Raw genomic sequence first — 274871 nt, 5'->3', positions numbered from 1 at the left:
TACAGAAATCCCACCTTCGTTATGGCAAAAAAAAAAAACTTTCTCTTCAATTTGATTGAAAAGTGCATGCAAGAAAGTTTCGGCCTGTCTTTTGGCAAAAAAAAAAAAAATAGTCCCTTCAATGTGATTGAAAAGTGCATCCAAGAAGGTTTCATCCATCAATCTCTGCTTTGTTTCCGGCAGTGCATCACCCAGTTTGCCCACAAGATGGCGTCGCGATGACATCAAACACCACCACCAAGTGGGATGAAGACTTTATTGTGGTTTCGACTCAATACATGACACCAATGCAAAGTTGCACCATCGAATTCGAGCAATCGCTTAGCAAGCCCTACCAATGCGTTGGTTGAAAGCAAAGTTGCGCCATCAAATTCACTCCATCGCGTTGACTACCTTCCCTCCACAAAACGTTTGGCAACACCCCCGATGCTAAAGTTCAATGATATAATCAAGTAGAATACAATTGGAATAAGTAGAAGACAAAAAAGTTGCACCATCAAATTCACCCCATCGCTCGCGTTGACCATCCCAACAAAACGTTGGCCAATCCCCCCCCCATGCAATCAATTGTAAATAACAGCATAAATGGAGTCAAACATTGAATAAGACCCAAAAAAAAGCGCTTTCCCGCTCCACTCGCCCGCTGCAAACAAGTCAAAGGCCAACCGCTCAGGCGTCACGAGTTGTTGCCCTCCCTGGCGCCAGATGGAGGTTTTCCATTGGCCGAGGGTCTCGTGCCGCCGTCAACGCCGCCGCCGCCGCCGCTTCTCCCGATCCGCTTTCCGTGCTTTTTTTTGGGAATTGCTGAATGAACGAATGAATATTTGGATTGCTGAACGAATAAATGAAAAAAGGAAAAATGGAAGGGCGCGCCACTCGCAGGTTGACGTCGTCGCCTCCAGGATCTCTCGTCTGAGGAAAAGCAGACAAACAGCCGGTTGGGGGGGGACAAAAAGAAGCAAGAACAAAGCAAAAAAATGGCAACTCACCCGGCGGCCGCCGGGTCTACAGCATCATCACGTAGAGCTCAACGAGGACGCATATCAGCAGCAGAGCGACGGAGGTGGACGCGCCCTGGAGGCCCCTTGCTCCCTCTCCTGGCTCACCTAGAGCAAAGATGGCAAACATTGGCGGTGGCGGGGCTTGCTCCACTGACAGACATGCAAGTACTCACGTGAATTGTCACTCCCGTCGTCATTGGTGCTGGAGCCGCCGTCTTTGCTGCCTTCTCCGTCGACGCTAAAGAAGTCGGACTTCTTGGCATTGCCATCGCAGTCGGTGGCCACGCAAACAAAGTTGCCTTTGGCCTTCGGGGTCAAATTGAACTTTGCGGCAACATCTAAGTCAACTTTGCCGTGCTGTGAAGTGACATCCGTCCCATCCTTCATCTCCCACTTGAAGCTTTGGACGTCACCCCTGGCCTCACACGTGAGGACTTTCCCTTTCCGGGTGATGCTGACGTCGGAGACGGGTTGGGGAGCTGTCAAAAACAGCAAGTCACGCTTTGCACGGGGCGGGCAAATTCAATGGGATGGTGCTTTCCAAGGGCCCCCGACTCACCTGTGTAGGTGTAGGCGAAGACCTCGCTAGGCTTCTCCTCCTTGTCGTGGCCTGTGGCCTTGCAAACATAATTAGCTTTCGCTTCAACATCCGCCTTCGGGATGGTCAACTGCTTCTGAGTTGCATCAGGTACGTCATTTTGGCCCTTGGTCCATTTGAAGGATTTGGCATCACCAATGACATTGCACTCTAAGATCATATCGCAGCCCTTTTTCCTGTTGACTGTGGCCTTGGAGATGGGAGCTGTTGGGAAAGCGGAAATGAGACTCAATTTCAAGAGAGGCCATTTGCAAATCGGTCCCGGTTGCATTGTCCTCCAAGGGCCCCCTCCCCTCATCTCGAATGTTTGACGTTTTTAACAAGGGTTTGAAAAAGTGCACGGATCAAAGGACAACAAAATAGCAGCAGTGCTTTTTTTTCAACGTGCGCCGCCTGCCGCGACGAGCCGGGATTGTTTGAGCGGCTACTTTGATCGAAACTTCCAACGGCCGCGTGGTGGTATCCTTCGCGCCAAGCGAAAGGAGCGAAAGGAGCGCCAGAGACGCGACGCCAAACTTACCTCGGACTACGACTGGAAACTCTTTGGAGAATTTGGCGTCGGTCGCTTTCTTGGCCGTGTACTTCCCGCTTTGAGCTTTTTGCAGGTTGAAGAGGCCCAACTCTTTCTTGTCGGCGGTGAACTTGGGCGGATCATCAGTCTCAGTGTCCTTGATTTCGGTTTCAGGGCTAGAAGGAGGTGCCGCCGTAAAGTGCCAGGTGACACCTGTGTCCTCGGAGTCCAGCTTGATGGAGCCACCCGGCTTCACGATGCAGTCCTCGGTTGCGGTGCAAGACTCTGAAAAAGCCCAAAAGAGTTGTATAGAGTTATTCACCTCCAAGCGCAGCCGGCCAAATCACAAAGTCCACACGCAGATGGATGTGACTGGCTCTTTTCCATCTCAATTTGCTCACAAAATCAAATGGTCGTGCAACTCACCGTATTCAACAATGATGGTGAACTTCTCGACCGTAGCTTCGTAGCTGGCCTTGTAGAAGCCAGTGTGCGCGGCTGTAAGGGTGGCAATTTTCAGGTCTTTCTTGAAATTACTCTCAGTGTGCGACATCTCAGGTGGGAGAGTGTCTTCTCCATTGAACGTCCATTTGACCAGCTTCGTAGACGTAGTTTCTAATATGAGGTTGTCGCTCTTTGCGCAGAACTTCACCTGATTCTTCACGCCTTTGCATTCTTCCGTATCTGGAAAAGCAGAGGTGGCCAGCCAGCGCATGCTCTTACTCCCACGGTGTAAAAGGACACCAAGGATTGTACAGACAGAAAGCTACTTCAGAAACAAATTGGATTCAAGGCGCCAAATAATAATCCTACAAACCCATTTTAGCATTGAGCTTTCTTTGTCATTTGTGCGCTTTGCTTTCGGCGGGCCATTTTGCCAATCGACGACGTCCAACTTCCCAAAATGAAGGGTTTTTAAGACATTGCAAGCGTCACAACAACAAAGTGGCCCTTTTTCAAATCACGCTTTGATGCAGTCCTTTGGATTGTCTTTATTGCTTGACGCTTTTCACCAACTTGATTCCACTGACAGCGGACCAAAGTGCGCGAAAGCTTTTCCTACCTGCCGAGTGGACGCAGAGGAGCAAGATGATTATCACGAGCTTCATTCTGACGAGGGGTTCCGCGTAGAAGCGAGACAGACAGAGAGACAGAGACAGACAGAGACAGACAGACAGAGAGAGACAGAGAGAGACTGGTGGCTGGCTGGCTGGCTGGCTGGCTGGCTGGCTGGCTGGCTGGCTGGTTGGCAGGTTGGTTGGCTGGCTGGCTGGCTGGCTGGCTGGCAGGCTGGCAGGCTGGCAGGCTGGCAGGTAGGCTGGCTGGCTGGTTGGTTGGCAGGTTGGTTGGTTGACTGGCTGGCTGGCAGGCTGGCAGGTAGGCTGGCTGGCTGGCTGGCTGGTTGGTTGGCTGGCTGGCTGGTTGGCTGGCTGGCTGCTCCGACTCAACAAGCGAATCAAGTGACGATCGGACGCGAGCGCTCCCTACTAGGCGCAAGGTGCGTGACGTCACGCCGCTTTGACACGCGGAGCCCACGCGCGCTTAGCTTGATGTCAAAGCGTCTGTGAAGGCTTGCAAGTTGTTGCAAGGCGACCAACTTTATGACTGCCGTCCGTCATCAGTCAAGTAGTTCAAGACACAGGCAAATGAGTCAGCCAAATGTGCAAAATGGCGCGCCACGCTTTTTTTGGAGTCGGCTTAAAATCGTCACAATAAAGTACCTGTCTTCTGATCTGAAAAAGAGGAGTTTCGTTTCTTATAGTTCGTCCATCGGTTGCATAAGATAAAGTCGGTATTGGCACGCATTCTTTTAAGTGGATTAAAAAGAAAAAAATTAAATACACACACACACACACACACACACACACGTATATATATATATATATATATCATGCTTGACTTTGTTATCGTTTGTGCGGAGGTTGCATAACATAAATTGAGTATTGACACACATTCTTTGAAGTGGATTCTAAAGAAATAAATACATAAAAAGCAATACATATATGTATAATATACATATACATTGTATATGTATATTTATTTATATATGTGTATATGTATGATACATATATCTGTACATATGTCTGTGTGTGTGTGTGTACATATATTAGATATATATGTTATATTATGTATACATATTAGAGTATTTTATATTATTATATATTATGTTCTGTATACATATTAGAATACTGCGATGTCAACGTTTGGAATCGCACTCATAAAGACAGAACGTCCGTTTCGCTCCAGCGTGAGCGACATTGTCAGAATTCAAAGCCTTCAAACGAATGGCTCGCTTTGTGATCCGGCCCGCGGTCCGCACCTTTGACAGCCCTGTGCCTTTGCATCAGAGGACAAAGGCAAAGCTGAAGCCCTCGACTTCCCTCGACCCCACTCCAGCAAGTGTTTTTCATGCCAAGGTTGCATCATCGTCATGACTGCTGTTAGCAAAGTGATGGACTGCAAATCTTCATTCTCATGCTTGCTCGCCGCGGGAGTCATGCGTCCGCCGAGATCATGACACAAACACACGCCATTTGTTGCCTTTGTTTCGTCACGTATGCAAAGGTTTGGGCAGCCCTGATCCTATTCAGGATTTTCCTGGAGGAATCATTGCTTGTTCATTCCAGTTCAATGTATCAGACACAGTGATCCTTGAGACGTGAAATGAAGTTGACAGGAAGTGTGCAATGGAACAAAATGAAGTAGGCAGCTTGCGTGCATCCATTTGGCCAGAGAAAATCCTCCTTTGGCAGAAACAACAGCCTCGAGAGGCTCCCAGTGAGCCAGAGTCCAGATTCTGCTGGACGAGAACATGTGGACCCTTCTTCTTTACATGAAATGGACCGGCCGGCCACTTGCAAGCTCTTCTCTTCTTTGCATCTCCTCTGACTTCAGAGCGGCAACGTGGGAGCCTCCCTGAAAACAAAGATTGTTCAACGTCGTGGTTCAGGGCAAGGATACGGAAAAACAGCTAGCGCAGAGATTTCAGCTGTCACTGTCAGCGAGCGAGGAACATAGTGATGCTACTTAGCCAAAGTCTGCTTCATTGTCCATTTCTTCACATGCACACAAAGAAATCGAAATTACGTTCCCACTATCCCACGGTGACAAGACATAGTCCACAATATACTCAAGGGAAATGTGCTTTCGGCAGTTTGCAAACATATAGACTCCTAATCCTATCAATGGAATCTTCAGTAGTTGCATGATGGGCGCTAAGGAAAGTGAAGGCCACTGCATGAACTTATTTTCTACAAAGTGTTGGTGGAACATGATGTCCCAGACAGGGAGGACACCTCATTTGAACATCTCGAGGCCGGCGAGGAAGGAGAATAACATCTCGCCCTGGTGCTCGTACCTAACCGCCAGACAGCTGAGGCCGGACACCTGCACTCAGCAGCAATAACACCCAGACGAGGAGGAGATGGCCATCCACCAATCATCACGCAATGTTTGGCCTGCTTGAATATTCATATTGTCTTTCTTTATAACCGGGCAACCCGGAAGAATGGGTTGTCTCTTGATGGTCACAAGAGCACACGAGTTTCGGTGCGAGGGACCCAGGCGCCTGTATTAGTTTGCTTTGTCAGGAATAAACAATTGATCTACCGGTCTTCTCTTTGACAGAACGAACTCGCAAAATTGGACGGTGTGGATTAGGACATAGCAACGCTTGTGTTAAGTGTTGATCGCAATTTGGAGTCAGATCAATAACTCAAATTCCTAGCCTAACAATCCATACAAGTGAACAACACAAACAAATAAAACCAAGAAGGCACAAACAATGAATAAATAAGAGTGATGAATAATTAAATAATAAATAAACAAACAACATAATAAATAAGAGGAGCAAAAACGGAGCAAGTGTGCATACAGCAGACAGTCAGAATATAGCGCAAAAGTACAGGACGCTACGTAGGTCGTGTTCTTTCTGGAAAAGGACCAGCTCCTAAAGCGTGAGTGACATGGCACTTTTCTGTTGGGGTGCCCAACTTTAGGCAGCGGGCTCCTTGGGTCATCTTTCGGTCAATCGCGTAAACTCCACTTTGCTCTTTTTCTCTGCTACCATACGACAATGTACTGAAGTGAAATTGACGATCCCGACAACCGGTCATTTTCCCAATGGAACATCTCGAAAGCAATCAGGGGTGCCCCAACCACTGTGAATAACACAATCCAAAGAACTTTGGAGAACACCCGCCCAGCACTCGGGTGACTGCTAGCGGCCTCTCTCTCTCTCTCTCTCTCTCTCTCTCTCTCTCTCTCTCTCTCTCTCTCTCTCTCTCTCTCTCGCTCTCTCTCGCTCTCTCTCGCTCTCTCTGTCTCGGTTGGATGGCAAATCGCTTCGTATTTGTGCTTTGCAACATTTTTGAACGTCAACAGACTGGTTGAGTTCAATCTTTTCATTTTTCTTACGTCCTAATCCTTCTCTCACCTTTTCCGTCCCATTTCAATATGGCTGAAAGCATCTGTGGCTAAATGGCTTGCCTTACCAAAGACTTTCAGAAAGTCACTGTGCCCTCTCGCATTGCAGCTTGCTCAGTGTATTGAAGGAAACCAAAACATGACCACCTCTCTCGCTGGAGAAAAGCCCCCCCCCCCCACACACACACGCATGTTTTGTTGTTGTCGAAACATTCCATACGCTTATTCGTGTGCTGCCTACAATTTATTTGCAGGCTTCGGTATGACCGTGAAAGAAAAGTGATGCAAACAGTCCCTCAACTGTGAGCAAAGCAGCAAAAGGAAAAACTCTGTTGACAAAGACTCGTTTTGAAAAGTCAATTTGTAATGAAATTATGTGAAAATGTGAAAAAATGATTTTGGGGTTGGTCCATCTTATGTTCAAAAATAAATTTCACTTCATTCATTTTTTCATTCATTCATTCATTACCGTGAAAGAAAAGTGATGCAAACAGTCCCTCAACTGTGAGCAAACAAGCAAAAGAAAAAACTCTGTCGACAAAGACTCGTTTTGAAAAGTCAATTAGGTTTTGTGAACGTATTCTACGAGAAAAGGCCAATATTGCGGCAGTGCTCTCTTCCATTATATCCCCCCTACCCCACCTGGCTTTGGGGGGGGGGGGGGGGGGGGGGGGACGGCTGGGGACTCGGCCTGGGCCCACAGGGCGGTCGGGTTCCATTCCTGCAGGGACGGGGTTCCATTGGGTGGCGCCGTCGTGTGGACATAGGTGGTATTACGCTCTCGTCTGACCTCACTCGCCACGGCTGAAATGCATCGCTAAGAATCGCAGAGACGACTTTCTCCACCTAAGCCAAAGCTTAGAAAAAAAGTGTTGGTGGTCAAGACTTTTTCTAAGGATTCCTCGAAAATTCTACGTGTGAAATACAACCCAACTGTGCTTGGACGGCGCAAATTGTGAAGCCACTTTGATCGTTTCTTTCATTCAGTCATTGCCTTTGCCCACGAACCAGTAGAGGGGGCCACACGCTTTGACGAAACTCATAGCACTCAAGTCCAAACCAAAAGCAAACCAACAAAGGCCGAGACAAGTTTGCACTATTTTCTTACTAACATTATATTTTTACAATTTAGGGGCAGAACTTCTTGAGAGTCATTACAGCGCAATTGCATGATAAATACACAAAGGACATGATGTTGATTTGTTTCACGTAGGCAACAAACATCCCATAAATGTTTGTAAAAAAAAAAAGATGGTCGCTTTTTAAACTTGTTTTTATATAAGATGTAATTTTTTAATGACTCTCTAGTCATTCTTCACTCAGGATGCAGAATTTGTGTATGGAAACCACAATAATGAGCCTAGCTTTGGTTGCCTGTCTTTGGCATTCTACATTTATAAATAATAACGCTCACACACACACACGCATACACACACACACACACACACACACGCACACACACGCTAAAGCAGTGTTAGTGAGTGAGCGAGTGTGCGTGCGTGCGTGCATACACTGCGCCGCCGTGAGGTGATGAACAAACCCCGAATGGGGCGGGCCGGTTGAGAAACAAACAAGGGCGTGTTGCTTGCGCGTGAATTTACGTGTATGATAGGGTCTATATGAGAGTTGTCAGGCGGGGGTTCGACTGCAAACTGTCGGTATCCTTCTCTAGAGCTTCGCGCACCCGACTGCAGCAGGTGAGTAGTAACACGTATAACGGACGCCTGCCTCCATTGCGTTTTTTCTCCTCGTCTCGTGTAGCGTCTGAATTTTTTGAGACGTTCACAACCGCGTGCATGCAGGGGAAGGCGAGGCTGTATCATTTGCAGCCTCATTATCATCTTCATTTGATGCAAACAAGTGGCGGGAGGAGAGGAGGAGGAGGACGTGAATGTGATGAAGGTTGGATGGCAGGAAGCACTTTTGATTACGCGCGTGTGCGTGCCGTTCATCCATAATCGTCTTGCCTGTTGTGTGCGTGTGTCTTTCAATGTTTGCTCACGCACCGGACAATGAAATGCAAAATGATGTCATGTTTCCTTTCAATATTGGCACAAATGTGTGTGTGTGTGTGTGTATGTTTGGCCAAATTACGTTTTGTTTATTTTGCGTGCAGGTGGATATTCGTCATCGTGCGTGTATGTCAAGTAAATCGCCATTTCGAGGAAGTCCTAACTATTCCGTTTTTTGTTTTGATTTTTGTTTTTTAAATTAATTCAGCCCCTGAAGCCAGTTTCACTTAGCAGAAGAATATTTGGTAGAAAAGACGGTCACGGTGAGACCCACAAAAAAGTCTCAAGAAGCATCAGCACTTTTTGGTTTAAAGCGACCATTTTAGGGGTCATTTCCAATAATCCTGGCTCCTTCCAATCCAGCACTTGGCGGCAATTTAAAATTTGGTAAACATGTCTATCATGAGTTAACCCACATAAATGTTTCAAGAAGCCATGTCAATAAAGACACTGATCGTTTGAAACAGCCATCTTTGGCGTCATTTCCAATGATCTTGGCGCTCTGGAAATTTGTTTATAGATCCATCCGGAAGAAAGTGCGGCTTTGCGACGCAAAATTTGCCAGGTACGACTATTTTGAGTGGAGCCCCAAAAATGTCTCGAGACCGCGGGTTCATGCGGAGATTTGGGGCAGATGTCTCATTCCAAGCAAATTCTTCCTCTGTGTTTTGTCCACTTACAATCACATTTTGACTACCTACTGTACATAGCACACTGATGGACAGGAGTCACAGTATCCTGTTCCTGTTCCAGTTGTGGATGGAGCAGCTAAGTTGGATGAGAAATAAATGACCAGTGTGAAATATTTGCTCATTGTGTAATTCTTTCATAGTATAATCCTAATAATAATAATACTATGATATCGTTTCTGTTTTAGTGCTATTGTTGTCTGTACTCATTCCTCCCATTACTGCCGGCTGCGCCACATGACCGCATGAAAAATTCACACGCTCATCTTTTTGCAATGAGGTCTGAGTGTCAGCTCTATCTTGTGTAAAGAAGAAAAACAACAGCAACAAGAGCAGCTGAGTTGACAAAAGGATGAGTCGATTTGTAAATCCACTCGTACAGCGAGTTTCAATGTTCCCATTGAAAGCAAGTACCCTTTATAATATCGAATGTAACGTCATGTCATGCGGCATTTGTGTGTTGCATAAGTGGGTGAGCATTTGGCCGTGAATTGTGGCCTACAGCAGCTCCTTGGGAGACGTGCCAAAATTGTGATCCAATAAACAAAAATCTACAAAGGTGGCTCTGGTATGGAAAGAGAAAGAAGGGCTCTCAAACTCCAGTCCTAGGTGTGTTTAACGAGGGAAACTTGGAAAACATGTAGGAATGCGGCCCCCGAGGACTGGAGTTTGAGACCCCTGTATTAATTTGTACAGTCCCTGACAACGAGAAGCATGAAGGCAAGAAAGAAAGATGTCATTTTTTGAAAGAAAGGATGAATGAATGAATAAAAAGAGGATTTTTAGTGGAGAGAGAGCGGTGCTTTGCTGTCTCTTCCCTGGACATTTTGGTAGCAGATCATGTGACAAATCAGAATCAGCTTTATTGGCCAAGTTTGTGCAAGCCAAACAAGGAATTTGAATCCGGTTGATCTCAGCCTCTGTACAACATTTAAGTGACGAACAACATTCAGGTGACTAGCAATATTTAAGTGGCGAGAACAGGATATTATTGCCCGGTGATGTCTCTGAGACATTATGAGTGGTCTGAGCTCATCAGAGTGATGTCATCATTGTCATGATCAAATCTGATCTAATTCTATGCATCTTTTTTTGCGGCAGGTCTATCGAGAGATTCTAGCGCAAGAAGTTGCGGAGGAGGCTTCATGCTAGCTCGTCTTTGACATCCAAGGATACAATTCAACACACTCAAAACCTCAAGATGGACTTTGTGATGAAACAAGCTTTAGGTGGTGAGTAATCACCGAATCGTTTTAGCTTATCATACTAAAAAGCTACTTGTTAGCGTTGAGCAAATCTAATCGAAATATTTGGGGTTTAAAAGGTGGTGCTCCCCAGCACTAAAGAATCCATCGATCTTTCCTCAGCCAGGAGACGATACAACATTCGTATTCAGGAACCTTGCCCCGACCGTGACCCATAACAAAGCATTCAATTTTAGAAGTCCTCCATACAGAAACTTCAGAAAACAAAGATTTATTATGGAAACGTGAAAAAAAATTCCTGGGAAAATAGTAATGACTCTTTTTAAACCAATGGTTTCATTAGAAGCAAGCCCAGCAGTTTGTGCAAAACTATTGTATTTTCCAAACTATAAATCCCAGTTTGTTTTTCATAGTTTGGTCACTCGGGAGCGAATTATGTGTGAAATTATTATATACACATTCTATCATCTCGCATGTTATTTTCACACTAATCCCCAAGAGGGCGCGCGCTAGGGTGCAATAACTAGAACTGCAACTGACGAAGAGTCTGACGTAAGCCACGTAGAAGAGTAAGCACTGCATCTTCTACTTCTGGGGTTAGCGGAGTTTTTTCTAAGTGACTCAGATGATAAAGATATTGTTGGATTTAATGATTTGGAGTGACGTGGATGGTTGGATAAACTTGCTAGCATGTTATTTATGCGAGAGTTATTTGAATAACTCTTAATATGTTACGTCAGGCACGTTCCCATTTTCTTGTTTATGTAACTTGCTAGCATGTTATTTATGCTAGAGTTATTTGAATAACTCTTAATATGTTACGTCAGGCACGTTCCCATTTTCTTGTTTATGTGTTTATCTAACGTTAGCATACCGTGCCTTCAGCCTGTTGTTGCCAATTCTATTTTTATATTAAATTGTCTTTAAAGAGGACTCGGTTCTAGGACGGTTCTTGGTGTTGGATTTGATCAAATAAATTTCTCCCAAAAATGCCCCTTATACTCCGTTGCAATTTATATATGTATTTTTCTTCTTTATGATGCATTTTATGGCTGGTGCAATTTATAATCCGGAGCGATTTATAGTCCGGAAAATACGGTCATCACTACGTTGGCCTCGCAGCAACGTAGAAGCAAACAAAATGTCAAGATCAACATGCTCAAACAACCACAACACACACACACGTGTGTTACCTCCAAAAATAGAGTAGATTCCTTCTCTCGCTCCTCACCCGGTGGCGCAATCATTCGTTTTCTCTCCTTTGTTTTCTTCCCCTCCACTCTCTTGGTGCTTGCTCACGTGAACTCTACTTGTTTCGTTTATAGACGTATATGCATAAGAAATCAGCAATGAATGTGCACACAAACATACCTTGAAATAGCTATCGATATTGTTGTTGGGTCTCTGGAACAGATTCATTGGATAGACAACATTTCCTGTTGTGAGCTGATCTTTGAATAAGTGAGGGTGCACAGCCGCCATGGCAATGGTTTCCCGTTTCCTTCCAGCAGGATATCAAACACATTTTCTCATAAAGGCCTCCAAGGATGGAAACTATGTTTTGTCATGGGCAGGAAGAGTCCATCTTTGATTTCCTATCTTTTGACCAGTGGACTGAAAATCAATCAATAAATTAATCCATCCATCCATCCATCCATCCATCCATCCATCCATCCATCCATCCATCCATCAGTAGCATGTTGTGAAAACGTCCTTGCAGCAATATCTTAACGTACACAAAATGTACATTAGGCAAGACCTGCAAGATGATCTGTGATCATTTGTCTGCAGGCCCAATCATTCCTCCTCATTTCCTGCTCGCTTTTCTTTATCTCATCTTACCCCACAGCAACCCAGGGCCTGCTAGCAGCTGTCTGGCAGCTTCCTGCTACCACACAGAGCAGACGTCCGACTGGATCGAAGAACTGCTGATCATTTGACAGATAAAACCATATTATTTTGCCTAATCATCTTTTTTTGATTTAATTCCACACAACGCAAGTGCTCTTCAGTTGCACGAGAGCTTCTTAGAGCCACACTTTCAATGGAGTAGTAACAGGGAGCACATCAAATATCCTCCTTTCTGCTAATGCTAACGAGGTGGAAGGAGTGGAGGAAGAAGAGGGGTCACATCTCTGATGTAACTGTTTTCCAGAAGCTACTGGCCCTTTCACGAAACCCGACATAACTATTTTTTACACCCTTTTCCCAGGTTGCAGTCTTTTCTTGAAGGCAGCAATTGTCAACCGGTGGTCCGCGGCTCTCTAGTGGTCCGTGGCGGTACTGCAGGTGCTCCGCAAATTTGGAAACGGAAAATAATTGTAACGCTTTTAAAAATAAAATTGATTCATGATTTAGACTTGACTTATTCTCCATCCAAAACCCCTGCTGAATACGCCACTGTGGAGAGGAGGCACAAAGGCAATTTTCAAGGCGAAAAGGAACAAGTTGCTCCTTTTAGACGCCCCCTCAAAGACGGCTTTTTGTTCGTCTAAGCCGGTACGGAGAAAAAAGCTGAATTGAAGGCGACTTGTGAATTGATACAACCTCTGAGGTGGGATCGGAGCTTTAATGCAAGGAATGACAATTCACTGCTAACCCAAACGTATCTTTGACGTCTATAGCCGTCATTGGCCGTGAATGAGTTGCTGATGCTTGTATGCAGTCCACATGTGATGTGATGTTTGTTTTCGCAGCTGCCAAACACCCGCAGCGGACAGGCTGACCTTAGCCCCAACTCATGCTGAGCACTGAACCCATCCCCGCCTAACCCCGCTTTCTCACCAGCTGAGTGTTAATTTGTTACAATCGCTTCTGTTGCAGTTGCGAGTCGCCACAGGCGAGACAAAGCCTGATGATAGTAATGACGATGACGTTGACGAGTGCTTCTACAGCCATCACAATGAATACATCTCATACTATATTATATAGCATACACATGCATTCCATTTTATTTCCATTTCATATATGAATTAAACAGTGCGTTATATGAATTTCTGTTACATGCGCCATGGAAGCATTACAATATACATTTAAGATATGGTAAAATCGTGTATGAATGATATTACGTACCTATAATGACTGTTGCATTTCATGCATGCATACATTACTTGCTTAAGAAAAAATGTTACACAAACAACATATCTATTCTCCATTTCATTATAATTACCGTATTTTCCGCCCTATAAGGCGCACCTAAAAACCTAAAATTTTCTCAAAAACCAACAGTGCGCCTTATAGTCCGGTGCGCCTTATATATGGACTAAATTCCTAAATTTAAACTGGCCCAAAGCATTGTGTCATGAAATCAATCATAAGTGGCCCGCTGAAGACTATGAATCATGACTCAAAAAGACTATGGATCATTATTTTATGATTATAAAGTAATTTGTTCCGTCTGAAGTTGAAATAAAAAAGATAAAATGGAGAATGATTTGATTTGGATTAAAAATCTGACATGATGCATTAATGGTGCGCCTTATAGTCCGGTGCGCCTTATATAAGGATAAAGTTTTAAAATGGGCCATTCATTGAAGGTGCACCTTATAGTCCGGTGCGCCTTATAGGCCGGAAAATACGGTATATACATACATTTAACTGGTCCATTAATTGGGCACAGCATGTATGTAGTAACACACGTTTAATATGTCATTCAACATGCAATACAGTAAAGTGGTTAGCACGTCCGCCTCGCAGTTCACACGGTGTTGGTTCGATCCCACCTCCGGAGTTTGCAGGTTCTCCCTGTCCCTGTGTGTGTTTTTTTCCGAGCACTCCGCTTTCCTCCCACATCCCTAAAACATACATGGTAGGCTGATTGAGCCCTCCAAATTGCCCCCTGGTGCGAGCGCGGACGGTTGTTCGTCACCTCCGATTGGTTGGTAACTGGCGGTACAGAAAATGCATGGATGGATACAATACTATAATAAAAACAACAATCATGTTGAATATATTACATCATATTATACGTATGTTCCACTGCAGCTCATAAAGTCATTTCTAGAAGGTTTGAGATGTTAGATGCTTTGGTGTGTTTGCGCAGGCCAAGATTGATAGTATGATGCAGTTGTTTTGTTTCTCTGCTGCTTGATCCATGATTCATACACTCAGGTGGTCCTGTATTTACGATCGACCCCAGTCGGGTAATAACAAGGCGCCATCGATGCACCACCAAACGTGGCACAAACTGTCGTTCCTCCATCACCTTTCACTGTCGTTGCTTCTGTCTTGGTGCTGCCGCTCAGGTGCCACCAAGGACATGGGCAAGATGTTGGGCGGCGAGGAGGAGAAGGACCCTGACGCGGCCAAGAAAGAGGAAGAGCGTCAAGAGGCCCTGAGGCAGCAGGAGGAGGAACGGAAGGCAAAACATGCCCGCATGGAGGCTGAGAGGGAGAAGGTCCGGCAGAGCATTCGGGACAAGGTAGGGCATTTTCCTAGTGTTAACTGGCTGGGCAAGTCCACAGTGTGCAGTGGTAACTATCGTAGCATATGCTTATGCTAATGTCCGGCACTGGCTACAAGGTACTAACACCTCCCGAGTTAGTCTCATAAACATGGTCACTATGGATAATGCTAACTTTCCTTTGCTGCTGTCACTGCTAATGCTAACCTCATGGTCACAATGGACAATGTTAACTTTGCTTTGCTGTTCTCATTGCTAATGCTAACCTCAATGCTAGTTTTACATAAACTTGTATGTTCAAGCGGAATGCTAATGCTACCGTTATTGCTAATGCATGTGTGGTTAGGGATTATTGTGGACTTTTTAGTGGGCTATTCACTGGCTAAGGAGATCTGTTTTTGGTTTTAGTACGGCCTGAAGAAGAAGGAGGAGAAGGAGGCAGAGGAGAAGGCGGCGCTGGAGCAGGCCTGTGAGGGCTCTCTGACGCGTCCCAAGAAGGCCATCCCCAGAGGTTGTGGAGATGATGACGATGATGATGACGAGAGTATCCTGGATACTGTCCTCAAGTTTCTGCCTGGCCCGCTGCAAGACATGTTCAAGAAGTAGACCCGGAAGGAAAACTGGGGAGGGGAAGTGAATTGGGGGGAAAAGATGATGCATCTTCAGGGAGGCATGGTCTTGCCAAGCTGTTGGAGGATTCACGCTGCCTTTTCTCCAACTTTGTGTTTTTATTATTATTTTTCTATTTCCTGCAACATTTTTGGGTTATTTCATTTGATACTACCAGGCCATTTGACTGGTTGGCAGTCACCTGTCACTCGGCAGACGGTATACCAAATCTCAAGTTGAAAGCTTTTTTTTTTTTTGTCTTCGCCGCTGATGGATGCGGAGAATGTAGGTCAACATGTTGCGTCAAAAACGAGCCATTTGAAAGCGTAAACGGGAAAAAGAAGACGGTATGATCCCTCACGAACAAATTGGCTTTTTATTCGTTTGCTAAACTACCAAAGGTTGGGTCAACTTGAGCAACTTTGTTTTATGTCCGGTTTGAAAGAAAGAACAGATAATACGTACTTTTTGGGGGCTTCTGTAAATATTTGACTGCAGGACTTTCTTTCCTTACATCTTCTGTATGAGAGTGCCAACTTTATCGGAATCTGTATAACAATTAATTGCGACTTTTTAACATTACAAGTTGAAGATGTAGTGAGGTCCCCTTAGACCAGTGCTTCTCAAATAGTGGGGCGCAGTGCTATACCTGGGGGGGCGCGTGTGACCCTGGGGAACAGGCATTTTTTTGGGCAGTACTAGAATAAAGTGTAATTGCGCCTTTACTACAGCAGGGGGCAGTGGCGCTCTCATTGTTACTTCTGTCACGTTTGCGACAGTGCAACATTTTACGACTTACAAGACAAGTTAGGATAGTCACGGTGGGGAGGGGAGCCGCGAATAGTTTTCTTCTTGCTAGGGGGGGGGGGCGTAACAGAAAATAATTGAGAAGCACTGCCTTAGACAATCAACAGAAACTTAGGGAAATTTTGCGTGGCTGGAAGGTATAGGGGGAACGTTCAAAATCACTTGGCCCATAGTGACCAAAGATCCCACGTGTTATACACGTCATTCTTCTTTGAGCCACCCAAAGCAAATTATGACATCAATCTGCGCTTCAGCAGTGCGTTAGTGGTTCATTATGGGTACATTACCATGCTTTATTAGTAAATCAGCGATGTATCGACGCATAATTGCTCCATCAGCAATGTCTGAGAGGTGCATCAACGGTGTACCGGTGGTGTGTTCGGACTCCATCGGTGATGGTGCTTCAGAGGTACATGAGTATTGCATGGCTGGTGCTAGCTATAGTGGCGAGCAGGAAATATGGTAATTACTTGAATACGACGTGACGTTTGGACGAGCAAACACTGTTAACGTGGCGAAAGACAAAGAAGCTAAAGAGCTAAGATGCCTAGAAGCTTAAAGTTGTCAGGACTGCAGGAAGAAGACACAACACTTTATTGTAGTTTTTGACTAACGGTTCTAAAGGAGTAGAAGAAGACGACGATTCGCGACGTGACTACAAAGCCATACGCTTTTGACTTTTTGCAATAATTTCTTGAATGTTTTTATTGCATGTGCCTTTGTGGCCATTTAGACAACATGCATGTCGGAAGGAACCTTCATTGTGTACCTGTCAATTTGTGTCTTCTTAATACTGAACACATGTTGATGCATGCAAAACAAAGAGCAAAATAATAGGCTGATACATTTTTGTGTCTCTGTGGTTTCAGTTTGTCTTTGGTACAATAACCAATTGGTTGTGAGCATCAAGTGCCCTGGCAGTTTACACAAAAGAGACACACACACACAGGAAGTTTGGTTGCAAATTCTCAGAATGAGGCCTTGTTGCCTCTTTGCCACGTTTGTAAATTGCGGGGCGGGAGTGCACAGGCTAAAGATGCTACAAGCTAACTTGTTGCATATTTGTCTACATAAATTAGCTCACCGTGGCTACAGATTGGCTCATCCGTTGACTTCATACAACACTTTTGATGACATTCCAAAGCCTCTTTCAAATCACACTCCCCAACGAGACCAACATATTATTATAACACTTTACCTCAAATTTCTGTCTACCTTTATGCTAAAATGCTAATTGTGATGTTAGCTCCTGTTTCGAAAATGAATCATGGCGTCGCTTGTGCTCTGACTTTCTCTGACACTTGCTCAAATTCATTCAAATGTTTTGCTGTTGCATTTATTTGTTGGTGTGTGGTTCCTCTTCCACTTGTCACGTTTGCTAGTATGGCCTCTTGGATAAACCACGCGCCTTTCAAAAGGGCTATTCCGCTACTTTTTGCATACGCAGTCACACTTTAACGCTGACTGTCCCGTTGCGTTGTCTGCCAAATGATACATGTCATTCAATTTGATGTAGATTTCATTGTGTGTGGGTATGTGTGTGTGTTTGTGTGTTTGTGTTTGTATGTTTGTGCGTGCGCACCACAGCCACCTGGAGGCAGTATAAGACAAATAAACTGACAAGCGACATTACGATTCTTTGTGAAGGATATAATATACGACTGTAAGCCGGTCGGACCGTTTTTATTTTGAGGCGGCAATGTATTTAAATTTGTGTGAAATTTTGATTTGCATGAGTGGACCTTAACAAGATTATGAAGTTACATTTGCGCCCATTAACTGGTATCACCTCTTGTTCGATGGCTCCTGCTAACATGCTTTAGCCCAGGTGAGCTCATTTAGCTTTTGTTAGCATAAGATGTTTCAAATTATTACGTGCTAGCAGTTTGCTCATTGGTATAGTTATCAGCATCAACTGCCATTATTGCTCTGAACTGCCTTTTTTGATATCAAGGTTTTTACTTGTCACGTACACTTTTGTGTGATCACCAAGAAGGAATCAAACCTATCAATGAGTCATTGGTTTCTTTATTTGGAATTTGCTTTCATTCATTCAGGGTAAAAATGATTTCAGGTGAATGTCAACAATTAAGTTTGAAAAATAAAATCTGGAAAATGTGGCGATCGGTTGTGTACACGCAATGGGGTGCATCTTTACAACTTTGTTTGTCCGTTTTGAATGTCATATTAAAGAAAAAGACAATATGTTAGGTTACTTTATTTCAATATATATATATATATATATATATATATATATATATATATATATATATATATATATATATATATATAGTCAAGTTTATTTTGTTCTAATTCTATTGTATGTATTTCAATTACACTTAACCCCAAAACTGAGGTAAACGTTTTTCAAATCGGATAAATAAAAATGCTAATTGGGCGAATGTAAAAACTTCATTTCATACAAACGCTTCATCAAAAAGCCTACATTATCTTTCAACAGAAAATATTTTGTATTAAAGCCCGTTCGTTAAACGGTGTACCTAAAGAAGGATCTTAATGTTTATATATATATATAATATAAAATATATATTAAAAAAATTGTCCACTAAACCCAACCATATCTGGTTACACTGCCAATAAACAAGTGGGCATATGTCCGCACTACTTTCTAAACAGATTTATGCAAAAACAATGAATTTTGGAGAAAAACACATGCATCTTCTAAAAGATAGATTTTATTTCAGTACAACGATATACTGGAATACAAAAATATTTACTATACAAAACAAATATATGTGCTTGTGATTTATGTGGGAATGCACCTAGTTCAATGAAGCTGCTTTGTTTTATATACATAGTATATTGTTTGATACATGGAGACTGTACAGTTGTGCTGGAAACATATCATGTGAATATGAAAATAAGTTTTTCTTAATATAAAAAACAAAAACTATTTACATTATCTTACATTGTTCTTCAGACCCTTCTACATTGACTAGCTAATGCTCAATTTTTTTTCTGCAGTGACAACGCTTGTCGTTCAAAGACATCAAACGTAAAAGGGTGGAACCCATTTGACAATTGTAACCTTATTAAGCATTTGTGCTAAAGCTAACCTAGGGTAGCCTCTCCGCTTTAGTGCGCAGTCAAACTAACAAAGCTGAGCAATTTTTGAACTCTCATCTCTGACGCAACCACAAAAACGTAGCGTCGCCACGGCAACACCTTTGCTTCTACAAGCTCTGGAAGAACTGCAGTGAGAGCTCATATCCCAAGAACATGATGGCGCTCATAGGGAAGCCTCGGATGGCGTTGACAGACACACCGCGGAAGAACACCTACGCACGGACACACACAAACACATTCAGACAGACTCCAAAATGCTGTTTAAACCTATAAACCCGTTCAGACACAAAACATGTCAAAAAGGGTGTTCAAATGTGTTCAGATTAGTTTTTTAAACTGTTCAAAAATTGGGTTGAAACAACTGTACCCTTGCTGTTAAAGCACATGCTAACCTGGACTCCTTCTGTCTTGTAGCTGTGCAGGATGCAGTGAAGGACGCCGTTATACTTCCGGTGTAGGTGAGCGTCCGCCTGCAGGCGACTCTTCACTACGTCAGCAGGCGTGGCTGTCACCCAGGAAATGGAACCTACGGAAAAGAATGAAGTCGTTCACCTGGCTGAACTTGAACTCACCTGACACTTAATAAGGTGACAAAGTGCATTTCAGCTTTAACGTGGTGCAAAGTACAAACGTGCCTGAAAGTAGCCCACGTTTTTGTCTTTTGAGTAAACAAAGCGATGCGGCACGTGATTTGTCCAGTGGATTCCAGAAGATGGCTGGGGGACTGATGATACAACGGTGAGAATTAGTCAAGGGGATATAGCTCAGTGGTAGAGCATTTGACAGCAGGTCAAGGGGTCCCCAGTTCAAATCTGGCTGCCCCCTTGCAGACTCTGTGTAGGCTGAGGTGCTTTGCCCTTAGTTGAGACAGAGCTACCCTGTCTCTGGTTCTTAGTCATTAATTTATTTGTCAGGTCATGAAAAGTAGACAGGCAGGGCCTATATCTTAGTGGTAAAGCATTTGTAATATTTTTGTTTACAGCTGAAATAAACCCAAAACACTGAGCCAAAACAGTTTTGAAGTGTCTTGGTAGTATAAAATGAACATTTCTGACCTGCGAGTCCGCCAGCCAGCCAGATAGCGCAGGGGTGTGGTGCCGTGGCAGCATCTGGTTTGAGGAGTTTGCAGAAGATGGCGTAGGGCACAAAGTAGAGGGCGTAGCCGGGGATGTCTCTGAGGAGCATGGCTCCACCCCCACGGTACAAGCCCTGGAGGCCCTCGCGCTGCATGACACTGCTAATGCAGTGGAGCGGCCCACGGTAAACGCTGCTGCTGCTGCCGCCTCCGCCGCCATTGGACACATGCAAGGAACGCGTCCCCACCGGTGCTGCCGCTGCCATGTTGTGTGAAACGCCGCCCGCGAGCTGAAAGCTCTCTGACCACAAAATAGAGAACAAAACATCTTCTATTGCAAATTGCTGGTAACCATAAAAAAATAAATAACACCAAATAAGGCATTCCGGGAATGAAGCCGTCAAAAATACAAGAAATCAACATATTATATAGATTCTAATTGTTTTGAACAATTTGGAAAAAATGGAAAATACTTGAAGAAAATCGAAAATATTATGTGAGTCCCTTGCAGATATTTTGCACACTGCCTCTGCCATAAAGCAAAGGCAAACTGTCAATGTTTCACATGGCACCTGGAAATGTTTTTTTTACTCATTAACAAACGTCTTCAGTATGAAATGAAAAGTTTGTTTCATGTAAAAACGTGACAGATGAGCTTACACACGTGTGAATATGCATGAAACATTAATAGCAATTAGTCCGTGTGCGTTAAGGAACACAGCCACGTCTGCAAAACTTAATACTGTTGCTTGACATGCGATCGCAGCAGGCAGTTGCAGCTATTCAAAATTCCCATTCCAAAATATCCCAAACCAAACAAAAAAACAGGGATGGCAAATGAGCCTGCTTTTATTGCTTCCATGTGTCTTTCCTCAGCACAAAAACATTTCACATGTGGAAATCTAAACAAATCTTTCTTCCAACTCCCTGTTGCAATCAAAACTTTTGCGCAAGATATAAACTCAGATTTCCGATGACTATTTTGGCCGCTTTACATCCAAATAAACATGCAGTAGTGTACAAATTTGGGATATGAGCCGTCGTCCGGTTATGATTTTCATCCGAACGAATGTGAGTGCAAAGAGTTGATGCAGTGCGAAGAAATCTCCCCTATTCTTAAGTGAATGATGTCAGTCTGTCTGTTTTTAGAAAAATCAATATTATGGATCGAATATTTTTTCCTAATTAAAAGCACATGCAATATTGCCCAATTCTCAAATGGTTGTAAACTCTTAAAGGGGAAGTCAAGCCAAAATATTTCTTTACAATAATATGTTGTGTGCCGTGTGTGCACCACTACACACACAGCATTGTGATTAATAATGTGTTTGCAGATTATGAGTTAAGCAGCAATATTCACTTGCTTGCCGAAAATGACAGGTCTCGAATCACAACCAATGTACGCATAATTTGATTTAGCGTATTGCGTTGTTGTTCCAGTTTAATGATTTACGTTTACTTCATTTCTTTCTTTGATTTGGATACATTTTTCATATTGGTACAGGTGTGTTTGTGATCTACATCTCTGCTGACTATTATCACTTGTACTGATGTAAAGTGCTTATGCTTACCCGCTAGCACGGCGGCGTGCGTCTGCATTTGCAGCCGGATCTTGACCAAGTCGATGGGGGCGCCCAACCCGACCGACACCAGGCCGGTCAGCATGCTGGCCACCGCCACGTCGCTCAGGCTGGCGGGGTGGCGCTCGTCGCCGTAGCGACGCTTGCAGATGACTCTCTGCGAGTTGCTGTAGAAACCAAAGACCAGCGAGTTGTACGCCGTGATGGTGGCCAGGGGGAAGGACATGCCTTTGAAGAAGCCCCACGCCTGACCGAATTACAACATAAACACGGTGTTCATGGCAACACTCATAATACATTCACCAATGTATAAAAAAGATAGAAATAAATAAGTCCATTGAATTTAACCAACTTGAAGGAAGTAAAAATGGCAAACTATGCCATTATTGTGACAAATGAAAAGGTCAAACGCAAAACAACTCTCCTTTACACCAGAAGACTTTGGCAATGAACTCATCCTCAAACATCCCAACTTAAATGATCAATTTTGAAGGAAGGCGTGTCGTGCCATTTTCATACCGTCTCCTTCCTGTAGATGGTGATAATGCAGTCCATCATGTTCTTGTAGCCTTTTCCAGCCTGCAATCGCGTCTGCCAAATCCAATGGCACTCAGTCAGCATGTGCAAATTGCTATGTTTTTTTGAAGACAAAGAAAACTTTAAAATTTGTTTTTTTTTTTTACCTTGACAGTGTCCAAAGGATGTCCAACCACCACACTGGACGCCCCTGCACAAACACATGAACACAGCTACTCAGAAAGAGATGAAATAAGGCTAATTCTATGAATGAAATATCAACAATCACATCCACCTATCTTTATTGAGCAATTTTGAGAAATAGGCAAAGTTCATATTTGACAATAATGTTATTTCAGGGCCCCAACACGGCCCTGATTGACCTCAAACTATGAATAACAACATGGCAAGTGCGCCCCTATGGGCCACACATGCACAATCATGTGCACTCATATATTACAGGCACTATATTTAGCCAACTTAAACGATGAGAAATAATTAACTATAATGCAGATTGTGACAAATACACACTAGTAGATAAAATAAACAAATAGTGTTCAGGTACACAAATGATTTAAGTGTAGCCCATATTTTAACATTTTAACACACAGAGACACACACACATTAAAGTGACGGTAAAGCGAAGATGGTCAATTTTTCACTAACTAGCCCAGTTTATTTATTTATTTTTTATCAGGAGAATAAAAAATAAACACACACAAACTCATGAATGTAGTCTGCATCATATTGAGGCGCTATTTGTCCCTAATATTTTGACCTGATGGCACGCACTAGCCCGCACACACACACACACACACTTGCACACAAGGAAATATACTCACTGACCTCCAACCCATCCTGCAAGAAAATCATCCATGCGGAAGCTCTTGGAACTCATTTTTATATTTTCACTCTTCAAACTTCATCTGTGAGCACACTCACAAGTTTGTATAGCACAGTTCGCAGGTCGTCGCGTGTGTACGTTTGTGTTGTGAATGCACCAAGAAGCAACACGACCCTTTGATTGCAAAGCGCGCAGCCCTCCGCCGGGCCGACGACCAATGAGAGCGCGATCAAGGCTCTCCCGGCCAATCGTGCGCCATCTGGTCCAAGTTGCCAGCCAATTGACGCGCGATGCACAAATGAGCCATGAGGGAGCCAAGCCAGCGAAAATACGAGATAGTTGAAGATTGTTTTGTATTCTTAATAACATACCAGATCCAATAGTAAGATCCAATATAAACTATAATGAAAGTACTTCATTTTAAAAAATAGTATAAAAGCCTTTGGATTTAAAAGCTATCATATTGAACATACCAGATCCAATAGTAAGATCCAATATAAACTATAATGAAAGTACTTCATTTTTAAAATAGTATAAAAGCCTTTGGATTTAAAAGCTATCATATTTAACAGACGTGAGTTATTGATTGTTTTCGGCAATCTGACCCCAATCGACTGTTTTATGTGGACAAATGTAACCAAAACAGAAAGAGAGAGCGAGACCGCATTACACAAGAAAGGCAAAGTCAAGCAGAGGAGAAACATTTGCTAGTTGTTCTTGTTTGTATTTCTTCTCTTCTGCGTCAAATGAAGTTCTGAATTCTCAAGATTCAAGAGTTTTTTATTTGCCATGTTTGAGCGTGCCAAACAAGGAATTTGACTTTGGTAAATCACACCCTCTGTTCAACTATTAGGTGACTAACAACACTCAGGACATGTGAAAAATGGCAAATATTCTCAAACATCCCCTGATCTTAAACTCAAAGTTGAAATATTAACCAGTTGTCAGCAAGTCAAGAAACAATAGAATACGAACGCCGTTCAAAGTATTTTCTTTGTCAAAACAATCCATGTTGTGGTGAAACATCCAATAATCCAATGTGATGTTTTGCTGTATGACAGTTCAAAGTTCATTTCCACAATTGGAATCAATAATCGTGCGCATTAGCATCCTCTAGCATGTGCTGTCCTCTTGCACAAGTCGAATGGACATTTCCCAATGTGTTAGTTTATTTTGCTCACTTTTCACTTTATGCTGTGTGTGACCTTCATTGTGTTGAATGTTACGTCACTTATCAGCATAAACACAACATAAACATTAACTTGCCGACCTTCAGGTTTGTAGTGGTTACTTGTTTCTTGTTTCTTAGTTTCTACCGTATGTCTATTTCAGAGTTCTTCCTAACTTTGACTTCGGTTTGTGAAGAAGTTAAATCATTACTTTTTACTTCTTTACCTCACTTCTAGCGGCATCTATATTTACACGGGTATTTGTACTTGTACTTGCCACTTCTGAAGTTAATGTTTCAGCTCAGTTAGGCTAACTGCTCAATTGCACAGAGGTCGGCGCTTGAAAGTACGCAAACATCACACTTGGACGGAAAGTTCCATGAAAACAAACCAATCATTTATTAGTCGAAACTGTATTGTTGGCTTAGGTTTCCCTTCCTGTCTTCCTGGAAAAAAGTACACAATTTGACAAATGTGTGTATCCTTAGGTGAAGACCACCCCAAAACACACTCATTAAAGTCCCTTACGAGGTTAGACAAGAAAAGAGCCCCAGACTACAGTTTTACAAATCAAAATTAAAATTCTGAAAGACCCATGCCCACAATGATATTGAAATTAGGCCAGTTTCATTTGAAACCGATATTTTAGAAAAATTCACTCCGAATGTTGGAGACTGGCCCACAAATAAGAGAATTAGCTTAGTGCTAGCTAGCTGGTATGACACAATGCAAGACGATTTATTGGACCAAATAAAGAAAAACATCTTGTTGTTGACAAACGTATTGGGACTAACCGTTTTTTTCCATGTATAATGCGCCCCCATGTATAATGCGCACCCTAAAAATGGCATGTTGATGCTGGAAAAAACCCTGTACCTATGTATAATACGCACCCAAATTTTGACTCCTACTTAAGTCCGTGAACGTAAAATTATTTCAGAAAAAAGATCATCTTTGGGAACAACCGAATGTTATTCTGCCGGTCAGTATCACTGCGCATGCGCTAGCAACCTCGATAGCGAAGAAATGTATCGGATTTGTGTAGGGTACATTGTGACAGCAAACGAGCAGGAGATCGAGCAAGCGTCTGATACGAGAGCATTGTGTTCGTATGGAGCGTGTTTGAAGTGAACAGCAGAGAAGAAAGCGCATCTGTAATGGCGACCTCTGTATGATATCCGGATAAAAAAGAAAAAAAATTGTACCCATGTATAATGCGCACCCCAGATTTTAGGACAATAAATTAGTTAAATTCTGCGAATTATACATGGAAAGCTATTTTCAACTAAAGAAAAACATGTTTCCGTTGAGTTACACTTTGGTGGAATACGATAGATCTTCCAACAAGTTTGAGGCTTTGTGAAGCGCTTTGGATACCGTATGATTTAGATAAAGCACTATATTAATGCCCTCCCTCCGTTTAGCATCGACTATTTTGATCTAATTGGATTTTTCTTTCGTTGGACTCTGAAACGTTTTTCGAGAAAAGGACAATAAGTAATCGACTTGGGTTCATTCAGTACTCGCTTGTTAACATAAACACCAAAAGTCAACATCTTACTTTGCTACACTTGCTCTTGTTTTCATTCTCAGCATAAAGATGGGACTTGGCTCCTGTTCAACACAGGAGCGTCTTTATTCTAACGGGACCCCAATATCTTGAAGAAAAAAAAAGAAAAAAACCCATAAAGTGTGTGTGCGTGTACATGTGTGTGTGTGTATGATTTCAACCAGTAAACTTGTTTTGCAGATGGCAATCATAACACAGCTCTCATTTCTTGCAGCGTGCTGACCATTGCTGTCCAGTCCACTTATTATCATAAATCATACTGAGTTGCGATATGCGATATGTGCTATTTGTAGACAGACACATGCACACTGACACACTCACGCATGCACAAACACTGGTACAGTTGAAAGTGTAACTCAATTCGGTAGTTTATTTCAATCTCACAGTTCACCAAAAGATCACAATTTCAAATATAGTTCATAAATACTGTATGAGGAAGTAAATATGGACAAATTGTATGAATGTGGTTATAAAAAAAAACCCCACAATGTTCAGGAAAAATAAATTTCCTTTTCCCAACGTCTTTGTCGGTATTTTCCTCTTTTTTTTTTTTTTCTAATTTCCAGCAGGAGTCTCAATACATTTGTATACCTTAGCTTCATGTTTTACTTGCTGCGCTCCAATCCCTTTGTTCAAATGTTTGATGACTTTTCATTATCTGTTCATTTTCATTCTCATTAATCTCCTGTATTGGTGTGACAATATTTTTCATCATTTTCCTTTTCTGTAAGTATGTCAACAATGTTTTCACTTTTCACCTCCTGTAGACATCACTAAACATTTGCGCATGTTTACTTTTCACTTCCTGTACCTCTTTTCATTTTACTCCAAAAATTGACCACAACTTATTCACTTCCTGAAGCTGACCCAATACATTTGTCTGCCATGTGTGAATTTGTAAATGTGGTTCAGGCAAAAATCTTTCTTTCTTTCTTTCTTTCTTTCTTTCTTTCTTTCTTTCTTTCTTTCTTTCTTTCTTTCTTTCTTTCTTTCTTTCTTTCTTTCTTTCTTTCTTTCTTTCTTTCTTTCTTTCTTTCTTTCTTTCTTTCTTTCTTTCTTTCTTTCTTTCTTTCTTTCTTTCTTTCTTTCTTTCTTTCTTTCTTTCTTTCTCTCTCTCTCTCTCTCTCTCTCTCTCTCTCTCTCTCTCTCTTCTCTCTCTCTCTCTCTCTCTCTCTCTCTCTCTCTCTCTCTCTCTCTCTCTCTCTCTCTCTCTCTCTCTCTCACACTCTCTCTCTCTCTCTCTCTCTCTCTCTCTCTCTCTCTCTCTCTTTATTTATTTATTTATTTATTTATTTATTTAATTAATTTTTTTTTTTTTTTTTTGCACAACACCCTTTCCTTTTTTTTTCTTGTTTGTATAATACTTGTTTGAGAACATGTTTAAATAAGATCTCTAATATTTAAAAACAAAAAAATACATCTGACGTGCTTTTTTAAGTGGAGGCTGTACACAATGAAATATCTTAGGGGTATAAGTTCTTCTACTTTGAGCACCATCGTTTTCACCTTCTACTTAATAATAGCGAGGTCTTTGGTCACCTTCGGCTTCCCGACATGTTCAGCACATATGTCAAGGCCTTCTTGAGCCCCCGCGTGGTCCTGACGTCCGATTGGTCGCCGGGCCCAGGTGCAATTAACATGCAAGGCCCGCACGTGTCGCTGGAACAACATCACCCCAAAAACACCCAAAACGTGTGCTGGACTTTGTGAACATGTGATAGCAGCATGTGACCTCAGGCTGATAGCGGGTTGGTTATCATACAAACTGTTGCAATACAAATAACATTTTATTCTTAACGGGTTATGCGGTGGACTTTGTGTTTTGAAGGCTGTTGTGTTTGCGTGTGAGTGTAGAGTGGAAACACAGGGAAACATTTGCAAGTGTTCATCATGAAGGCCAAGAAATGTTTGGAGCTCAATTGAAAAGAAAATTAATGACAACCATAATAGCTCGCCAGGCTTTTAAACAATGAACAGAACAAAACAGACCTAAACAAACCACATTGAATTTTGGTGCCAATTGGATGACATTGAAATTTTCTTAATTCAATTAATTAGCAAACGTTTTGTTGGGATAGTCTGGAAGGAAGGTGGTCAACGCGAGCGATGGGGTGAATTTGATGGTGCAACCTTTTTGTCTTCTACTTATTCCAATTGTATTCTACTTGATTATATCATTGAACTTTAGCATCAGGGGTGTTGCCAAACGTTTTGTGGAAGGAAGGTGGTCAACGCGAGCGATGGGGTGAATTTGATGGTGCAACTTTGCTTTCAACCAACGCATTGGAAGGGCTTGCTTGAATTTTTGATGCCTTGGCTTTGCTTGCAGCGCATTGGAAGGGATTGCTCGAATTCGATGGTGCAACTTTGCATTGGTGTCATCACTGTCATGTATTATTGAGTCGAAACCACAATAAAGTCTTCATCCCACTTGGTGGTGGTGGTGTTTGATGTCAGCGCGGCGCCATCTTGTGGACCAATTGCAGGACATCTCTGCGGCACGCAACAAAGACTGAGTAGAGATGGAATGGCCCGCCGCGATGGATGTAACGTTCTTGCATTCAGTTTTTTTAAAAGGACTTTTTAAAGACAGCACTTCTCCCCAAAATTGACTTTTCCAAGACAGGTGGAATTTTTGTATCAAACTTTCTTGCATGCTCTTTTCAGTTGAGCCTTTTTTTTCTTTTTTTGCCGAAAGACAGGTGGGATTTTTTTGTATCAAACTTTCTTGCATACATTTTTCAGGCAAATTGAGACTTTTTTTTCTTTTTGCTGAAAGATGGGTAGGATTTCTGTATCAAACTTTCTTGTATGCACTTTTCAATCAAATTGAAGGGCCTGTTTTTTTTTTTCCCAAAAGACAGGTGGGATTTTGTATCAATCTTTCCTGCATGCACTTTTCAATCAAATTGAAGAGACTTTAATTTTTCTTTATTGCCAAAAGACAGGTGGGATATTTGTATCAAACTTTCTTGCATGCACTTTCCAATCAAAAGACTTTTTTGGTTTGTTTCCGCCTGCTCCACATATCCTATATATGTTTCAGCCACTCACTCACTCACTCACTCACTCACTCACTCACTCACTCACTCACTCACTCACTCACTCACTCACTCACTCACTCACTCACTCACTCACTCACTCACTCACTCACTCACTCACTCACTCACTCACTCACTCACTCACTCACTCACTCACTCACTCACTCACTCACTCACTCACTCACTCACTCACTCACTCACTCACTCACTTTTTTTAAGTATTCTCATCATGTGCTACATGAATTGTTTCAATTTTCCTTCACACGATAGCTCATAATTACAAACACTCAAACTGTTATTGTAGTAAATTCGAATGAATGGTCTCGTACTTTTGTGTTATTATTACGTTGCATCTTTGCCGTACAAATAAATTGGCATATTCATTTCAATAATGTGAATTAAATAAATTAGGCAGGTCGGGAAATTTCAACTTTTGAAATTCGGTGGTCAGCATTTGTCCACCAGATGGCGGCTCTCCCAATCAAAATGCTGCTATACAATTTCGAAGAAGTAAATTCCAACATGGTGACGCCGGAGGAGTTTTTCTTCCCCATTTGTTTTACGCAGGAGAAGGTATTCCTAATGTTTTTACGTAAGATCAATTCTGCGACCAACTAGTGTTTTGCATTCCGCTTTACATTGACATTACAAGCAATCAGTTTATTACTTCGAAACCTAAAGTTAGCCAAAGAAAGAGACTTAAATTAATCCTGAATTTCGCCACTGTTAAAGTGTGATGAGGAGGAACACTTTCTTATCAATATCTCTTGGAACGCTTAAAAAAGACAAGCTTGATGCAGAATGGATCTAAAAATAACCACGTTCCATAATATGACCACCAGGGGGCACCATGACTTCATTTTGAAATTCAAATCTCATTATTAGTATTATTTCTTTTATTTTTAAACCTTTTCTTAAAACCTTTTCTGTCTTTTTTCTTGGCTTGTCAATGTCACCTTTCCCACTAAGAAGCTTGGAAGCTCCACAGAATCCATAAACAAGAAGAAGACCAGGAAATCAGAGACGCACACAAAAAGGTACAATACACTCTTCTGCACAAGCGTGTGTGTGTGTGTGTGTGTGTGTGTGTGTGTGTGTGTGTGTGTGTGTGTGTGTGTGTGTGCCCGATATGATTAACGTGCAGCCACAAAGGAACCAACCTCTTGTGTGTGCAACATGCAAGCATACATAAACACACAACTGACACATGAATATGCGCGCCTACACATAACAACACAAACATAACAATTGTTAACAAGTGACACAAACACATTTGACACATTCATACAAATTAAACAATAGGAAACAACATGTTTTATTATTTTTAGAGTGTGCTAAAATGTATCCTTGGTGTTAAGACGCGGTTGGCTGTTGAAGCATCCATTGAGATTTACGCATAAGGCAATGTTCTTGTAGCCGTTGTGCAACACGTCGCCCATTTTGCGTCGTAGGCCCCGGTGGCCACATCAGCGAGCAGAAGCTATCTGACGTGACGCCGCGGCCGGCATTCAGCCCGCCGCTCACGATTCATGATGTTACCTCGGGGGGCACACGGCATACACAAAGGGTTATTCTCAACCCTAACTGCTGGAAGCCAGCCACTTCTCTGAATCCATCATCCAATTTCCAGAATTATTGGTGCATTTTACTCAGGTTGAAATGGCCAGATGCTAATAATGTTGACGTTGGCTATCGAGTTCCCATCAATTTGAATGTGTACCGTCATCATATGACACTAGTTAGTTAGCACTAAGCTAACCTGATCTCTTGTTCGGCATCCAAGGTGACAAACATTTTTTTTGCGCTAGGACAGCGCGGGAGGCCAACAGTGAAATAACGACAAAAGTGTCAATACAATGCTTAGCTCCAGGCTTTATTGGCTGATTGTTTTAATTCAGTGCTCAAAATAGTCCCCTAACATAGCGCACTCTCACAACACCACACATTCGGAGAAGTGCCACCATCTAAACATTCCTCCTTTGTGAAAAGAGACAGACAAATATTCTGTGACCCAATACGACAGGAATTCGAAAATTCGGATTGGGCCAATATGCGAATCAGTGCCGATTTTGTGTACAGTGGTGTCGTATTTGCAAAGGAATCTCGTTGTCGTTAGTCATATATGTTTGTGGTGGTTGGTTCAAGGTAAGCTTTTGTGTTTGTGTCCGCTGTAAAACCCATCCGCGCTTATGTAAAGCAGGCTCGGGCCTCCGGCGGCGTTGAGGGTGAGTACGCTTAATGCGGAGTGACAGTCGCTAAAACCAATAGGCCGCCTGTCCTGTGGCGCCGGCGCGCACACGGCCGCGCATGCCAGCCGGGTACTAAATATGTTGACGCCGTGTCGCTCGCCGCTAGCTTGTCTCTCAAAGAAAATAGAAAATGTTGCTTTTTGTCTCGGGGCTGCCCAAAGGCTATGCGACAACACAGACCAACATATTTAGCATTTCAAGTGTTGTGGTTATTTTTTTGTTTCCATTGTGTATTTTGTTAGCTAAATGCCTCCTCGGGCCGGACCCAGATCGACATTTTAGACAGAATCATATTTTGAGAATTGATTAATCACACATATAATAAATATTAGCAATTGTGTGTCCACTTTGCAGTTTGTTAGTTGTAATTGTGTCTTTTCCACTCGTGATTTTCCTTCAGCTCGTGATTGGCTGAGCTTACTGGACTAGTGACTACTAGTTTACATTTGCGTGTGGCCTTTGTTTCCAGTAGGAGGCGCTGTAAGGTATTAGTGGTGACCTCACGAACATCAAATGAGAGCCAACTGGCGAGATTGGCGGGCGTGACGTTTGACATTTGCACTCACTCAAACATGACCATTTTTTTTTTTTCTTTTTTGGGGAGGTTTGTTTGCGCTCGAGGTTGTCTTGGCGCCACGCTTGAAAAGCGTCGACCTTCTCCACAGTGACACGTCGAGTCGTCAGTCGGTGAACTTTGCCCGCAGGGTCGCTGGCGTCACACTCTCCTCCATTTTGTTCGCACCGTCGACATCGTTGCTTGCTTTTCTTATTTACATGCCATGGTGTGGATGAGGAGGGAGGTTATTATGGGATGTGTGTGATGTTATTCGATCGGTATTTTTTGTGTTTTGTTTTGGTGCTGTTTTTTTGTTGAGTTTGTCTTTCAGTGTTTTGCGCTGTTTTGGGATATTAATGTTGTCCATTTTGGTGTCAGCTTGTATGCTTTGAGTTGTTTGTATGTGTCAATTTTTGTCTTTTTTTATGTTTTCTCAATGTCTTTAAATGTGGGTTTTTTTTTCGTTTCATTATGTTTTGAGTGTCTTGATGGTGCTATTTGTATATTTGGTGACACTGTTGGTGTTGTTGTCTGCTCCTCTGTTGTTGCTTTCTGTTTGTCCAGTCTTTGTTGTATTTGTGTACTTTGTTGAGTTAAAATTGGAAATGCGCACACACTTGTAGGTGAATTTGCGGTCCTTGCGGGCATGCCAGCGGGCGTGGGCCACCGCAAGGCATCGTGGGAAATGCTGAAATGCTATTTTTGGAGACATCAACAAACAAAACTTGCATTTTTTGTTTGTGCATATACAGTGGTGTTTCGATATAAGACTTTTGTCTGACTTCTGAGATCTATTCTGGGACCGCTGGAAATGGAAATGTCATTAATGCGTCCCAGCAACTGCCGAAAAATGGTAATTTTTGTAAGACTAAACTGTATAAAGGTATCGCGTAATGGCATAATGAAATATCAAGTCAAGATAGAGACAATTTGTGTGTCCAGATTTAATGCAACAATTTGTTTTCCGTTATGCGGTTCTTTTTAACCTGTTGGTTTTGGCCTCGAGGAGGCTGTACTGTAATACATTAATACGTCATCTCTTATTAAAGTAAATGCTGTCACATTTATAATAGAAAATCAATCTCTGTGATTATTGTAATATTGTGTGTGTATCGCCACCATTTGTGCTATGCTGTGTCTAAAACCTCAACTTTCAATGCTAACCATTAGCCCGTGCGTAGGGATTAATAGTATTATTTGTATTAAGTTCATTAGAATCTCCTGTGTCAAAACCAAAAATTGGTTAAATGTCAGCCCATGTGTCAAAACCTCGTCAGTTGAGTCATTCGTATCTCGAGGCTCAATGTACGAGCCAGTGGGAAACTTTTGGTGCGTAGCATAGCGAGTATTGCGTTGTGGTTGTTAGCGATATGAGTGAACGCGAGTATTCATTAGCTCATCATTAGCATTAGCCCATCATCAAACATTGGATGAGATGGGAACTGGAAGGTTTTGTGTCAGTGGGTGAGTGAGTGCGCGAGCGAGTGAGTGAGTGAGTGAGTGGGCGAACGAGCAAACGAGCGAGTGAGTGGACTGGACGTGCGTCTGTCACACTGGAAGTGAGTTCACTTGTCTTCACAGCAAAACCTTAAAGGTCACAGACTTCACTGATGACATCGACCTGACATGCATGCACATTCACACTCACCGTGATGTCACTTCCTCAGGCCTTCAGAGGGAGGACTATAAAGAAGGGACTATGGTCCAAAAGAAGTAGGGTGAGGAAGGAAAGGGCGACATCATTGAGAGGGTTTGCTGGAAGGGTGAGGGAAGAAGTTTGGGCGCGAGTGTGTCAAAAACTGAAACGGGTGAGGAGCAGTCCCAATCGTCTTGTCATCTCTGTCCATCTGTCTGCATGTCTCTCCATATCTGTCTTTCCATCCATGCATCTGTATTCCTTATGTTGAATGATTCCAAGCGGAGTAATAGACACCACATTGCATCCTGGGAAATTCCCGTTTAACCTTCAGCCAGCCGTGGCTTCAGATATTCACATCAGAACAAATTCAGGCCGGTAAGGCCAAAGCGCACATTCACCACCGGCCAACGGTTTCCCACGTGTTTCGATCACAATTATTCTAATTTTTAAGTCATCATTATCAAAATAATTATTTGGCACTTCACAAGATGCCCAATGGAAAAAAAAGAGATTGCTGAAATATTTATGTGGGATCAACACAGCAACCTACGTTTGTGTGCGTCTGTGCTCGCGTGCTCTCGTGCAAGCGTGTGTGTACATGCTCGTATATGGAATCCATGTTGAGGTTTCTGTGCATTGATATGTGCATTCAATATCTATAGTGTGTGTGTGTGTGTGTGTGTGTGAGTGTGAGAGACTTGGTGATGGAGAGAGAGAGTTGGTGATGTCAGATGCTTGAGTTTTAAGTGCTGTCACTTCAAAATGGCGACCATGCGTGCCTCTCCTTGCTCATTTCCAAGGGCATCTTAGGATCTTATAGTAACAATTATTTTATTCTACGTTGTTGGATTTTGTCCACGATTTAGGGAGCGCGCTATCTGCGCCTCACGGCAAAAGCCATTGCCAATCACCTGTTATCCAATTCACTCACTGCATGCTCGTTCGATTTCTTCAGATTTTGGAAAATACTAAAACACTGAAGCCAAAATTAGACTTACACAGGTTGGTTGAGTTCAATCACAATTCTTGTGAAGAAAGCTCTGTTTTCAGGAAAGGACAATACAGCGCTGGGCCTTTCAAGAGGAGAAAGTCTCCATTCAGAAAAGGCAACGTTCAAGGTTCTTTGGTCAGCTTATATTCAGTTGCACATGCCGGTCGGTGTGGGCCGAGTTTGATGCCTGATGAGTCTTTGGGGTGGGGCAAGTTTGCAGTAGAGTTTGATTCCATGGGAGTGGGTGCTGGTTATGGGCGATTCGGTGTGTGTGGGGGGGGGCTGCCGTCTTCCATCCTGTCTTTCGGCCTTGGTGATCATCTTTGGCCGAGTCCTTGGCTGTTTCCCTCTGGCACCTGCCGGTTTTATCTCCAAGTGACCTTCCTGTAAACATTCTGCTCCATTCTTGCACATACACTGTCGCACCTCATCCATTCGTCATTCTTTCAATTTTGTCATTTTGTACGGAGTTATGTGAGCTTTTGGCTGTGACATCATCAATTTATTAATGTTCCCTGACGATGCAAAGTTTGTACTCACCACTTACCATTTTGTTTGTTCTTTTGATACTCCATGTACTTGCTTACGTCATCATCATATTCTGCGTTTAATCATGCTTCCAACCATATCTTTTCTTTGTTAGGCAAAATATTTCCCTCTGTCCAGAACGTTCAGTAGTAATCGAAAACTGACGTCTAGCATGAGTCAAAACATAAGATACAATCAAGTACTGAACATTTTTAGACAACTCTGGCAGTGTCCAGGATTTAGAAAATCATCAGGCATGCATTAAACAGTTCCTTAAGGCTCATTAAGCTATTCAGGCAATACATCAAAAAACATTTGTTCTTTCAAAGTGCTCAGAAATATATATCAGATCATAAAGTTATAAAAACCTTTGTCATTACCACCTATCAAAAATGTCTAGTTATGTTTTCTTTATTGATTTGGTGTGTAGGTATAATTATATGCTTAAAATGTTTCTTTTATTGATTTAATATGTGAATATACTTGTCTGCTTATGTACTTTATTCAATGAGGTTTGAGCATATCGGTTTTCGTAGCTAGGCAGGACTTTTTGTATTTCGACCCCATACCTTCAACGTCTTGCCCCAAATGTAGCGAATATAAAAACCTGTTCCTCTTACAAGTCCAGGTTTAGCTGTGCAATGCCAAAAAAGTCCTTCTCGCTTTCCTCCCGCAAGCGCTCGCTGCCTCGGGCCAGGCTGCCTCCACTCGTCTAATTGCCGCGCGCGTGTTTGCGTGCGCGGCTGCTGCAGTTCTATCGATAAAAAGTGCTCAACGGCCCTGCCGATGGATAGAGGCCTTCCTCCGTCTATTTTCTCTTTCGCTCGCTTAGTCTTTCTCGTTCTCGCCGTTCTATTTTCATCTTTTTCTCTCACTTCATCTCTCTCTCATTTGCTTTCCCCTTTGCCCCCCTTTCATTTTTTCTTTCTCTAGCATTCTCCCTCTCTCAACATTCTCTGTTTCCCCATCTCCTCCTTCCCTTCTTTTCTCACAAGCTTTCATTTTTCCTCCTATCTCACCATTCCCTCCCTGTGTCTCGTCACTTCATTTCTTCTCACTCGTCTCTGTCCTCCCTTCTCTTTTTCCTCGCCAAACTCGCTCCCTTGCTACCCCCCCCTCCATCTCACCTTTTCTCTCTCTTTCTTTCATCACCTCTGCTGCTCTCGCCCACCGTCCCTCACCATTCTTTTCTCCCTCTGTCTCTCTCTCTCTCTCCAGTCTCTTTCTCTCCCCTTAACTGGCACTCTGTCCCACATCACCTTCTCCTCAGTCTCTTTCTGCTGTCCCCCCTCTCACTCTCGCTGCATCTGTCTGCCTCTCCTCCCGTCTCCCTCCATCTCTGTCCAGCATCCTCTCTCCCATGGTTTTGTTCTCCTTTTTGGCTCCTGTCTCTCTCTTCACCTGACCCTTGTTCTCCCCCCTTCTCTAGCTTTCTGTCTTCCCCTCTTTCTCTCCCTCTTTCTCTCTCGTCTGAAGCCCCCCCCCCCCCCCAGTCTTGCTCGTCGCAGGCCATCAGTGAGATGGATGCTGAAGATGCTGATGGATATTGAAGATTTACGGCGTATGATTGATGGAGCAGTCGTCCCCTCAGAGATGTTCATCTGCTCCGCGGCTCCATCATCACTCAGCCTGACTGCCCCCCCCCCCCTTTCCTCCGAAATTCTTCTTCCCCCCACAAAAGTGCAAACCTTGCCATCGTCTTCTTCTACGAGCGCCACCCCGCCATTGCCGGTTGCCGCGGTAACCGTCCCACTCCTCCGGCCTCTTTCCTCTGTCTTTGAGTGACAAGCCCCAAAAAAAACTTGGTAAAAGGACAGACGGACAGACAGCGACCGCGGGCTGGAAAAAGGCCCGTCAGTCAAAATCATGTGAGCTTGACAATCTGCCCTCTGTCACTATGATTGACGGCTTGAAAAGGTCATCGCTTGCGGAGTGCGTCGGCGCGACTCCGCCGATGAGTGCATGACACCCGTGGTGGACGCATGTAGCGTGTTCGCGTGACAGGGAGGAAATAAAGAGCAGTGTGACAAAATGATGTTAAAACAACAACAAAGTGAGATTTTCAGTAAGCACCCCGTCTGTGCTGCCAGAAGGTGAAGCACATGCGGTTGCAGCGAGGTTAGCGAGGGACGAGCCAGGACACGAGGGAGCGCGTCGCGTGTCCAAGGCCCAAAACGGATGCATTGCCCAAGTGGAGCTGACAACACTCATCAGGTCGCTTTAGCAGTTGAGGTGGGGGGGGGGGGGCACCTCAACGCACGCCGGCTTCACTGCCTCCGCGTTTGCTCACTATTTGTCTCCTGCGGGCGGGAAATGCCTCCGCCGTGTCCTCATCAAAGATTCAAGCGTCAATGCTGCTGCGTGCTGGTGTGAAACTCCAACCCCCTCTTGCCTTCGCGAGGCACCGAGTTGCGACTTGCACTCATCAGATCAGTCGGAATGTCTTTCCCTCATCATGGAGAGTGGAGAGTCAGCGTCTTAACCTTGAGTTAACTGTCGTAACTCAGTCGTGTAACACGGTGAAAGAAATCGTTAACAGTTCGCCACGGTAACAAGACTAGCGAGAGAGTTCGGCCTGGTAATACTTGCTGATCAGAAAACAATTAACAAGATGCATCGCCGATCAATTTCCATTTGCTGAGCTGCAGACTGTCCCTGTGCGCACGGACACACACACACGCATACACTCAATCGAAGTTTGGAAGCAGCTCAGACGAGTAAATTGGGAAAATAAATTTGCCAGCCGGCTGAGCAATAAACTAGCGTTGGCCGTGAATCCAGCACGAGGATGACGACGGAGAAAAAGACAAGCAGGCCTTATTGATTGCAGGGGGAGCTCGCCGACGCATGTCCACTTTTCAATCTCAACATACGCGACACGCTAATGGATTCAGCTTGTATGGTCACACACGTTCCGATGAAAAACTCGTGAAAATATTTCGCGACGTTGAACTGGGGCGATTCATTGAGCCGATGTCACGCAATGGCGTTACGATAGAACGTCTTGCTGTCATGACACACTGATGTCACGCCATGAAGCCTTAAAGCTTTCTTATGTCATGCTGGATATCACACTGAAGGGATGGACAACTTAAATAATGGAGGGGGCTTCATTTTTTTTATTTCATGAGTGCTACTGGGGAGCCCGATAGGACCACACACACTTGCTAACCAGATGTATGACACAAATGCATGTATGCAGAATGTCGATATTTCATTTCACCAATCCACGGTACACTCTTTTAATATAGTTCACATATTAAATATCCAGTCAGTGCAAAGTGCAAAATTTCGGTACAAGAGCAGCAAAACCATGTCTGCCATCTCCTGGTGAATAGTGATATTACAACGTAAAACTAAATTAGACGAAGCATGTTTAGAATTGAGAGCGAGATTTGGGGCTGTAATGTCACGCTGCGATGTTACTGCAACGTTGTGTCAGTTCAAGATGAAATGATGATGTCATATCCCGCTATGGCTGTTACGCTACACCGACCGCTATGTCAACACACTGTGCTTCATGATAATGTGGCGCTCTTACGCTATGCCCTGCTGTAGTTGCACAATGAGCTTTTATTACAATGATGTCACAATATCAAGTCATTTGGACCAAAATAAAGAAAAACAAGCATTTGCAGGGGTCACTGGGATTGCCCTGCTGGCGAGCGGGTCTGGCGGAGCCTGCAATATGTTGGAGGGATGTTTGGACAAAAGCGGCGACGGAGGCGGCGAGCTGCCAGTGTCACGCCGCAGCTGCACCCACGCCACGCGCCGCCGCATCCACCCCGACTTTGTTTCCATTCAGCTAAAGCGGTTGTGACAGGTTAAATGGCGAGAGGCTTGGTGCGTGCTGCTCAACGCCCTTTATCGACTGCAAAACGACTTCTCGGTCGCTCGCTCGCACTGACGCGGCGTGTACGTGAGTGCGTGAATGACCTGTGCTGGTAGTTGAAGGTCGGCGCCAGCTCATGACAAAATGTGGCTGCACTTAAATGAGCCGTTAAAAAGAGTTTCTGGTCTTTGACTGTTTTTTTAGCCGTCTTTTATTTTTATTTTTTAACCTCGGCATTCATTTTGTTGTTTTGTTCTGGTTATTACATTTATTTATTGTGTGAAGAAGACTGGTGGCCTTCACAGATTCTTCTGCTGTCTGTTTTATTCCTCACACTTTTTTGGCGTTCTTTAACGTTAACATTTTTCAATCGAATCTCACTGTTCCAACGTATTCCAGAAATTTAGTTTTATAATTTATACATTTATTCCAGAGGGGCTTGCATTTTATTCCATCCCGAAAATTTGCGGTTTCCCCAATGGCACATTCAACATTTCTCATTTACATCGTTCCCATTTGAAATTCTCAGCATTCGGCTCATTCAAATTGCCTTGGGAATCATTTTCAACATGCCAAACATGACCACGCACTCAAAATGTTACATTTTCCCCTTTAAAAGACCCACAAAATTTTAATGAATTATTTATTTTATATAAGGCAGTTCTTTTGTTCAGACAACTCAAAATTTTCGATGTTACCTGCTTCACAGTTTCAACTGTCTCCAGTCTTATTGTTGACCTCCTTATTTCTCTTTTTTTTTTTCACAGTTTCAAACCATTCCAACCTAAAAGTGTTCAGCCTACAAATTCCAAAAACGGACCAAAACCTTTCCTCATTAAGAGACCTACAAAATATTTATGTTGTTCATCATTTGTCTTATGTAATTTCTAAATTTTTGACGGATTCAAACCGTTTCAACTTTAATAATGGGAGCTTAAGATCAGGGGATGCTTTGAGAATAATTGTCAATTTCTGTCTATGTGAAGCCCTTTGAGACTGCTTGTGATTTAGGGCTATACAAATGACTTGACTTGACTTGAATAAGTTCAGCTCATTCCCAGTCATTCCATGTCATTCAAAACATTTCCCAAGTTTTCATTCAGCCTCTTAGCCTTCACATGCGATTTGTTCAGAAATTGCATTCCCTAGTAATGTTTATGCTATTCATTTTATTATTTCTTATCAAAAGATTATTTGATTTAGTTTCATTTTATCTAATCATCTTCATGAAAGCGACATTCACTTTTTTTGTATTGACTTGATCATTTGTCTTGGATTTGTATTTATTCTCTATTTCGGCCACTAGACCCAATTCCACAATACAAATTAAAACCTTTTACAAACAACAAACATAGGCACACACTTTTTAACTTTTTAACACTTTTTAAACATCACAAGAACATACGATTGGTGCATTTGTACATCCAAAAAAGGCACATACCCGAGACGCACAATTCCCTTGGTCACGTTTGCAAACATCAAACTATGCTTAACTACCTTGGTAACTGACACGGGTACAATTAACTAGCCAATCACGACTGTTATTGTGTTTTTGTCCAGGCTCAAGATGGCCGCCAGAATTCAAAAGGCTCAAGCTGACGTATTGAAAGAGAAAGTGAGCAAAGCGACGCCGCTGCTGTGGTTTCTGCACGCGTCGCATTGCGGAGACTCTTACATTGATTTGTGGACGACCACACGCCGCTGATACGTCAGTCGAAGTGGGAGGGGCGAACGAGTTGGGGTGCGGGGGACGAGGAGGTTCACCTTGACGACGTCCCATCCGAAATGCGTCTCCTCGTCGTTTGAGACAAAAGTGATGGACGGCAGGAGAGTGGAAAGGAGGCGGTCACGTGGTCGTCGTAAACACGGCAGGCGAGGCAGGAGGCTGGGAAGGGAGGGGGGGCTGCAATCAGCAGTAAAAGCTTGACGGCGGCCAAGGGGAGGGGGGCGGTTAGGTGCTATGTGATTCCATATTCCAAATGCATCCCGTCCGCATTTCGCCTTGAAATTCCTCCCCCGACATCTGCAACGTCCTCACGTCGATGCTGCTGCCGCAATCACGCAAGAAGCGGAGGCATGGCAAACAGGAAGTACTTCCTCCATGTTCATGTATGGCAGAAGTGAAAGTAACAGCTTGAGTTAGCTACTCAATCATCAAATCTAATCAAAGGGAGATGTGATTAATCTGCCGTGCACCGCAGATCAATAACGTTGATCCGAGATCAATAAAGTTGACAAAATAGCTCTTATTTGACATTCTTATGCGCATGCGGTGGTTCGACACCAACTTGTGAATAAGAATGCAAATTTATGGATGAGGAGTGGATGCAGGTGTGGGAGGGATCAAACTTGCGGCCCATAGTGATGCCGAACGTCTGCTTGGCTGCCGTGTCAATCATTCATGAGTCTCATCAATCTGGACGACACGCTTAACCTATTCATGAGCGCCGCATGTCCTGATCGAGTGGCTTCGTGATGTCATCGAATGATTCCATTAAATCCTGTCACAGTGCTACTTTGACTCAGAAATGTAATTAGTTCGGAGATTCTTTTTGTTACTTGACTTGAAACAAAAAACAGTATTTTGCTGCGTAGTCTTTTTTTTTGTGCTATATTTTGATTCTGACACATTCATGTTAAACGTCAATTCGATCATATCGGAGTTCTTTGCTAGCAGTAGTCAAAGTTGAGACATCGGGGATTGTGTGTTGGAGTTGGCGGAGGACATAAATTTGACAAGTCTTGGCGTACATAAACAAGAGTAGAAATGTTCTGTCGCCAAGCATCGCTAAAGGCGTCAACTCCTATCTTAAACTAGGCTAGCTTTGTTGTCGTCTGCAGCGGCATTGATGCTATCTTTGCTAACGGCTAAGCGGTGTTAGAGAAAGCGTTCGTGTTTTATCGACTAGAGCGCATAAACACGTTCGTCCTTGAATCTCATGAATAAACAAACACTGTTTTTGTATTCAAGTGGACTCACACTCAGGCAACTACACGTTAAACACCGCAGGACTAAGCTGTCAAAGGCTATTGGATGCAATCGCACACACGCACGCACACAAACTAGCAGACAATCATGTGTCCTCAAGTAAAAACCGACTGGCTGGCAAGGATATGGCAAAACCACAGTGTAATAGACATTGAAAATGGTGACGTCGTCATGTCACTTTCATACAATTTGTCGAATAACAGTAATGACATTTTTTTTGGTCAAATTGATCCGTTTCTAATCTTGTTTCTGCACATTTTAATCCAGCAATTTCTCTTAGCATGCTAACTTGGGGGTTTTCCATCAACGATGTGATGCTTATAGCCATTTGGGATGTATTAGCACGCTAACTTAGCTTGCTAGAAGCATCATCTCAGCAAAGCACATGTATTACTCAAGTGTGTGTGTTTGTGTGTGTGGGTGACGCTCGTGTGAACCGACAGTCGGGGTTGCGGGGTCAGCGTGGTGAGCCAAGTGTGGACGTGATGGATGGATCCGGGTCGTGACAAGAAATTGAAAAAAGATCAAGTTCAGCGTCTACCTCACCTCAGCTCTCTCCGTAGTTTGTCACCTGAATGTGTGTGTTTAAGTGTGTGTGTGTTGATTTTAAGATGATCCCCTGATCGACTGTGTTGGAATCTTCTGCAATTAAGTGTGTGTGTGTTGTGTGCGTGCGTGCACTACGACTACTCCTGCCATTGTAGGACATCAACCTACCCAGAATTCAATTGCTAGTACCACCACTGGACATCAATCTACCTTCAACACTAAACAGTATTGCCATTACGGGCCATCAGTCTGCTCACAACATAATCACTATAAATCAATAGGATCATCAATTCCAAGAATATTGGAATAGGTTGTTGATTTTTTTGTTTGTTTGTTTGTTTGTTTGTTTTTGTGATAATCAAAGAGGAAAAAAAAAATCCATTCAAATCGGAAATCAGGTGTTTGGGGGAAAGGCCATATTGCCTCATCCTAGACTAACAATAAAGTTTCATTTTGAGTCAACCTTAAAAGTGGCTTCTAGCTAACGGGTGCACACGAACACACACACACAAAACACATCCCCTGGAACTCTGCTGACGTGTTTCCTGGTGTCACTACAGTTTTATTTAGGTGATAAGTACTTAGTGGGAGTGTGTGTGTGCGTGTGTGTTTATGTGTGTACCTGTAATTTGCTGCGACAGAGCGGCCTGGCAGCATGTTGAGCGCCACGTAAACGAGGGCGAAGGAGGGACGAGGCGCCCACTTGGCGTTAAGGCGCATCACGTGCACGCTCCTCGCTGCCTCCATTGTCACTTCACTTTGCCGACCAACGCGTCAGCTCCAAGGACAAGCACAGCACACATGCACATAAGCAGACATTTGCACCGATACAGCTAAGTCGCGTGAAAGGTCACAAAAGTGAAGAGTCCTCTACGGCCGTAACGCCAAGATGACCTGCGACCTGCACAGCGGAAATTCACACCATCGTATTCACGTATTCCAAGTGATGCTATCCAAATTAAGATCAACGAGAAGGACATCAACCTGTTCCGAACCGATGACTACAATGATTTCCAAATGTTTCAAATCAGCCTCGTCTGGTCCCTTATTAGTGAAACATTCTTTCCACGCGCACCATTTGAATTACTTCTGGATTTGCTGTCAAATTGCGACCCATATTTCACATTATCTAGCTAAAATTCATCGACTTGTCCATTTTGATTTTGTCGCCTCCTTGTCGTGTTTGACTGTTTATCCTCGAGAATTCCTACACTCTTACTTTGGGGAAGCATTTCATCCTGTTTGAGCAAAAAAAAAAAAAAAAGACAGTTACGCTCGTGTGTGTTATGATGTGACGTGATTTATCTTAATGCGGCGGCGGTGAGCATGCGGCGCACGTCTCAGCCCGTTGCGCTCGTCATTTCTTCTCCATATTTCGAAGATAAGCAAGGAGAGAAAGCGAGATGGCGCTCTATCGCTCAGCAGCGGCTGCTAACAAAACAAAGCAATTTCCCGCCACTGAGGCGGGGGCAGAACAATATATCACCCCCCGCCATCGCCTTCACGAGAGCAAGGTGAGACAATGAGCAGGAAGCTTCTGTTTATTGATGAAGCTGCAGACAGGCGGAAAACAGCAAAAACAATTTAACTACTAGCTCAAATATCTCTCGGACATGCTGATGAATTCCGGTGGACTGCTATCGTGAATCATTGCAATACCGAAACGTGATTGGCCTGCTGCTTAGTCAGTATTACCACGCATGTTATCGAAAGACGATGCCCTCGATGACTTAAATGATGACCAAGCGTGACTCAGCACTTTTTCTTCGTTTTCTTAATCCACAATTGGAAACGCGTGACCCCGTTAGCATGTTTAGTAGTCTATTTGTGGCTTCATTGTCATCTTCAACTACAAATGAAATGGAGTACCTCAGGGTAGCGTAGTAGACACTCCCTTATAGAACATTTGCACCACAAGTATCCAAACTTTAACCATTAGCAGCGAGCTGTTCATGTTTTTGTGACCTGCAGATTTATCCTATATTGGATTGTAAAAAAAAAACATAATGAAGCGGTCACAGACAAACAAACAATCACAGTCACACCTAAGGAGATATACACAATCAGAATAAAACGTGTGGATATTTCACATTATTATATTTCAGCTGTTATTCAGACCCAAGTGGAGTTTCAACACATTTAACAACAAAACAGGCATTTTGGGAGCTCAGTTGACAAACAATATTTTAGCAGGATCACAGAACAAAAGATTGCACCTTTTTGGTTTTAGTGACTTTGGAGTTGTGTGATGTTCAGCTCTAAATCAGTCACAATAGATTGCAACGCCCAGTGCACGTCCACATCAAAATGGCGACCATGCCGACGCGGCTGTCTGGATGGTGCCGCAGTCTTAACGGCATTGAGATTTAAAAGCGGCTGCTGCCTGTGCAGGATTTTCTAATTAGAGCCGGCGACTTGGCTTCAGCTTCGCCTCGCAATAAATCATTGAGCCTCTCAGGTGCAAACCCCCTCGACCCCCCCCCCTCCTTACCCAATCCTCAGTCTTTGTCCCCTCCCCTTTCCACTATCAGCACGCCACCGGTGTTCCCCTGATGTTTCACTCCAGCAGGAAGCCAGTGAGAGCACGACATACATTTACCGTCATTACTACTAAAGAATAAACTTTGGAAGCGTTTATATTTTTATTCCGTCCGATCCGAGTGCTACCATGTCCCCCTTACATCAGTTTGGGTCCTCGCGGGGTGAATCGCCGATGAGTCAATCAATCCACCGTGCAGAGGATCACAGTGGATTACGATGGATCATGTGGGATTACATAGCATTGTTTTGGATCACAACGACCCGAGTTATAAAGACCATAGAATCACAGTAGCCCAAAGTGGATTACTCTCTATTATTTTGAATCAGGTTTAGTTGAGCAGAGCAGACCTAAGCACTCTTAACTAGATCTTAATCGATCTACAGTATGTATTCATCAGCATTCAGTGGATGGATCAAAGCAAGAAAACGCCTGACTTGACAAAATAAATGAAAACATCTCACAGATTGACCCCACAGTGTTTGTCCTTCGGTCTGTCTGCTTTTTGGTCTCTATGTCTACTGATAGTTACTGTTTGTCTGGATATACCGCGGCATAGACTGCCGACCAGTCCATTAGTTTTTTAGTTAGTTTTTAGTTTATTGTTTAGCACATATTATTATATCAATAACTGTGCAAGGAGGGAGACGAAGCCTAGGGCTTGTAAAGAGCTCCACTCCTTCTAACCCCCAATTCCAACCCTTAATGCTGAGTGCCAAGCAGGGAGGCAATGGGTCCCATTTTTACAGTCTTTGGTATGACCCGGCCGGGGTTTGAACCCACAACCTTCCAGTCTCAGGGCGGACACTCTAACCACTAGCCCACTGAGCTGAACTTGACTTTGGACTTTGGGATCTTCACGATGCCATGTTGATGTGTGTACATTTGATTGCTTTGGGAATTCGTTTAGCAGTTAGCATGATTAGCCTTGTGATGCAAAAGGAAAAGTCTGATGGTGTCTCCGTGTTCTCCTTGATGCGGGGGAGAGGTTGCCATCAGCGGGATCAAGTATTGATTTCTTTGACCAGGTCAACGCCAAAGAGAAGAGATTGATTGGCCACAAAGATTTGCATTCCTCTGACTGGTTGCCAGCTTTGTGGGATGGACCACGCACCGCCGGACTCAATAAAAGTGAATATCTTTGTCTTCTAAATTATCTTGGACCACATCCTTTATCAAAATATCAGTCACTTACGAGGACGAAAACATATTTCTTTGCATCAACAGTTGAAAAATTTGAAACTGCAAGAAAAAATATTTGTTTACGGCTCGGAAGCTAGTACCTAAGAGAAGTCATTCATCGTATTGGTTTGGAAGCTTTTACTTCCAGGAAGTACCAAGACCTGTAAGGGGATCTCAGGGGGTATCTTTGGGACGCGCTATTTTTAGAACTGGCCTCATCCAGAGGATCTGTTTGATGGCAGCCTAGTGGAAACATAACATTTGGAACATAGACATCAAATTTGCATAGACCCGGCTGGCTTGAGCGCTAAATCATACATCAAGTTTGCTGCCATAGTTGAGTGCCAAAGTGGAAATGTGAAGATGGAGAGATGTCTCGTGCATTTGCTACCTGGAGATCAGAATCAGACTCGTATTTATTGGTTATGTTTAAACATACACAAAAAGCTTGTAGATCAGCTTCCACATCTTTACTTGAGGAAAAACTTGCGTGGCTCAGGCCTTTTCTGCTGTGTCGTTCTGTAAAGTTCAGTCCATTGACTTGCATTGGCCGATATGACACACCCATTATGGCGGACGCAACAACGTGGAGGCGGAGTCTATTCACATTTGAAGTCTATGGTTTGGAATCCCTGAAAGCAGATACCTCTTTCTTCTCCTCTTTCTCCTCCTCGCCAAGATGCCGCCGACCCGTTGAGAGGTTACCATCTGGTCCCCGCACACCCGGACACATCGCCAGCTAACAGCACGATGGCCCCGCCCATCACACTTCCATGTGACACACATTTGTGGTTCCTGCAGGCATTAGCTTTTTTCCACGCCGCCGCTTCATTTGCATTTCAAAGCCAGCGGCGAGGGGGACTCCCTCGGGCAGCTGCGTCGACCAAAACGGGACAAACGAGGACGCTGTCAAGCTAATTGGCTAACGTATCGTTTATCAGCGTCACATTTGTCTCCTTGTATGTTTCGCCCTTGCCTTCCCAGCTGTCGTCCTCAGACTTGACCCAGCATCCCGGCTATCTGCCGAGGTCGCTGGAAGTTGACACTCGGCTGTCATTGGCTGGCACCTTTGATTGACATTACCCAAGTTTTCAAAATGTCCCCTTCTTTCAACTGTTTCTTCTCATTTTGTCTTTTTTCCGCTATTGTGAGCACCCACAATGGATGTTAATGAGAATTGAATCGATGGGCAGAAGCTGACACCCTCAAGCTCAGTACCCAGGCCTCTGACTATGACTAGGATCAGGACTAAGACCTTAAGACGAAAACAAGGATCGAATCTAAAAGTAGGTTTCAGTACAGGATCAGGCTGAGGTCACAAATGGAACTGGGAAGAAGATGAGGACTAATAAATATCAAGACCAGAACGAAGACAAGAACAAAAACCGAGGTCAGGGTTGTAACTCGGATCGGACTATGAATCAGAAATAGGGCTTGGTCTGTAGTCGCTTAAGATCCAGGACTCGGACCAGTAACAAGATGAGAATCAAACTAGGTCTAAGAGGGTAATTTAGCTGATTTGTTTTGTTAGACTATTACAATTCTGATGTCTGTTTATTGATGGAAGCTCCATAGGTTGAATCTTGTTTGTTGTTTTCTGCTGCACCACAAGAACTTTGGTGGATGGATGGGATCATTTATCAAGTGAAAGTGCACATTAGCATGAGAAAGAATTCTCAGCAAGAAAAAAAAATACTCTTGCAATTATGCAAAAGGACTTTGAATAATTCACACATTTTAATGTTGTAAAAAGACGCCTTGTGGCTCTTTAACACCAGGAAGCTAATGAACGTGTTAACCGCCTAGCTTGGCCCTAAGAGACAAAAAGACATAAAAAGTCAACACATCAGTCAACAACTTTTTTTAATCTTTTTTATTGATTAAAGCATTATTGTTTATTAACATCTGAGAGCTAAAATAAGGGAGAAAATGGTGCAGGAAGACAATCTAGCATGAGGGAGGGGCTAATAAGAAATAGGAATTGGAACTTACATTAAAAGGAGCTAACTGGATCAGAAAGGAGTTAATGCCCCGTTCCGGGAGAGTGGTCCGGGTTAGGGTTTCTGACGTCTGATCAGGAAAAGTCCACTGAGAGATCCAAGTTGCTACGTTGGAGAAAAAAAAATCATCAACCGGACTTCATCGAGTTGACTCAATGAGACGTCTACAGAATATCAGGAATATGGAAGTGGAGCTAACAAGAAGCTTATGAAGCTACTAACAAGAACAAAAACCCAGATCACGAAATGGAACAAATAGAGAGCAGGAAGTTGAATTGACCTAAAACTGGAAGTAAAACGATGAAAGAAGCTGGCATCTTTTCAGATGCTTAATGGGGACTTCCTACACAGAAGGCACAGCGGTCAATCACACGGACTGTGCATGCGTGAATGCACACACACGTCAATTATTGGATGTTTTGTGGTAATAGAAGGAAAAGTTGTCATCGTATGACGGGAAGTCTTCATTTGCCTGCTAGTGAGTGGAGGAGTGTGTGTTTGTTTGTGGCACAGGCACTCTGAAACGTCAGCTATTTACAAGTCCAATATTTTCCAGCACAGTCAACAGTTGCCTGGAGGCACATAGGAAGATCCCATTTGGCTCTCCCGCCTTCATAAGCACACACACTCACACAAACACACATGCACGCACTTGGGGATAATGAACTATTTCAAGAAAGATTAAAATGGAGAAAGCGTCTATTGACTTATATCAGAGGCTGACGAGTCTCTGGAGCGCCATGTGAATTTAATTCATCGAACACATATGCACGCATACAATAGTTACCGACACACATATAACTACACACACATACTTTAGATTTAGTGCTTAAAGGGCTGCTGAAGTTGATTGAAGTCATCATTTAATTGAAGACCGAAGATATTCTTCGCTTTCATTGTGCCCAATGACCGTCTTGTGGCAAATATAGTTTAGCCTTTGCAGCTGCTGATAAATAAACGGTAGCGTTAATCTAGTGACTGAATATTGCGAGATTTTTAAAGAACAATTTTCCATCTTTCAGCAGACATAATATAAAATGGAATGTTTATTATTCATACTTTATGTAAAATAATTCTAGTCTTGTCCTGGTACTTGTCCTGGCACTAATACCAGTGCTTGCGCCAAATATATTTTCTTTTATAGAGGCAAATATATTGTATAATTAGAAATGGGATAAGAATGAATTTGACTTAAATTTGGACGGCTTGTGTATAGATTGTGTGAGAAAGTCGTCGTTTTTCTCTTGTGTTGCCGCATGAGGGAGAAGCAGGATGATTTATTTCTTGTTCTGGTTGCTCCATATCCCTGCTTTGTTTCCCGCTCACGCTGTTCTCGTGAGACCATTGGCGCCTCCTGGAAAACGACGGACACAAAGATGAATGTGACGAAGAAACGTCTCTTTTGGGATTTTCAATGAACAAAAGTTCTTTGCGGAGAGTTTTCGTCGTGGTTCTGAGCCGTAACGTTCTGTGTTAGGGTTGCATAAAGGTGGTTATGTATAGTAGTTTTGTTTATATAGTGTTTCTATGTCGTGATGGTTCTGTTTAGTCGCGCTGTATAGTTTTTGGCATTGACGTTTGTAGGTGTTTGTGTTGTTTTGTTCCGACCGGGCCCGTTCAGCACTGCAGGCTTCATTTATCACCGTAGCGCCGCCCAAAGTGGGGGGAGAAGGGCATTGCGGTGAGGGGGCGGGGGGCATTTCATTGGTTACGGGCGCGCTGGTCCGTCGAGCCAATCAGTGCTCTCGGTTCAGCAGCTTCCCGCGGCCCGTGATGAAGCCATTAAAGATGGCTGACTGAGGCCAGATGGTCGTCAGCAAGCGGGGAAGATGGAGGGCGAGGGGAGGGAGTGCGAGGACGCAGCAGAGACAAGGTCAACGCAGGGAATTGGATCATGCACACTTCACGTACTATACGTTACATTTACTCAACGTAACACATGCTAAAGTACATCACACAGCAGATTTTTGCGTTGGGATGTTGGGTTACGAGTGCCACCAATTTAGCGAGTTTCCCATTTTTCCGCCACCCAGAGATTCTGCTAGTCTGGATATCCGGATCCAGATTTTGTTGGTGGTAGATTGCATGATCCAGACTTCCGCCAGATCTCTTGATCATTGGGGTTAAATCTGACAGCGCATACAATTCCTGGTCTTGATCTTTGTATCCCTTGGTCGAGATCTTCTGGTTGGGATCCCGCGATTTGGCATTTTAGGTATTCATTCCCCATTCCATATATCCTAATTTACTACATGGCTTGTTTGATTTTTTTCTTAGTTCTGATCTCTTCTGCCAGATGTCCTGGTCTGCGTCTTTTGGTCTCGCTCTAGAACAAATTCTACGTCTTTAGCTCAAATGTCAATGTCTTATTCTACAGAACACAAACTCATAGGAGCGCGAAACAACGTAATCTTTAGAGCTTTTTAACAGATGCTTGCATAATATCTTGGGAATTCACAGACTGCAAACGGGCTATAAAGAGCTGTAGAAAACAAATCTTAGTGTAGATCAGTTGTAAAAAAAACAACCAGACAGTCTTTATCCTGGAACCTCGCTGTAAGGGGCGGCCTGCAAGATTCATCGTGGCCTACAGTTGTGTATACTCATCTACACATCCAGCACATGTGTTAATTGTGTTTTTGTATGTACACACTCACTCAATAGCAAAGAGAGTCCCCCTGAATGAAGAAGTTGCTTGTCGCTTTTCTGCATACAGGCAAGCACTTTATGGATGCTCGTTGCCCCTTTTATGCACGCACGCTTTATATACAATCTTCATGTGTGCGTGCGTGTGTGCGTGCGTGTGTGTGTGTGTGCATGCGTGCAATATTACCAGAGTGAGTTTGAAATGTTTCTCTCTCCCGCAGCTGCGAAGCATGTTTCATTTTAGAAATGACATTTTACATGAGAAATGACATTTTCACGGTGATTTATTAATAATTAATTAATTGTTCCGCCTCGCCGTCGTTAATGCCACGCGCCACGGTGACATCCATCACGGAGCGTGGGGTGCGAGCAAAATACCAGAAAATAAGCTTCATACAGTTGAGATGCTGAATAGAGCGTAGGAAAATAATTCATTTGAATTAAAATGACAACTAAATCAGCAAATACTCACACAAACAAACAATGAATGCAAGGAAGGAAGGTGGACTAGCTGGTCTTGTCGAAGATCCGTTGGGTCGTCGAATATCAGATTTAGGTGGGCAGTGCAGTTTTAGTCTCAGCTAGGAAACAGCGGACTGGATCTACACTTTCTGCAGGGTCCTCAAATCAATTTTTTCTTCGCGGGCCACATAAAATGCTGTGGCGAGCCGTATCTGGCCCCCGGGCCTTGAGTTTGACACCTGTGGTTTACAGTGACGTTTGGCTGAGAGCGGTCAGAACCCAAAAAAAAAAACCCCACAAGATTCTGAATATGCATGGCTGAAATGAGTTGGCTATGATGGTCCCCGGGATGGAACTTGTCTCTCACTTGACCTGAGATTGTCTTGAGATGGAGCAATTGCCTTTGGAATCATTCATTAATTCACTTATCACAATTTATTTTCAGGGGCCTTTTTAGTCATTCTAACAAAAGAAATCAAATCTACTGTATCTTGATTAGGGAGTAGGAAATGAGTGAATCATTGCCAACGCAGCCTTTGTCTTTTTCTTTGACTTCCCTGCGGCGTCACATTCATCAGCGACAGCACAATAATAAAACCTACTTTGTGTGCGCGGGCGCGTGTGTGTGTGTGTGTGTGCGTGTGTGTGTGTGTGTGTGTGTGTGTGTGTGACTGTGCATGAATGTTTTGTGTGTGGACTTTCCTACTGTGTTTTAACTAACACTCCTCCATAAAGTTTGAAGACTTCAAGCTGTGCTGTCCATTTGTTGTAATGTGTTGAAATAGTGCAGTGTGTGTGTGTGTGTTGGTCCGTAGCCAAAAGCCCCATTTCGATATTGGCCTTCTTCATGTCCTCACCACGGGAGGCTGAACGTTTAACACCTCACACCTTGTACAAGGTTACATCCTCATTCCGGGGCAAGATGAGTGTGTGTGTGTGTGTGTGTGTGTGTGTGTGCGTGTGTGTGCGTGCGTGCGTGTGTGTGTGTGTGTGTGAGTGATTTTATCCATCAGTAACACTCAAATGTAAGGGGGTGAGAACATTTGCAATGTTGGAGTTTTTTATGTGCACTCAGTGCCGCTTGTTGGTTATTAGCTTCTCTCGTTAAAATGTGGACGTCGTTAAAAAAAAGGAAAAAACGATGAGTCAGCTTCTTAACCGACATCATTTTCATCGGGATGGGGAAGTCAAACAAAATGTCCGACTGCTTGGAGGCATGAGGGAGTGGTGGAAGAGTGATGACTGAGATTTGGTGGTTTGGTGGTTAGAACATTGAGACAGGAAATGGGAATGATCGAGGAAAATAGGGGAAACGGATGGAATGGAACATTCCAGATTTAATCTCAAAACGCAAACTAAATTCGACATGTAGTAAATTATCAATTTATCGCTACCGTTTTTTTCCATGTATAATGCGCAAAATGTAACTAATTTATTGTCCTAAAATCTGGGGTGCGCATTATACATGGGTACAAAAAAAACAATTTTTTTTTTTTTAAATATGATACGGAGGCCGCCATTACAGATGCGCTTTTTTCTCTGCTGTTCACTTCAAACACGTTCCATACGAACACAATGCTCTCGTATCAGACGCTTGCTCGATCACCTGCTCGTTTGCTGTCACAATGTACCCTACACAAATCCAAAACATTTCTTCGCTATCAAGTTTGCTAGCGCATGCGCAGTGACACTGACCGGCAGAATAACATCCGGTTGTTCCCAAAGATGATCTTTTTTCTGAAATAATTTTACGTTTACGGACTTAAGTAGGAGTCAAAATTTGGGTGCGTATTATACATGGGTACAGGGTTTTTTCCAGCATCAACATGCCATTTTTAGGGTGCGTATTATACATGGGGGCGCATTATACATGGAAAAAAACGGTAATCGATTATCAAGTTATTTGTTATCCATATTTTTTCAATCGAGTCATTGTTTAGAGATCTTATTCTTTAAATCTCAGCCTCTCAACAGTAAATATCTGTTTCTTTTTTTTTTTTAAATTAAACTATCGGTTTTGTTTTCAAAAACCACAATCAGCATTTTTACCAATTTTCGCCCGTGTTACAGAGCAAATTTATCACAATATATTTGTGTCTTTTTTTTCTGCACTGTCAATTTGAAATGATGTTGGACTAAAGAAATTGCAATTCCAACTTTTCCGAACTCTGTTCATCCGTTAATCGACAAGCGAATCAAAATATCCTATAATCATATATAATTGTCTCAACACGACACAAATTTCTTTTGTAGCAGATGTGTGCGTCAGATGCCCCCAAGGTTTAAAACGACTCCCGCGGTAAAGATTGACTCTCATGCACTGACCTCGATCTCCTCCTCCTCCTCATTGCTCACATTCTGTGTTTCATTCCGACACGGTCGCTCTTGTCGGGGACGTGAGCAGATGGACGTTAAACGAGCTCCTGACGTCACTGGGCCAAAATGATGCTGTTGCCACGCCGACAAAGCGCTCAGCTAATTGGCGCGCTTCGCTCAAGCGCCAAACGACCCCTTTCTGCCATTCTGCCACTAAGAGACGGCGACCAGACGGGAACGTCCCGACCTGGTCCGCTGACGCCCTCCAAGCGGCGTTAACGAGCCAGCTCATTCTGATGGACACGCCTCATCAAAGATACGCTATCGTATCGTAGATTCACCCAAAACAACACCTTTAAATCAAAATGTCCGTCTTCCTGTTCAATTCCTGTCCTTTTGATATACCCGGTTGTGATCAACATGTCTACCGACTTGAATATTTTCTTTTTTCAACTCTCTCTCAATCTTTATCCAGGATTGACATCAAACTCCGCCCCACATTAGCTGGCATAGCCAACAAAGAAATATCTTTGTCTCGGATGCCCGCTTTGGATTGGACCTTGTTCATATATATTACAGTCTGAAAGACAATTGGTCTATATCAATCAAACATAATGATCAGAAGAACTAAAATTAACCAGAAAGGTGTTTCTCAGCATTGACTCAAAAGGACAGCAGATGCTGAAGAAGAAGAAGACACGTCAGGTCTTTGCAGGACATTTTCCACAATAAAATCTTGTGCATCTTTTTATGTTGTGTGAAAATCACAACAGTGCCATAAAAAGCGACAAATATGTAACAATAACATGCTTTTTACTACACAGCAGATGGCGCCGGCGCCGGTGCCGCCGCTACGCTCCATTTTGCAAGCGCCGCCTCTGCAGTACATGCTACCCAGCCAGCTCGGATCAGACAAAACTCAGCCATTCATCATCACCATCAGGTACATTCCTGCTTGATGCTTCTGTTTTTTGTTTTTTTTTAGCTATTCTACTAACAGGGCCTCAATTGATGGTTTTGTATATAAGATTGGATCATAGTAATTAATTCCAATAACCATACAATGTAAAAATTTTAATACATCCTTCTTTTCAGAGATTATTAAATCAGCACTGATTTTTCCAGATATTAAAAAATGCAATTTTGAAAATTCAGCCCCTGAACCCAGTTTTACCTAGCAACATAATAGTATGTAGTGTAACCCCCCCCCCCCCAAAGAAAATATAGCCATGACTGCAAAGACACAGGGAGTCCGCCATTTTGGTTTAAAGCAAACTTGTTGGGCTAAACCAGTGCTTCTCAAATAGTGGGGCGCGCCCCCCTTGGGGGGCGCGGTGCTATTCCTGGGGGGGCGCGTGTGACCCTGGGGAACAGGCTTTTTTTTTGGCAGTACTAGAATAAAGTGTAATTGCGCGTTTACTACAGCAGGGGGCAGTGGCGCTCTCATTGTTACTTCTGTCACGTTTGCGACAGTGCAACATTTTACGACTTACAAGACAAGTTAGGATAGTCACGGTGGGGAGGGGGGGCGCGAATAGTTTTCTTCTTGCTAGGGGGGGGCGTGACAGAAAATAATTGAGAAGCACTGGGCTAAACTGACATAGTTGTACTAACCCATTTATTTATTTATTTATTTATTTTTGTACCCAAGGCTAGTTTGATTTTGGAACATGAAATTAAGAGTAGTCCCACCGAAATATTTGAACAAGAAATGGCGTAAAAGACACGGATAGTCTGTCATTATGGTTTGAAACGGCCATTTAGGGGTCGCTTTCCAGGAATCCTTCATAAGTCCACTCTTGAAGCGCAGTTCACTCGTATCACATCGTCCATCTTTCACGAGAGTGTCCTTCACCTTGTAAGCTGCGATTTACATCTGGCGAGCAGACACGTCTCGGCAGCGGACTTGACGTCTTCGCAAGCTGGGATGTTTCCGGTCTTGACGCCCGACTGGTCTCGGTGACCTCACGTCACAATGTTTTACATCCAACGCCGCTGCGGCGCCTTGGCGCTGCGCACACACCTGAGCCGCCGCTTTGTCCACAAACGCCTCAGACACGTCGTTCCATACGCTCGTCGCTATTTGGAGCGTGTATGAGGGTCAAAGCCGCGCCTCCCCCAGCACTGCCATATTTGCCGCCTTCCCTGCAGAGTGCAAGATTCCGTCTTGACGTCTCTCTGGATGTTGGATGAGGCATCTATGCGCCATATGGACGCAGAGGGCTGTTTGGACAAATGTTCCAGCGGCGAAGCAGCCTTTGCTGGAATGCACAAAGAAGATAGACAGTCTATATACCAATATATGTTAATAGTAAAAGCTTTGAGATTTTATTGAAATTATTTCTGGTATTGAATGAATACAACAAAGGACAGACTATACTTTTATGCATGAATTTGATGGATGGAATATTCAGTGGAATAAATTCAAAAGAAATGCACAGCGAAACACCGTTTGCATATGAAATAAGAAACCCAAACATTTGTGCAATATTAGTGGTAGGTTTTGGGAATTATTGTCATGGTGGAATGAATTAAATTCTAATAATCATTAGTGATGGATGTATTCCAAAGCAAATGTAATCTGTATTTAATTGGTTTTGTGCAAAATGAACAACAAATATACGTAATTATCATCAGGTTTGAGGGGAACGTTTGATTTTTACATTATTTTACAAATTTAGTTTTGCAAGCTTGTTGAACGCGTGTCGTGATTTAACAGCGCTTCGTTTTGATTGGTTGAAACCTAGCCAACATGGATGTCGTGAAATTTTGCGACCTAAAAGAGCTAAAAGTTGTTTTGCGTCACACTTAAGTCGAGCAATCTTCCCATTTGATTCCTAATTATTTTTACCCCTTGAAAATTAATCAACAAACGTGTCTGATTACAAAGCATTTTGGGATTGATTGTGATTGTAATAAATGACGACTGGTAGGCCAAGCGGCATGCTACGGGGACCCTTTTGAAAAGATGTCCCCACTGTCATCAGTTATTGGACAAAATGTTAACGTTCATAGAATAATAGAAGGTGTCAGGCGGGGCTTTGACAAATGGTTCCGTGATGCTTTGCTGTAAAGGTGCTCTCTGGACTTGATGGCAGTAGGGATGGATTTAATTAATTCAGACGAAATGAGTTGTGTGTGTGTGCGCGTGTGCGTGTGTAAAATAATAAAGTGTACAATGAGTAGAAATGGTGATGATGCAAGCAGACAGGTGCAGAACTCCCATTGCAGCAGCCCCTCTTCACTTTTTAAGCCATGTCATGAATATGAGTCAACGTGACTAAATATGCACTGAAGCCCCATTTATTGTAGGGGATTCATTTTAGGTCCAGTAGGTGAAACTCAGCAATGTAGAGAAACCACCATCATCATCATATATGTACGTATATTATTAAATTACGTGTGTGTGTGTATATATATATATATATTTGTTAATTGCAGGTCCAATTATGATTTAGAAGCAGTCCAATTGTTCTATTTTTGACATGTCCTCGTTTTCGGGTTTCACGGTCGCCGGCAGAAGACAACGTCTGTCATCTTTGGCCCGTGGGGCAAGTTGACCTTTGCCCCGCACAGTGTGCGCTGGCATGTCAACCGGCGCGGCTCTCGTACGACGTGACTCATGTGAGAGGACGAAGCGTAACATCGTTTAAAGCCTCGTCTTCCTCGTCCTCGTGTCTGACATGACGGCGGCGTTGTCGTGACGACGGAAAGACGGGAGAGCTTTTCCTGTATTCGGCGAGGGCCGGGCCCCAGGGCGGCGCGTCCACGTCTAATGAGTCCAACTCATCCGGCTCGTCCGTCATCCGCCATCAGCGTCAGGGCCGGCCGGCGCACGCAGCTTTCCTTACCTTCAGCGCACACGAGTGGAAGTGACGCTCCTCCTCCTCGCAGCAGCATATGGCCGCCAGTGGCGGGCCCAGTCCGCTTTACGCGAGTCGACAGCCGCAATTACGTAACGCCTCTCCTCCGTGAGCCTCGCCGTCTTTCGCATCCTACTCGGTGTGTTGTTTCGCTCCACAGCCAACATGCGCACATCTCGGTCTTCGCACGCCAGGCAAGGTGAGGACGCATCGAAATGGACGTCGCTGGTGATATAGAAGTGAGACGGCGTCTTAAAACTCAAACTTTCAGGATCATTTGCCGGCTGCAGTCCGATATCCCCAAAAGGCCTCAATGAGCTTTCACTTCCTGTTGCTTCTGTCCATGACATGATGAGACTCAATAGGGGACACAATGGCACAAAATTTTACCCAATCCTAAATGATGAAGTGCCATTGGAGACTTTATGGGATACTAGGGTTAGGGTTACTATGGTTTCAAAAGAGTTAGGGTTTCAAAGTAGGGTTTACAACTAGGGCTAGTGTTTCAAAGTAGGGTTTCAAACTAGGGTTACATACGTACTAGGGTTACGGTTTCAAAGTAGGGTTTGAAACTAGGTTTGGGGTTTCAAAGTAGGCTTTCATACTTGGGTTAGGGTTTCAAAGTGTGGTTTAAAACTAGGGTGAGGGTGTCAAGCTAGGGTTTCAAACTAGGGCTAGGGTTTCAAACTAGGGTTAGGGTTGTAACCCTGAGATCCACAAGGTCATTAATTCTTTTTGGGTGATGTTTTTCCATTTTTTTCCCCTGTAATTCTCCAGCTTTCCTCTCCGTCTTTTCATGTTTGTGCATTATATTATCAGCGATAAAGCGCTCCCATGCATCTTTTGGTGCGACAGTAGTGCTTAGCCCTTGTGCAGGCGTTGATCGATTGATTGAAAGCTCTAACATTGTGGATTTTAACTGTTAGGTAGTTAATCTAGTGTGTGTGTGTGTGTGTGTGTGTGTGATGTTTTAAAAGCAGATGCTGAAGTGGTTGAAAAAAAAAATGTTTTTTTGGGGGGTTTAAAGTGTACCGTTTTTTTCCATGTATAATGCGCCCCCATGTATAATACGCACCCTAAAAATGGCATGTTGATGCTGGAAAAAAGCCTGTACCCATGTATAATACGCACCCAAATTTTGACTCCTACTTAAGTCCGTGAATGTAAAATTATTTCAGAAAAAAGATCATCTTTGGGAACAACCGGATGTTATTCTGCCGGTCAGTATCACCGCGCATGCGCTAGCAACCTCAATAGCGAAGAAATGTTTCGGATTTGTGTAGGGTACATTGTGACACCAAACGAGCAGGTGATCGAGCAAGCGTCTGATATGAGAGCATTGTGTTTGTATGGAGCGTGTTTGAAGTGAACAGCAGAGAAGAAAGCGCATCTGTAATGGCGGCCTCCGTATCATATCTGGATTTAAAAAAAATATATATATATTTTTTTTTTTTCTTGTACCCATGTATAATGCGCACCCCAGATTTTAGGACAATAAATTAGTTAAATTTTGCGCATTATACATGAAAAAAAATGGTAGTTTGAGGAGCACGCACAGGCTGCACAAGGCGCTACTTCAACACAACGAAAAATAACATGAATATGTATGTGTATGCTACGTCAAGTAAATATTTGCAATTAGCCCGCTGCGCTACATTAGCGGCAGCACGTTCACTCATGCGTGCCGCCGTCTTTTATGGATGAGACCAAAGCAGCGTTAAAAGTTGCTCGTCGGGCTAAAACCGGAACGTCTCGCTGCAAATATTCATGCAAAAAAGAACAGCAATGAATACGTCTCCCATCAAGTGTGACGTCAAATACGCAAAAGGAGCTTTTGTGTTGTTGTTTTATTCCTCTTTGGTCGGAGTGCATGCGGATGAAAAAGGAGAGTGCATCTCCGGCCGGCGCCGCTGCATCTGTTGGCGCTGCCCGCGGGAGCACAGCTGGGCTTTCGGCCTTGGCGGGACAATGCAGACGGGCGCGGGACCACCAATCGCTTCTGCTTTCATAAGCCGCACGTGGAGGACGGGCACTCGTGTTGGGCGCCAGTACGGATGATTGCCGACACCATGATGCGTTTCCTCACAACCATCACGACAGCTTTATTGATTCCTTGCATGTTAGCAGTTAAGTAATATTGCAAAAATCACTTCAGAAATGTGCAACTAAAGCTGTCAAAATTAATCCATTGATTGAGAATGATTTTAAAAATCGACTAATCGTTAAGTTATTTTTACCTTAGAATCCTCTAATGTCAGCTACTTGACATGTATACATTCATTATGTAGTCAAGTTAGGTGAGTACAACGTCTCTCTTGTGTGTTGTTCGTTATTTAGTTAATCTCATCACTATACCAAATAAACATTGGTAAATTGGGAAACATGATTCCATAATACACTTTCATGCAAAATAAAATTTGATCTGATGATTCGATTAATAGATTGGATAATTGAGCTCTATGCGCAACAATGTCCTGATGAATCAATCGTTACCACATTGATCGGCAAGTATTTTGAAAAGTGATCGTTTCGAGGCCTTGTCCAAATCTATGGAATTTCTGCTGCTTAGCAGTCAGTAATCGTTTACAACCACAGGGCTATCATACCAGCTCATTGTGATGCTAGCCCATGCCTGGACAGTTGTGATTGAAAACATGGCAGGCACCAGAAAGGCAATTTTTCATTGAGAAATTATTTGCATGCAAATGAAAAAAAATTCAAATTGAAATGTACTATAAATTGCAAAGAGCACTACAAAATGGCCACCTTATTATATGCCACTACTGTCACATGTAATTCCCAACACAGGCCATGACATTCATGTGCTAGCATCTTTCCAGCTTCCCATTTTAGTTTTGTTTGTTTTTGTTCCTTTTTGGCTTTGTGTGTGTCGTTTGCGCTTGCGAGCAGGTTAGCATGCGAGCCCCGGGCGGCTAGTGTAGCCGCTCTGACAAGGTCAAAGTTCCTTTCACATTCTTCTGTCATTTTGCGCTTATTTTCTTTTCCTTTCCTGGGGCCGACCTTCACTGCAGCTACCACGTTGTTTCCAAACAACAAGACAAAAAAAAGAAAAAAAATCCAAATCCATTTCTCTTCCTCTAGTCTTAGATGAATTCCTGAGCAGCCAGGCTGCAATTTTGTGGATTTTGTGATAATAGTTTGGCCTTACTTCCAAATGAAGTCAGGTCAATGAATTTCTTTCTCTTTTGGCTGGCTGGGAAAAAAAACAAATGACAGTACAACAGTAACAGTACTTCTTTATCGGAAAATGAGTAACTTGACCAATTTCTCTGCTCCGCTTTGTGGAGTAATGTTAGCGTCAAAGCAAACTGTTAGCTATGCTAGTTGGCTAGTTTGCGAGTTATCGGTCTCGGTAGCACATTGGTCCAATTTTTGTAGGCACGCTAATTTCGTAGCCGCTTGCAATGTTCGTTTTATGATGTTATAGGAAGGAATTTATTAGAATGTGAATATGCAGCAAACGCCCTCTTGTAACAACTAACAACTCAGGCTAAGTTTAGCAACTCTACGTCATCCAAAGATTGTCTTGCATTCAACATTTATCACATCCTTTGTACTCATTTTGTATTAGATTAGGTTATGGATTTTACCCGTGGCATGCCAAGACATTTTAGACAAAAAGAACAAAAAGGACAAATAGGTATTTTTTTCTTTTTGTAAATAAGAGAAATAGTTCTCCGAATTTAATCAATAAAGCCAGTAAATGGCCCGCCCCTGCAATGTGTATCTAAGCTATTAAAATGGAATTTATGTTCCCTTACATGTTGATGGATTTTGTAAGCAAGAAAGATGGTCAGACGATCATCGACCCTTTTCCACTTCATTTTCATGCAGTTGTTTTTTAAACCTCTAGGTATACACCGCAAATACATATTTTTTATTTTCTCTCTCTAGCTCCGACAGAGGATGCATTATAACGGCCAGTGTTTTATTCATGAGCGCCATCATTGTACGGCTAGAGGTCGTCTCCGTCCTGCACCGCTGCGTTCCAACTAATTACCTACGTGTGTGTGTGCGAGCGTGCGTGTGTGTGCATTCTTGTGCGTGTGTGTGCGCTAATAGTTTTCCTTTAGCTCCATTCAAGCGAGTTGTTATCTGGGATTAAAAGCTCTCTCTCAAGCATACAATTGATGACCTTGGAACCTGCCAGTGTTTGACCTTGACGCCTTACCCGTGTCGGCGTTATAAGCTGGGCTCTCATGGACCCAATCCGGCCAGGCATTTATTTCTCTTCTTATTGGGTCGCTTTGATCGCCACCCCCTCCAACACTGGTCATTGGTTGATTTTGAAATATTGGATCTTGATCACGAGGCCCTCGTCCTTTTTCAATGTCTCATTTAACGATTTAGTCAAGTTTTCTACATGTTGAGCTGACATTCACACGAACAGGAAGGTCACACAAGATACTTCCTGTTGGTCTACATCACAGTCACTCAGGACTTAGGTAATGACAGGTACCTGCGTTCTGAGTTTGGTCATGTGATGACCTTTATCAAATATCTTTTAATTTTCATTCCTTTATTCACCAACAGTTTCAAATAGCAGAAAATGCAGAAACTGGTGGTAATTCATCTCTGGTTTTGTTCATATTGATTGATTGATTATTGGTTGACTGATTGATTGATTGAAATCCTGTCAAGAGGCTGGAAATTCCAAATATGATCTTTAAGTGTAACAAAATTCTGAGTCAAAATTTCAATCAATTGGTTGCTAATTAACCGATGAATTCTGGTCCCCCCCCTAACTTACCGATTCTGTTCTGATTTTCTGATTGTTATTTCAGTGCTCGTTGTGGCCTTTCATTCCCTAATAAAGAGTCTGCTGCGTCATGACATCAAACTCAAAAAGTGTGTTGCTGTGGTGGATGCGCACACGCTCATACACACACACGCTGTAGTAAAGGTCAGATTTCGTTTTTGCAGCTTGAAGAAAATGAAAAGCGACAAAGCACCTTTTGCCCAATTGACTGCAAAGCCTCTTTTTCTCTTTGTTCTACTTAGTGTAGGTGAGTTGAGCCCTCTAGCGCTGTCGCTTTGACGCCAAAAACCTCCTCTTTCATGAATGCTGTGGAATTGAGGACGGTGAAAATGGCGTAGCGTAAAAATCCCGAAGATTCATTAGCGGGGCTAAATGAAGAAAGGAAGCACATCTCCGTGTCACAGCCATTACATCTTTGCTTTTTGGAGGAGGCAGGTTAGCAATTTTCGCAGTCCTCCAGATTATTTTTATTTCGGAAAACTACTTGATGATCAACATGTTTGCGGATGATTAAATTCAACAATAGAATAACAGTTAGTCGCAGTTCTACTTTGAAAGAAGAATTTTGGAGCATGTTTGTTGTTGTCTTTTCAACCTGCTGGTCCGCGTGTGGCCCCGCCCCTTGGTTGCCTTCCTGACCTACTTGCCAACGGATCACCACTCTCACCTTGATGCCCTCTGGCCTTTCATCCTTCTCAACAGGATAGAAAGATAAAAAATGAAAAAAATGTGGTGTGGCCGTCCAAACGTAATTGTTCTTTCAACCTTCACCTCAGCTGCATCAATTCACATTTCATTTCCCATTTCATGAGCGCCATTTTTCAGCGGCATCAAATATCCTTTTAAAAACGCTGATTTCGGATAACTTAGGAGCGAGCCCCAATAAGAACGAATTGATTTTATGGTTTTATGAATTGATTTTACTTTGTGTTCAGAGTACTAATTCAAGTTGGAATCGAGCAATTAGGCCACTGTAATGCTATACATGTGTAATATTTAACGAGATATGTCAATAACTAATCAATGTTCAAATTAATTTTCATATTAATAGATAACTGTATAAATCATTTAACTAATTTACTGTACTTCTAACTATTCATCCGTCCATCCATTTTCTGAACCGCTTATCCTCAGAAGGGTCGCGGGCATGCTGGAGCCTATCTTAGGTGACTTTGGGCAGTAGGCCAGGGGACACCCTGAATCAGCCAATTAATTGCAAGACTTGTAACAGAATTTTCAATACGTAGTGATAAAATATACAATTCATTTTAGGTAATGAAACCATGCAAATTATTATTATTATTTTTTGGGGGGGAGAAGTTTCATAAAACTGAGGCTCACCTTAAAACTCAGTGCTCAGTGCCGCATGCGACCAAATCCCAGTGAGTTGAATACATAATTTTTACTAAATGATTTACATTGAAAGAACGTGGAAAAAAATCATTGAGTTAATTTCAAACTGTATTAGGTGTTAATGACGTCAATTTATTATGACGTCTCATAAATATGAGCGTGGCGTTGCCTCCCAAATCGCTGTGCAGTTTGAATGACGTTTGGCTCGGCCAATCAGCAGTGAAGATCTTCCGCCAGCGGGCCAACAGTGGTGCTGGTAGGCGTGTCTTAAACGGGGCGGGACTGGCGCTTAGTTTGCTAAATGACTGCAGCACGAGCATCACACGCGGTCGCGGCGTCCCTCCTGACGTGACGTATGACGTGAACGGCGCGGCGCTTTCTTCCTTCCTTCCACTCAACTTGCTCTCGTTGGCAGCGGTGTGGACGGCAGCGGCGGCTCGAGCAACGGCGGACGCGCACGGAGGGGCAGACGCGGCGCGCATGGGAGCGTCCGCCGGTGCGTCAACACACCATGGCTGACGACCGCGCGGGCCGCTGACGTGCACGGCACCGAGGACCGGCGGCATCCTCGTCCTCACCGTGGGGTGGCCACTCTGACACTTGGATTAACACTTTGCGAGACTCCCCTCCCCGCCACCCCCGCGAAGGAATATGGCTCGTTTTCCCGCCAGCTGTCAGGATCTGTAAGCAGGTGGAATTCTTCTTCCTCATCCTCCTCTACCTCCCATCCCACTCTGGAGCCCCAACACGGACGCCCCCTTACTGCCTCGCCCACCCCGCCCCGCACCCCCTTTTTCCCGGAGAGGACACAGGTGTGATCGCATGGCCGCCGTGGTCTGACGGACCCTCTTGTCCCCCCCCCGCCCCCGTTCTCCCCGATTCCCAAGTCACCTTGGAGGTCCTCAATCCCACACCTGAGCCACTCTACCTCAGTCTTCCTCCTGAAGGTGAGATTCTGGCTGGCAGAGTGTGACCGCCCCCCCCCCCCCTCCTTTGCCCCCACCCCTGCCCCTCTCCCCCCCCAAAACAAAATGAGACTCTCCAAAATGTGTCGGCTCAACGCGCTCAGCATCTACTTGTGGGAGACACTCGTCTTCTTCAGGTAAGGACAACCGGCGCGCTCACAAAATTAGTGCAAATCGTTGTCCCTTTTTTGGATGGGAGGGGGCGGCAGCCGTTGGGTGCAGGAGTGCGGCCCAGAGCTAGGGACCGTCATGTTAAGGTGGATGTCTTGACCGATGGGAAGTCACACTTGGGCATGACTGGAATGATTTTGCACATCGTTGTAGCAGCACAGTAGAAAAAGTGGTTGGCCGGTCTGCTTTGCACTGTCAAGGTTCTGGCTTCCGATCTTGCTTCACCTAACACAATGCAACTGATTTGTGGGTGTGATTTCCTGACAATGGCGACCATTCAAGTGTTCACTCAAGTGCACTGACGTTGACTTGCGACCAGTCCATCATTTGTATGTCCAGGGTTCTTCATTGAATGGCGACCAATCAGTTGGTTGTCTACACATGCGCTGACATTAGATGGTGACCAGTCTGTTTTTCGTCAATGTGTGACTGACGACCAGTCTGATGTTTTTCAATAAATACCGTGGCACAATCTGATGAGCGTTAATTTGCCCTAACATTAACTGACAACCGGTCATTTTAATTCACGTATGGTCTGACATTGATTTTTGGTCCTATATTTGCTTTGACATTGTCTTGCAATCAGTCCAGGATGTTCCTCGCCTCACCTCGTTTTGTCCCGAGTAGTCTCAATCCTGGTCATTTTTGTGGCTCTATTTGGAGTCCAAATCCATCTTGCATAAGCTCTGGTGTTATTACTCATCCGAGTTCTGGTTTAGATCATAGTTCGGGTCGCGTTTTTTGTCTATTTTCTTTTTTCGCTCACATTCTCCTCTGAGACACATTTCCTCACGCCACTGGTTGAGTCATTGTCCTCGTGCCCGTCATCCACTGCGCCATTGGATGCCGCGGCCGCTTTGGATTGTAGAACCGAGAAGGACAGGACGGCTTGCTTCTGAGGGAAGGGCAAGAAATTTCATCAGCCCCAATGCTAGGGGTGGGAACTTCTGCCATTTTATTAATTCGATTTTATGATTTAAAAAAAAAAAAAAAATCACTTTCCTACGGCCGTTTTACATCTAAAATGTGCTCCAAATTTTTAAATTATTAAAAAAACAAAATTCCCCTAAAATTGAATTGTGAGCAAGCAGGTCAACAGAATAAAATTATAATTTCAACAATCGATTCAATTTTATTGTTGCACAAAAAGCGGGAAATGTTTTTCAATTGAATATTACAAATATTGAAAAAAAACACATGAACGAATCACAAAACCATTTGAGAAAGTTTACCCCCTATGATTGAAAAAAAAAAAAAGAAAAAATCAATAAAAAGTTCAGTGAGTGACTTGAGTGGCCACAAAATGCCAAAACAGCAAAAAACTTTCTAATGAGCTGCCAAAGCTTTAAATGTCAAACCTTTTTGTGGATGTCAAGAAATACAATTTTGTGTAGAAGGGCCGCATTTGGTTTGGAAAGGTGACATTGAGCGCCAAACATAGGCCACATAGAGACAAACCTTTTTTAGGTCTCCATCTGGGCATATAGACACAAATAAGGGACTGCTGAAAAGTCAATTTTAGGACGTGCAAAAAACTGATCATCAAGTGTCATCGATCCAAAACAGAAAATGTCCCACTAGTCGACACGTGATGGGCTATATTGCGACTGATTGGCTGACCGCGTCAAGTCTCGAGTCTTATCACCATGCCGAGTCGTTAGACGGGGACCAATCACATCGGCTTGATTGTTATGCGCTCTTATTGAATCTCGTGATGGAATATAAATGCACATTTTTATTGTATGCAAATGTTGGGAGGGGCCTGCCGGCTCCTTCCTGCTTTATTGCGCCGCATGAAAATGATTAATACTGCTTGAATCCTCAACAGCACGCACACACACACTACATTCAGCCGCGGTAAAATTCCAGAACTGTATTGTTCATATCACGATTATTTTTTCCAGCTTCAAGCAATTCAAAACAGTCCAACGTGAAGATATTCACTACATTTTGATTCAACAGCAATTTGGTTAGCCAGTTAACAGCCAGCCAATTATCGAAGAATTATCTCCAGTTATTTACGACGCACCTTGTGCTTTCTAAACAACTACTAAAATATGACCCTGCTAGCTTAATGCTAACAGAAATTAGTGTCTGTGCTGCGATGCTTTACATAAATGTCTCCTTCGCAAGTTGCTAAACGATATACATACCAGTACTCGCCGTCATATATTCTTTATCATCCGCATAGCGTTACTAACATTAGTGCTGTACTGATGAGCTGAAAGAGTAGTTGAAACATTATTATGAATCCCACCAGCATTCTAGGCAGGACGTGCTCAGCTGTAATATGATCGACAGATACAAAGACACAAGATCTGCCTAGAAATTTAGTTAGATTTAAGAAATATCATCAAAACGTGCTGTTTTTTGTCATCCCAAAACAAGTTGCAACTTTTTTAAAGAGCATTTTCAATGAGTTCAATGAGAAAAGAGGATTTGAGACATAAGTGTTTTTAAATCACCACTACTGTATCAACTGTATTTTTTATTTATTTTTTATTACTCTAGTTTTCCATCCACATCTCTCAATTAATTTAAATGACTTCAAGTGTCACATTGTAGAGTCAACCGATTCAGTTGCTGGACATCTCTTTAGCACTTGCACACAATTTCTCTGTGTTCCGCCTCTTGTTCTTCCCCAGGCAGCCTCTTAACAGTTTCATTGTTTCGAGTATTGACGCACTGGCGCGATACCTGACGTCGCCCCCGCCCGGCGTCTGGCTGCCGCAGAGGACCTTGGCATTCCGAGTGCGGCGTTTAGTTAATGAAGCGCCGTCGGGATATCGCCACCTCAGCTCCTCGGGCTTGGATGCCGTTTAATTGATACCATTGCCCATCAGTACACATTGATCGTTCCATGGATGGCGGACCTGATGAATGCCTCTTTAATGCCCCTCCCCACTCCCCCACCAATCTTTCCCACCAAGACTTTCAGACTTTTCTTGGCACTTATTTGTGGAGTTTGCCTATTTACATTTGGGACACACTCCTTTTTTTACCGCATGGTTACATCATAGTCGTGGAAAGACTAAAAAGGTGGAATTTCTCAATAAAAAAAAGCAAAAATGAAATTGATTGGTCAACCTTATTTGTTTTCACGGGCCACCTAAGATGATATGCGGGCCCATATCCGGTAACTCAAAAGTGGTCCAGCGCTCAAATGAGTTGGACCCACTGTCAACTTACGTGGGTGGACTGGAGCTGAGTAAATTCTCTTGCGCCTCCAAGAGGTTTTGCCACTGAGCTCGGCCGGAGGCGCAAACATGTTGATCAGTGTCGGCTGATTGATTGCTGATCGATGGATGCTTTCATCATTAGCTCGCTCGCTAGCCTGATCGGAACTAAAAGTGCAGTGCCTGACCTTTTCGCGCGGATCTGAGCAGTCAATAAAAAAGTAGTGCGGGATACCTGACGTAGATGTGTGTGTGTGTGTGCCTGTGTGTTCATTGTATTTGATGAGATGTTCTTGTTTCTCAAATTGTGTGTTTTGTAATTCTCCGTGCTTGATTGTGCCGCACTGCTGCAAACTGAAGTGGCCCTTGGGGCCAGTAAAGAGCTTCTTCTTCAGGATTGCACTCGTTTAAAAGAAACTTGTTTTTTTGCTCTTTTCCTGTATTGAGACGCTATTGATGAAACTAACGTCACGTTGTTGCGTCGTCTTGCAATGGATGAGTGAATGATTTTATGACCAAATATTGAACGAATAAATCCATCATCTGTACAGGGTGAAATAACACCCACCCATATTGATATGAAGTGTTTTTGAGCCTGAAGCATTATCATTTGCTAAGAATGGTTAGCCAGGTGTGTTGGGTGTATTTAGGGTGATTCTTCAGTTCTGAGTGATTTTTATTTAGCGGTGTAGTGAGTTCAGATTGATTATCCAGTGGTGTGTTCAAGGCTGTGTTAAGATCTCAGGATGTGGTGTGTTTACAGTGATTATCCAGTGGTGTGCAGTGATTATTATCCAAATTGACCTTCCTTCAGTTTGGTATGTGTTAAGACTGATTGTTCTGTGGTTTGCAGGATGGCAACAGTGATTCTCTAGCGGTTTGCTTTGTATTAATTGTGATTATTCAGGGAAGTGTTCATGGCAATTATGCAGTGGTATGGAGTGTGTTAAGAGTGATGATGAGGTGTTGTGGTACTATGTGTTAAGAGGGTGTAGTGAATACTGTTAAGATGAACTCTGGTGTAGTGTGTGCGTGTTTTCGTTTTTTTTAAGACTGATTATTCGATGATGTGGAAAGTGCGTAGTGCTATGTATGTAGTGGTCAACAAGCCCCGCCGGCTGCAAATGTGCTGGTGACACTTGTGTGATCGCTGTGAGGCAATGATCAAGCGTGAGACACTTAATTTCTCGGACGTACGGCCGCCATGGTTCGATAGATGGTAGGCGACAAAACAAATCAAAACATGCGCTGGTGTGTTAGAATGGCGGGAATAAGAGTTGGAAAAGAACACTCTGTCAGCAAAATCCTAAATAGACTTCAGGTGTAGAAGCATCCTTGCGTGAGTCTTTTTAGTGATCGCTAAGATGAGTTTTGAATAGAGGGATTTTTTTTTTTTTTTAAATGACTTGTATTGAAAAGAAAAATGTCCGTTTTATCAATTACTCAAATAACCATTTGCATTTCTGATAAACCGCTGTAAAAAAATTACCCTGGTTCTGGTGTGTACATGTTTGAATGTCATGTGGGACCGGCGTGATGAGCAGCAAGTGTCTCTGAGGGACGAGGGTTGTTTGGCAAGATCAGGCCAATTAGGAGTTGAGGTCTTCAGAGGAACATAATGAGCAACACTTAGCGCTAATGATTTCAGGCCGGCCTTAGCGCAGGCCTCCCACTTGCCGCTCGCCGCCTGCACATTACACGCACACGCATACACACACCGAGTTTCTTCTCGTTGCCATTGATCCGGAATAATCACAGCAAGCGGAACTTTGATCATAAGAGCGAGAGAACAGGAAGCGACGGCAAGGGCTTCGGCTTACGAGGCTTCGAAGCAACCGAGGTCTGCTTTCATTCCGGCGCTGTGTTCACCTTCCGTTTTATGCCGTTTGCAACCTCCCAAATGAAATAAAAACATAGAACTTGGTGTTTATTAGTTTCCCCACTAAATCTGTATTATATATATATATATATATATATATATATATATATATATATATATATATATATATATATATATATATATATATATATATATATATATATATATATATATATATATATATATATATATATAAAAATATATATATATATATATACACATAGCGCCATCTTGCAAAGGGACACGACTGACGTGGATCACGACCCCGGTGGCCTCCCGTTGACCCTAAATAAATAAATAAATATATATATATATTTTTTATATTATAAAAACAACAACCATTTGACAAGACTCCATCTTTCTAAACTGATGCAGAAAAAAAAATTTTTTTTTCTGCATCAGTTTAGAAAGATGGAGTCTTGTCAAATGGTTGTTGTTTTTGGACAATTGAGTCATAATGAGTTTATCCTAGCTCCATATGAATTTCATAAATAAATACATTCTTGCTCTTCCTCCACAAATCTTTGGTTTTATCTATTTGAACGGACGAGACATTTTTCTGCTCTGCGCATTTCTGAACGCCACTAAATAGGAAATAATTCTCGATCATATTAGGTTGATTATAAATATAGTGGGGCCAGCACATTATTGTCATTGTGACTTACTGGGCAGCAACGAGTGCGGTTGCGCTGGTCCAAGCAAGCTGAAGGAGTAGTTTCAGTGTCTTATTTTAAGCGAGCGATGATGTAATCAGCAGCGCCGCCCAGTTAGGCCTTCACGGGTCAGTCCCGACCTCTCTGGACTTATTTAGTGTCCCGCCTTGGCCGGCGTCTGTGACATCATCCAGCGCTTTGCTCCATCTCTGGAACGCTGGCGGCAAGCACAAGTGACAAGCCAGAAAGTTCCCCGTAGACAGAGTTGTAACGAATTACTGTCCAACCCTGTATCCTCACGGTTTAGCGCCCGGATGTTTGAGGATGTCAAGTATTTTTAAAAAATAATGTCCCCGTTTTTTAATGAAAATCTTGTATTAAGTGTTGATCAGAAAGAATTGTTTTGAATTGGACATTTTTTTTCTATTCATGCTTTTAATTGACTGCAGTTGAGCTCGGTGCTGCCACCTGACCTGTTGTGGCAATGCATGGTACTACACTGAAAGTGCGCTATGTGAAATTTGGTGCTGCCAGTAGAATATACAGACCATACTACTGCAAAAAAAAAAGGTGGGGTGATGGCACAAACAGTGAAGTGCGTTATCAAGTCAACGTTTATTCTTGTTCCAACAACTTTGACATTGACTGTAAACGAGTCCTATGTTAATTAATTGCTGATGCTTGTTGTGTCCCCGGAGCCAATTAGACAGCTTTTAATTATTGTTATTTGCAAGCTCTCGTGTGCACAAGCACGCACACACATTCATTTATGAATTAATTTGAATTGTCTTTTGTGTCTGGCAGCCTGGCGGCATCCAAGGAAGCGGCCGCCCGGAAAGCCGCATCGCCGATGCCACCATCCGAATTCCTAGACAAGCTGATGGGAAAGGTTTCGGGTTACGACGCCAGGATCAGACCCAACTTTAAAGGTAGGAGCGGTCCGCCCAGAAGAAGCCTTTTGGTGGCGCCGATGTCAGTTGTCACTGCGTTTGGTGGAAGCGTCGGAAGTCTAAAACCACACTTTGAACAGTTTAGCACACAAAAGGTTTGTATTTGTGACTTTGGATGTGTTCGGAATCGCTCCCTGATTGCTAGTCAGGGTTTCAGTGCCAGTTTTTTTTTTTTTGGTCAACTAAGTAGTTGGCAAGATTAAATTCTTAAAATGCACGAAAAATTCATCATTCATGTCTTAATCACAACAGATTATTTTTTGGAGACTTTTTATCTACTACTGTATAGAAAACAATTGATCAAGTGAGTTGGGAATGAATGGTTGATTCCGAACACAGCCTTTAAGTTGAGCCTGAACCATTTAAGTCTGCAGAGGTGTCATCGCCATTTTAAATTGACAAATGTGAAGCTTTGGGGCTGCACTACAAAGAAGAGCCACAAAGGACACATGCTACAGGTTGCCGGACTCCCGCTAGCTAGGACAGCAGCCTTATTGTGTCCTCACTCTTGAAGTTGAGCCCACATAACATGTTTTTTTGTTTCTTTCCAGAGTATGTGGCTCCACCAGATTCAGACAGATTCACAGTTACTGTTATTCCACCTCAACTCAACTTCACTTAGCAAGTTCTCAGAGATTGGTTTTTGCATCACAAGTCAAAATCCTGTATGATTTTATCCCACTTTAAAGGACTTTCCCAGATGATTTCATTCCACATTAAATTAGGGTCCAAGATAATGTCTTTCTATCCTAATCCAAAATGGTTTTATTCCGCCTAATCCAGCTCCTAGATCAAGTCGTTCTATTCGACGGGAAGGTTCCAGATAATGTCGTTCCACCTTAAATCATCACATCAGATATGAGCCGTTCATGAGCTAACAGGAGCTAGCGGGAGTCCATAAGGAAGCACAGCAACCCATTAGTAATCTCGACTCAATGGTCGGGAAATCTCCATTAGCGAACGGTGACACCCCTGACTGACTAATGCTAATGCTAACAATCTGTTTAATCATCTCATGTGCTTGTTCTCAACTTTCAGTGTGGAACAAAGGTAAATGAAAGACAAAATGTCTAATCTTTAGACACCCGCCCCCACTTTCCCCCTGCCTTTCTCCTTCCCTCTTTTGCACCCGGCTCGCAGGATGTTTCTTTTCCCGCCTCTGATGCTAGCTGGCTACATTGCTTGTAGCCACATGCTATCCTGATTGCTTGTTTTTTTTTTTTACTCTGGTGATGATGACAAACAAAGCGATCCCCCTTCCCTGAATGGACGCTCTCGCCTTTAAGACACATGTCACAGGTTTGACACTTTAGCAACACTAGTACAAATTGCGAAGAAGAATCAACTTTTTCGATTGGCAGTCACGGATGTATTTTATTATTTGTTCATTACTACTGAAGTAACTCCAGCCAGTAATGACAATCGTGATAATATCAGCTGGCAAAGATTGGCTGACTACTGAACTTGTTGGGTTTTCTAAGATTGTTTGGGTGAAACACACAATCCATGACCCAGTTAAGCTATTTTCCTGGAATAACAATTCACTGTTTTAGCCAGTAGTTTCATACTAACTTTCTGAGCCACAAGGGGGGTAACAACTGAATTTGGTACAGATTCTAACGTCCTTAGGATTAGCTAGCTAGTGGTCGCTTTAGATAAATATGTTTGATTCCCACAGTGAATGAGTCACATTACGCCACCAAACTAGGGCACTCTTAGCATTTACACGTTGGCGCCTCAGCCTCAATTATGAGTGTAACGAAGGAAAGCGTTTGATGTTTGCGACGGGTTCAAGGAGGAGGAGTCGATATCCGTCTCAGGGATCATTTAAAAGATAATTGTGACGAGATGACCTGAATGCCCACGCTCTGTCTCGTGTCGGCAGCCGAGCGTGACAGCGCACACTTGCTAGTTCATCATACACTTTTTGTGTTTGTGCGTGCGTGCGTGTGTGTGCGTGTGTGCATGTGTGTGTGTGTGTGTGTTTAACAGTTAAATAAGGAAAACTAGTGCAGCACGGCTCAATTGTCGACAACCGCCAATGGGTGCCCGCGCACACAGAAAACCACACGCACACACACGCACACACAGTGACGCTACAGAAATACAAACACAAATATTGTTCTTTTAAGACGGCACACTTTATGTTCGGATTTAATACGGCTGTTGTCAGCCCCGGCTTCTGAAAAGAAATCATGTAGACACTGCAGATTTTTCGTCTTTCAAGTACAATTTGAGAGAAGGTTGTTTGTAACCAGTTCAGTGTTTCCCTGAATTGGGAAAGTTTGCCGGTTTTAGAAACTGTATGTTGCAGAATTGATTTTGAGGTTGTGAGACTTTTATTGATTTATAACGCCCTTCATGGTCTAGGCCCCTTATATCTGACAGATCTTTTTCATATCAACACTTGTGGATCTTCAGGTGCTCTGGTAACTAACCTATTATTAGGAAGTTCCAAAGTCTACAACCCTGTGTTGGAAATGAGTTTGACTCCTTAGTTTTAATCTGTTTCTTCAAATAGTATTCATTGAACCTTTTTGACATTTAGTTTCTTGTTTTGTATTTCTATTTTTTTTTTTTTTTTGTATTTCTTTTCATTTGTATTTTTTTGTATTTTTTTTCTCCCCAGTTAGGTTAAATGATGCTAAATGAGCTACTTCTGCTAAAACATGCTCTATACAATGGTTAAAATGCTTTATATGATCTTCATGGGCTAACACTAGGTGTCAGCAAGCAGCAGTGGCACCCAGGGGTTATCAAATCAAAGAGTCAGCTAACATGCTAACTAAACCGGTTGTGTTTGAATGTTTCCAGGTAGGCTGTGCTTTATGATCTGTCAGCACTGACGTTGATTTGCTGCATTCAGCACTTGCTTAATGGCTGCTTAATGCTACGAATGGAGTTGCAGTAATGAGCTTGGGGTTGGGGAAGTGTTGTAAGGTGCGGGAGTAAGGTAGCGTGCGAATGGCGTGCTGACCAAGTACAAGTTGAGATGCTTTTAGCTTAGCTCACGCTTTGGGTGTCACGTGGAAATTCCCAAATGTCAGTTTGGGACACGGTGGAAGGCGGCAAGAACAGGCAGACAGGAAAGGAATAGGAAGACGGGCAAATGGGAAGACAGGGGATGGGAAAGACAGGAACTCAGGATGACTAAAAAAAAATATGAAGATAAGATAAGATTGGAAAGAGCATGATGAAGAAGTGGGAGATAATGGAAGAATGGCGAAACATGACAAGAACTAGTGGTGTCAAAATGAATGGTCAACAAACCGGTGATCAAATGAACCAGCTTGTATTTTTATGATTAATTGTTTAGAGATATTTATAAACTATCTAAAGGTTGTCTAAAGCTTGTAATTTCAGCCTCTCAAAAGAAAGAATTCTCTGATTTCTTCATAAAACCAGACTGATTTATCCTTTGTATTTATTTAAAATGAAACCGTTGCAAACATACACTTTTACATTGGAATTTAGTGCCCATTCTTGTGTGATGTAGATAATTTATTTTTTAGTTGTCTTTAGTGACTAAACAATACCAAATAAACAAAAATAATTGGTTAATAATTAGTTGGATTTTTTTTCAGTTTAGGTAATGCAAATACAACTGTATTTGATTTATTGATTGGAATAATCCATACAATAATTGATTCTCACATTAAAACTAATCACTATTTGTTTTACTATACATCAATTTTCCAAATCAATTTCTTATTTCTATTGTTTTATTCCTATTCCTATTTTTTTTTGTTTATTATGGCATTTGATTATAAATGCTTTTAAAAATTGTACTTTTATCGATGCGAAACACCTGACGTAGTAAACGTTCTCGATAACAAAAGGTTCCTAGCTTGCTTTAAAAAAGGCTTTCAAACAGGCCAATCTGACCCCAGTTACATTTATCCATCAGAAAACACAATGAAAAATCTATTTTAGAAATGAATGAGAATGGTCATTTGTTGAAACCCTTTTTTTAATGTTTAATTTTTTTATATTCAATGTACTTTCAATCAAATAAAAAATCCCAAACAAAAATGATAAAAAGAAAAGTAAAACCCAAACCATTATTGAATGTATTCTTTTTGCATCCAAGAGGGTACAGTATGAGTATGCATATCCGCACGGCAGCTAGTGCGACGTTGATACATTAGTGCCCATATGGAATCCTGAGATACCTGTAGCAAATGCAATCTTTATCAGACTCAGTGCTAATGCTAACACTAGCTGTGCTTATCCACACCCAGATGCTAATCACCCTCACTCATTTCGTAGCGTAGGGATAACTGCAGCAATAGCAGAAGTGAATGTCAGCTAGCGTGATGCCGGGACAGCCCGGGGCAAGATCTGCCTCTGGCTCACTTTTAATCCCGATTTTAAGCCTCGATTTAAGCCGGGGCTTAGTGTGACACGAGCGCCGGGCCGTGCGCGAAGGTAAAAGTCGACAGAGTGCAAAATGCAGAGAACAATTCACCCCAAGTCCATCTTTTATCCTGCCTTACTTTGAACCGTGACAACGCGGCTTCAAGCAAATATGTCAAACACATCCAACAACAGATTGATTATCTTTGTGGTTTTCCGAAATAAATCATGTAAAAACGTCTATAGGAAAACAAGAAATGATCATCCTTGTGAGTGTGAGCCAATGAGGGAGCAGAATTGGCTGGCTGTTAAGTTAGCCAGTTTACAGGTTGAGTGACAGCCTCACTTGTGGCAAACAGCAATTCTTGTGTGATTGCGTTTATTTTCGGCCTTTTCTTCAAGAAAGTGCTTAGACTTAGAATCTTTATTCATGCCTTAGGATTGCTCCTTCAAAAAAATGGATCCAGTATCTCACAGAAATAATACAAAAGAGAATATTGCATCGGTTGCTGTGTTTATCCTGGACCAAACTGTGAGCTTTCGACATCCCTACTGAGTCTGAAAAGTGTTTTTGTTTGATGAATGTCATTTCAGCTCACGATGGAAGTTGCTAACCTTCTGCTCTTGTGCTCTGTGTAGAAAGAAGTCATTTAAATATCAAACTGGATAACTATTAAAAGAAATTGATCAATAAAATAAAAACTAAGGCGTATTTAGATCACTTTTAGAAAGTATTTTGTAGATTTGAGCATATTAAGGTAATTTATTATTTTTACTATCTTTAGTATTTGAAAACACCCATAAGTGTTTAGGTCACAATGTGAATGAACACTTTGGCCTACTATGCAATTTTATTTTAATATTGGTCATTATTGTGGTTCAACTTTGGTGGTATTTGGTGAAAAAAGTGTATTGTAGCCAAATTGGCTTTGTTGCCGTGAATGAACAAACACGAAGTTTGTGACGCCATCTTTTGCTGGTTGGCCGTGGATTCGTGCATGGATGGGCAAGCGTATACTATGTTTTTGGTTGTCATGGCAACATTGAGACGGCGGTGTGATTTCACTTGCTGTCTGCGACGCCAAAAAATAAGAAAGCCATTTTGACATGTAGTCTTGATGCATTGTGAGCCCGCCCCGCCCCCTTGCATCATCACTCTCTATGAAGTAAGTAGTGCATTTCACAAGATGCGTGCATTTTGCTTGTTTGACCTCCGGCACCTTCCTCCCTCTTCGTCATCTTCTCCATGGCCGCTGCACTGGCAGTTTTTTTTTTTTTCCTTTACACTTGTGCATCCCCCCCCTTGCCCTGCCCTGCTGCTACTGCCTTCACAGTATGTTGCCACACCCTCCACCCTTGCTGCCAACGTAAACTCCCCCTCCTCGCCCCAACTTTCCCTGTCCCTTCTTACTTCTTGGCAGCGTGCCATGGCGCCCCCCCCCTCCCCCCTCTCCAGTCGCGTTGTTTTCCTCAAGCAGGATAAACAACGGGTAGTTGCTCAGCTCTTGTTAGTCTCGAATAGAAAAAATAATAATAATCAACAAACAATTTGTGTTGTGTTTAATTGTCATCTTTTTTTTATTAGACCCCAAAGGCTCCAAAAATGAAGCTACTCACAAGAAAGGTACTTTCCTCTTTCTTTCTCCCCCAAAAAGGTCTTTTTTTAAATTATTATTATTATTATTCCTCTACCATGGCGGTGATGCAATGTCCTTTTCTTCCAATTATTATTTTCACTTCAATAATTATCCTAACAATTGCAATCATGTGTGTTTCCTTCCTTGAGTTTTGATGTCAATGTATGCGAGAAGGACAGCGGCCATTTTGTTTTCTGTGGTTTTTTTTGCGTTATTCATAAATAGATCAACTTCACTTTCACAATGTGACTACTTTCCAGTAAATATTCCTGACATTTTTGCTTGACTCTGAATTTAATGGTGGGACCGTGGCCAGTATGCCACGGTGTCAAGCCACCACGTAACTTATTACATCTTAATACTTCAGCTTGTATTCATAGGCTATTTTATTGTAGTGTATTTTACATATCGTATTTTATCCTGCCCAAAAAGACATTACATGCAAAATAATGAATGATATAGAAGTACTCAATTCATACTGTATAAATATAGTAAATATGAAATCATTTGAAGTTATTGTGTTGTAAAATCTTAGGGCCACCACTCAAAATGGCCCAATGTCGTACCCTGATTTGCCCTATTACAAAGGTTTTTTGGGTAAATAGTTTGGACCCTAACAAAAAAAAGAAAATTCTGCAAAAAAAAAAAACAAAGGTTTCATGATGACCTTTACTATGGGCTTAAAAAATAAAACTCCAGTGTGCGTGTGTACAGTATTGTACATATATATTTAAAGCCCCAAATATATATTCATAACTCGTCCCCAGTAAGCATTTCAAATAAAAACCATAGCTTGGTTCCAAATATCTCAAACTTTTTAAAAATGTAAATCGATGAAATCGTGGCTTGTATGTATTCAGAATCAAAAACCTGCTTTCTTGGGTTTCTTTTGGATTTCCACAGTGCTGTTTTTTTCTCTGAAGAACATGAAATGAATTTGGCCCTTTTACCAACAAAAGGGCTTCCGATCGCAGTCAACAAACAAAACCTCAGCTCAAATATGTGAAATAAAACGTGTGAAATGGAAGCCAAATGATGCGCAAGTATTGCGGAATGGCGCCAGTCGTTGAAGTCACATAAGCAGGATTATCAATGGCGTTCCTGCTTTGCTCTGCTCTCAGGCTGATGACATGTTTACAACAGCGCGCCCTCGGCAAAAACACACATTGCCTTACCTTCCTTCATATGACATTTCAATATAAACCGTGACTGTGACTCAACCTGGATGCGTGTGCAAAGTGAGCGTGTGCGCACTCAGCTGCCGTGATGCATCTTCTTTCCTGTCAAGATGATTCAAAGCATCAAGCTAACAGCACAGCATCAACACACTTTATTAAATTGCACACATGCACACGGGAGATAAAATGTCTGTCTGCACAAAACTGCTTTGAGCAAAGTGTCAATGCAATTCATTAGGTTATACACACACACACACACACACACAAATGAATTCAAACACGTACATTCATCAGATGTAAAATATCTGTCCACGCAAAACTAAGATAACAGCACGTAATCAACACACTTCCTTAAAAAAAACACACACACACACTCATGCAAATATTTTAACAGACACATTCAAACACACTCACACAAGCGTTCATCACAGGCTGACAACATGGCGCAAAACGCTTCCACTTTTCTCCTTTGGGTGTCACAGACCCGCTTTGAAACTATTGCAAGCTGCCAAAACAAATCGCTATGACAAAAATGTTAAAAAGCAGCGCAAGCAGCTGTGGGACACACACCTCCCATAGCGGCGCTATTTTGACACATCAAAAACGTACGTTGGGACCGCTACAAGGTCCAATTTGTCGTGCGGCGACAGGAAGTGAGTTTTTTGCTGCCAAACTCTCCCGGTAGATTTCCGATTTTCAAACTACTCGCCCTTGTAAAGTGGACACTTCATTAAGCTAAGAAGGCCACCGTGGCCATCTTTCCTCATTCTGTGCTTTGTTTATCTGCGGCTTAATGTGTTGACTCACAACTGCATAAACACACACACACACACACGTCTCATACTAATGAAGTTAAGCGGGCGGCGGCGTGGAGTGGCAGTGAAGGAAGTGAAGCGACAGAATCTGATTGACAGCAGAATGAGAAAAAACAAAAAGCCTCAAGCTTCGTCTTCAAACAGGAAGTCGGGAAGAAGCACGCCGCTCGTAATCATCCCTGACTCTCATTAAAAGAAAAATGGAAAAAACAATTTTTCATGTATCGGACCTCTACTACTTCATCAGAAGGCAGCAAATGTCACAATTGTTTGGATAAACAGACGCCGAAAGCGGACAGAAGATGGAAGGCCATAAGAAACTGAAGTTGAATGATTTCATTCAAAAATAAAAGACTTGGCTTCGATTTTATTTTCATCCCTAAATACTCTGTGTCACATGATGTCGTGTTTTGAGAGCATGCGTATCACTCGCCGGATGCATTTTGTTATTGTTGTATTTGTTTGTTTGTGATGTCAACAACGAGATTTAACAAAAAATCCAAATCGGCCATCATATTGTGAGAATGTGGACTCAAACAAAGGTGCTTCTGTTAACTGTCAACAAAGAAAGAGAGCCAAGTCTTATCCAAACAACTTTTTTTCAACTAAAAAAAAAAAAGAGACGTACGCCCAAAACCACTTTTCTTTTGTGTGCACTGACTGCATGGCTAACGGCGCTTGCCGAAGCTCGAAATTGAAACTGGGCCTGATTGCAGGGGCAATATTGTCAGAATACGTGTTGCGTTGAACTCAAATATTTGACCGTTTGGTTTTGTCATCTTGAGGACCGATCCCACCGGGACACTTGACATTGTCGTTTCATTTCGTAAGCATTCCGACTGTGAATACTTGTGGTTTATGTTTTTGGGCACATGGAACTCCACGCTCTCGTCAAAGTCATCAGATACGCTTGTCAAAATAATTAGTAATTCTAGAAATGTTTCTGTCTGCCGGTATTGAGGGTGGCGAAGCTACTGGAAAAGTCTCTGGGGTTGAGACCAGGTCCAACTAGTGTCACAAAAATCTTGTTTTTTGATCATCATACTTTTGGATTGAGAAAAACTCAAGATAAGACGGGATAAACTTTCTGGTCTTTGGAGTACCACAAGGATCAGTGCCATGCTCACACTACAGTAACTTAGAGAATGACGGCATCACATGATTAAGATTCGACGGAATATTTTGTGGAGTTCCACAAGGGTTAGTACCGCTTATATGATGTAAGTAGCATGAAATTACAAAGCGCTCGAAACTGACTGACTGCACAAACCTTTTTTTCAGACTGCGTCTTTACTACTCTCGATTGACTGAGTGTATCACAACATTAGCATCTATGAGTGTTGCGGTGTGACAAAGTGCGAAGGAATAAAGCAGCATGAAGTGTTTGCTGTCACGTCGAATCAACCGCAACAATAAAATGCGCCACACGGCAATTGCGTTCTTCACATGTCAGCGTCACAAATGTGACTTCATTAAGTCCCCCAGGAAGAAAAAGAATCTTTTTACTTTTTTTAATTGATTAGCGGCGACAAAGAGCATCTTTACTGCGTTCTTGTGAGGATTCAGCAACTTGATGAAGAAGTTTCTAGAAGCAGGACCGAAAATGAGGCAGGCTTTCAAGTTTTTATGATGCCTGATGGAGTTTTGGATTCTTTTATTTTCTCTCAGCCTGAGAGCTGTTGGCTTGTGCAGTAAATACGGGTATTAGCTTAATAAAGGTAAACTCTCCAGCACACCAGTACCATGAATATTTAATGAAGCAGCAGAATCCTCATTAAGTCACAAATTCAGACCTTGGTTTCTTGCTTTAACAAGCTCAACTTAAAGTTTTTGGGTTTGTTTGTTTCTTTTGTTTGTTTGTTCACGTCCTCTGAAACATCCGCAGGCGCTGCATCTTTGCTCTTAATTTGTTGTACGTTGGTGGCTAAAATGAAATTCAGCGGTAGCTTGACTTATGAGTTAAATTGTTCCCATGACTCAATTTGTTTGCTTAGTAAATCAAGTTGTCCTAAGGTTCTGTCCAACTAGGTTATGTTGGTTCCATGTGTTTTCTGTGGGTCCCATTCGCTTTCATAAAACTACACGTTCCATCTGGAATGTAAAAATTCTGTATGTTCTATCCAGGTCATACAGGTTCTATTTGTGTTTTAGTGATCAACATTTTCGATTGGTATCGCGTAGTTCTTCAGATCTATTTTGGTTATGTTTATTTTTCTCTGGATTTAATGAGTTGTACTATCTGGATTCTTCTATTTAGCTAACACCGTCTGCAGTGGAATCTACCAAGGTTCAATCTGGTTTATGTAGAACTGGAGGTTGTATGAGGATTCTAAAGAGCTTTTGGATCTCTTGGTTTTGGGTTCTGCATGTTGTACCTGGGTTAAACAGGACATCTTGAGGTGAAACAAACAATTGTTTGTTCTATTGGGTTTTATCAGGGTCATAGTGGTACGTTCTGGATTCTGAAAAAGCTTTATAGGTTCTGTCTGCGTTTCATAACCGCGCTATCTTGTCCTTTCATTTCTATATGTGCTGGTCATCTACTTTTTCTTCTTTCTTGTGTTTACGTCCCCGACCGTAACGACAAAGGCAGTTTTTTATCGCCAGCTCGCCGACCTTGAGTCACGCCATCCACGGCCCAATCACAGCTTGCCACACTTTTGTCTCTCTTCTACCATCCTTCCCCTTTAAATGGACCACCATTGTCCTGCTCTCTCTCCCTCACACACACACACACACACACCAGCATGCACACACGCACTCACAGGGAAAGTGCCTGCAGGGATGCGCACACGCTGACAGGGAGAGTAATTGGCCATCAAAGTAATCCAGACTCCTTCCTTCGGCCCGCCTGTGGAATTAGACACCGACTTGCAGCAGGATATTACAGCGCCCGACCCAGTGTGTGAGCGTGCGTGCGTTGGTGTTTGTGTGTACATGCTTGTGTTGGTGTTTGCCAAAAGTCCGCTGTGACCTGAAGGCAAATAAATCCCATAAATAATAAAAGTCCAACAAACAAGTGCGGTGTTGTTTAGAGGTTGAAGTCAACATGGCGGCGCAAGACCCCGCCGCTGGTTTGCTGCCATGTTTGTACAGGCGCATAATACACACACACACACACACACGTGCGCGATAATTACATTGTAAGTGGACTCGTTAATATTTGCACTTGAAATGTAAAACAGCACCACCAATCATTGCCTGTCGCACATACACACACATGCAGAGCAGAGAGATGTTTCTGTTGGAGGAAGTTTGACTTTGAAACAAATTTATGGACGCTGGTGTCCTCACAGGTCACATGACATGGATTTTTCATCTGTGTTAATATTTCAGCAAGATGGCGACTGACAGTGGTGCCGCAAGGGCGATAAAACACTTTCATTGACCTCGTTTTGTGTGCGTGCGTGTGTGTGTGCACGCTTGTGTGTGTGTGTGTGTATAGTGGACATAAAGCTCATGTTTCGACTTGGGATATAACAGTTTTTCCGGTAAAAATGAAATATTAAAATGACTGCACAAAATCGACGATCAAAACTGGGCGCATGAAAAGTTTTCAAAGATTATAATTGGAGTGGAAGTAAGCCATTTGGTTTGAAGCAGCCATTTTGAGCATGGCTCGGGCCTCATATTATGGTCGTAGGAAAACTATATGGTCAAATGAACGAACTGGTGAAGCCACAACGGAGAAGCGGTCATTCTGACCATAATATGGCTGCACTCGTGAGTTGCTCCCTCAATGTTTTGATTGGAAGCCTTTGTCGCTTGTGTGCTCGGAAAAGTCCGTTTGTTAAGAAGAGGAACAGCTCGTCTTTCTGTGTCTCAGTTGAGCCATGTGATGATTCAGATTTGAATCAGCGTGGGACAAAATTGGTTTATCAACCTATTTATTAAATTGAAATAAATTTGTTGATGTCCTTGAATGTAAAATATGAAATGTTTCTGTGGTTTGATGTATGTCGTGATCTCCTCATCCTCCTCCACAGGTCCTCCCGTCAACGTCACCTGCAACATCTTCATCAACAGCTTTGGCTCCATCGCTGAGACCACCATGGTAAGAAAGTCGCTCTGTTTGAGCACAAAAAAAAAAAGAAAACAAGTAATCCTTTTTTTTTATGTACAAAATAGGCACCTCTAGTCCATTTGATGAATCAATCCATAGAACAATCTTTCTTCATTAAACTATAGACATAAATGTGTCACTTGTTTTATCAAGATGTCTTTTTCCTTATATACACCAAACATGGATACGGTTTAAGTAACTTTTTCATACAACGCAATTTTATGGAGCCTTAGAACAAATTCTCATAGCTCCAAAATCATTATTTTTCAGGAGAGCCCTTGTTTGGCATGTTTGTTCAACCACTCACGGGGGCACCCAAAGCCATTTTCCATACTTTAGGCTGGTCACTCATTTGTAAAAAAACAACAACAAAAAAAAAACACCCTCACTTGTCAAAAATGAAATAGAAATGTTGAAAGATTTTAACGACATGACAGGGTGGAAAGTGAGTCGCTTGCTGTGCTCACAGTCACTTTTGTTGTGGTGACTGTTTTTTATTCTTTTTTTTCCCCCCCACATCAATGAACCCACAAATTAATCAATTATTTTAATTAATAAAATATATATTATTTATATATTTTTATTATATCAGTTGTAAAGATAAATTAATGTATGTGCTGCTGAAATAGTCTTTTTAGAACTTAGTGAATGAGCATCTCTAGCGCAGCGCTGTGCGTGCTCGAGCGTACGAAAGAGCGAGGCAAGTGAACAGTGACTGGTCGCTAATCCGTGCCAGATTAGAAAGAAAAACAACAAAGTACGTAAATAATCGGATTTAGCATCTTTTGTCCCGCCGGTAAATCCATTTAGGAGATCCCGTGACAGCAAGTGTGTATGTTTGTTTGTGTGTGCTCATGCTTTCTCCTCTTGTCGGATTTGAACGCAACACTGCTAAGAGCGCCGCTTGAATTCTTATTAGCGCATTTATACAGCCGCATGGCTTGTGTTACCATTTGCGAGAAGCGGCTCATGTGTGTTGTGTGTCGACAGGACTACAGAGTGAATATCTTCTTGAGGCAGCAGTGGAACGACCCCCGTCTGGCCTACAGCGAGTACCCGGACGACTCTCTGGATTTGGACCCGTCCATGTTGGATTCCATTTGGAAGCCCGATTTGTTTTTTGCCAATGAGAAAGGGGCCAACTTCCACGAGATCACCACCGATAACAAGCTGCTGCGCATCTCCAAGAACGGAAATGTGCTCTACAGCATACGGTGATCTATGGGTTACATTTGTCAGCTTTTTTTTGTGTAAATCTCAAAAGTCAAAGCAATTGTACTTGATGGAAGTGTTTCAGAAATTCAGCTCCCCAAATCAATTTAACGTTTCAACGTGAAATACGGTAGGCTGGTTAATCATGAGTTGAGCCACAAAAAAAAATCTCAAAAAGCCGTACCGAAAAAGCTGCCATTTTGGATTCAGTGGTATAACTTGGTCATTTCCAATCATCTTTGATACTAGAAATACGTTTAGAAATTCAGTTTTAAATAGAAACATCAACTTTGGCTGACAACATAAGTAGACTCACAAAAACATCATGCCTGAAGTGAACAGACAAAGGAAGTCTGCCATTTTCATCTGAGGTAGCCGGGTTATTCTAATTTCTGGCTATTAACACAAATGAAGGAATTTTGCCCTCAATGCTAGTTTGATTTAGCAATATAAATTTGGGTAGAATTATCGATCATAAGTAGACCCACAAAAAAAAGCCATGTCGGTATAAAAACACTTGAAGTGTACCATTTTGGTTTGGTGTGGACATTTTCAGAGGGTCATTTGAAGATAGTCGCCTGGAAAATTAAGGCCTCAAACTGAGCAACAATTTGGTTGCCGCTGAAAAGGTCCTGCCTGAAAAGAAGGCGAGTTAGGCTTCAAGGTATAATTTTGGTATTTAAAGTGACATCCAAACTTTGTGTGTGGGTGGTCGCTACCAAATTTAATTTTGAAGACTAAACAGTATGGGGTGCACTGGTTAGCACGTCCGCTTCGCAGTTCGGAGGATGTGGGTTTGATTCCACCTCCGGCTGGATGGATGGATAAAGGAAATGGCTTGTTAAAAATGAGTCAACTTTAAGTTAGAAAATTGTGTTTTTTGTCTTTTGTCGGGAAGTGTGGGAATGTTATTAAACTCGGAGGGAAGACTTTTCAGACACTTTGAGGCCATACTTGATGGCTTCCCGTTTACGGCGTGGACGAGACCTTGACGCCGTTCCTGCAGAACATGTATTAATGCGTCAGAGCGTGACTAGCCGCTTTTCTTTTCATGGCTTCTCGCCGACGTCCAATTCAAGGCTGCTGGAGTTATAGCTGCCTCCGTCCCACCTCCTCCTCCTTCTCTCCCTCCATTTTATCACCTTGCCTCTCCGCGCCTCGCTGGTAATCTACAGAGCTTTTTAGTATTCCGCTGGCGTGCGGCGTCCATCATGGTGTCCACCGGCAGGAGGAGAAGGAGGAGCTACAGTACGAGAGTCCTTCAAATGACAAGCGGCATAATCGAGCTCCGTTTACAAGTGGGATTAAACCGCGCTTGGCTTCTTCTTTGCCTTTGTAAACTGAGGGTGTGTGTGTGTGTGTGGGGGGGGGGGGGTCCAAGAGCCGGTCCCTAAAATTTTATCATTTTGTATGTGCATGCTGACTGTTGCCATTCCAAAAGTTTCTTTTGTGAAGGTTTTATGGCTCAAATTGCAATTTTAAAAAAAATCTAAATTTGTTTTTCTAGATTAAAAAAAAAAAACTTTTTGATCGCATGGCATTTAGTCGTATGTTTGGCCGTAATATTGCAATGGAAGATTTCGATGGTTTGGGGAGAAAAAAAAAAATCTCTTCCTTTTTTTTTGAGATGCTTTCAGTATTGTTTTGTTAGCGGATGATGTGAATCATCTACTGAGACATCCAAACTGTTGTCCTCGTGCTGCTTCAGTTGTCGAGCTTTGAGCAGCAAAGGCGTTTTACGACGCTCGCTTTTCATGAGCCTGATTTTATTGCCTCTCGCCATGGAAAAACCGCATTACAGGCGCAGCTGAAGCGCAGCATCACCACTCCGCCCTTTCACTCACGTTGGAACTTGGAGCTTCTCAAGTGGGAGGCGGACATGCTAACCGCGAGCGCGCTGAGCTGTCCCTTATTTACACAACTTATTATTGTCCCAACCACTTACTCAGCTGATTGAGTTCAACCGAATCTTCTCAGTGGCAACTGTTTGTGTCTGTGTCGCAGAATAACACTGGTGCTGGCCTGTCCAATGGATCTGAAAAACTTTCCGATGGATGTGCAAACGTGCATCATGCAGCTGGAAAGCTGTGAGTACACACACACACACACATAGTTTGTGCATATTTGTTGTATGAACACACATTTCCACGATTAAAATGTACATGCGCACGCCCACACACAGTAGAAGACATTCAGGTGTAAATTATTTATTCGAACACACACGCGCATATTTAACGTGTACACGAGTGGACAGAGTGACACACGTGGTATACAGTAAATGAGTGTGCGCAGACGTGAGGTGACTAGGAAGCAGGAGCGGCGCAGCGGGCCAGCGGACGCGCTCTCGGCCCGACGCCAACATCGCAGAGACGTTGTGATGTCACTCAGTAACCATAGCGACCTCATCCTTTGTCCCGCTTCCTTCCCGTTACCTTTGCATCTTTGCATTTCAGTAAGGAAGAGAAAAGAGCAGAACACGCAAACTTAGACAAGTGATGCTATCGACGCTACACAGAGAAGCTACGAGTCGCCGAATGTGATCAATCCTCACAAATGATGCTAAGCTAATGTGTGTTTCATTTCAGTTGGCTATACGATGAACGACCTGATCTTCGAGTGGGACGAGAAAGGGGCCGTGCAGGTGGCGGACGGCCTGACGCTGCCTCAGTTTATCCTCAAGGAGGAAAAAGACCTCAGATACTGCACCAAACACTACAACACTGGTGAGTCAGCAAAACACAATTCAGCAACTCCACCACTACAAAACACTCCAGTGGGTAGAAATCTACCTCGGCCATTACCTCTACCATTACTTGACAACAATCTACCATTTTCATTCATTTTTGCCATTGATGGAAAGCAATTTCCCTTTCAATACAGTCACTACTGCCTCTACTGGTCAACATTCTCCCTTCTCCACAGTCACTAGCATCACAACTAATAACGCACCCACTACTAGACAACAATCTACTTAGCGCAATCCCTTCTACCACTACAAGACAGCAAATTCAACAGTCACTACCACTACCCACTATTGGACAAACTGCCTACAACAAAGTCCCTTCTGCTTTGACTGGACTACACAACCACTAGTGCAGGGATTGTCCGCGGCCCTCTAGTGATTTGTGATGGTGTTCCAGGTGGTCCGTGAAATTGGAAATGGAAAATAATTCATATATTTGAAAATAAAATGGATTTATTATTTAGACTTGGTTTAGTTTCCAGCTAATTTTGTGAATTATATTACCATCCAAATGATCTCAAATGTAGCTGACATTCCCAAAATAAACAGATAGGATGTATAGGTCGAGCCTCCTTTGGTGCAAAATAAAACAATATTCCGCCAAAGCACGGGGCCCCGAGTTGCTTCTTGGTTATAAAGGTGGTCCCTTTATAACCAAGTTGAAAACCTTCAACACAGTCACTGATACCTCCACTGAACCAATATAAGCTTTGTAGTCATCCTTCTCTTTTGTTCTTCCGTGTTCTTCCTCACTCTTCCTTGATTGTCATGCGCTCGTCGTCGAGGGGCTTGCTGCTCCATCTCGTGTTTGTGTCAGGGAGGAGGCACATTGCCTTTTACTTCACTTCTCAGGTCCATCCATCTCTCTCAATATGCATGTGCGTGATTTTGTGTGTGTGTGTGTGTGTGTTTTGCTGGCTGGCTCCCAATAGGGAATAAAGCCCAAGTGAAGGTGCGTTGTTGTTGTTGTTGTTTTTTCTTTGTGTATGGGCAGGGATTTATTAGCTGCGGTATGACTGCGAGGAAAGAGATTCCGCCCGGCAACACAAAGAGTGGGCGACAAAAAGCCTCTTGAAATACTAATTAACTCACCGCCTGCTGCATTGCACAACTCGCCTGCCCCGCACACCGCCGCCGCAGAAGCAATAACAACCACAACAAGGAGAACAACAGGGAACGCCCCACTGGATCTCGCAATTCGTTTTCGGCACCTTTGGCCACAACTTCCTTACAATATCTTGGCATAAAAAAATCGCTCATTAAAAAGATATATATACATATAGATTTGAACGCAAGCGCTACGGAACAGCATTTTACTTTCAACACATTCACAAGTGAATTTATCTTTAGCGAACAGCAGTAAACCATTAGAACAGGCAGGGATCTCATTAGAGAAGAAACAAACTAAAATGGAGGACTAAAAATATGCTTTCAGCCACATAAAGCAAGAAGCACGCAAGAATAAAAAACAACTCAGGAAAATACAGAAAAGATTTCTGGTAAAGAAATATCCGTAAATATCTTGAAAACTAGTTTGGATTTGTTGGTCTTTGAATATTATGGTTAATTCCAAGAGAATCAGGCCAACGTGGAAAAGCTCATCACATTTCACACTTTATTCTCGCCTATATATTAGATACCATGCCGTACTATATTGTTCTCCAGTCCACTGGACTGTATTGATTAAAGCTCACACACAGGCACACACACGGATGAATCATTTCAGTCTTGTCCTGGGATGGAAAATATGGACGTAGCTTAAAAGCTCTCAAGTGTATCAGGCACATAAATCCAGCCGCAGCTCCCTCTTCCTCCTCCTCTTGCTCTTTGGTTGATATTTGAGGCATATGAAGGTTGTTGCAGATATTGATAGTGCTGATTAAATGGCTGGTTGGCCATCTTAACGTGGCGCGTTGTTGTGTTTGTTGGCGCGCAAGCCAAGATTGGCAATTTGGAGGTGGCCATTTTGTGCCCTGTCCTTCAAGGGGAACTCATAGAAAAAAATGTTTTTCATCATTACCTAAGTGTTTAATATGAAATTCTCACGCATCTTTTTGCTAGCCTGTTAACGTCATCACTCGAATCACTTCACCGGGATTTTTTGAGGACATTTCAGTCAACTGCAAAAAGAATAGACAGGTCGCCAAAACGAAAATTGTTCTCTATGCGCCATGAGCAATTTCTAGTGTGGCGTCAGCCGCCGTTTGTCATTGCGTTTTGCTTCTTGCATGTTGATGACAAACATGGCGGCTTTCTACACTGTCAACTGCTTCAGTCAGCACAGATGTCTCCTCAAATGTTCACTTTTTTGCCTCCTTCAACCATGGTCTTTTCCACTCTTCATCTTCATCCTCATCTGCTCCATGTCCGTTTATGTGTTCAGGTTCAGTGTTGGTAGATGACTTTGACACCAAAAGGAAACAAACCGAACCAATGTGAATAAATGGTCGTTTTTGGTGCAGTGAAGTAAAATTGACCCACCCGATGATGTCCCGTCAGTAGCTTTGGATTTTGTGTTCTTTTTCCCAATGTTGCTGCTTTGCCGTCGTTCAGGCAAGTTCACGTGCATCGAAGCCCGCTTCCACCTTGAGCGTCAGATGGGTTACTACCTGATCCAGATGTACATCCCGTCCCTGCTCATCGTCATCCTGTCCTGGGTGTCCTTCTGGATCAACATGGACGCCGCCCCCGCCCGGGTGGGCCTGGGTATCACTACCGTGCTCACTATGACCACGCAGAGCTCGGGATCCAGAGCCTCCCTGCCCAAGGTCAGCCTCAAATTGAGTGAGAACAAAGTATATTTGCGGGGCAGGGGTCCTCGATGATCACGCAGGCTTTCTGCAGCCGTCTGCCACTGGCGGCAGTGACTCAACTCGCTTCACAGCAAGCAACAGTTTGGCAGATAGTGTACAAGTGTTCACAAGAAAGCTTTCAAGGTGTTGATCTCAGCTCATGTTTACTGTCCAACTAACACTACATGACAACTTGTGTGTCGGGGGAAAAAACATACCATAGCTTTTTCGCGAGTGAGTGACTGAAACTACGTTCACACTGAAGCTCAATTTCTTCTTATGTCCTCCAAGATTTACCACAAACCGTGCAACACACATGGAGACAAACAATATAATTACTCACAATCGTATCTTCTTCGTCCTCTGCGAAGAACGACTGTTGGGCTGTCTGTTATATACTACCCCCTGGTGGCCAAGACAGGTACACTCAAAGAAAACAATAGAAGCAATGTGACAAAAAATAAAATGTAAAATTCTCTTTGTTATTACTGTATGTTTTTTTTGCTGGTTTTCTCCCACCTTAAAATACCATATTTTTGCTAAGTATTACTGATTTTAGTGATTTTTTTCTTTTGGTAAACCATAGAGTGAATTTTGTGACAGTCATTAAAGCTATGATAATATATATGTTAATATAGAATAGATGAGTGAATGCACAGCCAGTTTTCACATATCAAGAAAAAAAAGCAGTTTAAAAAAAGGCAACTAAATGTTTTTCCGTGGGGGATTTTCAGATTAAAGAAAGAAAACAGTCATAGCTTGCGTGACCCAGTATAGGATTGTATAATTATGTCCAGGGAAGCTGTAATCCCCAACACACATTCACTCACAGACGCGTGCGTATACACTCACACACATGGTTTTTCAACATTAGGTGCTTCATGCGCTCTAAAAATTGAACAAGTGAACCGTGATTCCGCTGCAGTTCAGCTGTCACAATAATGATCACACAGCACAGCTGAGCTTACGCGCACACACACAAATGCGCATGCACATACACACAAACACACACCTGAGTGTAGCTCTCACACAGACACACGCTTTTGCACATCCAGTCGCTGCACGTCATGATGAAGGTGAGATTCGCAAAGGAAGTGCACAGGCAAAGATGTTAGCACTGTTAACGCAGTTAGCTTACTGTGAACACAAACATGACAACGCTTATCTGTAATATTCACTAGAAATGTAAGTGTGTCATTTTATTCTTCTTTGTTGTTATTTGTAGTCATAATGAATCAACATTTTGAATCCACAAAATCTAGAGTTTGACAGATGTTTTGAAAATTTGGTCCCTGAAATTTCTTTCGGTCGGTGAGAAATTTTTTAGACATGTCTATTATGAGTTGACCCACAAAAAAAGGCTCTAGGAGTACACACAGGGAGTAAAAAATCATTTTACTTTGAACCCAAAAATGATGCTCTGAAAATGAACGTCACGTTTCAAATGTTTCCACTTATGTTTTCCTTTGCTGTCGTTGGCCGTCTTTGCCCCCAGGTGTCGTACGTGAAGGCCATCGACATCTGGATGGCCGTGTGTCTGCTCTTCGTCTTTTCGGCGCTGCTGGAGTACGCTGCCGTCAACTTCATCGCTCGCCAGCACAAAGAACTCCTTCGCTTCCGCCGGCGGCGACGGCACATGAAGGTCATTTCCTCATTTTGTCAATTGACTAAAAAAAAAAAAAAAAAACTTGACAAAAAAAAATCAATTCTGCTTGTCAGTAGGAAAGGTCTCAAATTAGACCAATGTTAATAGCGCTAATAGCATGTTAGCATACAGAGAAAAGCAACCAAAAACTGAGATTGAGAGGAACGTAGGTTTTTGTCCAGCTGAAAGTCAAATGTGATGGTATTAGTTGTCATTTTGGCATACTCTGTGCTGATTAGCATTTCAAGCGAAGATGATTGGGCACCAATCAATAAGGAGACATCGTGACGTTGTCAGCTGCAATTAAGGGGCGGAGCCAATTAGCCTGGCAATAGCAGTGGCAGCGGCTGGATAGCTTGCGTCACTATCGATCTCAGCGAATCTTGGTGGGGGCAAGCACGAAAACATGAGGGACGCCACTCGGCAACGTGTGACTCGATAGAAGGCTTGATTGATGAGCGCGCCCGCCGCAAAGCAGGCCAGCTCTTTAATTGGTTGTGAGAATGACGCTTAACTTCCAGGAACGAAAGAAAAAAAGGATGGAGCGAGCCAAAAAGACGTAGTTGCACTTCCTTGTCAATTTCGCTTGCTGTCCTTTTAATCACCTCCCTGTTTTGCTCTGTCTTTTCATTCCTTGTTCTTGAGTCTACCTCTTGTTATTTCCTTTTTTTCCTCTATACCCTGTTCTCTTCATCTTCCACTTCCTGTTCGTGTTCTGGTCTTGTTTTCCCTCCATTTGCTGTTCTCTCCAGTTGTTCTTCCTGTTGCTGTTTCTTGGAAGTTGCTTAGAATATCATCAAGCACCCTATGACTACTTTTCTTCCTCCTCTTCTTTTTTGCTCTTTCCTCTTCTTCTCCTTCCTTGTCTTCCTCTTACTCCTCCTCTTTCTCATCTTCCTCGTTTTGTCTCCAGTTTTTTTTGTCTCCCATTGATCCTGGCAGCGAGACCGGCCAACATCTGTCATAGTTTAGCTCAAGGGCGCACTGAGGTCATCGGTCGTGTGTGTGTGTGTGTGTGCTTGCGTGTATGCGTGCTTGCGTGCGTGCGTGCGCGCGCGTGTGTGTGTGCCCGCGTGCTAAAAAAGCATAATACATGGTGTTGCCTGAAGTCAAGGACAGAATTGGGACACGAAGGCTAAAAATGGAGTGTGCTACCTGATATACACACACACACACACACACAAGTAGAGCGTGTGTTCATGCGTACATGTTGTTTGTTGTGATTTAAATGAGAGTGATGGTTTGGGGGAGACGAGCAGGGTGGGACGGCTGATTCACGAGATGCTTTTGTTGGTCGGTTGATTATCATTCTCGCACCTGTGGTTGAAAATGCGTTTTGTGATGTGAGGACAGAAAGTTTACACTTTTGAGCCTTAATCCCAAAAGGTCAAGTTGGTAGTTTTGAGGATTGTTGGCATACACAAAAGCCTCCACTGCCCAAGGTGGAGAACACACGTGTCTGCGTTTGGCAATTTGCGGTGTGCTTGCAGGAGGACGACGGCGGCGACGGTCGCTTCAGCTTCCCGAGTTCGGGTTACGGCGTGGGCCCGACATGCCTGCAGAAGGACGGCATGACGGCCATTAAGGGCAACAACAACAATGCCCCGGCGGCAGGGGCGGGGCACGCGGTGGGCGCGGCCCCCGAGAAGAGTATCGAGGAAATGAAAAAACTTTTCATCGGCCGCGCCAAACGCATCGACACAGTGTCGCGGGTGGCCTTCCCTCTCGTTTTCCTCATCTTCAACATCTTCTACTGGATCACCTACAAGATCATTCGCAGCGAAGACATACACAAACAATAAAGGCAAAATCGCAAGCACCGCGCTCCCCCTCCAGCGTCCTCATCCTATCGTCTTCCCTACTCTTTATCATAATCTTCCTCCTCTCTCTCATCCTCATCTTTTGCTCCTTTTCATTGTTCCTCATCTTGAACTTCTTTCTCATTTTCTCATCTCCATTTCCTCTTCCTCCTACCATCTTCATCAACACCTCCACACCTTTCTCTTCTCCATTTCTTACTCCATCTTATCCTCCTCTTCTTGCCCCGCTTCAGATTCTTACATGATACACTGTCCCTCTCTGCATTCTTCATCCTCCCTTTTCTCCTCTTCCTCCAGACAGGAAATGAATGGCTGCATGACAAGCGGAGTCAAAAAAAAGAAAGAAACATTTAGTGAGCTAAAGAGGCCACGCCCACCAAGCCATTTGGGCGGAGTCACCTCCATAATAGCGTCACAAACTCAAGCTCCGCCTCTTTGTTGGGACATGACCAGAATATTTATGAACTTTTTGATTTGATGTTAATGCTAGCGCGCTAATCTCTTCACCCCCAGCAGTGATGACAAAAATTACATTAAGACGCCCACAGGAACCTGTGCTTATTAATCTTTTGTTTTGAAACACTGAACAGATTTGTTTCTTATATATTTTGTCACTGTTAAAATTTTGATTATTCCTTCTTTCTTTTTGTATTTTTAATATAGATTATATTTTTTCTTTTATCTTATTCTTGTTTTCAGCCATTTTTTTCAGGAGGTTTTTATTTTTGTATGTATAAAATTATTGTCATTATTTTGTTTTATTATAACTTTATTTTTCTAGTACAAGGCTTGTTTTTTTAGTTTTGTGGGAGACAGGAGGATGGATGTGCCAAACTGACTGGTTTGATTTGTGCTTCCTGAACTTGATCCTCACTTGGCTTCTCTATGCAAAGCGCTCCGTATGCAAATGATGTCGCCATCGCCTGCCAATCATCCACTGATTATCTGTCATGTGACACCAAGCGAGTCCTCGAATAATTTTATTTTGACAAAGAAGAATTTCTACAACAGAAGTCGCCGACAAAACGTCACACTTTCACGTTTTGCCTTTTTTTTTTTTCCTTCTGGCAGATGTGTGTCCATCATAGTCCAAACCAGCAGCAACTTGTGCAAAAATGTTGTCAACTCAAAGATTTACAAATCAAAGATTTAGATTTAATTGTGTGAGATTTTTCTGGAAAGAATGGAAAAAAAGCAAAGACATTTGAAACTAGCAGCATAAATGCTCATGCTAAATTGGCTAACAAACTGGGTTTTTCACCGGGCCTCTGTGCTAGCCTCATCAGCATTAGCTATTTTCAGCATATAGACCATTCTTTGGGTTTTGTGTTGTTCGTAATTCAGGCTTACGCTGATTGATATTATCTATCAGCATCGTATCTTCTGTTCAAACATTTCTTGGTCCACCTGCTACTGACAAATTAATGTCAGGTAGTTTGGGAAAATCCCAGATTTTTCATCCAATTTGTTGGTGAAAGAGTAAAAAACGTTTAACAACTATGAAACACATGCTAGTGCTTGTTGACTAACAGCTAGCTTAGCTTCGTCATCAGCTGCTTTTTGTAACATACAAATTGACAAACAGATTTTTACAACAACTAGCTGCTAGGCTTTTTGTGCCATTCAAACGCCATTGTTGACTCACTAGAAAGTTAGCATCCTGTAGCAGCAAACACTACACCAGGTGTAAATGTTTCTTTTATTTTATTTTTTCTATGGTACACAGCTCTCTAGTGCTTCCGACAAGGCAAACTATTACGTCTTTGCAATTTGAAAATAGTGTTGAAAATGTAGGTTGGTTGGGTTGTTTGTTTTGTTTTATTTTTCAGCATCACTATTCCTGCTGCTTGTTTTCATGCTAACAAACCATGCTACCTTGCTATCCTTTTTGATGAGGTTGAATTTACGTTTTTATTATGTCAGTTAGTGCCATAGCTACTGTTGCTAACTAGCTAGCTGGGGAAACTAGCTAGCTGGCTAGTTATTTGAGGGCATGCAAAGGAAAACAAACAACATGAGGACCTATGAACGGGGTGGGAAAACTTTTCGTGATGGCAAAGAAAATAAATAAAATAATGAATTCTCATCTTTATTGGTATATAAAATATATTAGAAATATTACCTATTACAGTCGTTTTGTTTTAATTGATTATATAAATGTACATGTATTGTATAAAATATACATAAATTGATAAATGTATTAAGTGGTTATTTTATAAATGAGCTTATACTTTTTTGCATTTATATAATTTTTTGTATTTTGGTTTTTATCTGAAACAAACTGACAAATTAGTGCGACATCTGAGTAAAACATTTATTTTGATAATTTATGTAGATATTTGTTTTGATTTGTTTGATTTTTTTATTTCAAGATTATTAAATATATATATATTTGGTTCATGGTTTTTGTTAGGAATAAGATATAAAATAAAAAATATGAACCAGCTTAATAAAATATGCATTTGGGTTTTTTTCTTTTGGTATTTATGTAAAATTATTTATTTTTGATAGTTTAAATTTTAATATTTATAATATATTAAATTTGCATCAATTAAATTATGTAATGAAATGGGTAAATTAAAAAATGCGAGGAATACATTTTAATACAACCCATTTGAGGGGAAAAAACAAACATGAAATATTTTAAGATGGTTATTGATGTAAATGCTGGAAGGGTCGTGTTGTGTTTTGCTCACTCCGACCTCTGACCTGTAAACAGTTTTGTGCTTACAAAGGAGCGCTGCTTCAAAGCCTGCTGGTGTGAGATCACGTTCTCACGTCACAGTTATAAAGAGTATTATGCTTGGGGGGAGGGGGGGGTCTTCTATTTTTGGGGGGTTGTCTTTTCAAGTCGCATGTTTGATTTGTTGCATTTGACAGATGGCTGAGACAATTGATTCTGGATTCTTGCTGATTCTTTTTGCACATGTCGGAATGGCCTTACTCTTCTCTTTTCCTTTCTTTGACTTTTCGAGCTTTTCCAGCTTCTGCGATGGCACGTTTTTGTGCGACCTGTTTGCTTTTGCCAGCCGGCGCTGGCGTGCTCCATCCGAGCAGAACAAGGATTACCCCCTTGTTCCACATGAAGTACAAAAAAAAAAAATAGAAGTGGCGCAAATTACTTTGATTTCGCAAAATCTGACCAAGAATATTTTGCATGAATATGAAGATGACGAGATATTGGCGGATGGTTTGCTTTTTTTTGCTTGCACACAACAAAAAAAACTGTGAAGCAATTTGAAAAAAAGAATGTAGCGTTTCTGCTGTATCTGTATATATATATATATACATATACATATATTCTATTTATTGAAATATGTCCTACTAATTATTCTATTAACGACCTTTTATCAACATCATTTTGAACAATGTCGGCGACCGCTCGCTCAAAGATGTGTCATGTTCAAAAAAGAAGATTAAAAAACTGCAAATAAAACTTGACACTGATGTCTGATTTCTTGACTGATGTTTGTATTTGATGGTAATCTTTTATGATAAAACATGTTGACGGTGATACATGAATGTCAGGATTGCAATATTGAAATCTTACACGGCTATGGTATTGTTCCCAAAAAAAGATTATTGAAATCGATATTATTTTCAATTGAGCGGACCATCTGCAATACCACCACGGACCACTAGAGGGCGGCGGACCACCGGTTGACATTCCTTGTCTGAGATGAAAGAGTGACTAACTTGATCGTTGGCACAAGTCAGTGTGTAGTTACTGAGCATGAGTTGTGGAAAATGGTAGCTTTCACATGTCTGGGCCAATATAGCGGCTGAAATGCGACGTTAGATTTTTTTTGTTTGTTTGTTGCTTAGTTCATGATAAATTCACTGAACGGTTTAGTAAACCACAGGGTGGACCCGGTAACAATCCTGCTCATTTGAATTAGGTGTGCAGCAGGTAGACAAAAAACACGTGGGACCCCATGAAATGTTTGAATGGAGCTCGATCAGAAAACTAAAATAATTTTCCGACGGCTACTTCTGAAGAATCGCAAATGGTAGGAAAAACCAACTTTAATTGTGGATGATGGAATCATTTTGACTGTTGTCAAGTCAAATGCAAATCAAATCGCATTATTTGGTTGTGCTGATTGAAACTGGTGCATCCAAACGTAGTCTGCTACACTAGATGAGAAAAAAGTTTAGTATCACAAAATTGCTGTTTGAATGTGATGAATTGCACTTTAGAAAATAAAATTCCTGTAAAAACATAAGTATTGCATTAAAAGATCAATTTTAGTTTTGAATTTAAAAGGCTCAAGTTATATAAATATTTGTTTTAGTTGTGATGATTGGACTTGATGTGCAACGGACCGATGGATACTGCATTTTTGTTTATTTTAAAGGTAAACAAGTCGTCTTCCATGTTGATTTGTCCATTAGGAACAAATGATTTTTTATTTTTATTTTTTTTTTATTTACGATTCATGGTGTTGATAAATGTTGACAAATACGTGAGCATAGTTTGAGATGAGATGATGATGTGCGTATGCGATTGTGGTAATTTGCAGTCAGAAATAATGCGACGTTTAGTTTGCCTTCCGCAATGACGTCACGCGCGTTGACTTGAAGTGGTGGGCTGCGTGTCAGTGTCGCAAGCGTCGTTGGCGCCCGTGGAATACTTCAAATGTTAAGTCACATGAAAGTCGAGTGACGTGGTCTTTGCCTAATCGTGAAAAGCTACACGCTTCTTGTTGGCGGTGCGTCACCACCCCCTAGTGGCAGGCTGACGAACTGCTTTTGTTGAATGGCGCAAAACCTGGGGTTATGAGCCATTCATTCTTTTATCCAATTTACAAAATAGCTCATCAACGTCTACATTACTTGCTAAAATTTCAACCAAAATGTCTGTTGTATGAAACCTTAAACTACTATTTTTATTTTAAAACATTTGTTGCATTCATTGGGGCCAGGAAACATTGATCTGATATCAGCCATGGGGGCTTTCAGAGAGCCATGACTATGATGTCCAAAGACCTATCTATGAAAGAGTTCCCTTCCTTCAGCAGGAGCAAAATTATAGCTCTTTCTGATCATTAAAAATCACTACTAAATTCTGATTTGTGGAAAATCAGAAGTACCTGTATTTGTTGAATACAAACTTGTGGTTCAATGGAGTCTCCTAACTATGTGTGTGAAGTAGTCCAAGTGAGTGTTGACATTATAAAGAAAAAGGCTTGGACACGCACGTTTTTAAAAGAGGAACTTATTTTAATTTAGTTGTTGTGGGCATGCTCGGCGGGAAGTGCCAAGCTTGCTAAAAAGATGCCGGTGCCTCCAGCATCAGCGCAGCGTTCCTTTAAGGAACAGAACAAGGGGGAGATTCAAGTCCACTTCCCACTTCCAGTCCACTTGGAGGGGAAAAGGGAAGAAAAAAAAAATACAACAGGACACGTCCGTGAGTCAAGATGGCAGCGAGGACAGGACAGTGACACGACCAAAACTCTGCAAACTAAACTAAAGTCCAAAGACATGAAGGACGCTCCAAGGTCAATTTGGTCAAGTCCAATCATCAAGACATCACCACCACCCGCCCGCCTCACGGGCGCTGCGCTGAGTAGCGGCCCTCACTGGGTGGTGCACCTCGGCCGGAACCAAAGCTGGGCTTCTGGGCAGCTCCCCCACGGGCCACCCCAGGCGGGCCCCTGGGAGCACCACCGCCGATGCGCTCTCGCGGCCCGCCTAGTCCCCCTGGCCCGCGAGGCCGCACATCCCGCCGTTCGACTTCCCGGGCTGAGCGCGTCTTCTTCTCCTCCACGTTGAGGCGCACTTCGCCACGCAGCTTGATGGGCTGAAGATGAAATGCACATAAGCACCTAAAAGATCTTGGACTTAATCTTCCATTGCAATTCATTCACACAATTAATAAATTGGCAAATAATTTAAAAGCAAGTTTGGGGCCAGATGAAAAGAAAAAGGATCCTGACACCAAAGTGGCCGAAGCAGCAATAATTGTCAAAGGACAGACGAGCAGGCCAAGCTCACCCGACTGCTCAAGATCTTCTGAACTGGATCCGAGTCATCAAACACCACAAAGCCAAAGTTGGGAAGTTTTCCTCCGCTGTTGATCCGCAATTCCAAAACTGTTCCGTACTCTGCGGGCCAGTACACACACCATGACATTAGGCATGTGATGTCAAACATGACTTTTTTTTTTTTAACCCAAATCCTGATAGGTTATACAGTTTATCCTTTACGCTCCCAAAATCATTTGCTTGAGTGTGCCTGGTCAATATGACTTACGCTCAAAGAACTCCTTAAGTTCACTCTTGTCGACGGCGTGTGGTACGTTCCCCACAAACAGTTGATGGGCATCGGGGTAACGCACCATCCGCCTCACTTCCGCCTCACCCTGCTCACCCTCACGAACTGGAAGCAAACAAACAAAAAAAACGTAAATTGACACAGCCAAGTCTACTTTGGACATAACTTCTTCTTTTGCACATACTTGGCCGTGGTCCTCTGTGTGCAGGGGTAGGAGCACCGGGGCGCTGCTCTCGCGGCCGGGGGTCCCGCTGCGGAGGTCTCTGTGATGCCGATTGGGACTCTGACTTAACGTCAACCCGCACCTGCAGATAAGAACACATGGTCAAGAAAGTGAGGCAGAACCTCAAATTTGTTTGGACACCAGCGATCTCGGGCGTGTCCTACCGGGGCAGCGGGGGAGGCTTTGACAACGTGTGGCGGGATGCCGGACACTGGGACGGTACCACTGGGCGGGAGATTCTTACTAGTCACAGACGCCCACGAGAATGGCTGCAAACAGGATGTGTCGCGTGAGCGTCCGGTTAGCGTCTGGTTAGCGCAGAGCATGCAAACACTCACCCGGTTCTCCTCCGGTGCGGCGGGCGCCGTTTCAGCAGGTTCTGTGCCAGCGTCCTTGTCTGTCTGCTCATTGGCTGCGTGTGGGGGCGTTTCACTTTGTGTCTCCAACGCGGGGGCGGCCTTCAGCTCCACCGCGTTGACAACCTCCGCTTCCCTCTCTACTTCTGGTTCCGGCTGAGGGCTCGCCGCCGCTTCTTCCCCTTCAGCAGGGTGTGATGCTTCCGTACTAAGCAAAAAGAAAGAGTCGTGACTTCCTGGGTTGTAAGCTGTGTTGGGAATTACTTTAGGTCCACTCTATAACAATCATACATGGGTTGGTAGAAAGCAGGCACAGACTCGTCAGCCATGACGTCCGGAGAGGGAACACGCTCCTCCAGCTCCTCCACATCCTCATCAGACTCTGAATACACGTGTATATACTCACGCTTAGCACTGGTTTTCCCACAGTTTGACATCACCACAATATCAAATTATTTACCTTCAGGTGGCTCAGAGTCGGAATCGGCAAACACTTCATCTTGGTAGCGAAAGACGTCGTTGTGAACGTAAAACTTGTTCGCCACCGTTCCCTGAGTGAGGAGAACATCGTTGGCATCTTTTTTCACACCACTTTAACCTTTAACAATTATAACACTTTAATTAAAGCTACAGCCTGGTTAAAAACAATGTCGCTCTGCAATTATGTCAAGCCAGTGCAGGCGCAAGCCAGCTATTTCCATTAAACTCTTCAAATGATGTTTGTTAGAATTGGCAAAAGAAATATGGGCGGCGCTGGCACGGCCTGGTACCTCTGGGGCAAGCACGAAGGTCTGCATGAATTTCCTCATGGGCTGCATGTTGTTGGAGAGCTCCCCCATGACCTGCACCACCACGCCCTCATTCAGGGTGGCGTGCGCATCCACATGACGGATCTTGGTGTGGCAGTCGCGGAAGCTCAGCGCCATCACGCGCTTGTGGATGTCCTGCAACACACACGCACCCGTCCTCAGTCTTGGCAAGCTTAATCGGTGGCACATCTGCAGTTGTCAAGGAAGTACAGCGGTAGCTCAGCTTCAGGTTGTTCGGGGCCAAGCTCGCAACTCCTATTTACTTGTTTGGGAATTAACCCCGAAACTCCTTTGTATAGAAAGTCTTGGTTATTTTGAAAAGGCATGTTTTTAAAGCAGCCGCAGGGGGTCTTTGTTACGTTAATACAAGTCAGGCATATTGTTGGGCAGCCAGTTTGCCGTCCGTCACTTTGAACACTCCTCACACATCAAAGTCTGTTGATGTTTTATTAAAAAAGATGCACGATGCAGATGACAATATCATGCGGATTGAGGAAGTCATTTTGATGCTATGTGAATTGGATGGAAGAGAGACTAAAGCGGCCACTAATGTGTCTGGCCAGGCTCTGACTTCTGAGCGACTTTGTAGATGAGGTGCTTCCACGAACTTCCCCCTCTCTGAATCAAAAACCAATCAATCGTAGCTCTCTGTAGTCAAAGATCAAACTCAATTTCGTATGAAGTAATGCCTTCAAATCGCTCACGGAAATTCATTGCCGCGCTCGTCATTTAGCTTGGAACGGTCCTTATATCATCCATGTAAGATACTATTTGCAAATTTATGAAAAAAAGAAAATTGGGATCCTTGACCAAACCACGTTAGACAGAAAGTTGAATAGGATCGAAGCGAGTCAAATCGAGATTGAGGTGTATAGTGTAGCATTTCTTGTGTGAGCATGGGGTCGAAAGGTTTACATGGCGATCGCTACGTACCGTGTTGTTCGACAGGCATTGTGGAAAGTATCGTATTAAGCATCTTTGGGTTCTTGAAAAGCGCTATACAAATTTAATGAATTATTATTATTATTGTGGAACGTTTTTGGGTTGGAAGGATTATGTTGCCTTTGTTGTGGCGTACATGTTGCATAGGACGTGCGGCAATCAATGTGTAGCAGGTGTGCGACCTACCGACTGTCCATAAACTGCCTCAAGAGGCTTGCCACTCGTGTCCAGCCCGCCGTGGACGTACGACGAGTTCTTGCCATAGAACCTACACACGCAAAACATGTGAAAGTGGGCAGGTGCGCACAGTCGGCGTGAACGTGTGCATGTATGTAAGGCGGGCGTACCTGTGCAAGTAGTCGGGCGCCTGGTTGAGGAGTGTGTAGTACTGTCGGACAAACTCCCGCCCGACCAGCTGGGCACTTGGCTTCTCCATCACCATTTCTTCTTCAGTACTCAACTGGATGACAAATAAGGTGCATCATTGACAATGTAAATATTGAGTAGGGGACCTATATTATCAGTACTTGACATCAACCCTCACTCCCAACTCCCCAGTCACGACTTTTATCCATTTACCATTATTGTAGGTATAGTGTGTCAGCTGATTGATTATCGTAATAGCCCTGAAATATATTGGGATGTTACACTGGCCCGGTCCTAATCGAAAGTACTTTGTAGGGGATAATCAAAGGTTAATTCCAACTACACTACAACTCACTGTTGAATATAGTGGTTAGGGCGTGTTTTCTGAAGATTCCAGAACTTTTCGGTGGGGCCTCAAGGCTCAGTGACGCCGGCTAGCACGTGCCAGGTCGACTTTTAAGTCACACTTGCAGGTTTTGGGTAGATCAAAAAGCGCCGAGAGCAGGAGAACTATTCGCTGGATTGGGTGGCACAACAAGAGAATTTTTAAATAAATGAAAATAAATAAAAACGACGCGAAAGGCAGGCAGCGGCCTGGAGCAAAAACGAAAGCGCGCAGCATGGCGGGGAAGCACAAGGATGCTGGCTAATTCCCGGACTAAAGCGTCTAGAAGACCCTGGTAAAAGACTTTCAACGCACTTATCACGGGGAGTGCCTCGTCGCTCTATGAAATGCCAGTAAATATTGAAAACGACGCCTTTTAAGATTAATATTGTAATTACATAGGTTCCTCCTTCCAGGACATAGACGGTTCCTTTATCACCGACCCAATTAGCTAAACCGATGCGGCGGAAGAAGCAAAATGGCAACTTTTAACAGTTATACGCGCCGCAATCCACGATGTTACTCACCAGGGGTCGATTGTCTCAAGTTTAAGTGGCTTTAGTACAAAAAGTGGTATTAGAATGAGTGAACACAAGCACTTAGGACAACGTGCTCCCTCGCTCGCCGGTTTCAGCCGCGCAGCCCTTCCTCACGTCAGTTCCCCCAGCCGCACTTTTAACCAATCATATTATGCGTTCGGCTACTCTCAGCCAATCACGCATAGTTCTCGCTGTAAGCCGTCCGTACAACCAATCGTAAAATGTTTCGGAGTCAAGGCTGCGCTGCAGCTGGTTGGCCGCTTCGGGGCGAGCTCAGCGTACCGTTGAAGAACTAATGATCGGATCCATCCATCGCGTTTCGTTTATTGCGGCTTCACTACATTGCAGATTTTTTTTTCACATTAAAAATACATTTAAATGTCAAAATAAAACTTCTAAATTGAAGAAACATGTGTCTAACCTTTAGGACAATGTAGTATTGCTCCAAATGTTTGTTTACATTCCTTTAGAAGTCCGTTTTCGCGTGTTAGCACGATCGCGAATTAGCATCTTTCCGCTAACTCGTTAGCCTGCTCAGTACTTCTTGTAGATGACCGTACTTCGCGGATTTCACTTATCGGGGGCGGTTTTTCAAACCAATTATCCACGATAAACGAGGGATTACTGTTGATATTTAACAATTGTAAAATGGATCCAGCCTGCCAGATCACCGGAATTTAACTGGTAAGCTACATATGCGCAGTAAATATATGTATACAGTACTTAGTAGCCCAAGCAATTTACAATTAGGAAAATAGAACTGGCTCATCAAATAGTTCAATATGCTCTGTGCGTGTAGAGCCCAGAAACTGTATTTTACTTTAAAAAAAAACAAAAAAACCTATTATTATTATTGCACTGGTGATCAATTGTTTGTTTGTTCTTAAGACCACGAATAATATAATGATATTGAGATATATTTTAAGAAGCTATAACTAGCTAACTAATACAGATAAAGTGGATCAAACTTCTGGATTTTTATAGTCGCTGTATTAAATTTATCTAGATCTAAGTAGACTAAAATTTTAAATAAATGTTCACACAAGGGAATGTCAAAATAAAAAATAAATAAAAAATTAAATTAAATCTATTCTGGTCATTTATATACTCTGAAGATTATTCAACAATATTAAAAATGCATTGTTAGGGCATTTTGTTGAGCAGTTTAGGTTTGTGGAATCAAGAGTCACTCAGTGATTTCTTTTCCTTTTAAGGAGTTGAACTCTCGTCTGTCTTCCGCCCGGTCTGGGATGAGCAGGTGTGCATGGTGACTGGGTGCGGTCGTCTCCCAGAGGGCCGCCGGCCTGTCTGAAGCTCTTTACTGGCTGCTATGCTAACATTAGCATTCCAACAGCAGGCAATGGGTTAAGACACGCTCAACGTTGGAATATTCTCAGGTGCAAACATCCTTTTCCATTTTCATGTGGAACAATACAAATGAATGATTCCCCGCCTAGAAATGTCTCCCAGTGTATTAACCGCACCTTGACATTAGTAGTTTGTATTCCCTTCATTATTTTTCTTCATATTTGTTAATCATCTAAAAGATTGTGCTTTGTTGTTAAATGAAAACGGAAGTGGCCAAAAAATGCTAATGCTAACATCATATTAAGGCTAATGTCACTATCGGGCCACAAAGTTTGCATGTTGGTAGAAATCCTGATGATGGTGAAGATGAGGATGTAAAAAGTGTCTCCTGGGGTTCTGATGGAAGTCCAAAGGAAGTCATGTAGATTTGTGGTCATCTTAAAATTAGGTTCCATCATTAACTTTTGCTCTGTTGAAGAGCACGTTGTCCAAAGTGTGTGCAGGGGTTGCGAAGAAGCTACCAAAGGCATGCAGACGTTTGATCATTTGATTGATTTTATTGCGTATTTCTTCAAGTAAGCTTTGCTGCTGTTGTCAGTAGAAACACATTAGAGAGAAAAAAAAACTCAGCCTGCGAGACTTTCCCTTGGTTAAACATGCCCAACTTATTTTAGCACCGTGGAAACCAGGCGGGAATAGCATCGCCATGGAAACCAGGCAAGAGCGAGTGCGCGCAGTAGTGGAGCCCAACAACTAAACAAAAAAGTAAGTCTGGAGTAGAAAAGCAAGCGCAGGGAACATTTATTTCCAAACTTTATTTTTGGACTTTTACACTTAAGTCTAATTGATGCCCAATGGAAGTCCTTAAACATAAATTTAAATATCATAAAAACAAAAAAACATTTACATCAGAAGTCTTTAGTTTGATGTTAGTTTGTGCACATTTCGCTTTTGGAATTTTTGCTTATTTAGTGGTATAGGCAGAAAAGTTTGTTACTTAAATCTTAAAATGAAAAGAGCAATTAGCACCAAAAGTGATATTTTGTTTTGACTTAAACTTAACGATCAGCACCTCGTCCCCAAAGAAGCGAGCTGTCGTGTGGCGCCTCTGCTTGAGGGGGCGAATCTTAGATGAGGAGGTCGTTGTCCACATCCTCTGCAAAGACACAAAACGTTTAGGAGCACACGCACTGTCAATTTGAAATGATGTCCTGTTTTTATGATTGAAGGACGTACTTCCTGCCACGCTATTTCATGGCACGCCACTTCCTGTTATGTCCCTACATGTGTGTTATACATTAGCTACCAAGTGATAGAACACCATTGTTGATTTGGGCTGAGTTAGCGCTGCTGCTAGATTAATTAGACATCCAAGATGCTAACGCAACGAAAATTGCTTCTCTATGATGTCATTCCCGAGATATTTGACCCGGACTCAATATCAAGTGAGTCGGACTTAAAAATAAAAAATAAATTGATAGGAGAGTTGTGGTTTTTACTCACGCTCCTTGATGCCGAAGCAGGCGGCCCACTCCTCAAGGGCGATGTACTTGTCGCCGTCGGCGTCGCATTCGTCAAAGAAGCGGGTGGTGCAGTGCTCCATGGGAATGAGGGGGGCACGCAGAGGGGCCAGTTCGCTGTGCGTCAGGTAGCTGTCCAATCAAACAAGAGCAGTCAAGTATCCGTGGTCAGCAGAGTTTGGAGGCAGAGTTGTCTTGAGTTTCTGAGCATGCATACCCGTCGGCGGGATGCTGGTCCAGCTGCTTGAACTGCCAGTGCACGGGGAAGATGTACATGTTGTAGTTCTTCACAAAGTCATGAGCCAGCAGGTCCAGGGTGTGCTCTCCCGCCTTCAGCCTCTTTTCGTTCTCGTAGATCTTTTTCACCTGCCACACCGCAAGTCACGAGGTCAACATACAACATTGAATGTACCGTTTCCAGCTTCCAAAGTTGAAGACAAATGAATGCACGACTCTTTTGATTAACTGCAGCGATACAAGTTTGCGGGTTACGGGCCCACTGGCAATCTTCTGAGGTTCTATCAGACATAACAGAAGCGGTACAGTAGCTGTGTGAAAGAGTGGAAATTTGGGACTGTCGTGTGAGGTTTAACACCTGACACTGACTTTTCTTGTGTACCATCAGTCAAGTCGAATTTGTTTATAAAGCCCTTAATCACAAAAACGTCTCAAAGGGCTTCACATGACTCCAGTTCAGAATTCTTCTTGACATCTCCTGATCAGTAAGAAAGGGGTGAATAATGCCAGCCGTTCAGGTGGCTTTCCTCACCCTGAGCTTTTGCTTCTCAGTCAGCAGGTTGTTATCCTCGTCGCGCTCGTACAGAGTCACCAGGACGTTCTTCAGCCAGTCCCTCATACGCAGGGGGAACTGGCTCAACTCGTTGTCCAAGCAGGGTTCGATTTCTGCGCAGTCACAAAACGCCATTGATGCAGCTAGGAATCACACCTACTTTCCCATAGTAAATACGTTAAAGTAATTGAACCTAGAAGATAAGAATTCCTTCTCAGGATACAAATTTAGCTTTAAATCTCATTAGGTAATTCTCGAGGAATGTCTAGCTCTTGGCGGCTGTGCCTCCAAATCGACTTGTTAGAACTGCCTGACGGAATCAACGTTTCCAAACACCTTAATTGTCAAACCTAACCCACTTTTGACTGCTTCTGGTTCAGAACACTTCCACGTCCAGAACTTCCGTAATCAGTTTGGTCTGGATAACAGTTGAAATTGAGTGCTTGCACGGATGGAAAAAAAACTTTTCTTGTGATTTGGGGTTACTCATCTGTCTCAGATACCTGACTCATTTCCACTTAGTTCCAATGAGGAAAGGCCAAGGACAAGCTTTGTGTTCAGTATTGTGTATTGCCTTTGAGATTTTCTTGTATGTCCGGCGTATCTACGCCATTTCATGTCAATCGGTTAAAAAAAAAAGTTGTCCTTCCCAGGTAGTGCTACTGAGTGAGTTTTGGAAGGACTTGTGTTTGGGACCTACAAAACCAGGATATACATGCTTGATTTGTCATTCTTTAGTGAAATAGAAAACAAATGCAAAGCACCGTCCAGTTGTTGGATTCTAATCTAGCAGAGTAGCATCTCATTGACTAGACTTGGTGGGAAGCCTTTCCATATCAGTGGCGTCAGCCTGATCTCCACTTGAACCCCGCACACCCGCACTCCAGCCCAGTTTTGAATGTGTACACAAACGTGTTTGAACGCGTCTCAGTCGACAGAGCGCTGCAGCTGCTGCAGCTCACACTTGGCAGTACACTACTACCTCGACATAACTTGAATTTGGTTCATGACCGAGCTCTTAATGCAATTTACTTGGATATCAAATAACAATAAATACCATTCATTTGTTACGTCCACCATTTGCAAAATGTCTTCCTTGGACATTTCATTGAATGTAGTATCAGTTCTATTCATATGGCTCAATATTAGCGGGGTGGAGGGTTCACCTTTGCAGGGTCCGATGTAGTCCAGGTGCAGCTTGTGACCCTTCTTGGTTCCCTCCAAGGCGCACTTGGCGGCGAAGAAGTGGCAGGAAGTGTCGTAGGTCTTGTTGTCGGTACCGCAAACCTGAACACAACAACGCAACAGTGAGGCGCAAAGACGTCAACTGGATCTCTTAGTTGAGTTCCGGAGACGGTGTTGCTGGTCCAGGAACCTTTTGGGTGTGGTGTGCAGTACTAAATATTCTTTATTCAGATTGATTTGGTTCTAGGAGTTGGGAAGAAATGTATATCGTTGTTTTTCGCGAAAGGCTGTGGAATGGCCGCCGGTAAAAACTGACATGCTCAAACTGTCCCTCGGCGGCGGTGCAGGTGGATGGGTCCTGACACACGCACATGGGGGTGTTGCTCTCGTCCACCTCACACACTTTGCCCTTCTTGCATTGGTGCTGCAGGCATGGGTCTGGATAAAAACACATCATCATGAAATAAAAAGCGGCATCGTTTGCACAATGTTGGCCTTTTGTATATTTCATGCCACGGACTTCCTGCAAAACATCAAACTAAGTCTACTACTGTGAACGCTTTGCGACTATTCTCCTGATTACACATAATTCTGGTCTCAAATATGTCATTGTGGTTGTGGTTGTTGAGTCCAGACGAGTGTGAAGCCAGAGAGACATTACGTTGCGGCCAACTGTGAACGTGTGCGGTTGCTGGTGCGTGTGCGCGCTCACTCTCGGCAACGTCGTCTTCCAACTCGATGGCCTCGTCAAACTCCCCAATCTCTACCTGCACTGGGTTGAAGCCCACCTCGGTCTCCTGGAAAGCAGCAAAGGTCAAAGTTTAGACAGGAAGTCAATTAAGCAGCAGGATTAACGTGAGATTCCATATAGAGGAAATTTGCTGGGATTAGCATCAAGCTAGTGGGCTAAAGGCTAAGCTATGTGTTTGTTTTAACAAGAGATGTAATTCTCCTTGTTTCATTAAAAAAAACCACAGATAGGGAGTGATTCCGAGCACAGCCAAGTTTTTATTTATGACCACCGAGGCTTTGAGGTTGGACCGGCCACGTTCCAGAGGGTTCCACCCTGAAACAACCAGCCTGTGAGCGGCAGGACCCAAACAAGCAGCTGCGTCCGCATGCAATGAAGCCAGGAAGACGTCAGAGCTTCCTGAGAGGTTGCATGAGACTGCTTTTTCCAGCTGTGGTCTTTGCGGTCCTTCGGGACCGCGGGAGGAGCCAACGTTCACATACTTAAGTTCCTATTCCCCCCCCCCCCCCCATTTGAAACCAACCAAACAGAACATTGTGTCTTTGCGCTTGATTTCCTGTTGAGTGACTTCCAAAGGGAAGCATCGTTCTGTTTATCCACATAAAGGTCTCCAAACGGAAATTTCGGATTTAACAACTATGAAGATGATGATGTGGAAGATTGGGAATGGAAGTAAACATGATGACTTCATCAGAACCAGCTGGACAACTAAAGTTCCAACTGTTCCACTTAAGTTTAAAGGCGAGTGGACTCTTCTTGTTGAAGATATTTTACCTAAAGTCCAAAGGATTTCTTTCGTTCTAAATATTAAGGATTGTACCTTAATCCAGCTTTATTGAGGGAGCACCTACACAAACATCCAGAACCTTTTTTTTTTGCACTGTCAGATTCTGGATGCTTCAGTGTCATCGTCATACTGTTCCATGAATGCTACTTTTTGTTTTCCATCTTATTTCATGCCACTTTGGACTCAATTGAGAAGAACTTGGCAACCATCTCCTTGCTGAACAGCTTTTGTTTTACTTGATTTTTTTTCCCCCGTTAAAAAAACCAAGCAGAAATATTCGGGTTTTGTCTTCTTCTGCTGTCTTGATGATTGTGGTTTAAAAAAAAAAAAAAAAGGAAATGGGAATGTCAGGACCAATTGGTGTCATGTTCGGAGTATCGAGACTGCAGTGTGGAAGAACTTTTTTGGTGAATGACTTATTTTGAATCACCTCAACAACTGAATCTTCCACCACGGGCTCATCCACCACCAGTTCCTCATCTGCCACCAGCCCCTCATCCATCGTCTGCTCCTCAACCGCCACCAGCTCCTCGTCCATTGGCTGCTCGTCGACCGCCACCAGCTCCTCGTCCATTGGCTGCTCCTCAGTCTAACAAACACAAGATTTCTTGAACTGAACAGTCATGTGGATGAAAATCCCAGAGGAACAAAACCACGTAGAACTTGTCAGGAACTTTGAGTGACTGATAAAAACTGGGCTTTCAAGTTATTCTAACAGAACATTTGAGGTGGTTGAGGACTTTACACAAACACACAGTGATCGGTTGTCAGAGAGACGACTTACAGGAGCCGCCATGGTGTGCCCGGCTAGGCAAACCAGGAAGAAGACCCACATCCTCATCTTCTATGTCTGTGGTTACAAAAGCAAAACAAGGAATCATTTTATTTGGATTTCAACACAGATGCTTTTTAAGAAAGATTGAGAATCAGTGAAAACCTTCAGACAGTTCCCTGAGGAACACCTGTTAACTCTACTGCATCCCTGTTTGCTTGATTCCTATTATCTGCTTAAGGGACGCTCCAAATTTATAATCAGACGCGAAGCATTTTCAATCTTGTTTTCTGAACATTGTACCTGACAAAAAATGGCGTGAAGTCTTGGAGAATAAGTGCAGTTTGCAAACATTCAGAAGGTCCCAGAAGAGTGTTTTGGATCTCTTGAGCTTTTTCTACGGCAAGCAGTGCGACTTCAACATGATTGCATGTTTATTTCTCAGATATTGAACAAGCAAGCATTCTGTCTGTTTGAGGCCTCATGAGCTTTCATTGTTTAGGAATTCTGTCTGCCCCCATCTGCTGTCAAATGGGGAATTCCATAAAAGCTCTTTTGTTTGGGTAGACTCCCGCTCAGTGTCTCTATCGTGCAGACATCAGAAATATACGAGGAACGCTTGGATGCTGCTAAATGCCGGCATCAAAGCATGAAAAACCTCGTGCTGCTCTACTGGCTTCCTTTCAACATCAACATCCAGAATGTTCTCTTCGTTCCACCAGATGATCTGATCATCTTTGAATTCCTGCCTCAGCAGATTGTCAATATCTTTATAATCTGACGTGCGTTATTCAGGAAAAAGCCTTAATTTTCCATGCCTTAATTTCCCACGTGAAGGTTCAACTTCCTCAACAAAAGAAACTTCTGTGTTCCCCCAAAACTAAAGCGTACATTTGTCTGAAATGTTCTCAGACGATGACGGTAATGGTCAGCGAGCTTGTTTATTTGTTTGTTTGTTGGCGGAAAGTTCCAGAGCAGGAACGTTGTGTACAAGGCCGGGTCTCTTTTAAAAATAACCAGAAGGGAACATTGAGAAGTCCTCATCTAAGTGTTTGACTTGGAGGGACACGACCATCATCATTGGGTGAGGAGGACGAGAAGGAGGTGACGCAAGTACCAAACAAAGTGTTTTATTTGGAAAAGGCTCAGTCGCTCTCATAAAAGTAGCTCTTTGCTACAAGCTACCTCTTTGATTTGCAGTGTCAGCACGCCAGGAAAACTACCTGACGCATGCACACACACACAGAATGAGTGTTATGCTTTCAAGACGAGATAGATGCAAATTCGGTCTCCTCGCCATAAATGTTCACATGTGGATTCATGAACTGAAGTTCACCAAATGCCTCTACTACTACTACTACAATATTTATTGTAGTGACCAACACATAGACATGAAAGAAAAAAAATATTTTAAAAGTGTTACTCCTCCCAGCCTTCACTTAAATCGTGAAGTACATCAACAGCAGCGTTGTTAATGCTAACACTGTTTTGCTAATCCAGGCTCCCAGTTGCTTATTACCTCTGTAGCTAGCTATGTGTACGACAACCACTGTTGCTAACGCTTAATAGTTTCTGAGCAGCAAACTTCCACCAAGTAAATTGGTTGTTTCAGTTGGAAACTTAGCTTTGATACTCCTGAAAGAACATTTGGGACTCTCCAAGTAGTGCTGTTTTTTTTTCCTGGTATGAAGACAAAGGTTCTATAGTCAGAAAGAAAAAAAGAGAAGGTAATATAAGCTCAGTAGAGCAGGGAAGTAACCTGAGAGCCATTAATTCCTTTTTTCTTTTTTTTTTTTTTGACTTCATCTGCAACTTGTCTCAATGCTCATTTTCATTTACAACATTTATATTCTATGAATGACTGGCGACCAGTCTGGGGTTACCAGGCCTCCCGCCAAAAGTTAGCTAGTATCGGCGCCATCTTACTTGCTGCCAAAATGGATTATAGAAAATACATTGAACATGTATAAATTAGTGTGAGATTGGGGAAATAATGGCCTTAAAATCACAAAAATCTAGATTAGGATTTTCATGCATTGTTTTTCTAATCCAAAAAGAAAATGTTTTTACTATTAGCGCCGCTAGCAACATGCTAGTGGTTGTGGAATTACAGTTCCAAGCAAGTAACTCCCTGCGTTGTTACAATTGCACTAAAACTTCCTGTCAGCAGAGTTTGGGAAAACGCAGCGTACACCTGGATGCATACCTGGATAAGAAAAATTCACATACTGTACATGTATGTGTATCAAACTTTATAATGTCTTCCTTCGTGCTCCACTCATGTCTAAACTGCACATCTAAACACATCTTCTTCCGCAAAGAAATGTCTCTGTCAAGACTGTTAGTTGCTCCATATTTAAAGGGCATAAGAGGAGTAAATGCTCCCCCACAATGGCGCAGCTTGCCCACCTGCAGATCCGCCGTGCTATATTCACATCATTGCTTGTCAGGGGAAAATGCTTTGGTCGTATTTGGGAGCACTTACGATGCTTTCCTGGACAAAACAAAAGCTTTGATTTGATTTTAGCTCTTTTTTTGTGAGAATCTTAGGAAATTTCTTTTGGATTATTTACTGCAAATTTTCATAATCTTGAAAGTGGATTAGGGTAAATCGGTGGACAAGTAAGAGGTTGCCTTGACGACCTACATTCCTTCACAAGGGAGGGGACACCAGGCTGAGATGTTCCTAACCCTTTTGCTTGTCCTTTTTTCTTGGCATTCCAAGTGAACTGTCTGACTTGGGACAAACCCACCGCTAACCCTCCCCCACACGCACTACCACCCGGACCCTCCAATGCCCTCCCTGCCTCCCCCGCTGCCGATGTGGCAAACATCTCATTCCGCACCGACCCTTTCTTGTTTGCTCAAATACACATGCTTCAAACTTTTTCCAGTTTTTTTTTTTTTTAAGTTTCTTGTTGACAACAAACATCTGAAGTTCGAAAAGATTGTCACTATGATCTTTTATGCGGTGCAAATGTAGTTGGCCATTCAGGGCAGCTGTCAATCAACAAAACAATAAAAACCAAGTGGGGTGGAAGTATTTTCAAAGTCTTACCTTTGGGAGCAGAGAAGCAACGGACTAGTCAGCGCAAAGAAGATCTTTGAGAACTTCTGAAGGCTTCCCACTGTGGTAGGACAACCCCCCTCCCCTCCTCAGCCCCCACTTTTTACCCCGCCTGGTGGGAGAGGCCAAACTGTAACCACAAATTGAGCTACCCTTGTTGACATTGCCGACCAAAGTGCTGCTAAAAGAACATCAAAATAACTTGAGCGTCTCAACGCCAAGTTGTTGTTTATATCATCCAGATGAAAACTTGATGGAGCTCCCAAATGCACGGACAATTTTTGCAGGCCACAGGGACAAACGACAAACTGGTCCCCCCATCAATATATCATATAGACAAAAAAAAAAAAAGACAGGTGTTGGTAATATAAAAACTATAAAGACTTGAGAATGTATTGTGAATTTTTTTTTTTTTAGGGTATTGTAAATGAAAACAACTTTTTAAAAATATTGTGCATTTTTAAAATAGACTCATTGTTGTTTTTGTTGTATTGTGTTAAGTTCAATTTGTCGGCGGCGGCCACGTTAACAGAGTTGAAGGTCCCATGAAAGGACATGCACATTAGCTTAGCATCACCATAGCTTAGCATCGGACTAATATGCAGCTCAAGGGAGCGTGCCGTATCTACCTCAAGCGATAATTGAGAACAGATTTCTTCAACGTGCTATTTTCGCTACAGTAGGCTGTTGTATTTGTCAAGCTCCTATTTATGGATTCAAAATTTTACAGATGTGGGGAAAAAAGGAAGGGCACCTTTTCCCATTGCAATTTATGGAAATGCAAATAATCTGGTCAATAATAAAACACATCATGTGTTCTGTATCTTTGTTATAGTTGTTTGTTGCTGTAAGACTAGAGTTGTTCAAACTAAAAGAAACAAATTGCTTTTTTCTTTTTCTTTACTTGCCGATTAAGATTCTTATTCAGAATATAATCCAGTGGTGAAGTCATAAAGTGGAATTTTTTTTTTTTTTTGTATAATGAATATAGTAATTCTAATTCTAAACAATTGTTTAAAAACCCCAAATGCTTGAGAAAACTGTGATAAACCGATTAAGAAAAACGTTTTATACAGAAAATGGGGATTGCTCCTCCCCCTAAAAAAGAAAAAACCTTTTTGTGGACTGTGTGCCACCCTGCAAGTATTTGAGTTTCCATTCGGAACTCAAAGCATGCATTAATTTCTATCAAATGGGCGAGGTAAATTGATCAGAATGCTGTCACCGATTTGGTCTTTAACATACATACTTAATGAATATATTCGTCAACGACAGAAATTTAATCAAAGTGAAAATGACATGACACCTGAGCCCTGGAGGCCATTGACACGTTTCATTCTGTCAATGATGACATGCTGCGTTGGAATGTCTGAAGACAGACAGAAGCAATCGAGCCCGCCAGCTGTCTGGTCCCTAATGATGATAAGACCGGCTGGATTGGAGGAGGGTGGAGGTTCTGGGTGACACGCAACGTGGCGTTTTCCATCCTGTCCTGAAGTTTCCAGAAAGCCAGAGAGAGAGGCGTGGGGCGAGGAGGCAGGAAGTGGGGGGCTCACTCTACCACTTTTTTTTTTCTGCCAGACTGCTCACTTTTTTTTATGTTCCCTCCTTTATTTACCTCCTTACCTCCTCCGCCTCTCTTCTTTTTCCACGCTGACGTGGCATTGGGGCAGGTTGGTGCGTAGCAGCGACATCACATGACCAAGAGGTCAAAGGTCATGGGTGGCTGAAAATGACTAGGTGTGACGATAATCAAAGATGGCGGAGAGAAGAAGGTGCCATGGCAAAGACATTTGACGGAAGATTAATGAACTAAACATTTTGAATTTCGAATGATTTGCCTCATCGCAAATGAAGGAGGGTTGCTTATTTATTTTAGTGGAAAATTATATTTGGGGGGAGTGACTCTTTGAATTTTTGGAATATGATGGTTCAAAAATTCGGCTGCATGTTTTCCATGGCATGTTGTGGCAGAATGAGGTCCTATACTGAAGGAGCGCAACTGAATTCAACAAAAAACAAACATTGAGTTTGATTGGTTGTCAGAAAATTAAGTTTTCAACGGCTGCATATTTCAAAACTGTCTTGTCTTTAATTAAGGCAATCAAATGGGAACTAAAACACAAGTTGTTTTGTATGTTTTGTAGTAGTCTATTTTCTAGGTTCAAGTTGTAATTTCACAAGACATAAATGGTGCTGTTTTTTTGTTAGGACGTTTAGTAGCGTTGCCCCACGAGGACTTTTAAAGTCGGTCATTTATTTTCCACATTTGCTTGTTGGAGTCCCAGAGGGGAGTGACGGGTCACTACATCCACTTGCCATAAATGTGTGTGCGTGCTTTGGTTTAAAACAACTTCAGTCATGGAGTCAAATGTTTTTCATCTTTTTATGAACATGTTGGGACATGCTGACATAATTCCAACTGCGGGAGTAAGAGTTTGTGGATGCAAATGAGATTTTAGGACACCATCAACTGAGCACTATCGACATGATATGTTGCCATCAGATTAGCAGCGTTTGGAGACTAAACTGAATCAAGTTTCAACTAGTTGAGCGATACTGTGACGAAGACACGCTTTCGCTTGTTTGCGTATGCGTGTGACAATGACAAACAGTTTGCATCATGCAGGAAAACAAGCCGGTGGTTATCTGGGGAAACTCTAAAGATCCTCTGAGGACATTAACGCTTCGTTTCTTCTGTCATTTGGATTTCTGCTTTGACCTAAGGCCAGGTCTCTTAACTTCAGTCAAGCGCTTTGCCGCCACCTGCTGTCTATTTGCACCACGTCTTCCGTGAATTTGTGGGGTCAATAGGTGATTTGTTGACATTCGGAAGATGGATGGATGTAACAGATATTAGAAGAAAGACACAAGATGATGTTGATAGAGACTATTGAGATATTGTGTTCAGATCTTTATTGGTTCTTTTGATAAAAAAGTACAAATGTCAAGACGTGGGACAAAATTATGTACAAATGAAATTTGAAGTTTTTGATGTGATGCTTGGTTCGCCTCAGTAAACTTTGGATCTGTGGGATGTAAACATGAACATTTTAGTGGGATATGAAGGTTTTTTTTGGGGCGGGGGGTGCTCGCTGGGGTTACATTTATCTCACCTTGCAAATGACGACAAGGCCAGCACACTTAGCAGGAACTGGAGGCCATAGAAGCAGAGCAGCACCAAGCCTAGAAGGAACTCCAGACGTAGCACAAAGGTTTGCAGCAGCAGGAAGTAGACGGACAGCGTGATGCACGGCAAAAGCAGGAACAGAGACACGGCCGTTGTCACCGCGTGTTCGCACAGGTTGCCCTTCCATCCTGACACGCACACAACACTGCTCTTATCACCTGTCTCAATCGTCTTCATCCACATCAAGAAGTTAATCTTTGAAGAACACTGGGAAAAGGCCAACGTGACCTTCAAATGGTTGCTTGCGGGTCTACTCATGTAAGACATGCTCAAATTGGTCTCAGTGTGGTTTTGAAATTATTTAAATGAGGCAACTGATTTGAAAATGGCTGTTTCAACCCAAGTTGTCAGACTTCTTGTCTTTTTTTCAGTCATGGCTTCTTGGAATATTTTTGTGGCAGACAAGTCCACCAAATTTCAGTGTACATCAAACTGGTTTAAGGGATTCATTTTTATTAAGAATTAGTTTGCATTTTATGGCAAGTGATTCAAATTTTGCCCACACACAAAGACTAAAATTCGAATTTCTTTAAAAATTAACATTAACAGCCATCTGTGTAGTATACATATTTAAAAAGTGCTAGCAGTCAAACACAATCGGTTTGTCTCTAAGAAAATCCGAAAATGTCCAAAGTAACACACCAGAATGAGGCGTTACAGAAACCTATTTTTACGGATATGTAAGTCAATCAAATATCGTGATGCTTTCAAACAAGGTGGCTTTGGAGTCTTGCATGTTTGCCTTAATTCAAAATGTCTCCATGTCTCATTGTCAGTGAAAGGACTTGCAGCACCCACCATAGAAGATCCGCAGAATCTCTAAACCCAGGAAGAGAACCAGCAACACCACATCCAGGATCAGATTACTTGTCGGATAGGGTAGCAAGAGACCTGCATAAAAATATTTTAAAGAAACTTGTTGACGCTCACACTAGTTGAAGATTTGCAGACGGCCAACCTTTATAGATGAACATGAGCACATCTGCCAGGAAGAAAGCAGCAAAGTACCAGCAGTTGAGGTACAGAAGCACCTGCAGGGCAGTCGATGACAACTGAGGGTGTGGGCAAGTCAAGGTCACGTGAACAAGGTCAAGCACACACACAATCAAAATGAAACCACGTGAAGGATACAATTGGTTGGTTACCTGTAGACAAACAATGACATCACAGTAAAAACGGCATGAGAAACAATGTGCCTCGCTGTTACATTACTTTTAAGCTCAAACTTCACTTTATTGTTGACCGCAATGTCGTCATTTCACAAAATTAGCAAAACTATTAAAGCACGTTTTGGTATTTGTTTTAATTGTGCCAGGGTAAAGCTTTTTTCTCCTTACATCTAAATTCACTTAAAATAATTTAAATTGACTAATAATTAAATACATCTCGGAGTTTGCTATTTAAACATTTACTTCATTAAATGTTCTGAATCGGAACTTTTGACTTAAATGTTTTAACTGTAGTTGTATTTTTATCAAATCATCAATTACCTTCACAAAACTGACGCAAAGCTAACTTAATTTGCCTGATAATGTCAGTTTCGGTACCGACCATTTAAACATTTGGTAGCTGGTGTTTATAAAGTTTCCAATCAATAATCAGAGTTTCGCTTTTATCTCAGCATTGCAGTTTAAGCAGTCTTACGTATTGCTTTTTACATAAATCACACTAAAAGGTCATCGCGTGGTAGCACTTTGGATGAACACATATCGTAACTGTAACATCCAAAATATAAAATTAGATCCTTAATTTCTCGTGAATGGCGACATTTTTTGATCGGTTCAGAGACTGCGCTACTTACCGGGCGCCATTTTTGGTAACCTTGGAAACAGCTTGGCGGAAGTGGGCTTCTTCGCTTGTAGTACTTTGTTATTATACTGCTCTCTACTGTATGAAAACTGCATTACTGGATGTTTTTTTTTTTATAAATGACGGTTTTTACGATGTTTTTGTAATTATTATTTTTTTATATCTGGGTGTGTCTGTTTTGATGCCAAGTGTTTAAGTTCTAATTTAAAAAAAAAAAGTAAAAAAAATGCGAAAGCGTTGCTTGGCTAGGACGTAGGCTTTGGTTGATGTGGCACTGCCGTCTATGCGCAGGCGCAGTAGCGCTCTCCCCTGACAGTAAGATGGCGCCCGTCAGTCCGCGCTCGACTCTGTTGACGTTTTTCATTCTCAATATTTTTTACGGCTTCATCACCGCCTTGTACTTCCACATCGGAGAAACGGAGAAGAAATGTTTCATAGAAGAAATACCAGATGAGACGATGATTATCGGTGATTGCTTTCGAGACCGGGAATCGGCCTTGCTAATGCTAACATCTAACTCACAAACTTTGACAATTTTGTTTATTCTCAAAGTTGCTCAACATTTCTTCAAATGTGATTTAAAACCTGAAATTTCCGTCCAATCTTCCGTCATTTCACCTAGCAATACTTGAGATGTAAATTTATTTCAAAATACAAATGTTACCCATAAAGTGGTTTTAGACTAAGTTAGAAGATTTTATTGATCTTTACTGTGACGCAGACTCGGTGGGATCTTACGTCATTTGTTTGTGACAAAAAGAAGTTATCATGTAATGTAGACATGGATTCCATGTGTTTGCAGGCAACTATAGGACTCAGCTGTACGACAAACACAAAGAAGAATATCTGCCAGCCACTCAGGGTCTGGGCATGTTTGTGGAGGTCAAAGACCCCGATGAGAAGGTTTGTAGGATAGACATACGACTTTGTTGTTGAGACACGTGACAAGCAATTCATCTCAGGAAAACTGTCTATTGAATGGAGTCAGTCAACGGTGCTCAGACAGGATGGCTGAATAATCGGTTGGGCAGACTACGTAGGTCTCCCCTTTTTTTTTTTCTTTCAAACGTATTTATTTTTTGGTAGGTGATAATGTCTCGACAATACGGCTCCGAGGGAAGGTTCACCTTCACATCTCACACGCCCGGAGAACATCAGATCTGCCTGCACTCCAACTCATCTAAGTTCTCCCTCTTCGCCGGAGGCATGCTGGTGAGGGTGCGCCACACAATGTGCCCCCACTTCTGCATCCATTTGTTTTGAGCGGTGTTTGCTGCTTGCCTGCAGAGAGTCCACCTGGACATCCAGGTGGGCGAGCACGCCAACAACTACGCCGAAATCGCCGCCAAAGACAAACTATCAGAACTGCAGCTGCGGGTCAGGCAGCTGGTAGAGCAGGTGGACCAGATCCAAAAGGAGCAGAACTACCAGAGGGTGAGTTGTGATAAGAAATCTTGTTTATGAATACAATAATTCAGTGTTTCTTAACCTTTTATTGAGCCAAGGAATTTATTAAAAGCATCCCCAAAAGACCTCACTGATGCCAGCTCTTGTGAATAATATTTCTTTACTGTAGCCCAGTGGCTTAAAACTAGGATAAGGGTTTCAAACAAGGATTAGGGTTTCAAACTAGGGTTGGGGTTTCGAAGTAGAGTTTCAAACAAGGGTTAGGGTTTCAAACTATAAGTAGTTTAAAAAAAAAAAAAAAGGGTTTTCATTTTTGACCCACTTATGCAGCTCAGGGTTAAGATGATACTGGATCATCCACAAATGGTGAAAAAGGAAGAGTTTTTGGATCATCCCCCAGGTGACTTTCTTTAGCGCTTCTGGTACAGTGATGTTCATGTGTGTCCTGCAGTTCCGGGAGGAGCGCTTCCGCCAGACCAGCGACAGCACCAACCAACGCGTCCTGTGGTGGTCTATTGTGCAGACCCTGATTCTGGTAGCCATCGGCATCTGGCAGATGAGACACCTCAAGAGCTTCTTCGAGGCCAAGAAGCTGGTGTAAACGCTCATGTGTGTGCGAGTGCAACTTGGGGTGTGCTCCAAGTCTATAAAGAGATGCAGTATGGTGCGGGGATGCTGTGCACAAAAGTTACTTGAGACCATTGCTAATATTTATGATTTCCTTTTGGACGGAAGTATTTGGATTATCCAATGAAATGTGAAGCAGGCCCACGGCATCGCGTACTGACTCCTATTTCAAAAGTCGACGTTGACGACTTAAAGTCATACATTGTGCTGCATGTGTGACATCACATGTGATCACTGCACATTTGAACTCATGTCAAACTATTTCATTTTAGTGTTATAAACCCCCCCTTCCAAAAAAAAGTATGAGTTTTAACAAATCAAAAGTGAAAAACGAGTTACTGCATCTAGTGTGAATGTCCACTTTTTGCTGTTTTTAGCGTGCTCGACATTTCAGCTATGCAGGAAGGAAGTTGAATTTGTCAGTAGTGTGACACTGTCATGTTTGTTTCTGGATATTTGTGTCAAAATTTAATTAATGAAAATACCGTTTTTTTGTGTTGTTCTACACATCTTTAAAGGTTAGCCCAGTTTGGTTTTTAAGAGAAAAAATTTCTTTTTAAATAATTTTGCTTCCAATAAAATTTGATATTAAATGCACTGATTCAAAAGATGTTCAAATAAAGTCTTATACCCATTCAATATTGATCATTAGAGTGGCAATGCAAAGTAATTTTAGGTGCAGCGAGATGTAAAAGCGTTGAGTCTCCGCTGTAATCGTTTTCGTTGGCGAGAAATCTGCGTTGTTGCCAAATTGGGTTGGGATAATTGTGTGCTTTGTTTCCGCTCAAGCAGGTAGCCATGTTTTATTTTTTTTATAGCAGGTAGTAAATTTAAGTGTCCGTAACCTTTTCAAATTGCCTCGGAACTAACAATTGGATGCTTTGTTTCCGCTGAAGCAGGAAGTAAGTCGAACTTAATCACATTCAACTCTTAAAGGGTTCTTTTGCATCTTTTCAAGAGGGAAAATCATAAAAATCAGTTTTGACCGCTCACCTAAGTTGGTGACGTGTCCGTGTTAAACGCGCTCGTAGCGTGTTACGTCGCCAGCTTCGACTTCTCACGATCAGGATCCTATAGCTCAACGCAGGTATGCTACATGCTAATGCTACATGCTACGTGTCCAACCATTAAACGAGAGGACGCCGCTGACACGAGCGACTCTTGGCCGGCCGAAAAGAATTGACCATTACTGGACGAGTTGAAATGAAGTCCGATTACACGTGAGCTACTCTGTCAGATATTATGGACTCACCCGAGAGATTAAAGAAGTGAACTTGAAGAAGCACGATGTTCTCATCGAGGAGGAAACCTGTGCTGTACTTTAAGGAGGAGAGAAGGTAAATTTCATGTTAACCCAACCTCGTATATCAATTAATATATTGAACTGGACATTTTCCCTAATCAAATGAATTGTTTGAAGAAACGACAGTGCCAAATTTACAGACCGGAAAGACAAGGAGTAAGTGAAAGAATGAGTGGAATTCCACACAAACTTGTCATTTGTACTCTGCAACATCTTTATACTAACTACTAATACAGTGCTTCTCAAACTTTTACTCCTAAAACAAGTAATTACCTCTCCAATTACATTCCTTAAACGTGCATTTAATATTATTAGTCGCTGTGACATGCACATTGTGGATATGTTGCGAATCACTTGTTTTATAGGTAAGAAAAATACATTAAAAAGCTTAAAACTATTCTAAATGCGATTCAATTCAATTATATGTCGAGTCGAGATGCGAATACGTCGCATCCAAAAACAGTCATTAAATTTCATTTGTGTTTAAATCTTATAATAAGTCTTGCACTAATCATTTAAGATACCACACTTTGAGAAGCACTGTCTTAATCCCGTCACAAAATAATACAAATTAATATGAAACTTGATTTTGAAAAGAGAGACCACCCGATGTGTGTGAGCATGTCAATTAATGTGGCTTCTTGCACCACAAGCATTCTTTCCAAATCAACTAAAATGTTTTTTAAAGAAAATGATGACAGATTATAGAGGAGCTTTGACTCTCAGTGGAACAATACATTGCTTGCTGGAACAATAAAAAATATTGTTGAACTTGACTTAAAGCATGTGCATTCAATTGCTGTGAATTGTGTTGTGTTAGCTGTCAGCTAATTTCTTGGGAGTGAAATCTAGTGTTGTATGTTTTCCAAACGGGCCTGGGTAGCAATTAAAACAGTTTTTGCTTGTAATGTAATATCTTAAATCCTTCTGCTGCGATGTTCTTGTCAATCCATTGTTACATTGTGAAAAAAATGTTTTCCTTCAAACACTGTTTCCATATAATTTTAATTTTATTTACTGTCAATTCTGGTAATCTGATTGGAGAAGGACTTTTGTGTCTTTGAGTTTGATAAGAATGAGTCTAAGCCATATTGAACATGTTTAAAAAAAAAAAAAAAAAAAAAAAAGATTAACGTCTTAAAATATTTTTGTCTGTTTATTTTTTGCTACCAAAAACAGTAGCGTACGAAAACATAAATTGGGTTTTCTTTAACGGTCATCAAGATATAAGGTAACGTAACGTGATCAAGACTTATAAGCGACGCTGTGTATTTATTTTAGTTTTTTTAAATAATTATGCTGACGTAGTCTGCTGCTTGTGTGTTCAGGCTAGTGTGGGGCCGCTGTACAGTGTACAAGCTGTTCGGCCTTTGCGTGCTGCTGCTGCTTGCGTCTCTGCTGTGGCTGCAGCTCAGCTGTTCAGCGGACTTGGCCGCCACCTCGTCGCAGCGGGGCGCACGCCACCCGGAGCCGCCGCCCCCTTTGTGCCGGTCCGATAGCCACCAGCGAGATGAGTCGACGTGGGGTCCTCACAAGATGGCGCTATTGGTGCCCTTCCGCGAGCGCTTCGATGAGCTGCTAGTTTTTGTGCCCTTCATGCACGCCTTCCTCAACAAGAAGAAGATTGCACACCAAATCCTCATCATCAACCAGGTAGACCACTACAGGTAAGACGCCGCCGTGTCTCCAGTTGTAGCCGAGCTTCAGTTATTGCGTAGAGAAATCCAGGAACTCGTTTTAGGAGCCCGTATGCAAGTGTCATCCAGCCTTGCCGCGTGGCGAAACGCTTCATTTGTTAGCTCTTCCAGTAGAGCTCAAAGATGGGGCACAACCTGGTGACTGCTTGTTTTGCGATGGCCGGCAGATTCAACCGGGCTTCGCTGATCAACGTGGGCTACCTGGAGAGCCCCAACGACACGGACTACCTGGCCATGCACGATGTGGACCTGTTGCCTCTTAACGAGGCGCTGAACTATGGCTTCCCCGCTGACGGGCCCTTCCACGTGGCATCTCCAGAGCTTCACCCCCTCTACCATTACAGGACCTACGTGGGTGGCATCCTGATGCTCACCAAGAAGCATTACCAAATGGTAATCACCAGCATGAGGAATTTCACGTTTTAACCTCATCAATTTTGCATTTGTGACACGACCAATTTTACATTATGTAGTGATATAGTTGCCGTTTAAATGCTTGTTAATTTAACCAATTATCTGCGCAGTGTAACGGGATGTCCAATCGTTTCTGGGGTTGGGGCCGTGAGGACGACGAGTTTTACAGACGTCTGCAAAAGGCAGGCTTGCAGGTGGGTGGCGTGTTTCTTCAAAACAAATGCTGGTAGTTTTTTTTTTTCTTTCAAATCCAAGCTGTAATGCCAATTTACAGCTGTTCCGGCCGAGCGACATCACCACAGGATACAAAACCTTCCTGCACGTGCATGACTCGGCCTGGCGCAAACGGGACCAGAAGCGAGTAGCGGCTCAGAAGCAGGTTGGTCACGGCATGCACTCAAGGGACAAAAATTATTGTTGCACTTTGGCTTGCTTTTAACATTCAATTAAGAAGTTGGTTTTTTTTTGTTGTCACGGTGGTTCAAGTAGATTTACTACATTTTGTATTGACCTTTTATTCAACGATAAGTGGATTGTAAAAAAAGTACAATTTTAGAACATTATTTTATTGTTACCTACTAATTGGACAGTTACTGGTCAACATAAAAAATTCTCAGATTAAACAAAAATGATTACAAATTTGGAGACCAGTGTCATTTGGATAAAAGCATGAGTGTAAGACAAATTGAAACTTCTCGAATGGATTTTATTTTATGTTTTGTCTTGGCGCGTGCACACACACACACGCGCATCGTCATGTGGAAATCAAATTTACGATGTCAGCACACAAGACAGGCAAGTGTAGGGCCCACACCATCAGCGACCCTCCTCTCGGATGTCTTTAGAAAGCCGACCTCAATAGGAAATATTTTTGTGGCGTGCAGGAGCAGTTCAAAGTGGATCCTGAAGGGGGCCTCAGCAACCTGCGCTACCAAGTGGAATCCCGCCAGGAACTGACTATAGGAGGCGCTCCCTGCACAGTTATCAATACCAGGCTGGAGTGCGACCAAGACCAGACCCCCTGGTGCCTGCTCACGTAGGACACACAGGCAAAGTAACCGTGTCTTTTATTTTGGATAGCTCGTGAACAAAAAGCAGTTGAAGCACAATTTGGGTGCGTTGGGAATGCCTCTCTTCCTACTTCTGAAATAATTATTTGGTGTTGTTACTATGTTGTAAATGGTGACTATCCTCCAAATCAAGTTTCCCAACCTTTAGTGGGTGTTTGAATTCAAAATCTATAAACCCCACCACCACACATACTCATACACACACTCAAAGAAAATATATACTTGAGATAATAGTAAGACTGGTGTCACACAACAAGAAAAAAAATACAAGATTTAAAGTCACCCTGGTGAGATTAAAAGTCAACATGATGACTTTAAATATCATGAGGATTTAAAGGTTCAACTTGATGACGTACATTGACCACCGGCCATGTTTGCGGGATAAAGGCTGAATATCAAAACTGCAATTTACCGAAATAGGAGTGCATTTTCCTACTGTGGTATGTAGACTTGTGATTTCATGTTTGGATCTATCCTGGCGTCACATGTTGTCTGAACGTCCTACTTCAAGATCCTCTTGAAAACTATGATGACTTTAAATCTGGTGATGACGACATGAAATCTCATTTTCGTGATTCCCAACACAGCCTTAAATTGAGTGTAAGAGGAGCAAGCAGTAAGTGGCGCCGTTGCTTTTGCTACGGCCAGATGCTGTGCAACGTGCTGGCAGTAACTTCCTCAACAAGATTCTTGTCACCGCTACAGCAAACTTTTTTTGGGGGGAGGGGCGATCTTTCAAATGGTAGTTTTCATTATTTTTTAGCAACATTTTTTAAAAAATGGATTCCTTGTCAAGAAAATGTCCAACATTAGTCAAAAAGGATCACATTTAAAAAATGGTAAAAAAGAATAGCTATTAAAAATGTGTATGAAAATCATCTTATTACAATTTGTTTTTTGCATTAATTACATATTGCTTGCACTCCAAATTATCCATGTAATATATTAATGTACTGATTCTGTTTGTGTTAAATTATCTCACTAAATCACAGCTTGATTGCTTGTCCATAAATAAAATTTGAAAAAAAAAAAGTAAATATTGGATACCTTGAAAACAACAATAAAGATCAGTAATTTTTATAATAATTTCTTTGTATAGTTTAGTTTTCCAAAATATGGTTATTTATTTATTTTATTTTTAATCTTGACTAGTCAATTAATTTCTCTTTAATAATATGTTGTAAATGTTTTTAAATGCAACTTTTTAAAATTTTTGTCAAGTGGTTGGTCAATTAACTTTAGTAAAAACATGAGTGTCTTCATTTTCGACATTATTTTATTTAAATCTAATTTGTTTTCTACTAAGAAAATGTCCCTAAGCATTTTTATTTATTTTCCATTCGTCAGGCTCTAATTTTAAAATTCCTTTATAGTGAAGAATAAAAAGTAAACATGATGTTAAAATAAAATATTTTCATACACATTTTGTATTTAATTAAATATTAGTTTTATCAATTGCAGTTTTATCCGAATAATAAAGACCAACAACAATAAACACCTCTGATGTGGGTTACTTAAGCCAAACGTGGCCCCTGAGCACAAAAGTTTACACACCCCAAGTTTCTTTCGTTTCTGTTTTTGTTACTCAGTGTTGACAGAAAATCGCATCAAATGAAAGAAATGCAATGGAATTATTTAAATGCTTTATTTTTCCTATTTATAAGTGCTTTTTTAAACTGTAGTTTTGCTTGAGGAACTCCACAGAAGGACGCCCTGTTACGTGCAAGACGATGATGTCACTGAACAATTATATTGTAGCTCTCATTTGCCATTTTGTTGGGAATAAACGGTACCTGTATAATATTTTATTAGTCTGTCTACTTTTTGGTCTTCGGTACTTTCACATTCTCAATTGACTGGAACTTCTATCTGGGTGGCTCTTTTTTTTTTTTGCTGTTTATGTTTGGTTGGTTGAGCACCTAGCCGATTCTATTAAATGTAAATTTATCATTTTTCTTGGAACAGTAAATCAAATCTGTTCACTGTTCTGCTCTTTTACCACTAGATAGAGCTCTGGCTCCATTCAATCCAATTCGTGGCTTTCTTGCAATGACTTATTTTTTTTATTTGCTTCTTGTAAACATGATTATATAGATTATCGGATTACGCTGGTGATGCTGAAGCTCCCTTTAAAACTCAAAAACAAAGAAAAAATTGAGATGAGGCATAAAACCACCATTTTTTTTACATTTCACAATTTGATCAAAGCAGTCCAACTTCAGTTCATTCAGTATATATTGAAAATTTTCTTTTACATTCCCCAAAATTCACCAAACTCCAAGTTTTCCATTTCAAATAAAAGGCACCTGGCCAGTGACCTAAAAACAAGCAAATGCTTCTTATGTTTCTTTAAATTTAAGGTCTGACAGTGGTGTTGTTGTAAACTTTTCATTTCTGACTTGACTTAAGTCCCAGTGACTAAGTTGACTAGTAATGTCAGACAGTGGCCCAGGAATTTCAATGCTCGACTAGTGATGTCTATAACGATGGCCCAGTAGTCAACTACTCATGTCTGAAAGGGAGTCTACGTTGTCTTCTAAGTTGACTTGTCATGTCTGACATTGGCTAAGTGTTTCCTGAAGTTGATTAGTAATGTCTGACGGGAGTTATGAGTTTCTCACATTCTTGTCATAGTTGTAGTACAGGTGGTAATTAGTGTGTGCGTCTGTTTGGGTGTTGTTTTGCTAATAGGTAACTCTTAGCTAGCTATTATATACCCCCCACCGCCTGTCCCCAAATCCCCCAAGGTCTGGTGATTTCTCGGGGAGCTTTCTGGAAGTTGCGTGACGATTGACACTTTTGGCCTTGGGGCTGACAGGTTGTTTTTTTTACGAGAATTTGTCACAATTATATACTTGAGCTGAGAGTAGCCCTGCAGCCATCTTACTCAAACGATGCTCACAGATGCACACACGCCTACATCTACAAATCATGGATCAGTTCGACATAGATTTTGTCTACGTACGTAGACATAGCTAAGAGGGGTCTTAATGTCGGCAAATGTAAATGTCTCAAGGCTGAAACAGTAACGGTTTAAGTCCTATTTTTTTATCATTTCAAACTCGAGGCACTCAATGTCCTTATTGACCTTCACAAACGATGGCAGCCCAAACTTTTGCTCAAGATGTGAACAACCTCATAAAAATGTGTTTAAACTCTGGGTTTAGATGCATAATTGATCCCAAGCATATGCGCTTGTTTTTTTTGTTTGTTTCTATAGAATCGGAAAAACGACATGCAATTTTTATGTTTACAAATTGATACATCAGAAATGGCCCCCTGCTATTGTAAATGCAAAATGGCTCCTTCACTCTGGCACTTACAGATCCCTTTGGTGGACTGCAATAACCTCATGAGGCGCCCTCCATTGTCAGTAACGCCAAAGACAACTTGAGTAAGACTTTTAGAAGAATTTAAAGCAGGAACTCTGAAGACACCACGTAGTGATGTGCATTTACCGTTTTTTTCCATGTATAATGCGCCCCCATGTATAATACGCACCCTAAAAATGGCATGTCGATGCTGGAAAAAAGCCTGTACCCATGTATAATATGCACCCAAATTTTGACTCGTATTTAAGTCCGTAAACGTAAAATTATTTCAGAAAAAAGATCATCTTTGGGAACAACCGGATGTTATTCTGCCGGTCAGTGTCACTGCGCATGCGCTAGCAAACTCAATAGTGAAGAAATGTTTCGGATTTGTGTAGGGTACATTGTGACAGCAATCGTCCACTCACGAGCCAACACTAACGCCAAGATGCATTTGTATGGACATATCCCAAAATGAAAATAGCAGCTTCAAAAAAGTTGAAAGGAATATCAATCATATGACTTGATTTTCAGAAAGAAAATTCAGTAGAATATGTACTGTTAATCCAATGTGATAATGAGCCATTGAAAAGCAAGTGGGTTTTGGTTGTGTAGTTTGTTGGAAATGCTAGAAAGTTGTGGCAACAGCCATTACAGTTCGTAAGCCATTACATTGCCTTCCAAATGATTGTGCAAACCACACAATAAAGATCAGTAGGCATTGCTATACATATCACATGGAATCTTATCAGCAATAGCTTCAAAATATCAATTGTATAATCCTTTGTTATATGACGAAAGTAAAACAAGTGGGCGGAGTCTGAAGTTTTTGAGGCGTGTGCAAGGGGCACTTACAGGCACCGCCTGGGCACCTGGTTTCTCCGCCCCCCCCAGCTGAATACTTTGCGTCCATCTGTCTGTCATCACTTTGGCGAGCCATAAAGTTGAGAACGTTCATCATCGGCTGACAGGAAGTTCTTAAAGGAGATCCGTGAAAGGCAAACGAGCGGCAAACGAGCAACGACATCTACTGCCGTGAAAAATACCATACGCCGTATCTATAGAAATGTCATCTGTCTTTTGGATTCAGTCGCCATCTGGCCAATATTTTCCATTTATTTTTAAATTTTGTTCTTTGCAAATGTTGGACATCAACACCACTTTCCTAACTCCCACTGATTTACAGTAGCGGCCGCTTTATGTATGTTTCATTTGATTGATTTAGTATAAACACACAAATATACGGAATCCAACCATGTTAGTACTGCTAATTTTATTCATGTTAATAAATGTGACAGTTAAATTATCCATCAAGTTAGTCATGTTCATAGTTCATAGCAAAATGTTCATAGTTTTATTATATTGTTAAAGAGGAAGTCAACCGAAACATTTTCTTTACAATAATACGAATGGATGGATGGATGGATGGATGGATGGATGGATGGATGGATGGATGGATGGATGGATGGATGGATGGATGGATGGATGGATGGATGGATGGATGGATGGATGGATGGATGTCCATATCAAGAGACAGCCATTTTGTTGCTGTTGACTGAAAATGACATCACTGTTGCCAGGTTTCAGCCAATCACAGCTCACCAGTTCTGTGATTGGTTGTGACCTAAAACCTGGCAACCGTGATTTCTCCTGAACCAGTTTCAAGGCATCGATTGACCACAAAAACAAAAAGTTCAAAATATGAACATTTATATAAGCCATACTGCAACAAAAAAATACCTGACAGCATCTCAACATGGCACGACCCAAAAACGGCATGCCAATGCTAATTTGGTACCCTGAGGTAACCGTAGGACACATTGCCAATTTGGTCCGAGTAAACAAACGTGAGCGTTTAGGTGTTTAGGCTCTAATTGTTCTCACTGGGGAACACTTTAGGACCTGCACATGTCTCCTGGGGGGGCCATGAGGGGTGTGGGGGACGTGCTTACAGGAAGAGCCTGGGGCGACGGACACACACACACACACACATACACACCTGCAGACAAAGGGGTGTCACATGAGCGCCCACACCCATCTGTCAAGGAGATTCTGGCGGGATGCGGTCCGGCAAGTTGGATCAGAACATCAAAAAGGGTTTTGATGGACAGGTGTGACGAGTGACAGACCACACTTCCGAATCTTCCGTGTGATGACATCATGAACACCTGCTCAGGTACCAACTTGACTCAGCGTCTTTTGGGTGTCACTTTCATTTTCATTGAGAGCCTTACTAATTCTCTTTCTTGTTGCCACTTCTTGCAGATCATCATGAAGTGTTGTGGGGGAGTCCATCGGGTAAGAACACACACCAAAACTTGGTCAGGCTGTAGAAAGTCAAGCTGGCATAGCGACACATAGTGGTCACATAGTGGTCATCATGCCAAAGTTTAATTGCTCCTTAATTAGTCTCCTTGTCGCCTGATTCTGTCGCACACACTCGTGTGAGTGTGCGTCGCCTCCTTCCAAGCTGTTTCTTTGCTCACACAAAAAACTCAAATCGTCACTTCTTTTCAACCTTCTGTTCTCCTCCTCTCATTTCCTGTCTTCCTTGCACCCCCCCACCCCTCTCTTCATCCCCCCTCAGCCACCCCTTTATACCACCATCCGCACCCCACAGCAAGTGTGAGTGCTTTAATTGTGCTGAGCTGGAATCAATTAAGTGTGGCATGAGCATGGGCTGTTTACACTACTTACTCACACACACCATTGCGAAGATGCTCATTAGCATTAGCACTAACGTTTACGCCTCACTTGTGGGTAATACTCAAATTTAGCCACATGCTTGCTCACTGGCTTTAATGATCATAAGAGATCATCACGCACTAAGTGTTGCGTCATCTCATGGTCACCTCGCAAACTAACAACACATTAGTTGTCATCCAAGCGATACGTATATTAGCAGGTCTTATAGCTCTAGGATTATTTCCACTCAGGGCTTGCTTGACTTTGAACTCCTGCCAGATGCAGGTACAATTTCATCAGAGGGTGAAACCATCACTGGAACTCACCACTCACAACCACAACTTGAAATTTAGGAGATATTCTGTCTTTTCCCCTCCAGGGATGTAAATGAAATGAACCACAGTTTACCAGTTGCTTTTTATAGGTGTGAAAAGCAGGATTGAAGATTGGAATACTTTTTTTTTTCTTTATTTGCTCATATTTGACATAGTATATCATTGCTGTCGGGTGGAAATCCCCCCCCCCCCGCCCCCCTTCAAAATGTCATTTCGCAACTGTGCATCCAGATAGCCGTAAAACCTATCGACGAATGAGGCCTATTGTTTGAATTTGCTTTGTTTCTTCTTGTGCCAGAGTTCAAAGTGTCAGCAGGGGGCGACATCGGAGCCCGAAAAGGAGGCCTTGTTAGGTCAGGCCTTAATAGCGTTTAATGATGCTGTGAGAGGGAGGAGATGCCTCATGCCGCTGGGAACCGGATTATCCCGCTTTTGTCGCCTTGGACCAGCTCAGAGGCGCCCACAATAACCCCTGCCCCTCAGGACCGAAGCGCCTCTTAGGCCCCCTGGGTCTATAACACCCCCAACTGAAGAAAGAACGAGTCTTTTAACCCTCCATCACCGGGAAAACGTCCTGCCATGTGACATCAGCTGCCGTCAGAAATCAGCGAGGTGATGTCATCAGATCACATGCGTATCACATGACGGATCTGATCGGAAATGTTGGACATGGGACATGATGGATGCGGTTGGTGATTAACTGGGACGGACATCTTGGCGCGGACGACCATGTTGATCGCGGGCACCCTTGTTGGTCACGTGACGCGTTGAACACTTGTGTGGGTGTTAAACGCGGCGTCAAAGAGATGAGCAGTCGCCATCTTGTCCCCTGTGCCAAAAAAGATTGAGAGGTCAGCAGATGGCCGCCTCTCGATTGCTCGCACCGCCGCCTCGGCGACCAGTCAGTGAGCCGCCGCAGGCGCATATGTTCTTCCCTGCGACAACCTGGCCGTTAAAGGGCCACTTGTTTGGACAATTTGGGCGGCATGCAGAAAACCTCTGCGCTGATGCGAATGTCGTTCGGACTTTCTATATGACGTCTTCATTCATGTTGCGCATTTTCGTTTTTGCCTTCCTCAACCCCGCCTCCTTCAGCAGCAACAGGAGCAGACTCAGTGAAAAACACCTGAATAGCCTCAGGCCGGGGTGACGCCGCACGCATGCATGTCAATTGATTTTACAGGAAGTTACTCACTTAAACACACTTCATATATGCGAGCGTGTGTCTCATTATGTTTGCACGTGTTGTGTTCCTGTGCATGCGCAGTGTGTTCTAATTTATAATGTGCTTTGTGTGCATGGTGTTTTTTGTTGTTATTGTTGGGTGTTTTGTGTGTTGTTGTGTGCGCCCACGCCTGTGTGTATGTTGCATGATTGTATTGGGAACTGGAAAGTGCCCCCTCCCCCTCTCAGTTACGCCCAGTCTTCTTGTTTGGCGTTAACACTTCAGATGTTCTCAGGATGCTGGGGGGGGGGGGGGGGGGGGTGTTCATAAGAGGGCTTATGGGGGTGATAATGAAGCTAACACCTTGTCACACACGCGTCCACGCATTTTGACTGATACTTACTTGCTTCTTCAACTTTTTGAAGTCCTTACAAAGTTGTTTGTTGTTTTTTGGTAAAAGACAAATAAGGATGGATTAAGAAGGCAAATATAATGAGTATCAATTATTTATAGATTTTTAAGGGCCTTCTGTGATTCAGTGTTTTTGTTATGTAAGTTTTAATTGTCTTTTTCATATATTTTGGTAAATTAACATGACTCACTTTCATGAATGTAATGATGACAAAAGTGACACGATCAACGACACATTCTTAATGGAACATTTCATGATAACACACACACAGATTAATAAACAAGTGGGGTTGTAAATGCATGTGTATTGTAATAAAGGTTAATTAGCATGACACTCGTGCCAACATGTTTAACACGCCCCAGCCTTGGTATCGCTTCCTTGGTCACGTGAGCAAAATTGAGCGCCCAAAACAAGAATGCGTACTTACAGCTAACCAGGAATACCAACAACACGTGAGCTCACTTCTAAAATTGTTAAATCAAATATCATTATGGATGATGAGTATCACTATGATGATGACAATCATTGCTATTTTTATTATTATTTATCGTGGGGGGGGGGGGTCCACAAAAATGTGTGTGTGTGTCTGTGTGTGGGGGGGGAGACCGTTACATACACAGACAAATACTCACTTGCGAACAAATGCACACACATGCACACATACAATGACAAATGTACAAAGACACACACGTACAACGTCTTGTAGCTGTGCGCAAAATTTGTGTGTATGTGGGGAGAGTTGGTTTTGCGTTGGCATGGTTGCATTGGCCATCTGCGTCTGGCGCTGACATTGGCGCGAACCACAGTGGCTAATGACGCCTCATTAGACGTTGGCCATGATGGCTCCATCAGAGTGTCACTTCTTCACAGCTAAATGGCTGAAAATGTAAAATGGCTAAACAACTACATGGTTAAAGGGCCAAGGAGGTAAATAGATGTGGCTCAAGGTAAAGGTCTTAATTGTTAAACAGCTAAGCAGATAAATGGCCAGCATGCTAAAGAGTTAAACCGCTAAATGGTTAATGGATATGACAATGGAATACGCCAGCATGCTGTAGCAGTCAGGATGCTAACAGCCATACCTATGTGGCGGCCATGTTGGCAGGGGCATTGACATTGAAATTAAATTGAAATTTGCCTTTTACTCAACAGATTTTTGTGAGAATCACTTTTTTGTAAAAGCCATGATTTTTGCTAACAACAGGAATGATTGTCTGTTATCGCTCACCCCACATGACTTTGGCGGTAATATCCGTGAATTAAACGGCTAAATGGCTACAGAGCTAAATGACAAAACAGCTATAATGCTAGCTATATGGCTAAACAACTGAACGGTTCAACTGTCAAAAAGCCAAATAATCTATATGCTAAAAGGGTAAACGACGAGATGCCCAAAGGACAGCCGATAAGGCAAATGGTTCAAAGGCCATATTGATAAACAGCTGAATGAATAAACCAGAACCAGATTTTTCCTTCACAAGAAACAGAATCTTCTTTTAAGGGGAGCGACAATTTTTCTTACACAGATGAGGCATGAGCAGTTTGCACATTGATCCGTATGTATGTCTGTCCTTTCATTTGTCTATCTGTCCATGGCTGCCATACTGATACAGCAGCTGGAGATTCAAAGGTCAAGCTTGTTCTGTGTGGAGCCGCTTGTCGACAATGACGGGCAGGAGACAGTCCAGCGGGAGGCAATCCAGGTGGCCATCTGCAGCTCGGCGCCATTTGTGTGGGTGAAAAAATGAAGCTTCTTTTTACAGAGCTGACTACAAACGCATCTCATACACACAAGCACAGCTAAATTGCTAAATGGCCAATGAGTTAAAACAGCTAACTGATTAAACAGCCAAAGGGCTAAATAGCTAAATGGTTCAATTGTAAAATTCCCAATGTGCAAGACAACTAATTGGCTAAATGGTTAAAAAGCTGAAATAGCAAAGGGCTAAAAGGCTAACCGGTTAAAATGCCAAACAGATAAACCGCTTAATAGCGTACTGGACAAACAACCGAACAGCTAAATGTACAGCTGAATCGCTCAATGGCTAAATTGCTTCATAGCCAAAGGGCTAATGGGTTAAAAAAGTAAATGGTTAAACAGTCAAAGTGCTAAATGGCAACAAGGTTAAACACCTAAACTACTAAATTCCCAGGAGCTAAAAAGCTAACTGGCTAAAAGGTTAAACAGATAAATGGCTAAATAGCCAAACATAATGGAGAAACGGCCCAAGGCTTAATAGCTAGATGTCTAAAGAGGCAAATGTTTAGAAATGTATTCATCATGGTGACTTTTTTTTTTTTTATTGTGTATCATCACCTTCATGTCAAGTTTTGATTGGGGTTAATGATGTGAGATTTGTGTGTTCAGTCTAAATAAAAATACTCATCTTCTGCGGAAGACACAACAACCACGCGTTCCAGCCTCAAATTAATGTTAGGCTTTTGTGTTGTTGTTGTGTTGCTTCAGATTTCCAAAGAGTCTGCTAATAATAGTTGTGCGATCGGTTACGTGTTGTTGCCAGCGGAGTTGTAAAGTTGTAATGTGAAGCATATGCAGCCCAATCTGTTGCGTTATTTATTGCAAATGCGCGTGACCGTTTCACGCGTCATCTTTGAGCGCTGCATGACTCTAATTAACGCATCATTAAAAGCATAATTCGTATCATTATCATTTCGCACTCCGCCAGCCAGCAGCCAAGCGACGAGGCGGCAAAGAAAAAGAAAATGTGTCTGTGAAGAAGCCAATTTGGAAGCGGAAAGAACCAAAAGCAACGGCAAATACACCAACTATCATCGTTACTGGATCATTAGATTTGATCAATCTATGGCAGATAATTACAAAATCATACAAGGAAACAACATTTATTCTGATGTGTGTATCACACAATTTAAAGGTCCGGTTATACAAGAAGTGTTTGACAGTAGGTCACCACCATTTGTCAATAATTTTAAGCAACAAAGATGTGGAACCAGTATTTGCGTGATTAGCATTGTCTGTAATTTTTCCCATACAAATTGGATAAATCGTGTTGTTCAGAAGACAAACATTGGATTTGTAGATTAAGATTACAATTGGTTCTAACTAGCTGGCCCAAATAGGGTTTCAAATTGAAGTTAGGGTTGCAAATTAGGGTTGGGTTAGGGTTTAGGAATAGGGGTTGGGGACAGGCGATAAGTTTAAGGGTTAGAGTTATTGGTTAGTGTCGTGGTACGGTTTTAAACTAATGCCATGCCGGTTATAGAGTTTCAAAATAGGTTTTCTATTTAAAGTTACAGCAATGGAGCCAGCCTGTGCATTTGAGTAATGTGAGTTGTCATCACATCGGGGGCCCTTTTTGAATGGGAGGCGGCCATCTTTTGCACAGCAGCGTGGCGCTGAGGCGAATTGCTCGCTCGGACCTTTTGCATACAGGGGCGGGGCTAAAGAGGCCAAGCACAAACAATTCGTTTAGTTTTTCATTGGTGTTGAAAGTTGAGTAATGTCCTTAGGTGTGTTAATGTTCACTCATTAACGGGGACAGTGAGAGTGGTCATTCAAAGATTTCTTCGATTGTCCAGAATGGAATTAGCATTGTTCTTCAATATTCAAGACACCTTCAACATGAAAAACTTAACAATATCAGTGACGACATGACATGAACAGAAACTAATGACAACCCTCAAAAACATCAGCGACACAATTAACGATATGAGCAACACAAAAAACAGTGATGACAACGTAGAAAACATTAACAATGTTGACAACTACGACATCACTATATTAATCACATTAGCATGAATGACATAAATGCTCTGACTAATGATATTCCATTAGTAATGCTATCAACCACAAACAAGATTAACAATAATAATAACGACAAAGAATGGGTAACATAAATGACACCGACGTCAATGTAACCAACATTGTTAAACCACATCTGCAAATTTAACAAGATTAATCATATAAACACCCTGAAAATCAAAAACACTGACAACATAAGACATTAACGTCTATAACCTTCCTGAATCAATGGCGTTAACATTGTTCGCATAAAGTTCAGAGCAGAAGCTGCGAGACACACACACACGCACACACACACACACACACACGCACAAGCACTAACAAGTGAAAACCACCTCCACCTCATTTGAATACAAATAGTGTGGCTAAAGTGTTAATTAACCTAACGAGCTTCAAATGTTCTCACACCCCATTGTCTTACACACACACGCCACACACACATACACACACACACACACACACACACACACAGACACACACACACATATATATGTACATTTGTATATATATATATATATATATATATATATATATATATATATATATATATATATATATATATATATATATGCACTTGTATAAATCCCTGTATAATAGATACACATTATATACAGAATGATGCCGCATTATCTCTAATTTCTTCGGTGTGACTGGAGTGTAATTAGCATGTAATTATACTGTCATTATGAGTTGTTAAATCATTTACACCTTTGAATCTTCTGTGGCACCAAAACCTTTCCAAGGCCAAGTCAACGTTTTTTGGGCAGTCGTTTGTTTTTGGTCACCGTGATGACAGGATGTACTCTGATTGTGTTTGTACCCTTGTACATTTAATTACTTTAATTGCAGGTAGTATTTGAGTGGCTGGTCTGTACCTAAATATATTCAAATACTTAATGTAGGCTATGTAATTCAAGTACTTCAGTGACTTGGATCTATTGAGGTGCAATTTATATTTCCTGTACCGTGAGTCGCTACTTATTATACATGTATGTAGTTGTGTTGTCGACTCATGGGCTCAAAAGTCGGTTGGACAGGAGCTGTCAATCACACAAGAAAAACTTTCGAGTCATTAAGTTATCAAACAGAAAAAAAAAGAGAAGACTTCTTTGTTTGGAAGAAAATTTCATTAACTGCTTTCTGCCATCTGCGTATTTCCTTGTTTGTTTCCATGGCAACACAATCAACATGTCATTTGATTCTAGTTTCTTATTCTTGAGAGAAGCAACAACGTTAAGAGAACCTCATTCAATGAGTTTTATTTTTGTAACATGAACACAGGAAGTACAACCTATTCTTGTTTTTGACTCTTTTTAGAAGACCACTTCAAATACTTCTCATTCATAAAAGCGCTGCGATGACATCGTCACATGACCTCCAAGAACGAGACTGGAAGAGGAAGAGGACAATGACAAAGAGCGATATGGAACATCCCTCCTTTCATTTCCGGCTACGATTGCTCTCGTTTGGGTCAGCTGACATTTGGAAAAACACCCAAAAACTGGTCACAAATTACAGACCGGTCGCAGTCCCCACTGGAAGTCAACGTCATGGAAATAATTTGACGGCTTACACTAAACTAGTTTGTATGTATTTTGGGATATTCAGATCTTTAGCATCTTTATTGTGAGGCATCTTTACGTTTCAAGCTATCGGTTAAATGGAAGTTTGACGCAACTCCTGCAGTGAGTGAGTACGTGCGCGTGTGTGTGCGTGCGTGCGTTGGTCTTGGTCCCAGACGTCCTCCAGACTGGCATCCGTCTGTTCACAACAGACGCCGTTTGCTTTTCTCACGTTATTAATACAGTTCTTTCTTTTTTTTAAAGGAGATACATTATGTAAAAGTGACTTATTAATATTTTGCATCAAAATAGTTTGTGGCCTTTCTGGAGTGGCAGAAATGGCTTTAAGTACGCCCTCCTTAATTTGATCAAAATTGTGACATCACAGAGTGGCTCATTTACATATGCCCGCACACTGTCCCTCAACTGAAATGGATCACGTCACAGGTAAGAATGCAAATTTGTACACGTACTTGCTGTGATTGTTGACTTCTTGTGTGGTGTTAACATGCTAACGTTAGCTCGTGTTGGAGAGTGTTTTTGTGTTTGTTGGCACACTTGACAATCAACAATGTTCTTTCTCCTTCATCTCAGTCCAAACATGAACGGAGTCCGAGTGGCCTTTCTGGCCAGCGTCCGCTCAGTGGTCGCCGATGGCGTCGATGCGTTTGGCGGGGTTCTGCTGCGTGGCAGCTCGCCATCTGTTAACGTGTTGGCTGGCTTTGGAGCGCTTGTTTTCCGCCTCAGGGGATTCTTCCTCCAACTTCTGACGCTTGTGTTTGGTTCTGCGATTCTGGAACCACACCTTTACCTACATACGCACAAGCACACAGGTGTCAGGACAAGCTAACATGGCTACATGCTAACATACTAGGGTAACTTGGGTGTCCACTTTTTACAAAGATTTCCTCCATTGGATGCTGTCATGGATCAATCATGACATGCTGACACCACTTGAATGATGCAACAGGAAGGAACCTTAACATCTTAGAACCAGGATTCGTTTGGGTGTATTCACACCTGCACAAAGGGTCCGGACCAGCGTTCCAATCGAACCCTGGTCCGTTTAAAGCGGACCAAACTGAATAAACCCTAAATCTCGTGTGTTGGACTAGGGCTCTGACCCAGATCCATGTATCAAATGCTATCTTGCTTACCTGTGTCTCAGTGAGGCAGAGAGCTGAAGCTAGCTGTTTTCTCTCCGCGCCGACGACGTAGTGGTTTTTGTCAAACGCTCGCTCTAAACGCAGGAGCTGTGAGGGAGAAAACGCCGTGCGGATCCGTTTGGGTTTCCGGGAGAAAGCGCCGTGCAGCAGAAGGTTCTCTGCACCGCCGTCATCACCTTAATGTAAGACACAGAAAGTCACAAACAGGAAGAAGCCGTTAGTCATGTTAATGTGATCAAGGACATTCATCAGAAGACAACTAATAAACTAGACCCAATTTTGCTCGTTCACTTATAAGCTTCAATCTACTAAAACTAACCTGCTAAATGCAACAAAGACCAAACTTGCACCCTCCACCCAGCCTTTTATCATGGAACCAACATTACAAACTCGTACCAGTCCTGCACTCTCGAATCAACATATTAGAACCGAGCCCAAAGTAAGTGAAGCTCATAACATTGTTTCGCACATTAGCGATGCTAATCCACTCAAAGCTATTATCTCTTCTTTCTTGTCATTCTTTCAATTTTATGGTTGGAGTCTGTAAGATGCAAAAGGGTTTGAGGTAAAGTTGCAAAAGTAGAACAGTAACTCTGATTTGTTTGGAGCGTGTCTGCGGCGGTTAAACCATCGGCCAATGGCGTGCATACGACGTGGTCCTTCGTTGAAACGTTTGATATCGTTTACATAAAAACAAAGGTGTAAATGGTCAGCCTGAAAAGATTGTTCGCCGCCGTCACGGCACACGCAAAAAAGTCGGTTGACTCGGCGGCCGCCAGTAAAAAGATGACAACAATGACGGCGAATGCCGAGCGGTGGCATCGGTGGCCATGTCGCATTGACATGCAAAGCGCACGCTGAGGACCTAATCATTAACTCATTCGTGACCCGCTATGCAGAGTTTCATTTGTGGACCAAGATAGTTCCGTACAATAACCTTTGACCGTGAATCGGACACGAGTGAATGACTCCGAACGCAGTCGCTGCCACGAGGTCACCAATAGAAAAGGTTCGAATCTTCAAATAAGTCTTGTATCTATGCCATCAAATTCTGAATCAGAATTACAACCACTAAATTTAAAATAAAAAAATATTCAGCGTAAACGTTTAAAAAAAAAAAAAAAAAAGTCACGATTTGGTTGCAAATTCAACATCCAGCTACAAAAATATCACTTCTGCGTCTTTTGGAGAATCCCGGGTCAAAGCAATCAACCTCAGCCAACTGATCGCTTGGCACGTAGCTGACGTCAGCTGCTTGTGACCTTTGGCTATTAAATGACGGATTTTTGAAAATCGACATTGACTAGTTTGGTGGTGATCACGTTCAGTGTTAGTAATTCCTAATCTTATGATCCATATATTCTTCCAAAGGTCTGGAAAACAGACAGGAAATGACGAAGCTAGTGGTGGGTGGGGCGTGTTTGTATATATGTGTGTGGGGAGGGGGGGAGCAGATGGCGTCGATGATGATGCTTAGATGGCCTCCCCCTGGCACAGGAAGCAAGTCGGGACTTGTTAGTCCGCTCGTTAAAAACACACCTGACGATGCTCATTAGCATATTTGCACCACACGCTCATTTGCATATGAACCGCCAACGCCCAAGTGGCACATGCTGGTTTTATATGCGACATGCTAACCATGAGTGACAGATTAAACTACTTCCTATTTCTTGTTGGAATGACACTAAGATGGACACACACACACACACACAACACACATACAGGATTTAGTTTATAAAAGATGTGTGTACTTTTGTGGTTAAAAAATTATACATCAAACATACTCCAATAAAGGGCACGAATTTGATGCAAATATGAACTCTTGATAAGAGTTGTACTAAATGGAAACATGACTTCTAATCTCACACAAGACACACTAAACCCATGATCACACATGATCAGTCACACAAACACACATACACACACATCACGCCGACACACTGACACACAAACAAAATTGATCACAAACAGAAACACATGATCACAAAAAATACATGCACACATTTAACACACACACAACCCACCTACAAGTACACGCCCACACGAAAAACACCCCAAAACTCACACACCCCCATATACACAAAGAAAAGAGGCGTTTTTCCTTATGAGGGTGTTGCAGCCAGGCTCTCCTGCAGGCCTTGAGGCCCCTCACCGTCTTAAATATAGGCTGTCATCACTTTGCTATCATGTTTAGAATATTAATATTAGTAACAACAATGACGACAAGAAATATAATATTATATGAGTATTATTATATAATATATTATAATATTATATAATATATATATAGACACACAAAGAAATCTACCTTTGATTTTTGACACTCAGAAACCACTTTCGCATTTCATTCAATTGGAAGTCTTCATTATTTCAACTTTCGTCTCTCAATTTTTAAGACTTTCAAATGCAATTACAGATATAATTTTTTTTCTTTCATTTTGAGTTGATTATAATAATCGGAAATGATTATTTTCATAAGTAAAAAAATCTATTTTTCAAATTAGTTTTAACATGTTGAGTAAGACAAAATACTACACGTATACGGGTAAAACTATTCTCAAAAATGTAAAAAGCAGATTTTGAATAATGCACGAATTAACGGTTTACTTTTTTTTTTTTTTAACCAATAACAATTGAATGCATTCCATTGTGAACTGTTAGAAAACAATTGAGGTCGATTTTATTTTATTGTCTGACGATTTTTATGACAGGAGTTAGCTTCGATGTTTTTTTTATTTAATCGTAGACATCGTTCGTATCTCATTGACGAATTGTCGCTTTTGAAATCAGTAACTGAGAATAGTTTGAAATTAAAACATAAAAAGTTCTCACGCGTCACAACTTTTCCAAAATTCAAATTTTGTCGTTTTGTCAATTGTGTGACGCATTTTGAAATTCTTGCCTTACCTGCCAGCGCGTGCACGTATCTGTGGTGGTTGTGGAGGATCCAGGAGGCGGGGGGCCCCGCGGCGGCGCCAGAGGGGTACAACAGGCTCACGCCGAGTCCAGGATGTCGGCCGAACACGTGGAGTCCCAAATTGGGTCCGGCAGACGAATACGAGCTTCGAACACCACCACCGGGCCCTCCGCCCGGGAGCTGGTGCAGGGCCTCCGGAAAGCGGAGCGCGGTGGGCCGAATAGGCTCCTCGAAGGCGGTCCGTACCAATTGGACGCATTCGGGCCGCTGCTGCTGCTTCCCGACAAGAGCTTCGATGGAGAAACACTTCTTGACGCCTCCGAGCTGCAACATGGCGGACGGACCCTGTAGACCCTGAGACCCGAACCTCACAGCGGAACCATCCGGCTCCTCTGCACACCTGTGCGCGCGGCCGCGCGTGCGTATTCTCCGTCTCGGTCCTGGCGTGCGTCAAGGCGCTAAAGTGACGAGCGAGTAGCAAGAATTAACTCCAAGCGCAAAGTGGATCCCCCGCACCCCCGTAAAGAAACTTCTCACCTCTGCGGAGCCAGTTTGTGCGTGTGAGACGCGTGACACACCTGCCAGATTAGACCTTCCTGGCGGAGTTGTGCCGCGTGCACGCATGCGCACAAGACGACGACCACCACCACACGTTTGAGCAACAAAGTCGATTTTCCCAAATCAACGCAAATTAAGCACCCAAAATGCCCCAAATTAATCGAAACTACAAATATAAGAATGTCAATAATCAAACGCATCCATTCAAAAACAAAGTATGTACGAACAAATAATTTTAATTTTAAATAAGAATTCAATAGCAAACCATTTTTTCCCATCACACTGATTTATTTCAAGATTTATATTCACCTTTCAGGTACAGCATAAGGATGAAAGTACTACCTGCACACGCGTGCAATCCCCATTTGATATGAAAATATGGTCGCATTGGATTAAAGTTGTTTTTTTTAGCTTAAATGACATGATGGTCAGTAAAAACGTAACAAATCCAATTGAAATTCAAATCGGCTCAGTAGTTCTTGACTTTGAAACATGGATTTTGTGTTGCATCTCACAAAAACTTTTAAATCGTTTTTATTTTGATTACGTTGCTAATTGTCAAGAGTAAATTTTTACTATATATTAATTATAGTCATCAGTCACATCGTACCTTTTATTTATTAATTTTCTCATGTTTGTACGCAAGTTACACACGCGTACACGCACACATAGGCTCTTCATATTTGCATTGAAAAAAAAGTACCCGCCATGAAAATTAGAACAAAATGAATGTTAAAATAATATCGATTCTTAATATCATGAAGTCATTTACAATAATAATCATGATGTCACGTGCACGTTGAAAAGAAAAAAAACCACGCCACTGAAAAATAACGATATGTTGAATTTACCCAATTTTATTTCATAAAGTAGCAGCACGAAATAAAAGCATCAGGACATAATATTTTTTGGGAGTGGGACGTATAAAATGTAGACTGGATCCAGATATAATTTCGGGGAATGTTTTGAACCTATATATTTTTTTTTTCTCAGTGTAACACAGTGCTTCTCAAATAGTGGGGCGCGCCCCCCTTGGGGGGCGCGGTGCTATTCCTGGGGGGGCGCGTGTGACCCTGGGGAACAGGCTTTTTTTTTGGCAGTACTAGAATAAAGTGTAATTGCGCGTTTACTACAGCAGGGGGCAGTGGCGCTCTCATTGTTACTTCTGTCACGTTTGCGACAGTGCAACATTTTACGACTTACAAGACAAGTTAGGATAGTCACGGTGGGGAGGGGGGGCGCGAATAGTTTTCTTCTTGCTAGGGGGGGGCGTGACAGAAAATAATTGAGAAGCACTGGTGTAACAGCATGTGAAATTTATTGGCAACTCGGTCTTTCTATTTAGACGAAGTATCACGCAAGTGTCTGAGTACCGAGTGCAAGAACCTTTGCCACCTGTAAGTGGGCTGCCTCCCTCAGTGCGCCCCTAAATGGAACTCCGTGTGAACCGCTTCAACTTCTTTAGCTATATTAGCGATTAGCATTTGTGCCCCAGGCCAAGGGTCTATTCTCCTCGTGGCAGCCAATCAAAAGAGGTGTTTAGCCAGGCCCCGCCCTCCTCATTAGTCAGCAACCGGAAGTACTTCCTGTTTGAGTGCGTGCATGGAGGGGGGGTCATTACGCGTTTCTCTGCTGCCCCCCAGTGGCTCAATGGTCAATCACATAAACTGATATTTTATTTTAAAATATCAGTTTTAATCAGTTTATTCAGCTTCCAATAATTTCCTCTAGTCTAAAATATGTTTTTTGGGAGGAATTTTTCCTCCACTAAATATGGAAATATCCCCCTTTTCATTTGTTGCGCAATAATTATGCATGATTATATGCTTGAGTTTTCCTGTTTTATTGAACATTATAAACCTCAAAGTACCTAAAGGTAAAAGTCAGTCCACAGTTCAGTCCATGGTTAAAAACAAAAAAAAGTGAACACACATGTAAATAAAAGTGCGAGTGCATGACGACGATTCTTATTTTCACAACAAAAATCGCATCTTTGGCAAACAAAGCACCTGAAAAAAATTGGAAATAAATGTACAAGAACATATTCGTTAAAAAAAACCAGTAGAATAAAATAAGCAGCTTCCACTGAAGTGCTGATATGCTAACGTGACACATTAACATGTAGCATTCGAACACCAACACACACTAACACTAAAACCGATTCTTAACAAAAAGCTACATGATGACGTGACACTCCTGCATGTAACATTTGAACATGACAAGCAAACACAAAAACACCTTAACTACAAGAAGCTTCGTGCTCATGTGTGACATTGACATTCGGCGTTATGTGGCTACATTGAAAATTTGGTAGCTAACATGCTACAAGCTAACATGACATCAACGAAAGTCTTGCATAACAGACAATAACACTGAAAAATTTGCTCTTTTGTGTGCTAATTTTCTAAAATGTTACATTGACAGGTCCAAATTTTTACGTGTGAATTTACCAACATGACATATTTTAACTCACGTCAACATGCAGCATCTGAACCTGAGGACATGCTAAAAACTAAAAACTTGTTCTTAACTAGAAAAAAGCAACTTGCTAACATGACAACAAGTAGCATTTGCACACAAGAACACGCTAAAAATACAAGCTTTTTCTAAACTAGAACAAGCTACCTGACACATCAACATGTTGTATTTGAGCATATGGAAATGCTGAATTTTGTCAGTAAACTCAAACGTCTTTAAATTACCTTAAAACAAAACTACATGCTAACATGTTAGCATTCCCGCATACTGAGCGAGAGATTGCAGTCCTATGACTCAGCATTAGGCACTCCTGAAGTTTTGAACAGTTTGTGACTTCCTGTATTTTGAAAAAAAAAAAAAAAAAAAGCAGAACGAGCATCTGTTGCACTTGCATAGTCAGACTTTGTGACGGAGTTAAGGGGGGGGGGGGGGGTGCCTACGGTGGTGCCAAAATTGGCTGGGGCCCATTAGGATGGTGCGACAACAGTAGCAGCCATGTTGAGGGTGGGGCAGGCATCTCTATGATTGAGTTTGAAGAGCAGCTGCTCTTTCTCTTGCGTCAACGTCTCGTTGAACAAACGCTGACGCTCCGACGACGCGCGCGCCTCCTCACGCTCACGACACGTGCGCCTGAACAGCAACGACAATAAAAACAACACTTAGCACAAGAGACCCAACACCAGGAGAAACCACAAGTCTCATTTGTCTGTCTGACATAAATATTTTTGTTGCATGTTAATTTTGATTCTATTAGCATGTCAAGCTAACATGCCGACATTCCTCCATGTGACGTTTGTGCCCTATCTAGTACAGTCACGCATACTTACTGCAGGATGCTTTGACTTCTGTCCAGACGAACTCGCAAGTCTTCGTTTTGCTGCAACGTTTGCACCAAGTGATCCTCAGCGCAAGACTTCTCCTCCGCCTGAAGCGCAACAACTATGTCAACCGTCAAAGCCACAATATCACGCACTCGTGAATTACGTGCACCTCCCCAATCGCTGTTGTGAACACGAGTTTAAAGTGTAGGCCGGACATGTGGGGCGAATTAGTTCCCGCGCGCCGACGTGAGGCCTTACCAGTTGCTCCATGTGTTGCAACTTGCTGTTTTGTTCCCTGAGGCGTTCGCTCTTCATCTCGATAACGAACAACAAAGACTCCTGCTCCGACTTCCAGAATGCACCTGGGCTGCCGTGCGCCTGACATGATTCGTGGTCGTTGGTGAGGCGAAAGCGGCTGGTTGCCATGACGACACACGCACTTTTACCTGAATGTTCCTGAGTAGATCTTTATTGAAGGTGGATTCTTGGACACGCCTCTTTAGCTCGTTGTAACGCTCCAGCTCTTCCTTCAACTCGCTCACCTCCAGCTCCACATACACACACAAAACCAGGCTGATGACATCCAGCATGATGCACACGTGCGTCAAATGGTTGCTGTGGTTACCTTCAAAAGGTTCTCACTGACATGAAATGTCTCCGTCAGTTGAACTTTGACCTCGTCGTGAGCGCGCTCAACCTCTGTAGAAGACAAAATGCTTAGGGGGGGGTCCGGGCATAGATTAGTGCCACCAAGCCCGCCCCCTCTACTCCGCAAAATTAGAGTAAAACTGATGACCGTAATTCCTCGTCTATTTTTTTCCCCACATTTTCAACATTGAGGCATTAAACAAAGATTTGAGACCAAGTCCTCTAGCGCGACCCAGATCATTTAAAAATATATATTTGGCAGATTAGTTTAAGTGCATAAGTTTAGCCTAGAACACTGCGGTCGCACACAAACACACACAAACAAGGAGCAACTACCGTGTATGTGCTGTTGGTGTTGCTGTGCAATCTGTTGTCGCTGTTGTTGATGAACGGCGTTGAGCTGCGCACACGTCTCCGTCTTGACCTTCACATAACGTAAAGTCACACACCACATTAGCCACTTAGCACGTAGCATGCCAGCCGGTTGTGCACCTCCAGCCACCTTTTCGAGTATGGAGAGCACTAGCGTGCACACTTCTTCGTCGGCGTGCTCCTTGAGAAGCTCCGCCCTCTCTGAGGCGCCATTGGCCGAGAGCACTTCCTTCAGGATCCTCAGTTGCCACTCAGAGTGTTCCAGATGCTTCTCCAATGCCACCTTAGCATTGGCGTTAGCCACACTATCACAGCATCGCTCGAAGCGCGCACGCTTTGCTGAGGGACAAGTCACACCGCAAAAATGACATCACTTCCTTTACCACCACGCACAGCAGCAGCACATGCACACAGATGCAAACCCAAATGCGCACACAGACACACGTCGACACACAAAGAGACACACTGCCACAAAAGCAAACACTTACCTCCACATTTTCGCCTGTTGCCTTTGTCGTCTTTCTTAGTTTTCTTCTGCAACATCGACAAACAAACCAAACAACACATTAGCAGAGTCACCAAACTATCAAGCAAAAGAAGACATTTGACGCAGCCAGCAGTTGCCGCGTTGGTGAGGAGATGGGGCAGTTGAAATCAGATGGGCGACGTCATGCATGCTCCAATTGCGAAGTTACAATTACGATATTTAGGACTGATGTTGGGAAACCTCCATCTTTTGCTCTCTTTTCCAATTTCTTTGTAAGGATTTTATTTTTGCGATTCATCTTGCATACATGAAAGTACATCTTCGCCAAGAGGCACTACTTAGAATAACAGCCGGGTGCCTGCAGAAAGCTTTCTTTTGCAACAACACTGGCAGTGTTGACAATAGTGGAAAAACTTAGAAATAAAATTTAACAACCATCACAACAGAATGCTAATTGCTACTTATGCTAACTGCTAGCATGTCAATCCAGTCACATTAGACAACCGAAGGACGTCTGTGCCGCTAAACCAATTCAAGCAACTAAACCAATTAACGAGATGAAAACATTTTAGTGTTGACCACGCACCACTTTCTATTCTGAGCAACTCCAAAAGATTTACACGCACGGCTTTGCCATTTATGTAAGAGGCTCTCACACCGCACAGAGGTGGATACATTGAGAAGATACTTTGGAGTGTGACAGGAAGTCATCAACAGTTTTGGTACGTGGTTTGCAGGGGATATGTTAGCAGTTTCACGAATGATGTGTGAAGACTTTTTCTGCGTCATTTTAAAGAGTTCTCAGGTGTCAACCCTATGGATTGTTTTGTGACAGATGGCAATATTTGAGAAAAAAAGTTTGAATGTTTAATCAACTGTATGTACCCTGGTTTCCTCCGACGACATGCATGGTATACCGACTGACCATTACAAATTGTCCGTGGGTCTGATTGTGAGTGTGGATGGTTGTTTGACCCTGTGTGCCCTCCCTACAATTGGATCAGTGGTTCGGTCCTCGTGAGAATTGAGCATTTAAGAAAATGAAGAGTAATATTATGAAAAACAAAAACATGTTATGGTCCCTTAACCTAACAAAGATTTAAATTACATACACACTTCACTGACCGGACACACACTCCTTGACAACAATGTTTCACTTCCACGTTTAAATTTTTAATGTCACTGATTGGACACGTGACGATGACGTCACGTAACAATCCAAAGATCAATCAAAAACGCGTTTGGACACTTTTTAGATCTTGTTTAGGCCTGCTATGGTGTAATCCCGTTTGAAGGCTTGTGCCATTTTTAAAAAATGTGTAAACTCTTAAGATTTTGTGATCACCACTTCAACGTGTGGGACCCCTTTTTAAATCAAAGAGATGGGAGGTGATGACGTCTTTGGGTCTGTGCGAGTTTGCGTGCAAAACGTCGAAGAGTTTACGAACATGAGCCAGATTGAAAACAGATGTGCGGTCGTAAAAATTGCACTATGGCCTAGTTTGTGTCATTTGTTGTTTTTTTGCGTGACTCTCTCTTCGGTTCGTGCATATTGCCGTGAAAACGTTCGACTTTTGCTTGGCTGAACGTAGTGGAAGTCTGCACGGCTCGGAAGCACGTTGCCCGTGGGCCTCGGTCCCCGGTCACGGCGGGGCTCACCTTACTGTGGCCGCAGCCCATGCCTGCTGAAGCCGCCTCGCCTCGTGTCGTCCTGTTCGTCGCTCGGCCTCAACAGAGTCTATCTGGGGATTTGCTCTCCCGTCGTACTCCGTCGCCTCCTCCGGGTAACCGCCGTTAACTTTGCACGAGCTTCAGCAAAGTTCCTGAAAGCACCGCTGCCCGGCTTGACGTGATGATGCGTTCAGGGGCACCGCGGGCAATGAGCTTCGGCTGCCTCGCTCAGCGTTGAAAACACAGTTTAGAAAACTAACATTACAAATATTGCAAACCTACTAAAGCCTGAGCTACCTATGTGGATTTAACATTTCTTTGAAAAAAACGTCCTCGAAAGTACCTTCGAAGATATCTGTGAGTTAAAAAACTTGTTTGCGTATACGTTTAAACGTATTTGCTACTCAAAAAATATTTATTCCACATTGGCCATGCTTACGTACAATTGTGAAGAGGGAGCAACTTATTAGTTCATACATAAGTTACTCTATCATTTTAATCAATGTGTAAATATTCCTATTTATATACTTTTCATGTCAATCAATTTTTAAATACTCTTTGATTTATACATAGTTGCTCAATCAGAGCACAGACAAGGCACACAGAACTTTGTAACTTTCTAGTACCCATAAGGCACATCTCAGTAACTCCATGACAGACATTCAGTAGGACATTCAGGTGATAACAGAAAATATGTCCTTATAAGGACATGTCCGTCCCCCCGTCCCCCCCCTTTCGCTTCCTTGTGTGTGTGTGTGTTACCGGGGCCGTCGTACCGTTGTTCAGTTTTTGTATTTTTTTCTAATTTTCCCCCTGTGACTCGGCATTGCCTGTCCTGGTCAGAAAAAAAGAGTCAATCAATCAATCAATCAACCAATCAATCAAAAACAAGATGGCAAGCTGTCAAGAGCGCCTCTAGTGGTTTTAGGTCATTACTACAAATATTTTGAGGACGCAGCTCTTCAAATATAAAAAAAATAAAAACATTATTATGATGACTTGAGTAGTCGGCCGAGAAAGCAAGCAAGCAGCTGTTGTTCCCTGTATGGAAAGTTTGTCACGCTTCCCAGAATAACAACAACTGCTGTTCAAAATAGACGCGTGATGAATTCCTCTCGGTAGTTGCCATGTGAGACAGCTCGTCGATATTGATCACAACCAAAAGTGCACATGTCGTGATCAAAAGAAAAAAAAATAGAGTTGATTTTTTCTACTCAGCCAACCATGGTCCCAAATGCATGAAAATGCTTGTTACACCTATCAAACTGGTAGATTGAAATTGGACTGATCCAAGAAGTTAGGTCAAATCCAACTTTTAGGTTTGGTCCGATTTTTCACCTAAATGTGGTTCTTTTTTTTAGGGTGTAAAGAAGAGAAAAGTTCTCATTTCTGCTAACACAAGAAAGTTTGTTCGGCGTCAGGACAGATGAGACTGACGTCATCAAACAGATTTATCTAATTGCGAGCATATTCTCCGGTGAAGTAAATTTCTGAGGGAGAATACGCATATGGCCAAATAAATCTCTTACGTTCATCAGGGTGCCAAGTTAATAACTTTTAAATCAATGCTGCATGACCGAGTTCAGGCTCCTGGGAACGAGCTGGTTGCTCTTCAGTTGTAAGGTGCACAGCGCCGCCTGTTGGTGATATGAGGATCATTTCAAATAAGGGTTCCAATCACATTTGAGTTCAGGGGTCACATTCACAGGAAATTGATCTTATGTGGGACCCCGCCCATGCACTAGAATATTCCTGCAGGCCTCATAAACCAACTGGGATAGGCTCCAGCACGCCCGGGTCCCCCGCGGGGACAGGCGGAAGAGAAGAGAAGATGGATGGATGGATGGATATAAAGTATTTTATATTATGGTGCAATGTTAAGAATCAAACTGCATGTTCCAGTGGCCTACACGTACTAAAACGTTCAAATGAAAATGAATGAAAATTAATTCCTGAAAGTTGAGAAGACTGCTTTTTTATTGGTCGCTGAGGTTGAGACAGGGCTGATTAGACAGCCGAGTTGAGGAAGTGATGGACGGCAAGTCGCCAGAAGGACGCCAAGACACCGACGCAGGAGAAGCCGATGAGCAGCCAGAGGAGCCCCGCGCTCACGTAGAGCGCACGCAAACTGACAAATACAAACAAGGTCATGACGTCACCCCTGTCAAGTCTTGGTGTCACGTTGACACGAGCAGCTTGTCAACTGACCGTTGTTGCGGCGACTCGGCATAACCTTGAAAGTAAAGCAGACGTGCCAACACGTACGCCACGCCGCACACGCAAGACGCTCCTGGGGAACGCGGACAGGCACTTCAGCACACGAGCAGCGCAGCGCGCCTCTAGAACGTTACTCACGTCACCTGAGCTGAAGAAGACACCGGACGTCCACAAGATGGCGATGAAGAGGGGGAAATATTCTGAGCAATTCACTCTGCGAGTTCGTCACAAGTTAGGAGGTAGCGTTAGACGCATGACGTCATCTTTCACTTACTGAGCCCTGAAGACTCTCTCAAATTGGGGGTGTCCACTCGTACACGGGGGGGAAACGCCAAACTTCCTCCGGGCGCTAATCACCTGCAGGGAGAAGTACGCTGCCATACATAGGTGGCAGTGCCACGAACATTTTAAGACTTAAACTAGACTCAGATGACACAATTACATTTAAACAACATAAAATGGCCGCTCTCTCTCACCTTGCTCCAGGACGGCGGCCACGGTGACGGCGGCTAGGCCCACAAAGTGATGATGCAGCGCATCCATGACGTTGATGAAGTGAACGGACTGGCAAACGGTCCCGATACTCGGGTGCCCTTTGAGTGGGTGGGTACGATTGGCAACGTATGTAAATGATTACAACGCAATTTATTGACACGCACAGACATGGGCAGACTCACACATGCGCTGCGCATGTTATCAACCTCACAAACATACGCGGGAAGCGTTTGTGGGGAAGAAGTATATTTACAAGTCATAAACCTCTTGTTTAACACAAACATATCAAAAGTAGAAAATACTTACAAAAATGGTCTGCAATATATAAAAATAACATCTATGTCCAGATCGCAATGTTACATACAAAAAATAGATTTAGAAACATTTACACACAAACGAGGTGACGGATATGCTCCACCCATCGACCAATGGCAATGCCTTCCGGTCGGAGCGATCTGTCCATCCGACAACTGTGAGAGCGCATCCAGGAAGCCGGTATGTCCACCTGGGATCATGTGACATGTAACGCTGCCCGTTACGAGGCATCATGCGAAATGTCATGTAAAGAATGTGTCAGGTGTCACGTTGTCTGACGCATTACAGTCCAGTTGGAGCCAAAATCAAAACGTTTTGACATCATGTGACGCGGCATTTTCAGACATGACATCACGTAACATTGTTTGGTGCACGTCATCTGATGGGTTATGCGACATAATGGAACTTGGTGGTGTCACAATATGCATTACTTGAATGTCACAACACATGGCCCAGATGGTGTCATCACGTCAGATATCAACTGATGCAAGTTACAGGTGTCACATGACGCATCATAATATCTGACATCATGTGTCACCTGACACGCAAGTGACATACCCCGACACATTTGATATGGGATGTCATATGACCCGTTGGTGACGTGGCATAACCTAATATCAGGTGATCGGTCACGTGACCCTACTCAGGGGAAACCGGCGGCGCGACACGTGACGCATGCTGGTTTCTGCCCGCCGATGGCGGCGAGAAAGCGCAGCGGTATCGACGTCTACTGGTGTGAGGCGAGCAGCTCGTCGAGGTCTGCCATCCACTCATGCGCGCTCTGCCCCTTCAGCAGTGACTCCACCAGGTCGCTTTCGGCGGCGAAGCTCCCAGCAGCGGCATTGTATCCGAAGGAAAGCTGCTGCTGATTGGCCGTCCTGCTGACCTGGTAACCTTGGTTACATGGCAGGCCCTGCCGCCCGCCACCTGTAGCAGCCCCGAACACCGCCAGGTCAGGGAGGACGTTCTGATTGTTCGGGTGGTTCTGAGCTGCTTGCTGTTGAGTCTGGGGCGGGCCCAGGCTCTGAGGGTTGGGCGGTGCGCGCTGCTGGGCGCTCTGCATCATGCCCACCACGGGCCGCCCGGCGGGGTTGGGGGTAAATGTGGTGGCGGACATTTTGGGGATGCGAGCCTGCTGCTGCTGCTGCATGTGGAAGGCATTGGGGGCACTGACGAAGGTGTTGGGGGGAAGACCGGCATTAGCGGGCGACGTTTGTTGCTGCCATACGCTATTCTGGGGGGCCTGCATGTTGCTGGGCATACGGGCGGCAGCCATCTGTTGCTGCTGCTTCAACATGGCGGCAGCATTGGGCTGTTTGTTGAGGTGCTGCTGTGCCAGCAGGTTGTGCCTGTACAGGGGCTGACGCTGCTGGGCCCCGTGCCCACCGCCCGAGTGAAGGCTCATGTTGTTATACAGCACCTGCTGCACGTCCACACCAGTCCCGCCGCACGACGCCAGCCCGAGGTCCGCTTGGCTCGCCGGCGGAGCAGCGCCGCTCGCCGTCATGGCACCAGAGGCCATGTTGAGTCCCATCATGCCTTGTGGCTGAGGAAACATGCGCTGGCCGGCCGGGGCGGGGCCTCCCATGGAAGACACGCTGGCCAGCGACTGTGACGAAGCTGAAAGCGGACAAAGTATGATGCACGTTATTCACAACAAGGCGTTCCCTGCATATGGTTAGACAATCAGTCTGCTCTCATGAAGGATGCAAAAAATATTGACTGCCCAGAAGCTGAAATTCAGGGAAATCTGGATGACTGTAAAGCCAATAAAGTCTCCTAACCATTAGTCTATCAAAACAGTTGGCAACTAATTTAATAATTGATTGCTTGGCGATTAATCACTGCGCTCCAAGCTGATTTTTTTTTTTAACTATTTTCCCAAAAAACGAAATATATATGAAAAATAATTCAGTCATTTTGTTAGCCATGTACTGAACATTGCAGTGTTAACAAAAACAGTTAAACAACACAAAAGTGTTCTGCATAGTTGCGAATCACCATTTTGCCCATTTTCAGAACTTTTGGGGTAACTTTGTGTATCCTCGCAACTTGTCAGGTCGTTTATAAACTAGAGGAGCGATTATTAATCAATTAGTCAACAACTCATCTACACCCCAAGTACGGGCACCATTTTGGTCACCGATTAGTCGTTTAGTGACTGTTTCACTTGAAAGCACATCCAACTGTTCTACTCCAGAATCTTTTTTCACCAAATAGCAATCAGCTGAAAAGTCCATGAGTTCAAATTTTTATCCACACCAGGATTAAACTTGTCTTGGTCACGGTTGCTCATAATCGACATTCATAATTGACACAACGTGGAGGTGTAATCCATGCAGTTAACATAGAGACTTTGTTCCCTTCACAAAACATTAAAAAAAGGAGAAGTGATGTTGACGTCAATGACGAAACAGCCGTGTGGTGTGCAAATGAGCTCGCTCCCTCATTTGTATGCTATGTACTGCTCCGATTAAAAAAAAACAAAAAAAAAACACATGGATGGAATTGTTGGGATGCGTAAAGAACGCCAGGAAAGCTGGAGCCCAGACTCAAACCCTGAAACTTAAACTTACGAGTCCAACGTGCCAACCACTTCGGCACCTTGCTGCCTTGTGTATTACGTCCTATTTAGGGCACAATTTGAATAGGACTTGAAGATGCTATGAATACGGACGGAGAAAGATCATCAAAATGTGCCTCTCACCATTGAAGGGCAACAGTGTAAAAGATAAGTTCTTAATACAAAGCACATTCTGTATAAGACTAAAAATTGTGAATAAAAAGTGAATGCGATACTCAACAATTTAATCTTTTGATCTGTCCATCATGTCCTATTTTGAATACAATATTAAAATAATGAAATTTGGCACTTCCACATCATTACATTCCCTTTTTGTTCGCAAGCATCCAGACTTTTCTGGTAATCCGGGTAGTGAAGCCGCCGCATATACGAGAAGTTTGTTTTGGCATTAATGGGAATGTGGACAAGCACTCCTCAATGGGAATCTTTTTAAAACCAAATAAAAAATTGGCAGTCCCTGTACATCATATATTTGTAATGCAACTGAGAGACAGATTATGGCTCAATTATTCATGGGAAGAATTGTGAGCATAATTGATTTTAAAATGATTCAGTAGTGACAGCCAATATCGTTTTTTGAGATGCTATATTTGCGGATTTAACTTTGCATATGATCATTTCAAAACAGGTGTGTCTCTCTTTCACTGTTGCACAATCCCCAGTGTGGTATATTTGTTCTGACTCTCTTTTTCTTTTAATTTTACACTCATCTGTAAATATCAACAAAAAGATTTGACAATTTGTGAACATTTTCTGACCTGTAAACTGGCTGACGGGAGCCTGTGGGAAAGCGTTCTGATTTGCCGTCTGCCCGGGCTGGTCCTGGTACTGAGGCGGGGGTCTGGTCAGGTGTCTCTGAAGCTGCTGGTCCTGCTGACGCTGTTTCTCCTGCACAGCGAAACACCACAACGGGATTGGTCACCAAGCATGTGGTAGGATACAGGTCATAATTAAGATGTCTCACGTCACCAATTAGCGTTATTTCCCAGATAAAATGCAGTTGCAGCTATGTTTTTGTTTAAAGAGCAGGTTTTGTATATTTTTTAATTGTGCATGGAGTTACTCTATTGGTTTTTGTTAACTATACTAACATTGGTCGCAAGTGGAAATGACGCAAAGTTTGTGAGTGCCAGCGACTTGGAGGCCCGAGAGCCACTTTGTTGGAAATGTAGTGGAAAGTGACCTGTTCTGCCATCATCTGCTGTCTCTGCAGGTACTGCTGCTTTTGCTGCTCCAGAATCTGTTGTTGCTGTTGCTGCTTGAGTGCCGCCGCCTGGCTGCCGAGGTAGGCCGTGTTGCCGTGGTTACCCGCGATGGCGTTGGGCCCGGGCGCTGCCGCCATTGTGCCGCCGCCCGGCGTGGATGTCAGGGCGCCGGCAGGATTGGGGCCGTGTGGAGGCGCCGGGTACGAGTTCTGGTCCTGCGATAGAAAGAAATAGACGGGGCATGACGTCCGCACAAGGACAAACGGTACAGGCGCAGGAAAAAAAAAAGGCCTTCTGCAAATTCTCTCGCATGTGACGTGACAAACCACCAGAACCAATCACAATAAACTAGTGATATTTTGTTTTGCTCAATGTCACTGATATACTGATGTTAAATCATAAATAATTCAGGTCCAATTGTAATTACCTTGCAACTTTTAAAGATATTCAAGATTTGCATGGACGTGTGTGCGTGTTTGTGTCAGTTGGCGCTGGCGAGAAGCAAAACAGAAGGAATCCCAGATGGACTTTGACTCAAGTCAAATGAGTCCCATTCAAACAGCTAGCGGGATGTGGAGTCTAGTGTCACCTGCCGGAGACTCTTGCCCATTTACCTCCCAAGCTAATGTTAGTCATGAGCTCATGTTAGCAGGCATCTATGTGACACATCAGAAATTTGTTCAAGTTTTTTAACCCTCAGGCCTTGTGGAATTTGAGCTTGTTTATGAACATTTTGGACCACCTTTGAAAGTATGGATGGATGGATGGATGGATGGATGGATGGATGGATGGATGGCAGACAACGGTTCCACATGGTGAACAGAGAGTAATTTCAATGCTTCATATTAAGGGGGTTCTAAACAAATTAGGACAAAAGTAAGATCAACAGGGCCTCTACACAATCAGTTTTGAAAACATTTGTTGATTTCCTTATCGATCAGTTTTCAATGAACTGGTTGTTACACCTTCACAGTATATGGCCAATAGTTAGCTGAAGTTTGAAATCCCAAAAGTATGTTTGTGTGTTACCTGCGAGTGTGTTAGTGTGTGTTGACGAAAGTTCATGTTGTTCTTCTGCTTAATTTGCTGCTGCTGCTGTCTGATCAGGCTGAGGAGAGCCGCCTTGTTCTGGTTCTGGCCGTTGGTCGGCCTGGGTGGCCCGGGCCCAGCCTCAAAGTGGGACAGGGGCTTGGTGTTGTTGTAGTTCAACATGGCTGCTTGGGCCCCCGGTGTGGGCGGGTGGTTGAGAGGTGGCCCCTGAGGTGGGTGGCCTAGCACACTGGCGTGGCTGGCGGCCCCCGCCATGTAGCTGTTGGCCCCCGCCTTGGGTGAGGCCTTGGTGGGCTGGCCAGACATCAGGCGCTGCTTCTGTGCACCGGAATTGAAGTCCTGTGGGTACAAGGAGGGGGTGGTTGGCTTGTCCACGCCAAACGCCGCCCCCATTGTGCTCTGCGAGGGGGCGGCCATCTGTGTCCAGGGCGGAGGGTGTGCGTGAGGGCCTCCCTGTCCATGGAACTTGGTCCCGGGGGCCACCGCTTGTTTGTGCTGTAGCTGGCTGTGAAGATGCTGTGCCCGCTGTTGCTGGGCGGCCAACTGCTGAAGCTGCTGGGCTGGGGACAGGTCTTTGGCGAGAAGGTGGTTGGGGGGCGGGGGGTGCTGCCTGGGCGGTGGTGCGGCTGGGGAGGAGGCGGATGAAACGGCCGCCGGAGAGCTAGTGGGGTGAGGACGAGGCGGAGGCCCAGAAGACGCCGAGCGGACGTGAGGGGATCCGGTGCGCGAGTCCTGCTCGAAGGCGGACGGGGAAAACTCTGCTTTCACACTTCCCAAATCCATAGGAAGGAGACTCTGGGAGGGCTTGCTGCCTGCTGCCACGCTGGCGCTTCCCGAGTTAGGAGTCATCTCCAGAGGGTCTTTGCGGTCCTCAAAGTCATCATTGAGGATGTCCTGGATGTCCTCGTAGTCCACGGTGCGGTTGAGCTCATCCATCAGGTCGGACCACACCTGCTCATCTAAGTTAAGGTCCGGAAAAAGGTTGTTGTTGTTGTTTCCTCCTGCTGACGGTGGCATGATGGGCAGGATATCATCGGGCTCCTGTTTCATCTCCTTGCGGTGAAAGTCAGCCGATGCCGTCTCCTTGCTGCCCTCTGCTGTAAATTCAACAGAGGGGCCGTGTATGCCGTTGGAAGACAGAGCGTCGCCCAGGCCCAGTTTGGAATCCAGGGGGGAGCCGTTGGCCTTGGCGGCAGCATCCATACAGGCCTTCTTACTGGACGGGAAGCCGTCTGAGAAGCCGTTGACCTGCTCGCGGCTCAAAGGCGAACTAGCACTCTCCAGCTTCCTTTTCACCGTCTCCTGCAACTGCAATGCAAACCAAAAACGGCATACATGATACATCAAAAGAACTTTGAATGAAATCATTTTAATCCACCGAATTGAATCAAAATAATTTAAATCTGTCCATTTCAGTTGGCTAAAATATTTTTTTTTTTGCAGGTTAGGGGTTAATAAGAAAACAGCAATTGCTCGTCCTTTGTCAACAACGCCGCGCGTGGGCCCTGACGTCAGCCTCGTCGTTATTCCACAGATCTAGTATCTAACTATATTGTAGCTTTAGAAGTACAAGGAAAGACGTGGGTTTGGTAAAGGGCTTTCTATTTAACAAAACAAACATCCAGGCGTGTGCCAGCGTGGACTTCCAGCCTTAGAGATTGATTGATTGATTGATTGAATATTTATTGATCCCCAGGGGTGGGGAAATTCAGGCCCCAGCAGTATTCATACCACAGAGTGGGTATACAAAAGACGCACAAATGGCATGAGCGCAACTCAACAGGCTCTCATAAGGCTGCCACACAACGGCGCCACAAAGAAAGCCAGAAAGTGCTCAAGATAAAAGCCATCAAAGCAAAACAAAGATAAAAGACAAAGGAAAAAAAGTAACTGTGGCCAACCAGCACCCCTCAATACAGGAGAACACCCCAAAACACACTAAATAGCCTCCACGGGGTCCATAGACAGGTGTAGGGGCAGTCCAGTTCAACGGCGCCCAATGGACCATGGTCGTGAATCGGTGAAAAACATCACAAAGCAGGCAAACGTGTGAGCAGCGTCCTGGGCACCCAGTCGGGTGCACGTGCAGATGGTCACCACGGGGCTAGCATGGCGAAAGTCGTTGGTTCCGACGAGCACGAGGGAGCGGACTCCCCACATGGGTTGCGGCTGCAAGGCCAAGGCGAGGGACCCGGTCATCACTGCCCGGATAAGCAGGAAGCCGCCGTAGAGTTACGCCGGTCTCGACCGATGATCCCGGTCCCAGGAAGAAAAAAAAATAATACAAAATATCCGATCCGAAGAGATACCGAGGTGCGGTAGAAGGCACCAGCATCGCCGAATGGACAAAAAGACAGAAAGAAAAAGGAGAAAAGAAAGAAATAAAGAGGAAAAGAGAGAACACTGCTGGGAGGCAGCCACTTACGGCGCCATACCGAAAGAAAAAAAGAGAAGAGAGATCCATAGAATAGGACCGGGCGTGCGTAAAAGCCATGACCGAGCCCCATCCACCGTCCCCGGACAGCCACCCGGCCGAGCGCCGGAACCTCGACTTCCATCCACGGAGGTGAAAGAGAGCTCCGTAGAGTAGGACCGGGCGTGCGTAAAAGCCATAATAGGTTTTTTTTTCAAACCTTCTGTGTCACTCCAAATCCTTAAATCATTCAAACTCTTCGTCCTCCGTGTCACTTAGAAACAAAGCCGCTAATGATGCCGGTAGTACGTAGGGCCCTTCGTCATCCCGTGATCAATCTTTGTCCTTTTTGTAAACAACCGCCGCGCCGCATCTCGCTGCTGACGTCACTTGAAATTCAAATTACAGTAATCCCTTGCTACATCGCGGTTCCACTTTTTTTTGTTTAAATTTTTAAAAAAATACACTCATATAAGTTGCTCCTTATTATAAGTCGCCCCCCCACCCAAACTATGAAAAAAAAAACACGACTTATAGTCCGAAAATTACGGTAAATATGAACAAGCTCTTCAGAAGTACAAATTGAGTCACATGAAGGCACGGGCACCATCTTGTGCACCACAAACAAGGGAGACTGCTTCCTCCACTAGTGGACTCGCTCGCTCGCTCACTCACTCACTCACTCACTCGCTCACTCACTCGCTCACTCACTCACTCACTCACTCACTCACTCACGCCGAGGTCTTGTCTCTATTGATTTTATACATGTGACAAACTAGAAACAATCTTCCCCCTTCAGCTGTCAACATCAAGTCATGTGACAAGTGGGCAAGCAACAAATGTGTGTGTGTGTGTGTCAGTGCGCTTTTGGTGAGTCAAACAGAGCTGAACAAGCGAGCGATTGAAGTTTCAGAACTTGAAATTCTGGTATTACTCCGCCCCTCAGTTGCCATAGAAGCAACATGCAGAGAGGGGCAACAGCATTTTGGACAATTTTCCGATGACCCCAACAACCAACCGAATCATCATTTAGTATTTGTTCGCACATTTTCTGCACTGTCAAATTGATATCATATCCTGATTTTGGAAGAAATTCAAAGCTTTTTTTTTAGATCCAATTCATCGGGTGAAAAAAAAAACCACAGATTGATCGATCATCAGAATAATTGAACATGACACGAGCAAATGAATCAACAACTAGAGAATGCCTTTCCTTCATGCTTGCTCTATTTGCTGGCACAAAAATGTCAAATATTCATGATGGCGCTTGGATGGAATGCTAAGGTTGAACTGCTCACATTTTATTTTGACTGCTCTTCCATCTCCATTTCCATCTATTGTTACACACATCTCTACACTTCTATGGTCTATGAGTGTTATATGATGGAAGCTGAGATCTGCGCAAAAATTAGCGACGACTCAAATGAAGATTCAAAGTCTGCACGGAAAATGCCAAAGGTGAATCAAAATCTTCTGGCTCAGACCAGATCAAATCCGATAATGTGATTCTACTATATTCTGACAAGCGATGCTGCTGCTGCCATGTTGCATTTAAAGACACTTTTGGGTGAGCCATGTTGAGGGAGCCCTGCCACTAGCAAGGACTGGCCCAGGATCCGCGTGCAAGGCTTGAAAATGACTTATTTGTCAAGCAGTTTAACTTCTGTATAGTTACGAACAAGAATACATGCCTCTACTCTGAGGGCATCCACTTTATTGAGTTAGTTTCTACATTTGGCACCCGTGCATTTTACTCTCTAGTCATGGTGGGTTTAATTTACTACATTTTAGAAGTCGTAATATGAGTCGTAGTTCTAGTACTAGCATTTGTAGTCGTTAGAGTTGTACCAGTACTTGTGTTAGTTGAAGCGGTGGTAGCAACGTGACAAGGTGGAGTGGTTGTACGAAGTATAAAAGCAGTAGTTGTAGTTTTAGTAGTAGCACAAGTAGATGTCGTTCTGATAGTAATAGTAGTTGTAAAAAAAATAGTAGTGGTAGTAGTAGCAGTAGGGATGCTGATCGCGGTCGTGTTGGACTCACTGCAATGAGCGTGCTGTTCCGGCTCTGTTCGGCGACTGCTCCGCTGCCGTCGCCGAGCTCCACGCTGGCTGCTCCAGCACCTCCTCCGCCACTGCCGGCTCCGGGTGCCCTCTGTCCGGCCTGATCCCCGGCACTAGCCGGGGGCTGACGGTGCTTATTGGACCTCTTGGCCTTGGCCTGCAGGCAGCGCTGGTGCAAGGCGAGGGTCTGCTGCCTCTCCAGCTCCAGGCTCTCCAGCGCGGCGGCCTCGTAGCGTCTCTCGCAGCTGTTGTGATGCTGCCGGAAGAGCTCAATCCTCCGCCGCAACCGCTCCATCACCGCGCTGTGTCGCGGTGTAACAAAATCCGCCATCATCAATTAAAAAAAAAAGCTTGCGGGCTCAGGTTAGGTCCATAAAACGCTGTCTGTGGTCCTCGTTTTTTGTGACTACGGGCGTCCGTAACCCCTCCTCCGCCCGTCTCTGGACCCTTACAAAGCCAGCCGTGCTGCGGGCTCCATTGGAGGTTTACGGCCTTCGGTCACCGCCGGTCAGCCGTCCGACCTCTTGGCCCAGTGAGGAGAATGAGATGCTATGTGGAGTAACGGCGAAAGGAGCACCGGGCAGCCGCGTCCAAGTTGTCCACAAAGCTAACTAACTAGCGCATTAGCAACATTTCTGTTGTGTTTACATGCTAGCACATTCCTGCACTCGCTAGAAGTTGCACGGCCAAAGAAAAGTGGCAAACGAAGTGGCCGCTCTGCCAAAATGGGCTCACCAGGCACAGGGCATGATTTTAGGGGGAAGATTTCATCTCAACTCGGTGGCAACTTAAGTCGCTCGATGAATGTTAGCTGGCTGCTAAGCTAACGCGAGCGAAGCCACTCCGCGACTCTGAGCGGACTTTCTTGTTCGCCAACTTCGGAGGCCTTTCCGGCTCCACTGGCGCACAAAATGGTGGTCTTTTCTCTTCGGGCGCTACGACAACATTGTCCGCATTTATCAAGAGGACTTACTGTGAACGTGGGGCTGGGCCGTGCGCTCTCTTTACAGCATCTGTTGAGGCAACAGCTGATCCTCCACCCGCCTGGCCGCTTGCTCACCGCCTCCTCCCGCGGCCGCCCGCCCGCCTCCTTACCTCCCTCTCTCAGTGTAGCTAGGCTAGATGCTCAGCTAGCTCTGCTCGGGGGGGCTGCCTGCCTGGCAAGTTAGTAAGCACCATAACGAAGCATGTTCGGAGCGGCCTGGTTATCAAGTGGTCGCTGCCGGTTGACGGTGCTCCTTCCGGATTAGGGCTGCGCGTAGCCCCGCAAGTGCTCGTCTATTGTTTTCCAAAGGACGGGTAGGCTGACGCCGCCATTTTGGTAACTTTCTCTTTTTTTCTAGCTGAGAGAGTAACGTATATGCCCCGCCCCCTTGCTGGTGATACGTACACAGCGCGGATGGATGGTGCGCTGTGCGAATGCGTAATATTTTTTATTTTTTTTAATATTCACATTAGGGATCACAGATTTTTGTGATTTAAGTAATTTTAGATATATTTTAATACATTTTATAAATTCATCGAAAGAATAAATATTTGTTTGCATCTATACACAGTGAATGTTTGGAATTTTATATTTGCACATACACAGTACTTGGGAATGGTTTTTGTTTTATTTTTTTTATAGCTACATTTCCCCCCCGAAATACTTCGTATATAATACATGTTAAGTTTTTGTTGCTTATTTACAAAGTCCTTTAAAACTATTTTTTGTGCATATTTTTTTTTAAACATGGAAATTTCAACTTTTTGCACGTTTTTCTTTTTGTACACAGTAATTGTATTTATCCAGGTTTTGCCTACTTTGTAATATGACTAAACTATTGCCCTGATGTGTAGATACCCACCCAACATTTTAGGCGTCTTATGTTGAGCACATATCCACATCAATGAGAAACAGCCATAATAAAATAAGAAGTTTATGTTCCGTTTGGCCTTTTTTATTCATCAAAACACATCAGCATCTGTCACAGTATTTCTAGTCAAAGTTGGACCTTACTGGCAGCATCTTGCTCGCTTGCCACGCCACATGTACAGCAGGAAGAGGCGGGGCCAACGCTATAGTTTCAACACAAAATGCTAAAAATGAAAAATCAATATATTAATAAAAAACAAAGACCAGTTAGCAAGTGAACCTTACCGTGTTAGCAGGCAGCGTCATGTTGATGACAATGCTAGTGGACTAAAGACTTTAGGATCAATCTCAATCCCATGTAATAAAATCAAAATATTACTTAGGGAGTCAGGAACGAGTGAATGATACTTAACGCCGCAACTGTTCAAAGTCATACCCCACTCCCTTATCACAATATTAGATGCCATATAATAAAATCAAAATATTGATTAGGGAGTCAGAAATGAGTTAATGATTCTTTACTGTTCAATATCATTCCGCTCTCCCTTCTCACTATATCGAGACGTTTATATAGTGGGACCTAAACAGACCTATAATTTCTACGACAGTCAATGAGTAAGCCGATTGTGAAGACAAAAACAAAAGAAACTGACTCGAGTTCCACAGCTAAGGCTAAGCTAAGTAGCAAAGGAAACAGACGCACTGAGAAAGCGACGCTTCAAAACAGGATGTGACTCAGCCTCTTCCTGTTCAGTGCATATCTACGTTAAAATGATTGATCAAATAATATTTAAAAACAAAACTAGTCTTTGATCATCAACCTTCATATTTGATTGCAATCTCATGATGAATTGTCAGAACTGACACATCACAAGGTGAGATGTCAACAAAAGGAGTACAAGGAAATTGCTTCCTCAAATGTTTTGAAATGAAAATCAAAACTTGAGGCAAAAGTCAAGAAAACAATTATTAGATTTACTTAATGTTTCATTCACCTATCTATGCCGATGATGTATAATCTCACGAAGGACAATGACAAGCTCTTCGACGATGTTGGCAGGAGTAACAAACTGTGGAACCACCTTTTGTGACTTTCCCCCCCCCAAGTGCTGAACATTAGAAAGCTAATTAATTAATGGCTGCCAGATGATGAACTACCCAATTAGATTCCAACTATGGCTGGTTCTGATCATTTCAATCATTTGATAGCAATAACAAGTGTACGACAGCATCCCAATGTTGTTCGACTGTCCATCTGATGGTGTAGCGAGTTGGGCTCTGCGCTGACGTTTTGTTTCGGAATGATGCAGGAAGATGCAAATGGACTTGGATAATCTCTTTCAAAATAAAAATATTAATAATAATAAAAAAAAAACTTCCGTCAAAGTCAGTCCTGCCAGCACTGGAATTGTCGGCGCTTTCATTCTTTTCCCACCCGCTTCTGCGTAGAGGCTGAGAGGCCGAGAATGGTTGCGAGGGGGGATGGGGAATACAGCGAGGGAGGTAGGCTGCGGCTTGAGACTGATCAGTCCTTTCTGACCTTCCTGTTCCTGGGAGATCTCCGCAGAACGTCATCCTCCAACTTCTGGCAAAGAGGAAATGCATGATGTTAAAGCCATGACAAAATCATTCATACCGCTTGTCCCCACGGGGTTCCCAGGTGTGCTGGAGCCTATTCTAGCAGTCATCGGGACGCAGGGGGGAACAACCTGAGCTGGTTGTCAAAACGTTTTACTTTTTAAGACCACGCTACCATGGACCACCATGACATTTACTGAAATAGATTTTCTTAGAGGTTTTAGTAGTTCAAAGTGCAACTGGGTTGCTGAGCTACGTCAGTCAGATTTGATGACTGGCTTTAAATAGGAATACAAATAAAGGCCATGTTACAGGTTCAGTCTTTCTTGGTATAACCAAAAGTAATTTTGCCTCATCATTTTCTCAGTTGCATTTTTGCTTAGCTCAAGGGAGAAAACAACAGAATGTGAATTAAGGATTTTAATTAAACAGATATTTTTTTCTGCTGACTAGCAGGATGTCCAAATGATTCCATTGTGTTTTTGTTCACCTCTTCAACTGACGCCTCCTTGTCCTCTTCCTCCTTGTCCTCTTCCTCCTTGTCGCCATCCACCTCCTCTTTGTCGGCGGGGCTTTCATCGTTGGCCTCTTCCTCGCCGTCACCTTTGCCATCTGCACACGACCACACCCCGAGTCATGTCAGCACAAAGGAGAAAAGCTAAGGGTAATATTTGCTTAGTGCTCCAAGAGACCTGCGCTGCTCATGTCCTCCTCTTGGGCCTCCTCTTCAGCTTCCTTCACATCAGGCTGAGGCTCGTCCGTTTTCTTGTAGTCCGCCGCCGCCGCTGGGGCCTCGCTTTTTTTCTGGATTCGCACATTACCATCATGAAATCATCAGTTGGGGAACCCTTCATTTTCTTAACGTGGGTGTGTGTGTTCCTTACCTTGCCGGTGCAGCAGAAGACGAAGATGAGGACAAGCGGCAAGGCCACGGTCAGCACGTAGACGACCCAAAGCCATGGACGCTCCTCTGCCGCGTTCATCATCTGAGCCGCCAGGCCCGGCTGCCCCAAAAACATTGAAGATCACATTAAAGGGAGGCCAGCTCAAGTCATTGGAAAAAATTTAGCCGATGAGTAAACATTTTGGAGAAATGTTGGAAAGTTACAATGGGTTTCCCCCCCCTCATAAAGTTGGAAATGCATAAAGGACTTTACAAAACAACAATGAAATAAACACTTTCTCCACAGTGAGACTTTTCACAAAAAAAAAAAATTCTAAAAAAAATCCAACCACAGAAAAAAGCAACATACTGCTTGCTAATAAAGTTTTATAGAGTAAAGTAAAAAAGAAAGCCCAGATTTTGAACTTTCTGGAAAAATGTTTTGATAAAAAAAACAACAAAAAACAACCCATGGTCAAAAATGGTTTGAGAGAATTTGCAATTCATCTATATTTTGGATAAAAGCGGCGGATTGGGTACCTCAGCAGCACCCTCGGCTGCCTTCTTGAGGCCCCAGCCGTCGTTGGCCCAGCGTTCAGCCACGTTGCGGTCGTCGGTGACCAGGAAGTTGTCGAAGAAGATGTCGGACGTCATGGACCACAGTTCCAGGCCCACAGCGCTGAAAGCGCTCATCCGGAAGGGGTGCAGATCCTCAAAGAAGTCCGGATTGGCAATCTTGCGAGGCTTCCAAATGCCCTGTGGGACGAATGCGCAGCCACATCACAATAATGACTCCGTGGGGATTTAAGTTCATCCAAAGAATTCCCAATGTAGCAATTCAGGACTCGGGAATGGGTGACATTAGTGGACGTGAGATTCCTCAAGATGTCAAAAAAGGACTACATTGTCTACTTGACATCCCTCAGATCTAACATAGCGCCCCACGGAAAGGAGATGCCCCAAAATGGTGGAAACGCACAAATTTAGTTTACGTGACGCCAACACCAACAAAGACACTCAGAAGTGAGACGCCACGGAAAATAACTTCTTTTGTCTATGGAAACGCACAAATTTAGTTTACGTGACGCCAACACCAACAAAGACACTCAGAAGTGAGACGCCACGGAAAATAACTTCTTTTGTCTAACTGAAGTTCCCCGAATCCCAACGGCAACAAAGCACTACTTTATCTAACTGAAATTCCAGCATTGTTCCTTTGAAGTGTGATGGCAGCAAAAGTATCATTTTTGTTTCTACTCAACTCCCAACGGTTCCTTGATGGCAAAATGCCACAAGATGGCGACAAAGTACAACTTTCATCTAATCTAAGAGATGCTTCAGTTTGAAAGGTCACCTGGTAGTTCGGGTTGTCGATCATGGGCGCCTTCCACTTGCCCTTGTAGTCAGGGTTGTCAATAGTGGGGCGCTTCCAAAGGCCGCAGCCTGGCGCCGCCTCGCAGGCCGGGTTGGGGATCTGAGGCGCCTCCCACTCGCCGTCCATGTCCTCGTCCCTGATGCAGAAACACATGCTCAAACGGTGCACGTGGGAAAAACGGCAGCTATTGTTACACTTGATCGGTCGCCGCTGCAACGCACCAGTCCTCGGGCTTGACAGCATCGGGGTCTCCGATGTACTCGGGCTCGTCGTCCAGCCAGCCGTCAGGTTTGACCGCATTCTCGTCGGGAATCTGAGCAGGAGCGTCCTCGTCCCTGTGCGCATGCCAACGTAAAAATGTAAACAATTTGTTTCGTCCGCAACCAAGAAGATTCAGATGCAGTAAATCTTTACTGACCAGTCTTCAGGTTTGCTGGCATCCGGGTCCTGGATCTTGGGTCTCTCGTCCCAGTCTTCGGGCTTGTGATCATCTGGGTCCTCAATCTCGGCGGGGGGGTTGACTGGGGGGGTCATGTCCGTCAGCAAACTGCCGCTGTTCACCACCGTTTGGTCCACCAGCATCTCAAATGTGTTGTCGGGGTTTAGCACTAGAGGATGCACACAAGTCAGTCAGTCGCGTGCCTGCGCTGCGTGCACGTGCCGACAACTAACCGAGGGTGTAGAGGTGCGTCTTCTTGTCAGTGTAATATGTGCGCAGATCAGCGTCGGGCTTCTTGGCGTGTTTCTCCTCGTATTGTCCTGTCTTGGGATTCTTATGTCTGAAAATGAAGTGCAGCTTGTAGTCCTCTCCGCATTTGTCTGGTCCAAACATGATGGTATATCCCGTCTTGTCCACAAACTGGGCCTATGCACGCACACAAATTTCAGACACAGGCAAAAATACATAGATGTACATACAGAGAGAGAGAGTGGGATTCAAATGTATGCGAGTCTCCACTTTCTGTACATTAAAGCGTAAAATCAATAAAAGTTAATGACATTGACTTTTAAATTGTTTTTAGGGAAGATGAGGACTTTTGCTATTTTTCTCTCTTTCTCAAGGTCTACTTGTGTGACTACCACGAACTTTGAATTTTTGTCTTAGGGAAAACACATATGCTGTCTTCCTTTAGTAGGATTAATAAAATAATTTTATTTACAGTTATCACATTTAAAAAACCAAGAATGTTGTGAAAAGGAAAATGTTTGTTGTGTCAACTGCGCAAATCAAAACATTTTGAGGTTTGGACGTTTGCCCTTAGAAATTCCTTACAGGCTAATTTTTAGTGACGATCCCTGGCCTAATATGTAACCATAACGTGGTAGGTTCAAGTGCGCAGACACTGACCAGCTCCAGTTCAGGTGTCTGAGTGAGCAACTTCACATAAGCACCGCCGCAGTCGATGCCGGCCTGGAAGTTCACCTCGTACCTAAACACACACACAACATAGTCACAATACCGAACGATGAGCAAGCATGTTCCAAGTGTGTGTGCGTGCGCTTTCTTACTGAACAATGAGTGGCATGGTGTCAAAAGTGAATGGTCGCAGCAGCAGGGCAGAGATGGCGTGATGTTTGGCACGAGACTTGAGAACCAAACCTTTGTCGCCGGGAAGCTTGCTGTCCTTCATCTCCTCTACCTCCCACTTGCCTATACAAAATGGTCATTGTCATCATCATCATCAACATCAAGTGGGAGCGGGACACTCACCATCATACTTGGCGATGTCATCATCCGTGTCTTCCTTCTTGGCACTGGACACCACCCAGCTGAGAAGATGATTGACAGCCCGTCAGAGTCGGGATCAAAAACATATTTTCACGTTTTGATGAAAATCTATTTGGAGTTCCAGCATGAGAACAACACACTTAAGAGATTGTTGTTGCATTAAGAGCAATGTCAGCAACAGACTCATCTCAAGTCACCACTAATGCTCCCGGAATGATGAGCGATTCCAAAATTGCAACAGAGGCATATTCTATCTAGGTCCACTATATAAAAATAAAATTGTCCGGTTAACTTGCCGCTTACCTGTCCAGCGTTCCACGATCAAAAGACTCGGCAAAGTAGTGTTCTCCCATTGGCTCCGGAGCTTTGTAGGTCACCTGCGCCGACGTGTCACAACATCATGACATGAACGCAACATACATCAAAAGCGACGAGCGGCCAATTGGCAATCGGCTTACCTTGGGAACGGGCGGGGTTTTGGGAGGCGCCGGGGTGTCGTGGTCGTCCTCCGGCTCGTCGTCTGCTCCCAAATCCATGTCCAGGTCTTCATCTTCAACGTCCATGTCCTCACCCAGGAGGTCCTCGTCAGGGTCGTGGGCCTCACATGCTGGCGCCAGGCTCAGGCAGAGAACACCCATTGCCAAAACAACGAACAACCACACCGTACGATCCATCGTCTGCACACCAGATACTGCGATGAGATCAAAGGCATTGTTGATGACGCGCGTTTTATGTTACTATGGCGCTGGATGAACGTCACGGTAACTAAGCACCCACAGGACACACAAATTACCCTTGTGACATCACCACACTATGGGATACACATATAAGCGCACGCGCACAAAGACAAACGGACTACCACGAACACACACACAAAGTAGGACACACTAGCAAGCACACACAAAAACGCACGTTTAGCTTCACACACTCAGACAAGAGACAAGATGCGCGTGCATGCACAAGAACACACCCCCCTAAGATGGTGGCGTGCGTGGGTCGCAGGTCACATGACGATCAAAGAATTTGTAAAAAGACGGCGGCGGTGACCTAAAATTCGCTTATTAGCCAACAGACGCTAATCAGGTTAATGGATTAGTGAGATTGGCCAAAGGAATGTAGCGTTATCTTAGCATGCCAGCCATCTGGCACACATGAGCGCCCATTTTAGTGTGTGTGTGTGTGTGTGTGTGTGTGGTGGGGGGTGTTTATAAAAATGGGGGCGTGGTCCACAATCCAAAGCTTTTGAGGTCTTCTCTACTTGGCCCCTAATTAATTAATAATATTATGGTTAGTTTAAATATGTGTTTCTCTCTCCTAATTGACATGCAGGCCTAGTAAAAGTAATCAGAGCAGGTTCTGATTGATTTTCAATGCGCATCCATAACCTTGGGTGCAAAGTTTGTCCCCACCAAAATGGCCACTACCATAATTCAGCTAGAATGTACTTTCATACTGCATTTTATATTCACATCAATGGTTAGAACATTCCATCATAGTTTCCTGTGGTTATGTGGCTAATGAAATTTTCACTGATAGCCTTAAACATAATGTAAAAGTTTGCGTCTACAAGGCCACTTGCAATGCTAGTAAAAGTTTGCGTCTACAAGGCCACTTGCAATGCTAGCTACTACATACCAAATATCTTAACTAGACAACTGTGTCACTTAGCCAGGAATTGAGATCAGGCAAATCCTTTAAAGGATATTAAAAAACCAGATTACTTTTTGATCTTTTATTTCCACAATTATCCAAGTTTCCTGGCATCAATGTGCATGCTGTTCAGGCTAAACCAGATACACCCGACAAACTGGATACACACGTGGACCAGCCTGATTTTCTAGCAACCACTTTACAAATTATAATCCCAAACGGTGCCCATTAAATTTCCACAAATGGCCGGATTATTTTGTCTATAAAAGGGAAAACATATTTGAATCTATCACTTTTTTTGCAGCTACCTTTCTTCTGCAGCACCGCATCAGCAGAATGTCTCTAGTGTCAAGCCAAAACAAATGAAGGCGGTATTTTGTTTCCTTGTGTTAAATAAACACATAACAGGAAGAGCTCTTTTCCAATTTAACTGTTTAAAAGACCAATTTCAGTTCAATGGACACGAAAACATCGCCTCCTAGCGGACGGAGGAGGTACTCATGTACTCATGTTAACAGTTTGAAACGTGCGTGACAAGGCATTCGTTTAAAAAAATAAATGCACATGTCCACAAACACGTTCAACGAAAGGGCATTTACAATTTTTCAAACGATCAATAATACACCCACAACATTAAAAAAAAAAACAACGTTACAATCGTAGAAATATTTATGGATCTAAATTACTAAATATATTTAAGTGAATAATATCTTAATCATAAAATATCTTAACTATATAAATGTATCTTACATTTTGTAATGATGCATATGATTCTGTGACCAATTTTTGTACAACTTTTATGATGGACGTATAATATTGACTGTATTTAGGGTGTGAGAGTGTATTCGTACTTGAATTTTTACAAATGTATTCTTATACGGGAAATCTAGGGGCCAGCTATAAACGGAATATTCACTAAAATATTACCCGCAAAAGGATTTAGACCTATGCGGTACAGATTATTGTTTAAAATTGAACGATTGCTGCACCGGCCGGAACTAAAGCGATCACCTCCCCTTTTAGCCTAGCCTAACCTCATTGCCATTGAACTGCTGGCGCAGCTAACAAAGCTTTTCGTGGCAGCCAAGGTTGAATTCTTCATCCGAACTCGAGTGAACGTAAATAAGTTAAAGTAGGTAACCATTAATAGGTAGCTGGATAACTAGCGACACGACCGGCTAACATGCACGCTAGCATTAGCGGGCCAGCCTGGTTAACCTCACTTGGTTTCTCGACAGAACGCCCACAACTGAACAATCTTCCACCACTCCAAATCACGCATTTAGGGGACATATGTAAACCATACATTGAAAAATGCTTTAAAATTGTACGTAGAGCGACTATAGCGAGTAAATTACATTTATTCGACATGTGAACTCACCTCAACCGCCTGCTTGAGAACTGGCGTCTACAATCACGTGGGAATAATGGGAAACGGCAGGGAACGCCCTCACCTGTTGCTGATTGGGCAAGAGAGGGACATCCTGGCGTTTCCTGTCAACTGTCAACAGCCGATTGGTCGCTGGGTAGCTGCAACTCGTGGACGGCCCTGATTGGCCGAGATGGCAATGATGACAAGCAGCAAGTCGGATGTGTTTGTTACGTGTTTTTTTTTTTATGTTTTATTAAGTTAGATTTTTTTTTTTCGTGCTTGTGCTTCTGCAGGATATTAAATACCATACAAACAAAATCCGACTAAAACGAGGGTTTGCGATTGAAGCTGATCACCTTGTGTAGTTAACAGCACAGGTAGTCTCGCGGATTTGTTTTTCAATATTGGGGAGGTAGTATTTTTATACAACCTTATGTTCATCGGTTTATTTTCAAAAGTAATTTACAATGAATTAAAATGCATCTATATTTGGACGACAGTGAAGACAATAAATGAAACTTATGGTATTCAAACATATTGATGATTCTTTTAATAATTTATCCTTTTCATCAGCTACTGATATGACAAGAAATTAGACATGACATAAAAGTAGAAACGTGTCAAGTACGGAAAAGTACCTCTCCAGTGAAGTAATTCTTCTGAAGTAACACTTTAAGTACAAAGTAGTGTATCACAAAGTACAGTAGTATTCATTCGAACCGGCTCCCTTCCAGCTATACATGTCATGTGATCATCACTCCCTGTCACATGACTGGAGCGGCAGGGTTGTTGTGATCTGATGTCATGTGGTCAGTCGCTCACTGGGAATTGCGTGTCAGTTCGTCTGTCCAGTGCGCAACCTTGTGAAGGCCAACAGGAAGTCATATGTTCCAACATTTGGACGAGGACGCTCAGAAAAGGCTAGGATTTGGCCCTAGCAAAGAGATTGCGGCTACGGGCCTGAGAAGAAGACCTCCTCGAAGCGGCATCTTCGTCATCTTCATCGTCATCATCCGCTGTCGGTCTTCTCCCCGCCCCCCGTCGTCACTTAAGCGTCTCAACGTTCAACATGACCTCAGCTTTCTGTCACGTGAACATGTGACTGAGCTTTTTTTCCACCTACAATGGACAAATGCGACCAGAGGGAGGCGATGTGGCGCCGTGGCGTTGGAGGACCCTGACTCAGAGTCCCTTGCCCGCTCCTTTGCTGTCACTCCACCTTCTTGATGAAAATCTGATGAAGACGCAAGACAAATCATGACATTCATGCTCCTCATCATCATTACAATTTGATTATGCACCCTAAGTTGCATATGAATAAAATGGGGGGGGAAACAAATGTCATTTCCCTTCTTCTTGTTTCCAGGAATGAACACGTTCGCTTCCAGGAAAATCTCTGGAATTATTGCATTCAATTTGAGCTATTGTGGGAATGAACCCACTCCATTCCTGTCATTTGCGTTGAGAAAGAGGCCCGACCTCACTGAGGATGATCCAAACGGGAGAGTCGCTGATGATGCTGAGCCGGATAGCCTCCAAGGGTCCGAATGTGGGATCCACTTCCCCCTCTGCGATGCCTTTCTGGAACATTCCTGAGAGAAGAAGAGACGGCGAGTAAAGGATCAAAGGGATCGAAAAGCAATATGAGCAGACTAAAAGGCTGTTGGGGGATTTTTTACTACCTGTATTGATTACTGCAGGGGCAAGTGTGCTACATTTGCTGCCTGGTTCCTAAGTGAGGATTTACCCGACATAATCCACCTCTTATTTGCCCAGCTATCAAGGCAAACCATTAATAGCAATAAACAGCACATCATCAGGAAGCACTTTCCAATCAATACTTACGTTGCATATGAAATGCATTTGCGAGTTTGTTTACTTGGCCTTTAATCGCAAAAGTCTCAGAGGACGACGGTTGACTAAAACGAAACCCGGTTAAGAAGACATAAACCTCATTTTTGGGGAGAGATGGAAGGATGAGCAGAGTAACAAAAAAATGCCAATGGGTGACATTTCTCTCATGACGAGTTTTTTTTTATTTGTATTAATCAAACTCAAACTGCAACCATCCTGAGTGGTAACCTGGACATGTCGACTAGTCAGTTTAGCCATGCAGCACTACTGATTGTGAAGGCCCTCAGTAGATTCTATTGCTATGGCAACACACACAGGCTGACTTTTGACTGGACTGTAGACTCCGCCTACCACTGACTTAATGTGGTATTAGTATATGCATGTGTCATTAGGAGACCATCCATGTTGTACTCCATGCCAGTCCATTAAAGTAAATCTGACGCTTATGTGTGATTAGTGCACAGCCATTCTGGGAAGGGGCTGATGTTGATCGTGGTGGCTGGCGGTTGAGGTTAGGGTCAGCATTCATCATAATCCACGTGCATCCTTCCCTGTGTGGGGTCGTCTTCCCGCTCAGGAAGCATGTGAGGCCTCATGGGATTATCGTGTTTTATTGCTTTTGACACACACGCATGCCATCATCTGATTCAATAAGAGACCATTGATGGTTTTTGGTGGGTTTTGATGCTTTTTGGTGGTTTAAGGGGTCAATAGTGGGTTTGGTGTGATGCTGCTTGTGAGTGGAGGAGTCTCACGAGGATCATTTTGCAATCCATGAAACATTGGGATCAAGTTGTTGTTTGTGATGTCATATGTTAGTCAAGCAAAACCACATCCTCATAAGCTAATAAATATTTGATTGGAAAACCTTTTTAGGCTACTTTTTCAATTGTGAGGACCTGGATAGTTCCATAAAGTGCCTACGTAAAATACTTTTGTGCTGATTCATGAGTGGGAAATGAGTGAATGATTATAGAAGTGGAGACTGAGATGTTGACTGACCAATTCGGATGAATCCGTCCTCTGTGCGATGGTATTTCTGACTTTTGTCCTTCCCATCCATCAGAGCTTCTTTGTCTGCCTGAATGTTCTAGAAAACAGCCATCGTACGTCAATTTCTTCTCGTGAATGTCGCGAGACAAGTAGAAGGTCTCACATCGAACGGAAGAACCTCCACAGACGTGTTGACAAGTTTGTCTCCTGGATGCTCAATGTTTCCGCTTCGGAAGAAATACCTGAAATATTTACGACATTGTAGCAAAACGTCTTGTTCCCACATGGCACAGAGAAAATATTGTTTAAATTAGGCATTAATACAGTCAGAATTAGTATGATTTATTTTACTAATTGAAATGGTCGTTGCCACACGGTCTGTTTTGTTGACACACTGTCAACCAATGAAAAGTGTTGAAAATAGCTTGAGAACAAATCTATGAACTCCTGGGAATTGTGGTAAAACCATTTTTCCGTTTTGCTGTAAACAACCAGTGAAAATAAGTGAGATACATTTGACCAAGACCCTTTTTTTTAATTACAAACGGGGGGATGTTTTATTAATTTACTGAAAAGTTGTGATATTAGTGAATTACGCCCAACTGACAATAAGTGTAGCATCCATGCTAATAAGCCCGTCTGGTACAATTTCACAATGTATGTTAGCATTAAGCTAGCAGACGTTGGTTGCACATGACTATAATGTGAAAAACAAACGTTTTTTTCAACATTTTTATAGGTACGTCGTATAGGCAGAGAATCAACATCATTCCGCAGCTATATAGCTTCATAAAATCGTTTACGAATTCACACGAAATGCCATTAAATTGATAAATTATTATAAATGTCCAGTAAAAATGGCCATAATAAAGAAATTATATACTTTTTTAAAAATAAATTCTTTGTGCATTTTAATCATGTGCAACCAATATATGGTACTGTATATGTTCAAATTAGATCAACTGAAAGGACATTTTAGTGTTTGATTAAATATCATTTGTTTATAATTGTCTTTTGTCTTGCGTCAACTTCAACTGGAAGTAATGAATCAACAGTTTGAAACAACTGACCTCTCAATGCGCACGGGCGTGAAGAAGCGTATCCGAATGAAGTCGCCCGCCACAGGGGTGAAGGCCCAAAAGAAGTCCTCGCCGAGGTAGGCCTTCTCCAGGGTGAAGTGCTGGTACGTCTTGAGGCTGGTCGTGACCTCAGCCAGTGGGTTGGCGTGACCCTTGTGAAGGCTCTGCTTCCCAAAGTCCTTGTCCTGAAGGCAAAAAACTCACGTTGGCATTGACGTCCACGTTGCGTTGACGCCGACATTCGTCACCTTCAGTTTCTGTATCTTGCCGGCCAGCGAGGAGTGCGTTCCCACGTGCTGGAAGAGCGACGGCTTGAAGCGAATCCTTAGATTGGCTTTCTGACGGTCGCAGTGTTTCTGAGGAACGCAAGACGAGAAGAAGACAATGTCCAATGAGGTCAAGCCTTGTTTGGGTCGTTGTGTTGGAACAGAAGAGGAGCTTTCGAGCAATCGATGACTGACCGCGTCCTTCTCCGGGTTGCAGACTTTCACCCACATGATGTGATCCAGTAGCCAGTCGATGGGTTTGTCTTTGTAGAACATCAACATGAACTCCACAATCAGAGATAAGTCAGAAGACTTGAACATCTTTCCTGCGTGCATGCACACGTACTAAGTCAGTGTCCCATTAGTGTTTTCAATGCATTAATGGACAATTTGTTCGACCAAACTCACCGATGAATCCGAGCTGTGAGAATTCCAGGATCATCCATTCCTCTGAAGGCTGCTGCAGCGCAAAGTTCTTCATGGTGCTCAAGTAGGTGGGTCGCGCCACAATGTCGTCCTCCAGCTGATACCCGCACACATGCGAGTGAGTGTGTGTGTGTGTGCGTGTGTTTGGGTGTGTGTATGTACCTGCACGTAGTACGTCCCTTTGGAGCGTGCGTACATCATGAGGAAGCAGTAGTCGAGATTCTGCTTGGTGCGCCACCTGATCCAAAAACAACATCAATCAGCCCCATCAGGAAGCAGTACAGCAATCCCTCATTTATCACGGATGATTGGTTCCGAGACCACCCGCGATAGGTAAAAATCCATTAAGTAGTGTCCCCCTCTCATTTTTAACATACATACATTTTTTGTGTATCAATTATTTTGTAAACCGTAAAAGTGCATATGTAATCATTAGAATATTAAACGATAGTTTCAAACGTGTAAATACTATATTAATAGTAAAAATCACATACAGAAAATAATGTATAAATAATATAAATATAAATATGATGTGTGTGTGTGTATAAGTACCGTATTTTCCGGCCTATAAGGCGCACCGGACTATAAGGCGCACCATTAATGTATCATGTCAGATTTTTAATCCAAATCAAATCATTCTCCATTTTATCTTTTTTATTTCAACTTCAGACGAAACAAATTACTTTATAATCATAAAATAATGATTCATAGTCTTCAGCGGGCCACTTATGATTGATTTCATGACAGACACAATACTTCGGGACAGTTTGAATTTAGGAATTTGGTCCATATATAAGGCGCACCGGACTATAAGGCGCACTGTTGGTTTTTGAGAAAATTTTAGGTTTTTAGGTGCGCCTTATAGGGCGGAAAATACGGTATTCATTTTGTAAATATCTTTTTAGAACTTTTTTATAAGTGTACATACTGTAAATGTGTTATTAGAACTTATTATTATTAAAACATTTTATAACAAGGTACAAGTGTACGTAGTGCAATTGTGTGGGCACTCCCTGCCTTCTGCTGGCGTGCAGGCAACTTTCATTGCCATAATTCCTCAATTCTGAATTTTTAATTTGGATATTTTTTTTTTGGGGTGGTGCGGATCCACAATGCACTGGACCCACAATAAACAAATCCCAATGTAGCGGGGGATTACTGTACTCCCGTGCCAGCCATCTAACATCAAGGGTCAAGCTTAACAGAGTTGGATCCTTTTGCTGGAACCCACCTGACTCTCTCCTTAGGGTCTCCAAAAGATTCACGCAGGTTGGAGAAGTCTGGATAGAAATGGACCGACGGCGAGACCACCTCTAAGAGGCCCGACTGGATCTCTGACGGGAAACTGACAAGCACAGACGAGAAACCGTTAGCATAACTTGCCCTTAAATTGTCATTCAAGGCTAAACTGGATTTTGCGTCCAACTTTATAAATGAAAAGGACAAGCAAGACGACGGCGAGAAGGTAGACGCTTGATGCACAGATAAACACACGCATATTTGCAGTAGACACACACATACCACTGGCACAGACACACACAGACTTGTACTCACGCTCAAAGACATGCACACATGCAGATGAAAGCTCAAACAGGAAGTGTTGGTGCATGTTGCCATGGAAACAACATCCCGTGGCGCAGACTACTCACAGGAGCTTCAGGTTGTCTGCCACGCTCACGGCGTACTGATGGTCCGCCTTCAAACATGTACACAAACACACATCAAGCCCAACCTACTACATATGCATCGGTAATTGTCATAGTAACACACTCTCAAGCTCTCACCCACACTGGTCAGTAAAAAGCTGTAAAAACATTCCACAATGAGTGAGCGTATGTAACCCTCAAGCTCCAGCTCACTGGGCCGTCCGTCTAGGACACCAAAACAAGCGGGGGTGACTCAGCTGTGTGACCTTAGCTTGACCTCAAAATCTGGATACCACCCAGGCCACGGGACAACTCGCTTCTTGATTGGCTGAGCAGGGCGCCAAAAATGATTATGTCATCAACTTGTTTTTGAAGACTGAGTGTGTATGTGGGTGCCTACATGTGTGACTGGGCCTCTAGGTATTTGAGTGTGTGTGTGTGTGTGTGTGTGTGTGCATGCCTTTTGCAGGGAAATATAAGCTTAAGGAAGAAAAAAAAAAGTAGAAAAAGGTTATATGACCATAACGCGTGATGATATGCGACAAAAGATACCAGAGTGCTGTCATGGCAACAACTTCTTCGGCATCATTACCCTTCCTTCCTTCCTTCCTTCCTTCCTTCCTTCCTTCCTTCCTTCCTTCCTTCCTTCCTTCCTTCCTTCCTTCCTTCCTTCCTTCCTTCCTTCCTTCCTTCCTTCCTTCCTTCCTTCCTTCCTTCCTTCCTTCTCTTTTCTTTCCTCCTCGTTTTCTCAGCTTTTTCTACTTTCTTGTTTTATCCCCTTTCTTTGCTTCATTTCTTCTTAGCTTTCTTCAATCAATGTTTTCCTTGTTCCTTTCTCTTAATCTTAACATTAACACATCCACTGAACACAGACAATGATGTTTAGAGTGTGTGCGTGTGTGTGTGTGCGTGTGTGTGAGAACGAGATGGTTCATTAGCCAAATCATTGACCTTTACAAAGTATTACTCGCAAACTCATGCGCACACACATTCTCACACACACACGCAGACACATATGGCGCTGCGGTGGCTGACCTCAGCGATGAGGACGACAATGACGCAGTCGTCCTTCTCTGCGGCGCTGAGTTGTGACATCAGAGAGTTGAGTGTGTCCGTTAAGTACGAGTGGACCTCCCGCTTAACACTGGGAACGCCCATCACTATGGAAACTGTACATGCGCGCACACGCACACACACACACACACACACTAATGTGACTCCATACATCTGAACAGACAGTGGGAGTTCCACGCAAGCACTCCACACACGCACACACACATGCATGACGAGAAAGACGTACCTCCAGTGCGTCCTTGTCCCACATGGACGGCTGGCTGCAGGCTGTCTTCTCTGTTGATGAGGTGAGGAAGATGATGGAGGACGGAGGGAAGCTGCAGGAAATTCTTGCTGACGCTCACATTCCACAACTTCATCCTGGTCTCCTCTGAGAATGACATTAACCAGCAACCAGTTAAGTGTTATTCTTTCGAATTCCTGCCTTCTCAGGCAAACTCGGCTGCCCCTTGACCTGGGAGAAGGTGTGAGCGCCATGGAAAATGGTCATGATGAGTGTGATTGTGTGAGTGGCAGATTTCAACACCTGAGAGGCTGCTCCAGGTTCTGTTGATGTCCCTGAGCGCTTGTTTCTCAGCGATGGCCCGCTTGATCTCATCCAGGACCAGGTTGAGCTCTTTGGAGCGGCGTAGGTTTTCCTGCTCGGCTGAATGCAGGCGCTCTCTTAAGGCCAGGAACTCCCGCTGGTAGATGTCCACCACATCTCCTAAACGAGCCACGCGACATCAGCAACACATCCGGGTCAAGTCCCGAGTCCTAAATGGGTGCCAGGTTCAAGACCTGGTTGTAAAACATGAGAGCCTCAACCGATTATAGCACAGACCGTGGACCAGAACGCGTGGCCGGCAGACCGTAGAACAGAGGTGGGCAAACTTGCGGGCCGAATCGGGTTCTAAATTTTGACCGGGGGGCCGAACCAGGAGCAGACGGATGTAGTGTTTGTGCAAAGTAATATGAATGACATGTAAAGGTCATTGCATAAAAGCTTTTTACTTTTCGTCAATACTAAAGCATGGATATTACAAAAAAGCTTTTTGAAAACAAATGCATTTATTAACAGCGTGAAAAAAAAATTCACCCAAAAACTACTATCAGTGATTCTTATTAAATACGACACCGTTATGATGAATAACATTTTCCATCACTTCAGCGCCTGCAGGTCAGATTTATGAAATATGTTTATCTAATGAGGCGAAATCACATCCAACGGCAAACATTCTGAACAAATACATCATCTTGAAGAATCAGTGAAAGAATACATCTAAATAAAGCAATAAAGAAATCAATAGTATTGTTGTTTTCCCTTTTTGGCGAGTGCATCATAGTCTGGAGTAAAATTTGTTGCGGTAATTCTTAGGATAGACCCGAGGTGTCGGTCCGTTAACCTAGATCTGTGACGGGCTTTGTTGACGTTCAAACATGTGGCTGAACGTCTTCTCACACACGTACGTAGGTCGAGCCAAATTGTCCACTCTTTTTTAACATTCGGCACTCAGTGTTCACCTTTCTTTTCTTCGGGCCACTCATTTTAATGGAAGGATTCCAGGGGAAGGTTTGTGGGTGGCATTAGCGTAAAGGTGTATCTGAAAACTCAACCCCCAAAAAAATTAATAATACAATTTATTCAGGTTTGGCGGATTAAACGGCCCCGTGGGCCGGATGTGGCCCGCGGGCCGTAGTTTGCCCATGTCTGTGCTAGCTCATGAAACACAATCTACCTTGAATCATGAAATAGAACACAAACCGGACCATGGAGGACGAGATTTACAGTTGTCATTATGAATAAAACAAGAACTCAACGTGCACTAATATCTATTTTCCATGTGGATCAACGTAAAAACAATTGCCGGTCCATATATGGACATGATTGTGACGTGATGTGAAAGTCTTGTAAACAGCGTTGCCCAAAGTAGTAACATTTCAGTTGCCATCCACCTAACTACAAATTGTAGCTCAATCGTAGCTCAAACACACACACACCCGCACACACACACACCATGACATCATCCCATAGTCTCAGATATACAAATTTGACTACTATTGACTTGAGGCTCACAAGCGTATAAAGTGAAAGAAGAGCTTCTGTATGGACGCATGCACACACATACACAAACACACACGTGCAGACACGCGCACACGCACGCGCGCGCACACACACTCGCACAATGAGGTCATTGTTTCCAAAGGAACGACGGACATGCCAAAGATTCTAATACAGTGCCAGTGTGCGGACGGTGGCCATGTTGAAGGTATCCAATATTTACAGCTGAGCGAACCAACCGAATTTTTATTCGTGTGAATTTGAGCACTTTTCTAAAGTATAACTCTGAGCTATATGGTAGTAGTAGTTCAGAAGTAGTCTGTAGCTGGGGCGTAACGGCTCATTTCCTCTATGCACCAAGCATCCGTTTCCTGTCGCCATAGCGGAAGAGCTGCACTTCCTGTCTATAAGATCATGCTAATGCTTTCCTGTATGTCTAAACTCAGCGGTCAACATCTGTGACCAGCAAGGGGGCAACCATCAAGTCACCATTGGGATGACCTCATCCAAAATGGCAGCAAAGCAAGACGTAGGGGCTCAAAGTTCAGATGTTTCAGCCCTGCTGAAGCTTGACAGCATTTAACCAGCGGTCACCTGTATGATGGGGATGCGGTTGCCATGGTCACCGCAAATCAGTCCGTTTTAGAGCATGTGCCCTGATATCGTTCGGCATCCACTCGCTGAAATTGTCTGGCCACAAGTCCACACAGACTGTTCACAGCCGGCGAGCGGCACACTGCCGGTCTCGTGTGCCTGCCGCGTGCGCTGCGGCCGTTAAACAGGAAGCGAGCCAGGACGAGCAACAGAGCATCACTGTTTAAAATGTTTCGAGTGCATGGAGACGCCAGAAGGCCGCTTCAAGCGCCACCACGCCTTTTATAAACTGACAGCGACCATTTCACAACAACGTCTCTCATAGAAGACGAGACCCAACTAGAGTGGATCGGAAGGAAATATCGGAGAATGTCAAAGAAGCCCTCGTATCTTCAGATTTTCTTTTCCCTCAAAAAAACATTTGGACGCCCAGGCATGAACCTACTTCCTCAATAAATGGGGATCTTTATTAGTGGACACTCATTTGTGTGTGAGTGTGCTTAGACATGGATATCGATTCAAGTGGGCGTCACCTTCTCAAGTAAGACGAACCATTCACTCCGTCTCATTTGGCTCCTTACCGACACTCAAACACAAGTGTGCGTCTCGCCATCTGCCACGCACGGAACACACGCACGCACACACACACACACAGATGGTTTGTCAGTGGGAGGGAGAGGAGCTGATTTTTCATCTTGAGCTGCTCTCTACAAGCCGACCAAATTTTACTCCATTTGTGCTGTCATAATCTCTCTCTCTCTCTCTCTCTCTCTCTCTCTCTCTCTCTCTCTCTCTCTCTCTCTCTCTCTCTCTCTCTCTCTCTCTCTCTCTCTCTCTCTCTCTCTCTCTCTCTCTCTCTCTCTGTCTCTGTCTCTGTCTCTCTCTCTCTCTCTCTCTCTCTCTCTCTCTCTCTCTCTTCTCTCTCTCTCTCTCTCTCTCTTTCTCTCTCTTTCTCTCTCTCTCTCTCTCTCTCTCTCTCTCTCTCTCTCTCTCTCTCTCTCTCTCTCTCTCTGTCTCTGTCTCTCTGTCTCTCTCTCTGTCTCTCTGTCTCTCTCTCTCTCTCTCTCTCTCTCTCTGTCTCTCTGTCTCTGTCTCTCTGTCTCTCTGTCTCTCTCTCTCTCTCCTCTCTCTCTCTCTCTCTCTCTCTCTCTCTCTCTCTCTCTCTCTCTCTCTCTCTCTCTCTCTCTCTCTCTCTCTCTCTCTCTCTCTCTCTCTCTCTCTCTCTCTCTCTCCATTCAAATGTGTTTTTGCCAATTACGCTTAAAAGGTTGATTTGTTGCTCAAACACAAGAGGAGAAACCTTCACGGTGAAAGCTGAGCTCTCGTCAAATATTTATCGCTTTTCACACACGCGCTTTTTACACACGCACGCACACAGCCGGTGTTGTTTAATTTGCGAGCGTGTGTGCGCGCGTTTGTGTGTTTGTTGTCATGCAGCATTTATGAGGAACGAAAACAAGAAAGGATTGCAGGAAGCAACAAGTTGTCATAGAAACTGATGAGCCTCCAGAGGACAATTACAACTTTCCATTTAATACTACAGTCAGACACATGTGCGCACACACACAAACACACACTTATGGGCACACGCACACAAAAGCTCAACAGAGTGAGTCATTTAATGTAGCAAAACATCCATATGAAACTATCAAGTGCTCATTACTGTTTCCATGATGCTTACAAACACACACACACACACTGATACACACAGAGACACACAACCGCTGCTGTTGTGGAAATGATCAATGTTGAGCTACATTTTCAGTGGGCTTATAAACTGGAGCGTCAGATCTCCGACTGCCCCAGGACAGGCAATCGCAACACTGATTATATTTAGATCATGTGATGAGTCTTTAAATATCCTTCAACACGCACATGTAGGAATCCGGCCCCCGAGGACTGGAGTTTGAGACCCCTGCTCTAGACTCTTGCATATACAGCTCACATGTTGAATGTCAACCAACTCCGAAGGACTCTTGCGGAGTCACACTGCAAAAGTCATGAAAGAAGTCCACTTCACTCATCAGAACTGATTCTTGGGAAAACTTTGGATGTGAGTGTTAGGTCAGGTTTTTGGCATCTGCTGCTGGACCTGACCACGGTGCGATGAAAGGAAAAGCGTTGATGTGTTTCGTCCATGGTTGTCTAGGCGCTGAAGTTTATTGGCGGTGTAGCACAAGCAACAAAGCGGCCGAGACCAAAGTCAGCGAGCGGGCTTGTCTCAACCTGCCACATCTCACCCCAGCCCCCGCCTCTACCCTCCACAATCGCCCCAGCCGTCAAACAAACTGAACACATTGTGTGTTGTTAATGATTAATCATGAACCGTCAAAAGTACGATCACTGGTGTCAAACACATTTCCACAACAACACGTTTGGCTTCTTAAATGCTGGTCACTGTTCGTAAAAATAAAAAAATGTCTAATAGTCATTTACGATAGTGACAGCAGAGTTGAAATCCTTTTTTTTTTGTCTTGCCTTGACCTCACGACCAAAAGTTGGACAGGCGGCATAAAGGTTAGCAGGATGAACTTTCTCAACACCGCCAACCACCTCCACCATTTTGATGGGCCACACCATTAGCGTTGTGGTGTCATGTGACACTCAGGTGTGAAAGCGGCACGTGCTTTTCGGATGTTCACATTCCCGCTCACGTCCAACATCTGTCTCCACCCGCATCCAAAAAACAAGCCCCCCCTCTGAAAAAAAAACATGTCCCAACGTTACACACGCTGGGGTTGTCCAAGCAGGAAACATGTGCGTGCAGCAAACACACACACACACACGTAGATTTAAACTCCTTCTCACGGATATACGCACAGAGACAGGAATACACGCATGCAAACAAACACAAAAGCGCACACGCGCACACACACGTGTCATCCACAACACGGCCAACTCACCATTCCATTGGATGCCACAGCTATTGTGTGCATGCCCCCCTCCCCCCCCAAATTGCCCCCTAGTATGTGCTACATGCATAACCATGCAGTCCCTGGAGATGGAACTATTGGTTGCATCTCAATCAAATGTAGCAACTTGCATGTGCATCACCACAAATCAGGTGCATCTTTCTTGAGTAGTAAGCACTTGTTCCTCTCTCATCAGCTTGACGCATTTTATTCAGTCGAGCAAAACGAGCAAAGCCCCTGATCTCGACCAGCCAGGACCCCCCCCCCCACACACACACACCACCACCACCCCGGCTCGGATTTTCCATTTCTCCACTGAAGAAAAACCTAGCGCTCGTCTGAAGCAGAGATAGATGCCGCAGTAGATCGGCACGTGCTGTGGGGCAAATCAAGTGCTTCTTTAATGACCTCCAAGGTCATTTCTACTCCAGTCAGGCGTGTAAACATCACAAACAAGTGACAGCTGATCGACGAGTGCTCCCTAGTCTGTCCACCAAGTTGGATTTATGGTGAGCCATTTGTGCGTTTACTTGATTTCTTTGTACTAGTATGCTTTTAGTCCACTCAAGTTTGACAGCTCGTAATGCAGGCACCTAGTTGACATTAGGAAGATTGCTCTTGATTCTATAAGCCAAAAGTGTGACTTGTCGTGAGAAAAGCATTAGTATTAAGACGTGCACCCTTGTAGGACACACAACTGTGTTTGGGTGTTGCTAAGGTCCAAAAGTATTTTAGCACATAACACATGCCAACCATTTGACCTTAAGACGTGGTTGTACTTCTGTTGTGCTGTGTTACCTCACATGTGAAGGCAAAAATTGAAAGGAGACCTTAAGTTGTCTATCAAGGATGTTGCGTTCAAATTTTTAGGGGGGCTTGTTACATTAACCCCCACATAGCCCAGTATGCAGTGACACGTGTCCATTCTGCAACCAAGCGCACCCTTTTTCACCCTCAAAGCCCCCCCCCCACCTCACCTGACACCGACAAACCGAGTGCTCCCCCGTCCTCCGTTCTCGTGAATCGAGTCTCCCTCGCCTGCAGTCTCACTTCTTCATCATCACCATCACCGTCATCTTCTGCTCTCTTTTCTTCCCCAACCACGGATGGATGCATGCGCGCGCGTGTGACGTATGCGGTTCTTACCTCTGGAGGAGCTGAAGGCGGTGTACCAGGACAGCGAAACCAGCCCGCATAGTCCGAACAACGAGAGCGTCAAGAAGGACACATTGCGGAACCTCATCTCCACACCGACCTCAGCATGTCCGCACCGAGAGGGGGGGGGGGGGGGGGGGGGGGGGTTTGCAAAAGGGGGTGAGCGAGGGAAGGAGAGAAGAAAAGGAGGATAAAGAGACAGGTAGATCGAGCGAGAGGAGAGAGAGCGATGTTGATATGAGAGCAGTAGCTGCGAGAATGACGAGAGGAGGGAGGGAGGGAGGTAGGGACGGAGTGAAAAAGAGCGAGAGAGGAGGGGAGAAAAAAAGCGAGGGAGGAGCCTGAGAGGGACAAAACAGGTAGTCTTTTTTTTTATGATCTTTGAGAGGTCGCATGTCCACTCAAAATATATATATATATATATATATCGCCGCGAACGTAATTTTCCAAACTGAGAGCGTTTTTTTTTTCTGTTTTTTGAGACTTTTCAGTGCGTCACTTTGGGAACGTCACAAAATGAAACCACTTGCACGTGTATTTCTTCATCGTTGCAGTGTGTGTGTGTGTGTGTGTGTCTTTTTTGTTTAAGTGTAGTCATTAATACAGCATTCAGAGAAGTTCGTCTTAAAAGAACTGTTTTTTACCTTTAAATATGGTACTCATTAGTCGGTCCCTGTTGATCATCATGTGCTATGGCGAGTAGTCGCTCAGCGTTGATGTCGATACTTATGTATTTATTTTTACAAATATGTTCAATTCTCTCTTAGCGTAAATGAGCAACAAAGTGAGTGAGTGAGTGAGTGAGTGAGTGAGTCAGTCAGTGAGTCAGTCAATCAGTCAGTCAGTGAGTGGCTGAAACAAATATATATAAATATGATATGTGGAGCAGGCGGAAACCATAAAAAGCCTCAATTTGATTGAAAAATGCATGCGAGAAAGTTTGATACAGAAATCCCACCTGTCTTTTGGCAATAAAGAAAAATTAAAGCCTCTTCAATTTGATTGAAAAGTGCATGCAGGAAAGATTGATACAAAATCCCACCTGTCTTTTTGAAAAACAACAACAGGCCCTTCCATTTGATTGAAAAGTGCATACAAGAAAGTTTGATACAGAAATCCTACCCATCTTTCAGCAAAAAGAAAAAAAAGTCTCAATTTGCCTGAAAAATGCATGCAAGAAAGTTTGCTACAAAAAAAATCCCACCTGTCTTTTGGCAAAAAAAGAAAAAAAAGGCGACTGAAAAAAGAAAGCTTGATACGAAAATCCCATCTGTCCTCAAAAAGTCAATTTTGGGGAGAAGTGCATGCAAGAATGTGTGATACAAAAATCCCACCCGTCTTTAAAAAGTCCTTTGCAAGAACGTTACAGCCATCGCGGCGGGCCATTCCATCTCTGCTCGTCTTCTCAATCTTGGTTGTGTGCCGCAGAGATGTCCTGCAATTGGTCCACAAGATAGCGCCGCGCTGACATCAACCACCACCACCAAGTGGGATGAAGCCTTTATTGTGGTTTCGACTCAATAATACATGACAGTGATGACACCAATGCAAAGTTGCACCATCGAATTCGAGCAATCCCTTCCAATGCGCTGCAAGCAAAGCCAAGGCATCAACAATTCAAGCAAGCCCTTCCAATGCGTTGGTTGAAAGCAAAGTTGCGCCATCAAATTCACCCCATCGCTCGCGTTGACCACCTTCCTTCCACAAAACGTTTGGCAACACCCCCGATGCTAAAGTTCAATGATATAATTAAGTAGAATACAATTGGAATAAGTAGAAGACAAAAAAGTTGCACCATCAAATTCACCCCATCGCTCGCGTTGACCATCCCAACAAAACGTTTGCCAATCCCCCCCCCCCCCCATGCAATCAATTGTAAATAACAGCATAAATGGAGTCAAACATTGAATAAGACCCAAAAAAAAGCGCTTTCCCGCTCCACTCGCCCGCTGCAAACAAGTCAAAGGCCAACCGCTCAGGCGTCACGAGTTGTTGCCCTCCCTGGCGCCAGATGGAGGTTTTCCATTGGCCGAGGGTCTCGTGCCGCCGTCAACGCCGCCGCCGCCGCCGCTTCTCCCGATCCGCTTTCCGTGCTTTTTTTTGGGAATTGCTGAATGAACGAATGAATATTTGGATTGCTGAACGAATAAATGAAAAAAGGAAAAATAATGGAAGGGCGCGCCACTCGCAGGTTCACGTCGTCGCCTCCAGGATCTCTCGTCTGAGGAAAAGCAGACAAACAGCCGGTTGGGGGGGAAAAAAGCAAGAGGCAAGAAAAAAGCAAAAAAATGGCAACTCACCCGGCGGCCGCCGGGTCTACAGCATCATCACGTAGAGCTCAACGAGGACGCATATCAGCAGCAGAGCGACGGAGGTGGACGCGCCCTGGAGGCCCCTTGCTCCCTCTCCTGGCTTACCTAGAGCAAAGATGGCAAACATTGTCGGTGGCGGGGCTTGCTCCACTGACAGACATGCAAGTACTCACGGTTATTGTCACTCTCGTCGTCGTTGGTGCTGGAGCCGTCCTCTTTGCTGCCTTCTCCGTCGACGCTAAAGAGGTCGGACTTCTCGTCCTTGCCATCGCAGCCGGTGGCCACGCAAACAAAGTTGCCTTTGGCCTTCGGGGTCAAATTGAACTTTGAGGCAACATCTAAGTCAACTTTGCCGTGCTGTGAAGTGACACCCGTCCCATCCTTCATCTCCCACTTGAAGCTTTGGACGTCACCCCTGGCCTCACACGTGAGGACTTTCCCTTTCCGGGTGATGCTGACGTCGGAGACGGGTTGGGGAGCTGTCAAAAACAGCAAGTCACGCTTTGCACGGGGCGGGCAAATTCAATGGGATGGTGCTTTCCAAGGGCCCCCGACTCACCTGTGTAGGTGTAGGCGAAGACCTCGCTAGGCTTCTCCTCCTTGTCGTGGCCTGTGGCCTTGCAAACATAATTAGCTTTCGCTTCAACATCCGCCTTCGGGATGGTCAACTGCTTCTGAGTTGCATCAGGTACGTCATTTTGGCCCTTGGTCCATTTGAAGGATTTGGCATCACCAATGACATTGCACTCTAAGATCATATCGCAGCCCTTTTTCCTGTTGACTGTGGCCTTGGAGATGGGAGCTGTTGGGAAAGCGGAAATGAGACTCAATTTCAAGAGAGGCCATTTGCAAATCGGTCCCGGTTGCATTGTCCTCCAAGGGCCCCCTCCCCTCATCTCGAATGTTTGACGTTTTTAACAAGGGTTTGAAAAAGTGCACGGATCAAAGGACAACAAAATAGCAGCAGTGCTTTTTTTTCAACGTGCGCCGCCTGCCGCGACGAGCCGGGATTGTTTGAGCGGCTACTTTGATCGAAACTTCCAACGGCCGCGTGGTGGTATCCTTCGCGCCAAGCGAAAGGAGCGAAAGGAGCGCCAGAGACGCGACGCCAAACTTACCTCGGACTGCGACTGGAAACTCTTTGGGGAAGTTGTTTTCGCCCGGTTTCTTGGCCGTGTACTTCCCGCTTTGAGCTTTTTTCATGTTGAGGAGGCCCAACTCTTTCTTGCCGGCGGTGAACTTGGGTGGATCATTCGCAGTGTCCGTGATTTCGGTTTCAGAGCCAGAAGGTGCCTTAAAGTGCCAGGTGACACCTGATGGCTCTCCGGAGTCCAGATTGATGGAGCCACCCTGCATGACGTCGCATTCGGAGCCTGCGGAGCAGGGTGCTGAAAAAGCCCCAAAGAGTTGTCTAGAGTTATTCACCTCCAAGCGCAGGCGGCCAAATCACAAAGTCCACACGCAGATGGATGTGACTGGCTCTTTTCCATCTCAATTTGCTCACAAAATCAAATGGTCGTGCAACTCACCGCGATCAACAATGATGGTGAACTTCTCGACAATGCTCGGGTCGTAGGTGGCCTTGTACAAGCCACTGTGCTCTGCTTTCAGGTTGGGCAACGTCATAACCACTGAGCCACTTGGTGTAACTATCGAGTTTCCTGTTGGGAGGTTGCCGCCTTTGAAGTCCCATGTGACAGACTCACCGGTGGTGATTGTTATTTCGAGCGTGCCGTCCTTTGGGCAGAACACCACCTGATCCTTCACGCCATTGCAATCTGTCGGATCTGGAAAAGCAGAGGTGTCCAGCCAGCGCATGCTCTTACTCCCACGGTGTAAAAGGACACCAAGGATTGTACAGACAGAAAGCTACTTCAGAAACAAATTGGATTCAAGGCGCCAAATAATAATCCTACAAACCCATTTTAGCATTGAGCTTTCTTTGTCATTTGTGCGCTTTGCTTTCGGCGGGCCATTTTGCCAATCGACGACGTCCAACTTCCCAAAATGAAGGGTTTTTAAGACATTGCAAGCGTCACAACAACAAAGTGGCCCTTTTTCAAATCAACATCGCTTTACGCTTTGATGCAGTCCTTTGGATTGTCTTTATTGCTTGACGCTTTTCACCAACTTGATTCCACTGACAGCGGACCAAAGTGTGTGAAAGCTTTTCCTACCTGCCGAGTGGACGCAGAGGAGCAAGATGATTATCACGAGCTTCATTCTGACGAGGGGTTCCGCGTAGAAGCGAGACAGACAGAGAGACAGAGACAGACAGAGAGAGACAGAGAGAGACTGGTGGCTGGCTGGCTGGCTGGCTGGTTGGTTGGCAGGTTGGTTGGTTGGCTGGCTGGCTGGCTGGCTGGCTGGTTGGTTGGCAGGTTGGTTGGCTGGTTGGTTGGCAGGTTGGTTGGCAGGTTGGTTGGCAGGTTGGTTGGTTGGCTGGCTGGCTGGCTGGCTGGCTGGCTGGCTGGCTGGTTGGTTGGTTGGTTGGTTGGCAGGTTGGTTGGCTGGCTGACAGGCTGGCTGGCTGCTCCGACTCAACAAGCGAATCAAGTGACGATCGGACGCGAGCGCTCCCTACTAGGCGCAAGGTGCGTGACGTCACGCCACTTTGACACGCGGAGCCCACGCGCGCTTAGCTTGATGTCAAAGCGTCTGTGAAGGCTTGCAAGTTGTTGCAAGGCGACCAACTTTATGACTGCCGTCCGTCATCAGTCAAGTAGTTCAAGACACAGGCAAATGAGTCAGCCAAATGTGCAAAATGGCGCGCCACGCTTTTTTTGGAGTCGGCTTAAAATCGTCACAATAAAGTACCTGTCTTCTGATCTGAAAAAGAAATCATGCTTGAGTGTCGTTTCTTATAGTTCGTCCATCGGTTGCATAAGATAAAGTCGGTATTGGCACGCATTCTTTCAAGTGGATTAAAAAAAAAAAAAAAATACACACACACGCACGCACGCACGCATATATATATATATATATATATATATATATATATATATATAAATGTATATATATATTTAATTTTGTCAATTCCTTTTTATCGATCTGAAAAAAGTCATGCTTGACTTTGTTATCGTTTATGCAGAGGTTGCATAACATAAAATGAGTATTGACAAACACACACTCTTTGAAGTGGATTCTAAAGAAATAAATACATAAAAAGCAATACATATATGTATATATATTTATATATGTGTATATGTATGATACATATATATGTACATATGTCTGTGTGTGTGTGTGTGTGTGTGTGTGTGTGTACATATAGATAGATAGATAGATAGATAGATAGATAGATAGATAGATAGATAGATAGATAGATAGATAGATAGATAGATAGATAGATAGATAGATAGATAGATAGATAGATAGATAGATAGATAGATAGATAGATAGATAGATAGATAGATAGATAGATAGATAGATAGATAGATAGATAGATAGATAGATAGATAGATAGATAGATATGTTATATTATGTATACATAGAGTATTTTATATTATATATGTTATGTATACATATTAGAATATTGCGATGTCAACGTTTGGAATCGCACTCATAAAGACAGAACGTCCGTTTCGCTCCAGCGTGAGCGACATGGTCAGAATTCAAAGCCTTCAAACGAATGGCTCGCTTTGTGATCCGGCCCGCGGTCCGCACCTTTGACAGTCCTGTGCCTTTGCATCAGAGGACAAAGGCAAAGCTGAAGCCCTCGACTTCCCTCGACCCCACTCCAGCAAGTGTTTTTCATGCCAAGGTTGCATCATCGTCATGACTGCTGTTGGCAAAGTGATGGACTGCAAATCTCCATTCTCATGCTTGCTCGCCGCGAGAGTCATGCGTCCGCCGAGATCATGACACAAACACACACCGGCCGGCCACTTGCAAGCTCTTCTCCCCTTTGCATCTCCTCTGAATTCAGAGCGGCAACGTGGGAGCCTCCAAACCACCGGCAAGCGACCTGAAAACAAAGATTGTTCGACGTCGTGGTTCAGGGCGAGGATACGGAAAAACAGCTAGCGCGGAGATTTCAGCTGTCACTGTCAGCGAGCGAGGAACATAGTGATGCTACTTAGTCAAAGTCTGCTTCATTGTCCATTTCTTCACATGCACACAAAGAAATGGAAATTACGTTCCCACTATCCCACGGTGACAAGACATAGTCCCCAATATACTCCGGGGAAATGTGCTTTCGGCAGTTTGCAAACATATTTTATTCAGGCTACGCTAGACTCCTAATCCTATCAATGGAATCTTCAGTAGTTGCATGATGGGCGCTAAGGAAAGTGAAGGCCACTGCATGAACTTATTTCCGACAAAGTGTTGGTGGAACATGATGTCCCAGACAGGGAGGACGCCTCATTTGAACATCTAGAGGTCGGCGAGGAAGGAGAATAAGATCTCGCCCTGGTGCTCGTCCCTAACCGCCAGACAGCTGAGGCCGGACACCTGCACTCAGCAGCAATAACACCCAGACGAGGAGGAGATGGCCATCCACCAATCATCACGCAATGTTTGGCCTGCTTGAATATTCATATTGTCTTTCTTAATATGAGGGCGTCCCATGTCCCAAGCTGTTGGGAAGCCCTGAAACAGTTTGTCAGCTTCCAATTTGGCAAAGGCTTTTCTATGTCTCGTGCGCTCCTTCGCCACTCCCTTTTGATCAAAGCCACTCAGAATTTCAGCATACAACCCTTCAATCTCATTCCATTCATTCCTCTCATCATCACACACACTAAAATTCGGTTGCTCATTTTGGACATTTTAGCGGTCTGATCTCTCACAGGAGGAACTGTTATCACCGGATACTTTTTGAGGAGGCCTCACTTCTCCTCGGGGATCTCACAAACACCCCAGCTATTTGAATACGATCGTCACCGCACTCTTGTCCGCCACGACGAAGCACTATTCGGTCCCTAACCTATCCGCGCAAGTCCCTGACTTTACCGTACACGTTACACACATAAGTTGCAAACTTATTCGCCGTATGTACCTTACCTTCTTGCACATCTTATTTGACCTGAACGACAGTCTCCTTTTAAATCTCCTCTTTCAATTTGCAGAATTTCGACACATAGTTACAGGTATTCTGCTTACCTTATCGGTGATGAGCTCAGGGTTGAGGAGACGTCGTACCAGCTCAACGTTGTGCCCTTATTCCCGAGCGGTTCGCCGACCGGGAGACAGCTGTCCCAGACAAACTGTCTGATGACCTGGACAGACCGCGGGTTTTGTCAATTACCCTTCTCTTGACACCAAGAAATTGTTAGGCTACGGATTTTGGTCATTGATCTGACTCCAAATTGCCATCAACACTTAACACAAGAGTAGTTATGTCCTAATGCACACACACTGACACGCCTGACAATTTTGCGAGTTTGTTCTGTCAAAGAGAAGACCGGTAGATCGCTTAGGCCGAATTTACCAATTGTTTATTCCTGACAAAGCAAACTAATACAGGCGCCTGGGTTGCCCGGTTTTAAGGAAACACGATATGAATATTCAAGCATGCAAAAGATTGTGTGGTGATTGGTCGATGGCCATCTCCTCCTCGTTTGGGTGTTCCTCGCTGCCGAGTGCAGGTGTCCGGCCTCGGCTGTCCGGCGGTTGGGTCTGGACCACCAGGACGAGTTGTTATCCTCGTTCCTCACCGGCCCAGATGCTCAGATAAGGTGTTCTCTCTGTCTGGACCGATGAGAGGTATTCTCCTTCCATCCTCCCTGTCTGGACCGATGGTACATCCTGTTCCACAACACTTTGTCGAAAATAAGTTCATGGCGTTGCCTGCGCGTTCCTCAGCGCCCACCCTGCACGAGCACTCCGCTACTGAAGATTATATGGATATGATTATATATGTTTAACGCAGCTTTAATCAAATAAGTTTGCAAACTAGCAAAAGCATTGATTGATATGATTACAAGACTAGCGCCTCCTTAATAGAAGGAGTGGAGCTCTTTACAAGCCCTAGGCTTCGTCTCCCTCCTTGCACAGTTATTGATATAATAATATGTGCTAAACAATAAACTAAACTAAACTTAATAAAATATGTTTGCAAACTGCCGAAAGCACATTTCCCTTGACTACTTTTCTTTAGGTAGTGATTGCACACGTTCTGTCAATCAGATAAACTTGTAACAGCCAAAATCAATCAAGTCAAGTCAAGTCAAGTCTATTTGTATAGCCCTAAATCACAAGCAGTCTCAAAGGGCTTCACATAGACAAAAATTGACAATTATTCTCAAAGCATCCCCTGATCTTAATCAATCAATCCATTTTAAATGATATTGTATGTATTTTTTTTTAATTATTATTTTCTTTCTCAGTTGTTCTAACTCATACATTTGATTCAAATAAACTTGTTGATAGTCATGAGCTCCTTTTTATTTCAAATGAAATGGCATTTCAGTCATGGCTAGCTACATAATTGTACCCTAGTCATAACATTTTGGCCACAGCAGGGAGCCAACGAGTACATCTTTTTGTGAATCCAATGTACAATGTTTGGCCACAGCAGGGAGCCAACGAGTACATCTTTTTGTGAATCCAATGTACTATGTTTGCGGAAATGTTTGCGAGACGTTAAGCCCCATAGTCGAGCCCGCCGCGAGTCTGTCTGGTACATACACCGCACACCACCTGGCCAGGGGAATCCAGGGAAAATACTGTCTGTATGCACACTGGCTCTTATTTGTTGTGTTATCTGTTTATTTATTATTTATTATTACTCTTATTATTCTTTGTGCCTTCTTGTTTTTTACATTGCGTCGTTTACTTGTATGTCTATCGTGTAATATGTCTCATCACCGTGGGATAGAGAAAACGTAATTTCGATCTCTTTGTGTGTCTCGGCATGTGAAGAAGTTGACAATAAAGCAGACTTTGGGGAAAAAAAAAAGAAAAAAAATCTTGCCTCAGGCAACAAATTGATCAGGGCTGCTGCTCCGATGCGCTTCTTCACCTCTTTTCCACACTCTCCGTTGCTCTGGACCCCGAGTAATTCAAATCCTCTACCTTCTGGATCTCCACTGGCTGTAGCCTCACCATTCCAATTGGATCCCTGTCATTTACGCACATGTATTTTGTCTTCTTTCGCCTCTCGTCACTTTTTTCTCTCTCGCGTGAATTTGAAAGTTACAACTTCATTCTCCGACTATTTACTTCCTTTGAGCGCATGCCTTTCAAGTCAGGTCACTTTTGTCGATGTAGCAGATGTCGTCCCAGCCGGTCGGTATGGAATCCAGACAGCCGTTTTCAGTTTGGGCGTCACTTTGGTCGACTACTGTCGAGTTTCCCCAGCGCCCGTTCCAGGAGGCCGAGCTTTCCGAGCATCCCTCTGAGAAGGCCGAGTTTCCCGAGCGCCCGTCCTTGCCGCCACCCGGCGGCGACTTCCCGTGCTTGTCTTTGGACTTTTGCAACATACGCACCTGGAGGTAGGACACCAGAGATCACCAAACTGCCCTAATCTGCTGAACGTGACCATTCCTTTTCGCTACATTGCATTGAATTGACGGAATAAAGTATCGAGCCCAAATCCAAACTCAGGTCATGCGTTCCAAAGTAATGCTTCTCAAAAGAGTTTGCGTCAGGAGGCATGCGGGTGAGTAAACCTTGGGTCCAGCGGCGGAGATGATGATGTGCCCTGGAGGTTGCAGCCACGGCTCCCCGTCCACCTGCACGGGGAAAGCCTTCTTGAGCGCCACCCGCATGTAAGTTCCCTGGGCGATGCGAATGCCAGAACGCAGGCCGCTCTGCACCTGGCCCTGCGGAAAGAACGGAGATGTCCGCTGAGCTGCGACGGTTGCCGCGCAGCCACCCGCTCACCATGTGAACCACTCCGGTGACGCCAACCGCTTCCAGCAGGCCGTCGTTCACGCTCGGCTTGCTGTAGCGGCAGTCCGCCTCTGCACCCCACAGGTCGGCACCAGAGCCCCAGCTGAGGACGGGCGAGGCGCAGAGTGAGGTCATGGGGTTGCGGGGTACGTGCTCATCCTCACCTGGGAATATTGAGGAAGATGAGGCCCTCGATGTTGGGCAGCGCAACATTGCGTCCGTCCACATGCAGCTGCAGTTCCCTGTGCAGACTGCGGGTGGCGCTGATCTTCTGCAGGCCCACCTTGACATACACGCCTTTGTTGTGGAACCTGGCAGCCAATGGGCCCAACCCCCCCAAAAAAGGCTGACGGGAACTGATCGCTTGGGGGCGGGCGGTGGTCACCGTTTGGAAAAGACTTTTTTGGGGACGGGATGATTGCGCCGTACCTGCTGCTGAACCTCTCAGGGTCGTCTTCACGGGCTTGGTGGAAGTCCAGGCTGAGCTCGGCGTCGATGCCCACTCCGAGGTAATTGTTCATATGAACGATCTGCGACGATAAGGTTGACGCGGCCGTACGTTTGCAGCGAATGCTGTGCTTCGACGCAAGCAGGCGGGCGGGCACACCTTGGGCGCTTCCAGGAAGCTGTCGGCGCTGTTCTCGGCTAGGTCCTGCGCATCCAGCAGGATGGTCCAGCGGTCCATCAGAACTTCGTCCGCTTCGTCCACACAGGCCAGCATGTGAGACGGGTCGTCGCCACTGTAGCCAGCGCCCCAGCGCAGGACACGGGACAGGTCGTTACCTTTAGGAGGAACGGTCGTATTTGAACGCCCAGTGTGTCCATGTGGACCACGCTCAAGAGCTCATTTCGAGCGCACTCGCATACACCCACAGACGCAGACACTCTGCACGACCTGTTCCGAGAGGCAGGATGCCAACGGGCGGCTCCCGACAGGCCAGCTGGTGTCGCAGCTCCTCCAGCACACTCAGCACCCAGCCCACTGTGCCGTCGCCCCCGCACGCCAACACCCGGAAGCTGGGAATATCCCGGAAGGTGTGGAGGCTGCGCACGCGCACACAAAACCGTCAACTTGGCCGTCTCAAATGTTAGGTTGATCGCCATGCCGCCAATGAGTCACCCCGGCAGCGGTCCACCGTTGGAGAGGTCAAAGACTTGGTGTGGGTTGAGAATCTTGCGGAAGGCGTACAGAAGCTCTTTGCCCTTCAGGCCGCCGCTCTTTGTGTTGACAAACACCAGCAGGGGCCGCACATCCTCACTCAGCTGCCTGAGCTGCAGTGGCACATCAACAGCGACAGCTGCACCCAGAAGTGTCGTTCGGATGCATACTGGCATTGGCCTTTTGTTTGATTCGATTTTTTTTCCTCCCCCAATATCAGAACTGACAGCTGATGACACGGTCACTGCTCTCATATCATATCCCAATATGCACAACACACCTAAATGAAAATGTTGAATAAAGTGGGGCACATGACTATACCTGGATCTCCGGGATGACGAGCGACGTGAGCGATTTCTCTTTGACGGTCACGTCTTTGGCCAACATGAACACGCGCTCAGCTTCGGAGAAGCACGACAACTGCAATGCCACCGCGCCTGACACACGCACGGAACGTGTAAGGGTGCTAACTTTTACTATTGCGACAATCTCACCTTGGCTGGGGTACACATGGCTGATGTCGGCCAGGTGAGCTGCAGACAAGACAAAGTGATGCTGTCATGTCGGCGTCGTGGCGTGTACGTGCGTGCGGGCGCGCGCTCACTCTTGACGGCTAGCTGCTCCTGCAACAGCTGCCAGTACTGCTCTTTGGACAGCTGGGGGGGCAGCCCTCCGATCAGCAGCCTCACACGCACCGCCTGGTTCTGCCTCTCCACTACATAGAAACGAGTCCGGTTCATCTGCCGCAGAGACGTCTGGAAAACAAACGCGCAGACACGCAGAAGATGTCACATGACAGCCTACAGTTAGCAGAGCTATGCTAATGCAAACTGGTCTTGACACCCAATTTCAATCATGTCATATAATTGACCAACCCTCCCATGGCTGACATTGACATTTTTTCACTCGCATCGTTATTTTTACCTTCACAAGTGAATAGAGGAAGACGATCCATGCTAATGCTATCTGTTGCTAATAGCAATAAAGAATCACTCCACGACTGACCTTCCTGATGTCGTGCAGCTTAGCCAGAATGTTCTGTTGCGGCATCAGCGTTTGCTTCTGCACTGAGGACACAGAGGCCATGACCTTTAGTGTGCTTTGTACCTGGAGATGAGCCAGCGGTCAGGCCTCACTGACCTTGTTTGCTGCTCATGACCACTTCAAGAAGGTCCCATTGCGTTGTGTCATCTTTCTGTAAAACACAGCCGAACCTTGATGTTATCGCGTGACAGCGGCCTTCTTGTCGCAAAAGGTTCGAGGCTGAAAACGCCTACTTGAAGCTTCAGCTGCTCCAGTGCCTCGGCGAGGACGGACGCAGCCGTGCTGTCCTCGGACACGGACACACTGACGTGATCCGGTACAGAACTGGAACGCACACAGGCAGTCAATGACTTCCCGTTGTCAGAGGGCGGCGAGCGCGCCCGGTGCCTTGAAAAAGAAGCAGCCTGACCTGCCGCTTCCGTCATACACTCTGATGACCTCGGCACGGCCACCTTTGGCCCTTAGCATCCAGGAGTCGCCACCGCCCTTCAGTGAGCCGCTGCTACGATTCAAGATGTCGTCGCTATGGACGCGCTCAAGTCCGCCCACTTCCTGCAGCTGGACATCTTGAGGGTCATCTGGCAGGTAGAAGGCCCGCAACGCCGCCTCCTGCGCCGTAAAGCCCATATATACGTGACGGAAATGTTCAGTGACGCGTGACTGAAATGTCACTGAGCATGTGACTGCTATGTTCAAATGACATCTAACTGACACACATTTCACAACACTTGACTGCGGTGCTTCCTACCAGAACTTCCTGGTTCTTGGTGGCTCTGACGATGGAGACGAGGCGAAAGTGACCACGCCTGAGGGCGTCGTCGCCATCATAGACCTTAAGAAACTGTTTGCCTGTACCGCAAATCCCACATCAATTAACATTGTTGCATATTCCATGCGGACATTAAGGCGCAAGTTCAGCCGGGCAACTACTGACCGTGCTCGGCCGCTGCTGGCTGACCATCTTTAGAGGCTACGTTGGTCACGTCATCGCTGTCATCTGTGTGAGATGTCATGAAGCTTGACTGAACAATATTACAATGAAGACAAAGGTGTCACATTTTGGCCGTAATTCTGTTCTCCCTGCTTCCGAGTCGGAGACTTCATGGCTAATTAGGATCACGACAAATCTTGTGTCAAGTGCCAGTTAAACAGCCACGCTCCATGCCTTCATCATTTCTCCATCTGCCGCCCTCCACGATGCGAAAGCAGTGGTGCTTGCTGAAGTTTCTGGATTGGAGGCGCACACAGGCGGGATGAAGCATCATGCGGCGCAGACGGCCCAGGGTGCACACCGGCGCCACCCTGAGGTGGCAGGCTGCGTGACACTGTCAGAGTAAAAAAAAATAAAACAAACCAAGCGTCTAGCGACAAAGAGCAAAGATACTCTGGACTTAAGTACTTGCTGACTTCAACCCATAGGCACAACTTTGGAAAGGCGTTTCATACCGTAACACCGCACCACTCGCACCTCATCCCCGCCAGCACGTCGGACGAACTGCAGGAGCGTCGGCACAGATGGCAGCGGGAGCTCGACGCCAGGTTGCCCTCCCGCCAGTGGTGCTGAAACATGCCCTGCTGGAATACACCAAATAAGTGGGCTCTCGTTGCCCGAATGAAACAGACTTTTGTCGCCAGTGCTGGAAGTTGCCCCGGTGAGCGGCGGTCACTGACCTGCTGCCGAGTGCCATCTACGTGACAAAAGCGACAGTCGGCACACGTAAAGGCGGCGCAGTCGGCGTGCACATGCAGCTCGCACACTGAAAGCCGAAGGATAGCATCTCTTGTTAGCAAGTGCCCTTAGCATCCAGGACAAGCAAATATGTTGAGGTGGAACAATTCATCAAATTATTGACAATTAGTGGCGGATCAAGACAGTTTGACCTCGGTTGGCAGGAGGTTCAGCCACCCACGCCCCCACAAACATATTAAATCCCATTCATTTTCCACCGCTTATCCCGAGTCACTTCCCTTTCTCGAGCCACTTTGTCCAATTCATCCCTGGGGGATCACAAGACCTTCCCAGGCCAACCGAGAGATATAGTCTCTCCAGCGTGTCCTGGGTCGTCCCCCGGGTCCTTCTTCCGGTGGGACAATACCTCACCAGCGTGGTGGCAATACAATCTATTCGTTGTAGCCACCGTAAGGGGTCTTTTAAGTCGGGCTTCATCCAGCCTATGTTTGCCATGGGTGACCCTGAACTTAGCTCGAAGGGTCACTCCATCACGACTCATGGAAAGAAGTACTAGATTCATCAAGTCATTAATTGATGAATAGTTGCAGCTCTTTTTTTCTCTCGCAACCCCCTGTGCAGGCTGCAGAGCCACTCGCATCAGGCTGACCTTCACAACGAAGAGCGTTATTTCCCTCCGTCTGCTTCCTGCACACGCAGCATATGCGCCTCTTGTGAGTGTCCGGACCAAAGCAGTGAGCCACGGGAACCTGTAAAGGGGTAGCGTGGACACGGAGGTGGCATCATCAGGTGATGTACTACAATGACAATAATTTGCTACTGACCCGTACTGCAGAGGGCGTCATGCTGGAGCATAGCGAGGAAAGTCTCTTCAGACATTTCTCGTGACACATCAAGTTACACGCTGATGACAAGAAAAAAAAAAGAAAACATACAGTTTGTATCATCATAGAAGTAGATGACAGCTTTAAAACAGTCTACACCTACCAGAACAGAGCGCAATGTCACCTTATTTTAATCAAAACACCAATTGCCATGGCAACACAAGGTGCATTTCAAATGCCGAAGACATTTAAAATAACACAGATTGCCATGGCAACACCCCATTTGAAACAACACAGACCACCATGACATATTTAGATGAACGCATTTTGACACAGGCAACACAGGACACATTAAGCTTACATTAACTGCAACAGGTAATGCACATTTTGAAACCAACCATGTTCCCATGGCAACGTATATTTGAAGCCCAACATACGTATTGCTCACTATGGCAACAGAGTCGAGGGTCATTATGCAAGTGACAGCTTCAACAATCAATTTGTATCACGTGAAAAAAAAGACACACACACACACACGAAGACTTCTGTTTCCATGACGACCAGAAGAAGTGCATGAGAACTGCTTCTCACATAGAGAAACACACTTTCACCTTCTGCTCCTCCTATGAAGACAGGCGTATGATAGAAAACGCATGCAGAACGTGTGAGTTACCAATTACAATGTAAAAAAATTGTGGTCAAAACAACTAAAGGCCCAACTGACGATATTTAAAGGGGCAGTTGGAACATGAATGGAGATGCTGAAGACGTAATTATAGGAGAGACATTTGAAGGCGTTGATAGACTCCGTAGAAGCTTTGTCCGTATGGGCGGACGGCCATTTGTAGCAAGCGGCCACCACACAAGCGAGTAATATGGATAATAAAAAAAAGGGGGGGGGGGGGTAATATTGGTTTTTCAATGTAAAGGTGTGTAAATGTCTTTCTTATCGTTATAATAAATGTTTTGAAAAGGTTGCTGTTTGAACATATAATCAATTGGGAAGAATTCGGCACATTTTCACTGCTTTGAAAGAGTCATAACATTCTCAATATTCATTAAAAGAAAATCATTCAGGTCATTGAGATCAACTTTCAAAAATCTGCATGACAATGTCACACAATTCATTTTTGACATTTTACACTCATTACCAAAGAGGACATCGAAACACACTACAATAAGACATTTAGAGAGGACATCTTCCTAGACAGCCAACATAACACCCATTTTAGGACAACGGCGAGCAATTAGAAGACTTTAGGAGGGGACCTTTGAAAAAACCGTGAAGACAGTCAAGGCATTTGAGAAATGTGTAAACTGATTGTGGCGGTCTGTCTTCGGCATGTTGTGCTGTACCTTCACACAGGAAGCCCAGCAGCCCCCACAGGAAGTCGCTGCAGTGGTGGCAGAAGGTGGGCTTGGTGAGCGTCACCCTCTTGAAGCTGTGACCCAAAGCCCCAGGCTCCTGTTGGCGTTTCTTGGGCCGCAGTGGACTCGCCGTCGCGCTCCAGCTGCCGTCCGCAGCTTCCGCTCGAGCCGGGCTGCCGTCCGCCATGGATCGACTAACTACGTCACGTCGTGCGCGACGCTTTTAAAAAACAAAAGAAATGTCCGTGGTCATCACGTTCGAAGTCCAACACGAGCGATTTTGGGTCCACGGGGGGATTCTTTTGGATCGACCTGCGACGTCGCGGTCCGCCGGCCTGAGTCCCGCCCTGTTTGCTTCACACTCACGCGCGCTACTGGGTCTCCGGCACGCGCGGCGTATGGTGTCACTTCAAGAATTCAGTCGTGGCCACGGAATGTAATGCGCGTGCACGCGGCCGGCTTTCACTACGGCGCACGCGGAAATTAACAAGTGGAAAACGAGCTGGTACTTTCGCCTTCTTTGCAGTGTTGAAAGAGACGTTAAAATACGTTACGTTCTTCGTCCTTTTCCTCATTATTTCCAACTTGAGGTATTTTACCACCTTTCTTCGTCGTCTTTAGCACATTACGTACTGGTACACATCTTGTGGCACCAGACGCGGCAAATTGACGTCACTTAAGACAATTTGCATTTTTGCTTTTGTCTCGAGCGCTGAAATGAAGTTAGGAGACATTGCCACCAGATGTCAGTGTTCGTCCGCCAGTATGAAATCTGACCCGGGAGCCCGATTTGGCCCGCGGGCCGGACTTTAAGCAACTTTTTTTTTTTTGGAACTTTTCTTAAGGCAGACCAAGAAAACGTATAATTGCGGCAAATTAGAAATTTCCATTGTTGTTCTTCCTCTGAGATGTATATATATATATATATATATATATATATATATATATATATATATATATATGTATATATATATATATATGTATATATTTTTTCCAAGTTGTTCTAACTCACATAAATGCATATTTTGATATAATTTAAAAGGCATCCTCTATTTCGTAGGCTTTAACATCTCTATGTTTGGGGCATTACAACAAACACCCTCCAGCTGACTGTCTTTTGGTTTAGCCCAGCAAAAAATTCTGGCACGTTGTAGCAGCTGTCAGCGCTGTTTAAGGCAATGGGGCCATGAAGGCTGTGGACAACATGTCTTTGCATTATTATGTCAACCAGTCGGCAGCAGTACATTTTAATTTGAATCCAATGTATAATGTTTGTGAAAATGTCTGCGTGGTGCACACCACAGCCTCCGTGCTCAACATCCAGAAATTAATTGCGGTCTCAGGACAAAAGGATCCAACAGTTGGCCCATTGATCGAGTTGTGCACAGTCATTCAATCTTTCAGCTTGCACAGTTCATGCCGAAAAATCTTCTCGCGCAAATGGCTGTTGATGGACTTGGTGTGTAGTGTGCTACCACAGTATGCTGAAAGCCACATTCTTAGATTGAACCAGTCTTCTGGAAATTTGCCTTTTTGCGCCAGTGCCGAAGATGCGCGAGATGGATGCCAATCGAGTTACTGTAGAACAGATTGTCTCCTGTCTGAATGATTACCAATTGCCTGAACGTGCTACGTTACAGCTTAGGCCTCAGTTGTGAGCGTTTCTTCGACGACCTGTGCCACTTCCGACCTGCTATCGTGCAACTCGACCATACTGGTGAAGTACTCAGCTGCCATCTATAGATTCAAACACTTCCAGAGCCAACCAGTATGCTTGTGTCACGCAGCAGTAGCACGCATAGCGAGTAAGGTACTGCCGCAGTAGTAGAACAATGGCCTTGGCTGCAATTGGTTGACATTTGAAAATGTTACTAGCAGAAAAGCGACACAGTTCAACCCATGCCCCCACAAGACAGGAGCTGCAGTTGTCCTCGTAGGCCACAAGTGACAGCAGTCAAAAAATCCACCTGACCAGTGTGACGATGCAACCGTACGAGTGAGTGTGGACTTTGTGTGCCAGCTGGAACTAAAAGGTAAAAGGAGGGCAAAGGTAGTGGGGGGGAAAAAAACTTTGCCATGAAGGGCTTTCCATGGGCCGTTTGGCGGTCACGTCAGGAGTCGTTGGGGAGGCCAAAGAGTTTGACGGTTCCCGCCTCGCGGCTGTTGTCGTATTTGTCGTCCTTGTCGTCGCAGGAGTAGGCCAGCAGGTGGCGCTTGGGGTGCCAGGCCACTGTGAATGTAGGCGAGCACTGCACCTCCCACAGCTTCGCGCCTGTCCAACGCACACACACTCAATTTAAACATCACATTTTCCGCACGTTGCAAAGCAAGGCCTGAGACTTTTATCCAGGGCCCATGGCGATAATTGACGGTCGAGGGCAGGGCTGGACCAATTGACGGTCGAGGGCAGGGCTGGACCAATTATCGGCGTTTTGACAAGCCGGGTTTAACACGCCAGTCGGCTGCAAAAAAAACGCTAGGCTAGCAAACATTCAGTCGAAAAAACAGGACATTTGTGTTTTATAAGTTTTAGATAAGGCTTCAACAAAGAACCAACAAAAATTGATGCGCAAAAGTGGACTTCTTGTGTCACAGAAGAAGAAGTTAGCACGTCTGCTTGGGGTGATATACCAACCTGTTTCCACCTCGGCGATGTCAATGAAGTGGTCCTCGGACGCTGACGCCAGCATCTTGCCGTCGTGACTGAAGCTCAGTGTCCTCACGGGCCAGTCTAACCTGCCATCACGTTTGGAAACGCAACTACATTACAAATCACACTCACTATTACTTGAGGTTACAGGACAAAAGCCAGATCACGTTCCACCGCATCACCGTGGGTTAAATAATGCAAGATTGGTCTGGATTATGTCAGCAATTCTGGATGACACTTGTTCAATTATATCTGAATACATTTCAACATGCGAGATTACCTAACGGTCCGAGAATACGTCAGTCATCTTACATTAGTTCAATACATTTACATTTGGTTTTCTGAATTTCTTCTTTGTCATACATGTTTGAGACAAAATTGTGGATTTAAAATGGAATAAAGATATTGAAATGAATTCAACATTCATGGATGCCTTTGTTCGGAATACGTCACTTTGCCGTCTTCTGTTCCATGAGTCATAATGGAGCGTACCAACCCACCTGGAAAAGCAGCGCACGCAGACCAACTCGCTCAAGTCCCACAGGCTGACCAGCGCGTCATTGCTGCCAGTGGCAAAGTATTTGCCCGTCGGGTCGAATTTGATGCAGATGCAGTTGGATGGGTGCGCGTTGATGGACTGAATGGTCTTCAACTCGGGGTAGCTGCAACGACAGAGCGTCAAGAGCCAAGTCTGACCGACGGACTGGCCGACCGAGTCTCGTTTGTGCCAATCACCTGAGGATGTTGATGCAGCCGTTCCCGTTGGTGAGGAAGAACATGTCGTTGTCGTTGTTCCAGGAGATCTCGTTCACCTCGAACTTGAACTTCTCCTCGGCTTTGGTTTTGTGTGTCTTGGCGTCTATAAAGGTGACCACGTCTTCCTTGTTGCCCACAGCGATCGTCTGACCGTCCGGACTCCAACAGATGTTGAGGTTCTCACCTGTGGTAGGGGGGAGAAAGTTTTTTTTTCATGGACATAACTGTCAATGTGTGCTGGTAAGGAGTGGGGGGTTGGAGGGAGCAATAGTAATAAAAATAAATAAAAAATTACAAAAATAACGTGGGCCTAAAAATAATAGCTTATTTATCAATATCTCTATCTACATAACTATACAGGGTGGTGGTAGTGGGGTTGGGGCTGGGAAGGTGGGGGCGCAAGGGGCCCAACGGCAATAAACGAAGGTTTTAAGTCTGACTTGTGGTCAAGAACCAACTCCAGCCGACCGAGTGGGCCCACGGCCTCTTTGTGTGTGTGTGGTTTTTCTTTTTTCCGTGGCTTCAACTGAAAGTCAGAATCACAATAGTGCTGGCACAAACAATTATTTTGCTCAACGACTTCCCACACAGACATGATTATTTTTGCTCCAAGTTGACGAATCAGTTCAAGTTAGGGTTCAACAGAAACTTCATGTTGTGCTTTTGTATTGCTGTCGCTTTTGCCAACCTTTGGTGTTGACAACTGCCGTACACTTAGTGGTGCGCACGTCCCAGATTCTGACACTCTTGTCGCCCGACGCAGTCACAAAGAGGTCCGGGTTGCTGGGATGCCAGCACAGCTGATCCACGCTGTCGCTGTGCCCACGGTAGTTGTTTTCCTTCACCTGTACAAACAAACGCGCGACATGACGGAGCCTTTGCGTGCTTATCGGCGTCATCGACTCAGTGGGCTACAATTCCTACAGTGGTGGAAAACATGCGTCAAAAAACGCCGTTCTAAATAGTCAGCTAACAACCAGACCTTTGTCTGTCGACGCACACGGCACTCGACGGAATGATTTCTGATGCGATTGCTTGATCGGTTGATGGGATTTCTATTGATTTTGCAGTATCTATATAGCAATCGAGAACTGTTTGTCATTTGCAATGCCGTTCCGGTGCAGTCGGCGGACTGCAGCAAATTGGCGGACTGACTGATTAAAGAAGCACTCAACAGGGATACGGAAAGAAAAATGGGGTTGGACGGACTTAAGTAGGAGTCAAAATTTGGGTGCGTATTATACATGGGTACAGGCTTTTTTCCAGCATCAACATGCCATTTTTAGGGTGCGTATTATACATGGGGGCGCATTATACATGGAAAAAAACGGTACTTTGCATCAGGGGTTCGAATCCCGCTTTCTACGATATTTTTTTTATAATTTTTACTTCCTTAATTTCGTACAGCCAATCGAAAATGAAAACGGGACGTTTTGTTCCATGTTTATTGAGGATTTGGACCGTTTTGCAGTCTGACAATTTCCATGTTGCTTGTGACGAGCGAATCTGCTGTCACGAAACACAAGATTACTGAACTGGCTTTAGCCAGTTAATATGGAAGCGAGTCGAACCGTAACACCGGAAGAATTTACGTATGCACTACGACTACTTAAAGAGATTTATTCCACTTATCACTAGTTTTAAAATATATCGAACATGTTAGGCAAGTAAATTCACCATGGCCAATGATAAATATGACGGCCATAAATATAAACGTTTCAGTAAGTAGTGTCTGGTCTGGTTTTGGTTGCTTTCATTGAGCCCGCCACGGTGTCCGAGGCCAAACTCACCAGTCTGTCTTTTTCCAGGACAAAAACGCTGGCGGTCTTGTCGACAGACCCCGACGCCAGTCTCCTGCCATCGCAACTCCACGCCACCGAGTGGATTTTGACTGAATGCGCTGGGAACTCGCGACTTTTGTTGTTCGTTTTGAAAGTCTCCTGCATCGTTTGAAAGTAGCGCGACGCCATTTTAGTCTACGGTAGAGGAAACAGGAAGTGGTGACAGTGTTCGACTGGCTTTTAAAGTTTGAGCACCCCCTGGCGCAGGGGAGAGTCAACGCATACATCCTCAGCACTGGCAACAAATTCTCACTATGACTTCATTAACATGTATCCTTCTGTTTGTTGTACAAAAGAGTATTAGCAACATCTTGATCTGTTTCATATAGTTTTATTTTTAGTCGATCTGTTTATCCACCCACTTAAAAGTAACATTTTTTAACAGAACGATTGTTTATTCAATCGACTTTTACTTATCTGACTTGACTACTACTACGACCGCTATCATCTATCAGTCGTTTTTTATTATCGTTCTCATGATTGAAAAGTTGAAATAAACTGATATTATTCTATTGTAGATTTATAGTGACAACGTAAAAGACTAAAACTAAACAATTGCTGGATACTTCAGCATTCGAGGATGAGGAAAAAAGGGGGAGGTTAGTGATGATGTCAGAAGGGCAAGAGAGCAGAGTATGTGTGCGCATGCGTGCGTCCGTGTGTGTGCGCGTGTACGTGTGCGTGCCTGCGCATGTGCGTGAAGGAGGGTCGGGAGGGGTGGGTGGTGGAGGTCCTGTTTGCCCGCCTCAGCGGTCCTGGGAGTCTCCTCATCCTTCCTCCACGAGAACAAATAATGACATCTGGAGCGGCGGAACCGAGTTTGTTTTAACACTTTCATACAACACATCATCCAAGTCTTGGATTTTTATTTTCCTGTACCTAAAAATAAGGCAATCAATCAATGCTTTCCTGCTCGTCGTCGTCGCCGGTGGAAGGATGCGAAGAGGAGGAGAAGGAGAAAGAGAAGCAGCAGGAGAAGGACGCGCACATGCAGACGGAGGTAAAAGCAACCAATCATTCATTCAGTCATTCGTTCATCAGACGAAAATCTGGTAATGGCTTCAAACGAAAGCCATCTCACGTGTGTGAAGTAAATATTTGGCGTGTTTAGCGTTGGAGGATGATTTTATGTTGTGATTTAGGATTTCAGCGGCTTTTAGGACCCCTCCCTAAATAAATGTGTCCGCTCAGTACATTTACACACAGATAAACGGTATGCAAACCTTTTGTATCACAAATGAACTAAATTCAGTGTATCAAAACTAGAACTACAGAGGCAGTGATTTTAACTCTTTTCATATTTTGCAACAGTATAACTTGCTTAGAAATAAATCGATGCAACAATAGGTCCCTGACCTTTCCTAAATCGGTACATTTTATTCTAAGATTATTCCATCATTAAATTGTCAAAATACAAAGGAAATCTAAGCGTTACTAGTACTACCTCAAGTGACCACTAACCATAGCATGGGGTGTCATATTTCACTTTTACTTTAATTGGCTACAATTGCAGGTTCTTTCTACTGCTCTATTGATGGTTTGTTTTTTATGTTTAGTGATGGCAAAAATGACAGCTATGGATGCTTTAGCCTTACTTCTGAGACTTTTTGATGAGCAATCTTATGGAGCATGTTCAGAGAGTGGTCTCCTGGTTGCTGGATATATCGTCATGTCGTTTTGAGACTGAAAAGTGGTATCAGGAGTGCATGCAAACAGGGAGGGCCGGCGGTGGAATCGAACCCACACCCTCCTAACTGTGAAGCGGACGTGCTAACCAGTGTGCCACCGACCCTCCCTATTTGTAAACATTCGTAATGTTTTATGTTGCCAATGGTACACGTTTTGGGTGTTTTTTTTTTACCTTGAATGTATTTAGTATTTAAAGTTTGACGTTTGTAAAGGTGTTTCATGTTCATCACATCAAATGTTACAAAGTCCATTGAATGTTGTCAACATCAAATGTTGGTTTGTCGTTCGTAATCTTTAACGCCGGTGTTTGCGGAATTTCTCGTTTGTAACAGTTCTGACATTCAAAGTTTGAAACGATAAATGTTTGTAATGTTGAATGTTTGTACCAAAAGTTAAACGTTTGCCGAAAAATAATGCAGTCTATCAAATTCATTACCCTCCATGTTCCTGATATCCTGAATGCTTGGAATAGTGAATGTAACGTCGAGCGTGGGTAACATGGGTGACATGTTCTTATCGCCTTCTTGAGGGTTGCTAATGCTAGCCGTCAATGTGAAAGGCCGCAGGTACATGAGTCCTACAAAGTGGGCCAAGTGCTTCCTGCAGTTGCTGACGTGTGTGTGGAGGGGGGGATGGGGCAGCAAGTGAATTTAAGCGAAGATATTTCACCTCCCCTGTGATGCTGTCAGCTTGGCATAGCGTCACACCTACAAGTTAGCATACACTCACATTTAGCTGCTAGGCTAAAGCAGGAGATAACCTTCTGTAACACTGCGTAATGAATGTTGTGTACCATCATGTTACATACCCCAACACAACAACAACACAAAGTTGTGAACATGAAGTTGTAACAGAGGTGTTCAGGAGTTAGCACATTGTTGTCTGGCATTTTGTAACGTGTATTCTTGTGTAATGACGCGTAACATTGTGTAACGCTTGCGTCCCTCAGCGCCACAGACTGACAGAGCAGAGGGATGAGGCTGAGAGACAACTCCAGCACATCAAGAGGGGTGAGTTTCACTCCCCCTCCACCACCCCCAACTCATCTTACCTTCAAGACTAACATGCTAGGCTAAAAGCAACTACATGAACACACACACATTCTGCCTGGAATAGTTGACACCATAACACATACACCTAAAGAGTGGGCGGGACTCCGGAGTGTAGTTATCACGGCAACTGCTAGTTTAGCGTGTCAGTTGCAGGCATTCACTCGTTGCCGTTCTTGTCATGACAATCCACACAGGTCAGTATATAGGCGTCAATACTTTTGTTCCCTTCATCATAATTAGGGATGGGCGAGTGCCATGTATCAGTATCGGACCGATATCAGACTATTCTCAAACACTCGATACTCGTAACAATAGCTTATACAAATGCTGAACTGTATCCATGTCACTCCTCTTATATTGCTGTGAAGAGGCAATTTCTTCACGTATGTATCATTTATATCCCTTACGTAGAACGCATTCGTAATTTGCTGCTACCAAAATGTATTGATGACTTTGTGGTGCATTTTTGTGTGGATAAAGTATGATTTTTAACGTGTGTATTGGACATTACAAGTTGTGCAAAACACATCAAGACAGTTCTATTAGGCTAACTAAGGCTATTATTGGATTTCAAATTGAAGTATAATTTTAATTTACTATATACTAAGTGCTTGTATTTCACAAGGTCTTTTAAGTGCTTGTGAGTCCACTCTCTACCGGACAAAATTAAGAAGAATAGTTATTATTTTATGTAAACATTCCAGTCAATCTTCTGTCAATGTCAATACTATTATTTTCTTTTCTTTTTTTCAAAAAAGGTGATAAGGTCTCTTTCGTGAAAATACCTCAAGTGGATGCTCATTCCGTTCCTCTTCTCGTGTGCTGAATTATTTAGGTTAGAAGAGTTGAATAATTAACGGTACTAACAGTACCATGACGGTACACATGAATAAATGACGTCCAAATGAAAGTCACAATGACTTTTCTTTTTTGGTCATGGAACAAATAAACTTTCTCGACTGATTTTCCTCCATTATCTTTCATGTGGAAGAAATCGTAAACAAAATATAATTTTCTCAAAACTCGGATGAATGGATCTTTAAGGCCCTGCCCTACTGTAAATCGTCTGTGCTCTGATTAGTCAACACTGAACACTCCAAACCAATTTTTTTCATGGCACAAGAGCAATGCAAAGAAGGTAACAGGAAAACATCCTAATAAAGCTGCCGCACATGCAAATTCTAAAATTGCATATTCCATGCATTCCAAATTCCGTATAAATCCAAAACGATAAAATTTGATCAAACAGAAGAGAACCTTGCATGATCACAGCTGAGTATGAAACAATGTCAACAACGTGTCAGATGACATGTGCGTGTATGTGTGTGGTAGTGTCTCAGATGGTGATCGAGGAGGTGAGCATTCTGCAGACTCAGCTGGAGATCGAAAAGTCGTGTCGGGAGAATGCAGAGGCGCTCGCCACCAAGGTTTGTCCACCCTGCCGGCAATAATCCTCAACAGGATTATCTGCGTTTTGCATGAGTCGGCACAATGAGCATGACATCTTCTGCTGCGTCAGCAAAAAAAAAAAAAAAGAAAAAAAAACCCCGCATCCCGCAACATTCGGCACTCGCACCTTCCCAGATGTAAGGTCAAGGATGGGCATATTTTTGCGCTCAAGGCCATTTGTAGATGAAGCTCGAACTAAATAGTTATTGAAACAAGTAGTAAGTTGAATAAGACTATTCATTAATTTAAAATTCTTTTTTGAGTACATATTCAATTGGACAAATAATTTAATGAAACTTAACATTCATACAATATGCTTAAATGCCAAATTGAAAAAAAAAAATGCTTGGGTAAAATTGATTTGACTAAATGTATCAATAAACATGTTGAATAATGTGAAATATGAATTTTAAAAAACATACATACATGATTAATGTTTATTTCTGTCATTATATAATATTATTCCAAATTAAGCGAATTATTGGATGAAGTAAACTAACTTAAAAATAAATTTTGGCTATTCATTATTAAGAAAAAAATCCAGTAGACTGACGTGCGTTATAACAGAAAATGTGCCCGGTACCGTTCAAATACGCCCCCTACTGGCTGTAAACGGCATCATAATGTCATTAGTGCAATTGGAATGAACGCAAATGTTTCATGATGTCACATTGATTGACACATATGATGCGCCACCCCTCCGACAGCTGAACAGCGAGAACAGGAAATTGAAGTACCTAAGCCTGACGTCACGGGTGCCATGTGTTGATGAGCCACTTCCCAGTATCTCCGACGGGGTCGCTATGGAGACCAGCGATGGCGAGACAGCTTACGACATTAATGAGCCAGAGCCCGACACCTTTGAGCAATACCGGCAGCAGGTCAAAGGTGAAATGCAGGATCATCAAAAGCAAATTAGACAAAATTACGTGAAGAAGTCATCATCGGGACACAAAAAAGTGGAACGAGATGACAAAAGATGTGTGTGTGTTTGTGTTCAGAGCTACGCGAGGCGGTGAGCAGCTTGTTGGAGGAGAAAAAGAAATTCCTGTGCCAAATTGACGACCAACGGAGAAGGATCGAGGAGCTCATCGACAAGGTCATCCTCTTTTCCGCCTTCCCACTGACCTTTTTTTTTCTGCTCCAACATAATAGAATAGTTTGTTTTTTGATGTTGAAATAACGGACGATGACGGACGGCAGTCAGCGCGAGATGAAAAAGATGCGAAGGACCTCCGCCACGCCGTCGAGAGGCACAGCAAAACCATCGAGAGCTTCAATAGAGGCGAGTAACCTGGCGGCCGAGTGTTTTTAATCATTTAATGCGCTTGTTGTGGAAATCAGGCGGCAAAAGTATTTCATGGGTTTGGCAACACAATATTTGGTAGGCATGCTCAGTCTTGAGGAGACCCACCAAATTTCTCTACTAAATGGCGAATTTTGTGTGCGAGGGCAGTGTCAGCAATGGCGACACAGGAGTACGAGGACATGAAGGAGCAACTGGACTTGGAGCAGAGCCTTCGCGTCAAAGCCGAAACGTACGCGCACCAGGTCAGAAAACCACCAAAAGCACAAAAACAAAATGCCACAGACGTGTGAAATTAAACAACCGAGCTAATCTCTAATTAGCTGACTATTTGTGAAAATACATCTTGTGTACTTCTGCCTCATTGTGACATCCCAATATGGCAAATTTGCATAATTTTTCCTCAACTTAAAGTGTGCAGTGGCACTTTGCTATACAAGTCAGCCGAGTTGTGAGGTTTCTGAGAAACAAGCTATTGTTTGCCAGATTTTTTTGCTTTGCTTAAAGATATGAGCGCCATGTGTTTTGAAGAATTACATGTTGTGTCTTTAAAACAACCCCAAAACCTCTGCTAGCTTAATGCTAACACATAATGTGAAATTCCATAGATGGGCGAACAAAACCAGCATCCATTTTTCCGTCTTATAATCATTTGAGGTGTTTAAATACAATAAGTGGAGCAACACAGACAATAATACAGTAATGTAGCAATTGTGCAAAAATATGATGCCATTGTTTTGCGCTAAATGCTGGCAAGAATGTGCCGGTCCAGTTCATCTGCAGGCTAGCCGCAAGGAGCAAAATTATGCTCACATCTTGCTACTGCTGCTTCGTGTATGTGTTTGCCGCAGATGCTGGTGGAGCAGAAGGAGGCCAATCGTCAGAGCGCCCTGCTCCTGCAGAGCGCTGAGCCGACAATGCAGCTGCTCAGCGCCTTGGAAGAGGTCGCCGCCCTCACCAAGAAGCTGGAGGAGGAGCGGCTGCAGCATCAGCGACAGGTATTGATCAACAGTACTTTTGTGTCCAAGTCTTAGTGAGCAGGATAAACAAGTGAGATAATGTGGTTGCGTATGTTTGCACACCGTCTTGACAATGAGAGATCGGGTTGAATTGATCAATGATAAATGGGAGGCAGAACACACGTGAAATTCAGAAGTTCTAGTGAACATGGGTGTGCAGACTTGCAGGTTCTCTCCGGGTTCTCCCGCATTCCCAAAACACGCTTCTTAACGACGTTGAAAACGAAATCATCCTTAGATGTATACGTTATCTGTCAATTGGTGCCGATTTACGAGCAACCCGTCCTGACCACCTATCTCTGTATTTAGGTGAGTGAGCTGCAGGCCGAGCTGGACGACAGCATCGCGAAGAAGAACTTGGAAAGTCTGTATAGACAAGTGGATCTGCTGGAGGAGGAGAAGAAAGATGTGGAGGGACGACTTGAACAGGCTGAGAAGGATAACCAACAGCTGCAAATCCAAAGTATACAAACACAGTCATCCCAACCCATCCCTCCTTCATCATCTTCTGTATTGTTATGTCCTGTGTTCCATCTTCTAAATGACAATGTCAATTATTTCCCATAGCAGATGTCATCTTCTTGTTCTCGTCCGCAGTCCAGCTGCTTCAGAGGGTCACCATGACTACCGACACAGCACCCCCTCCCCCGCCTCCTCTCCCTCCTGGTCCCATGGAATCTGAGGTGGCTCCACCCCCCGCGCCCCTTCCTCAACCGCCGCCCCCGCCACCCCCGCCGCCTCCTCCTCCACCTCCGCCTCCCCCATCCAGATGCAACCCTCTCAGGTGAGGAGCACCCGCGATGAGCCAAATGTTTAGGAATAGTTGACACTCAGGCTCTCATGTTGTATTCGATTTGATCAAAACTCATGCTTTAATTTAATTTCTATGCAACAGAAAACAAACTCCGGTCCTGCATGTTTTAGATGTTTCTCTCCACCACCACACACCAGATCCAAATCATTACCAGGCTCGTACTGAACTTGCCGATGAGCTGGTCATTTGAAACAGAAGCTGGACATAACGTGTTTCCAAAGTGACAATCAAGTGTCATTAGAATATACTTTTCCAGTTCTCTAATCGCCATCATGAGGAAGACGTCCAAAGGCTCCAAAACGTCTCTGAAGATGGAGCAACCAGCAGGTAGCGGCCATCTTTCTATTTGTAGTTAACAAGCTAACTACTAGCTAGAATGACACTAGCAATGTTAGCACGTGAACTAATTTTAAGGTCTTTTTAGCTTCTGCTGACAATGCTGACGAGCTCAATGGAACATGGTAACAAACGTGTGGATGTCTTTTTAGCATCTGATGACGCCGTGAAGGTGAAGGCTGTCAATGAGATGATGGAGCGAATCAAACATGGCGTGGTGCTGCGGCCCGTTAAAAGTCAGGACAGCAAGGTTTGTAGTTCTGTCATTTCTGAGACTTTTTTTATTGTTGTTAGAGTTTCAATAAGATGCTGACGTTTTCTGTCCAACATTCATGTATGGTTGTTTTGTCTTCCCTCAAATTCAAACTTTAACGACGCAGCAGAGAGTTGCTGTCAAAGTGAGTACATTGACGAATGCAGACGGTAAGTAGGTCAAGTTGGAAATTGTTCATTCTGTCGATCAGATACCTCCAGCCAGCGAGGAGACATCTCAGGAGAGCGCCATGGACGAACTCAAAGGCATTCTGGTAGAACGCAATCACGCATACAAGCTCACATACAAACACCCACAAACTAGCCACTTTGTCTCCGTCTCCAGGAGACGGTGAAACGCAGTCCTAGCAGAGGCTCTCAGGAGGCGCCATCGCCAACAGGGAGGAAAGACAGCGAGCTGGAAGTTATCCTGAGAAGAAGGCGTAATAAGGCAGGAGAGGCTGGATCTGGAGGTACAACCGCTTCAACTTAACTCTCGAGGGCCGGGCTCTCGTGTCGTAGTTGACTCTGTAGGCTCTCATATTGTGCTTGACTCCCTTGGCTCTCATGTTGTATGTAGTTAATTGAAATTTGCTCCGTGTCATTGTTGAGTCTCTCATTACACGTGAACAGTGATGTTCCATGTATTGAGCGAGCTTTAATCCGTTTTTTTTTCATGGAGCTCATTGACCCGGCTGGCGGGTTCAAACAAGGTCCCGCCGGCGTCACATTGACAATTAAGCACGCTAGCTTCACACTAGTTTCACGCTTCAGGCTAGGTCATGTGACCTGCGGTGTCAGCATGTTCTCAGTAGAGGGCGACCAAAGTCAAGTCATGTCATTGTCTCATCGATGTTTTCATGTTCGAACCGACCCCTGCTGGCTCATTCACTCTATAAATTATTCGAGCGGTACATTCAAACGATTGAAAATACAAATGCCTCTTTATTGGCAATTTGACATGTACTCAGTTTTCAGGCTCTCTTAGTTGACTCTCTTAGGCCTTTTTAATGTAGTCGACTGTGCTCTGATGCTGCCTTTGAGTCTCAGAACTCTCATAATGTAACGTTCAAGAAGATTCTAGACCAGGGGTGTCATTTTTTTCGCGGACCCCATTGTAGTCATAGCTACTTTCGGAGGGCCATTATGACTGTCAACCTAAAGATATTAAAAGTGAAAACTATTTGCAATTCTAGTAATGACATGAATTTGATGCACAATTTGTCTTCGCGGGTCACATAAAATGATGTGGCGGGCTGTACCTGACCCCCGGGCCTTGAGTTTGACATCTGTGTTCTAGACACTCATGTTATTGTTGATTCACTGGCTCTCATGTTGTCACGCACTAATTGACTGCAAACGTTCATGTCGTGTAAACCTTTCTCCTGGTCAGACGAGCGTGATGGTCACATGTCGTCCTGCGAGAGTCTGAACGGGAGACGCGCCAGCAGCGAGTCGGGAAAAGACCCGGACGGTTCTGTCACAACATCCAACTCCACGGTGGACCCAGGAGCGGTTGGGGAGAGGCGAGGCTCCGCTCCTGGACCTGTGGTGGCGAGGAAGAGCAGCCCGGAAAAACCGGGAAACTGGCGGGAAAGACGATCTGGCTCCTCCGTGTGGGAAAATGAAACGACCGACCGTCTTGTCGAAAACGGCTGCAAGCACAGGTGGATGACCAAAGCGTGTTGTTAACAAATACTGATTTTCTAGACCAAGGGGTGACAAAATTATTTTTGTCACGGGCCGCATCATTGTCGTAGATTCCTTCCAAGGGCCATTATGACTGTCAATGCCTTATACAGTATAGGCTGCACAGCAAACTGATGAATAACTAGTTTTAAGACTAGTAAAAACCGTTCAGACACCTGATAAATTGCTGGCAATATTTCAAATCTTTGCATTGACACATGAAGTCTGTCTTTGCTGGCCTCATAAATTGGTGTGGGGGTCCGTAGCATCATGCTCCAGATTGTCAGTCATCTAGGTTAGGGTAATATAATAAAGAAGATTGGAGGCAACTGCACTCTTTGTGGTTGTTGAAGACTTTTCACATTTAATTCACACGGATTTTTAAGTGTACCAAAGTTCTCTGTAAAATAAAACAATGGCTCCCAATTGTATGCCATTCACCTGACTGCAAAATGACTTTTCAGTGGCTACATTTCCTCTGAGATAAAACAATTTTCATGCAAAACAATGGAGGCCATTGTTGTATGGGAACGTAAAGCCTCTTTTTATTAAGTCATGAGTGTTTCACTTTCGCAATTTAATTCTAGAATCCATGATTAACTTGTGACTTGTTTTCGCTCCGCAGTGTCACAATGGATGCCAACACAGCAAAAACGCCAATCCGGTCCAACGGTGTTGATCTCAGTGAGAATGCGCAGGCCACCATCTTTGTTGTGGGTAACATGAATGGTGAACACGCTGAAGGCAACAACTAGGGGGCGCTCTCAGGATGTTTGCCTAATATGCACGTTTAAATGACAAACAATGCACAGACGCTGATGCTGTACCCGTTTTACAACAAATACATAAGGTTAGGTTAGCTCGCTGTAAGGCTAGCAACCAACCAAACAAACAAACAAACAAACAAACAAACAAACAAACAAACATATAATCCAAACACTGCTGTGCAATTATTCAAGAAAAACATGTTTTTTTTGTACCATGCTAACAATGATAGCCTGATTAGTCACGTTCCTTACATGGAGATGCACTCACTGTCACATAATGCACATATACTTCCTTTACTTTGATTTATTTACTATGCTAACTACTTCCTGGTAGATCACAACTGACATTCGGACACACAGCTCAAAATAAAAGCATGGGGGATAAGCTGCTATTACTCGTGACTCTTGTCAGCACGATAATCAGACATCACATTACAACTTGATGCCTCCCCTCGCTGGCCAATGAAAAAAATGCTGGCTTGAGAAAAAGGCCTTAAAAATATTTGATCTTTTCATGTCTTAGATAAAAAAAATCATGTGAGGTGTGTTTGGTTTGAGTGTGATGCAGGCTGACCTTTTCTTTGTTGCACAACTGTGCACTTCGTGTTAGATTGTGCTAAGTAAGGCCATTTTGAAACGCTAAGAGTTATATGAAAAACAAGTTTAAAATCCTAACCCTTCTTCACGATCCTAAATCCAGACTAGAAGCGCTTATATCGATATCTTATCCTTGTTTAAAGCAAGGATTGAATCGCTACTCCTTGTTTTAAAACTCTAACCTTTGTTTGGAACCCTAATGTGTAACCGTAATTGTAAAATAGTGATGTCTTAAGTCCTGCCACAATGTCTGCATTCCCTCCCTTTGATTTTGTCATATTTGGAGTAACTAAAATCACTCAGCAAATTGTTTTAGTGATTATAAATTGATTTGTCTGGTTGGACCTGCCGAGAGCCTCCTATGCATATCGGGGCCTCCTGCAGGCCTCCCACACGTGGCTTCTCCTGCCATTGCAATTTTCTAATAATTACACTTTATTTTAGGTTACTCTTGATGTCATGTTTGTGTGTGTGTGCGTGCGTGTGTTTGGGATAATACATCAATATATAAAGTGTTGAATTTTTCTTTTTAAAATATGCATTTTCATGTAAACCATTACTTGAAATAAATTGCAATGCAAGCTACAATTTGTGTCATCTGTTTGACAGAAGAAAGCAAATATTTGGAGACAAATTTGGATGTCCCCCACTATTTTCAGTTTGCATTAATCCCAAATAAGGACATTGGAATAGGCTGGGCAAATAACACACTTAAAACTTTGAGCTCGGAACAGTGCTGCTCTCTAGTGGTCCATTTTAGTGCTCATTTGTGGCTCACTGAAAAGAAAAATAATAATCAACAAGGAAAAAATTCTCTGACTGAGAATAAAGAAGATTTTTGGGTGTGCATGTATGTCCTAATAATAATGTAAAATATGTAATAGCATGCACGTGAAAAGTTCGATGGCGAACGTCACGTGACTGATCATATGACTGTCGGCTGCGTGATGATGTCAAACACGGAAGTAAACAGCTGCCGGGCTGTCGAGCGTTTGCTGTCCATTTTTTGTTCATTTGCTGGTTTCTGTTTTCTTTTTCACCGTAACAACCCAAACATGAAGTACATTTTGACGCTTCTCGTCATACTGAGCATGCTGGGGGTTGGTGTTTTTACCGAAGGGCAGCACGGCTGGAAGCGAATCAACAAAGTCGAAGTGAGAACAACTCAAAGTCTCTCTCTCTCTCTCTCTCTCTCTCTCTCTCTCTCTCTCTCTCTCTCTCTCTCTCTCTCTCTCTCTCTCTCTCTCTCTCTCTCTCTCTCTCTCTCTCTCTCTCTCTCTCTCTCTCTCTCTCTCTCTCTCTCTCTCTCTCTCTCTCTCTCTCTCTCTCTCTCTCTCTCTCTCTCTCTCTCTCTCTCTCTCTCTCTCTCTCTCTCTCTCTCTCATCTATATCTATCATTGAATCTTTTTATCTATCCATCCATCTAATCATTAAATTATTCAGTCATTCATTTATTTATTTAGCTCTCCTAATAGTAAGCAAATTGATGGCTTAATCCAGTGCTTCTCAAATAGTGGGGCGCGCCCCCCTTGGGGGGCGCGGTGCTATTCCTGGGGGGGCGCGTGTGACCCTGGGGAACAGGCTTTTTTTTTGGCAGTACTAGAATAAAGTGTAATTGCGCGTTTACTACAGCAGGGGGCAGTGGCGCTCTCATTGTTACTTCTGTCACGTTTGCGACAGTGCAACATTTTACGACTTACAAGACAAGTTAGGATAGTCACGGTGGGGAGGGGGGGCGCGAATAGTTTTCTTCTTGCTAGGGGGGGGGGGCGTAACAGAAAATAATTGAGAAGCACTGGCTTAATCAAAAGTGTCCATTGTCTTTTAGCACGTTTTTTTTTGAAAGATCTCATTGGACGATGTAGCAAACTGAGTGTTCATTGTATTGATTTCAACCGTAGCCTTTCCGTGTGTAGGTTTCAGGGTTTGCTTGGAAGAACTGTGGTAAACCAGACGCAGCGGCAGTGATGAGGACCCTGAGCGTGTCTCCGGACCCCATCAGCATCCCCGGAGACATGACGGCATCTGCATCCGGATCCACGTCCGTGGAGCTCCGTGCCCCTCTGAATGTCAGTACTGGACATACATAGACACATACACGCCGAGTGGAACTCCTCAAATGCATATTCAGTCATTTGGTTTGAAATAACAAAGTTTGTTTGTAATTTTTTTAATGAAGCTCAAATGCCCGTGGTTGCCTTACAAGCTAAATCCATCCTTGGGGGAACTTTTACCACGACCTGGGTTTTACATTTATTAGGAGTTGAGCCCATTCTTGAAGCCCTACTTTCACCTCCTAACCCAGGCTTGATACCACCTTAACCTTAACTTAGTCTTCAACTTCTAATTTGACACCTAAGGCCTTGTTTGAAACCTACCATGTTGTTATCTACTCAAGAATTCATGTGACACTTGTATGATGGCGCTGTAAAATTATTTAACAAGTCAAGTGACAGGTTGTCAAGGTAACAGTCAGTCAGTGAGCTGCAATACAAAATTGAATGTTTTGAAATGTGACTTTGAACAATAACACCTGTAAACATCCTGACAGCAGTTTCTGGAATCTCATGCGGATGTTTCTGTGGCCCGCCCAGGTGAACGTAACTTTGGAGAAGGAGGTGGCAGGTTTTTGGGTGAAAATTCCGTGCTTGGATGAGCTGGGAAGTTGTCACTATGCCGACGTTTGTGACATTTTGAACCAGCTGATACCACCTGGACTAGACTGCCCGGAACCGCTGCACACCTACGGACTGCCCTGCCGCTGCCCCTTTAAACCTGTAAGTGGCTCTACACTAGTACATAATCTGAATGCTTACTTACACTTCAACTGGATTTGATTGTCATATCAAAGTGCTTATATTTTCCCCGTTTAATGATTTGAGTGTCACTTGTTGCTCAGCAGATTTAAAACCAATGGAGAATTTCTTTTCTCTTGTCAACTTGGTTGCTAACCAAAACAGCAGCTCACAGGCTCACTGATAAAATCAATGAGTGATTTATTCTAAAAATGACTCAGAAAATGCACCAATAAGAACTCCTCATATTTTTATTCTACATGTGCCACTCTAAGCAGAATGTAAAATATCAAATAACAGTATTCCAAGCAATCACAAGTCGAATTCGCAACAATCGATCAGTGTGAAGACTGAAACAGGAAGTCAGTAGGAAGTCTGAGTAGATTACCTTAGACATTTAAACGGCAACTCTGTATTAAATATAAATGTTGTTTTTATTGTTGTCAGGGCTCGTACGCTCTGCCTCAGTCGGACTTCTTCCTGCCGTTCATGGACGTTCCATCGTGGCTCACAAACGGAGATTATCGTCTTCAGGGGGTGCTGGGTGGCGGTGGCGAGGAACTGGGCTGCCTCAAGGTAGCGCTGTCTCTTCACTCAGAATAAACGTACAAGCATCTTTTACAATAAATAATAATGCATGTTTCTTTGCTTTAGAGATTATGTTTATGTGTATTAACGATAAAGACCACTAATTTGTGGTTTTATTAGATTACTAGATGTGTTTTAAAACCGCTCTGGACTCATCTTTTTTTCTCCATTTATGATATTTCTTGTGCGATTTGGTGACTCAAAGATGGATGTTTTTTTTTTAAATAAATATGACCACATTAAAATATTTGTCGATAATTTATTTCACCAAAAAAAAGATTCATATTAATTCATCTTAACACTTCTTGTCCACTAGAGGGCAGAAAAATGAGGATGTTTGAATGACGTATACACTTGACATTTCTACGAACACACACACACAAATGCACGCACGCAGGCACACACGTGCACACACACCCACACCCACACACACACACACACACACACACACACACACACACGCACACACACTGAAAGTGAGTGCTGACGTGTGTAGGTCTGCGCAGGAAGATTCACAATGACAGGAAGAAACAATGAAAGCCACACACAACACACAAATGTTTTTCCTGTCTCATGACAATAATGTGTAAATCTCCCAAAATACACAAAAAAATTGTTTTTAAATATCCATCCATCCATGTAATCTAAGAATGTTTTCTTGTAAACATTGTCCAGACAATGAACGTAATGACACAGCAGTGAAAAAAGCGTGCCAGAAAATGTGAGAACAAGATAATAATGTTGTTAACAGTACTTTCATTCAATCCTGAAATGATCACATCGTCATTTGACAAACATAATCATGTAAAATTCCAATCAAATAATCCATGTAACATTTCATTTTGTTTCCCACTCGTGAATGTTCTCATGTTAGCGCATTGCTAGCACACTCTTGTAACGTAGCACCAAGCGAAGGCTTCACCTTTGACCCCTGGCTTAATGTTTGTTTGTTTGAGGAGAGTAGACCAGTCTGTGGAGGATGGAGTGTTGGCGTTGGCTGTCAACACTTGAGCGGGAGGGGCTAACAAAATTCATCAGCCATCGTTTGTGATAAGGAAATATAGGGTGCATACTTGTGATGCATACAATGGAGACACATTATGTCGAGATGTATTTTATTTTATTTACATCTGATGTCATCCGTTGATTTAGCTGGTATACATTCCGGTTGGTCATTTGTCAGCTTAGATCAGATTTCAGATTAGATCACCAGCGAAAAGCAAACATACACATATAAACTCCTGTCTCCACAACACACACACACACGAAAGAACTGTACATTTCTGCAAAGAATGTGTACAATAAGAAAGAATGCATTTTGTTTTGTCTCGTGCCCGCCCACCCCCATCCTCCCAATTCTACGGCCTTCACCGCCACCCGACCACTTCCTTCACAGGAAGAGAAAAGAAAGACGGCAGAGGAGCTGAGGGAGGCCAAGATGGGCGAGGGAGTCAAAGTGGCCGAAGGAGTCGGCCGGCGTGGCGAGGGGGGTGATGAGGCGATGATGTGGAGGGAAGCAAACGGGTCCAGGGGTCAGCGCGCAATCAGCGGCACAGAACAATTGCAGGGAAAAAAAGGTGAACGAGTTCAGAGGCTGTTCACATTTTACTACAAACAATGCATAAACGTACACGGGAAAAATCATGAAACGTGATGTGTGTGGCAGGAATCTAATGTGAATGTGAAATAAAATCTTAAATTGTGATAAATCCATGCGACTAATTATATTTAAGTGTCGATAATGTTTTGGAACTAAACATAGGTATAAGAAGAAGACGTTCTATATTTAAAGCAACCAAAGAAACAGATTGATATCAAAATGGACATGACATGCCAACAGTTTTCAATAATTGCCACAACAACGGACATTTAAACAAAAAAGGTGCAGCGACGCATAGTATTGTCCTGTCCTTCCTCGCAGTGGCCACACAATGCTAACATCTTTGCTAAATACAACTGTGGCTAAAGCAGGAATGCATATTTGAATTTTTTTTTATGTGTTTCAGTGCTGCTGTCTGAGACCACAAGCAACACAACAAAATATGTGAAGAGAATCTGAAAGCTGTAATTGTACCACAGGAGTGGTAGAAATATGCCACTCACAATGGACACATTTAAAACAGTCACGACAGGAAGGTCCATCCATAACCACCGGAAGTGTCCTAAAGTCGCATACACTCCAGACCCAAAGTTTTGGGAATCACGCTCAGGTTGGGAAGAGGCTGTACAAGGGTGTCAGGTTTCTTGGAGACGGGGGTGGATTGTCCTGGGATTCATTTACATACTGCCCACCCCACCTCCTCTCCCATTGGTCGAGCCTGTCGGCATGTGGGTACTCACTTCCAAACTTCCTCAGTATGAGAAAAACTTTCCAGCGGTGAGGATGATCAAGTGTATGGCAAGATGGTGGAAGCAGCTGTTGGAGTGAGCAATGCCAGCGGTGATCAAAACGGGAATGATGATTTGCTCCTGGACCAAAACTAAACCAGACAAAACTCTTTTTGTTTTACAACTGGAAAAAAACATCTGATCATCACTTCTCCTTCCATCTTATTTGATGATTTTAGCAGATCTACTTCGACCACGGTGGACGTATACCTGAATCCAAAATTTACCATAACTCAGATTGTTGTTCTGCAACTCGGAAAAATGATTTGATCATTTTTATTTCATTTTGGTTTTCGGATGTGGATAATTCAGTAGACATTTTCATCATGCTTCTTCTTCATATCCTTCTGGTTCTGAACTTTGGCTGGAGGGTTCGCTGCTCTGAGCCGTCGTCCATCACCATCCAGTACCGCGTCTGGGAAGAGCAACCTGCAGGAACCCGGGTGGGCCGGCTGGTGGACGACCTCTTGCAATTGGATCAGGTGGGTCCTTTTGAGAACTTCCAGATTGTGGAACATGGGTGGGCCCTTCCCTTTGCCATCAACGCCGGAGATGGCGAGGTCTCCACCCAAGGCCAGTTGGACCGGGAGCGGTTGTGTCGCAGTGCTGACGAGTGCGAAGTGGCCTTTAGCGTCCTGTACAGGAAGAGCGGGGCGGTGGACTGCTTGCGGGTTCACGTGGCGGTGATGGACCTTAATGACCACAACCCTAGCTTTGCCAGCCCCGTCCAGGAGCTGGAGATCTCCGAGACGGCCGTCTTACGGATGCGGATTCCTCTGGAGTCTGCAGTGGATCCAGATGCGGGAGCCAACGGGCTTCAAACCTACTCGTTGTCCACCAACCAGCATTTTGCCTTGGATGTAACTTCTGCGCTAGGTGGGACCAAACAGGCAGAGCTAGTGGTAATCAAAGAATTGGATCGGGAAGTTCAAGGAACCTTTGAGCTCACCCTGATGGCGTGGGACAAAGGGAACCCACCAAGGTCTGGGAGTACTTTAATCCGAGTAAATATTTTGGACTCAAATGATAACAGTCCTACATTTGAAGAAAGTGCCCCCATAGTGGAGATACCTGAGGACACAGAACGTGGGACAACAATCATCCACCTCAAAGCCACAGACCCCGATCAGGGCACCAACGGGGAGGTGGAGTATTCGCTGAGTAAGCACTCGCATCCAGATGTTCAGAGGCTTTTCTTTGTGGATCCACATAGTGGTGCTGTGAGCATCAGAGCTCCTTTGGACTACGAGGCCCAGAGGTCCCATGAAGTGGTAGTCCAGGCTCGTGATCTTGGACCCAACTCCGTTCCTTCACATTGTAAGCTCCATGTCAAGCTGGTGGATGTCAACGACAACGCACCAAGGATCCACATGACCTGGACTCAACCCAGTTCCCCTGCTGCAATGGTGCTGGAAGGTGCGCCAGCGGGCACCTTCCTCGCCTTGGTGATGGTTTCGGATGCTGACTCAGGAGAAAACGGGAAAGTGACAGCCATGATGCAACACGGTTCAGGTCCCTTCCATATTAAGAAAATCCATGGTGAAAATTACATGATCGAAACTGCAGGTGTCCTTGATCGAGAGGAAGTGATGGAATATAACATCACGTTGGTGGCGCAGGATTATGGAGATCCACCGTTGTCCTGCGTGAAACACCTTCCCGTTCGAGTTCTGGATGAAAACGACAATGCGCCGCTGTTTTCCTCGGCCGTCTACAAAGCCTCATTAAAGGAAAACAACGTCGCAGGCTACCGTGCACTCAAGGTCCACGCGCATGATGCTGACTTGGAGCTTAGTGGCAGAGTTTTGTACCACCTTCATAACTCCAGCGACGGAAAGACTTCCACCCAGCCCTTCTCCATTCACCCGACCAGCGGCATTGTCAGCGTCCTTCAACCTCTGGACTACGAGAAGTACCACTCGTATTTATTTCTGGTGGAGGCTGTGGACCAGGGCCACCCGCCCCTCAGGACCACAGCCACGGTTCAAATTGACATCCAGGATGTGAATGACAACTACCCGGTCATTAAGGAACCTCGACCCAATCATGGCGTGGCTCAGCTCATTGTTCCCATCAACGCGGACCATGGGGAGGTTGTGGCAGAGCTGGGTAGCATCGGCGAGGACGGAACAACCCCTTTGCCCATCAAGCACTCAGTCCGAGAAGGATTCGATGGATTTTTTGCCTCTACCATAAAGGCTGAAGATTTCGACTCGGGACTGAATGGACAACTCCAATATTTTATCACCGACGGTAATCCCCATGGCCTCTTCTGGTTAGACCAATCCACGGGCCAACTGTTTGTCAATACCACTAACGCCACCCAGCTGGTCGGAAAAACCGTGAAGGTGGACATTTCTGTTTCTGACATGGGGACCCCCAGCCTTTCCACCAAGGCCACACTGGAGGTGACTTTCATCAACCTCAAGGACCACTTGAAAAACTCAGCCGCTGGGAGCCGGGGGCGGCTCAGCTTTACCATGATGCTGGCCATCTGCTTGGGGGTGACGTGCCTTCTGCTGCTTCTCGCCATTGCCTCGGTTACAACCTTCTGCAGACCCGACAAAAGAGACTACCGGGCCTACAACTGCAGGCAGGCCGAGTCTACGTATACCCGCCACCCGCGTCGTCCACAGAAAAACATCAGAAAGTCTGACATTCAGCTGATTCCTGTAATGAGAGAGCGCAAAGAGGAAATCCCACTGGATGAGAGCGAGAAGACACCACTCACTTTATCACACGACCAGCATACAGCGAAACACTTTGAGTTGACACCGATGACGATGAACTCGAGCTTCCATCCCCAAACGCACCTGGATGGCGATGTCCCTCATGGCAGAACACTGCGAAAGCCCGGAAACATCCAACTGGACGCTGCTTTGCCTTTGACACCGGCGAGTTCCTATCATACACTTCGCAAGGCAAGAAACCCGTCGTCAGCGTCTTCTTCAGGATCCCATTCAAGCACGCTGAAGCGCAAGACGGCAGAGGCGACGGCTTCCACGCCTCAGGCAACCCTCAGGAGACCCAAAATGTCGGAGAGTCGGGGGTCCAGTGATGCGGAACAGCGACAGATCCTCCGGAATCTAGTGCGACTATCCATGGCGGCCTTCGCAGACTCCATCGAGCTCTCGTCTGCTTCTCCGGAAGTGCAAGTGAGTCCTCAAGTCTCTCTTTTGGGGGGTTCCTAACCTAATTGACATGCATGATTTTAGTTACTTATGGCAAGAGGTGACCATATGTGTGTCATGGCTGGCAACCTGTTCAGGGTGTACCCCACCTACTGCCCAAAGTCAGTTGAGTGCTAACATGCTAATGCTACGTTCCCCATAGGTTGTTGTCTTGCAAATCGTCCAAACTGCCTTGCGAATATGTGTACTGTTATGCTGTGCTTCTCAGCAACGTTGTATGGCAGTACTAAGATAGAACTACGTGATGTCCATCTATCACATGCCTTCAATCTTCATTCCAATCGGACGTGGGCAGGGCTCCAGTTACTTTGACTTTTACGACTTGACTTGACCTGACCTGACCTGACCTGACTTTGTGTTAATGATTTCCCTAAATCTTCTCAATGTCCTTTTAATGCCAGTCTTATTTACTCTCTGGCTTAGTCTGTGCATTAATTGTGTTGGCCCGCCATTGCCAATATGGATTCAACATGTGCTTACAGTTAGCGCGTCGCTAATTAACTTACACCCCTTCCCCATTGGCTCCCTCTCTCGCCGTCCCCCCGGAGGCTTTGAAATTAATCTGAAGTCCATTAGAGAATTGGAAGGAACACACACATGCACGCATACACACACACTCGTGTCTGAGTAAGTCATCAAACAGGAGCCTGGAAAAAATCAGTGAGGCTGTGTGTGTCTGTTAGGTGAGTGATGAGTGTGATAGGCAAAAAGCAGAAAGTGTATTCATGCTCTTGTGAATCATTCGTCAGTGTCATCTGCCTCCAGAGACTGCTTTCAACTCAAGATCACATATCAATGCACAATGAATGTGTGTGCGTGTTTGTAAGTTAACACCGTCGCTCCGCTTTGACAAAATGAGGCAAAATGTCACTTTTGCTACAAAGGCAAACAAGTGAAAAGATTTGAAGCCAGTCACATTCATAAGAAAGCTATTATTTTTAAACACTAAATTTACTTTGTTTTAGGACACTTGAGCAAATTTAGGGAGAACTATTTAGATCAGGAAACATATTTTGAGAAGAAAAAAAAAAACCCTGATCAAAAGTCTACAGTTAGTACAAAATGCCGCTGCAAGGCTGCTCTCTCGGACAAGAAAATTTGATCACATTACCCCAATACTAGCCAACTTACATTGGCTTCCGGTCCATTTAAGATGTGACTTCAAGGTTCTTCTATTAACCTATAAATCGCTGCATGGCTTAGCGCCTTCATATCTCGTCGACCTAGTTGTTCCTTATGTTCCGTCTCGTAACCTTCGTTCGCAAAACGCTACCCTTTTAGCGACACCGAGGGCTAAGAAAATGTCTGCAGGCTCTAGAGCATTTTCTATTCGGGCTCCAGAGCTTTGGAATGCCCTACCAATGGATATTAGGACTGCTACCTCAGTAGAAACATTTAAGACACGTTTAAAGACACATTTCTATGACATGGCCTTTAACTAACCTGTAGTGGCCGATTCGGCTGGAGTTTGTTTTCTCTCCCTCTACACCCCCTCCCTCCCCCCTCCCCGGCCGGGGAGGTGGTTAGGTGGTACCCATGCTGACAGCGGCTATCTGGATTCTCGTGGCCAATTCAGGATAGGGGAACTGCAGCTCAACCTCCTCGAAGAGCACTGCCAGGACAATTGAGGGCTCCTTTCGGCAGCCCTCTGCTGTGACATGGACATCCACTTTTTATTTAATTGATTTTCATGTTGTATCATTTGTGCCCTCTCTGCATCCATTTCAACCTGGTGATCCTGAAAGGGGGATCCTTCCATCTGTGGTCCCTTCTCAAGGTTTCTCATTTTCCCCCTGCTAGGGGTTTTTAAGTTTTTCCTTGCCCTTTTGGGAGCTTAAGATCAGGGGATGCTTTGAGAATAATTGTCAATTTCTGTCTATGTGAAGCCCTTTGAGACTGCTTGTGATTTAGGGCTATACAAATAAACTTGACTTGACTTGACTTGAATCACATCATTAAAGTCGGTGGTAGTGTCAACAGCCGAGTAGTCAGAAGTTGTCAGTAGTAGTCAGTAGCCACAGTGTTAGTAGTGGTTAATACTAGTCGTCATTAGTAGTGCTAAGTAGGTAGTACTTGCTAGTAGCAAGGGCGGGCCTCTTGCTGCCACATTAGAGGTTTATCTGTAGAGTCATCGTTTATAGAACTATTCATCACCTTGAGGAAAAGGAAGCAGTTAGTGTTTTTACCCAGCATGCATCACTCTTCACGCACCCTGGTGGCCTATTTGGCAGAAGAACTGCTTCGGACGTCGGCCTCCTCCCTCTGACTTGGAGAGGAAGTTTTGCATGTTACGCGCACACAGACCATGCAGACATTTCAGCGTCCATCCTGGAAGGAAGGCAGCCAAAAAAAAAAAAAAGAATAGACTTTTTTATGCTCAGGTCACTTCCTGCAGAGCACACGTGCAAAAACACACAAAGTCATATATTTGTCTCCACGCACACACACGTTGAGAGATTAACCTTCTCTATGATGGACATCAGCAGCTGCTTCTCCCGTAATAAAAACACACATGTAATAAAAACACACACACAGCTTACAGGATTTCTACAAGACTTAATTATATGAAAGTCATAATGTCGCATGACTTACGCATGTCACGAAAGAGCCAGTACTTTGTATGTAGTAGAGGTCAGGAGTCACAACATGCGTGCATACATCCCAGCCCCCAAACACACTCTCCTCTCTTTTATTATTTTGCTGTTGATAGAATTTTGATGTTTGTGTCGTCTCGCAGCAGATTTCGCAGCTGCTGTCGCTCCTCCGTCAAGGTCAGCTGCAGCCTCGGACCAACTTCCGCGGAAACAAATACTCTCACCGAGCCGCCGGGAGGTCAGTCTGTATCCTCTGTCATCTTCTTCCTCCTCTTTGCCCACAAAAAAAGCACAACATTTTGAAAAGTTTGCAAATCCTAGACCAACTTTTGGGAGTACCGTAATTTTCGGACTATAAGTCTCGTTTTTTTTCATAGTTTGGGTGGGGGGGGCGACTTACCGTTTTTTTCCGTGTATAGTGCGCCCCCATGTATAGTACGCACCCCTAAAAATGGCATGCTGATGCTGGAAAAAAGCTTGTACCCATGTATAATACGCACCCAATTTTTATGAATTTTTTAAAAAAAAATTTTTTATTTTTTATTTTTTTTTTTTTTTTAAGTCCCAATGATCGTCACACACGCAGGGAGGCAATGGGTCCCATTTTTATAGTCTTTGGTATGGTCTTAACTAGGCTGGATGTAATTTTTTTTGTTGGCGTTGATTTCTCCGACTGCCCCTAAACGCACCACCGCGCTTCGTGCGCATGGAGCGTGTTTGAAGTGAACAGCAGAGAAGAAAGGAACAAGGCAAAGTGTTGTGAAATAAAATATTACCTGTAATACGGATTTAGGTAGAGAACTGAACTCTCGCTCTTTATATAGCTGACGTGTCTTGCTCATCCGTTCTGCGCATCTGTAATGGCGGCCTCCGTATGATATCCGGTTTGAGTGTGTGCGAGAGCGAGAGAGAGCGAGAGGGAGAGCGTGCGAGAGAACGCTCAACCGTAGCGCGCCGCCGACCGCCCAACTGCACCGGGCTGGTCGATTATTGTGACAGAGCCGTCGCTGAAATTTAGAAGATATTTTTAAAGTCCTGATGTACTTTCTAAAATTTAAGTGGACCTCAGTGCGCACTGCGCAGGGGGCTTAATTTGGTGCGGTCGCGCAACCGCAGCGCGCCGGGCGCTCACTGTCGCATTGCTTAAAGAGCGCCTTTGTGTTTTAGGATGAACAGCAGAGACCAAAGGAACAAGGCAAAGTGTTGTGAAATAAAATATTACCTGTAATACGCATTTTGTTATTTGCTGATTGAAACTGCTAATTAAACTGTGAATTGAAACTAATAGGAAGAAAACTCTCGCTCTTTATATAGCTGACGTGTCTTGCGCATCCGTTCTGTGCATTTTATTTCACAACACTTTGCCTTTCTTCTCTGCTGTTCACTTCAAACACGCTCCATGCGACCGCAATGCTCTCGTATCAGACGCTTGCTCGATCACCTGCTCGTTTGCTGTCCCGTGCGCGCACGGAGCGCGGTGGTGCGTTTACGGGCAGTCGGAGAAATCAACGCCAACAAAAAAAATTACATCCAGCCTAGTTAAGACCATACCAAAGACTAAAAATGGGACCCATTGCCTCCCTGCGTGTGTGACGATCATTGGGACTTAAAAAAAAAAAAAAAAAGATTTAAAAAAAAAAATTTTTTTTTTTTTTTTTTTGTACCCATGTATAATGCGCACCCCAGATTTTAGGACAATAATTTAGTTAAATTTTGCGCACTATACACGGAAAAAAACGGTATACTCAGGAGCAACTTATATACATATATATGGGTTTTTTTCACTTTTTTGGGCATTTTATGGCTGATGCGACTTATACTCCGGTGCGACTTATAGTCCGAAAATTACGGTATTTGACTTTCGGGGTATGTTCCCAACATTTTGACTATCTCATGAAACTGAATAAGGTGGTGGAAAAATTAGGGACAGGCGTCAGTATGATGCAGTATTGCAAAGATAAACACTGGAAGTTTTGTGAAGACTCATGAGTGTGATTGTGTGTGCGAGACATTTTCCATGCTTAAAATAAACACAACAGACAAACAGGAAGTCAAACAATCACAAGAAGTGAGACATCACCTGACTCTTGATTTTGAGCAAAAACTGTACACAACAGAATTTTAAGTGAGGTATTTTGGTTGTGTGTGCACGCTTCATAGATATGCAGGTCAGGACTGTCCTGATTGGCAAAGCACCAAGGATAGCGGGCATGGCGAGAGCGAGCCAGGGGACATGGACTGGGACGCGGGCAGGGACTCGCCCATCGACCCCCAACTTGAGGAGGGACTGCATAACTTGCTCAATCACTCCGGTGCGTTCAAGCATGAGTATTATATAGCATTAATTAGTTAGCATGCTAACTAGTAAACTTAATTCGTTATTTGCAGAATGTGACCTGCGTTGTGATCTGCATTTTACGTTCATATTCAACCTTCAAATTATCTGTGTTAATAAGCATGTTTGTGAGTCATGTGGATGTGTGTGGGCTTTTCTCTCTTCCTGCTATTGTGATGGTCTGAGCCCTGAGGCTCCTTAAGGAGGGAATTACCTTGGACAAACACTCTGTGTGTGTGTGTGTGTACCTATATAGTGTGTGTGTGTGCAGGTGTGTGTGCGCTGGTGTGGGCTCTTTGAATCCGCCGCCAACATTCCAATTCCCTTTTTTTCCTTTTGGGCCCGTTGACTTTTTTCTTTTCCTTCCTGCAAGGAGGGGATTTGGTTACACTTCAAGAGGAGGAGAAGAAGTGAATTAATGCAATATCCATCTTCTGTACGGCTGAAGTCTGGTGGGGGAGGGTGGCGGGTGAGATGGAGTAAAAAAAATCAAGTCGATCAAAAAAAAACCCCAATGAAACACCCACTGCCCTCAAAAACATTGAAAAGTTAAATATAGAGAATGAAAATTAAAAATCAAGATGGAAGTAAATGTGAAGCAAGAAAACATTAAGCGCCAAATCAATATTTTAACAACTAAAAATCACAAGGAAAACTGCAGAAGATATTAAACCGACCGAAAACACACGTTCAAACTGGAACTTGTGGACCGCCAGATAGTCATGCTAACCGGATGGTCCACCATGTTTTTCTCTGTTTTTTTCCCCCCCAGCTAAAACTTTAAAAGGTTTTCAAAAGGATCTAAACTTCTTAAAACAAAGACAGGAAAAAAGGGGCGCCAGATCCCTAACTACTGCTTGTGTGTGTGCGCGCATGCACACATTAATGGCTTGCACGTGGTTGAGTTCGAACAAAGGAGGCAACTGAACTTCTTTTGAAAACATCATCTGGAACGATTTCTGTTTGCCATTTGAAAGTTGTTGTTAAAACAGAGAATAAATGAAAATAGAACAGAAAAAGAAATATAAGCGTTGAGTCAGGAATAGATATCAAGGCTGTCGTCACGGCAACTACACAAACAGGAAGCGCGGAAGACACCAATCACAAAAATAGCAATAACGTGACATTCGTGTTCTTACAGAAGACATCAGCGACCCATCGTGGATGGCGCGTCTGTCTGTGACCCTTTCGGGAGATTACCATGACAATGTCTTCGTGCCCAACGAACCGCCATCCGATGACAGCGAGCTGATGCCGCGTCACGCCTTGGACTCCTCATCTTCCTTCTCCACTTTTGGTACCACGACAGAAATTTGTGCCGATCATTGTGTCGCGTAATGCTATTGGATATTTTTAATTTTCTGCCTCTAAAACTGTATTGTCACATTAGGAATTAAATAAAAAAACAACAACCAAAGTTGGAGATAGCAATGTCGCCCTTGTAATGTCTGCCATGAGTAGACCAACCAAAAACAACCCCACCAAAAACACAAGAGATCAGCCATTTTGGTTAGATGGAGCCATTTTAGGAATCTTTTTGACATTTGGTGTTTGGTTGTAAGGCATTTCTATATTTTCTTCTTTAAGTGTGCCAATAATCATAATCATAAATGATAAATGTACACATCCATAAACAGATTTCAAATGGGACTCCTCTTGTTACCTCTCTCAGGGAAAACCCCAGACAAGGACGGCCCACTGGGCGGGGCTTTGCTCTCGGAGGTCAGCACACTCTTTGAAATGCTGATGACGCAGAAAGCCGACGCCCACCCTGGCCCTCGAGCCGACGTCCTCTACCGGCTGTCCTCGGCGTATCGTCGTTCGTTGGAGGCGGACCCAGCTATGCCCGCTACGAGCAGCCCAATGAGAGGTCTGGCTTCGCATCCTGGACGCTTTTAACAGTGGGAGCCAAAGAAATCACATGAAGTGAGTCTTATGTCTGATCATCTCATTTTGTTCTTTAATTTAAACCACTAAGTGATTTGTATATGCTTGACTGCAACATTTCTGAACCAAAAGGTAAAAAGATGCACAGTGTGTCCAGATGGTGCTTAAATGACCTAAATTTGCCTTGACTGTCGCCCAAATATGACCAAAACAAAGATTTTGGTTATTTATCATATCCTTTGTAGTCTGGGGAACAAAAAGGGAAGGTAGCCATTTCAAAACCAAAATGGCTGCCTTGCTCTATCTTTTCAGTTGTGTCTTCTAGAGACCTTTTTGGAGATCATCTCATGACACCCTGATGTTTATGAAATTTTGTTAGCTATGTGAGCCCGACTTAAAAAAAAAAAAATCGTGTAGAATAGTTACTCTGTTAAATGGCAAATTCTGAGTATCGAAAACGATAGCCTTAACCAAAAATCCCAATCATGCATTGTAATGTAAAAATTTCCAAAGCAAGACTATGATGTCATTTTGTTTTGGAAGTTCCATATTTTGTATTTTAATTTTAATTTGGGTGATTCTATGTTGTGCGATCGCCACGCAGTGACAAACATGAAGTCAAAATGACAGCTTAGGAAAAAATAAAAAGGCAATTTTGACATGTTTGAGTGTTTTAATGTCAAATGCTAATTGCACTGACAAATGAGCAGGGGTTTTTACAGAACCCAGTTTTGTTTTGCATCAACACTGAATCAAATTTGATTTTATAAAGGAAGAAGACTTTGTCTTTAAGGACAAAATGACAAATTGTCATGACAAAGTTGCCGGGTGGATACAATGAAAGGGGGGAAACAGGAAGTGTGAGAAAGGAAGTAGCTAAATGAAAGGAGATCAATTGCTACCAGATTGATGTTTTTGTTTTAAAATGGCTTATTAAGTGAGGTAAACCTTATGTATGGCTGTGGGGGGCTTATGTATGGGGAGGGGGCAGCTTAGCAGATGTTCACCTGCTGAGAACTCATGTTGACGGATGAGCAGACTTGAAATGCTACAAACTATTGTTCATGGGAGGAAAAGCACTCTGTACATAATTCTGGTTCCTTATCACATGTTTGTATGTTTCTTTCCAATAAACTGAAAATGATGTTGAAATGTGTGTGTGTGTGTGTGTGTGTTGGTGTATGTGAGCGTTTGGTTGGTGCACTGGTCCCCTCTATTGGTCATTAAATGGATCACACCCGTGGATAAACATCTGGATACCAGATTGTTATTTATTTATTTATTTATTTATCTCTGCAACGTTGGACTATCGATTACCGTTTTTTTCCATGTATAATGCGCCCCCATGTATAATACGCACCCTAAAAATGGCATGTTGATGCTGGAAAAAAGCCTGTACCCATGTATAATACGCACCCAAATTTTGACTCCTACCTAATTCCGTAAACGTAAAATTATTTCAGAAAAAAGATCATCTTTGGGAACAACCGGATGTTATTCTGCCGGTCAGTATCACTGCGCATGCGCTAGTAAACTCGATAGCGAAGAAATGTTTCGGATGTGTCGGGTACATTGTGACAGCAAACGAGCAGGTGATCGAGCAAGCGTCTGATACGAGAGCATTGTGTTCGTATGGAGCGTGTTTGAAGTGAACATCAGAGAAGAAAGCGCATCTGTAATGGCGGCCTCCGTATCATATCCGGATTAAAAAAAAAATATATATATATATATATATATTTTCTTTGTACCCATGTATAATGCACACCCCAGATTTTAGGACAATAAATTAGTTAAAATCTGCGCATTATACATGGAAAAAAACGGTAATTATGAATTATTATTATTTCTTTTTTATTTTTGTCATTTGCCTTTAATTATGAACAAAAGATCTCGACAGATGATGCCAACAGCCAGTTAAGACAAATATTGAAAATGACAATAAAGAAAATAAGAAAGAAAATGATTTTTAAAAAAGCCACAGAAATAAAAACAAAAAGGTCAATCATGAGCGTGATATTGACAAAAACAAAAATGGGCAACAATGACAAAAACAGGTATAACCATCATGACAATATGAACAAAAAATGTTAAAACAAGTGACGACAGCAAAATAAATAAGCAGAAAACCCACTTTAAAGAAAACATAAAAATCACAACATTAGCTATGATAAGAACTGAAATGAAACCACACAAATAATATATAACAATAAATGCAATAATAGCGAAAAAAAAAACAATGACGACAACATTAACAACACTCACAGCAATACAATATAGTCCAACAACAACCAAAACCATGTCCACAAAAAAAAGGAAAACTTAACAAAAACTTGCCCTTGAAAAGAAATCTAAAGATAACAAAATGGGCAACAATGACAAAACAACCTCAACAACAACAAAATAACCACAAAAACAACCACCGTCACAGCAAACGAAAACGACAAACAGAGCGGACAACAATGTCAAAAAGGAAGCGTCACAGAAAGAATTACAAAATCTGATGGAAATTTGTAGGCATGTAGAAGGCTTTGATGTGAGATGGTGTTCGTATACTGCCTGAGCTTTGTTGTCATGGCAACCTAAGTGAAATATAATAAAAAATGGAAAGGCTGTTAAAGTGGACAAATCCTCTCTCCCACGCTGCCATTTGCCATATTGAATAGGGTGTGTCGCATATTTAGCACCCGTCGCACATTTGTCTTGATGATGAGGTGAAAAGGTTCCCGCGCTAAGCTCGACTAGGCCTCCATACATCAGCTCGATATTCAACAAACGCTGACTCGGCTTGCTTCATCTTCCACTTAGAGACGTTAGTTTGAAATCCAAAGAAAGATTTAGAGTGCAGGCGAACGAGCGAGCGAAAAATAGCAAAACAAACACTTTGCTTCTCTGGCAGCGTGCGCTCGCGGCTAATGCGCTTTGGTATTAAATGTGCCACAGCAACTTGGAATATGAGCAGAAATGTAATAAAAATCTGATTAAAAGCAGTCCGCTAGTGAAGTTCAGAGTCCGGCCGAGCGGCACACAAGTAAAAGTAACAGAAATATTAGCCAAACAATAAAAGTAACACAACAAGTGTTTAATTTTCTTGCCATCATCTTGATACACCAACTTACAGCCCAGAATTCGACAAGGAATGTCCGCATAAAAAAAGTAACACAATGAAAAGGTCATCACTTGATCGTACACAACACTCTAGATCAGGGGTGGGCAAACTTTTTGACTCGCGGGCCGAACTGGGTTCTAAATTTGGACCGGAGGGCCGAACCAGGAGCAGATGGACGTAGTGTTTGTGTGAATTAATATAAGCGACCTGTAAAGGTCATTGCATAAAAGATTTTGGCCTTTAGTAGGTAGTAAAGCATGGATATTCCAAACAAGTTTTTTGAAAACAAATGCATTTATTAACAGCATTAAAAAATAATAATAATAATAATTCACTAAAAAACTGCTATCAGTGATTCTCATAAAATACGAGACTGTTATTATGAATAACAGTCTCCATCACTTCAGTGCCTGCAGGTCAGATTAATGAAAGATCTTATGAGATCACATCAAACGGCAAACATTCTGACCAAATATATTATCTTGAAGAATCGGTGAACGCATACATCCAAATAAAGTAATCAAAACGGCAACACGGTGAGGGGTATCTGAAAATCAGAGCAGAGTTTTAACTCACAAACACCTTGTAACAGAGGTGAGGAAACGAGAAACACTTCCTTAAAGTAAGCCTTAAGAACTTTACAGGTTAAGAGTAGTCGCAAACAAGTGGTGCATCAATGTCCTTGAGCATCCTGCATTGTTTGAAAACGAGAATGGTCGCTAGTTTCAATCCCTGCGATGTGTACAAATCATATTCAAAATGCCTCCCCTTCATTTTCAGTGGGAACAGTGTTGTTGGTCTCCCTTTTTTGCTAGTGCGTCATAGTCTGGAGTAAAATTTGTTGTGGCAATTCTTAGGCGAGATCCGAGGTGTTGGTCCGTTTACCTCGATCTGTGACGGGTTGATGTTGACGTTCATGTGGCTGAACGTCACGTCGCGTACGTCGAGCCAAATTGGCCACTCTCTTTTAAATGCTCGGCACTGTGTCCACCTTGGGCGACTCATTTTAATGGAAGGATTCCAGGGGAAGGTTTGTGGGTGGCTTTAGCGCAAAACTGCATCTGAAAGCTCAGCGCGCGAATTACAAGAATGCTGTCGTCACAGCCCACGCTCTAAATTCGGGACTGATACAAATAGAGCGCGAGTGCGCCAACTCCGTACTACTGAGTACGTATACGCACTTGAGTGTGCACCGAGCTTTCTGACACGGCTTCCGGTAGTAAATGCGCAGGCGAGCGCTTCCCCCATCTACTGGGGAAACGCAGTCATTGCAGGCAAAATGACCAAAAAAAAAAAGTTTAATAATGTAGAAACTGGATGTCCTCTCGGTTTGGGTCTTTGAAGTTGAAGCTTTAATAACTTTCATTTACAGTTACAGGTAGTACAACATTGACTCCTCGCTCGTTCTGTTTAACTATAACTCTCCCGCTCTCTGTGTCACGCCCTCTCACTTCCTCCGTGTCTTAAAGGGGTAGTGTCTAATTATCACGACACTACATCTCTCCTTTTCTTTTAAATGAAATGTCTTTCCTTAGTTTCAGCTTACTTACCCTGACAGAATGTACAATTGAAATAAAGTGGTTTCCAAAATACAGTCATGTAAAATTGTGATTCCGTATTATACTATGAATTCAAAATCAGATATACAAACACTTTAACAAATAACTAAGCTTAACATCTCTGAGCAGTACTGAACACACATTACTCTTGTGTCGATAACAAACATAACGGTGGCGAGAATTTGTCAGTGTCTCATCACTCTATGTAGCCTTTGCTATATCTCAGTGATGAGTCTTTGAGGCGGTCGTCTGTTTACCCTCACAGGGCGTCGCCTCCTGGTTCCAAGGTTAACGTGTTCAGGATCACCTGCTTGTCCATTAACACTGTCGTCATCACAGTTATCACCGTCTCGTGTTGTGAATGGGACTTCCGGTCTGTGCTTCAAGAGTTTGAAGTGCGATCTATGTCTTGTGAGTCTGTGGTCCTGTCTCTGTGCAGTGACCATCGTTCCGTTCACTGCGATGACTTTGTAGGGGTTTGGGTTGAAGGGCGTCACAAGTTTTCCCGTCTTCCTCTGTTGTATTAGGACAACATCACCCTCCTTGAGCACAGAGTGTGATGCGTTCCTCCTTTCGTCCGCATACTTCTTCATTTTGTCCTTCCTCAATCCATCTGTCCGACGGAGATCATCATCACTGGGGGGACGAGAGATGGACGGCAGCTTTATACTTATGGGCCGACCATAGAACACCTCAGCCGGAGGCCGGTTGGTGGTATGATGAGGTGTCGCACTGTAGTTCCTGAGGAACTTGTATAGCTCTTGTTTCCACGGCTTGCCTTCCAGCGTAGCTGTGTGGATCGCTTTGGTCAGAGTCCTGTTGAATCTTTCAACTGCAGCGTCGGCCTGTGGCCAGTAGGGGGTTACCTTCCTGTGGTGGAATCCAAGGTATCTTGCAAAGTCCGAAAAAGCCTTGCTCGAGAATGGGGGCCCATTACCGCTTCTCACCACTTTTGGGATTCCCACTGTCGAAAAGATTTTGTCCATGACAGGGATGAGTCTGCATGCCGATGTAGATGGCATAATCTCCACAAAGGGAAACCTCGAACACTCATCCATGAGGACTAACAGGTAGTCACCTGAAGGAAAGGGGCCACAGAAGTCCACTGCAACATCCTCCCAAGGCCCCTGTTGGAGTTCAGACATTCGCAGCGGTTGATGCACAGTCTTGGGTACTGCATGTGTAGCAATGACGGAGACATGCATTCCAGTGTCCACGTCATCTGTGATACTGGGCGTGTGAAGTGTTTGTGGATGGCGTGACACGTAGTCTGCCGAGTTTGATCTTCCAGGTTTGTGAACAATTTTGAGCTTGTAAGGTTGCACCTGTATGAGACCTAGTTTAGTTGCAGTGTCATGGCCCAGCAGCGAGCCGTGGTCTCCATCAACAACGTAGAATGCTGCCTGAGCTGTTCTCCCATTGGCAGAGACTGTTGTGGTGACCTTACCACGAAGGGAAAGGGGAACGTTTGTACCATAAGGGTATATCCTTTTGCTTGACTGCTCCAGTTTGAGTTTCGTTTTCAACTCGCCGTAGGCTCTTCGATCCAGGAGATTAGCTGAGGCTCCCGAATCAACAAGAACATCAATGCATTCACCAGCTACCATGACTGACCTCACTGGCGGTTTTCTCCCCTCCGCAGCTCTAGTGACAAAGATGTACTCATCATCCGTGCTCGAGTCATCAGCCGCGAGATGACTGATGGGAGCGGTGTCAGCACCGTCAGCAACAATAGTTTTGATTTGTCTGCGCCTGTTAGGCCACGACATCTCTTGTGCGCTCTGTGTCGGTTCCATTTTCCGTCCATGTTGACGGTGTTTCACCTTCATGCCAGGGCCGGAGAGACAGCAGCGGGCGAAGTGGTTGAATTTTCCACATGTCCGACACTGTAGACCTTTCGCTGGACATGCTGCCTGACCACCCTGATGAGGAAACGCACCTCCACAATTCCTACATTTCATCCCTGGCTGATCTCTACGGTCCATGTTTTCCATACGGTGTCCTGAGGTGGTCCATCCTCTGCGTCTTGAATTGAGCATGGCTGCAACATGTCCAGTATCTCGATTGTTTTCAATGCCAGACGCCTGAAGTTCCGATGTCTCGAAAGCTCGGGCCAGATCCAATAGACCTTTCAGAGTCATGTCCGGGTCTCTCAGTGCCCTTCTCCTGAGACGTGATGATGTGCAGCAGAGTATTATCTGAGACTTAATTTCCTTGTCTACATTAGTGAATTCACAATTCTGAGATAGCTGTCTCAGTCTGGTGTGAAAAGCATCAACAGTTTCACCTGGGTTTTGTTTCGATTGTCTAAACACGTAGATTTCATATTCTACATTATGACTTGGACTGAAATATTCGGTGAGTAGTTGTACTGCCTTATCAAAATCACCTGGTTGGCCTCTTTCAGGAAAAGTCTCAAAGATATCCTGCACTTGTTCCCCAGCGTAGTACAGAAGCATAGCCTTTTTTCTTGTTTTATCAGTTATGGCAGCCGCCGTGAGAAATGTCTCAAATCTCCTCATCCACTTCGTCCATTTCAGGGAAAGGGAAGCCGGCTCTGCATGTACATCAAAAAGGGGAAATGCGGGTAAACCAGCCACACCAGCCATCGTTACAATAGGTTTTGTTCGACAGCGTTTTCTTTTCCTTTCCACAGGAATACCACTGTCCACGTGTGTGTGTAGCCGTTGCTAGCCCCGATCCAGCAGGCAAACCGTTGTGAGCGGTAGAAACTCCGTCGCGGGGATCCGTTCACGTCAGTCGCGCAATATCCTCGTCGCCATTGTAGAAACTGGATGTCCTCTCGGTTTGGGTCTTTGAAGTTGAAGCTTTAATAACTTTCATTTACAGTTACAGGTAGTACAACATTGACTCCTCGCTCGTTCTGTTTAACTATAACTCTCCCGCTCTCTGTGTCACGCCCTCTCACTTCCTCCGTGTCTTAAAGGGGTAGTGTCTAATTATCACGACACTACAAATAATACAATTTTTTTCAGGGTTGGCGGGCCGGATTAAACGGTCCCGTGGGCCGGATGTGGCCCGCGGGCCGTAGTTTGCCCACCCCTGCTCTAGATGAACACTGTCAGAGCTGACTTCATAAAACAACAACCGCAACACATTAAGTTGGAGAATATTCACATTTATTGGAAGATTTTTTTCTTCTCATGTTGTTGCAGATCAAACCACCAGAGGACAGCAGCCTCCTGCAGATAAACGTCTGACAGTAGAACATTACAGTCAGTCTTGTTTTCCCTCCCAGGGTCATACTCCTTAAAAAGCAGAAACATAAGTCAAAGCAAAATGCAAATTATTGATTTTGATGAACTCCAGGAGGTGCATACAGGACGCCGGCAGTCTACTTTTTGGCACCGCGATAATCAGAATTACGATAAATGAGACACAATAAAGATGAAAATCTGAATGTTTTGCACAAGCTAACAAAGTCCATCCGAATGTTAGCTTTAATAAGCCGTAGGCGTTGTGATTTGCGTTAGCGTCAACTGCTGATGGGGTTCCGACCTGGCTCCATTCTAGCTGGGAGGCCTACGTGGGAGGGGGTCCGATTCCAAATGATGAGAGATGGCCGAGGCGATGCGGAAAAACAAAAGTAGGCGACAGAGACAAATGAAGGGATGCTCACATGTATGAAGAGCGCCGGCCGTTGCCGGAGCCCAGACTCTCTTCCAATTGGAAAGTTGACCAATCTCAGGCCAAATAAATCAACATTTGGAGGTTTTCAAATTCGCAAAATTGTTGCAGCTGTGTTCGTGGAGGGAGACGCTTCTATTTGCAGGTGTGAAATTCAAAAGGTCCATCGAAAAATTCAGCCCCTGATGCTGAGAGCTTGAAGCGAGCATTTTAGGCTCATTTTGGTTATTCATGCAAATTCAGATTCCACAGTCAGTTTGACAGGATGAGATAAAATTTGGTAGGCATGTCTATTGCGATTACACACAAAAAAAAACCATCTTGAGAAGTCATTAAACAGATTGTTATTTTTAATAAATCCTCCAAAGGCAGTTTGGGGGATCAAGACAATCTGGGGCCAAAGTTGGGGACATTGCCGCCATTTTGTTTTTATAAAGCCATGTGATCTGCCTGTCCAGATTAGTAAGAGACAACAGCTGAGGAGAAGTCGGCAATTTGTAACCCGTCAGCTTGATGAGCAACATATCCGGACAACCAGTCACACAAAAAATATAAACATATATTCAGACATTTTCTTTTAAGACAATAACAAAATGAAGATACATGTATTGTTTCAAATCCAGAATGGAGTATTAAAAATCTCGTTTCACTTGTTGGACCATATCTGACTTGGGTCTTTGCAAGCAAGTCAAGTCAAGTCAAGTCAAGGTAAGTTTATTTATATAGCCCTAAATCACAAGCAAATGTGATTCCAAGCATACCAATGGTCAAGTTGATATTATTTGATATGCGTTGTCTTCTTTATGTTGTTGTCTTCATGTTTTTTGCATCGCCATTTCTGTGTTCTTGTCATTGTCTTGCTGTCTTCATTTTACTTTTTTGTTTTGCCATCTTTGAGGCATCACCTTGTGGTGGTCTTCAAGTTCCTGTCTTTGCCTTGCCATTTTTGCACTTTTGTGTTGCCATCATTTGTGTTGGCGTACTTGCCTTGCCCTCCTCGTGCCACCGTCTTTGTGTTGTCATATTTGCCGCCACCGCCATTCGCCGACCTCATTTGGTGGGTTAATGAGAACAAAAGACGGCCGGCTAGCTGCGGATTGTTAAAAGGTTGGGCCGCTTCCCCGTTGCCTTGTAGCGAAGCGTAACACCTCGTGATGCCGAAATGCCACCCATCAATCACACCAGCGCTCGGCCAACGCCATTAACCACGAGAGAAACTTCACAATCGCCCTCAGGCTAACGTACGATAGCAACATAAATATCATTATTAATATCAAAATCAATATTCATGAATATCGATATTAGTGTAAAGCATATATGCAGAACATGAACAATGCTGATGGAAGACCTTTCTTTCTTGATTGTTTATATGATTTAAAAAGAATGATACAGGACAATATACTGTATGTGGTCTTTCAAATACTTGAATAGACTTGAGCAGGACTAATAATTTGGAGGACCTGTGAGAAATCCTAAGGACTAGTGAAGATTTGTTCCAAGTTTTGGAGACTCATAACATCTCAATTGGACTTGTAAACATTTATTTGGAGGACTCAAAAGAACTTGTAAAGACTGTGACTACTCTTTAGAAATTTTGTAGTCTTGAGGATCTCATGATGAATCTTGTTGCTATGATGCTAAACCACAGTGTGTATATATATATATAGATATATAAAAAAGATAGAATTCTGCCATAACAAAAGCAGCTCAAACAAAGTATCTGGATTTTTTTTCTTCATTTAGGTCAGAAAGAAATTTTTCAGCGGAGCCTCGACATGTTCTGGGAAAGACTAAAAATATGTTGCGCATTTCAGACGAATGTCAATGAGAGAAATTCTACCTCGTCAAAACGAATAAACTCTTAATTTATTTGAATTCGCTTCCAACAAACCACAAATCATGATAGTGCACTGAGTTGGGACATTTCCATTTTTGGGGTATGTCTTTGGACATCACTCGAAAGCATCACTTTAAAATATTGAAGGTCATCTGGAATGTTGTGTTTTATTTTGTGGATTCCAACCCAATGTTTGTGATCGCGTTCGAATCTGGAAGAATGAAAATGAAGTGGTGAGTGTCAAAGCGACGTTCCTTTGAAACGATCGGAGTGTCGGTATGTTGTCGAAGGTGCGAAGGTGTTCTCCGGTGCAAACACCCCGCGGCTGTGCCGCGTAGCGTTGACATTTGCCGCCGTGCGTCTACGCTGATTTGAGCCGGCGGTGATTTAAATGGCGGTGTTTGTTTTGCTTGAAAGTCGGCCAGGCAGCCGAGCAGAAAATGACATTTTAAAAAGCCTCTGCCGCGTCTGCCCGGTCGCGTGGCCTTTTTACACCATCGCCTTGCAAAAAGGAACAAAATAAACTATTACTAGATGACTATGCCGCGTGTTTGACTTTTTCCACAAATAAACATTCTGACACTTTATTTTTCATTTTGATTATTTTGTGGCACAAAAGGAAGAAAAATAATCAACACAATACTTTAGTTAGTTTTCTGTAAGTATTAGTACTACTGTTAGCATTGATAGGTACCGTTTTTTTCCATGTATAATGCGCAAAATTTAACTAATTTATTGTCCTAAAATCTGGGGTGCGCATTATACATGGGTACAATTTTTTTATTTTTTATTTTCTTATTTTTAAAGAAAGTCTTGGTACAACAAAACCAACAACAGGACTGACCGGCAAAATTGGATATTTGATTTGAACTTTGTCTGTCAAATACAGAAATAGAAATATATAACATCAATTTTTTATTTATTTTTTTGGTCAGTTGGGGTTCAAGAATCTCCGCGTCATCTTGTAAACTATGGTGCAATGCTGCCATTTCAGGCCGTTTTTGGTACTGCTTTAAATCCATTTCCACTGCAGAATTAATTTTAGCCAGGGGTCATCTTCCTGTGGTCCTTCACGGGTGTCAACAAGGAAGGAAGGCTCGTTTTCCCCCCCCCGCCTGTTATCGTTTAAATAACAGATTTGTGCTGCCATCCTCATACAAAATGAAAGGTCACAGAGCGAGAAAGGCAAAACACAATGGACAGGTGCGACAGACAACAGGATACTTTTTTATTTTGGATTCTTCTTCCTGTATAGTTACATAGCAAGTCATTAAAAGGTTGGGAAATTAAGAATTTGAAGTCAAATGAAACAAGTTATACATTTTGCAAGTCATTCTCAAATTAATTTTATTCTTGAAAAAAACAAAACCACTAGATTATTTGACATCATTTTGGTGCCAATCATCAAGACAAAAAAACAAGATGAGATTTGAAGTCATCATACCACATTAAAAGTCATCATTACGAGTTTATCCGTCATGACAAGATATGAATGCCTCATGATCATCTCGACATAATACGACGGCGCATTACTATCACCCAGACAGGAAAGTTTTGCAGACACCAAAGGTAAACAAATAGATTCCAGTCAAAAGGCCACGCAATCCCAAAAGTTGGGCGACGCCAAACACCCGTTGTCATCATCCGTCTTCATGGCACTGGGGGAAAGTATTTATTATGAAAGGTCTCATTTTTTAAACAGCCCTTTTAAAAGCGGCGACCGCCATAAATCAACGGCCGCGGAACGGTGGCAAATCCCGGCGTGTTCCCGAAGGAATCCATTAGTGCTATTATGTCAGCCTAAGTGGACGGAACGGCTTAATCCAGTATCGATCCTGTGCCGCTCATCCCTTCCTGACATGCCCCCGAATGGCGACCGCTCACGCGTAATGCTAGCTAGGCTATCTTATTAGATGCTGACCAATCTGTGTGTGTATTTGTGTGTGTGTGTAAATTGCACATATGCGGGATTGGTTTCTTTTTAGTTGCAGAATCTGTCCCCCCCGGAATACTGGCTGATATCATGATTTTGTGATCCTACCTCCTTTTTTTAAATTTTGCATCGTGGATGCAGGAGTTTTGGCAAGATACTGAGAAAAAAAATAAATTAAATTGACAATGGCAAGCGTCGATTCACTAATGTGTATTGCCCGTCTACATTACTCAATTTGGAAATCTGACCGAACTGAAATTCATAATTGAATAGCCTTGCTTTATGAAATAATAATGGACCATCGTACGCTACTGTAGTTTTAAAATGCAGATTCATTAACAAATTATACTTATTTTAATTGCATTCTGTTGTTTTCCATCCAGGGAAAACATTGAGGAGAAAATGAAGTGAACGTTGCTTAATGAATTGCCTCCACTGAGGTGAAACATTTCAGCACACCTGACACATTTTTACTTTTTCTTTCTTTTTTTCATACTTCCACCAAAGATGACGATCCTAGGCAGCACATTATTCTCAAATCCGAATGTAGCTTTCACTCAATTTGTGTTGGAATGTGATTTTTATGTGACACTGCCCCCCCCCCCCCCCCCCCCCCACACACACACGTGCAGTAATGGCCTCCCTCCTCCACGTCATCTATAAATAGGCTGAAGCCGAGCGTGAAATGAAACGCGAGAGAAACAGCGTGAAATGAGAGCTAAGTTGAGGAAAATGGAACATATTTATCCTTTTGTTTTTGAAGACAGGCGGCAAATAGCACTTTTATTTTACACGCGGCCACGCAATCTTCCCAAACACACCCCGCCATTATGCTGATTCCGCCGCCCAGCTCGCCTCTTCCTCGCCGCCGTAATGAGTCCTCTTGCGCTCTCCCGTTGTTTGAAAATAACGAGAATTATTTCTTGCAGCCAACGTAGATCGCAGCAGGAATATTCTTTTACATATTAGTCTTTCCTTATGCTTTATGACAGCGGCAGGGAAAGTCCATCTTATGCTAACACAACAAACAATAAATTCAACAGTGGTTTTAGCGAAAGAAATTTGAGTGGCGCGCCAGATGGGGGATTTCAATCAAATATGCAGACTTCCTGCATGTCTATACTTTTGCCAGTTGGGGATTCCGATGAATCTGGGCATAATTTGTGTGTATTTTCCACAGTGGGTCCTTGAGAATTTTTTGTGGGTCTGCTTATAATAAATATGTATACCACATTTAATGTTGCTAAGTCAAACTGGTTTTAAGGACTTAAAAATACATTTTGAGATCAGTGGGCCTAAAATAGCTGCTAAATGTCAAATTGTCTCTTTTTTTGGACTTGCCACTTACCATCAGTTAGTTTGCAACTGACTTGTTGCTGACTTATCCTAAGCCTGCCACTTATCACGACAATGACATGCCCCGAGAAGTTTCATGCCGACAACAAAAGTGTATTATCGACATAAAAAAAAAAAAATCGTTTCTAACTTTTGTCGCATTAAAAGCAGCGGCTGTGGCGGTGTTCAACCAGCGAGCAAAGTAAATGATTATTTTCATCAAGGTGGGAAAAGGTCAAACGCTCAACCGGTGACGTTCATCACAGAGGGCTGCAAAGGTCACGTCATGTCAGCGCACGTGTGCATGCGTGTTTACCTCCGCTGGGTACCTCCCCCCCCCTACTGACGAACCCCGCAGGGCATCCAGGTTAGCATATTTAACGTCTTCTATGAGAAGTTGCAATGTTGACTCGCTTCAACTTCCAAGCTGTATTGGAAACAGCATTACTGGCATTACTACCAGTGACATGTGACACAGTGACCCGCAAGTGACAGGGAAACGGCAGGTAACCTGCCTTTGACTCACCATTGACTCATACTTACTGTCACTTAGCTGACTTGTCAATGACCTGTCCACCACGCAGACCGCTGAGAGTCCGATGACCTGCCTGTGACATCATCGCTAGCTACATGGCACTGACCTGCCATTTCATTCCCACTATCTTCTCAATGATAATCCACTAAACAATTTTTGCATTATAAACTGAGAAGCTTCACTCTCGTCAGTTAGTTAACTTTAGTTAGTTAACTTTCGTTAATCTGATTACATTTTTAAAGACATCATCACAAATACTAGCAAGGGGGCGTCGTACGGTCATTATTTTTTGTAGAATGAAGGCGTCGTCAGCAGTTGTGTTGCGTTTGTATTTTTAACATGTAGGCCGCTGCGCCAATTCAGTCACATGATTTAGCACGTATGCTTGAGTGTAGCGACTGTGGTGGTGAAGGGGGCGCATATGCACAACGTACTTCATCAAGCTTAATTTTAAAGCTGCTCAGTCGGCGTGTTCCTCTGACATTCCTTCTCAGATGGCCTCCTTTTTTTATTTCCTGCTGCCTCAGCAGCTTGCATCCAAGTCGCTTTCTCCAACATGGTTGATGCCTTTTTAAGAATCTATCAAGACTTCTGACAACGGGCTCACCCGACATTTACCGTTATGGCCACTTGACAGAAAGAAGAGTCCCGGTGACCCTGGCACCGACGTACCGTCGACTCCATACGAACTTTTCACTGATGCCCCTTTAAGAGATCATCTGAGCTGATCTGACGCAATCGCCCGAGTCGTAAATTTTATTCCTCAGTCCGACATGACCTGCAAGAGACAAGCTACTGGACCACGGAAGTCAGTCTGGTCCTCAAGGGCCTGTATATGGCTTGTTTCAGATGACTACCTCGGTCAACACACCAGATTAAAATGATCCGGATCGCTGACAGCACTTTGACACCTGTGTTGTAGACATACCTCCAATCTACCGATGACTAACCGATAACTAACCTTATTTGCCACTTAATCTGTCACCGACAAGCCACCGAACTGTCATTGACTCCACACTAATCTGACAATGACAGGTCAGTGAAGTGCCACTGGACATTCCTCTTACCAGTCCGTGGCATGGCCTTGTCACTCTGACCTGAGATTTGCTAGTAATCTTCTGACATTGTTCTCCAGCTCTTCCCAAGCGCACGAAGAGCGTGAAGGTTGGCATTTATTTAGCGGGGCAGAGTGTTTTTTTGAGGTGCCGCGCCAGTGGCTCTGGCAACATGTCGGGACTCTCCTCCCGTGTGTCACAGATGACAAAGTGGCTCGGCGCACGCCACCTGGCGTCATGCCACTTTTCGCTCCCACTCGTAGTCTTGTCGGCGCTGCCTCTGCCTACTGGCAGCAGAAGCAGGTAGAGTCGATGGTGCTTTTGAAGTCAAATAAGTTCGAGTCTGTTTGACTCAAGTTTCACCTTTATGGTATGCCAACACAGTGTTTCACTAAAAAACTGATTGGCTTAGTACAAGGGAAAACATTAGTAGTAGTATGTCACTGACCAGTACCCTCTTGTATTCCTGCAAGGAAACGTTCCACTGACCTGTCATTGGCTACGTTTACATGGACAAAATGGCTTCAATCCAATCAGAATTTGGATTAAATACGTATGCTCTGTTTTCATAGACACAAAAAAGACGTATCCTTGACATGCGCAAATATGCCGTAAATACTAGTAGAAGAAGAATCCTTTGCAACTTCCGTGTCAACAAAAACATCACTCCGTCCAATTCTACTCCAAACGTTACATTTCATATATTTTCCTCGTTTGCACAGTTAAGTTCACTTTTCCAAATGAAGCTACAACCTATCCTCCAAACTGCACTTTTGTATTTGCGAGTGTTCATTTTCAACACACGATGCGAGCTGTAAATTCTTCCATATGCGATGATAAACTGAAGAATCCGGCAGTCTCCGGGAATAACGAAGACCTGTATACTGACTTCACAGACATGCAACGTGAAGGCGGTTTGTTCCGAAATGTCGGAATAAGTTTTTTCACGCTCAATGATTGGATTAACAATCGACATAAAGCACCCGTATCGTTCGGAAGAAAATCTTGATCGGAATGGGCGATCAGAGTATCCTGAATGGGGTAGTCACATGAACTTAGCCATTAATATAAAATGGCCGCTGCCAATTTGTAGTTACCGCCCCTGCCATTAACATGCCAGTGGCCTGCACCTGACCTGTCACACCACTGAGCTAGCTAGCTGTCACCGACATTGAATTGCGCAATTCAAATGCTGTGCTAATGAATGCATTAAGCATATTGCATCTTGTATACATTTATATTTCATGTCTGTGTCGACATTTCCATGACTCGCGGCAAGCCGGAAAAATAAATAAATGTCCTTAGAGGAGAACTCTCCGCTAAATCCATCTGAATGATTGATTATGACGCCGCTGATGTGTCCACTGTAGCCGAATCATAAAAAAATAAAGGAGTACTTTAGATTCGCTCTTGGCTGGCGCTTGCAGACATTTCCAAAATAATCCTGCTCAAATTGCTATTTGGAGAGGCGGAGCCGAGCGTGAAAGGATGAAGGAGCACATAAATCAGAAGCAAAAGTCCATTCTTTACGAAGGGCGCATCATGCCAAAGACATCTTCTCCTTGGACGTCGTCCCGGCTGCTGCAACGCGCACGACAAACATCTAACTGCCGCGCCTCGTTTTCAAATCAGCTTTTCGTTCTGCCGCAATGTAAAACAAAGCGTATGCCCTTGACATGCCGTTCACTTGTCACTAATCTGTCGCTAACATGCTACTCATTTGCTACTTACCTACCACTAACCCGCCAAAGACCAATACTTAGCTGCCACTAGTCAGCGATTGACGGACAACTGGCTTGTCAGCAACGAAAAATCAAACTAGACATTTTGAAACAAAGACAACTATCGATTATTAAAGAAAATGATCTTTGAAATAGACTGCAGTGTTGCTAACTGACCGACCAGAGCACTTCCCCACCCAGTAAGCTCCCCTCTCCCACAGGTATGGCCTTTATTCCATTGCAAAAGTTGATAAAAAAGAAGCGTAGACAAGGTTAAGTCTTTGGAAGCCACTTTGGCGGCAGACTGACAGCCGGAGAAGAAACCCAGGCTTTCCTTTGATGGCGACACTTGAGTTGTACGATGAAGACGAGCGTCCGCTAACGACCTTCCTCAAGACCCCTCTTTGGCACCCCGTTCGGATGAACGAGACGAAGTCAGAGGAGAAGCGGAAACCACTCCAACTTCTCCACGGTGAGAAAAAGACGGGATTTTCTCTCTCGGCTCTTCTGTTTCATCACCTGGCTTGTAATTAGCTCGAGCCGAGATTTCTTCCCTTTGTCGGCTTTACTTGGCCAGGATAAACGTCTTTTGTGCCTCTTCGCTCGCACCTTATAACAAGCTTTTTTTCCTCCCCTCTCCGAACTAAAAAGTGGCTCCGAGGGGAGCAGATAACCAAGAGGGAATTGGTGGCTCCGTCTTTATCTCCTACCACACAATTAGCCACTCAATCGCTCATCACCATGATGTCATTTCTCCTCTCCTTCTTCTTCTCCTGCTTTTACAAGGCACGGACGGGCCTTTTGTCGTCGCTTCCCAGAAGTGGGAAAAAAAAGAAGAGCGAGTTGTTGGTGTGCGAGAAGATAAGACTGAAAGTATCCCGATTCATCCCCTTTCAAAGCCGTTCTTTTGTCCAATCCTTCAGCTGGAACGCGCTGAGCAGACACATCACATTTAAAAATATGAAAAGTAGGATGGCAATAAAAAAAAAAAAGGTTTTATAATCAATTCATCCCATTGTCATCATTCATCCATATTTGACACAAAAAAAATGTTGTTCCCATTTTGGCCAACCCGTACAGTCATCAGTTGCAGTTTTTGAAAGACTTAAGATTTAAGGGAGCTGACCTCTCTTTGACCTGCCACCTACTACCTGTAGCTAACATGTTACATGTCATTGACTTGTCGCTAACATGCCCCTGAACAGTCACATACCTGCTACTGAATTGTAGCTCGTCTACCACTGGCCTGTCAGAGAGCAAGCAAAGACGTATCATTTACCCGTCATCGCTTACCTCTTCCGCTATGCCCCCGTCCGACTCATACATAAGGCCTTGATTCCGCTGCAAAGCTCTTACAATTTCTTTTCAATATATTTATTGTACTTTCAAGTACATTCCAGAACAGAGTAAAATTTCAAACATCCTTGGCAGAGCCACAGTTTCGTATAAAGTGCCAGCAAAAATGCTGCAATCAAGGCAATAACAGTCAAATAAACATTTTAGTGTGATTTAATAACGTCAAAGTCACTGGTCTCACGGTGCCTTTTTTTTTTTTTTTGAACCAGAAACGCAATTTTCCCAACTCTTTCAGAAAGATACCGCACACCACCGACCTGTAGGCGTCAGTAGTGGGCTTTCAAATCAATTGTCAAAACAAATAGAGCTGAAGAAGAGGCAGTTATAAAATTTGCAGATGAATAATGTGAATATTTACAAAAATCCTAAAAACAAACCAAACACGTTTTGGTTATTTCATTTAAGAGGTTCCTTGAACGGATTATTTGGATTTACAGTATATTCAATAGGAAATTTTGTTTTGGATTCTGTTTGATTTAGTCTAGGTCGGACATTCTGGAATACATTGATCAATCAAACTGCTCTAATTGCAATTTACTTTTTCTACTATTGCTGATAATTTAATGTTTACACGTAACGGATACACCAGTGGGTCGTTATCGGGGAAGTTTTACCGTCTTCGGCTAACAAGCGCGCTGATGATCAAGTTGCAGATTCACGGGGGAATTTAATTAATTAACACTTAAATGTGGCCTCAAATACTCAGAGGCCCTTAAATCAAGTCAATTAAAATGCTGGAAGTTAATTAAAAACACATTGACAAGGACACTCAGCGCCTGGTTTTCATGTTTTAAAGCGTTCCACGTGGTTGCGGGTGGGCATCTAAAGTGTGATGTTTGGTTTGGTATTTTTTTTATCAAGCTTTTCAAGAAAAGCCGCTGACATTGAAGGCCTTGCCAGGAATGCGGGTTCTATTGCAGGATGTTTATTTCATTCGCATTGAAAAGAATCTGACGCTGTCAGTCATCGCTGGAGTTTTCTTCTTAATTCAGACTTCAACAAACCTTTTGATTCACGGACCTCCTTTGTAAGGGATGTCTCGGGACACCGGGGGAAAATTTATGCGTATCCCAAAAGAGTATGGTTGAGGGGAAAGGGACTAATTTTGAGGGCGCCCCATTGATTTTCAATGATATGCACGACTGACTACATTAGAATGACATAGGTTAGAATGACAGAGGTTGGAATATTATTGGACACAAAAAAAAAAAAAAAGATAGCAAATGAGGAGAATCGAGTGCAGGAAATAAATGGGAAAAAATGTTGGAATTGAGCTTATGCTCTCCATTGTTTTGTGGGCGCTGGCCGTCTGTCATTGTTGTGAACTCCACTTTCTCGCCGTTTCATCATCATCGTGTGACGCTAATTTACAGCAGATGAGAGGAGGCGAGCATTCCGGGAGGATGGGCCAGCCTTTGGGCCGATATGTTGCCATGGTGACGCACCGTCATTTGGGTTTGCACTTCTTCACGAAGCGTCCCCAACACAAAAGGCCTCAACCAACTGAGCTGAAGATAACGCAGTTGCCAGACCATTTCATCCGGAATTTAATTGCATAGTATTCACTCTGACACACACTGACTGTATGATTTCTCAACTAACTCACGGTGATCCTTATTTATTAAAATCCCTGAAAGCAGAATGCACTAAATTACATGCTCACTCAAACTGGCACTTACAGTTAGCCTTACATTGCTAGCTTTGGCTAATCCCATGGCCACTAGTCTTAATACGCACTACAGTATGACTCTTTTAGAAATAAACCATTTCCGCTGCGTATGCAGACATTTTTAGACACATTTAACCACACTAAAATGTATTGAAAATTATTTTTCAAACACATATGTATACACTGAAATGTAGTAAAAGACATTTAAGCCCATTTTTAAACACTCTTAACTTCTATGAAATACACTACAATACATTTAGAATGTTTAAAAATAGTTACAATGTGTTAAATTCTTTGTGTGGTTGAAAATTTTGATTATACGCATTCCAATGTGTTTAAGTTAATTGTATTTCTCATTAAAGGGGAAGTCAAGTCAAAGTTTGTTTTTCCAAAAATATATAGTACGTCCTAGGCGGCTACTCTCACTAGGCTAAATATGATGAATATTTGGTTTGTGGAATATGAATTAAGCAGAAAAATCCACCTGTTTTCATCGATCTATGAGGCGGCCATTTTGCTACTTCCTGTCGACTGAAAAGGACATCCCATGTTCAAGTACTGACCAATCATGGCTCAGCTTGCAAATCACATGACTAAAGTCAGAAAAGGTATGAACAAATTTGACTTTACTTGTTCTTTAAGATTAAAAAATCTACCGTTTTTTTCCATGTATAATGCGCAAAATTTAACTAATTTATTGTCCTAAAATCTGGGGTGCGCATTATACATGCGTACAAAAATAATTTTTCTTTTTATTTTTTATTTTTTATTATCCGGATATGATACGGAGGCCGCCATTACGGATGCGCTTTCTTCTCTGCTGTTCACTTCAAACACGCTCCATACGAACACAACTCGATCACCTGCTCGTTTGCTGTCACAATGTACCTTACACAAATCCGAAACATTTCTTCGCTATCGAGTTTGCTAGCGCATGCGCAGTGATACTGACTGGCAGAATAATAATCCGTTTGTTCCCAAAGATGATCTTTTTTCTGAAATAATTGTACGTTTACGGACTTAAGTAGGACTCAAAATTTGGGTGCGTATTATACATGCATACAGGCTTTTTTCCAGCATCAACATGCCATTTTTAGGGTGCGTATTATACATGGGGGCGCATTATACATGGAAAAAAAACGGTAATTTGCATTTGTACATTTTGATGTTAAAAAAGACACTAAAGCATTTTACACAGCTTTGGGGAAAATAAGGGAATGCACTGCCTTCATTTTTGAAGTAGCGACGGCTAACTTTACCAAAATGCTATTCTAACGTCGGACGTGTTCAGGACCATCTGAATAAGCTCTAAAGTGAATAAAGACAAACGGCACTGTATTGTAAAACAGATTAAGGAATAAACCATCTGCACTTGGTTATTGAGGTCTCCAGGAAGAAGCAAAGCGTTTATTATCAAAATGAATCTTCCTCACAGACGGGTGCGTTCTGCTTGTCTTCCTGCTGCTCCTCCTTCACCCTGTGGGGGGCACTGTGGGTCTTTGCGACCAATGGAGATAGGAGAGCTGGTCTCGCAGGGTCCACAACTAACACGCTGTATGAATACACCAACTCTCACCATATGACTCCCTCACTAATACACCCTACACACTCAGTGTGTATGACTCCGCTCACATATGCAAGAACGACAGCGCTATATGATTCAATTGACACAAAAAACTCACTATTTTCACACGCAAAACTGCTCACTATCAAGACACCTTCATGGCACACTGTATGATTCCTTTGCACAACTCTTTTGCCAATACATTATATGACCCCCTTACCTATACAAAGTAGGGCTACCTCACCAGTACTCTTAATGCAGGGGTATCAAACTCATTTTTTTCGCGGGCCGCATTGTAGTCATAGCTTCTTTCGGAGGGCCATTAAGACTGCCAACCCAAATAAATGTATGACCACCTCATATTATATACAGTAAAAGCTACAAAACAAACTGACAACTTGTTTTCAAATCAGACGGGTAAAAACTGGTCAAATATTTAAAAAAAAGATATTAAAAGTGAAGACAATTTGCAATTCTAGTAATGACACACGAATTGAATGCACAAATTGTCTTCGCGAGCCACATAAAATGATGTGGTGGGCTGTATCTGGCCCTCGGGCCTTGAGTTTGACACCTGTGTTTTAATGAATCCATGATATGACTTCCTAGGAATTACAACGTATAACTCCATACAGTTTGACTACCTCACTTATGATTCTTGTTAATGCATTGTATGACTCACTCATTAATACACAGTTTGAATTCCTTGATCATAAACTATGTGATTCCCTTTCAAGTACACCACCAACCTTCCTTACATATGGTTCCCTTGATAATACACTCCGTCCCAAAGATGCAGTCTTCCTCACTACTACACAATATGGCTCCCGTGCAAGCATATTGCAAGACTCATGTCACTATGACTGCCTCACTAATATGACTCCATCACTACTCAAATGTTATTGAAAAGACGTGAAGCTTTGCTCTCAAGTGCTGTGATTACACCAAATGTGAACCAGCAGCAGCGAGATCCTTTCATCCCGTTTACACAACACAACAACGCGGCAACACGACACTTGCTTCCCGCGCACGGCAACAACAATGTAATTAGCATTTGTGCTAATGATGCTAACAAGCCAGGCTCATTAACGAGTGTATCTGCGTCCTGCCGATGAAAGCAAAAACACAAAACATTTATAGAGAATCGGGCCATGCGGTTTGTCGCACAAACAGAGTTTCAGACTGCCTGTGAATCGTCTAACATCATCTATCATTTCATGATTCAAGATTCAAGAAGTTTATTGGCCATGTTAGGGCATCGTCTTCTTTCCCTCATTCATTAATTTGCCCATTCTTCCCATTATCCCCCTTTCATTCCTCCATCTGTGATAAATTTCTGAATGCATTCATCATCATCCCATCATCATCATCACATCATCATTATTATCATCATCATCATTCATGAATTTATCAATTTGTCATCCATCCATCCATCCATTTGTCATCCATCCATCCATCCATCCATCCATCCATCCATCCATCCATCCATCCATCCATCCATCCATCCATCCATCCATCCATCCATCCATCCATCCATCCATCCATCCATCCATCCATCCATCCATCCATCCATCCATCCATCCATCCATCCATCCATCCATCCATCCATCCATCCATCCATCCACTTGTATAGCTCTCAAAAACTAATTTGGACTTGGGAAAGGTCTCCACTCTCGTGACCTGTCCCTCTTCCAACATTAACTATTTTTAAAACCCACGACATTCTTGCATTCTACCACCACAAATATTGGAATTATTCCAAATATTCTAATCCAAAATGCTTGTGGGCTTGACTGATGTGCATTTGGAATGTGTTTTTATTCAAATAATGTCATTCAAGTGCAATTATGAACATACTTTATGCAAAATAGTTTGCATGCAAAGAGCTGCCGGCGGGCGGTAATGAAATAAAAAAATAAAATAAAAATAATCCATAAAAATGTACAAAATGAGCAGAAACGGGCAATGATGCTGGAAGCTGTTTAATCTGCTGCGGATCACACTTGTGCTGTCAGCGTCCATCTGCTGCGCACGCAGGCACATGCACACACGCACGCACACGTCATGTGTTCCATGATCAGCACAATAAAAGCAGACTTTGTCTTATTTTCCCTGACAAAGTGAGGAGGCTGCACTCACACCAGCTGTTCATTAAATAAAGAAATGAACTTTTTGGAGGAAATAAACACGCTTTTTTTTTCCCCTCCAGGAGAAGCTTCATTAGGCAAATATATTTATTCTCAGTCTATGTGGTCATTTTAAAAACAAACGACTCCACCTGTCCCAATACGTTTGACTGACTTTTGTTTCACATCCCGTGCGTCGCAATATTTTTATGTCCTAACGCATTTTCTTCCCACTTCCAATATGTCCCAATACTTTTGACATTGTTTTCACTTCCTGTATGCATCAAATGACTTCTTTCCATGGTTTTCTTCACATTTGACCATCTTTGTCTCTCAATACTTTTGTCAGCATCCTCTCCACTTCTTCAGCGTCTCGAAATTTTAATTTCACTTGCTGTATGTATCTCACGACTCCACACACACATTTTCCCTTCTCTTTTCACTCCTCGTGTGTCCCAATACATTTCGTCAAACTTAATTGACCTCCCTACAACAACACCAAAGCTCTTCAATCCAGATGAAGAGGCTTCACTTGGACGTCTTCCACTTGTGTTGCGTTGACGGCATCTTTCATTTTATTTGGGATTAATCTCACCACGCACACAGACGCACACACGCGCACACACACTCACACACACACCCCACAATAACACACAAAAGCCGCGATGCCAAGCCAGGGCGTGAAATGAGATTCTCGTGGATGAGAGCTGCTCTTTGTGATCGTAGAGGGGCCTTCGCTGCACACGCACACACACACGCACACTCACTCGTACGATGTATGTGTGTGTGATCGAGAAAGAGTCTCACACACACACAAATGAAAAATGAGACAAACACTTCTTTTTTCCTCTGAAGGCTCTCTGGATGTTGAGGGACTACTGTTTCCATGGCAACGACAGCCCATTTACTCCCTATGGTGTGTGTGTGTCCGTGTGTGTGTGCTCACAGTGACTGTCACGCTGCATCCCTTTGCAGTGAGTCTATACTGTATTTTTATATTGATGTGTGTGTAAGTGTGATAACATGTCCTGGTGGAGGGTCTCTGTGGCCCCACCAGGCCTCAACAACATGGCCGCCCATGTACGGGCCCTCCCCTCCGGAAAACCAACCAAAATAAAACCTGTGGGTGAGCGTCCCAAGCAGATGTTTCTGCTTTGTTTGTTTGTTCGTCATCGCGGCAGCGCCACCATCCAGCTGCGAGGGGAACGGGACGATGAGGACGAGACTGTCTGTCAGAAGCAGATAGCAGAGAAGCAAACACGTCAGGGCTTCATTTTGCACAGTGCTAATTAAACATAGAAAAATAGTTTAAAGTACTTGAATAAATATATTCAAGTTAAAGTAGAAACTGGGAGGTGCGGCAGACGGACGACTGGATACGAGTGAGGAGATTTTGTTGGGAAACTGCCGCCCACACATTACGGCCAAAACGCAAATGTTTCATAATGTGGTCATGGCCATCTGTCCACTATACAGGGTTCAAAAGTGGTGGCAATCAAACTCTGGTGGACAAGTTTGTCTTTGGAGGAAGCCTGGGGATAGCCAGATTGGACCCACTTGATTTCTTGAGTTTTTTTGGACATCAACTCATGACCACCAAATTTCTTGTTAATAAGTCAGACTGGCTCCCGGGGATACAACTCAATGGACTGAGCCTAAAATGGTCACTTCAAACCAAATTGGCTGACTTCCTTGATTTTGTTTGGGTCTTCTGAATATTCTTTTGGCGTGTCAAGTTGACTTTTGAGGATTAATTTGTGCAACATTCATTGGGGAACCACTCGAGTCAATGAGATGATTCATTTAGAATAATAGAATAGATCTTTATCGTCATTGTCACACAAAATAAATTTGATGACCTACGAAAATCAGGAATGCACAACAGAAACATTTTCCTTTATTTCTTTGTTTTCTGTCTGCATGGACAAGAAGGTCGACTGGCTATAAACTCTTGTAAAACACTCCACCTGAAATGTCCTTAAAGTGGATTGCTTTCCAATGAGATGATGAAGAAATGTCACAACACGCACACACGCCTCACACAAGCAGTGCGTACTTGTGCAAAGGTTAGTGTCTGACCTTCATATCGAAGACAATAAAAAAAAAAATCTTGCTCTCTCTCACACAAAAAGAATCAATGTTGCCTTCTCGTATTTACTTTCTTTTCAAAAGAAAAACCAACCATTGATAGTAACAGCTATCATTTACAGGCCTCGGGAGTCATGTGACAGCATGCTAAGAGTGTATGTGTTGATAAAAATAAAAAACAAATAAAAACAATATTTATTATGATTAATAATGAAGTTTTTGTATGTTAATGTAATTGTTAATTCTTGATTATTTCAATTTGCAAGTTCTTATAATTACTGTTTTTTTCCATGTATAATGCGCAAAATTTAACTAATTTATTGTCCTAAAATCTGGGGTGCGCATTATACATGGGTACAAAATATTTTTTATTATTATTTTTTTTTATCCGGACATGATACGGAGGCCGCCATTACAGATGCGTTTCTTCTCTACTGTTCACTTCAAACACGCTCCATACGAACACAATGCTCTCGTATCAGACGCTTGCTCGATCACCTGCTCGTTTGCTGTCACAATGTACCCGACACAAATCCGAAACATTTCTTCGCTATCGAGTTTGCTAGCGCATGCGCAGTGATACTGACCGGCAGAATAACATCCGGTTGTTCCCAAAGATGATCTTTTTTCTGAAATAATATTACGTTTACGGACTTACTAAGTAGGAGTCAAAATTTGGGTGCGTATTATGCATGGGTACAGGCTTTTTTCCAGCATCGACATGCCATTTTTAGGGTGCGTATTATACATGGGGGCGCATTATACATGGAAAAAAACGGTATAAACGTTTGAAATCGGAATATCATACTAACTCAAGGTGAAAGTGTCAGGAAAAGGGAAAGTGATGTCAGTCAATAATAAAATAAAGCAATACACATCACATGAGGAGGCTGATCTTCATCATCATCCCACTTACCTAATTTGCATATGCTCAATTTGGTCACGGCACCCGTGTCCCAGTCGCTTCCTGGACGCCAGGCGTCTAACGACGACTGTTGTTCCCCGTGGAGGCAAGCTGGCAGCTTTTTGTCTCTAATAACATTCGCAATGCTAACGTGTCGCGAAGGGCTTCGTCGCCCTCGTCTCTCTCGTCGCTGGCGGCTGCCATGTTGGAGGGAGGGCCGCCAAGGCCTGGCAGCTGATTTATTCGAATTATTGTCAGCGGCGCCCGCCTCACCGTGCGGGCAGGCCTGACGGCTGACACCCGTTTGTCAATCTTACCGCCAATTATAATGGGGAACTTTTTGGGGAAGGCCATTAGCAGCCGGAAGGGAGTGAAGCGGCTGTGACGGTGGCAAGCGCTACCAGGCCACTTCCTGCCTAAAGCAGGATGTGAGGTCACACATAGATTCACAAGAAATAAACAAATGCTTAATCTTATTTGTTTTATTGACAATGGAACGACTTGCTAGCTCGATGCTAACTCATCATGGGAAACACTCCTATAGATGGGCTAGCATCAAGGTAGTGATGGTGTTACAGCAATGTATGTGATGGCTACAAAACAAACAGTGAAGCAACACATGTAGACAGATAATATAACAATACTCACAGGCATTGTTACAGCACACCAGGGAAACAACATGTTCTTTTAATGAGAGAAAAAATGTATTCTACAACAACAAGCTAATCATTAGCACGTCTATGGTATTTTTCTTTATGTGTTAGAGCCAAGATAGCGGAGGCAATGTTGTTGTTTTAAATTTGAATTGTGTAATTGGCTTTGTTTTAACCATGAAGAAGTCGCATAATATTGCTTTAAATGTTTTATTCATGTTTGACTACACTACAGTAGGATAAAAAGAAAAACAGCAACACAAGTTGTGTTGCATCAAGCGAGTCAGTTAATTTGAGTCAAGCTCATCCGAAGGATTAACGACAAGCTGCGTCCGCCTCTGTGGCTTGTGGGTAAGCACTTTCCTTGCTACTTGGTCGAGTTCAGATGAAAACAGAGGTGTGAAAACAAACCCTGCACCTGTCGTCCAGAATTTTATTTTAGCCAATTTATATATTTGAGCGGGAAACAATATGATGAATTGGAGTTTGCAAAGATGAGTGGAAAGAACGCGATCGCACCAAAGCCCCCCGATTTAACGGCGGACGGCACGGCTCTCTGTTAGCTCGCATGCTAATTGGATGCAAAATCAGATTTCAGGAACACAATGTTGGACTCTTATCCATCTATCTATTTTCTACATCACATATCCTATTCTTTTATTTGTTTATATTACTTTTCATACACATTTGATATAAAAATCATTGGTGTTTTCAAAATGCATTATAAATCAAATTGATTTGAGTTGTTTTGAGTTAGTCGGGCTAAAACCGCTAGCCAGTCATGTGGCAGCTAAACATTCATGCGAACTGACAGGCGAACACGCCGTCAATAGTCCAAGTCAGTGTTGAAGGATTCCCAGCGGGTGTGCAGCGGGTGGGTAGTCAATACTAATGGCGGCGGCGTTCACCTGTTTCTCACAGGAGCTCGTCTGTCAGTGCTGACAGCGAAGACGCTTAACGCTAATTGGCCTCCATCCCTCCTACCGCCGCCGCCCGCCGCCAGGAATTAAAATAAGAAATGAATCTGGCGGAATAGCAAATTTCTGGTGTCAGTCTTCCACGTGAATCACCTGCTGTCATCCACACCTCCACTTCTTCTTGGAATCTTTTTTAAGATCATCTTTGTCATTCGCCTACCTGCATGCTGGTCTGGTCCGTATTTACATTATATTAATTGGATGGACACTTGAAAAAAAAATTAAATTATAATATGTATGAATTATATCCGCCAGTCTGCATATTTACATCATATGACTTGAGATACTAGTTCAATTCATTCCGTGACCATACTTGTATCTCAAATCATCAATTAACCTGTTTTAGCATCCCCTCCCAAAAATTCAAAAAAAAAGGTAATAGCACTATACTTTAAGAAAACATGCATGAATAATAACACTAAAGAGAAATGAGTCTGTCTTGGCAGAGGATAAAGAATACGCGCCTGTGAGAGTTGGTTATTGTCCGTCCACGTGTTGCTTCAGTGTTTGTGTTCAAATATTTGTTCCTCAAAGTACTCATTAGGCAAGCGGAGGCAATGTGAAACTCATAAAATTATTTTTTGGCTTCTGGTTTATTGAGTCACTGCCACAATGCAGTGCTCAGACCTCCATTTTTTGGTCATTATACGGACGACAGCTTGAATCTCGAAAAACTCGCTCGTATCTCAAGGCAGCACTGTATTAAATGTCCACAAAGTGTTGCAGCAAAGCTTCATCACATTAAATGAATGCATATTAGTTGTTGAATATTTATGCCATAATTAATATTACATAAACACCATATTGTCTCAGTGAGTGAAGTCATGTGATTTTTATTTTCATTTGCAGTCGCGTGCAGATTAAATTGAGCCAAAAGCCGATTAAGGAAAACAAATGTCTCTAATCAGATACACAGAAATAATTTTCATAATCTGTTTATGGAGAAAAATGGCCTGCAAGCATCTTGGGCTGCTTTTTAATTAGAAGATCTGTGGCACCTTTCAATCTGACACTCATTCATTCATTCAATTAGGCGCACAAAACATTGCGGACCCACACACACACACACACTTACACACTCGCACATACATACGTGTTATCACTTTTACCTGTACAAACACACACATGAAATTTGTGACAAGTGCCTTTCAAACTCAAATGCCATTCGTAGGATTTGGAAATGTTGCATGCATGTGCTAGTGTACGTGTTTGTGTGCGTGTGTGTGTTAATGCATCTTACCGCTCTGCTATGGCCAATAAAATAAGCATTCAATGTCACAAACAACTAACACTCTCATGACCCCGCCCCCTAAATTAACACAAATATGTTCGACTATCAATCAAGGTGGGAAGCATTTGGGGATAGGGTAGGGCAAGACCAGTTTAAGAATTAAAGAGAATCTTAAAATGAAATTGACATTGTACAGTGAGGCAGATTTGGAGTTGTGCGATATTTGACTTGATTATCTAATTGGGGTCCAACTTTCTGCCGGTTCCGGTCACCGCTTCGGCCTTTCACTGGCGACCACTCGTCTCTCGTCTCTTTGTTGCCCTTAAAAGACACAGGCACCAATCGACCCACCAGAGACGAGGGGGCAAGCAGCTAATGAGGTCCCCGGACAGACGGATGTTCGCCGCTGGCATATTTTTGACCATTCTTGGAAGGGTCTGGCGCTTGGAAGACAAAGTGGACAAGGAGTGGGAAAAGCAGTGTCAGCATTTGTCTTGACATACAAGCTCAGTGATTTTGTTTTCCTGAAGATTGCTGGGAAAACCGGACCTCCTGTTTGTCCATTGTGGCCAAACTCTTATGTTGTCCCACTGTTGAGTAAGATTCAATTTCGATCATCGTTGGCCTATCTAGCAACTCGGGCTTCGTTTGTGAGAAGCGCTTCGCAGCCATGTTGAACGACGTCACGGGTGAGCTGCTTTTCGGGCCCATTGCGCTTTATTCCTGCCTCTCCTCATGTTAAACACGTTGACCTTTTCCACGGAGAGAAGCTTCCGGCACACTGCAGACTCCCCTGGCCGCTTGCGATCTTTTACACGTTTAAACCCGCAGGCCCCTTTTCCCGCCTCTTCCGATACAATTCACCTTTCCGCAGAAGCAGTCGGTAGGCGGTGATGTGGGCGGTGGGGGCAATGGGGTGGGTGGTGGTGGTGGTGGTGGGGGGGGTCATCCACACAAATGTCAGCGGCTTCCTTGCTTCCTGCTGATGAGAGGACGTTGCAAAAAATGCGCGTGCCTTGATGTCATCGCAACACGTGACTACGCGCGGGGAAGGCAGAGGTGAACCTCTATTATTACCGTTTTTTCCATGTATAATGCGCAAAATTTAACCAATTTATTGTCCTAAAATCTGGGGTGCGCATTATACATGGGTGCAAAAAAATAAAAAATAAAATAAAAAAATAAAAAAATTTTTTTTTAATCCGGATATGATACGGAGGCCGCCATTACAGATGTGCTTTCTTCTCTGCTGTTCACTTCAAACACGCTCCATACGAACACAATGCTCTGGTATCAGACGCTTGCTAGATCACCTGCTCGTTTGATGTCACAATGTACCCTACACAAATCCGAAACATTTCTTCGCTATTGAGTATGCTAGCGCATGCGCAGTGATACTGACCGGCAGAATAACATAGGGTTGTTCCCAAAGATGATCTTTTTTCTGAAATAATTTTACGTTCACGGACTTAAGTAGGAGTCAAAATTTGGGTGCGTATTATACATGGCTTTTGTATCATGTACATGGGTACAGGCTTTTTTCCAGCATCGACATGCCATTTTTAGGGTGCGTATTATACATGGGGGCGCATTATACATGGAAAAAAACGGTAATATTAATATTCTCCTTCTTTTTATTGTTTAGGATTTGCGATACAAACAAAATGTGTTGAAATCTTCCCGCCATCGCTATTTTATGATTTTTTTTTCAAGTCAGTCATGCTGTTTTGTCCTGTGTTTGTTTTTTTAGTGTAATTCCACTGTCAACTGCTAGATAGCGCAGGACTGTTTTGATTGACACTGAATTTGAACGAAGTAGAATGAAAGGACAGGTTTCATCTGAGCTTTGTTTTTGTTGATCATTTAGTGTCCAATCCTTTTTCATTCTGCTTTTTATCCTGACAGAAAGTGACAACCGCACAGTTAATTTCATTTAGTTATTAACAGGACCCCCGTGATGGAGGGGGAGATTTATTTTATTATGTTTTTTCCCAATATGTCAGTAAAGAACTGAACATTTTGAGGGTGAAATGGTTTAAAATAATATATGACCGTGTTGAGAAACATGGTTGGATGAGTTCAATTAGGAAATGATTTCCATTCATTTGAATTTAAATGCGGTTCGAGTGGTCGTCCCTCCCTATTTCCGCCCCCCCCCCCCCCCCCCCCGGCCTATCTCCATCTTCACTCCATCTTTCCTCCTCTCTTGCTTACTCCCCAGAGGCGTGCGCTGATCTCCTCCTTGTCTTTTGGCTCTTTGCTGAGCTGATTTGAGCCGGTCGCCAGGGTGATGAGCGGACTGAGTTGTCAGTTGCAGTGCATTATGGGGCTCGTAGAAGACTGCCTCCAGGTCATGTGATCTTTGACGAGCGCCATAGACTAGCGAGCAAGAATCAGTCAAAAACAACAACAACAACAACACCTTTTTCTTCTGGACAATCGATTACTGTGCATGTTAAAAATATTCCGTGTGCATTTGAGGAGGCCTGGGGAGCCGGAGCTGACCGTGGGCTATTACTGTCTCATTAAAGAAGAGACGGGTCCGATCAATCAATCAAAAACGGCAAAGGAAGGGGGGAGCGGGGAAGTGGAAGGGGTGCATTAGATGGATGCGGTCTCGGCGAGAGCATTTCCTAGGATGCATCTCTCCTGAGAATGTCAAGACGTCAATCTGCTGAAGCAGCGCAACTGTATGTCGTATTCCTTTGAGTTGAACTTACTACACGCTTTAGTCATAACGCAACAGCGCACATGAACATGCAAAGTAGAAATACACACACACAGACGCACACACACATAGACACGATACAAATAAAAAAAACATTTGTGGATAAGAACAATGAGTTGAGCAATGTTGAGGTCAACGAGCGTTCCAGAGTGGAAGACGACGAGACGCTTTTAAAAAAGAATGGTTTTTTTTGTGTTGGGTAGTGAATGAGTGTAAATGATGTGAGTGACTCACCATTGGGGCCTGGAGCTGCTCCAGCCGATACAAAGATTGCCTATACCCGAGTCACGACAACAAGTATACCCCCCCCCTGCCGACCCCACCCCCACGAAACCCTACCATTACTAGCCGCCCACACCGCCACAGATCAGGCGAGGAGAAGAATAGAACACCAGCAAAGCCGTATTGATGCTGCAACAACGTTAGTCATGTTTGGATTTCACAAGATGTCCCTGTTTCGCTGTGTTAATACAAATATATTTTTTCAGAGCCCGACACTGATCATATGCAGTCAAGGAGGCTAATAACCAATATTTGGAGCCGATATTCATTTGCAGAGAAATGGAAAATGTTGATATATATATTTTTTTTATTAAACCAAAGCAATTTTTTGGGATTACAAGGTGGTGGTTGTTGAAATTTACAGGAATATGTCACGCTAAATTGCTTCAAAAAGATTTTTTTTTGACCCAAAAGAAATGAATTTCACAGACATGGATCGAGAGAGCCATCGTTGCTGAGCCGTTGAAAAAAACTTACTTGACAAATATATCGGTCATCGGTGGCTGTGACGTTTGGATTCTGATTGACAATTAGAAACGTACACAGCAGTGATTGAAAGACAAAAAATAAGGAAAAAAAACTGTCACGAAGAAAACTAAAGCAAACCCCAAAAAGGGAAAACTATTTGTTTGGAATCATATCATTTCCATATTAAGGGTATATTGCCACGACTTGGGTACAATTTTCCAGTGAAGTGAAATATAGCAGATGAAACAATGCATCATAAAATATGTCATCATTTCAGGATAACATTAACTCATTGATTGGCTATTGCCGGGTGTTGCCCTGGCGTGATGTCATCTGTCTTGGATGCTGGGCCGCCGCTGCCGCTGCCCTCGCCGGCCTCTTTTTATTCCACCTGATTCATCAAAAGTCTGAATGATTTAGCGCTTTAGTGCTTTTAATTAAATAAGTGTGTCACAAAGTGTTTTATAGCGCAATAAAGGACAAAAGCGCAGCCATTAAGGATAAAGCGTGAGCGTGTGTGTCTGTGTTTGAGAGGTTTTTTTTTGTGATTGTAAAGCTGTCCCGTCTCCTCGTGCTACTTAAAAGATTCTTAGTCATTTTTTTCTGTCATTACTGGACAGATTTATTAATTTCCTTGAAAGAAGCAAAAGAAAATCTTCTCATTGCTTCTTCTGCACTCAATAGCCACAGGCAGTACCCCCCCCTCACTTTAGGTACCTTGCGGGACCTTGATGATCTAATCTAAGGTGATTTATTTTTAGGTGTTCCTGGTAATGTTTATTAAAACACATTATTTATTTTCAATGACAAAGTATTGCATTGCTGTAAGTGAAATATTCTTTCTCCATTTGGGAATCAAAATGTAAAAATATTTGCGCAGGTTGGTTAGCTTCATCTTGAAAGTAAAAAGACTACTAAGACTAAAATACAGTAAATTTACATTTGAAACATTTATCAACATTCCAGGGAAACTCTTTACACAAGTATGAAGAGAATAATCGCACTGTCGGCCTCAATGAACCTTCATCGGTTTTACTGTCAAAGGGTAAATACTGAAACATTGTGTAGCACATCATGGGTCTTTATTATCACACAAATGCAGTTCAATTCTTTATATTGTACAATTTCTAATTATCTGAATGAGCAAAAGCCAAAAACAAAGCTAAATGAACTCTTGGGATTGTTGTAGCTTTGTGGCTGCATCACCATGGAACCCAAATGGTATGAGTCCCACCCAGGAAACAAATTTGAAGCCTTGTTCCTTGGTAATGAGAACGCTAACGAGATTGTCGCCTGCCGCTTGCTAATGAAAAGCTGCTCTGGCCGTAGCCACGCAGGGAGGATGTGACAGCAGGAGGCGGGCCCACTGACAACGAGCTAATTGACAGCTAGCTAAACAAGAGAAGTCTGGTTTTTAGTTTAGCCACAGACTACTAGCTACTGATCAACATTGTGACCCAATCAACTATCCTATCTAACGTCCCACCAACCATATATCCTTTATCAACTTGTAGTAAGCGAGTTGTCCCTTTGTTGACCTATGAATTTTCCGCCGCCCGCTGCCTTAGCGGCCGTTAGCAGTATCGCACGGCAGCCGGGTCACCTCCAGGAGTGTCGATGCTGCGCTTTGCTCCCACTCATCCGTCTTGTCGCCGCACCCGACGGAGGCCGTGCGCCTCACGTGTCCGTCGGCTGAGCACGCATTATAAGTGGCGAGGCATCATGGCTACCTCCCGCTACCTCTCCCATCGGCAGCTTTGCGCCTGGTCACAAATAAAAGGCAAAACCCCGACAAGGACGAACATGTTTATTTTTACATACGCAGCACGTATGTTCCGTATCTCATTAATTAAAAATAGCGCCAAAGCAAGGACGAAGCACCAAGTGCTACTCCACTTCCACCCGGTAATTAAGTGATGATTATGTTGCTGCCTTCGAGCAACTTTCCAACCACCTTCGTCGTACCTTGACTTACAAGTTTACTTCCTTCCGTGACCGTTTTTACCCGTATATCAAATCATTTAAATGAATGATCTATGGCCATTAATCAATTTCAGTGCCATCAAAACACCTAAAATCTTCTGCTATATCTTTCAGTCATTTTGGGATCAGGACCGATCCCTGATGTTAGTTAGTAATTGATGTGTGTCTATAGGTGTCAAAAGATAACAGCAAAGCACCACTCATGTCTAAATAAAACAACTAACATCAATATGCTCTAAAACCTGATTTAAAAAGCTTTTTTTTAGCTCTTTGGTTCATGTCAGGTCCCCAAGTTCGGTACGCCTGAGCTCAGATTCTGTCTGTTTTTAATTTTATTCTATTCCAACATACCTGATTCATTTTCAACCCCAAAAATCAGCAAATTAGTGAGTTCACAAATATCAAACAACAAAAAATGTGACGGTCATTTCATTTTTGTCCGTTTGTCCTGTTGAATAAATAGCGACCGTGTCTCTCCATATACCAAGTCCATGTACCACCGTACATACCAAAACATTGTTTTGAAGTTAGCAGCAACTTGTTAAAAGTGGGGAAACATCACTGCTGTCTTTCCAGGAGACAAAGCGAGTGCAGTAATAATTACTTCCACCGAGGTCGCCTCACCTGCATCATTCGCACGCTTGTGTGACTGTCAGTAGCATAATGGAAACTTCAAGGCAAGCACTCGTTTTAAGAGTGTGTTTGAAAATTCAGCCCTAATAGCCTTTTTGAATGCCCACGTGAAATTTGGGAGGCAAGTCTAGCAGGAATAGACCCACAAAAAAGTCTTAGGGTGTATTCAGTGTTCAATCCATTTTAAAAAAATCTGTGCCATTTCAAAACACAACTTAACATCTCAGTTTTGCTTAGCCTCAGGAAATTTCGTAGGTTTGTCTATCATGAGTAGATCCACAAATATAAGCATTAGAAGACATGCCCAAAATGAACAAGCAGTCTGACACAACTATTTTAAGGCCAAGTTGGCCATTTGTTCAGCATTTCTTCTCCAAAATTTGAAAATTGACCCCAAAATTCCCAACAGTATGACATTTGGAGGGATGTCTATCATGAGTAAATTCATTAAAAAAATATCTCAATAAGCCATGTCTAAAAAGACACAGGATATTTGTCATTTTGGTTTGACGCAGCCATTTTAAGGCCAGTTTGGTTGTTTTCTCAGGAAGATTAAGAAAATCAACCCCTGAAGATAATAAATCTTTGCAACATGAAATTTGGGAGGGATATTATGAGTAATTTAGTAATAAAGAAGTTTCAAAAAGCTAAAAAAAACAACCCCAAAACACTGGTAATCATTTTGGTAAGGCTCATTTAGTCCATTTTCCCCAAAATGTTGTTGAATTAAAAAAAAAGTTAATTTTGTGAAACAAGTAAAACCCATTGTTTTTCGCAGGCCGCATTGTAGTCATAGCTTCTTTCGGGGGGCCATTATGACAGTCAACCCAAATAAATGTATGAGCACCTTATATTATATACAGTAAAAGTTACAAAACAAACTGACAAAAAACTCGTTTTCAAATCAGACGTGTAAAAACTGGTCAAATATATATATAAAAAAAAACAGATATTAAAAGTGAAGACAATTTGCAATTCTAGTAATGACACACGAATTTGATGTACAATTTGTCTTTGCGGGCCACACAAAATGATGTGGCAGGCCGTATCTGGCCCCCGGGTCTTGAGTTTGACACATGTGGTTTAAAAGTTGTGTTTTTGGCGTCATATTGGCCATTTTTTGAGCATCCCTTGAAAAGATTTTCTCAGATTTCTACCAAATTAGAGCAACTCACTCTACGACAAGACAGATGGAATTGAAAATTATTCAATAAATGCATGGATGAGTCCCCGCAAATCGCCAAGCCTTACGAGATTCAGGCGCCCTCAAACTGGCAGAGATGCAACGGCTCCCATACTGATGCTTTCAGTTCTTTCAAACTGTTTTTCTTGCATCGAATCCTCCGGAGAGCCCCAATCATCGCCGTTTGCAGCTTTAATTTCGTTTCGTATTAGCTTCACTGTTTTTTTCCGACGCACTAGTCTCTAGTTTTGCTGGGATAAGCCTTTGCATCCAGACGCTGTGTGTAATTCCTCAACTTTCCAGAAGCTTTGTGAAATTACATGTCCTTAATCTTGCTATAGCATCAAAAAAGTGAAAACACGAGTTCCCCCGGGGAGGATGCAAAAGGGGTGGAGGTTGGGGGGGGGGGGGGTGATATGTGGGTTAGAGGATGTTCTGCTGTAGTCAGCATTGGCCTGAATTCCAACAATATCCTCCTGAAGGATGAAACACACCAGCTGGTGGAGCAAGACCCCTAACACACACACATACACACCCCACTGCACTACAAACCTCAAGACCCTTCAGTGTATGATAATGCACATCAGAGACAAGTCATCAGGCTCAACCCACCACAAAGTGCACCTGCACTCCATTTTTCAAGCGGACCCAGCGGAGAGCAGTAAACCTTGTTTGCTCTGCTGCTAATCCTTGCTAGGAAACAGCTTTCACAGGATTAGCATCCACGAGTGTGTTTTGTGTGTCTGGGGGTGCGATGGGGGGGTTGCACGAGTAGATGTGGGGGAGTTAAAGCAGTTGACTTGGGAATCTTCTCTTCTACTTCCTCTCCAGGATGTTTGGATTTGACTTTGACCCTCAATCTTGTGCTCTCAAGGACCCCCTCCTATAACCCCTATTGGCCTCCTTTATAACATCCCCTGGTGGTGTCTATGATTATGGCTCTCCCTGCTGATGTCAGGCTCAATGTCCTCCTCCATACTAAACGTCCTTCTTCATGCTGTAATCACATTATCGACTGAGAACTGAAGGTTAAAAGCAAACCGAAGTCAAAGTATTTGTTCCTGAATTTGAAGTCTCTGTTATCGGGTCCAGCACAAGTGTCTTTGTTCTTGCACTTTAATCATGTGATAAGCTTGAGTTAAGTTGAGACTAAAATGCAACAGAATCAATCTTTGTTCCAAGTGCGGTTGCCAGGGTTTTTGCTCAAGTCTGATGTCAAGTTCTTTAACTTAAGTCCAGGTCTTCTGAAGACTGGGAAATTGAATCTGCAATGTCACAAGTATGAATGAAAATGAAAATAAGAATGTTGCAAGCAGGTTTGCTTGAGACTGAAGTCTTCTTAAAGTCTGAAGTTTCACATCTTCGAGTGAGTGCAAATCAAGTATTTGAATGTCTCAGTCCCAAAATCTAGTCTCGAATCATAGTGGTTAAAGTTGGAGCGGTTTTAGTCTAGTCTTCAGTCTATGAGTTTGAGTCCATTCCAGTCTTCAAATCATATCTCGAGTATTTTTTCTTTTTTTCTACATGACACTGACTATCATCTGACTATCCTCTCATATATATATTTTTTATATTCAAGTGGATTTGCAAATTCCAGTGTTTAAATCTGACCTTTGTTTTTGTGTCTGCGGTCTTTGGGCTTGAGGCCAAGTCTAGCGTATCACATTGCGTTTTAAAGCTTGACTGGCTGTTTCCCCAGATGACCCTTCAGTTGACAGGTTTACTAAGATGGTTATTTAAGTTTTCCCAACTCAAAAGGACCTTAGAAAATATTTTCTCAGGTTTCTTCTTTTGTTCTTTTCTTGTGTCTGCGGGTACATTTCCGCAACGACACGGTAAAAACGTTTAGTTTCTTGCAAAAATGCCTCAAGACACTCCTATTTGCATACCAAGTGCTCGTTTATCCCAAAGCACATTTTTAATATTCTACTCGACATATATTTGTGTTGAGAATATGAGTTATGGGTGTTATGCCTTGCTGCTGGCCACAATAAATCGTTTGGTAGGTTCCATTTCACTCCTCCAAAACAAGACAATTTTTCTAAATTATGAAAAAGAATAATGTCCTTTGAAAACACACACATTGTTGCTAGTGTCTTTATCCTAGTAAAAATATATCTAAAAAAAAATACCCCGTGACTGATTGGCATGAAATTAAACGAGTTGATAAGTTTGTCATGGCAGAATTCTCAAAAATCACCCATAGGAACTTAGTATGTCTCAAAAGTGAAGCGTTTGAAAAAGCCATTTAGTCTAAATTGCTTTGTTGTCCTATCAGTATTTCTGGAGTGATGTGCCAGGTGACCACGAGGCTGCAGCGCCAAACATCAAACTTAAATATAACTTTTTCTTGCTCGCTTGGTTTTTGCCGTTCACGTCGTCTAATCGCCGTCTTTGATTCGTCTTCTCGTTCCACAAACAACGGCGGGTCGTCGTGTTAACAACACCCGCCGAGATGAAAGCCTTCAAGCAGAGATCCGAGAAACACGAAAAAAGGTAATTCCCCTCAGCTTCCAAATTTTGTGTGCTTGTAAATAGCCGAGATAAAAGCAGCCACCGCCTGCTTGTACTTAATATTCCCATTAGACCTCTAACAATGGCGGCTTTTGTACACCCGCGTGTAGCGAGGTGAATACAAACTCCTTTTGCCTCCAGTACTTTGCAGAGAACAGTTTAATCAGAGAATTTAGCTCCACAAAAAGTAAGAGAAGAAAACATGGCAGGAACTAAAGGGAAGGCACGTTTGGGGAATTGTGGCAGGTGAGCGCTGGAGGAGAATGAATGGCGGCGAGATGGCAGGAGCTGCAGGAGCCTTATTAGAGTCAACAATAAGCATTGGATTCCGCTGACAGTCGCTCAGGTGACTGCGACACTGACCCGGGGAGACACTCAAAAAGAAAAATTCAATGTGCTTTGGGGAAAATCTTTTGAAATGATTTGGTAGATTTTTTTTTTAACCGATCAATGGTGATGATTTACGCTGCTGGTCAAAATAACCAGACAACGAAATAACTCCGTCCGTCCGTCCGTCCATCCGTCCATCCGTCCATCCGTCCATCCATCCATCCATCCATCCATCCATCCATCCATCCATCCATCCATCCATCCATCCATCCATCCATCCATCCATCCATCCATCCACTAAATCAGTGTGTCCAAATTCAATCAATTATTGGGCTTGAAAACCAGTTCCTCGAATTATAGTCTCTCAAATCTCTCCGTCTCTCATAAACGTGTCCAGATTGGTCCTAAAATATCCAACCAGAACACAAATAGAACATGAGATCTTACTGGACCTGAGGGCCCAATAAACACTTGCTCCATCATGTCATCATCATTGCTTTTCATCCAGCGTTACTGTGGCAACAACATTTAAGAGCCCAAAAAGCGGTTTGGAACAGAAGTCCAGACCATTATCAAAACCAGTGCCACCGCCACGTGACCTCCTGTGTCCAAAGTGTGAACCGGAACGTTACCTGAAACATTTCTGTATTGTTAGTGACACTTTTATTTTGGTGGAGGATCAATAAACCTTCCTGCCTCCCTGGAGGAAGATGGATGACAGCCTTGTGTGCCAAATACATTTTTCATTAACAGGATTACTGTCCAGCGGTAG

General features: G+C 43.5%; 19 protein-coding genes and 2 long non-coding RNA genes across 36 annotated transcripts; 9 read left to right on the top strand and 12 right to left on the bottom strand.

The window, feature by feature from the left end:
• The first annotated feature begins 8067 nt into the window (after positions 1 to 8067).
• On the top strand, positions 8068 to 18379 carry LOC133161483 (complexin-2). Of its 4 annotated transcripts, XM_061290041.1 has the most exons (5): positions 10336 to 10468; positions 12291 to 12581; positions 12654 to 12762; positions 13138 to 14861; positions 15252 to 18379. In XM_061290041.1, exons 4-5 carry the CDS (start codon positions 14535 to 14537, stop codon positions 15447 to 15449), a joined length of 525 nt encoding a protein of 174 aa, XP_061146025.1. In that variant the 5' UTR covers positions 10336 to 10468; positions 12291 to 12581; positions 12654 to 12762; positions 13138 to 14534; the 3' UTR covers positions 15450 to 18379. The 4 variants fall into 4 exon arrangements, with proteins under 4 accessions (XP_061146043.1, XP_061146025.1, XP_061146016.1 ...); XM_061290059.1 differs by lacking the exons at positions 12291 to 12581; positions 12654 to 12762 and adding an exon at positions 8068 to 8232 and having other exon boundaries at positions 10338 to 10468; positions 14686 to 14861; XM_061290032.1 differs by having other exon boundaries at positions 12291 to 12762.
• Positions 18380 to 18937: 558 nt separating this feature from the next.
• slc25a48 (solute carrier family 25 member 48) lies at positions 18938 to 23504 on the bottom strand. 3 transcript variants are annotated; one of them, XR_009715707.1, is made up of 8 exons: positions 23364 to 23504; positions 22685 to 22728; positions 22521 to 22592; positions 21993 to 22248; positions 20402 to 20722; positions 19982 to 20070; positions 19739 to 19872; positions 18938 to 19558 (listed from the first exon to the last, which is right to left on the bottom strand). XR_009715707.1 is itself a non-coding variant. In XM_061286653.1 (7 exons), the coding sequence occupies exons 1-7, from the start codon at positions 23413 to 23415 to the stop codon at positions 19454 to 19456; spliced, it is 984 nt and encodes a 327-aa protein (XP_061142637.1). In that variant the 5' UTR covers positions 23416 to 23504; the 3' UTR covers positions 18938 to 19453. The 3 variants fall into 3 exon arrangements, 2 of the variants coding, with proteins under 2 accessions (XP_061142637.1, XP_061142646.1); XM_061286653.1 differs by lacking the exon at positions 19982 to 20070; XM_061286662.1 differs by lacking the exons at positions 19982 to 20070; positions 22685 to 22728 and having other exon boundaries at positions 22521 to 22632; positions 23364 to 23502.
• LOC133159581 (uncharacterized) lies at positions 19868 to 24127 on the top strand. The gene is made up of 2 exons (XR_009715711.1): positions 19868 to 20084; positions 22000 to 24127. It is a non-coding gene; the product is annotated as an uncharacterized LOC133159581 (long non-coding RNA).
• A 40498-nt stretch (positions 24128 to 64625) lies between these two features.
• glra1 (glycine receptor, alpha 1) lies at positions 64626 to 95870 on the top strand. Of its 2 annotated transcripts, XM_061290011.1 has the most exons (10): positions 64626 to 64717; positions 71264 to 71388; positions 77351 to 77389; positions 83382 to 83449; positions 84449 to 84672; positions 86675 to 86757; positions 87256 to 87393; positions 89967 to 90181; positions 91701 to 91847; positions 93341 to 95870. In XM_061290011.1, the coding sequence occupies exons 1-10, from the start codon at positions 64647 to 64649 to the stop codon at positions 93650 to 93652; spliced, it is 1422 nt and encodes a 473-aa protein (XP_061145995.1). In that variant the 5' UTR covers positions 64626 to 64646; the 3' UTR covers positions 93653 to 95870. The 2 variants fall into 2 exon arrangements, with proteins under 2 accessions (XP_061145995.1, XP_061146003.1); XM_061290019.1 differs by lacking the exon at positions 77351 to 77389.
• A 3002-nt stretch (positions 95871 to 98872) lies between these two features.
• Positions 98873 to 103714, bottom strand: g3bp1 (GTPase activating protein (SH3 domain) binding protein 1). The gene is made up of 12 exons (XM_061287413.1): positions 103555 to 103714; positions 102624 to 102736; positions 102463 to 102544; positions 101296 to 101469; positions 100986 to 101076; positions 100817 to 100907; positions 100508 to 100733; positions 100334 to 100438; positions 100131 to 100251; positions 99926 to 100051; positions 99668 to 99777; positions 98873 to 99473 (listed from the first exon to the last, which is right to left on the bottom strand). The coding sequence occupies exons 2-12, from the start codon at positions 102716 to 102718 to the stop codon at positions 99222 to 99224; spliced, it is 1473 nt and encodes a 490-aa protein (XP_061143397.1). The 5' UTR covers positions 102719 to 102736; positions 103555 to 103714; the 3' UTR covers positions 98873 to 99221.
• Positions 103715 to 105674: 1960 nt separating this feature from the next.
• On the bottom strand, positions 105675 to 113843 carry sparc (secreted protein, acidic, cysteine-rich (osteonectin)). The gene is made up of 10 exons (XM_061272423.1): positions 113738 to 113843; positions 110692 to 110757; positions 110338 to 110496; positions 109082 to 109166; positions 108686 to 108807; positions 108351 to 108471; positions 107164 to 107297; positions 106612 to 106760; positions 106378 to 106526; positions 105675 to 106030 (listed from the first exon to the last, which is right to left on the bottom strand). Exons 2-10 carry the CDS (start codon positions 110746 to 110748, stop codon positions 106002 to 106004), a joined length of 1005 nt encoding a protein of 334 aa, XP_061128407.1. The 5' UTR covers positions 110749 to 110757; positions 113738 to 113843; the 3' UTR covers positions 105675 to 106001.
• Positions 113844 to 116645: 2802 nt separating this feature from the next.
• Positions 116646 to 118798, bottom strand: tmem216 (transmembrane protein 216). Its single transcript, XM_061272469.1, has 6 exons — positions 118738 to 118798; positions 118068 to 118081; positions 117895 to 117988; positions 117735 to 117827; positions 116863 to 117064; positions 116646 to 116775 (listed from the first exon to the last, which is right to left on the bottom strand). The coding sequence occupies exons 1-6, from the start codon at positions 118745 to 118747 to the stop codon at positions 116760 to 116762; spliced, it is 429 nt and encodes a 142-aa protein (XP_061128453.1). The 5' UTR covers positions 118748 to 118798; the 3' UTR covers positions 116646 to 116759.
• A 228-nt stretch (positions 118799 to 119026) lies between these two features.
• Positions 119027 to 121418, top strand: tmed9 (transmembrane p24 trafficking protein 9). Its single transcript, XM_061272457.1, has 5 exons — positions 119027 to 119213; positions 119548 to 119648; positions 119832 to 119957; positions 120033 to 120179; positions 120604 to 121418. The coding sequence occupies exons 1-5, from the start codon at positions 119066 to 119068 to the stop codon at positions 120751 to 120753; spliced, it is 672 nt and encodes a 223-aa protein (XP_061128441.1). The 5' UTR covers positions 119027 to 119065; the 3' UTR covers positions 120754 to 121418.
• A 170-nt stretch (positions 121419 to 121588) lies between these two features.
• Positions 121589 to 127066, top strand: b4galt7 (xylosylprotein beta 1,4-galactosyltransferase, polypeptide 7 (galactosyltransferase I)). 2 transcript variants are annotated; one of them, XM_061272435.1, is made up of 7 exons: positions 121589 to 122116; positions 122200 to 122238; positions 123411 to 123749; positions 123947 to 124172; positions 124304 to 124387; positions 124468 to 124572; positions 125078 to 127066. In XM_061272435.1, exons 1-7 carry the CDS (start codon positions 122067 to 122069, stop codon positions 125231 to 125233), a joined length of 999 nt encoding a protein of 332 aa, XP_061128419.1. In that variant the 5' UTR covers positions 121589 to 122066; the 3' UTR covers positions 125234 to 127066. The 2 variants fall into 2 exon arrangements, with proteins under 2 accessions (XP_061128419.1, XP_061128427.1); XM_061272443.1 differs by lacking the exon at positions 122200 to 122238 and having other exon boundaries at positions 121593 to 122116.
• An 11170-nt stretch (positions 127067 to 138236) lies between these two features.
• LOC133160254 (uncharacterized) lies at positions 138237 to 139870 on the top strand. Its single transcript, XR_009715849.1, has 3 exons — positions 138237 to 138641; positions 138903 to 138961; positions 139109 to 139870. It is a non-coding gene; the product is annotated as an uncharacterized LOC133160254 (long non-coding RNA).
• On the bottom strand, positions 138945 to 143126 carry emx3 (empty spiracles homeobox 3). Its single transcript, XM_061287942.1, has 3 exons — positions 142588 to 143126; positions 139672 to 139856; positions 138945 to 139325 (listed from the first exon to the last, which is right to left on the bottom strand). Exons 1-3 carry the CDS (start codon positions 142928 to 142930, stop codon positions 139155 to 139157), a joined length of 699 nt encoding a protein of 232 aa, XP_061143926.1. The 5' UTR covers positions 142931 to 143126; the 3' UTR covers positions 138945 to 139154.
• Positions 143127 to 144982: 1856 nt separating this feature from the next.
• On the bottom strand, positions 144983 to 149837 carry ccdc69 (coiled-coil domain containing 69). The gene is made up of 9 exons (XM_061287934.1): positions 149621 to 149837; positions 147963 to 148008; positions 147605 to 147813; positions 147439 to 147526; positions 147080 to 147153; positions 146901 to 147002; positions 146713 to 146832; positions 146461 to 146558; positions 144983 to 146263 (listed from the first exon to the last, which is right to left on the bottom strand). Exons 1-9 carry the CDS (start codon positions 149639 to 149641, stop codon positions 146101 to 146103), a joined length of 921 nt encoding a protein of 306 aa, XP_061143918.1. The 5' UTR covers positions 149642 to 149837; the 3' UTR covers positions 144983 to 146100.
• A 1772-nt stretch (positions 149838 to 151609) lies between these two features.
• ltc4s (leukotriene C4 synthase) lies at positions 151610 to 152450 on the bottom strand. Its single transcript, XM_061273104.1, has 5 exons — positions 152326 to 152450; positions 152124 to 152223; positions 151993 to 152063; positions 151841 to 151922; positions 151610 to 151760 (listed from the first exon to the last, which is right to left on the bottom strand). Exons 1-5 carry the CDS (start codon positions 152390 to 152392, stop codon positions 151640 to 151642), a joined length of 441 nt encoding a protein of 146 aa, XP_061129088.1. The 5' UTR covers positions 152393 to 152450; the 3' UTR covers positions 151610 to 151639.
• A 123-nt stretch (positions 152451 to 152573) lies between these two features.
• Positions 152574 to 163324, bottom strand: maml1 (mastermind-like transcriptional coactivator 1). Of its 2 annotated transcripts, XM_061273076.1 has the most exons (6): positions 162945 to 163324; positions 161952 to 162273; positions 157478 to 158806; positions 156427 to 156663; positions 156002 to 156131; positions 152574 to 154279 (listed from the first exon to the last, which is right to left on the bottom strand). In XM_061273076.1, exons 2-6 carry the CDS (start codon positions 162264 to 162266, stop codon positions 153387 to 153389), a joined length of 2904 nt encoding a protein of 967 aa, XP_061129060.1. In that variant the 5' UTR covers positions 162267 to 162273; positions 162945 to 163324; the 3' UTR covers positions 152574 to 153386. The 2 variants fall into 2 exon arrangements, with proteins under 2 accessions (XP_061129060.1, XP_061129050.1); XM_061273066.1 differs by having other exon boundaries at positions 161952 to 163324.
• Positions 163325 to 163889: 565 nt separating this feature from the next.
• On the bottom strand, positions 163890 to 172556 carry canx (calnexin). 2 transcript variants are annotated; one of them, XM_061273086.1, is made up of 15 exons: positions 172423 to 172556; positions 169850 to 170082; positions 169695 to 169768; positions 169374 to 169432; positions 169172 to 169313; positions 169011 to 169092; positions 168335 to 168527; positions 168081 to 168270; positions 167884 to 167997; positions 167642 to 167798; positions 166828 to 167043; positions 166289 to 166408; positions 166097 to 166208; positions 165895 to 166016; positions 163890 to 165411 (listed from the first exon to the last, which is right to left on the bottom strand). In XM_061273086.1, exons 2-15 carry the CDS (start codon positions 170063 to 170065, stop codon positions 165352 to 165354), a joined length of 1857 nt encoding a protein of 618 aa, XP_061129070.1. In that variant the 5' UTR covers positions 170066 to 170082; positions 172423 to 172556; the 3' UTR covers positions 163890 to 165351. The 2 variants fall into 2 exon arrangements, with proteins under 2 accessions (XP_061129070.1, XP_061129077.1); XM_061273093.1 differs by having other exon boundaries at positions 163890 to 165408.
• Positions 172557 to 172940: 384 nt separating this feature from the next.
• On the bottom strand, positions 172941 to 186727 carry mgat4b (alpha-1,3-mannosyl-glycoprotein 4-beta-N-acetylglucosaminyltransferase B). The gene is made up of 15 exons (XM_061282634.1): positions 186445 to 186727; positions 180278 to 180457; positions 179978 to 180121; positions 179713 to 179846; positions 178681 to 178727; positions 178263 to 178376; positions 177194 to 177269; positions 177014 to 177128; positions 176801 to 176931; positions 176588 to 176695; positions 176331 to 176524; positions 175424 to 175502; positions 175270 to 175357; positions 173893 to 174005; positions 172941 to 173647 (listed from the first exon to the last, which is right to left on the bottom strand). Exons 1-15 carry the CDS (start codon positions 186539 to 186541, stop codon positions 173624 to 173626), a joined length of 1644 nt encoding a protein of 547 aa, XP_061138618.1. The 5' UTR covers positions 186542 to 186727; the 3' UTR covers positions 172941 to 173623.
• Positions 186728 to 194924: 8197 nt separating this feature from the next.
• Positions 194925 to 203350, bottom strand: LOC133156950 (diacylglycerol kinase theta-like). Of its 5 annotated transcripts, none has more exons than XM_061283100.1 (23): positions 202675 to 203347; positions 201319 to 201398; positions 201144 to 201243; positions 200476 to 200561; positions 200251 to 200379; positions 199970 to 200129; positions 199739 to 199801; positions 199553 to 199653; positions 199214 to 199413; positions 199038 to 199128; positions 198901 to 198955; positions 198766 to 198827; positions 198365 to 198515; positions 198255 to 198293; positions 198082 to 198197; positions 197722 to 197873; positions 197497 to 197645; positions 197209 to 197384; positions 197031 to 197131; positions 196766 to 196912; positions 196593 to 196704; positions 196379 to 196531; positions 194925 to 196195 (listed from the first exon to the last, which is right to left on the bottom strand). In XM_061283100.1, exons 1-23 carry the CDS (start codon positions 202871 to 202873, stop codon positions 195950 to 195952), a joined length of 2868 nt encoding a protein of 955 aa, XP_061139084.1. In that variant the 5' UTR covers positions 202874 to 203347; the 3' UTR covers positions 194925 to 195949. The 5 variants fall into 5 exon arrangements, with proteins under 5 accessions (XP_061139084.1, XP_061139093.1, XP_061139109.1 ...); XM_061283109.1 differs by having other exon boundaries at positions 200251 to 200376; XM_061283134.1 differs by lacking the exon at positions 194925 to 196195 and having other exon boundaries at positions 196391 to 196531; positions 196766 to 196884; positions 202675 to 203350.
• A 567-nt stretch (positions 203351 to 203917) lies between these two features.
• On the bottom strand, positions 203918 to 208099 carry thoc3 (THO complex 3). The gene is made up of 6 exons (XM_061286587.1): positions 207883 to 208099; positions 206781 to 206937; positions 206072 to 206276; positions 205837 to 205998; positions 205322 to 205422; positions 203918 to 204958 (listed from the first exon to the last, which is right to left on the bottom strand). Exons 1-6 carry the CDS (start codon positions 208060 to 208062, stop codon positions 204798 to 204800), a joined length of 966 nt encoding a protein of 321 aa, XP_061142571.1. The 5' UTR covers positions 208063 to 208099; the 3' UTR covers positions 203918 to 204797.
• Positions 208100 to 208646: 547 nt separating this feature from the next.
• shtn3 (shootin 3) lies at positions 208647 to 219432 on the top strand. Its single transcript, XM_061280151.1, has 17 exons — positions 208647 to 208933; positions 210572 to 210632; positions 212007 to 212101; positions 212831 to 213011; positions 213125 to 213222; positions 213327 to 213408; positions 213580 to 213674; positions 214281 to 214427; positions 214758 to 214911; positions 215046 to 215232; positions 215519 to 215589; positions 215751 to 215848; positions 215979 to 215996; positions 216063 to 216125; positions 216197 to 216323; positions 217244 to 217517; positions 218165 to 219432. Exons 1-17 carry the CDS (start codon positions 208835 to 208837, stop codon positions 218292 to 218294), a joined length of 1980 nt encoding a protein of 659 aa, XP_061136135.1. The 5' UTR covers positions 208647 to 208834; the 3' UTR covers positions 218295 to 219432.
• A 412-nt stretch (positions 219433 to 219844) lies between these two features.
• Positions 219845 to 222531, top strand: gm2a (ganglioside GM2 activator). Its single transcript, XM_061280141.1, has 4 exons — positions 219845 to 220057; positions 220820 to 220972; positions 221498 to 221680; positions 222146 to 222531. Exons 1-4 carry the CDS (start codon positions 219851 to 219853, stop codon positions 222299 to 222301), a joined length of 699 nt encoding a protein of 232 aa, XP_061136125.1. The 5' UTR covers positions 219845 to 219850; the 3' UTR covers positions 222302 to 222531.
• Positions 222532 to 223736: 1205 nt separating this feature from the next.
• Positions 223737 to 235833, top strand: pcdh12 (protocadherin 12). 3 transcript variants are annotated; one of them, XM_061280129.1, is made up of 6 exons: positions 223737 to 223863; positions 224293 to 227829; positions 230606 to 230697; positions 232620 to 232771; positions 233936 to 234091; positions 234467 to 235833. In XM_061280129.1, exons 2-6 carry the CDS (start codon positions 225001 to 225003, stop codon positions 234691 to 234693), a joined length of 3456 nt encoding a protein of 1151 aa, XP_061136113.1. In that variant the 5' UTR covers positions 223737 to 223863; positions 224293 to 225000; the 3' UTR covers positions 234694 to 235833. The 3 variants fall into 3 exon arrangements, with proteins under 3 accessions (XP_061136113.1, XP_061136105.1, XP_061136097.1); XM_061280121.1 differs by having other exon boundaries at positions 230603 to 230697; positions 233939 to 234091; XM_061280113.1 differs by having other exon boundaries at positions 223739 to 223863; positions 230603 to 230697.
• The last annotated feature ends 39038 nt before the right edge of the window (positions 235834 to 274871 follow it).

The sequence above is a fragment of the Syngnathus typhle genome, linkage group LG1, assembly GCF_033458585.1.
Source record: "Syngnathus typhle isolate RoL2023-S1 ecotype Sweden linkage group LG1, RoL_Styp_1.0, whole genome shotgun sequence".
Taxonomy (NCBI): Eukaryota; Metazoa; Chordata; class Actinopteri; order Syngnathiformes; family Syngnathidae; genus Syngnathus; species Syngnathus typhle.
The sequence above is the reverse complement of the archived record's forward strand: the minus strand, read 5'-3'. Positions and strand labels throughout refer to the sequence as shown.

Bases quoted from the DNA above. Each gene is read 5' to 3' on its own strand.
- shtn3 (XM_061280151.1), top strand. From the start codon at position 208,835: ATGCTTTCCTGCTCGTCGTCGTCGCCGGTGGAAGGATGCGAAGAGGAG. The intron at 213,012-213,124 runs GTGAAATGCAGG...GTTTGTGTTCAG, and splicing joins ATACCGGCAGCAGGTCAAAG to AGCTACGCGAGGCGGTGAGC. The intron at 214,912-215,045 runs GTATACAAACAC...TCTCGTCCGCAG, and splicing joins CCAACAGCTGCAAATCCAAA to TCCAGCTGCTTCAGAGGGTC.
- glra1 (XM_061290011.1), top strand. From the start codon at position 64,647: ATGAGACTCTCCAAAATGTGTCGGCTCAACGCGCTCAGCATCTACTTG. The intron at 77,390-83,381 runs GTACTTTCCTCT...CCTCCTCCACAG, and splicing joins TGAAGCTACTCACAAGAAAG to GTCCTCCCGTCAACGTCACC. The intron at 83,450-84,448 runs GTAAGAAAGTCG...GTGTGTCGACAG, and splicing joins CCATCGCTGAGACCACCATG to GACTACAGAGTGAATATCTT.
- LOC133161483 (XM_061290041.1), top strand. From the start codon at position 14,535: ATGATTCATACACTCAGGTGGTCCTGTATTTACGATCGACCCCAGTCG. The intron at 14,862-15,251 runs GTAGGGCATTTT...TTTTGGTTTTAG, and splicing joins GGCAGAGCATTCGGGACAAG to TACGGCCTGAAGAAGAAGGA.
- LOC133156950 (XM_061283100.1), bottom strand. From the start codon at position 202,873: ATGGCGGACGGCAGCCCGGCTCGAGCGGAAGCTGCGGACGGCAGCTGG. The intron at 199,414-199,552 runs GTAGGAAGCACC...TTTACGGCGCAG, and splicing joins CCAAGAACCAGGAAGTTCTG to GAGGCGGCGTTGCGGGCCTT. The intron at 196,532-196,592 runs GTGAGCGGGTGG...TTCTTTCCGCAG, and splicing joins TCACCGGAGTGGTTCACATG to GGCCAGGTGCAGAGCGGCCT.
- ccdc69 (XM_061287934.1), bottom strand. From the start codon at position 149,641: ATGGGCTGCGGCCACAGTAAG. The intron at 147,814-147,962 runs GTAAGTGTTTGC...CTTGTCCCTCAG, and splicing joins CAACAGGCGAAAATGTGGAG to CAAAGCGTGCGCGCTTCGAG. The intron at 147,154-147,438 runs GTAGTTGCTCCT...TGTCTTCTACAG, and splicing joins ACACCAACAGCACATACACG to AGGTTGAGCGCGCTCACGAC.
- b4galt7 (XM_061272435.1), top strand. From the start codon at position 122,067: ATGTTCTCATCGAGGAGGAAACCTGTGCTGTACTTTAAGGAGGAGAGA. The intron at 122,117-122,199 runs GTAAATTTCATG...AATTGTTTGAAG, and splicing joins TACTTTAAGGAGGAGAGAAG to AAACGACAGTGCCAAATTTA. The intron at 124,388-124,467 runs GTGGGTGGCGTG...GCCAATTTACAG, and splicing joins TGCAAAAGGCAGGCTTGCAG to CTGTTCCGGCCGAGCGACAT.
- tmem216 (XM_061272469.1), bottom strand. The intron at 117,828-117,894 runs GTTGGCCGTCTG...ATTTTTATGCAG, and splicing joins GCTCATGTTCATCTATAAAG to GTCTCTTGCTACCCTATCCG. The intron at 117,065-117,734 runs GTGGGTGCTGCA...TGTGCGTGTCAG, and splicing joins GATTCTGCGGATCTTCTATG to GATGGAAGGGCAACCTGTGC.
- maml1 (XM_061273066.1), bottom strand. From the start codon at position 162,305: ATGATGGCGGATTTTGTTACACCGCGACACAGCGCGGTGATGGAGCGG. The intron at 156,664-157,477 runs GTAACACACAAA...TTTCTATCGCAG, and splicing joins ACACACTAACACACTCGCAG to GACCAGAACTCGTACCCGGC. The intron at 154,280-156,001 runs GTCAGAAAATGT...GTCCGCTTTCAG, and splicing joins TCCCGTCAGCCAGTTTACAG to CTTCGTCACAGTCGCTGGCC.
- emx3 (XM_061287942.1), bottom strand. From the start codon at position 142,930: ATGTTGCAGCTCGGAGGCGTCAAGAAGTGTTTCTCCATCGAAGCTCTT. The intron at 139,857-142,587 runs GTAAGGCAAGAA...TCTTACATTAAG, and splicing joins ATACGTGCACGCGCTGGCAG to GTGATGACGGCGGTGCAGAG. The intron at 139,326-139,671 runs GTAAGCAAGATA...GTGCGTATGTAG, and splicing joins TCTGCCTCACTGAGACACAG to GTAAAGGTGTGGTTCCAGAA.
- pcdh12 (XM_061280113.1), top strand. From the start codon at position 225,001: ATGCTTCTTCTTCATATCCTTCTGGTTCTGAACTTTGGCTGGAGGGTT. The intron at 227,830-230,602 runs GTGAGTCCTCAA...GTCGTCTCGCAG, and splicing joins CTGCTTCTCCGGAAGTGCAA to CAGATTTCGCAGCTGCTGTC. The intron at 232,772-233,935 runs GTGCGTTCAAGC...GTGTTCTTACAG, and splicing joins TAACTTGCTCAATCACTCCG to AAGACATCAGCGACCCATCG.
- sparc (XM_061272423.1), bottom strand. From the start codon at position 110,748: ATGAGGATGTGGGTCTTCTTCCTGGTTTGCCTAGCCGGGCACACCATG. The intron at 107,298-108,350 runs GTGAACCCTCCA...GTGACTGCGCAG, and splicing joins CTACATCGGACCCTGCAAAG to AAATCGAACCCTGCTTGGAC. The intron at 106,031-106,377 runs GTGAGTAAAAAC...GTGTCTTTGCAG, and splicing joins CTGCTTCGGCATCAAGGAGC to AGGATGTGGACAACGACCTC.
- slc25a48 (XM_061286653.1), bottom strand. From the start codon at position 23,415: ATGAGTTCCAAGAGCTTCCGCATGGATGATTTTCTTGCAGGATGGGTT. The intron at 22,593-22,684 runs GTAAAAAAAAAA...TGGATTTGGCAG, and splicing joins ATCCTTTGGACACTGTCAAG to ACGCGATTGCAGGCTGGAAA. The intron at 20,723-21,992 runs GTAAGCATAAGC...TTTTGTGGTCAG, and splicing joins GCACGCCGCCGTGCTAGCGG to AGAGCTTTCAGCTCGCGGGC.
- mgat4b (XM_061282634.1), bottom strand. From the start codon at position 186,541: ATGAGGTTCCGCAATGTGTCCTTCTTGACGCTCTCGTTGTTCGGACTA. The intron at 180,122-180,277 runs GTGTTGAAATCT...TGTCATTCTCAG, and splicing joins AACCTGGAGCAGCCTCTCAG to AGGAGACCAGGATGAAGTTG. The intron at 175,358-175,423 runs GTGAGACCTTCT...GCTGTTTTCTAG, and splicing joins TGGAGGTTCTTCCGTTCGAT to AACATTCAGGCAGACAAAGA.
- ltc4s (XM_061273104.1), bottom strand. From the start codon at position 152,392: ATGGATGCGCTGCATCATCACTTTGTGGGCCTAGCCGCCGTCACCGTG. The intron at 152,224-152,325 runs GTGAGAGAGAGC...TATGTATGGCAG, and splicing joins GGCCGCCGTCCTGGAGCAAG to CGTACTTCTCCCTGCAGGTG. The intron at 151,761-151,840 runs GTCAGTTGACAA...TGTATTTGTCAG, and splicing joins GCCGAGTCGCCGCAACAACG to TTTGCGTGCGCTCTACGTGA.
- tmed9 (XM_061272457.1), top strand. From the start codon at position 119,066: ATGGCGCCCGTCAGTCCGCGCTCGACTCTGTTGACGTTTTTCATTCTC. The intron at 119,214-119,547 runs GTGATTGCTTTC...ATGTGTTTGCAG, and splicing joins AGATGAGACGATGATTATCG to GCAACTATAGGACTCAGCTG. The intron at 119,958-120,032 runs GTGAGGGTGCGC...GCTTGCCTGCAG, and splicing joins TCTTCGCCGGAGGCATGCTG to AGAGTCCACCTGGACATCCA.
- canx (XM_061273086.1), bottom strand. From the start codon at position 170,065: ATGGATCGTACGGTGTGGTTGTTCGTTGTTTTGGCAATGGGTGTTCTC. The intron at 168,271-168,334 runs GTTAGTTGTCGG...TGCATCCTCTAG, and splicing joins GACGCACCTCTACACCCTCG to TGCTAAACCCCGACAACACA. The intron at 166,409-166,827 runs GTACCCAATCCG...TTTTTGGGGCAG, and splicing joins CAGCCGAGGGTGCTGCTGAG to CCGGGCCTGGCGGCTCAGAT.
- gm2a (XM_061280141.1), top strand. From the start codon at position 219,851: ATGATGTCAAACACGGAAGTAAACAGCTGCCGGGCTGTCGAGCGTTTG. The intron at 220,973-221,497 runs GTCAGTACTGGA...TGGCCCGCCCAG, and splicing joins AGCTCCGTGCCCCTCTGAAT to GTGAACGTAACTTTGGAGAA. The intron at 221,681-222,145 runs GTAAGTGGCTCT...TATTGTTGTCAG, and splicing joins GCCGCTGCCCCTTTAAACCT to GGCTCGTACGCTCTGCCTCA.
- thoc3 (XM_061286587.1), bottom strand. From the start codon at position 208,062: ATGGCGTCGCGCTACTTTCAAACGATGCAGGAGACTTTCAAAACGAAC. The intron at 206,938-207,882 runs GTGAGTTTGGCC...TTGTTTGTACAG, and splicing joins TCCTGGAAAAAGACAGACTG to GTGAAGGAAAACAACTACCG. The intron at 206,277-206,780 runs GTTGGCAAAAGC...CCCCTACCACAG, and splicing joins GGCAGTTGTCAACACCAAAG to GTGAGAACCTCAACATCTGT.
- g3bp1 (XM_061287413.1), bottom strand. From the start codon at position 102,718: ATGGTGATGGAGAAGCCAAGTGCCCAGCTGGTCGGGCGGGAGTTTGTC. The intron at 102,545-102,623 runs GTACGCCCGCCT...TTGCGTGTGTAG, and splicing joins GCGCCCGACTACTTGCACAG to GTTCTATGGCAAGAACTCGT. The intron at 100,252-100,333 runs GTAGGACACGCC...TCTTATCTGCAG, and splicing joins AAGCCTCCCCCGCTGCCCCG to GTGCGGGTTGACGTTAAGTC.